Raw genomic sequence first — 253,833 nt, forward strand, 5'->3', positions numbered from 1 at the left:
AGCGGGCTTACCCGCAAGTTAATCAGGAATGCGGCCCAAATAGACAATGGAAAAAGATGGTATTTGATCCAGTGAAAGGACAACAATTGTGTTGTTTCAATTGATCAGTGAGAGATAGTCTTCTAATATCTCTGGCGCCAATAACAGGTAAGAGGAAAAAAAAAGCTTTCATGTAGCTGGGAGGTTTACTAAATGGCAAAAAAATAAAAAGTGAAAAAGAAAGCCCAACGCGGGGCTCGAACCCGCAGCCTTGAGATTAAGAGTCTCACGCTCTACCGATTGAGCTAGCCGGGCAAAGGGAAAGAGGAAGTTGAACAGCCCAACGCGGGGCTCGAACCCGCAGCCTTGAGATTAAGAGTCTCACGCTCTACCGATTGAGCTAGCCGGGCTAGTTCGGTGAAAGAGGCTTTCCATATAGGCTTTATGAGGCTTATTGAATGACACTGTCTTATGCCTGCTTCATAGTCTCACCAGCCCTCAACCTCTCGCCATCTACTACTTCGCACAAGTTAGCGTTCTACGTAAGACTGTGATATGATGTTATACATCTAAATACCACGCTTAATATATCACGCAGTATGCCACCAGCGAAGGCTTCATCGCGCGAACTGTAGTTCTGGGTGATCATTGTGGTGGGAGACAGATGGTAGTACGTAGTATATATTTCGGCTTTCACCCACCAACATTCCAAGCGGACGGTAAAGCCACTTCCCCTGTGAACCTATTGATACTAAGTACTACTAGTAGCTGGAACCATCATCCCACATCCACTATGTTGTATTCCCAGCAACTACTGGTATATACGTGCCAGGGAGGGTATTTCTTATAGAGATCAAGCCAAGGACCGGATGTTCAAGCTAGTAGCCCACACAAAATGCCTGGCCACAGACGTCGCAGCAAACCCGTATTTCGTCGAGTACATAGTACAGCTTGTAACTAGCGAGCATCGCAGACTACATTACCTCTCGCTCCATGACCCTCATTGTCTGCATCTACATCGGCACTGCGAGGAGGCCTTGGGGAATTCCCAGTAGACACAAGTACTGTTGTGTTCTGTCATTCTTGCAGCACCATTCTCCCTCCCCCACGTCGGCGCAATAAGTCATGCTAGCTACCCCTGGTCACCCATATCCAAACCTGCTCATAGTACCGAATCAACTCCAATAACACGGCCCGCCAACCTGCAACATACAGGGAAACCGCAGCGCGTATCCCCCACCTAATCGTTCCGCGGGGAAGGTGCAGCATGCCTGTGCACACTGACATCCTCGAGGTGACCAAACAGCATAGAAGAAGCGTGCAGCAATATCTCGCTTGTTTACTGAACAATTGTTTAAGGGTACACCCTAGGTTCCCCCTCTCATGCGTCCCTCGTACCCGGTCCCTGAAGAAGACACCGACCGCTAACCGCCAATAGATATGCAATGTTCTTCAACGCCCTCGTCCTGTCTATATGCGCCCGAACCGTGTCGCCATGAGTGATGGGGGAGGGAAAGACCGGAATAGTTGATCGTTACTACACGAGCGCGGCTAACAAGCTACTATCATCTGCCTGCGGTCCCTTACATGGCGAATCTTTGCGATGGCCTTTCGGTGGAGAAGATAGAACGGGGACGGAATTGTCGATGGGGTTAGAGGATAGGAACCGAGGAGACTTAGGATGAAGGAGAGGGATCAGACAGATTAGAGGATATGGTGTTAAGCCAAGCGATTGAAGTTCTCAACCGCAGTTATGCCCACAACCGATGCTGAATAGTGCATACTGGCGGATGCTATCTCACATACCTCCCCCCTTGCCCTCCCTAGTCATACAATAACCCACCCACCACATATGATCCATCCCCAAATCCCCACCGCTAGCAAATATAGAACATGTCCCTACCTCAAAATAGCTTCCCCAAAAATGGTGCTATCACGGGTATATATAAACCCACGATCATACCTCCTTTTGCACTCTTCTCCCTCGCAGCTCCACCTCGCCAATCTAGACGAACACCGCCAAGAAACCCCATCCGATATATTGGCCTCCACTACGCCATGAAACTATAGATTCACGCTTAAATGCTTAACCATGGTCAAGAAAAATGAACTCCACTGTGATAGCAATAGTTTGCCTAAAGTGGGTCTAGAGAGAAAAATAAAGTTGGGAAAAAGAAATATGCGACACCTCTGGGACTCGAACCCAGGCGGGCGAACCCACAGGCTAATCAGCTAGTACGAAGATGTAGTAGCAGGCCTGCGCCTTAAACCACTCGGCCAAAGTGTCTAGTTGTTATGTTTAGTGCACAGTTGTTTTGATACTTGAGGGACATATATTATCACGTGGAAGTGTCTATGAGTTAATGTGTGCCTTTCGGAAAAGAAATATAATTATGTTCAAGTTGATTGAAATAAGAAGATAAATATATACTGGATAAAGATAATATTGTCCAATTGTCAAGTACAGACTCGATCAACAAGAGCAGAAACAGAAACAGAAAACAAAATAGCAGATGGAAAACAGAACACGCAGAAGCGATCTAACGATCCCACACAACAGCGGGCTCTCTAATTCAATCCATCTACAACATAATCATAGCGATTCCGCTAGCAACAGCAACGGCCACGTAAACAGCGAGCTGGAAGTAACCGACATGGACAGCCTTGGCACCACCGGAAACGCTGGAGCCGGAAGTCGACGAGGCAGTCGAACCGCTCGATCCAGCAGTGGCAGTAGCGTCAGAAGTAACGAGACCCGTGCCGGCGGTACCAGCCTCGGACATGTAAGTCTTGCAAGAACCGGTGGCGGAGGTAGCAGACTTGGTGGTAGCGGAGCCACCCCAGCTGCAAGCAGAGGCGGAGTTACCGGCGGACTTCTGCTTCTCGTAGTACTCGTTCAGGACGAAGACGAGCTGCTGCTTGCTGTTGCACATGCTGTAGGCGCCGTACTTGCCGGTGGTGCCGTTGCCGGTGATACCAGTGCAGGACATCATACCGCAAACCTCGCCCATCAGATCACCGATGTCGTCGGAGTCGAGGGAGTCCTTGACGGTGCAGGTGGCGGCGTCAACCATGCACTCACAGAGATCAGCGTCGGGAGTCGGGGGAAGGGGAGAGGCCTTAGCCTTCCAGGAGGAGTCCTCGGTAGGGCAGCTGCGGAGGGCGGTGTTGGTGGGGGTGTAGGAGGCCTTGTTGGTGCTGCTGGGGGTGGCGCTGGCGATTTCCTTGGAGTAGTAGCTGAAGTCAGTCATGGTGCTGACGCTGGTGCTGTCGATGACGGAGACCAGACCTGTAGATTGTTAGATTGAATATGTCAAAATTGCGAAGAAAGGAGAGGACGTACCATAGTCGTTGGTGTCCTGGAAGTACTCGTAGACGATACCGCCAGACCAGACCTGGGACATGGTGTCGCCATAGAGGGCCGCAACTTCAGTGAAGGTACGGGGAGTCACACTGTTGCAACCGTACTCGGAGAAGAAGACAGGAACGGAGTAGTTGGCGAATTCCTCAGTACGGGCCTTGTATCCGGATTCCGCGTAGGTCGAGTCACCGCACCAGGAGTAGATGTTGTAACCGAAGAAGTCAATGCCGACGGACTCCGACTGGCAGTTAATGTAGTCGGCCAGGTCATTACGGATGGAAGAAACGTCAGCGGTAGCGTATCCCACACCAATAGTACGGTATCCCTTGTTGCTGATGTAGGTCTTCATATCACGGATGGCAGCCTTGACGTACGGCATGGCCTCAGTGGTTCCAACACTGTTGGCGATTTCATTACCAGCAAAGAAACCAAGAGTGTTGTTGTAACCGGCCATTGCGTCGATGACGCTGGTGTAGCGGTTATAGAGGGTGAGCTGCCAGGCAGGGTCACTGCGGTCGATGGCAACGCTGGTGTTGGAAAGATCAGCAATAACGTAGATGCCTGCATCAGCGAGAAGCTGCATGCAGTCATCGTGGTCGGCCGTAGGGTCAATGTCGTAGGTACGAATGACGTTGGTGCGGAGCTCCTTCATGTAGGGGATGTCACGCTCGCAGGTGGTCTTGGTACTCAAGGGGTCGGCAGTGGTGCTCTCTGTTTTGGAGTATTAGTTTTGAACGTTATTTCAGGAGGTTGGCTACCGACTCTGATACGCCACACCGCGAAGGAAGCTAGAAACATGTTAAATTTGATCGTACTGTGGAAGTATCTTCGGATGAATACTTACAATTGAGTGTCATTGCTGGAGTAGAAGAACTTGGAACCCTAGATGGAATGAGAATTGAAAATGCTATAAGAGAAGGACACAAGACAGGTTCATACCTTGATTTCGATGGGGTCGACGGCGAGCGCCGAGCTGGCGAAAAGGGCTGCACCAGCAGCCAGATGGGAAAGTCTCATGGCGATATGCTTTATAAAATCGAACAATTGGCGAATACAAACGAGAGTACTGGTATATAAACAAGAACCGCAAAACGAAAGAAAGTCTAATGGACAGCAAAAGTTGAGCTTGGGTCTACCAATGCTTGACTATTAACGAGAGTGGGAGTTTGGTACAACTTCATCACCCTCCGCGACCAAGAGGGCTTTTGTAGAAATGCTGCCGCACCTGTGGAGTCCTGGATCCAACTTCCCACGGCCAAGAAAACCGTCTATGCTTTCATCCCCTTGATTCCACGAATAGGTGGTGACGCGTCAGAGGTCCGCGAATACCCCACGCAGCCATCGCCAGTATAGATAGGAGTCATTGCTGAATCCCCACCCAGTCTGGTCCGAACATATAAGTCAAGCCTTTTCGCCACGACGCAGACTCTCATCTGAGAAGAGACTTCCAACTTTCCATTTCAATGTGTTGACTCCGTACCGGGGCTCCCGAGCTCTGTATTCGTGGAAGCGAAGCCTGAATGGGATAGGGCTTCTTGGTATAGGAGAACATCACGTAAGTGCATGCGTATGAGAACGGCACTAGCCGAGAACCTTAGGTGGTCAATCCAATCAATAAACGGTCGTCTAGATATTTGGCTGCCTGCCGACCCACTTCGGGAGATGGGCAAGCGTCAAATCCTGCCATGGTTACTCGGTTTCGCTCCCGAAGAACAATTCCAATGCCGTCGCAAAATGAAGTCTATCTTATCGTTTCTAACTTCGCCCCCATCCACGACGGATCCTTGACTAGATTCAAGCTCAAAGTGGAGGAATCCAGGGCACATTGTCAGTTGAAAGAATACTATTTCTGGGTAAAGACTTGGAATTGCAAGGAGACTGAATGGGTTTTAAATGGAACGTGCACTCGGCCCGGTGGACTCAGCCATTATTGTCGCCGCCGACCAATGCGGAAACCACCTCCGAATCAAAGTTTCTCCCGAAGTCTGAATTAGCAGTCTTCCACGATCGTTCGATATGGCGAACTTAGCGAGTCATGCCTGCGCCTCCTACGTGGCGAATTGAGCGCTTGCCTGTGCACTTGATCGTCCTGTATTCATGCCATCTACATCATGTTTTCGTAGGTGAGAAAAGTCAATTGAGTTTTCGAGACTCGCCTAATGCTCTGCCAGGATTGCAGTGGGTTATCCCAGATTTACATTCTGCAGAGCCATATCATGGAATAGACATCATCCGAGATCCACCAGATTTGACCCGCCGATCCTTCACTTCTTTTTCTCGGTCCGCTTCCAGATTTATATCACGTGAACAACTGTTAATCGTACTAAGCGGCTGCTGAATCATCATCCCCAACACGTGGTTTTCATAATGTATCACATGATTTATACACACCCTAATCCCATTTGGGCAAAGCATCGATCAGCTCGAAATCGAATGTCGATGGAAGATGGCCCCCAACGAGCTGTGCCAACATGGTTTAGTATCACCCAGCTGACCGGGCTGTGAATGAGACAGGAGTTCCCAATTATACCTGTTCGCACCATTTGGCCCCATTGACTGCTGTTTTACATTGGCTGCATGAGCTCCTGTTCAAGCTCCTGTGACCTATCGTAAGCCAGGCCTTAGGATCTACCTGATCCTTAATATATCCCAGGATCTAAAACCGGGCTTGGCTGGCTCACTGTTGGCTGATGCAAGGCTGTCTATGGGAGTTGCAGAGAGCTGCCCATCATGCAGTGTACCTACATAAAACCGCCCTTTTCCCTGGGTGATTTGCATCTTACTCGTGTGTCCCTAATATTGCTATCCTAATCCTGTGCTGCGCACAGTGTCATTCCTTCACAGCTCAATTGCTCTTTTACTCTGACGAGACATATCACTCTTTTCTGTGCCGTCAATCACATTCCTTCTTTTTTACCAGCTCATCCGTCTTGGCAGCAATATGGTCTCTGTCTCAAAGCTCGTCACTGCTGCCCTGGTGGCAGTCTCAGCCGCAGCCTCCTCCAGCAAGCGTGGTGCAGCCTACAACGATGCGTCACTTGTCCGTACCCTGGCGAAAAGCAAGTCTGGAGGTATGTCGTGGTCATACAATTGGGACATGAAGAAGAACGGGAACATGCCATCGGGCGTTGAATTCGTCCCGATGCTCTGGGGTACCGACTCGGTGGATGACTGGGATTCTGCGGTAAAGACTGCATTGAAGGATGGCAGCAAACATATCCTGGGTTTCAATGAACCGGACAACGCCTCGCAGGCCAACATTGGTGCCTCCAAGGCTGCTACCTTGTACAAGAAGTATATCACCCCGTACGGAGATCGCGCCAAGCTAGTCAGTCCGGCCATCACTTCCTCCACTCAGTCCGGCGAGGGTCTCAGCTGGTTCAAGACCTTCATGAGCGATTGCAAGAGCTGCAACATCTCTGCTATGGCTGTCCACTGGTACGGTGGGTCGTTTGCTCAGCTCGAGTCGTACATGAAGGAAGCTATCGAGACTGCCTCGAAGTATGATATCGACGAGGTCTGGCTTACCGAGTTTGCCCTTGACACCGACACCAGCGGCATCAGCAACGAGTCCACGGCTAAGACCTTCCTTGAGAAATCGATCAAGTGGATGGACTCCCACCCCAAGGTGGGCCGTTACGCTTACTTCTATACCGCAAACAATTTCTTGCTTACCAGTGGATCCGTCAACGCCCTGGGCAAGGTTTATGTTTCGACCTCTTCGTCTTCTTCTAGCTCCGAGACCTCGTCGACTAAGTCTTCGACCAAAACTTCAACCAAGACCTCGACGAAGACTTCTACGAAGACATCGACCAAGACTTCCACAAAGACCGCATCAAAGACGAAGACCACAGAAACTTCCAAGTCCACGAGTACCAAATCCGCCCACACGACTAAGACTGCAGAGAAAACGAAGACGGTCAAGACTACCAAATACGTCACGTCCACCAAGACTGCAACACACACCAAGACTGCTTCTATTACGCCGCAGGCTGCCTGGAGCTCGGTGCCCACGAAGTCCGCATACGGATGGTAGGCTGCTGTTTGCCTGTCACATGTATAGTCGGATATTTTGTTGAGTTCTGGACCTCATGCTCCACGTTCTGTTTTCATTTGGCTTTCTTTCGCTTCACTCATGTATTCTTTAGCTGCTTAGCGCAGATATTGGCTGCTAATATGAGATATATTCTCATGCTATTACGTTCACTCTACTATAAAGCTGTTGATGGCACTCTTGGTAGTATCGATATAGATCAAGAAGCACATGCGATAAATTAGCTGCCAGGTTATCCTGCATACTCTTTATCACTGACCAATAAGACGAGATCCACCTCTTGAGTTAGCTCCGACCGAGGAGTCAAGGGCGTATTTTCTTGGCGTGACAATCATGGATCTGCAAAGTCGCCCAGAAGTTTATCTGGCAGCCACTACGGAGTGCGATCGGGTAATCATGACCATTTGCTTTAGTATCTTAGCACTGCTTTGCATAACATGAGTTGAAAGCATTTTTCAAGAACAAGGGACAATGGCGCATCTGGGAGCGCGTCAGACTGAAGATCTGGAGGTGGCCGGTTCAAGCCCGGCTTGTCCCATTCTTTTTTTTCTTGTTTTTTTTTTTTGGTTTCCTCTCGGGTAGAAAGTAAGACAGCTCCACTATGCCATGTCGCCTATGCATTGGTCCGAAACTATATCCTCATTGAGGAATTGCTAATGCACTTGACCTTACCTGCGGGACCAATTTGGTGTGTTGATTTAATTTCAGTGGAATAGCATGCCGCCGTAGAAGGATGAACACCACATCTAGAGTAGCCAATCTTACATTGATTGATCCCGGCAGCCATTTTTGGTTCGTGGTGAAATCGCTCCCTAGATACGATATATCCTTCTCATGACACAAGCCTACTTATATAGTACATATAAGCGTAGATCATAGTCGAATACCCATGTCCAGCTCAACTGGATTACTGGGGTATTCTACCTTCCCACGACAAACATGTATATTCCTCGCATCGCCAACCATATCCACATCCCCAGGCGACAAAGACTCCAACAAAACCCTGGCATACGCCGCAGCAACCATAGCAGCATATTCTTGCCAATCCTTATTCTTCCCAGAGTCTGCATAGTCACAGATCCCTCTAACAACAATACACGGAACCAGATCCATCACCCCAGCTGCCTCCATCTCCACACATAGTATACCTTCCTCAAATCCCTTATTAAGAGCATCGCGAGCTTTCGCATCCTTGACAACAAAATTGCCGGAGGCGATTAGGCCGTAATGAACATGGACTTTCCCTCCTTTCTTCTCCTTTGCGCCCACCATCTCCTCCTTGCCCATCCCCGCCTCAAACCCAAACCCAAACCCAAACCCCATCATCGCCAAACCCCATAAGCCAAGCAACCCTACAACACCCGCAACGACCACCTTCCACAACAACCACACCACTGAATTCAGATAGGAATACATCCACCACCGTTCCAACAGCGGATCCCTCAACCCATCACTCCGTGTCCACCTCGGTACTAATCGCGGAAACCTCCCCTCCACATCATCCAAACACCCATCGATCTTCCGTGCAACCATCTCGCTGTTACGCTTTAACCCATCCAACACCCTCTTCACACCCAACCCTACCCCTACCTCCTCCTTCACCCCCAGCCCGCCCCCATCCTGACCAAGAACAACCCTCCCATCCCCCACCAGCATTCCTCTATCCCATCCCACCACACCCCCATACCCACCACTAACCGGCACACTAACAACCACATCACCCAACCGTACCCCATTCCTCGGAACACCGCCCGCCACTCCAACGAGCAGAACGAACCTCATAGATGGGAACGTGTGCAGAAGCGATGTCACTGCGCTCGCGGCGGAGGTTGTTCCCATGGTGGGGAGACATATTAGGACGATGTTGTGCGGTGGTATGGTACCGAGAGTGTAGGTGTTTTTGTCGCTTGTGGGGGTTGGGATGTGGTAGTGGTGGATAGTGTCGAGGGTGGCGAGCACGGCGGTTTGTTCTTTGGGGAGCGCGGTGATGTAGGCGATGGTGTAGGTGTGGAGGGGTGGGAGATTCTCTTTTGATTCTGTGGGTTGGGGCATTGTGAGGGGGTGTGTGTTTAGTAGTCATGGTGGTGGGGTTGTGGTTATATGAATATTTATATAGTAGGTGTGGGATGCATTGGGACGGGTGCCTGAAGCATTTGGGAACTTTTGGCAACGTAGTTCAAAATTGTGTCGGGTTCTCGTTGGCAAGCGGTTATATATGCTGTATGGTTGGTGGATAGGTGTCTGGTGGAGGGTTAAGCGCCGAGTGCTGAGGTGGACGGGTAGCTCATATGGTGACGCCGGCTGAAGGGATGTAGGATGAGGCTACGATCTAGCCTTGTCTTGGCTGCAGCTGTCACGGTCTAATGCAAGGATGAGTCGGCGCAGGTTGTAGGATTAGTGTTGCGTTCAGTAGAGGTGTCTGCTGTTATGAATGGAAGAAACAGGCTTGTCACTATTACGTAGATAGGTGATACATGCTTGAAGCTATGCTGTAGGAGGCAGGTCCCTACCCAGCAATGTACAACACTCTGTCCCGCCAGACACGAACTTGATTCTAGGTAAAACTTGATAGAGAATCGGAGCAAACTGCAGATGCGATTGCGAACAAGGTATGGATTTAATGAAATTAGACACTACACGATGGGATATTGATACACAACACCGGGGACAGCAATAGCCCGGGGAAAGGGAAACAAGAAAACATGCATAAGACAAAACAGACAGCCACCCTAACCCCCAAGAAAATCCTTCCCAGCACCCCTTCGTCTCATATCTATGGGCTCCGCACTATCTCCAAACAATGAGACACGCTCGAATCATCATCCGCCGGGCGCGGGCACCCTATCTCACCCTTTGGCTTTTCCAGCGGAAGATTTATAATACGAGGTTGGAACTTCGGCTGCAACTCCTTCATATCCCTTCTGCCCCAGACATATCCAGCCCCAAGCATAGCCACGGCTATGCATGCCAATGGTAGTCCAACACCGAGTCCGATCGCGAGCCTCTTCGATTTTTCAGAATCGGATTGATCCGGTTCGCTGTTGACGCCGCTGCTACCGTCACCCAATGGGGATCCAGTTCCTGTTGTTGTGGGTGCAGAGGTAGAAGAACCATCGGAGGCGGAATTGGAGTCGGAACCAGACTTGGAGTTGGAGCTAGAGCCGGAGTTAGAGTTAGAATTCGAATCGTCATTAGAAGAAAATTTGAGGAGTGTTGAATCAAGGGTAAATGTCTCGTATGTGTTGCAGCAGGCAGTGGTACTGCCGCAGCACCAGGATCCGTCGCCGCAGTTGGTCAGTTGGTAGGTCCAGTCGGAGTTTCCTCCATTCTGTCTCTATTATCAGTTGCCAGTTCATCTGATAAAGATAGGAAGAGACTGACCTGATTACCACAGATGTCCTTCGGTAAACAATTCGTCGAATTCCACGATTGATCTGTGCAGAACTCCCGATAGTATGTTCCTCCACTTGTCTGACAAAGTCCCGAGGGATCACACGTATCTGGATCCGCATCATTGAGTTTACAGCACATCGAATGTACACCCGAGATGGAGACGCATGGCTGGTATATGGAGCTGTCCACTTGTGAGCCATCCGGTGCATAGCATGATGATGATGCTGCTGCTGCCAGAGAAATATAGCTTGGGATGAGGGCCCAGAAAGTGCCCGTGTTTATCTTCATTGTGACTGTCTGATGGTGATTTCAAAAAATCGGGTGAGATACACCCTATAGAAAATTAAAGAAAGAAAAAACTAAGATAAGTTGACAGAACTCCAAGTTCCGGCTAACAGAGGGATTTAAACATAAACCGACCCTGCATCTGCCTCGCGAGACTTTGTGTAACGGTGCGGATTCCTTACCCGATTTACTTGTTCCCGTCTAGGAAATTGTGGGGACTATCTTATTGAGGGAGATGCTTAAGTGACAGGACACCCTTGGGGATATAAGTAGAGGGAGGATCTGACTGGCCCTTCGCTGTTGACTTTCTGGTACCGTGGTTTGGTGGTAGTCTTTAAAGAGAATTTGACAGAATCCCTTGATACCATACTCGAAAGAAAGAACTGGGAAGACTCCATGGTGGTGAGCCCGATCGGCAAGGCAGGAATGTTATGGTGTTGTGCAGAAACCGGGACAGGATTTGTCAACTAGAACCACTGCATTGGTGGGCTCCTTGGAGGTGCAACATCCTGCTGAACATGCTATAGTCCGCTCGGTTATTCCTATTTACCATGTTAGCTACGAAAGACTGGCAGGGGAAGGTGAACCTGCATACTGAGCAACCTGCAGGATTGGAGCTGGAGTGCACTAAGTCAGTGTTAGTTTCTCACAACAACATGAACAAACTCCACCAACGGTGCTGCTGTCAGGCCCACACCCCTTGGCAACCGTTGCATTCCAGGGCGGGTATGCAGGTCCCAGGGGTGTGGTTGGGGAGCGGAAAACAGTTCCCAGATAAACCCCTTGTTTCACTGATGGCCACGGATGGACTTCCGAGATTACAAAAAAAATCCTGGAGTGCATACCAATCAAGGGATCAAGGATAGAGGATAATTTTCTTGCCAGGAAATCAGACAATAGGGAACTACCAGGGAATCACTCCGCTCTCACAGACCCTCGAAGGGGTTGCAATTTTACAAGGATTGTCCACCCCCTTCGTAGTGGCAGTCACCCCCCTTATACTTCGTTAAGCTACTGCTACGATGCCTAGAACATTATCGTGTGATCCATCATAATTATGGTCGGCTCTTAAAAATCATCAATTCAATATAATTATGTAACATATTCTCTGCCATTCATCCCACCCCTATGTCCAACAAGGAAAGCATTATCACTTTTCCTCCCTGAGAGACGGCGGAATGCCCTCATCCGCCAAGGCCTGCATATCATCCTCACCCATAGCACCATCCCACCCCTGCGATACCAGGTAGGCCCGGAATTTCTCATCACGGATTCTCAAATCCTCACCCGAAATGTCCGGAACAAAGAAATAAGTCACCAAAATTCCCACAATACCACAGATAGCCGCAATGATAAACGTCCACTTCTTACCCAGATTATCTTCAATGGGAGTGAACGCTTGGGTACCAATAGCAGCGCCTGCTTTCCCCACAGCCGCAGACAATCCATAGCACGTACCCCGAACACCGGTGGCGTACAGCTCCGACGAAAGTAAGCCGAGCATGTTGCCTGGGCCAAAGTTGCCCGAACTCTGCATGAGTCCGTAGAAGACCACAAAGAGTGGGATGATCTTGGTGATTCTCTCAAATGCACAGCCGATAATCAGACCGAAAATGAGGTAGCCGCCGAATCCGATCATCATTACGTTTTTGCGACCGAGTCTGTTGCAGAAGAGAGCGCCGAGGAAGACACCCGGGAGGGAAATGGCTCCGAGGAGGAGCTGCCATTCGCCGGTTTTGAGGATCGAGTCGTCTCCGACCACGGAGGAGATGATGCTGGCGGAAAAGACGCCGTTGGGGAAGGTGACGAAGTCTGTATAAGGTTAGATGTGATTGATAGATCAGGTGATGGTGAAGGGTACGTACCGTAGAGGAACCAGGCACCACAGGTTCCAATGAGTGATTTCCAGTAATAGCGAATCACCAGGCCATATGGAACTTGCTTCTTGATGGCCCCGCGACGATAGAGCGCCGAGTTCAGCATGCGCCACCGGAAGTAGAACACGGAAAGAGGCCAGATGCACCCGATACCGAAGCAGACGCGCCAGACGGTGCTGTAGTGGGATTGCTGGCATGCTGAGAATACAATCAAGAAAACCAGAACAGCAAAGGGACCACCAAATGACAGCGGAAAGTTTGTCACCATGATGAAGGCTGGACCGCGCTGCTTCAAGGTCAAGTCATTGGCGGTTTCGGATGCCGAAACTGACGATGCGGGATATTCACCACCGGTCCCTGAGATAATCAGCACTCATTAATCCAGCGTACCGGAAGGATTTGCACCTACCAAAGCCAATAATACCACGTGAAACTGTCAGCATCCAGAACATGCCGTTGATAGTGACACCGTGTGATGCGGTGGCCAAGATACCGCCGATTACGATCATTAGAGTTGTGAAAACCATGGCAGCTTTGCGTCCGATGTAGTCGCATGTTAATCTAGGCGTAGAGTTAGCAAGTCTCTCTATGTGTGTGTGAAAAGGATGCCATAGACAAACCCGATCACAATCTGACCAATAACTTCCCCAACAAGCAGGGCATTTGATACACGTGTCGATACAGCCGAAACGTATTGTTTGGGGTATTCTGCCTTTAGAAGCACATTGGTCATAGTCCTGCATACCATCAGCGGGGTACATCGGCCCATCGTTTGCGGGGTAAGTACATGAGGTTATTTTGGTACCCATCGCTGATGAGGGCGAATCCACTAGCAAGCTAGAAACATTATCAGTAACATTGTCCATGCAGATATTGAATCAAAGTAATTTTGCAGCTAAAGAAGGAAACTAACAATGGTCAAAAAGTCAGAGAGACTCTGTTTCTTGCGGGACACCTCAGCCGAAGGATCAGCGTCGGAGGTATCGACGCCCTGGACGTGTGTCTCCAGGACGCCGACATCCTTCGACTGAGAATGTTCCCACGAGTTCTCAGTAGACATCGCAATAGTGCAAAGAAAAGAACACCAGCGGGAGATGGATTTGAAAAAAATCTCATTGCACTGCAGGAGGATGAGCACGAGGGCAGGTTTTTATTTAGGCGTGTAGCCTATTCTCACTAGGATGGTTACATGCGTATGCAAGCGTGACTACCAATCAGAAGCCGGTCGCAATAGAATCTCATCCTTGTTATCATGCGTTCATGCAATTGGCGCATCAGATAAAGCTCGGTGGAGCCGAACCAATCATTGCCGCATGCGGGTTCACGTGCGTGGAGCCGTGGATAAGATGCGATGCTCATTGAAGCGCACCATTTAATCCACGTTGATACCAAGCACTATTTGACTGGTGCTTGGCTGGTAGGGCTTCCGATGAGATTTCTTGTCTGGGATTCCGACAGACGGAGTGGGACGGATTACCTGTTTTTTCTCGGACTTACCCAATAGGGACGGAGTTTTGCCGCTTCACCGGCACGTGGTATAGAAGCTTTCGTAGGGCTGATGCCCAAGGCAACACGTGCTCTTTGTAACAGCACTGAGTAGAAGAACCATAGTACTCTGCCATGACTCAAGGAAATGGGTCTAGTGGCTGTTGGTGTGATGGTGAAACAGATGAAAGCTCGCATGGTTATGTGGGACCTTAGCAGTCACTATCGGGATGACTAGGATGACTTTGCAATAGCCGTGATTTTAACCATCTGCCACTGCCAGCGTCGCCTTCGCCAATGCAGAACAGGTTATACTGGCTGTAACTCACTTGGGCAGTCGGTCTGTTTTGGGACGGCTTAATGTTTCAACGGTCCCTGATGCTTACATTTATGAAGAAATGGTCGCGTCTTCTTTTTCTTACCCTAGCTCCTTCAAGCTTCGAGGATAACAAATCATTGTATATAGCTCAATCAGCTTGGGTACACAACTTCCCCTTGAGATTAGCAAGAACAACAGCCGCGTAAGCCAGATCCCGCGCCTCCGAAGCCCAATGGGTCAAAGACCTTATCGCCTGGTCTAACAAGTCCGGCCAATCCGCCAAATAGTCCACAAGTCCCTTGTCCGCCTTGACAGCTGCAATGATTAACAGGGCCGAACTGAGTACACCGCGGGCGACAAACCAGGTCCCATGATGTCGGTGCTGCGTCGCCTTGGAGTTGATCATATGGAAACTGCACTCGATAGCTTTCCGCATAAATTTCTTAGCCTCCTCATTCTCATTAATCTGCTCACCATCATGATGAATTGCGTAGTATACAAATGGCCGATAGAGCCACGATCTCAGCTGCAGAACCCGTGCTTGCAGGTTGTACGTTAGTTCAAACCTGGGTGCTGAGTCCCATTCTTCGAAGTGGATTATGGATGGTCGGTTTCTGGACCTGACGTCGGACACCAGGCAGTCAATAAAAGAATATATGAGAGCCCCTTCCCCGTTAACAAAGATAGAGTTTCGTTTCTGGCAACTTACCAGTGATCTATTTGGGATTCGAGATCCGCGGCTGTCCGGCACATGTAAGATAGGTTGGCAGGAGACCATTGCGAGTCGTTAGTGCTGTACATAAAGTTAAGTATTTGCGCTTCTACGCGCATGAGTGCAACATCTGATAAGTAGTAATACGTGGACAACTTCCAGAGGTGTGACAAGTCTTCTGAGTCTGTTGGCGTCCCGGACAGCACTGCTTCGGAATCGGTCGCGCTTGCGGACGAGGGTATTGGGTACCCGTCGGATACGTTGAACTCACACAAAATCGAATCGGGTATGTTGAGCTCCGCGCGTAAGTCACTGAATAGATAACAAATATTAGCCTCAACCTAGACCGAGAGGTTACTCAAAAGAGACTGGCAGAAGAGGAAAGAAGGATAAAAGTCACCATTCTGACTTCCAGCATGTCCAGTAAAGGCTCAACTCTGCCGGATCTAAATGCCTCCCGTTCGAGTCATTACCCACAGCTGCTTCCCTGTGTTGCAAGTGGAGGCTCAGAATGGCGGATGCTCGAGAAAAATCCATCCATGCTCTAGCGGCATTTAGCTTGTACATCTGGTAGACCCCGCTAAGAAACCAGCATTGCGTGGTCAGAATACGATCGCCGGGTAGGGAGAGCCTCTCCAATGCTTTTTGATAGAACTGCTCTCCTGTAGCGCGAAGTGATTCGGCATGGTCATCACGTTCTACCGAGCGATCATCATATCGGAGTGGACCTGCTAAACAGCCTAAGGCGCAGGCGAGGAACTTGGAAAGACATTCTTAGCGTGGCTGTGAGATCGGAGGTGATGGCGACTGTCTATTTTGCATAGCAATTCTGGGGAGGGTGGGATCCATTCACACACCACTAAACAGGAATGAGCGTTCCGAGAGGACTCGCCCACTTCGACCCTGACAGCCGATTGACGTAGGACAACCGTATTCACCACGGGATTCTTAACGTGCACGAACTGCAGGAAGCGGTCAATGAGATATGGTATGAGGGCCAAATCCACATCGGTGCTGGCAACTTCTTCAAGAACATGATCGTGGTCCGCAAGAGTGAGACTATTTAAAGTTGTTTGCAAGCGAACCTCTTTGAAAATCGGCCATGATAAAATTGCATCAGGACATATTCTGGCTGCAGGGATCTTCAGAGACACATTCTGTGGCATTTGTGGGCTTAAGTCAGCCATGTACTGTTTTAGCGGCCCTTTTGAAGGCAGGGCCGCCGTCACCCCTTCAGGATTTATGGAATTGAGAGACTGCTGGATTTCGGTTAAGCGATCGAGAATTGCAATGGTGGCGGGATCGAATCTAGTAAGCGTTATATGTGAACATGTTGTAGGAAACGTATATCCACACACGTGTGTAAACACATGCATTTATGTGTGTGTAGTAAATAGAACTTTGGGGGCAGAAGCAGCATACTTTGAGAAATCTACATGGTCTTGATATACGCAATGCGACTCAGAGAGCTGGCACGAAGAGCAGGTCGGACGAGCATTGTCGCATTTGATCTTTCGCGAGCGACAGACCCTACATGCTGCCACAGCCCGCTTGCGAGTGAAAGCTCTCGCTTCTCGCTGAGACACCCTGTATTTGCTGGTACGTGATGTCATCCTTCACTCTCCCGAAAGTGCGAACGTACCTCACCAAACTCCAAGCTCGGATGGGACGAAGTGGAGGCTAAGTACTAAGGATCTACGGCAGTGATAAGGTCTAATAGTCAGATTGGCCAAACACGGTTAGGAAGCCTTTGTTTATTCCTAATTAGATCTTCCGTTCCCCTTATCTTATCCCTTCCCGATTACGCTTCAAATTTACACTGCGAAATGGAATCTCCCCTACTGCCCCTGCCAGTCGACTTCTGCGTTCTAGATTCTGCCTGAAATTCTAGCATGCTCTAAGAACATGAGGGTTTCTACATCCATCTTCAATTTCCATATGTTTCATCTACGTTTCATTTTTAGAAAGATTAAGTTCTTGTTGTATTAGAAAGGGTTGTCCACTAAAAATATGGAATCCATTATTCACAAGAACTGTACGCAGCACCAATTTATCGTACCTCAGTAGGTTACCCATCTTAGCTAGTCCGTTGACACAGAATGAGATGGAATGATAGATGCTGTATTATCATCTCCAAGCGCACCGAAATTGGCTAACTGACATGCCAAGACAAGAGGACAACCGATGCAATTGCCCTGCGGTTATTGGCTAGTGGGCAAGATTCTCTGGCCAGGGAGTTCCAGGGGCAATTTCAGACCATTTCATTTCGGCGGAAGTCAGGTATTGTATGCTTGTCTCGCGTCGTGGCACCAACGAGCCCAGCTCGTGAGGTATGGTCGCTGGAAATGAATCGTTGAGCTGCTGCAAAACAGCCCAGGAAGCTTGTGCATCGGGGTCATGATCCTGGGTATCGTGTAGGTCACTGATGCCTAATGTGTGGTACAAAATAGGGTGCTTCTGGTAGTCAACATTGTTGTCCATGGCGGCTACAATACGCATCAGAGGATCGTATATGAAGCAGTAGCCGACCGACGGCATCAGGACATATGCGCCGCTGTTGAGGGCATAAGAGCCAGCGCCCCTGGTCACGAGGGAGGCATTGTAGAATATGCTATCGGTGTCGTCATCAAAATCTAGGGCAAAGGGCCATGCACCAATATGGAGCTTCGGGCGCTGAGCAGCCATGACGAAATTCATGCTTGGATAGAAGTGTCTGTCATAATCAGTCAGCAACTTGGTTATATACACACCGTCACTATAGAATTTGAAAGGAAACAGGGAGGGCCATACTCGCCACACTGAAGCATGCCAACACGACCCAGTGGGGTGTTCACCACTCTGAGCTGGTCGACCGTGCCATCGCTAAACATATCCCGTTCTGAACCAGATGGTCTCAGTTTCCGACGATGCATGACCACCTCGCCAGCTTCGGAGATCAGTGCCTGGGCCATATAGATATGGTTTCCAGATCTTTCGGAAAATGCGACAGCAGCCCAGATACCCACGGACTTGATCCCATCAATCAACGTATCCCACTCGTGACTCCCAATTTCCAGGGAGTTCTCAATGTAGGAGGCCAGATGTGTTTTCTTCCAGTCATTCTGTTCCCTCCATTTGGGAAATCTGCGTAAGTAGAGTTAGTGAAATGTGTCATGCGAGGTAAGAGGGCACATGAAGGAAACAGACCCAGGGAACCAGAGTTCAGGAAACGTGATCAAGGTGGCACCAGCGTCTTTGGCTTCGCGCATTAGGCGTAGACCAACTTCAATAGTTTGTGAAATGTCGATATCTATACCAGTCCAGTCGCGGTTCTGCAAAGGAAGCGGCCAGTTTGGCGGCGGGCAGCGCACAAGGGCCACCTTCATCTTTTGAGATTCAGCTATGTATGCAGATCTATTGATGGTGGAGTAGTGATGAGGGTGATTGTACTGGAAAGGCTGGGTTGAAGTATGGCTGTAATCTCATGGGTATTTGTATCTCTATCTATGCTTCGCCATCACTAGTCCCCGGTCATTTGAAACTAAAGTATAGTAGCTAGGATATAGTATTTGTTGATGGGTTCGGGGAGTCACGGAGCTGAGGTGAATTTGACCCACTTTTGTCAATGTCGACGTTGTACTCTTAGCGCATACTCCGCAGTCCGAGTCCTTATCAGTCCACTTTGGTGTCATCAGATAATGACTTGCTTAACGCCGCAACTCCCCGATTGGCTAATGTTTTATCAGTCGCTAATTCGATGGTCTATTACATGGAGCATCCGTCCCTACTCTACAAATAGAATTGGGATGGTCTCAAAAATGGCCAAGAGACTTTGGATTTGTTGCTGTAAGTTATCATCAACTTCGCATATTCATTCATGGGGCAATCCAAAGATAACCCGACCGCCAACCACCTCTCTGATATTGGGGCGGACTTGGAGGACGGAATGCTGATAGCATCACCATTTCCATGGACTGCACCTCATCTGCTGAGGCTGAACTTTTGTGCTCTCAGTCTTGTCTTGTTCGGTAGGTGCGCCGTGCTTCCTCAAGATTTAGGATAAGTGGTAACCAGATTCATGGCTAACGGCACCGGTAGCTTCGGCAAATGGATACGACTCGAGTATGATCAATAGTTTGCAGTCCTTACCCCCCTGGGTATCCTTCATGTCAAGCCCCACAGGAGCCTGGCTGGGATTTATCACCATTGTATACTGGATAGGACTGCTTCTAGCTTACACCGTTGCTCCATATATATCCGACCGGTTTGGGCGAAAGATAGGTCTATATATCGGGCTTCTATTCGTGACTGCCGGAGCAATACTACAAGGACTCTCGCCGAATCCGACCAGCTGGATTGTTGGACGTGGTCTGGCAGGGTGTGCAGCCAGCTTTTGGAGTTGTAATGCTCCAGTACTCATCAGCGAGATTGCATACCCGTCGCATCGAGCAACCGTTAGCTCCTTCTATCAATGTGGTTATTATGTCGGAAGCACCCTCGCTGCTTGGATTATCTACGGTATGCTGGGTAACTCTTCCTCATGGAGCTGGCAAATTCCCTCGCTCCTGCAACTCATTCTACCACTTTGTGCACTGCCTGGTCTCCTGCTCTGTCCAGAAAGTCCTCGGTGGCTCCTATCGCAGGGACGAGCTGAGGAGGCCCACGCAATTCTTACAAAGTGGCATGCTGGGGGTGATAGGAACAGCCCACTTGTCTTTCAGCAAATGCATGAGATTCAGGCTGCTCTCAAGATTGAGACCGAGTCTGTACAACACACAAGCTACCTCTATATGCTGAAGACAAAGGCCAATCGTCGCCGTCTCGTAATCACCCTATCCATAGCCCTGTTCAGCCAATGGGGTGGAAATGGGGTTGTCTCGTTTTATCTTACAGAGGTCCTCAAAGCCGTCGGCATCACCAAGTCAAGCGAGCAACTTATCATTACAGCTTGCCTTCAGATATGGAATCTTATCTGCGGAATTAGCGCGGCTCTCCTGGTGGACCTAGTGGGCAAGCGTTCTCTGTTTCACTCATCGGCAATCATCATGACCATCAGCTATATTATGATAACAGCGTTCACGGCGAGCTTTGAAGAACATCATGAACGCTCGGTAGGAACTGCTGTGATTCCATTTCTGTTCATTTATTTTGCTGGTTACGGCATCGCCCTGTAAGCCATCCACCCTACCGCCTACTAAACAAACGCTGTTACTCACTATGCTCCCAGGACCCCGTTACTCATTTCCTATCCTTGTGAAATATGGCAATTTAGTCTCCGTACCCGAGGGCTTAGTATTACATGGATTTCATCCTGTTTGTTTGCCTCCTTCAATTCGCTGGTCAATCCGATCGCCCTCGAAACCATCTCGTGGAAGTACTATTTTGTATTTCTGGCAATCCTTATTGTATATGGCATAACCGAGTACTACATGTACCCCGAAACAAAAGGCCGTTCCTTGGAAGATATCCAAAGGCTGTTTGAGAGCGAAAACCCCGAACCAACGTCAAGCAGGACGACTGACTAAGTGTATGCTCTTTGGCGGAATAACTATGGGGTATGGTCGGCAATGACACTGTCAGACATGTATTCCTGACAATTTCAGCTATATCTACAATAAATAGTAAATCGTATATGATTACTTTTACCTAGCAAATAGGCATTCTATTGTGACAAGTAGATCCTACCACACGCCTAGAAACTAGTTATTGTAGGAAAGGTAGATACAGAAAGCTGACTCTGGTTCAGGATAGCTGCTTTGGGGTCAGAACTAACTATATTTGTACGTCATAGAGCTTATTTGGTATCTGGAACTCTTTGAACCAGAGATATTGTAACCCGGCAACAGTCTTTTCTACCCTCTATGCATCAACATGTAAGCTGGACTACTGTCCAAGAATATAACGAGCAATACTGCCACTTACTCCCAGCCGGATAGCTGCAGCGACATCCTGCTTGAACTTCAGAAGAACCAGATACATATTAGCCGTTTCGGCGAAGCATAAGAGGTACTTGACAATAATGTTTTCTAGCAGTTGGCATGTAAGTTAGTATTGGTGGATATGCTGATATGTTATTGTCCACCTATCCGGGTGTGTCGCACTTATGGGGCACCCACATGTGACGTGGTCAGAAATAACTGCGACAGTGCCAGAACGGAGCTGGAAAATCAGTCCAGTCAAAGTCAGGCAAATCCTGATACTGAAAAGTATTATACATGTAACTTATTACTATATCTGATACCAAATCAGCTCTAAATAAGATTTGGAATTCTCTTTAATGAAGATATAAAACATTCTTAAAATTCTCTAATACCATAAGATACTATAAAAACCACTAAAAGGCCCTAGAGGGTAGTCATAATTGCTGATAGTAAATCAGGAAAAGCTGATATAGAGTGATAACTAACTAGTCTGACACTGAATATCATTACACGTGACAGAGACTGTCCAATATCAGAATTGCTTTGAGCCCAACGCACTAATTTCTGACACCGTCCCAACTGAGACCCCGCACTTATATAATGATATGCTTCATCGGGGGATCACCAAACCGTCTCGGAGATATTTCCAACACAGTGACGGCCATTTTTGTATGAACTCGAACATTCGAACAGAAGCCCTAGTCGACGTGATTAATAACTCTTTTTCCTTATGAGTTGCGTATGGTACTCATAAAACTTATTTTAGTTTATTTTATTTTATTTTTTTTGGATGACACCTTCAGAACCTTATATCAAGATCATCGCTACTACTAAGACTCTCAACCATGACTGTTTGCCCGAACCGCTCGATCGCCATCATCGGCGTGGGATCGACCATGTCTCGCTCGCTTGCCCTTTGGCTCGCAAGTGTAGGATGGAACATTGCCCTCGTGTCTCGCTCTGAGAATAGCCTGTCTAAAATTGCCGACGAAGTCAAAGCCGCCCAGACAAACGCGGACGTCAAAGTGATCTACCGTACCGCTGATGCCGGCAACCCCGACAGCTTGACAAGCACCCTGGACTGGTGTGCTCAGCAGTTAGGTGGCAAGCTGGATGTCTTGAACTATAATGCCGCCCGTGTCGCCCCCTCGCACATCACTAAAGTCACTCCGGAGGAGCTGAATCTCGACCTCCAAGTCTCTGCAGTGGGTACCATTGTCGCAGGCCAATGGTTCACCCGCAACGCCAACACCGACAATATCCCCAAGGGTGAGTGGCCGCTCTTCTTGGTCACCGGCGGCACGCTCGACAGAGAGCCGCAGATTGCCTGCTCTTCATTGTCTGCTGCCAAGGCCGCATCACAAACTATCAGCCGTCTCTTTGCCCAGACGCTCCCGCAGGAGGCACGGGTTGTGGTCGGTATGCCGCTGATCCGCGCACGCATTGTTGACCCGGAAACTGGTGGCTACACCGAGGGCTACCATCCCGATACCATCATCCAAACGGTGTTCAAGCCATTCTTTGAGGATCGTGAGAAGCTGCAGGGTGGAGTGGACAACTGGACCGTGGAGCGTGTTATTTAAATACAGCAGCAACTATGCTGGGATAAGTAAAGTACGTCGGTGATCAACAACCATCAGGCGAAGACAAGGTTCACTCGCAGTCCGTTAACTGCAAGTCATTTTCATCAATATTTATAGTATTAAAAAGTTTTCAAGCGAAAGGACAAAGCCTTTGGAATCTATGCCTTCTTATACTATGCCCCAAATAGTATATGTATACATGTCAGGATCCAGCCTGGTGCGCTTCGGGCAGAGAATTCTCCATGTTCAATTAGACCGAAAGGACTCTTCATTCTTCCTCTATTTGATTATTCGCATTTTGACGTGCTGTTGGGGGCATGATTGGTCGTCATATCCAACGAGGTTTTCGACCGCGGCCAAGAGAAAACGCCGTTGGATACTGCCACCGACACCGACCAGACCTTTCCTGCGGCATTAGGCTGCACGCGAAATCCCCACGACAAAATTTAGATTTATGTCTGCCACAGTAAGTGTCGCTGCACCTCTTCGAAGTCTGCCTGGTTTTCTGCCGTCAATTCAAACCCCTCGTCGTGAAAGAATGTGTAAAAGGCATGATGATCGTCCGAGAATTCAGCTGGCAATGTTACTGGAACGAAGTCTCCCTCAACCGTGTCTGTAATATACGTCCGCATAAGATCCCCATACTGCGAAACCCCGACCTGATAGGTTTCAGTAAGGATGGTGGAAGATTTCCAAGCACTCAGTGACTTAGCCGCTTCGTACTCGGTTGGCGTTGCCTACGAGGCTGTGGCTTGGGGCACCTATATCGATACTTGGGAGGATTCGCCCCGTACGGTCCAAGACGTGACCCGCGAAAATTTTGGTCTTTGTCTGGAACCTTTTCATGTGGCTGCTCGGGTGTGGGGAGATAATACGGTCGAGATTGGTGTTCGCGAAGATGCCGATTTGGCTCTGCGGCAATCGCTTCATAGACTCGTTGAGACTTGCCCGTTGGACAAGATATACTATGTACAGCTTTCCGATGGAGATAAATCTGTCCCGTCATTGCAGCCGGGACACCATTTCTATCAGGAAGATTTTCCTCCAGCTTTGTCTTGGTCGCGCAACATGCGCCCGTTCCCCCTGAGGAGGATTTAGGGGCTTACTTTCCTGTTCCAGTGATAGATCACGCGTGGCTGAATAGGAAATGGTGGAGAGGTGTGGTTTCGATTGAAATATTTGACCGGAGAATGAGGGATGAGTCGAGGCGACTAAGTGACAGTGTTCTATGCGAAAACTGACCTCCGTTTTTGGAAATTTCGACCGAGATTGATGCCAATAGGTGTTGCCGTGTTATTTCTGGAATATATGCAGAACAGAGAGATATAGGATGGCCATCAAGGCGCTTTTGTCTAAGGGATTACCTGTTACAGATTGAGACGGCAGCATATTAGATTATAAAGTAAACTATCTCTTCCCTTTTCTAAAACATCACAATACCGCCGTCGATCTTCAAGGCTCCCCCTGTCATGAACCGAGCATCCGCACTCCCCAGGAACGATACCAACGCCGCAACATCTGCAACCTCCGCCCATCGACCCAGAGGAACAGTAGCCAGCATACTTTTCATCTTCTCTTCTGGCCATGCGGCGAGAAACATTGGCGTATTGACACCACACGGATGGACCGTGTTAACACGAATGTTATACTGGCCCAGCTCTGCAGCTGCAGTGATGCATAGGCCGCGAAGAGCAAACTTGGAAGTAGAATATGCTGATAGACCGGGTGTTGCGCGAAGCCCAGCAATTGAAGAGACCAAGATGATACTGCCTCCGTTACCGGAGTCTCGCATTGCTCGCCCGCAGTGTTTAGCGCCTAGAAAGGCTAAAAGAGATACATAGTATTAGCTGCTCATTCTAGCAGCTTCGGACTAACTCCAAGAAAAGTACTCACCAGACCGACAATTCACTTGCATAACCTTATCATATTGTTCAACATCAGTATCCAAAATACTTGTCGACGAATACGATATGCCCGCGCAAAGAAGCGCAACATCAAGCTTCCCGAATCTCCGAATAGTCTTAGTAACATATCGCTCAACATCTCCTTCAGATGTGGCATCAGCTTGGACGGTAAGAATAAAATCGTTCCCATTCAGGCTTTTTCCATCTGGCAAATCTGCGATCGCTTTTAGTAGCTCTTCTTTTGACTGAGCGAGTCCCTGTGAGCTGATGTCGACCAGCACAACTTTGGCGCCTTCTACAAGATATCGCCGAGCAGATTCCAGGCCGATGTTCCCTGCAGCTCCGGTTATGAGAGCTACTAGGCCATGGAGGCGGTTTGGGATCGGTTCCTGAGGTGATAGAGATCGGGGCATGGTCGAATCCATGTTCGGCAGGCTCGACAGTACAGATATTAAAATGAGCTCTATGACAGATTGCGGAGGCCTTTTTTCGATGAAATTTCTTTTCCTCACTCAAGTTATGGGATTATCCATTAACATTCATGAGTGACTTGGCGAGCCACTCCTTCTAGTGAGATAATGCAGGAAGTCCGAGGTGAGGGGAAGTTCGGAGGAGTGCCCGAAACGTCTACTTTTTCGGAGCAGCTTCGGAGCCATTACCGGCGTTGTGTCAAGGGGCATTGTCGCCGGGAGGATAGTCACCCCCAGCCACGCGAGGAAAATAAGAAAAAAAAAAAAAAAAAAAAAAGTATATCGTAGAGCTTGCTCGGAAGAGCCAGACACTGATACGGACTTCCCCATGCGAACATATGCAGGGAAACTGGAGATGAAAGATCTGAAAGATTGGGCGAGAACAGAATTCATAGATTGAAGTATTTTGGAAGATATATCCCTTCATTGCTAGCGGCTTTCCATATGAATTCATCTTTCTCCGCCATCCAAAGTATAGAGCTTGACTTTCCTTCACACATTCTCCGCATGGGTAGAACTAGTCTGCTTCTCCAACCGAACTTCACCAGCCACCGTCGACTCCGCCTGTCGAAACTCTAGATAATTATTTCGGGCCTTTTGGCAAGGAAACTAACATCTGCCCCAAACAAGATGCCCATATCCTCCAACGTAAACCCCTTCGTTTCCGGAACAAACAAGTACGCAAAGACCAAAGCAACGATAGTACATGCTCCAAGGAAACCGAACGTGCCATATTTGATAGAGGCAGTCATGTGAGGCAGCAAGTAGACGATAATGAATTGAGCCAACCACTGCATGCACACAGCACATATCATCCCGATAGTTCGCACGCGAGTTGGAAGGACTTCTGATGCAAATATCTAGGGGATTCCGTTCCAGGAGAAGCCGTAAACATAAATGTAGATCATTGCGACAGCTGTTCGTGAGCCAGAGTCGCTGGGTGGAACTTGGTCGAAGGATTGACTTAGCTGGGAATATATGGCCAGGTAAAACATTGCTACTGTTGCACCGATCGCGCCGACTAGTAAGGGACCGCGACTTCCGAAACGATCCACGATCCAGATCATGAATACCATTTTTGTGCACATTTTTACTAGGCCTTAGACTCCGGTTGCTAGAAGTCCGACGGAGGTTCTGGTGAATCCAATCTAAGAATGCGTCGTTTCATACTGAAGTTCCAGTATCTTACCGAGCGAAAGTCTTGTATCTTCTTGGTAGCAAGTCTATAAAATAAATCTCAGGTAAATAAATATTTTTATATACTGGACTAGGCCAGAAGACGAGACTAATTTGTTGATTACTAGCAATGCAATGGAGCAACTGAGAAGTAAACTACTGCACATTTTTTCGCGGGCGGAGTGCCAGCCCTGGCTCCAATGCTTCTTGCACCTTATGTTGAACATCCCTAGGCGAGCGATTCTCTCCAGCCCGGCGAGTTTCTCTAGGCGTAGTGCCACAAGCTAGAACCTCTATGAAATCTCCTTCTTCCTGTACCTGCCCATTCTCCTCATCCTCCTCTTCTTGTCGTACCAGGATGTCTTCTCTTCATTCCAGTTTGTTATCATCAGAGTACAAGCCCTCAGGTGTTTCTCCAGCACCACTCAGAGCCAATGCCCTGGTCAGGTTCCACTGCATCTATAGTATATTAACTGAGGGAAAGTTGATTTTCGGTATTGTTTGTCGTGAAGGTGATAATATCGTTATTTTGAATGGACGCTGAAATTATATAATTTGACTCTCAGCTTCCTCTGGTCGTTGCTATGGCCAAGCAGCTTTATTGTATAATATGCTCTCTCCCACAGGCCATGTACACTTTACCATAGTACTATTAAATTAGTACAAGTCTCTGTCCTATTAGGATCTGATACTGTCTCTCTTCATTTCAAAGTTTCTTATCATGAGATTAAAACAACATAGCTATCTTCTAAATATTATTCAAGATATCAGCGCTGTTCGGTTGTCCCAGGATGTATGGAAAGATATGGGCAATCTCAACCGGTATGCCAGCTCTAGTTATCGGGCATTTATTGTTGTCCCTTCCTTTGCACTTTATGGAAGTTAGTATTGAATTTGAAGTAGCATGATATTAGAGTGACCGGTAGTCTACCAGTCGTTTGGCATCAGATTTTCAAAGATTTGAGATGTTCGGTGTCGGCAAGCCATAGGTACTCGGCGGACGCGCGATCAAAGTTGCTTGATGAAAAGTGTATGACAATAGAAGATGCTCAATCTGACAATGAGATTTCCTAATGAGACAGAAATATTATAAATCCCACCTGTGGAAATGATGATATAAATAGCATGTAAGTCTTCATTATTGAATCATTACTATATTATGCTATCTGGGATGATGACTGCTACTACTTTTCTTGAGGTATGAGCACGAAAGCCAAGGTAGATGGAGAGGATAGAAAGAGAAAGAGGAGCGATGAGGAAGAAGAGTGCTTTATATAGACCGCGAGATTCAATATAAGTATCGATGGTGAATCTGCTGCTTACTATTGATTGCAAGGATTAACAAGCCCAGGGCTGCTAATTGACCTTTGTTTCACCGTATCAGGCTATCGTAGTGACTATTCTCTAGGGATTCACTTTGATATATGCAAAACGTTCAGTCCGTCTTTCACTCTACAGAGAGGACCTGCGATAAGCGCTATGAAGAAAATTGCATCACCTTCTTTCTATTTTCTCACACTTTGATCTCCAATTTGCACAATCAAGTGATACACTAGGCTCAGCACTCGCTCAACGCCCTAGATTCCTGAAAGACTTTCAGGAGCAGAATGGCCGGCCGTCTGATTTGCTTGGGGAGGAGAGGGAGACCACTACCAAGGCACTTTGAGCCGCATCCGCCTCCAGTTCGGTCCTACGTGCGAAAATTTGTAGTAGTATATACTATATTTGCTTCATCATGGGAATGGATGTGGTAGATGAGAAACCACGATGTACTTTATTCGGGGACAGCACAGAGATCGTCACAGTCTTCCCCTCATATGTGTTGTTCGTGTCTCTAGCGGACAGAAACTTCCGTCCGACTCCCATCGTATTATGCCGCCTCCCAAGCCGCGATTTCCATCATCTGATAGGATAGAATACTTGATTTGCAAGAGAATAATGAGAGACTTATGTGTCCAATATCTGCAGCAGTGATTTGTTAGAGGTTTACTCGATGGTCCGATTCGGGAAGCTAACCCGACCTTGTCGATCAGTTGGATTTCTTATGTAACTTGGTGCATTGATCGCCCTCCAACAATTGAAGAAGGGGGGTCAGCGACCCATGTTATGCCTGGTGATGGGTTGTATCCTCGGTTGACATATGAACATATGAATTTCTTATCGATGCCTATTTGCCTTACTACAATACCCAGTGCCGTGCAATGTATGGCCCAAGTTGTCTTCTTAATCATGGGTCCATCAGCGGGTTCTATCATCAAGGAAAAGCCTGCCTCTTTTTTTTTTTTTTTTTTTTTTTTTTTTTTTCTAAATTACCTTTTATTGTGCTAGATTCAATCCATACTCGTCTCGTAGCATGTGGACAGCTCATCGTCAACCGTATAGCTTGTCTTAAGGACCTCCTTTAGAGCCCTCCCCCACCCCATCTCTTCCATATGGTCGGGATCACTTCCACACAGAGTATCTCATTAATGCGACCTGGAAATTCAGCAATACCAGTTTGTATTTGTCATTTTGGTGGCTGTGAATTCGTGTAGCTGCCATTCTTAGGTCCAACACAGATGTCATTACCCCGCTTGAACTGCAGTCTTGGCATATTGGGGGTGAGGCTGAATTCTCACTCACAATCGTAAGTTGTATCGAGTGTGACCATTAGCTTCATTCATTGGTAGGCGTAGCAAATGCCGAGCCAACAGCGAAAAATCCCTTCTTAGGAAGGTAAGTAGGTTCTTGTCGCAAATGTCTGTCTGATGGCTGCAAGGTCGCACTACAGCTACTATCCTAAGGCCAGAAGTCATAATAAACTTGGCAAAATTAAGTTAGAGCTGGACCCTGAGCTGCAGCATAATCTGATAATAATAAAATTTACTGAACTTGAATACTCTAGGTAGCCTAGATCAGCAGTCCCGATGACTCTTTGGACGCAGGAGAGAGGGAGACAGCGTATGATAGGGTCACTTGCTATCTGTGCGACTAGTGACGAAACCATTTTAGTAAACACTAGCTATACGCACGCAAAGAGGTACCCAGTAACGGTGCAATCAGGTTGCATTCCGGATCTCCGAGAGGCGTCCGAGGCGTCCGGGTCCGGGCCGTTAACCCTGCATCGAAAGTGTAAGTAGTTAGGCAATCAAAAATCGACGCGATTACTATGGGTCGTAACCAAATGCCGAGTGGCCATACAGCGCTCAAAGTGCCGTGCGGAATTGGAGTTATTCTCTCTTGTGTGCCTTCCTCAGCCTCAAAACCCCTCCCCGCACGACGATCAGATACCTTGGTGGACCCTTGCAGTTGTGCCTTAATGAGCTCATTTGTTGCTTCCGGAGCTATGACTTGCACGAGGCTGAAGAATAAATCGGGTAGGTGACAACGTTGATCGGCCACTTGTTCAAGTTTGCTGCATAACGATGACGTTGCTTCTCTTGGTACTGGTGGTGACCTTTGGTAAGCTTAGCTTTCTCAATATGTTGACGATGTACAGACCATTGAGTCATGACATGACTTTATGTGGTTATCAAAAGTCCACCATAAGCTACAAATTGAAAACATCTATGGTCTGGCAGACATAGACAAATAAAGTACTTGTGCGGACTAGATCAAACTAACGTATAGTATCGAATGCCCGATGTAACAACACAATATCAACTAATGTCGCTCTTCTGCATCAGCGAATTCCAAATCTCATAGCTATAGCTGAGCCTTCTTATGAACAAATGAGACGTTACATTCCGTGTATTCCATGCATGAGGGGATATTCTGACATGGTGGGCACGTATATGCCGCATGTCCGTGGCATTCCGATTGTGATGATGATGATCTGTATAGCACATAGGTATCTTCAATAATCCTTGAGAAATAAGCAGCAGCGTGCTTTAGTGCTTGAATCTCTAACGGATAGTTGTATCGGAGTGGAAGTGTGCCTTGATAGCTATTTTCCGAGGAAAAGCTTTTGTTTGATTGATATGAGAACACATCTTGACGGTCTCTTTGAACTTGATGAAAATGATATGTAACTATTATTAACAGTGAAGCGTATAGCTAGCGTGAATGGGGTGGATGTATTCTGCGGTACCTGGCTCAAAAACTCCGGTAGAAGCCACGCCTCAAAGCCAAGGAGTCCCGAGCTCATGAAGTGTCAAGGCAAAGATGGCATTCCGAGGTATGCTTCGGAGTGCAGTTCCCGTCCGACCTATTGAAGATTTTGATAATGTAAAGTGAATTGAGTTCGTATAATGGCTCGCATGAGAAAACCAAGTGAGCCTCATGCCCAGCCCATTTGCTATATGCGGATAGTGTCTGATCCTCTACTATAGTGGTCAACGATGGCTAGATTCTGCTTTCTCATTAGCTCATGACCATGGAGAACGTCAATACCAGACGTACGAGGTACCTTGGCAGACAGCCGCACTAGCCAGAGCTGATAATAATCAATGCACTGATGAGTCTAGCGGGTGATATTGGACGCCTTAACCCTGACATCTTGGAGGGAAGAAAGACACAGCCTAGTCATATGTGTGTCGATCAGAAGCAGTCATGGGGCGTACTGACCAGGATGCTACACTTATCTTTGAATTGAGAAGACAGCCTTATCACAGTAGCAAGAAGAGTCCCAAAATCTATAAATACAGCCATCATCTCCGGCCATCAAGCCTCAATTCCAACTCAATCCTCCAAGACTTAACGACGACTACCTCAATCATCCGAAGAATTCTTACCACCTAACTCATATATCTCACTTCTTAACATCCGCCAACATGCGCTTCGCTACTCTTATCTTTGCTGCCCTCGCCGCTGGCCCTTTGGCTGCCCTCGCCGCTCCTGCCCCTGCAGACAATGCAGCCAACGCGAAAACCTGCCCATCTGGCGACAAGATTCACTGTGGAGTAAGCTTTATATTCAAGATTCCTTATTGACCTCTTCCTTGTATCGAGCTCCAGATATTGATACCCATTGACAGGGCTGCAACGGCACCAGCTGCAAAATCGGATTCAACAACTAGTGAGTTTCACCACCGAGATTTCATATTCCATGAAAAATACTCGTGAACGAAGAGCACACTGACAGTAGTGGCCCGTATATAGTCCCTGTGATGAGGGCAGTGTATGTTATAAACACCCAGTATCGTCCAGTCGAGCCCTATCTACCTACCATAGTTACCTTGAAACCATCATCCTCACTTTTGTCTTAACTTTGCTGACCATTGTTTTCTTGATCTCAGTGCACTGCCCAGAGTGGAGGTGGTGATGACAAGGACTGCTGGGATAACAACTACGGCGGAACCAGACACATCGTTTGCCCCGGAAAAGCTTGAGCTAGATCTGATATATGCGCTGGGTCAGAGGAACTCCCCATGGTATACTACAGTATCTAGGAGGATGATCTCATGGTGGTATGGGTGGTAATGAATTGGGTCTGGTTGTAATTGAGGGCATGCCCGAGGTTTGACGTCTGTGTTGCCAATGTTTTTCATGAGTTTACGATTTATTAAGAGGCAAGAGGTTAACGGCGCCAGCTTCTTGTCCTATTTGAAACGCTCGTTATGAATTCTATGAGTATGTCTTTATGCCAATCAAGTGCTTGTTTTGAACCCATATATTATGGAACGAGTAGCCGTAACGGCAACAATGTCAGAAGTTCACGATATGGCTCGCTGTTGTTTCCAAAACGTGTGAAGCGTGATATCGTTACTTTTGCCGATTATCCGATTGTAGGCTCTAGATCAGCTACAAGAACCTTGACTAGACGAGTTCCGTATCATATCAATAGCTCACCCTACGTGAGTTTATAAAAAAACACTGGCCGGGTGTCTCCTAGGCAGTGACTCCTATATGATCTCCCTAAACATGACTTGGTTTCAAGGGCTACTACTGATAAGAAGACTGTCCGGGATTTTCATAGCAGCCAGTTTCAGTTACGCAGGCACGAAGGCGGCTCCGATATTCACCGATGTTCAGCAGTACTACTCCATTGGCGCGCGCTATTTGGACTTCATCTATCAAGTATGATTTGACGAAATCTATAAATATTTCAACTGGACTTAGCTCTGCCTACAGCCAAGCCAGGCAATTAAAGTGACTGTCACATAGTTGGTTCACTTGTGGCGCCTAATAATTTAGGAATCTATTATACAAAGGTTACACTTAGTCGGACGGGTCGAGCTTGCCGCATCCCCATCGGCCCCACCGGCTCCGCCGGTTGCATGGGGTATCGCCACCTTGGTTCCTATATTACCGAGAAAATAAGAACATAAGTTTACTACTACGCGATACCTGAACTGGTATATCAGTGACATTAGCATCTACACTTCATATACAGCTTTTTCACATAAATATATTCCCCTGAAAAACGCAATTTATACCCTCTCTTTCAGAATGAGCACCACTAGACCTAAGTATGAGACAATTGAGACCAACGTCGACAACTATACCCGTATAAAAAACATATACATACTCATGCGCGATGGGATTGAGCTTTGCGCCGATGTGTTTCTCCCTTTAACCGCATCGGAAAATGGAGAGAAGGTGCCTGTGATTTGCAGCATGGGTCCTTATGGGAAAGACAACCATGCCTCTACGTTTGGACTCCCTCATTCGCCTATTTATGCAGAAATGTATAAGCACATCAAGCCACTGGGCCCCGATGCTTGCTTTGAATTATGTGATCCATCTATCTGGGTACGATGCAGACCATTACTAGGTTAAACTTTCCTTTGTGCTTATTTCCTACCCTTTAGTGCAAAGAGTACAATTATGCGTTGGTTCGTGTTGACAGCCGTGGCATTGGCGGCAGCCAAGGGAAGCTTGACCCTTTCGGCTTGGGAAGATCAGTGCAGATTCAAGCAGATGCAGAAGGACAAGGTATTGATCACCACTCACTACGTCAGATTCATATGGCTAATTCGAATCCTCATTCTTTTCCAGATCTCTACGATATCGTCGAATGGGCTGCCATTCAACCATGGTCATCTGGCAAGGTGGCATACTCTGGAATCAGTTATTACGGAATGGTTGGATACTGGGCCGCGATGCAGAAGCCACCCCACCTAAGCTGCGTCGTATCATACGAGTCTGCATGCGATATGTACCAAGCGTCAAGACGAGGCGGTATCTACAGTGACAATTTCCAATCTCATTGGTACCGGAATCTAGTCATTCCCTATCAAGGCGGGAAGAAAGAAGGTCGCATAGGAGAAGCAGAGCTTTCAGCCAACAGGGTCGATTTTCCAAAGTTGCTCTCAGAGACTGAGTATCCCACCGACGGTGTCTGGGAAGTTCTGGAAAGAGCTCGCAATATTTCCGATATTGAGGTCCCATTCTATCTTGCTGGAAATTGGACGGATGCTGAGCTCCATTTACCTGGAAACATCCGGGCGTATAACGCCATCTCATCTGAATATAAGTGGCTCGAAATGCATACTGGGAACCATATAAGTGCATTCTATGAGCCAGCGCATCTGGAAATGCAGAGGAAGTTCTTGGATTTCTTCCTCTTCGGCAAGGATAACGGCATGCTTGATGTTCCTCGCATCAGGCTTCTTCAACACCATGGCACAAATACCCTTTATCGTGAGAATGAAACATCCTTTCCTCCAGCCGATGCGGAATATGTGCCCTTTTACTTCACCCCAGAGAAAGTGATCACCCCTAACAAACCAACCGGCCCAAAGACCTCCTTTACATATGAAGGCTACAGCGAGAACCTCCACTTCTCCCTCGAAAGCCCATTCCCCGAGTCCTTCGAGCTACTAGGCTCACCATATCTAGAGCTTGAGGTCAGCACCACAGCCAAAGACATGGACATCTTCATCTATCTACGCGCAATCAATGCAGACGGCGAGAATATTATCTTACACGGCAACCACGGCGAACCGATGGACAATTTTGCAAGAGGTTACTTCCGTCTTTCTCATCGTGATGAAGTCGCCAAAGGTTTCATTGAAGACAAGGTCATTTCACAACCAGCTGTTGCCAAGTCAGAGGTCATTCCGGGCCAGGTTTACTCTGTGCTTATTCCTTTGTACCCTGCTGCATTTCTGTTTGATCAGGGCCAGTCACTCAGCATTGAGATTGGGTCAGTGGATACAGCCGGTACTATTGGTCCTATGCGGCATGAGGGTGGAGATCGAGTGAAGGAGAGATTTTCTGGGGATAATGTCATTATTTCTCATGGAAAGTTGGTGCTTCCTCGGGTGAGGCGGTGATGTGTCTTGAATTGGATTTGTCACTCATTGTCAATGTATAAAAATAGGACTATTATTCATGTAGCTCGAGTCGGCATATGTTGATAAATGGGTAGATGGTACTAGGCTGGTTGTCAATAAGTGGACGGTAGTTTAACCTACTCCAGCCATTTCCGCAGTCCATTTCGATTAGCTATACTTCGATCTCCAAATACCACGTTTGTCAAGAGGCTTGACGCACAATTAGTTCCCGGAAAACACGGTAATCAGCTGCACGAGCAATTCATTCTGCTTTCAAAAAAGATCGCCACTAGAGAAGAAGAAAAAATCGATAGCTAGTATACTGAACACTAAGTAACACTACAGTTCCTCCCAGGCTGCAAGCACAGCTTCATGGCAGTCCAGAGCAGCATACTACACGATACACACCTTACTTATACCGTAGTTCTCATTTCATCTTATACGGCTGTCTTTTCAGATCAAACTGCCAAACGTCAGCCATCTTTATCACAAGAAAGCCCTTACAGCAACGCAACAACTTACCTCAATCCCCTCACTCTGATCCAACACAACAGCACGCTCACCAAACCCAATCCAGGTCGCCGGGAGATCCAACACCCCCGCATACTCATCCTCAAAGATCCCCTGTACCTTCCGCACAGCACTAATCGACTCCTTTCCCCGTAGCACAATCATGAACACATAATAACTGGGAACAGACCGCCCACCCCCAAAGTAAGCACTAAGATCAAAGCCTACCTCAGTAGGAGCATTAACCACCAAATCTAGCACTTCAGTGGAGGCATGTTGCTTGAGAAGAGATGTAAACATATCGATCATCTCTCCATTCTTCTCTCCGGAATGCTGCGCTTCACTTAGCGCGACAAAGTACATGCCGACGAAAGAACGTTCCCGTTTTGAAGTTGCCGACTCATTAGCTGCCAACGGAACCATTTCCTCCCTAACAAACATAGGCATCACAGCACCAAAATCCGAGAAATTCGCCCCATCAGGTCCTACTTTCGTCCTGACCCACTCGGAAGCAAAATTCTGGATCATGTGTTCCTCCGAGGAGAAATAGAGCTCTGTGAGACCGTCATTGAAGGCCCATGCTGGGTGGGCGTTTGGTATCTTCCGAGAAGGGTCGACGTGGTATGCGGTGTCGAGGAAGTGGGTTTGGAAGTATTTCCTGACTTGGATGTAAGTGAGGTGCCATTTGTGTATGTTTGCCTGGATGGGGGGATAGTCACATACAAGGGTGTTTCGGATGGACCAGGGCCTTTACTTAGGGCCCCATGTACTTGGTAGTGGTAGTCGAAGAATTCTTCTCTTGTCAAGCCGGCTTTTCGTCGTAGGGCGATTAATTGTTTGATGATGGGCATCTTGGGTACGTGTGGGTAATGGGAGTGAGAGGCATCTATTTTTTTGGGTTGGACGGTATGATCAGGCGGGTAGTATTTATTCATTACATGCTCTTGAGGCTGTAGATAATGGAGCTACAATGGTGTAGAGGCGAAACGTCCACGGTCTACGAACGTTACTCGTCAAGCGGGCGCTGCCGATGGAGCCGGTGGGGAGAATTCTCGGCTTTGCCGATGGGGTTTGCCGCAACGGGGCCGCCTGTGTACTGGGCCGATGGCGGGGTGCCGGGAAGAAAGTCGTGATCAATTAACTTAACAGTATAGTTCCAAGAATACGCAGAGAGGCTCCAAGTTCTATAGGTTTTTTTTCGGGTGGTGAAGGCGGGATGACGTGGTGACCAGAGGTTTATTCCGACGGGGAAGTTCTGAGGCGCTCAACTGTACAGTATTAACACCCCTGGGAATTTTCATCCGTATTATCTACATCTACCCTTGTCGTTAGTTACTTTGCATTTGACCCTGCTCTCCTCCAATGCCTCCTGAAGACGAGAACACAGCTCTGTACGTGGATGAAGACGTGAATTTCTCGGTCCGTCGCCAACAGGAAATTCCTACTCCAGCTGATGATGAAATTCTTATCGAAACGCAATTTTCTGGAACCAATCCCGCCGATCTCAAACATGCCACGCTCCTAGGCATCTATCCTGCAGTTCTTGGATATGACTTTTGCGGCACAGTTCTCAAGGCCCCTACCAGTTCGACATTCCAACCCGGAGACCTAGTTGCTGGATACACACCCACCGGAATAAACCGACCGCCCAAATACGGTACCCATCAGCGATACTTGGCATGTCCCGAGGATATGGTCTTTCCAGTCCCTGCAGCACTACCACTACACCATGCTGCGAGTTTGACGGTGGTGGCCATGACTGCTGCGGATGCTCTATATAATATCTTCAACCTTCCTCTGCCGCATGAACATGACAACCAAGCGAAATCTACGAAGTCCTTGTTGATTTGGGGCGCCTCATCGAGCGTTGGTCTTTGTGCTCTCCAGCTCGCTCGTGTGAGTGGTGTTCATCCGATTATCGTCACTGCTTCTCCAGAGAGACATTCCCTACTACAAGAGCTTGGGGCCACTCGCTGCTTTGACTACAAGTCTTCCAGTGTTATTTCGGATATTAAAGCGACCGTGAGAGATTCTCAGCAGGGTCCATTGACATGCGGATTCGATGCAGTTGGAAGCCATAAGGGAGGTGTCAGCTCCGCACAGTTAGTTGCTGAGTGCTGTTCGGAAGATGCAACGCTTGTATCTGTTGTTGTTCAGAGTGACCTCAAATTCAAGATGCCTATTGCCACCCCGAACAGGAATGTGGTTATCAAGGTCCAGGATGTGCCATTCCCGATTACGATCCCTGCAAGACCGGCAGATTATCAGCGTGCGTGGCGTGCGCTGACCTGGGCCGTGGAGAATTATGGTATTAAGTTTCGACTGCCTTCTGTCGACGTATTTGAAGGGACGGCAGAAGAGGCGATGGAAGAGTTGAAGGCGATAGCAGATGGAGGAAGGTTTGGGAAGCTGGCGTTGAAGCATCCACTACAGTAGTTGTAATTAGGTATCTGAGATTAAGCAATCGAGCTGTACAACTCCAGCTATTTGAAATAGATTTCAAGCTCAGCAAGATGAATAAGGGGAGTTTCATTAACTAAAGATCAATGTATGATCGAACAAGGCCCTATATTGGTTGTTGCTGTTTACCTCGGTTGAACGCGATGAATAAGAGAATTCCGGATGGCGGGATGTGGGGGCTTGCGTCAGTGAACTCCGACTTGTACGGCTCGTGGTTTCCGTCTGCAACTGGTCCTTCTACTTCACCAACCCAGCAATCTGTACCTGACTATGGAAGCCCCAACAGCAGACGGGCTGGACACGTCGGGAAGATGGACGTGTGAATTCTGCCCAGAGAGTTTTGCCCGAAAAGAGCATCTCCAACGACATGAATTCAGCCATCTCGGATTGAAGCCGTTTCGATGCGATGTGTGTTCTCGCATGTTTTCTAGAAGGTTTGTGTCCTCATCATATAGCTAATCTCACTAGTATATTGTTGAGAATAATAACTGTTACAGGGATACTATGAGGAAACACCAAGCCACTCATTCGAGAGAAAGTGATGGTGAAGAACCACCTTGCACCCGCAATCGTCGGCGGTCCCAGAAAGCGTGCCTAAATTGTGCCAAGGCGAAGCAACGCTGCAATGGAAAGTCGCCATGTCGTCGATGTGTTAAGCGAAACATACAATGTGCATTTCCAAAGCCAACGCCTGCAATGGAGGATCCTCCACTAATACAGACGCCGGAGTTCGTCCATTCTACTCTCTTCTTGAACGGCGATACTACATTCATCTCAAATGGCAGTGGCGATCATGTCACCTTCGACGAACAACATGTACGAGCCGACCACTTTTCATTCGAAGACCTGGCAGCTACTATGAGATCTGACGAACAACATCGAGAAGACTGCAGTATGTACCCTATCCATCACCCCGGTGAAAACGCTATCCATCCACATGTGTTATCACTACCTAGCCAAGGGTTAGGCGATGCCATGGCAGTGGAAATGAGTATGGGTCTACCATCAGGCGGATCAGTCACCTCACTCTCCACCCGGGAAGACAACGATGAGAATCCTTCATCGCAAAGTGATTTCTCCATGCCAGAAGAGTCTCGTGCTCACCGTTACTGCTGCACTCGGTTTCCAGAGACTCAGCCAGATGAAGACGTAATTGCAGCTGAGGATTATGGGCATGTTAGACCCATCCTAGACAAGCAATATCAACAGATCTGTGAATTCTGGAACAGCCAGCAATGTTCCTCGTGTGCATCACCTTTCATCAGCCTTTCCTTCTTGAACACGATTGTCCAGCTCTACTTCGAGCACCATGACCCTTGGATGTCTTTCATTCAGCCGTCATCTTTCGACACAGGAGATGCCTCGTGGGTCCTTATATTAGCGGTGGCATCTGTCGGGTGCCAATACTCTAACGTGGAGCGCTCGGAGCTTTATGTCTCAGGTCTACAGGACCTTCTACAGAAGGCGCTTCCGAAGGATGTAAGTTGCCTTAACTTCACTATCTGCTTCAGGGTAGCTGACTCGCTAGGCCACGGAAACTATTACCCTTGACCAGATGACACTTGCGCAGTGTCTTCTTCTACGCAATACAGCTCTCCTGTTCAGCGGTTACGAAGATGAGATTCTTACGTCTCAGTACCAGAGGAACATGCTCACTTCAATGGCTAAATCAGTTTCTGCCAACGTTGCCGAAAGTATACCTTCTCCTGGTGATTTGGACCCATATGAAAGGTGGCGTCGCTGGGTAAGGTTAGAAACTCAGAGAAGAATTGTCTACTGCATTTACGGTGAGAACACATGATTGATATACCTCGACACACATAACTTATATGAACGATACAGTGATCGAATGCTGCTATTGGATATTCAAAGATGCTCCTTCATCAATGACCCTCGACGATTTCAAGATAGCCCTTCCATGCAACAACATCTTATGGACATCCGACTTTGAAAAATGGCAGGATAATATACCTGCCAATATAGGTAAGGAGCCATCGTATCTTCAATTCTTTGACATCAGATCTAACCTAGCCTAGAAGCAAACGATAGACCAAGTCTAAAAACCGCATTCTCTAACCCAGACTTACTCGATACTCTACTCAACGACAACTCCGACCTCAGCAGCCTAATAATACTTCTAACATTCAACGTCGAAGAAAGGCGCCTCTTACGATCCGCCCAGCCATGGTTCGCAGCCGACATAGCCACAGGCCTCAATGAGCGGAAGCTATATAAATGGCCGGACGAATTAGTATCCTTCCGAGCAGCCCTAGACGATAAGTGCGATCCTACAATCAAACGTTTCTCCATGCTCAACCCCATATCGAACAACGCACCTACATTCCTAAAAGTGATGTTCCACGTCACCAACATACTCCGACGCACGCCACTGCGCTGTTTATACGCCTTGAGCGGATGGCAAGTCACAGTGGACCAGATGACCGCCGCCGCTACATCCCTAACACAGTGGATGCAGCAGAATCCGACACTAGCCCGAGAAACCCTTCTACAAGCAACTACTCTATTTGGAGTTCTCTATGACGAGACCACAGGACCAGGGTGTCACCACTTGGCCTTTCTCACCGCGGGTCTCTATATCTGGGCTTATTGTATCGTGGGTGGAGAAGACGGGACTGCGCGAGCGAACGGGACACGGACAATCAGTCAAAGACCGCTGAGACCTGATAAAGGTGTCCCAGATGATGTGAAGAACTCCTGGATCCGAGGCACCCTAGATGCTCCTATATATGTCAGAGGAGTGGGTACTTTGAACGGCCCGGAGAGTGCGATTCGTGTTCTTAAGGGGTTTAGACTGGCCTTGTCGAACCATAGGTCTTGGCCCTCGCTTCGACATGGTTTGATATACTCTATCTCGGAGGTGATAGATGGTAGATTTGCGTCGCTTAGTCCGGAGTTGAAGTCTAGTGGGTGGAGGAAGAACGTGGATAGAGAAACTCGAGCATAGATACACGCGGAATTATTGCAAAAGATGCGATTTTGTGTAATCTTCATGTGTGGGAGATTAGCAGGGCGCTTTTCGCTCTATGAACGCGTCAGGATAGAACAGCAGCTTGACTCGCGCAGACACCACGATATAATATCTATCCCTTTCGGTATATTCTAGCTATATAAAAAACCTGCATTCTCTTGCGGTGCTTATATAATGGATGGATGTAAGGGGGTAAAATTCTATGCTCCCTGCCGGGTGCAGCGGCCCGATGCACGTCCAGTGCAGGTTGTGTTGATGTAAACCAAAATGGCGCATTGAGATTTTATGGTGCAGACTAATATAATGGCTATATGAAGTTATGAGATTATTTCAGGTTCGATATGTACTTTGCATGACTCATATCTATTGGCCTTGGGGATTTACTAGCACCATGGCTTGAGATGGAGTGCTGTGTGTGCGGTATTAGTTCCGGAGGGAACGGACTGAGATATATATTTACTAGTAGTAATTACTGCAACTATTTACAAACTAGTCATGACACACAGTAACTTATCTGCTCACTAATATTTACTACTTCTCTATCCCGAGGGGTGAAGTTCTACATCGAGAGCATTCTCAAAGCACCCCACATTCCATGATATCGTACTCCGTATGTCTAAAGAGCCTCGAGACAAAGGATATACGCATCCGTGTTCATTTATCACCATAACAAACTGCTAACAGAACATGAAGATGAAATAAAGAATCACAGACAGTAATCCATTTAACCTGAACCACAAGTAAAGATCCATTCATATTGTCCTAAGGATCACTACTCTACTACAAGGAATGGTTAGGGAAGAAAAAGTACATCGCAACTCTCAAGTTCACATTAACTACTAATAATTAAGTGCCCGACCAGTCCATAAACCTAGCCAGTGCTGTAGAACTTTTCGAATCGCTAGGCCGTCCCCACCCCAACCAAAGGCAGGTTGTAAATATATTAAGGTTCAAGTCAATACCCTAGGAATCATACATTCCCCCATGGCTGTAAGCCATCTATCGGTAGCAGCGAGCGCTGAGAGCGGGGTTGTGGTGAGCGTGAACGACATCAGGGATGTCAACGGTGACGGGAAGGTTGTCGCCGCCGCAGTTGTGGTCGCTATTTTTTGTTAGATGTCCATTCTTATCGAATGGGTATCGGCTGGGAAGATGTGGCACTCACAAGTAGATGTGGCAGGTAATGCCAGGAACCTGCTTGACGGAGTGGATCTCGCCGGTGACGCTGTATTCGAGTATTAGAAGTCGGTTCATGAGTTTATGGGGATTTGGGGTAGCTCACGAAGTGAAGCAAGATGCGTCACCGTCGTTGAAGGTGGGAGGACCGTTGAAGTGGGGGAGGGGGAAGACGGAGGCCTATTCTTGTATTAGCATATTTGAATTCGATGTTGAATTGGTCCAGAGGTGATGGATGTTACCTCGATGTTCTCCTGAGCAGCGTTATCCGCAGCCAGAGCGGGAACGACGGCCGCGATGGCCAGAGAAAGGATGGTGGTGAATTGCATTTTGATTGTTTTGGAAGAGATGTGTTGGCTGCTAGACTGCTTTACCGTTGATGCTGCTGATGGATGAAGAGAGATATCGTGGTCATTCAGCTTGATTTTATATTCAATTTTTCAAGGGAGAGAAGGAGGAAATAAGCGAAGGCGTTGGCATCTTCATAACATGCCTGGATGTAGCTGCGTGGGGTGCATGCATGGCTTGATTGGATTGTGCCTGGATACTCCGGGCAAGTAATTTCCGCAGTAAGGTATTGGTGGGGAAGTATTTCTTCAGGGCGGAATGAGGGATGCTACGCCGTGTGGCTGTTTGTTGTTGACGCGCCCTTGATTGAGTTAGCTAGGGGGCGTTCCTTGAACGCGGGGATCATCCGCGTGTCAGGGTTAGTTAGATTTGAGGTGGTATAAGGGATGTGTGGAATGTGGGTTCATTTTCCCGGGGTATTCGGTCCCTTGATCGGGATGGCCGTTGGGTATGCTGTGAAGGAGGGACTTGTATTGGTTGAGATCTATGTGGGTGGACTGGGGTATAGACAATGCTAATATTATTATTCAGGGTTGTCGATCCGTACCACTTACATAATGTGATTGGCATTGAACAAGGTGGTAATGTAGTTCTGTGTGACTGTGTTTCTTGATCTTGATCCGCTTTCAAATCCGGCATTCCTATAATAAATGGACATTGGCGTCTGGGGAATGATCAAGATTTGTGGTTCAAACTGTTGAGTCATGCATCTCATTTTGTATCACAGGATCAATTGAGTGGTTCAGTCCAGCCGCAAGCTTGCTAGGCTAAGCTATGTATCTGCGTGACGGCTTACATGGACCTGACGATCAATTCCATATGCGAGCTACTCCGTATAAACTTCAGAATTATACCAGCATGCATGCCTGCCATATACACAGGAAGCTTGTACAATATGATCATAGCATACTACATTCTGTCCCACTAGCTATACATACACCGCACCTCCAACCCAACCACGTAAACAAACAAAGGCAGAAAATCACTTCCTAACAGCAACAACAAACAACCTGGGATATCTCAACATCACCCTCCCATCGGCCCTTTTCTCATACCTCTCCCTCAACAATCCCTCATACACCCTCAAAAACTCCTTCCGTTCCTCCTCTCCCCTCAACCCATCCAAATACGGCCTCAACCCCGTCCCCTTCACCCACTCGACAATGTCCCTCCAATCCCCAAGGGAATGATAGTACACTGTCTCCCAGATCCTCAGATTCTCACAAACATCCACCAACGCATCATAGATTTCTTCAGGGGCATCCAACTCATCCCTCTCCACAAGCGCACTCCGTAGATGTTCCGCCCAGGGCCCCGTCCTCGCGACCTCCCGCATGGAAGTATGCGATGGCAGGTTCAAGGTATCCGGGACCTGGAAGGCGAAGACGCCGCCCGGGGGAAGAGTCAGTAAGAGTCTGCGAATAGTAGGGAGACGAGTGGAGCGGGGCAGCCAGTGGAGGACGGCATTGGAGAAGAAGAGATCTACGGGGTGGTCTGGTGGGGGAGAGTAGGATTCCACGTCGGCGACAGCGAAGGTGGTGTTTGATGTAGATGTAGATGACTCCTTGGCGCGAGCGATCATGTTTGGGGAGGAGTCGATACCGGCGATGCTCGGACAGGATGGGTAGCGGGCGGAAAGCATGGCGGTGGAGTTTCCGGGGCCGCAGCCAAGATCGACGATGTGGGAGGGAGATTGCAATGGGATGTGTGATAGTAGATCTTGGGTGGGGATGGCGCGCTCGTCGGCGAATTTGAGGTATTGAGTTGCGCTCCAGTCGGACATTTTGGCCGGGTGGGTGAGGAGTTGGGTGATTCGCTGGGGACTGAGTGATAGTCGAGGACGGAACATTGATGGTTTGATGCTACTGGCTGTGGATGAATGTGTTGTTGGTGTTGATGGTGTATAGAAGTATTTATATCTGGTTATATTTGATGTGAGGTATATAAGTGGGAGATGATGTTACTATGGAAGTGGTTAGTTGAAAGTGCCGGTCTCGGCGGAAACATGATTGGCTTCTCCGTTCAAGTATCACGGGACAGGAACATTCTTCGTCAAATCCTGCTTACTTGCTTATTGCACTGATATCATCTTATGCTGTCAATCCGGAAGGCGCGGGTACTTGACTGTAAACATACAGAAATCGGATCAACGATCTCGTTGGGGCCTTCCACAACCCGCACGTGACAGCGCGTTGCCGCTGCCGATACATGGAAGATTGGAGGTAACAACTTCAAGCAGGATAGTACTATTCCTCCATAATATATGATTACACTTTTAAACTAGGCATGACATACGGTATGCCCTGATTCAAATACTGAAATAACCTCATTCGAGCATTGTCCATGTATCGTTCATCCTACTAGCGAGCAGCTATATATTATGAACAATCGAGCCTTCTGAGTATGACAATGCCACGATGAAAACAGCACACAAACCAATGCAGACGCAGTCAGCATTGCCAACTCTAAATATAACCAGCACTACTACATAGAGCACTACACATATTTGACAGATTATACACTTTATGCAGTCAGCATCACCTAAAATATACATACATAAGCACCTCCAACACCGATTCGTTCAACCACACCCTAAAAGTACTAACCAATAACAGCAAGTAAATACAAACAATCATCTGAACCATAAAACAAGCCTACAAACCTATTACCCATGCATCTAACTGCGGGGTAAGCTCACACTTGCAGGGTAAGCAAGAGCTGTCAATGAAACAAAGCTCACGCAGCAGCCCGAGCATCTCCATGACAAGGATCCCTGGTTCAGATCAGATGACCACAGACACAACTAATGCTCGAGTCCTTGCTCATTTATAACCAGCAGTAACTGACTCGTACGCTACCCTAGTAGCAGAGAGCAGAGTATTTCGCTACCTGTTCCTAGTATGTACAATATGACACAATAATGAATAAAATTCAGAGTGTTCCCCCTTACACTACATCCACACAAGCTCAAAGTTTCCCAGTTCCCCCTCACCCACTCAACCCCTCGTATCAAACATTCCAGAACACCAATCGAATTCCAATTACACTTTGCATATGACCTGTCATTTTCCAGACTACAGCTAAAGTAACTCAGGCGGAAATAGCTCCCGTTTACTTTAGAAAACTGCTGGTAGGCTTACCCGAACCAGAACCAGAATAAGAGATGAAAGAGAAGCAAGCGAGTCCCGTACCCGAAACACGAACAAACCACAACCTAGAAGCAGCAGCAGCAGCAGCAGCAGCAAGCAGCAAGTAAACTCAAATCTGAGACATTCGACGGACAGTATCTATGGGACAACTGTATGCTGCGTCGGCGAGGCCGATAGTCTAGTCTAGATCATCAATCATCATCTGCTTTCACCCTCTCTCTCTCTCTCCATTTTGAATAACTTCCCAATAGATTGAATTATGTATAAATACCCAATTAGATAATAAGTCATCTACTAACTATCGCCTCCTCCACAAACCCGTATAACTATTACATAATACACCGGTGGCAGTGGTTTTATGTCTTTATGAAAATAAACCACGGATGAATGTCCAGATTGAGTATCTGCTCCTAACCAGGCTTGACAAGCAGGTATGAAATCTCATTTCCTGGGATGTAATTGGTCTGTCGGTGTTGTCCGAGTTCCCACCCCACAGAGCGGCGCGCGCGCGCCCCCTGTCAAAGTGGAGAAGGGATTTCGTAGGCGGTGAGGAGAGTGTAAACTGCCTTTTGTAAACCTTGTTTCAAGAGAGATCCTGCTGGTGCTGGAGCCTAGATACATCCATAGTTTAGTTTGCTCTGCTCTGCAGGGCGTATGAGTTGTACGATAGTACTAGAGAATGTTTGTTAAATGCAATGCAATGTGCCAATCACAATCTATATACGCTAACACCATATGAACATTGGGTATCCCAATCCAATCATCAACATCAACAACAGTAAGAAGCAAAAAACAACTAGTTAGAAGCATCCTCATGCAACCGGACCGTCACGTTATCTCCCGGCGCATTTGTCAGACTCATCTGCATCGTAATCTCACCCTCCTTGGTCTTGCCCACGCCCTCAATAACATCGAAGCGCTGCAACAGTCTCACCAACACATAGCCCGTCTCGGTCAGCGCAAACTGCTGCCCAATGCAAATCCGCGGCCCACCGTTGAACGGCAGGTACTCCCATCCGGCCTTGCGCTCGTTCCAGCGATCCGGACGGAACTCATCAGCATCGGCGCCCCACAGATCAGGCCGACGGTGCATCACGTAGGTGCTGTAGAAGACGGGCTGGCCCTTCTTGACGTAGACAGGGTCCGTGCCCGCGGGACCACCGCCCGTGGGGAGGGTGGTGTTGCGGACGGCCGTGCGGCGGTTACCAGGGACAATGGGGTAGAGACGGAGAACTTCATTGAGGAAGTTCTGCAGGGGACGGCAGGACTTGAGGTTGGCGAAGGTGATGTCATGGGGGGCGGAGTAGGAGCCGAATTCCGCGAGGATGGTGGCGCGCAGGGAGTTGAAGTAGTCCGGGTGGCGGGCGAGGAAGAGAATGCACCACGACAGGAGAGAGGCAGTGGTATCGCGACCGGCGAGGAGGATGTTGAGGAGCTGGGAGCGCAGTTCGACGGGGTCGCGGGTGGCTTCGGCCAAACCGTGCAGGAAGACGTAGTGGCCGGTGGGTTTCTTCTCCGGGTCGGAGTTGAGAGCGGCGGAGACGAAGCGGTCGACGTAGGCGTGCACGGCTTTGTTGATGGCGCGGCTTTCCTTGTTGTTCACAATCCAGTAGAGCTTTTCGAAGCGAGCGCGTTGGGCGGAGTACCATTGACCGCGGTCGAACTGGGCAGGGAAGTCATCCTGGGGCATGGCACCGTTGCTGAGGGCGGCGGCTTGGCTCTGGACACTCTCGCCGAAGAGGAACTCGGTCGCGGTGTCCATGGTCAGGCGGAAGAAGATGGTCTGGATGTCGGTGGCGGCGGTCCAGCCGGTGGTGGCGTCGACGGGCATGGCTCTCATGGCGACTTGGACGTGACGCTCCTCGAGATCGAGGTCGCTGATCTGGTCGCGGGTGAACTGGGGACGGAGGAGAGCGCGAGAGCGAGACCAGTGGTCGCCATCGGCAGTGAACTGGATACGAGTTAGAAGGGTGATGGTTTGCATAGAAAGTGGTGGACGTACAATACCGCTGCCTAGCAGCCAGTGCAGAGCGTTGCGACGGGACTGGCCCAGCTCAAAGTCCTTGAACTGAGTGGCCAACAAGGCCTGGACATTCTTGGGATCGCAGGTGCTGATGACATCGGTGCCCAGCTGACGGAAGTGGAATGTAGTGGTATAGCGATTCTCGCGGGCGGACATGATGTCAACACGGCGGCGGGTGACTGTGGGCACCTGGCGAGCCTTGTCCATAGCCAGCGCCTCCTTCAGGGTGTTGATGCCCAGCACATCACCGGGGTATGAGGGAATACTCCCGCAGTTCCATTTACGAGCATTTTGCGCATGTTGCCAGCGAGAGAGCAGCACATATAGGAGGTAGAGGATGGGGGAGGCCGTTGCGACAAACAAAAGTGTCGACATGGCGAGGGTTGAGGTGGGGGGAAGAGAGGGACAGGAAGATGAAAGTGGGAGTGAAGAGAAAAAGCCAAAACTGGCGAGGCAAAGAGGGGTTGATGAAGGTAAATAAATGTACCGGGCGGGAAGTTAGATTCATTTATGGTACAACTACCAAAGTGAATACGATGGAGTATCAGGATGGCCAGCAAACCGAGTGGCCGGCAACCGAGGCAGATCGGACCATCCTCATGATAGAGAAAGCAAAAAAGCAGTATGGACACATCGGACCGTTGGAAAGGAACTTCAGATGATTAGTCGTGGCAGTGGAGTACCGGCGACCCCTAGTCTGAAACCTCGGAGCTTCCAACTGGATGGAAGCAGGAGGCCGGCCATGACAGGCTTCAGGGGTGGAGAAAAAGTATCTGGTTTGACCCGGACATATCGCCATCTGTTCATCCTTATTACCGCCGAGTCTGCACAAGCATTCCCCTGGCCTATAGTGCACCACCACTATACCTTCTCCCTAAAACGAACAGGGCCAACCGGATTGCAGGCTTACGGGAAAGATGCATCCTGGAGGATGATTAGTCTGCAGCCACACTGGTTGGTTCCAACATCACGGCTTTGCATCTACATTGTACTTAGTATGTACTTTGCAGTTTGCACACTATATTAGCCTTGATGGCATTGGGTGTTCCCGGCCCCATCTTAGGGCACACTCCACTGCATCAATCCCAACCATAACAATCTCATTGTGTGTTCAGTCATCCATTCATTCCTCTTTCTATTATTATGATTATGATAGTTCACTACGTAAACTAGTTCTTCATGTTCTGTGGAATGACTCACTCACTCTTTGGTTCCAGGGGTACTGAACCAAGAACCCAACCACATGCTGTTCCCATGCCAGGTCCGAGGTAGGTTTCACCTACAGAATTAGGCAAATGCAAGTGTTTCTGCCCGCGCTCGACTTCCCAATGCGGTATCTGTGCGTGCCGCTCATTTCGGTCGCCCTGCCGGCACTTTATCTCTGTCCAGCAACACTTCCGATCTCTAACTATGCTAATTTAGAACGTTAGTCACTAAAATCGCTCCATGCTAAATGGACTGGCTGGGATGGTCTCATCCCCACTACACTTTCCGCCGCACCAATCCACGGAAGAAGTCAAAACTGTTACTGTCGCTCTGCAGCTGCCACACCCGGCCCGTCGGCCGGTCATCCCAGCCCAGTTCCTCTGCCAGCAGTAGCCCGTAATCCCGCGTGATCCCCTTAATGCGCGCGCGCACCCCCCCTTCTTCCTCCAACGTCACCACCTGGTGCATGTGCAGCCAGTCTGCGTAATACATCTCTTCGAATCCCCGATCGAACCCGGCCCGCAGGAATCGCGTATACAGCTCCTCAAACGTCGTCAGAATGCGCGCCAGCAGCTTCTCCAGTGTGATCGGGGCGGCCCGGGGCCCAAGGAACCGCGCCGCCAGCGCCGTCAACGACGTCGTAGGCGATGCGTTCGTTGCGTTGATGCCAATGCCCACGACCGAGATGTACTCGTTCGCGCAGTAATGCGAGTTCACCAGGATGCCGCAGATTTTCGAGTACTGCTTTTTATCCGGGTTCTCCGGGTCCAGTGCATCTGTCGGCTGATCAGCATCGTCCCAATCCCTCGATCAGATCGTAAGAAAGGATCACTTACACACGTCATTCGGCCACTTCAGCTTGACCGGTAACTCCGAATATCCGTCGTCGTAGTTCTTGATTCCTTGCACCACCGCCATCGCCGCCAAATACTGGATAAACACTACTGGTGCTGACTGTATCTTCTCGAGCGGGTGGCGCAGCACCGTTGAGAATATCAGCGCTCCGGCCGGCGACACCCAGACGTTCGATCCGCGGCCGCGGCCTGCCACCTGGGTCGTAGCGCTGGCGGTGAAGCCGTTGGGCAGCTTGCGCAGCAGCTTGGGGTTTCTGACCCGTCAGTCGTGTCTCGCTTCTGCCATCGGACAGGTCTACTTACTTTTCCAAGATCGTGTTCGTGCTGGTGACGACCTCGCCATACACGAGGTGGGAGCCAAACTCGGATGCACCCTCGCGGGACTGCGATTGGTACTGGTGGAGGTTGGAGTAGAAGGCATGGTGATTGAAGTAGGGCGTCAGCTTCGATGATGGCACGTCGTCGTGCACCACCAGTCGCTTAACGATGGCGTTGTAATCCACGATACCCTCCGTAGACTGCGATGACGCTGGGAGGGAGTCCTCCAGCTGGCTCAGGTTCCACGCGCCGGGTCTCTCAATCCGGAATGTGTCATTCTCGTCCTTCAGAATCTCCTCATTGCCATCCTTGGTGATGATCTCCTGCCATGACGCCACCAGATCGGCCGTCTCGGCGGGCTCCTGCGAGGACAGATGCAGCGACGACAGCGACGGCACGGTGGTCGTGCTCTGCGTCACCTGCAGGCCCAGCTTGACCAGACATGCCTTGAGGAAGTCCGTGCGCGCCTTGTCATCAGCCTCCAGCGCCTCCACGACCTTTGCATAGTCGGGGCCACCGGCTTTTTTATCCAGGTTTGCAGCTGCGAACCTACCATTCATCAGCACACGTCACCTAGACCACCTGGAACCACAGAGGATTTAGAAATACTCACTCCGGATGCGGTCCCGTAAGAACAACCCTCCCCTCCCCAACGCGACAAAACACCACGGCGGCCTTCCCCTCCCCAGAGTCAACATTCAATTCCTCCTCAAAGCTCGCCAGCACCTCCACTCCCTTATCAGCAAGAGTTGGCGCATCCACAAACACCCCGCCTCCATTATAGTAGCACTTGAACCGCTCCGGCACAATCCCCGCATTTAGGATATCCTTATTCACCGAAATCTCCGCGGCCCTCGCCCCCGCCTCACTATGATAGACGAACCCCGCGAACGCCCCTCCGCGACATGTCCCCGGGTAGAAGGCCAGTTCACGCTCTCCGATAACCTGAAGTGTCTTATCGCCGACTTCGAATTCGCAGCGTCGGGAACCGTAGTACCCGCCCGCGCAGAAACCGAGGTAAGCGCCGCCGCGCTTGACGAATTGTTCGATGCGGCGATTACCGGGGCCATTGAGAACGCGACCGTAGCCTAGATCAGCGCCACCGGGGATGACGAGGAGAGCGCAGGTAGCAGTCCAGGGTTCGCGGAGGAGGGCGTCGGAGGTGACGGGGATGACGGCGTAGTGGGGGGCTAGAAGGCGGCGGAGGGAGTAGAGGGTGTGGCGGACGGATTCGATGGTGGTTCCATTGCCTGTAAATCAAGTATGTTATAATGAGTATCTTGTAGTGTATAGTATTTTATGAGTGACAGTCAATGGGATCGTGGATGGTGAAGCGGGGAGAATTAGAGGGGAGAGTGACGCACCGGAATAGACCAGAACGTTGACCTTTTTGCCGGTCATATTGGGGGTCGCCATTTTTGCGGCAACTACCTGCAACTCTCTCGGAGCAACCACTCAAGCAAGCAGTCAGACAGTCAAGCAAGCAAGCACAATGTCGGACCAGGAGAAAAGGGAGAACCCGCCCGTGGAGGTGGAGGAAGACGACGACGAGCCGGATGAATGGTGAGTTGTTGGGATGCGAAGATCGGAGGAAGGGAAAAGCGTTGGTTGAGCTGACAGTCCATCCAGGGACAAGCGGATCTTCAGCACCGGCTGTGCAGGTACATTGCCATCTTCCATGCCCTATTCTGAATTACTGCTAAGAGACAATTACAGCGGAGCAAATGAAAATGAACGACTGCTGGTTCGAAAAGAAGGACTGGCGCCAGTGCCAGAGTGAGGTACAATATCCCCATCCCATCCATTATCATCTCGCAACCCTCACTCACTAAATTGCATCAGATGGAAACCTTCCGCGAGTGCTGGAAACGTCAGGGCAACGACGAGCGCACACAGACCAAGGATGCTTAAATGATACCGATACCGATACCACAGACCATTTGTACAATAGAACAATTCTACTAAGACTTTCCACTTATCCTCCATCCTCCTTTCCCCAGAGCTATTTACTCTGTAATCACGTGATACTATACAGCTCTGACTTCATTTCTCTTCCCGCTGCACCTTCCCACCACATCCCCGACCACAACACCTCCCCACAGCCCTCTACAATGTCCCTCCCACTTTTAACGCGCTCCCTGCGCGGTCCCCAACTTAGCAAAACTCTCCGATACTCCCTCACTACTACAACCCGCTATCAATCCACCACCACCAACAACAACACCGCGAAACCCGCCGCCACCACCTCCACAACATCAACAACACCCAAGCCCACCACCACTACATCTACCTCCTCAACCTCCACCCCCAAAACCACCCCCACCCTTAAAGACCTCCTCGACACGCCCCCCTCACCCACGAACCCAACGGAAGACCGCATCGACTGGACGCGCTCCTTCCACGGGCTCAGCGCAACCCCCTTCCCGAAAGAATGCGCCGACATCCTGCTCGCCCCGACCGACCCAGAAGAAGTGGAAATCAAACCCGACGGCATCCTCTACCTCCCCGAGATCAAATACCGTCGGATACTGAATAAGGCGTTTGGACCCGGTGGATGGGGTCTTGTGCCGAGGAGTGAGAGTATTGTTACGCCGAAGATGGTCACGAGGGAGTATGCGCTTGTTTGTAATGGGCGGTTAGTATTTTCTACTTCCTTTCCCTGGGGGGTGTGATATGGGTGTGGAAGTGGTGATAGGCTAATTTGGTGATTGTGTGTTGGTGTAGGTTGGTTTCAGTTGCTCGCGGCGAACAGGATTACTTCTCCCCGGATGGAATCCCCACGGCTACGGAGGGATGTCGGTCGAATGCGTTGGTGCGGTGTTGTAAGGATTTGGGCATTGCGAGTGAGTTGTGGGATCCCAGGTGGATTCGCAAGTTCAAGGCGCAGTATACCCGCGAGGCGTTTGTGGAGCATGTGGTGAATAAACGGAAGACGAAGATCTGGGTGAGGAAGGATGATACTGTTGGGTATCCGTGGAAGGAGACCAAGTTTTAGTCTTCCGGTCTCTTCCATTCCATTCTCATTCTATTTCTATGTGGGGAGCAAGTCTCATGATGAATACGTGATACACTAAATTCTGTATAACAGGTTAATGTACGATATCATTGCGAATTACATGCTAATAGATCAGTCCACTCATAAAATACTAATAATACATCATATGCAACAATCTAAGTGGCCGTTTTTGCAAGGAAAAGAAGAAAGGAAGAAATCATCATCACTCATGGCTACTGGTTACCCGCTCCCTCGTACGGCCGTCGCGGCACATATCGACCTGGCTCAGTTTCTGTCAGGTGTGTCGAATGGTGCTCCCGTGCATCTGGCGTCTGCTGCTCATGCATCGACGGAAGCTCAAACGGCTGGTTTGGGTCGTAGGGGTCCTCCGTTGGGTCGTAGTATTGTCCCGGGTAGTTGTAGTACTCGGGCGGCTGCTGAGGCGGCTGGGGCACTGCGACCTGGGGCAGCGTGGGCTGCGCCTCCTGGCGATGACGGGGAGGGACTGGTTCAGAGAGCACCGGGACATCGCCTCGAGGGGCAGCCACGGACTGGGGCTCGGGTTCAGGCTCGACGTGTGAAGTGCGGCCCTCCTTGCGACGACCAGTTGACGGTTCGCGGGTCATGAGTCCGTAGGTCACATTGAGTTGGCGCTCCTGACCGGGGGATCCCACGGGTGTCTGGTAGTGGTCGACTTCGTGACCGTCGCGTGAGCCGTCCTGCGACCGGGCTGCGTGCTCTGCGGTGAGTCCTTCGCTGTAGGAGCTGGAGGCGCCCATGCCACGACGCTGCAGCGACTGAGGGGAGTTGCCGAGATCGAAGCCAGTCGAGCGCGATTCGGTGTATGAGACGCCAGCGGTGGTGTTAGCCCGACGCATGCCTTCGCTGGCGATGGAAACCTGGCGGACGGGGAGAGTTTGGTCTTCGTGTCCAGCATCCGACTTGTTGTCGTCCTTCTCGGTCTTGTCATCGTCGTCGTCGCTGGCGCCTGGGGCGCGGATAGGTACCTTGCGCACAGCGGAGATCAACGCGCACATGAACTTCGAGCGACGGGCAGCTCGGACAGCCTCGTTCGACCAGTTGGATTTGTGGCAGATTAAGACACTCAGCTCCATCTTGTCCATGTCGCCCAGACCAACCACATCAATGGTGACCTCTGGCTGGAAGTCGCGGCAGTTGTCCTTGTCGCGCACGAAGCTCTCCATCTCCTCCTGGAGAAGCTGGACGTTGGAAAAGGTGGTCTCGAAGCTGACGGGGACGGTGAGGCGCTCATGCATCGCATTGGCACGGGTGAAATTGTCAATCCATAGGGTGTTGAGGACGACGTTCGGAACTTGCGTGATACGGTGATCGTTGACATTTCGGAACACGGTGAAGAGCAATGAAATGCGCTCGACAAAGTACGGCTTGTCGCTGATTTCCACACGGTCACCCACATCAAAGGGATGCTTGACGAAGAGGAAGATACACGAACCCAGCACTTCCTGAGCGGTGGTCGAGAAGACGAAACTGAGAGACAGCAGAGAAGTGGCACCCGCGGCGATAACGGTGCCGAAGCCGCTTGTCACGAAAGAAACAAAGACCAGAATAGCAATGATACCCGCCACGGTCAGCAAAAGGTTGTCGAGAACGTGGATCGCCTGGTCAACATCGTGGAGACTGTTGTTCAGGGACTTTCTCAAGCGGCGGACTTCACCGATGGCCAAGATCATCTCTTCCAAGCTGATGTCCCCGTTGCCGTCGCGATCCAGCATGTGGAAACATTCCTCGGCTTCAGCCTCCATGCCAGCTCCCAGGACCTCACAAATATCGTCAAAGTACAGAGCATCGCGGCCTTCAATGACAAAAGACATCCAAATTCTCCGCGCGAGCGCTTCAGACGTCCGTCTGTGTTCCAGAGCCTGGGTGACGACGGACCGAGTGGAAGTGGGGTTGAAAACTTGCTTGCCAGTCAGTTCATGGGCCACGTCGCCAAAAGCCGCCGTGACTTTGTTGCCGAACTGGTGGACATTTTGGCCCACGCCCCGGATGAGGCGCAGAGGCGCTGATGAGCTGCCAGTGCGGGTCTTGATGGCTGCGGAGCGAAGAATGGAGTCGGAAATGGCCGCGTCTTCCTCTTGGAACTCTTTGCAGTACATGGGGAACATGTGGCGCGAGGCGTCGAATAGCAGAGCCACCAGATACACATTGCGCTTCGATTCTTTGATGCGGGCATCAAATTGCTTGCGGTGGTAGCTGATTGAGATCAAATGAACCATGGTTTTCTCAGCCAGGAAAATCAAACTGCAGACAAAGAGGGCGAACAGGATGTTCTTGATGGACTTCTCCCAGGATTTGGTAGAGGTATCGCCCTTGGCTTGCTGATGGGGATTTTGCGTCATGACCTGGAGGAAAAGTTAGTGGATGGCACGTATAATGGAATCAGACTAGACTTACAGGCAAAAAGGTAACCAAGCAAACCACGCACCACAGCACGGTTGCAATTGGCATTTCCAATTTGCGTAGAATGAGAGCATATTTGCGAGTTCCTGAACTCACAAACCCGATAAGGGTCTGAAAGATGTACGGCAAGAGTTTGGCCGCAAGTTTACACAACCACAGACTGATCCAGACGATCTCAATCCAGAACCAGAACCACGGCAATGTGACGCCGCCGATAGTCGCGTCCTGCGCGACCGTTGCTCCCACGATAATGGGGATGGCAAGGAGAATTGCGAGCGGGGCCACGTAGATGAAGTAGCGAGTGAGAACCGAGTAATTAAGGATGGCCTGGTAGATGCGGCCCATGCGAGTGACGGTGCCATCCTCGGGGTCTTCTAGGGAACGTCCGGTGCCTTCGTCGATGCGTCTGCGCATGCCGGGATTTGGCGCGACCAAACCCTCCTTCTCGCCGTCAATGCCTTTGTCATCGCCGGGTGGTTGATACGGATTCGGCGATCCTCCCACATTACTACTTGTCTTGCGAGCGCCGGTCTGATTCCGACTGGGAACCGGGTTCAAGGGGATGTCAATAGTGACGTCGTTGGGATTCATCATGTTGTCCGGGGCCATGTCGGGAAGCTGCTGGAAGCGATGAGCCGACAGCCGCTTCTCCGTGATACCAGGTCTGCCGGACATGAATTTTGAAAATGGCATTGGGAATGAATTAGGGAAAGAGACGGTCTAAAAAGTAAGGCCAGAAGCTGCCCTGCAGCTCCAATTAGCGAGCGATGTCGCAATTGGTCGGCTTAACTTCCAGGGACGTAAGATCGCTTTGCACAGTCCAGGCAGGATCTGACAATGACTGGGTGAATGAGTGTTGGAGTCCACTGGTTCGTGTGGAGAGCGGGTGGGTCGAGCGAAAGTAAAACCGCATGGACTGGACCAGGACTTGAGACGTTAGTTGGTGAATTAGAGCGGCAGCGAACGGACGTATATTTTTGTTAAAGGATCGGGAATAGGTGGAAAAGAGAAAGAGAAAAGAAGAAACGAGAGGGACAGGCATCGGAAATGAAATGCGTAGAACGCTGTCAAGGGGGAACAGGCCGAAGGCCCGATGAAGGAGAGAAACAACGACAAGCCAGGCGAAGGAATGTCAAAGACGCGAGTGTCAGAAAGCCAGAGGGAAAATCGAGGGGAGCAACCCACGCGAGCATGTTTCAGTCGGGCTGAAGTCACTGGCGTGCAATAATGGAGTCATCCTCTTTTTGGAGGCTGGCCTGGTTGGAATCCGCCGATCATTCCCTGGGCCCATAGTTGCTGTCGGACTGGCGACTGCTGGTGGTGCCTTTCTGTTCGTCGCGATGATATAATAGGCAAGACTATAGGCCTCTCTAAGCCCTATCAGCGTCCCTGAAGGCGATCGATCTGAATTCTGAAGGGGAGAGACAGCCCCCACTGGTGTGAATTTTAGTTCACGGCACTAGTTTTGAGTTGGGAAGTTGAATTGCGTGAAGTGAGTACGTAGAATCACAAAAATGATTACTAGTCAGGGTGGCGGTCACGTTACGAGGAACGTCACACAAGCCATACCGGCAAAGCCCTATTGCCTACTTTCGGCCAGTCTAGGGCATTGCTCTGTCCAAGGTTCTCCCTCTCCCTCCCTCTCTTTCTCTCTCTCTCCTTCCTCTCGCACTTTCCACGGCCCGCGACCGTTGGAACCAGACAATCCTTTCAGGTGGTTCCAGCCAGTTTCTTGTCTTCCTTTCAACTTGGCTAATTATTTCCCTGGTTACAACTGAACCAGTCCCCTACATTTCATTCAGGCACAAAACTAACCAAAATATCGGGGTTGTGGTTCTGATTGTGTGGCTGACGCTAGTGCATTTACTTTGTAATAACTCGGTCGTTTACTATACCCCTTCAAGCATTATCTTTACTTTTACCTTAACAGTGAACCTTGTAACTTTGTAAGGTTGTTAGTTTGTAAGGCTGATTTGCCGTTCAGTGCCACTTCTCGCCCCTGAAATCTGCTGCAATCAATCTCACTGAAACCATATCATGCACACCTGTCAGCCCGTCAGACGGCTGCCCCTGGAACTAGTCGATATTGTGACTAGTGCGTGGGATTGGAGGCGTTAGATTTGGCCGCGTTGTGTGGTATGATAAGATGTAAAGTCGGAATAGTAGACTCTCGGCTCCACATTACTTGGACCACCACAACATTCTGTATAGTGTATCGCATATTGCAGTAAAGACAGATAGTTGAAAGCAAGCAGTGAAGATCTATCTGCGGGAGATCGGAGTTTTTACATCGAACAGCCCGTTGCAGTAACATGCTTCCTTAACACTGGTACCGGAATAAAGATGACAGGTCACTCCGTCGGCTGTTTCAGAGTGGCTTCTAGACCGTTTTAGTCCCTCGGCCAGCCCGTCTCAAACTCTCGCGGTTTTCCACTGTGGCCAGTCCATCAGAGCTGAGGGGCGACAAAATTAATTGGATTACTAGGCTGTGCCGGCACTCTGTTTTTGAAGGATTACTCAATGTTAATGGCAAATCCGTTCCTGAGACTTGAACTTTTTTTGAGAGTTTAACTTTTTGCATGCTTCCACTGCCACCACAGGATAACTTCAAACCCCTGGGCGAAGGAAAATAGAGAGAAAAGAATAATCTTGCTACATGGGCTCAGAATAACTGATATTTGAATGAAATTGAAGGTACTTATAATGGCATTTTAAGGAATCTTGGATGAACATCATGCACTTCGGAATATATGAAATCTGAGTACAGATACCCACCTCTAGTGGTACTTCTCCGATGGGTATAGCACCATAGTATTCTATAGACATCTTTCATCACATATTCAAATGGAAGTGAACCATCATTCGACTAATGACAGAGTTCGCGATCTTCATATTATACTCAAGGGAGATGAAAATAAAGAAAGGATGCCTTTCTTGGCTGTTCACGACTCAGAGGTTTCGCAGACCATGAATTTGTGATTTTCAAGCTAGACCATATTAGACATTATAAAGAAACATCGAGTATATGAAGGCCAACGCCTCTTGCGTGGAGTGTTACACCATTCCTTCTGGTTGTTCAAGGTTAGAAAGAGGTGCGCTCAAGAGCTACCGAGCTAGCCAGTTCAATTTGAGAGGACTTTGCATCAGCCTTTTTGCAATGCGATACACCTCCTGTTTGCTGTTTATCACGGGCCCTCATCACAGCTGGCAAACCCCAGTTCAGCATCTAGTCTGAGCTCAGTACATCCGTTGCTGTTGCTCGCTTCTCAGGTTTCATTGCCAGCATTGAGCGAAGCATGCTTAGAATGGCCACCTGCTCCTCTTTATTGAAAGAAGACATATTGTCCCTCTGTCGTGCGGCCTGTATGTACTTCTCGAAATTTTGCTCAAGAGATGGGTAGACAAACCGATCTTTCTTAGGCCTTCCGATCTCTTCAAAATACTCATGACGCTTCCCCCATGTATTCCACCATTCAAGCGGAATATCTCCAATGATATCTACTTGTTGAGAGGCTATGTTATGTCGAGTGGCGAGTGTTGCATCAAGCAGCCACCGCAGGCCAAATATGGAATACATAGCACATGCAAGACTCCAGATATCCGAGGGAAATGAAAGAGGCTTGTCCGGTTCAAAGTAGGCTTCAGGCGGTATGACTGGAAGCGGCGAGGGACAGTCCTGCCCACGTCGCCGCTGCTCTGGGTCGGAAGGGGAGAAGCTCTCGCCAAAGTCACTAAGAAGGAGCTGGGCCTCATCCGGCGGAATTTCGAATGGCTCGTTTTCCTAACCAGACCGGCATTGTTACACACGTAGGGACGCCAGGAGGGAGAGGCTGTCCGTCCAGTCGCACAACTGGTTCCGAATATGGCTCACCGAACCGCTCATAGAATTCCTGGACTGAGAGCTTGTCAAGGCTAGTAGGTAGGTGTATCAGGATGTTTCCAGGATGAATATCTGTAGTCGATTTAGCGGTACTTTTATGGCATTGCCCTTCTCTCATATACACGAAAGCATTCAGGGTGAGTATCTCCTCACTTACCTCCATAAACATAGTCTTGAGCATGAACAAATGCAACAGCAAGAGCAAGTTCGGCAGCTAAAACACGAGCCGTTTCTATTTGAAAGTAGCAACAGAATGATGCCCCACATACACTGCTCTGAGCGGGTGCTGTGACAATGCATTGATGATGCCTATTCGGGCCCTCAATTTCGAACTCGTCCAGGATGACGGGAATCAAGGGACGCTCGTTTGTATGTGCCGGCCAGCGGTTCATGAGCATACGCAATATCTTTGCTTCATGAGCGGAGGAATCTCCAGTGCTTACTTTGACCGCCACGTAGGCTGCCTTTTGCTCGTCTCGTGACAGCCAAATTGTAGAAAAGGGCCCATGGCCCAGTTTGTGAATCGGTACCGGCTCTTCAGCACATCTCCCACGCATATTGGATGATACCCCCCTATTCTGTACCTCTCTATCATTTCCACTTCCTCAATAAGTTGATACTGAAAGGCGTGGGTGTCATTGGTCGTAGAAGTCATGGCGGTTCGGATGGTCACATTCAGGCGTCGAGGCGACTATAGATACCCACGGAAAACAGAGCGACTGGAGGAAAAAGTAGCTTCACAGCAAGAATAATACAAGCCACTCATTAAGTGACCAGGCCTTCTCATAATGAATAAGCCGGATGTAGATGTTGTCGAGCCCGGTTGTTCGTGAAGTTCAGAACTTCGTTCGTGATGACGTCCGAGATGAAGCACAATGCTGTCACTGTCAAGGGTCATGTGTGTATGAAGGGTATTTCCTATCAGATCTATGAGCATGTACCGTATATATGTGTTAGAACTGGAGCTTGCGGCTTGACTTTGATCTATAGCCTTGTGGTATATCTTACGGCAGATCCCGCAACAGATCAAAAGGCCTAGGGATTTAGAGCTGGCTTAGGAGGAGTCATGGAGATAGTCAACGCTATGGCTCCGTTTGTGATGTGGCATTTGAAAGCAGCAGAAATGTAGTGAAGTATCTCAGTGAAACACACAGTGCTGAAGCTACATGTGTTGTCATCATTTACTGAGTTTGTTTGGGAGCACAGGCTCATTGCCAGCCCATTAACACCCAGACCGAACACCCCCTCAGACCACATGTGACGCTTTGCTACAAGGACGAAAATCAACTGACTAAAGAAACTCATGTTGCTTTTCATGGCTACGTGGAAGGGCCAAACAGGTTAATATTCGTTAGATCCAAGCATGCTGGAGCAAAAGCGATCACTTGGGTGAAGAGTAGTGGAGATATTGTCTACGAAGCCCCTGAGATTGGCTATGGACACTTTCCGGAACCAGCAGATACAGATTGCACAGGCGTTAATACTGAAATTCGGGGTTTTGGCGAGAAGAAAGAAAAGCTTCTATGGAATACAGTGATCTATGAGAGCTAGATATGTGACATCACAAACGATCTTGAGCAAATACGCATACCGGCAGCCTTGTCAGAGTGAAAATTCTGCACATCTGCTGGGGCTACCTTCATGAACTGGATGAAAGAATTAGAGGGATAGGAAACATTGGGACACCCAGACTCTTATCGGAAATCATTGATGCTGGGTACAAGAATCTGTGAAACTTATGCTTCCCCTTTCCATACTGATAATGATCCGAATCTCGTGTTTACCGTGCAAAGGCTTCTAGATTATGAAGCTCATTCTAATGTTGCTGTACTCAATGAGACCGCGCAGGGTCGGCTGCAGTCAATGGACTTTCACTGTATTACCCCTGACGGGAACTTCTACTACTAGAATCCGTCGAAGAGTGGCTGTTAACGCAACCTTATAAAAAGCCTAGCGTTATCCGATGGACTGACCAAGTAGGAAGTGTATCTAAAATTGATCCTGTTTTCCGGGTAGCTTCAGTTAGCTTAGTGCAGTCACAGAGTATATCTCATAAAAAATGCAGAATGTCCGCATTGAGCAGCTATAAGATCATCGTAACGGCATCTTAGGACGCACGCTGACGAACATTTTAAACGTGCTCAGACCTGGGCCATATGGCTCGCCTTTTTGATTGCCTCCTCTTTTCCCTGGTTAAATAACCAGTTACTTTATCCCATGCAGTTTAGTGTCCAATGGGTCCCATTATGGTAGTAGTATCAGCTGGCTTCATCCTCGGTGGTTAGGCCGCTTCAGCTGGGATTCACTGGCGGACGGTAGTGTGCTGACCTAGAAGGTGCCGACCGGTGCCATGCCCTTGACAGCTGATTATATCCTAAAAGGTATACTACTGCCTTTGGAGTTAATTAAATGCGTTTCAACGACACTGCGCGCTCAAATCAGCTCACAGAAGCAACGTTGGGTGGCCAGAAGCTGGATAGGGACGAGCCGTGGGTGAAGAGAACAAGCGGACAACCGACCTTGGGGCGCACGGCCCACAAAAGACCAGTTTCAGGGCTTGTTATCTTGCAATATATTCTCGAAATTGCCAACTGTTCATTGGAATCGGAGGATATGTCAGTCTTTCCCGGGACGGGTTAGGTCTGGCGGCCCGGTCCTGAATGGTCCTCTTGTAGCTCACTGCCTAAAGAAGATGGGAAGTGGACAGGCGACGGGACAATCTTCCAGATGCGCCAATTAACAAGAACACTTCTAATCGTGGCTGGCTGTCCGAGCGTTTTTCCTCCGTCAGACGGGCGGGGAAGAGAAGTTGGACCCGCAACGGCGCCACAGATCGTTCGTACGCTATCTACGAGTTGCAGATGCTCTGCATTAGCGACTCAGGTTGTACCCCTCTGGCACGGCAGACTGATTCAACCAGTCGACGGAGTCTCCGGGGGTGCCCATCATTTATAGCCCTGCTCGATTCTGCTCTCAATTCTGTGTCCTGGGTGCAACTCTGACCTTGAAATCGACCCAAACCACCACTAACCCTACCCCCCGCCACCACCATGTTTGTATACGCATGGCTAGGCATAGCTCTCCTCACTTACCATGCTTTTCGCAGCATATATAGGCTGAGTTTCCATCCACTTCGCACAATTCCGGGCCCGAAGCTAGCAGCTATCACCTACGGTTACGAATTCTACTACAATGTTATCAAGGGCGGCAAGTTCGTGTGGGAAATTGAACGCATGCATAAGATATATGGTATGTTTTACTACTTTGTTCCAGCTACTCCACATCTTTCCCTCATGACCATCTCTTCAATCAGGCCCGATCATTCGCATCAACCCCGATGAAGTCCACATCAACGACCCGGATTACTACGAGGAAATCTATACTTCCCGTGCTCGCCGGCGAGAGAAAGACCCTTTCCAAGTAGCCCAGTTCGATGTCGACGGCGCAGCCTTCTCGAGCATCACACCTGAGATACATCGTCAACGACGCGCCCCTCTCGATAAATTCTTCTCGAAACAAGCCATCTCCAACATCGAGTACTTCATCTACGACAGCCTAGACAAGGTCATCAAAGCCTACAAGGAGGCATACCAGAGTAAAAGTGTAGTGAGCTTGGACGCCGGGTTTGCAGGCTTGACTGCGGACATCATCCACCAGTATGCCTTTGGGTTCAACCCGGGCAACCTAGACGCGGAAGGATTCAACGAAAGCGTACGAGATGCCGCCAACGCGGTCTTGCAGGGGATGCACTTACTCAATTTCTTCCCTTTCATCAAAGTGGTCTTTGGCCTGCTGCCGCACGGGTTGCTGCGCCTGATCAATGAGCCAGCAGTGAAATTGGCAAAAGAGAAAGAGGATTTGTATGCGCGAAGCGCGGCAGCGCTAGAGAGGAACCAGACCCCCGTGAAGGAAGATGAAAAGGTCAGTAATAGCAAAGGTGCAATCCTGGATGCTATTGCTGCGCCTCGTATGCCTGAACATATGCGGACGCCTAAAAGACTCATGGAGGAGGGGCTTTCTCTGGCTATTGCGGGAACAGAAACCACAGCGCGGGCGCTCTCTGTCGGGACCTATCACTTGCTTACAAAAGAGCATGTCCGGCTCAAGTTGAAAGAGGAACTGAAGACCGTTATGCCTACACCTGATATGCGGGTTAGTCGCACGGAGCTGGAGAAGTTGCCTTATCTGGTGAGTAACATATTCATTTTCGAGTTCCATTATCAACACTAGATACTAAGCTTTGCGACATGTAGTCTGGTGTCATCAACGAATCCATGCGTCTTGCAACAGGTGTATCGTCCAGGATGACCAGAATAGCTCCCACAGAGGCACTGGTTTATAAGGAACATGTCATTCCCCCTGGTGTACGCATCGTCTTTCCCAATACTGTTGACGTCAGTCTACTAATACCTCCACGCCAACAGAGTCTATTTAGCTCATCCAACGTCTTCATCCTCATGAACCCCAACATCTTCCCCAATCCCCACGACTTCGATCCGGAACGCTGGATTCGAGCTGCCGAAAAGGGGGAGCGATTAGACCGGTACCTGGTGAACTTTTCCAAGGGTGCTCGGATTTGCCTTGGCATGCAGTAAGTTAACATGCCTACAGATGAGCGGATCAAATGGTTACTAATTCAATATATAGACTCGCTATTGCCGAGCTTTTCATTGTTATCGCTTCTCTTATGCGCCATTTTGATATGGAGCTTGTCGACACTCCCAAGGAGACCATTGAATTCGCCCGAGACTTTGGGGCGCCGTATCCTGAGAAGGGGAATTTGTTCATCAAAGCGAGAATTACGGGGTTGGCTCAGGAGTAGATAGGCCCGATTAAGTTTAAGCAAAGTGCTCACTCAGCTCTTGGAGATTAAGTATCTCCTATCAGATAGTCGAGGAAGATAAAGGGGGTATGTAGTTGTCATGGTGGATGTGATAGTTATGTCAGCTCTTGTTCATACAAACGTAACAAGATATATACTACTTTTATCATCAGCACATCCACAGCATGTGAATATCTCTGAATGTAAACCTTTGCTCGCTGGTTGATATCAATGTAAAGTACCGCCAGCGCTACTAAGATACAGTCACACAGGACAAAGTATCTTCAGTTACATCAGTCACGATCTGGTACATGGCATTCCAATGCAATACACAAGAGATAGTATTTTGTTTAGCAGAATTTCTGGTTGTTGTTGAGGGTGGTACACAGCTCTGCAAAGGGATCGTTGTCGGCTGAACATGGTAGGACGCGTTAGTTGGGATGCATTGCCTGCTAAGTGGAATCTTCGTAGCAGCACTACTGGGAGTTCCCTGCAGTTATTTAATATATACAGCTATCAGGCCAAAGAAGTTTCAGATAATACAACCCTGAAGTGAATGTTCTAACTATGTGTGCGCAGTTGTACATGGCTTTTATGTTCATCGTCGGCCGAACAGGAGACAGTCATAGAATCAATAAAGCAAGGGGTTAGTAGATCTGAGATATTAGGGATTTGACTTTTCGGTTATGCCGGAGTATCTTAAAGGAAACGATGGACTCCGAAAATTTGGTGTTTAGAGGGGTCTACGGGCAGGAGGAAAACACCGCCTGAACGGAACACTCGAAACGCGCGCCTGACCACCATGCTCCTGCCACTGATTTGCATGTAATACTCATAATTCATTGACAAATAAAGCAATCATTAATGTATTATATAAATTCATATATAGAATGATGTCGAGGCACTAACCGCTAGACCAAAAATGATATATCGCACTAGTCAGCCAGGCGACAGAGAGATATCTGTCCCAACAAATAACACTATTGAAATAATATCAATTATTGGAATATTGTGGTTAGGATCGCGCGCGTGTTTCGGATGTCCTGTTCGGGTGGTGTTTTCCGCCTGCCCGTAGACCCCTCTAGTATGCATAGTTCGCGGATCTCTCATGATTATTGGAAAAGTGATAAATCAGACACTCGGACAGTGTTACACATATGCACATGTAGATTCCGTTGGTACACATCTGTACTCCCCGCCACTTCTTGAATCCTATTCATTGCACTGATCAACCTTCGTGACGATTTTGTTGACCTGTGCATCATGTCGTGTGCTCTCCACTTTCTAGCGTGCCATCTAACCCTATAAGAGGGGGTCCATAACCTTGTCATGAGATATTGACGGCTACAGTTCGTTTGAGACACCTATACCAATCAACCCACCTCCTTCTTGAAGCTCCGTATTCTCCCTTATATTCTACGTTCTTACACCCTCTCGACAGCTAAAAACCATGAGCGTGCACCAGAACGACCATGTGATTGACAGTGACGAGGTCGACCGCATCGCCATTGCCCCAAATGCCCCCGACCTGGTATCACGTCTGATCTCAAAGATCAACACACATGGTCAGGCCTTTATGTTGGGGCAGTCTAGCGTGCGAGCTCAATTGGCAGACGCTGCGGAGTCGCTGTTGGCCGCACTCGAAACTCCACGAGAAACGATCCACCGGCAGTGCTTTCGGAACGTAAGTTCTTCTAGGTACTATCCGTGAAGTTTAGAGGGGAGAGAAACAATTATTCACTATCTTAGTAGCCCAGTGGATGGGCTGCCATTAATATTGCCATGGACCTGGGCATATTTCGCCTGCTAGCTGAGACCAAGCGGCCCAAGTCGATCCCAGAACTGGCCAGTGCTACCGGAGCGGACCCTGTCCTGCTGGGTGAGTGGACTTAGCTTCTAGCTTCTTTTTTAATTAAAAGTGACTCCCCTACAGGGCGTATTATGAGGCATCTGGGGGCTATCCACGCCGTCGTTGAAACAAAACGCGGCAAATATACTACTAATGGGTTTTCCTTCACACTCGCCCACAGGAAATATTCTGACTCTATCCTCGCAGCGTTGGTCCTCTTCGATTTCATGATACTGTACTATTGCATACTAATATAAATAGCGCGGGCTCCATGTACCCTTCGATCAATGGTATACCTGAGTTTCTTCGCCAAACTGGATACCAAAATCCCTCCGACGGCCGTCACTGTCCCCTTCAAATGGTCTATCGCACGACCGACTCGCTTTTTGAGTATCTAGCTCATAACCCAGTCATTGGCGCGCAATTCAACACTCTCATGGAAGTCTACCATCAGGGTCGTGCCAGCTGGATGGACCCAGGCTTCTACCCGGTCGATCAACTCATGTCTCCATCCCCGATAGGTGAGCATGACGTGCTTCTGGTCGACGTTGGCGGTGGAAGAGGCCACGACATCAGCGAGTTGCGCGCCAAGTGGCCGAACCTTCCCGGGAAGTTGATTCTTCAGGATCAGCCTGCAGTCCTGGCTGAGGCTACCAATCTACATCCGTCTATCGAACCCATGAGCCATGATTTTTTCACCGAGCAGCCAATCAAGGGTATGTCTCACCTTGTTTCATTCGCTTATTGTATCTTATCGACCTCTTTATCTTTATTTCTCTTATTTCCCTCTTTCCCTGTTCTGCCATCTCGTATGGCTGACCGAAGCTGACTGGGGCTGACTGGGGCTGACTGCGGATATCCAGGAGCTCGCGCCTACTTCCTCCACTCCATCCTCCACGATTGGCCGGACAAAGACTGCCATCAAATCCTCGAACCCCTCAGAGCCGCCATGATCCCACGGGTCAGTCGGCTCCTCATCAATGATTATGTTATGCCTGAACAGGGTGCGCACTGGCAGGCAACATCGCAGGACATCAACATGATGTCGATCTTGGGGAGCTTAGAGCGGACTGAATCACAGTGGCGGCAGTTGTTGACCGAGGCGGGTTTCCGCGTTGTTAATGTATGGACTGTTGATTGGTGGTCGGAGAGTTTGATTGAGTGTGAAGTGGTGGCTTCTTCGGCGAGTGAGACTGTCAGAGACAGACTTTAGAAAATCTTCGTTCATTTTATTAGTTTGTTGGTGGTCTCATCGCACTGTTTCATCGGGCCTTGCTGTGTGTTTGTGGTGATATTATCACAAGCCTAATCAATTCTCTAGCTATCAACTTCGACAAGATTATGGGTTTTGAGGTAGGCAAAGAAGTTATCTTGAGGATCATCCGAAGCAAGGCGGTCCATGTTAGTAAGGGATAAGGGAATGATGACATCGTGAGCAGCTGTAGTCGGCCATTGTTGGAAAGATTAGTATAGTCAATGCCGATCCTTACCAAGATCATAATCGAGCGATCTTGTCAGGATCAGTGGGTATGTCGCTGAGATCAGTAGATCTGTGGGCTGCTTGAAGGAACTCTAGTACTCTGTATATAACCTGCTTTGAACGACGGGCCTTTTTCATCACTTACTCTCACATATGGAGCTGTTTGGGCAATTTAGTGGCCAACCTGTCGGTCTAAATACCATCCAGTGACTAGGGGCTCAGAGTTATCGGCTGTCACAAATACGTTTTTTTTCAATCAAGGGCAGCCTTCAGCATAGTATCAAAGTAGACAAGTTTTATCCGACACGCGGAACAAGGTCTTGTAGTAGCCTAATAGATAAATCTCATGAAGACTAGTATAGATCGTATAATAATGGTATTCAATCATCAAAGTGTCAATCAGATCTTGTAATGGACTCCTGTATAATGTCTTGCAGCGTAAAAGTCAGTCATAGCGCAAGGGAACTCGGCATAACGGATATAGCGAATTGGCCCTAAGTACCTGACTGATTATAAAGTTCAGCAAATTTACAGGTAAGCTAAACCATCTTATCCCACTTAATACAGAGTAGCCCACGAAGGATCTGAAAAGCTCCTAAAATCAGAGATCAGAAGCGAGTAACATCTTAAGAAGAGGCGGAAATCGTCTGACCCCCTGGGACTAAAATCTGACACTTGCGGGATCCTACTCCACCACGCGTCTTCTGCCTCCCGAATCCCGAGCCGCACTGTCCCATAAACCCACCCGTTTACTTATTGCCCCCAATCGCCAGAGTTGCTGCCTACCGTTGGGAGGTTTCTGCCTACAGCTGGGAGGGTTACCCCTGCTTACCAGTGGCACAGACTTCATTCCACGCAGAACCCAGCAAAATGGCACTGCCCCGGAAAGACCAGGTTCTCTCGTCCCGAGAAATCGAGGGCTTGATTGCTGCCGGACAATCCATTGTCATTGTCAATCAGAAAGTGCTACGTGTCGATTCATGGATCCCATACCATCCCGGGGGTCACAAAACCATCCAACACATGGTCGGCAAGGACGCCACCGATGAATTCACCGTGTATGCACACGATCAATGATGTAGGGATGTAGCTCAAACTAACTTGTGGGGCAGATTCCACTCAGAGGAGACCATCAAGATGGCCGATCGGTACCAGATCGGCCGGGTAGAGGGACGATGGCGGAATTTTGTGCCTCCCATCCAGGGTGGACAGTTCAGACCGTATCTGGACGACAAGGCACCTTCAGACACCAAGCAAAATGCTCCTACTACTTCTGCCACGGACCAAAGTGAGCCAACTGACAATGGAGATGGCCGCCTCAGTCCAATTCGTCAAGCAGCGACCGAGCTCAACACCAAAGAAGCAATGACCTTCCTAGACAGCCAGACCAAGGAAGAAATCAGCCTCACCCTAACCCGCTACCCATCCCTCGACGAAGCGACCCAAGGCGACATCATCAAAAAGTACCAACATCTCCATGACCAGATTCAAGCCGAAGGCCTCTACAACTGCAACTACATGGCCTACGCGAAAGAATTCGCACGCTGCTCACTAATCTTCACCACCATGCTCCTCTTCCTCCATTATGGCTGGTACTGCACCAGCGCCATCTTCCTCGGCTTCTTCTGGTCCCAACTCGTCTTCTCCGCCCACGACGCTGCTCACATTGCCATCACCCACAACTTCACCATCGACAGCCTAATTGGCATGATTATCGCCGCCCCCATCGGCGGCCTCTCCCTAGGCTGGTGGAAACGCACCCACAACGTCCACCACATCGTAACCAACGCCCCCGAACACGACCCAGACAACCAACATCTCCCCTTCTTCGCCGTCAACCACCGCTTCCTGGGAAACCTCTTCTCCAGCTATCACGAGCGCCTCATGCCCTACACAAGAGCAGCCAGCCGTCTCGTCCCCTACCAAGCTTACCTCTACTACCCCGTCCTCATGTTCGGCCGCTTCAACCTCTACGTCCAATCCTGGATCTTCCTCATCCAGGGCCAAGGTCCCCGTAAAGGCCCAGCCTGGTGGCACCGCCACTTCGAAATCGTCGGCAACCTTCTCTTCTGGCTCTGGTTCGGCTACGGCCTCGTATACCGCTCCATCCCGACAGCCTGGGACCGGTTCCTCTTCGTCATGATAAGCCACATGGTCACCATGCCACTGCACGTGCAATTCACCCTCTCCCATTTTGCCATGTCAACGATGGACCTCGGGCCCAGTGAATCTTTCGCCCAGCGCATGCTCCGCACAACCATGGACATCGACTGTCCCGAGTGGTTGGATTTCATCCATGGCGGGTTGCAGTTCCAGGCCATTCATCATCTGTTCCCTCGGGTACCAAGACATAATCTGCGGAGGACGCAGAAGCTCGTGCTGGAGTTCTGTCGGGACGTGGGCATCCCGTATGCGCTGTATGGGTTCGTAGATGGGAATCAGAAGGTTGTGGGCAGTTTGGCGGAGGTTAGCCGTCAGGCTGCAATCTTGGCAAAGTGCCAGAGGACGATAGCGGAACGGGGGGATTTGTTGTATGGGAGGTGAGGTGAGGTGTGCGTGGACGGACTGTCTAGGGGGTGGAGATTGTAGAATAGAATTCGGTTGTATGTCACAGTTTACCCGAGCAGAATAGAACATGGATTGTTGTTTACGGTGAAAAATCTGAGGCTACCAGGTGCACTATACAAGGATTCCGCTCCCTCGCTCGGCCCTAACGCCGAGTCCGAGGGGGGTCCAGATCACGCGGGTGTCGCGTCTAGGGGCCTGGTTCCGAAGGGACAAAATCAGGCAGACTTCATGCGAGTGGACATTGTGAAACTCATCACGCAAGACTGTTCTGCACTAGGGATGGAGGAAGAAATTGATCGGGGAAAAAGAAAGGAAAACGATCCACTTCAAAAGTGAGGTCCGAGCAAAGATACTGAAAGATACTCGTGGAAGCCCAGGAAAGGTGCAGGGAAGACAATGGAAAAAGGAATGAGAGCAAACAAACAGGTGGCTGGTTAGGCGCTTGCTGGTCATTAAAAGTCCCATAGGTGATTGGAGTCTAAAGCTTAGGGTAAACCTTCCTCTGTTGATCACTTGAACAACATATGCACGACACATCGGACACCCGAATAGGTAATACTATTATACGCCGGTGTTACAGTGTTGGGGAGGGGGGAGATGTGACTCACGATAGAAGGGATAGCTGTTCGGCAGATCCTGCCAACTTCATCTTGGGAAAGGATGTGAAGGATGGGAAAAGTTGGGAAGGCTATTGAGCCGAGGAGACCCGGGGGAAATTCGGAATCAATGAGACCTTGGAGGAATTGGGAAGCCGAACAGACTTAGGTGAGGACTCAACTTGACTAGGTGAGGTGAGGTACGCAATAGACAGGAACTACTCCGTACGGACTACTCCCTTTAGCACCGGGCAGTTTCAGTCAGGCAATAGATTAAAGTTTAATCTATTGCATGCGTTGGGCCAATCGCAATCGAGCCCCCCTGGTTCTGTTGGGTTCTCGAACGAGGCCAAAACAAACAATTGATACGTACTTTTGGTCCTTTACCAGGTACTTTTTCCTCGAATTGTTTGCTTTTTCTTTCCCTATTTTGCTTATTTCTTCCGCTATTCCGGCCGCAAACACCCACCCCTTTTCATTATTTCCTTTTCCTATTTGTTCTTCTCGGGATACCACTGGCCACTGGTTACAAATCTGAAGAGTAACAGCTCGAGATTCTGCAATAATTGTGCAACAGGATCCTTTCTGATGATCTGGCATGAGGGCCCGCTCTTCGCTTCCTCATTAAAGCCTCCTGCAGCTTGCACAGGTGATCAGCTGTTCGTTCATTTTATCATGCATAAGTCCGGAGCAGCCACAGAGATAGTTGTACGTAAGTAGTGTAGACGGACTGACTCGCTGGACGGTATCTGCTATCTGCTATCTCTCTACCTTATGATAGTACTGATATCTGAATACATAAATGGTGTGATACGGACACATATTACCCTATGACCTTATATGATTTTGGCATTTGACACTCTGGATTTTGTTGAAATGTACGCTTTCTCTGCAGGCACGGCTACAACAGCTAGCGAGTCAGCTACTCAAGCTTGAGTCAACGGCTAGCAGGATACATCAAGCATGGGTAGCGTCTCCCATAGTGACGGTTCCTCAACAATTTTCCTAGCCGCCAGCCTTGCGGGTGATGGGCACGGCGTTGGCGCCGACGCCACCCAATAACCCCGTCCCCACCACACCCTACTTTACCTATCTCATTAGCTTAACAAAGTACATTAGTACTTTTGCAAAAGGACAGACATATGTTGAAAGGCTAGATTTGAAATGCAAGAGGGCATTCTGGCCTATCCTGGTGGATACGCGTCTAAGGTGCTGTAAGGATCTACGTAGCTTCCTGGGATGGGCATAGAGGAAGCCGCTAATAACAGAGATCCGACCTGAACAGAAGTTGTGGAAAATTGCGAAAACGCATCAAGACTCTTCTATAATAACATATTTATCACACAGAGTACTACTTCTACGCAAAATTAGGGCGTTACCCCCTTTCTCGAATGGAAGGACTTAAATAAAGACGAAACAAACTATACCATTGAGAGGAGGCAAGTATCTCCGCCATGTTGTCAAAAACCCCGAGTTTTTTTTTGGTATGGTATGTATACGAATCGATGAGCTTGAGCGGCTTACAACAATTGACCGTCAAAGTTGACTCTCGCTCGACTCTGTTGATGTCATTTCCGGCTGCGCTTTGGGCACGAGGCAAGGTGGAACTAGGCCAGCGGAGCGGTGGGCCGCCTGGAGGCAAGGCCCGTACCTGAGCTAGTTCATTTTGACTGTAGAGTACATTGTTCCGGGTTCGACGTGTCACTTGAGATGCATGAGAAAAAGAAAATAAAGGAATCCGTGGCCCATTAATCGGGTTGATATACCGACCGTTCGCTTACCGTATGCCTATCAAGCCTTCTGGACCGTATATCGGATGCGAACTACACAAGACAGGAAGTCCTAGCTGTACTCCGCGGCTGTGATTCTATCCACCTGACTAGAAATCTCTTCCTCATAGCCTCTTTGAAAGTTATATAAAGGGCCATCGTCCAGCATTGACGACTACCTACCATCATGAAGATCACCCATCGTCTCATGGTGAGTTCTCTCTGATTTCGGGCTTTTCTCTCTCTTTTTGTCCGCACCTTGCCAAGCCGGTCTTTGGTATCAAGCGAAGAGCCTGGACGCTTTGCAATCATGCTTTTAATTCTCATCATCATCGCCGATGGAATCAGAAGAAGGCATCCACGGGTTATTCTTGATCGGCTTTACAGGGGTATATTTTCTTTCCCGGCTGTTAAGCAATTAGAGGAGGTTGACATGATGTGAGGACTTGGCCGCGTACGTCGAAATGACTATCCTGTAATCATGGATAGAGATGTTGAAGAGTAGATTTACATGACACGTGGGTGAACCCGACCGATATAATGTAGGTAAATGTTATGCTGATACCACAGTTCCTCAGTTTTACATCGGTACCGCCACTGTCTGGATTGGTCTTGAAGGGGCTCCTATTCTGCCGCCAACTTGGCCAGATATAGTACGTGCGCGGAAGCGATGTATGATCATTCCTTGAACGAAAGAGTTGTTGTAGATTTTCGAGAAGATGTCATCTCAGCTCAACAAAGCATATGTATAATAGTATTCATCTGTGGTTATGCAAAAGATTGTATGATATATGTAATACAGATTCAGTGAGTAGATGGGGTACTTACAGACGGTCACTTATGGGATTCATGATACGCTGAAATCAGGACTGGATACATGCCCAACTTTGATCCTCAATCTCTTACTCATTCACACTCTTTGGAGAGCACTTACCCATTATGATCCGAACAGGTGGTGTAGACCTGTCTTGAATTCGGCGCTAATTGATTCTAGCACGGCACCGGCTCTCTCAACAGAAAGCACTAGCATACAGTACTAATGCACAGCTCTGATTAGTTACGCACAGCACCGGTTTTCGGCACAGCCTCAGATTTCCTCAAGTTTTTTAACCACTCAAATGACAAGGCTCGTGTCAATGAGACCAGTTTCACTCACCGCTGGTTTCCTGGCACCAAAGCCTCATTAACGGTTATCCACTCCATCACAGCTGTCTCCTATTTGTAGTTCTCCTATACGCTCGTAGACAGTAAATGGCCTGCTATGGGATCTACCAGAGTAAGGCTCATCTAATGATACACAATAATATACGACGGCCAGCGGCGATACTATCAGGAGATATATCAGACCTCTAACACTGATTTGGATTATCTGTATTGTTATTACCGACCCATGCTGCTATGACTGTGTGGTTGCTATGGTCTTCATGATAGTATGGGCTTCTGTCTCCTTCATCACCATACTCAACAACTAGTTATATAATTCTTGAGGCTTCAGTGGGGTACCGACTATTAATGAATCGATATTTTTTGACAGTCTTTCAGCTACTATTTGGTTATCATTAGTAACATAGGCTTAGTGCTTAGAATTAGACATTTCTGTTCAAGTCGGACCCCCAAGTACGACACCAGAAAGATACGCATCAATAGCACTGGTCTTAATTTACACTAACAAGCATCAAAATACAAATTAGAATAGAATAAAATAAGAAGCATGACAATAAAAGTCAAAAAGCAAAATACATACAACAGAAGGGATTCGCTGGTGGTCACCCACCCAACTACTAACCTCCCGGCGTGTGGCTTGAGTACGGCTGAGCGGACGGGAAGCCCTATTTTCCACACCCTGTGGTCGTATGTACTGGAAATAACATCTTCTTAACCTATCAGTATCACTGAAATTAACAGCTGGGGACTGAAGGAGAATAGAAAATTTATCAGTTGTGTTGAGAGAAGAGACAAGAGAAAGAAGGGGTTCATCGCCACCAACGATGTTCACGGCCATAGACTGTCAATAACGGAAGGCGTGTAATAGAAGGAAGGAACGCCATTCTCGTATACTTCTACTCCGTCACTGTATTTGCACCCGCCGCTTGCGGCTTCCATGTCCATCGACTGCCATCTGATGCCTTTCATGCGTTCTATATCGCGGTATGGCGCCGTCCGCTTCTTCTCTTCGCGCAACCTTTTCACCGACTGAATCTCCAACGGGTTCACCATCCGTAATCATTGTTCCGTTGCTCCTTGGCTGTCCATTATACCCCTGTAGGACCTGTTCCTGGACATCTGGGACCAGTGACTTCTACCAACACGGGAATGGAATCTTCTCTTATCCTCTCTCCAAAATATAAGTGAAGCGTCATCTCTCAGACTGAAAAACACACTTTATTCTGAGGCAGAGGGGAAAGGGAAGCGGGCGTAGGGGAATAGATGGGGTTAAAGGTACGAGCGCTATCCATAAAGAGAACAATGCGTGTATGCGGGATTAGCTAGTGATCACCCATCCAACTATATCCGACTGGCGTGTGGCCTATATGTGTAGATTAGGCTGTCAGAAAAACAAAACTAGTACTTATATATAACCATCAGGTCTTTATTAGAGCGACCTTGCCGAGTGCCCGACCCCGTAATTAAGAGTTCTGCTGAGAGCGACCCTAAATCAGCCCAATTTGGGAGACGACCTCTTGGAACTTGAGTATTAAACCAAGCTTCTATTATAACCTCCATAATACATGATGCCCAATACACCAACCAGAATAATATCAATATATAACAGGGCTAATGAGATAACATACATCATTATCCTTCCTCCTTCGGTATTTTATGTCTCGTCAGCACAGCCTCCGAGTTGGAACCCAAGTTTCTAAGAAGGCCTTCATACAAGCAGCGGCAGTGCCGGCAGCATAGAGTTGCCAAGCCTTAGTCTTATGCGAGTCTGCATAGTCGCTCACACCCTTGATAATCACATGTGGTATGTTGTCGGAGATACCTGCACCCTCCATCTCAAATGCAATAATCCCATCTCTTGTTGCGATAGAGTCGCGGCGCATTCCACTTCTCATCGATGTATCGCCAGATGCAATGGCACCAAAGTGGACATGAGGTTTGGGACTGGGTTGTTCCAGTCGCCGACGTGAGACAACAATGTTGGACTCTGGTTTATATAACACATCCTGTTCAGCGCCAGGATAATGATAGTCTTCCTTAAACTGAGGGTGACTTTGAAGAAAGCGAAGATGAGCACACATAGCATGATGAAGTGACGCAAGACCGCGGCGACTTTCCAATTTCGCCAGGTGTGCACGTATCTCAGGACTAGGTCTGCCAAACGCTTCGAGAAGGGTGTTCCTGCGGACAAACTGGTCTGGGTACTGTCTCCCAAAGTCGTACTGGATGACGCCATCACCGATGATCACATCGCCCAGTATAGTCTCCTGATCAGTATTAGTGAACGGAAGAGCCCCGCAGACGCCTACTACGAGGGCTAGTTTCAGGTTTGGAAAGCTCACTCGGCAGTGAGCGGCAACAGCTGCGGCTGTTGCTTTTCCCATACCAGGCATGTGCACGAGCACGACGTTGTGCCGGCCAATCGCACCGCATGAATATGCGTTAGGGTCACAGGGGTGTTTGCCATATGCGGGCCCATTGTCATCCCAGTAATGGTCAAAGAGGGCATGGACTGCGTCTTGCTCGACTGTCAGAGCACAGATGATAGCAATTTCGAAGTCACTCCGTGAGGTGGGACGTGGAGGTGACAAACTGCCTAACGTAGCAGCTTCATGGCCGAGCTCAAATTGATCTAAACCTCCATGAGCTGGATATTGCCGCGCTTCTGTCATCTGCGATTCTAACTGGGTTCTCGGAGCTGACATCGTATCGAAGTCTGGGATAGCGCGGGAATGACGACCAGGGGCGAACTGAATGTTTTCAAGAAACCTATTCGGCGAATATCCTGCCTGTGCCAAGCCAGTATGATGAATAGCATTGTTTCGGTATCGTATGAAATCGTCTGTGAGGTTCTCCTGCCATCTATGGAGAGAATATGTAAGCAGAATATTCGTATATAGCAATCGCTTTCGCAAGAGACTCCTGGAACTTCAAAGAGACATACTGCTGGTGCCTTCTGGTATGTTCATTGGTGATTCGAAGGGGAGCCTGACTTTGATCCCTAATGGCTGGGCGATGAAACTCACGATCGCCTATATTGTGCCAGTGGATTGGTTGTTTGGGTAGTTGGGTAGACGGAGGCAGCGGAGAAGATTGGCCAGTGTGCCAAAGAGCAGCTGCCGTGTTGTTTGGCACGTAGCTGAGACCAGCATTTGAGATGTAGTACTGCCTGCCAGTCAGTGTGCCATGGGCACCCGCTGCCGGAGAAGGGACATCCAAGATGGTGTTTTCCCTGGCATTTGCTGTACGGTAGGGTGGTGCAACACAGTTATGCATCAGCTGTGCTGATATGGATTCGGGTAGCAGAACTCCATTCTGGTCTCTATGAAGATTCGGCGGTATGTTGACGAATGGCTGTTCCCGGCGCTCAAGTAGTGTAATGGGAGGGTTCCCGTGGTAATAGGCGTAATAATTGTCTTGTACAAGGTTGGTCGTGGGCCATGGCATGGTGAAAGAGCTACCACGGAAACAAGAAAGTTTCAAAGTGAAAGGGGGAAGAGCAATCTAGAAAAGAGTCAGGAATGGGAACCGTATGTGTCTGTCGGCCAGATGTATACATGGCTTGGGTGGGTGAGATTTATTATATGTTCTCGATACATGGTGAGCCCAAGGGCCGTCTACGCACAGATGGGTTTGATGTGTGTAGAAGGTCAAGGGGCTTAAAATTCGGATGAAAGTGAAGATTTGGGAATGGACAAATCAGCACATCGATTGAAGACCCCATAAAAGTGCGGTGATGTGTTCAATCGTATCGTTGACTGTATCATCTCCTAACTCGCTGGCGTATATACAGTTCTAGGCCATCTAACTGCCTCCATAATGTGCGACGATCTAATGTACCGAGCACGTAGTTGCTGCTGATCTCCAGGGCCCCGGCGTTAGTCTCTATGAGAACTGGGGAACCAACCAATTAAGGCTACAATTTGATGGATGAGGACTTTGGAAGCAACCAATGAGACTTATCAGACCCCTGTCGAGAGATATGAGTGAGAACTTCGAAACCGGCCAATAAGACTTATCGAAGAGCAGAAATGAGAATTTTGGAAGCAGCCAATGAGAGCTCTTACAGGATAAATGAGAACCCTTGAACCAGCCAATGAGATCTTCTACGAACCTGCGCCACAGCTGCTGGCATGCCCTGGTGCGTTGGTTAGATTTGAAGTTGCCTGACGCACGACAAGGCTGAGAAAGCTGTGAAAAAGCAAAGTTTGGGACCTTTGAATTTGGCTCTTAAAGCCTGCATGCCCCCGCGGGACCTAATCATCAACCTTCCCTCAACCTTGGTAAATGTGTCAATAAACATGGCCAACCAGAAATGGGACCTATACAAGGGCGAGATCGAACGACTATATATTCACGAGGACCAAAAGCTGGAAGACGTGATGAGCTTTATGGAAACTCAGCACTTGTGGAAAAAGAGGCAAGCACGCTCGATTAAGCTTCCTAACATCGCAGCTGATTAGAAAAAACAGCAAGGCGTCATACACTAGACAACTCAACAAATGGGGGTTTAGAAAACACTCCGAGTCCAGAAACGATGAATGGATCCTGAAACGAGTGGCCAAACGGAAGCGAAACGGAAAGGAGAGTGAGGTCTTCATAGATGGAATTCAGCTCCATCCGAAGAAGATCGCCAAGGCAAAATACGGAAAGGGCTTCGTGTCAACCATATCGCAATATGGTAAGTTGAATATCTGATCCCATCTAAGCATGGTATTGACCAATATCTAGCCCCTTCTCCAAAGACCCCCGAGGGTTATCTCGTAACAACTCCGCAAATGACCGGCATGTGCCTCTCTTGGAGCAGCTCTTTGCCCTGGCTGCGGTTCATGAGCTTCCTTGATTCCCCAACAGAACAAGGTGAGATGTTTTTGACACGCACACGAACTTGACTGCTAATATAATATTTCTCCAGCACCCTCTTTGCCCTCCTCCTCTCTCTTCGTGGACTCATCGCGTTCCAGCAATGTCACCAAAGACACCAATTTTGAGCTAATGAGACGCTTGAACTCGATGGTACCCTGGAATAAACTCAAGCATCTCGGGAACATCTACAGTGGGTCACGTACATCAGCAGCTCTGAGTATTCTCATGCCAGAAACGGAGCAAGGACAACTTGATGGATGGTCAACCAATTTGAGTACCTTGAAATCAGGGCCTAGAGATCATTTGACTGTCGTGTTATACCTCATTTCAAATAACTTAATGTCCCCAGATGAAGATGGGCTCTTTGACGAACAAAAGGAACGTGATTCCAGATTGGTCTTGAGATTGCTCAAAGATAGTGGCTGGGCTGGTCCAGATCAACTCAGAATTTTGCTATCAACCCGTGAGCCCACCGCCGAATCTATCGCAGAAAAAGTGTTTGAAAGTGCACTCTGGATAGGTGACTCGGAGATTGTTGAGAACATGCTCCGGTCTGGCATGAGCCCGGATGGGTTGTTTGAGACATTCACATGAGTGGGAGACATCTACTTCTTGACTCCTTTGCAGTTTGCTGCCCAGGAGGGGAATATTCGCCTCACCAATCTTCTGATCAAGTACGGTGCTGACATTGAACATGGCCTTGCGAATGAGGTGGGTAAAACTGCTCTGTATTTTGCCATTTCAAGCGAAGACTTGGCGGTTGTTCGGGCGCTACTTCTGCAAGGTGCAAAAGTGACAAGAGAGTGTGCCCGTGCAGCGATGAGAACCTGTTACTCTTATCCGCAGGCACTTGATCTGGTTGGGGAGATAATCGACATATACCTTGAGGAGCATCTTGCAGCTGGACGCAATGATCCAGATCTCGTTGTTCCAGCGGTGGAGTCGAAAAAGGCGTGGATTGTTAAACATTTCATTGACAGAGGTGCAAAGCTGAATGGATTAATTGCGCCACCGTACAGTCTTAGACATGAAGGAATGGATATCTGCTTGCTAGGCCTTGCAGTTATGAAGGGGAGTGTTGATATTGTCCGACTTTTGACTTACTCTACTATTGGCGCAAACAGACTTTCCTCGCCGCCCTATATGTATCCACTGACTCTAGCAGCCATGACCGGCGAAACCGATATAGCTCAGATTTTACTAGAGTCAGGAGCTGACGTCAGAGCTGCTGATGAGGGAGAAACTACTTTACTCGAGCATGCCGCTCGGAAGAGCAATCTTAGTCTTTGCCAGATGTTGATCATGCATGGGGCCAAGGTTGACAGAGAGCCATGTGATGCGCAAAAGTCGCCATCAGCTCTCATGACTGCAATTCAGGAAGATAACGTGCTTATCGTTGAGCTTTTGATCAACTCAAACGCACGATTGAATGATCGCTTCGAAGCCGCTCCAGGTAGCGTTCTTGCTGCCGCTCTCGAAGTTGGAAATGATGCGGTGATCGACAAGTTGATACATGCCGGTTCTAGATACGTTGGAGTTAAGATGGAGAAAATCGGGAATTTGCAGACTGCCATCCTAATGAAAGAGAAAGGAGTCTTAGCAGGCGTGCTCTGTTCGTCCGACCATCGGATTCTTGCAGCTGCTATATCAGCGGGACATGAGGACTTAGCACACTTTTTGCTCCAGAACGGCGCCCATAAAGAGCACGACGCCCGGGATCCCTTCTCCACCTTACATTCGATGACCCCTCTAGAGGCCGCCACCGATACAAATAACATGAGACTTATACAGACTCGTCTGGAGCATGGTGTTGCGGTGACAGAGTATGCTCTCACATATGCGATAAAGAGGCATAGTGGACTTCTACCAGTTCTACTAAGAAGATTTTCGGGGAGAGCCCCAACAGCAGTGGCAGCTGCGTTGAGAGAACCTTCAATGGCCGCGTTAAAGTTACTTCGAGAGGCAAACGTGGGCTTTACAGGAGCACCTCGGCCACTTGCAATTGGATCGAGGCTTAACATGTGGTATCAAGTGTGGGAGGATGATGTCAAATCCGTACTTGAAATGGCGGTTGATTGGGACGCCGAACGCTCTCATTTCACATTCCTTCTTGAGTGGGCAGCCGCGGCTGGGATACCGTGGGAGCCAGAGCTTGTGTCTCGTGCTTTGATCAGGACAATACTATCGGACGAACATGACCGGCTGGCTGAGTTGATGCAACTTGACTTTGATCTAAGTTACGATATGTGGCTGGAATTAGAGCGGTGTGGGTTCAATCCTCTGCAAGCTGCCGTCAAATCACAATTGGTGTGGGTCGTTCGTGAGATGCTGATGAAAGGAGCCGATGTCAATCACTTGGGAGACGGTCCTCGCAGACGTACACCATTACAGCTCGCTGTTGAAGATGGAAACATGGAAATATTCAATCTTCTCCTGCATTACGGAGCAGATGTAAATGGTCCCGCTGCTGAGGAATATGGTGCGACCGCTTTGCAGATTGCGGCCATACGTGGATTCATCGGCATTGCTCAGAGACTGCTTGACCTCGGCGCGGATGTCAATGCAAAACCTGCAGTGAAAGACGGGCGCACGGCTTTAATGGGTGCTGCCGAACACGGTCGAATTGATATGTTGCACCTGCTGCTTGATCGAGGAGCACTCATTGTGGGTGCGCAGCGGTTCTTTTTTGATGAAGCCGTGAGGCTGGCGAAAAGTAATGGCCATTATGCCGCAGCAAGGCTCTTGGTTTCTTTTGAGGTCTCGCTTGTAGCAACCGGAGATTTCGTCGAGGATGGCGCTGAATATCCTGCTCATGTCGCAAGGGTAAGTGGCCATCCGCTGCAAATGGCCCTTCGGAGACCTGCGTGAAGGAAATCTCAAAGCAAGGGCCATAGTGTAACGATATATCGATCTGACCGCTTGAACAGGACTTCGATAACTATACCCAGAACTGGTGGTAGTTTCTTTCACCCAAACGATCATCTGTGTGTCAATCTATCATAATTGTTTTCTCATTCAGGACTCCCAGTCACTGAACTCTATGTACAATAAATGAAGACTGCGCTTTCACCAACGCCTTGAGGGCAACCATGTAATGACGATACCGTTTGGGGATGGTTGTCCGTTGATTCATGTCCCTCCATCGACTTCGTTGATGTTGCTCTCTCTCCCCCTGTCCCAGGTCGTCACACATCTACCATGACTTGAACCAGATATTCGACAGCTTTCTCTGCTCGTGGAAAGCCCTACGCCCTGCCAATTCCCACGGAACAATCCAAACGCAATTTTGTTCCTCGATAGTACCACCGCGTATGCATACAGGCCGGAAACCCCTTGAACGAGGTGGACTTGCTCGATTCAAAACGTACACAAGTTGACATTTTCCTCAACTCGGCCCGTTCTACTCTAATTTGTGATCGAACGCCGATACGCAGTGCATCTAGAGCGCACGAGCGGTATTGCTTCAGGCTTAAGAGCAAGAGAAGTACCTTGTAGATGTCAGGATTTACAGACTTGCGGGGGATGGGGTTTGTTGATGCTTCTTGGTTTTTCGGTTACTTCATTTAGACAAATATGACTTCCTTGTGTTTGGGTAGATGAACTGGCTAAGATTCCCTTGGCTGTACACTTTGGCCCATTGCCTCTTCGTAGCATTTGGTCGTAAGGCCCATATGTTGCTACCAGTGAACAGCAAAGCGAACGGAAAGCAGCAACAACATAGATAGGTTCGCGTGCCTACAAAAACTCAGGCCCTCACCTTAATGAATTGTTCGGTTCATCCAAGGCCACGTATAAGAAACGGGATCCCTCAGCCGACATTGCTCCTGCCCTGCTATATCTGGCGGCCAATCCAGTCCCCATAAAATTCTAATCACAAACACTTTCGGCTCCCTACCTTGAGCCTGAAATATGTGACTTAAGTAGAACCACGCATCGCAGACTAAGCAACTAGTGTTCTTGTGAGATGGACAAAACGCCCAAGAGACAACATTTCCAGATCACAGGAAGGCGAGCAGAGCGATCTTAAACGATTAGATGAGGTTAGATTAACATTCCAACATGGCCTTCGATGCATGCACATAAAGCCACAGCGACATGTCACATTGCGGAATATTCTCCCGAAAGCATACAAATGTCGCCGATAATTCTCCGGCATCACCTCTTCCTTCGACTGAACCTTCTTCAGTGAATAAAACTCTATACACATCTAATCTCACCTCGCCTTTACTACCCTTGGGTCTCGAATGACCCTTTCGCACTTGACGGGCCGGTGACGAGCTGGCTCCACGGTGCTGGCACCATGGCTGACATCAAGGCCGATAGGACCGACAAAACCGACAAGCCCGACACCAAGCACCAGCAGCGAACGGCTCCAGAAGCGACCAGTCAATATTCAGTGACTTCACTAGCACCAATAACGAGAGAAAGCCCCCCTAACCCACGAATATGAAGTGTTCAACATCCCAGCCCTATACCTATAGAAAAGCAGTTCCCACACCCTCTTTGTACTCTCCGCCCCCACCCACACCAACCCAACCCTTCCACCCAAATCAGCTTATTGCCCAGTGATCGACAAACAATATACTCTATACAGATAGCAGCTTAGTCTCATTGCACAAGGCCAACCAATCTCACCCCAAGAAGAAAGGTAGAAAGACAATCACCCCCTAACTAATCATCGGATCCGATCCTCCCCTCCGAGCGCGAGACCGATAAAGCCCGCGGAGACGGTCGTTCGTGAACGTCCGAGCCGCGCGGAGCGTCAGTCAGCTCGGCTCAGCTTAGCCCTATTTATTATGTATTCTACTTAAAGATAGGGTGATTTCTTACCTTAATGATATTAAAAAAAGACGAGTTACTTTCTTTTCTCCGACTCATATTTGTCTATAATATTCATCATTTCAGCGCTGAAAACCGACGGGGAAAGACAACATTTAGACATAATGGCTCCTTCCCATGAAGCAGCTATAAACGCTCATCCCGGTGATGAATACGATAAAGATGATCGGAATTCTCAAAATACCCTACGAGAGTCAGATCTAGCACACGACACAGAAAAGCAAGCGCCAACTCAACCTCCAGCGCAATCGCCGTGGGGATCGGCTGATCCCCCGCCTGATGGGGGATTTGCGGCGTGGTCGGTGGTGTTGGGGGCGTGGTGTGCGTATTTTTGTACTTTTGGGTGGATTAACAGTATGTTTATCCTTTTCCTTTTGCCTATTCTGTGTTGGTCTATCTTGCAAGAAAAGAGAGAAGAATCTGGCTTGTTGCTACGGACATGCTAATAAGTACAGGCATCGGAACGTTCCAGACTTATTATGAGACGACGCTGCTCAACGGGTACTCGACGAGTACGATCGCGTGGATTCCTTCGTTGGAGGTGTTTTTCATGTTTTTCATGGTTTGTTACTTCTCTCTACTCGGTACAACTTGAACATCTGAGGCTGGTCTGACACTCGATAGGGCCCCATTGTCGGCACGCTGAGCGATAGACTCGGTGCTCGCGTGGTCATCATCGCAGGCTCCTTCCTCCATGTCTTTGGCCTCATGATGACCTCCATTTCTACGGAGTATTACCAGGTCCTGCTGTCGCAGGGTGTCTGTAGTGCTATGGGACTGTGTGCTATTTTCCAGCCATCCATGAGCTCCATTCCCAGCTGGTTTAACAAGAAACGCGGCGCGGCGTATGGAATCATCGCTTCCGGGTCAAGTGCCGGGGGTGTGATCTTCCCTATCATGGTAGACCGGCTCATCACTCGTGTTGGCTTCGGGTGGGCGATGCGCATCGCTGCTTTTCTGATTCTGGGGTTGCTTGTCGTGACTTGCCTTACTGTGAGGTCGAGGATCCCGCCTATGAAACAGCAGATGGATAAGGAGGCCTTTATGCGGCCGTATAAGGAGGTGAAGATGTTGTTTCTTGTTTCCGGGTTTGTCCTGTTGACTTTCGGCGTGTTCATTCCTATCGATTACATGGAGACGTCGGCTATTGCGGATGGGATGAGTACGAATCTGGCGCAATATCTTGTCCCGATATTGAATGCTGGAAGGTGAGTGGTTGACTATGCTCCGAAGATGATAATTATGCTAATGGGTTGTAGTCTCTTCGGTCGAATGGGAGCAGGTGCATTCTCCGATAAAGTCGGGCCATACAACATCTTTGTCGTGGTCTGTTCACTGACGGGTATCCTGGTTCTCGCGCTCTGGATCCCTGCGACTAATAACCCCGGAAACATTGTCTTCGCAGTCCTCTTTGGTGTCACTTCTGGCGCGTATTTCTCTTTGTCCGCTGCCCTGGTAGCGAAGATTGCTCCGCTCCGGGAAATGGGTTACTGGACTGGCGTGCTCTTCCTGTTCGCGTCAATTGGTGCCTTGACGACCAACCCTATCGCAGGCGCAATTTTGCAGCGCGATGATGGGTCGTACACGGGCATGAAGATCTATTCGGGCGTCTTTCTGTTGGCAGGCACCGTGTGTGTCTTGATGACTCGTATTCGTCAAACGGGCTTGGTGCTCAAGGCGAAGTTCTGATTGTTTCCCTGTTGGCAATGTTCTGACATTCTCTGCTCATGTGTTTTGGTCTTTCTTGTTAATAAATAATATGTATATTCTTATGGCTGGTTTTCCCTGCCAAGCACGAACTCAAATTTGAGTATCCATCGAATGCTCGAAGCCCGTTATGTCGACACTCTGCATTAAGCCAGTCCAGTCCGGGAATCCAAGGACGCCAATATCCCAATTTACAAAGTCGAAGAACGACTCTACCATTGGCGCCTCCGCTTGGCTGGTACCTGTCGGTTGGGTCTCATCGACTGAGCCTGCGGCCTGCTCCACAGCCACCTGCATCTGTCGAATATACAACGCCTTGTCACGCAAGCGCGTAATTATTGCCCACTTTGGCCCCGGATTGGGCCACAACGGGTCCTTCTCGGTGAGGTCAAAGACCAAGTTGACTGCTCGCCATGCGCGTTCGACGTGCACCCCCAGTGGATACACACAAAGGTGCCACAAAATGTACGTGAGGAGAAAGTAAGGCATAAATGTAGAAGAGAGCCAGCGATATCCGCGGAGAAGCGCGTCCGTAAACATTTCATTGGTGCGTTCGAGGGCTTGGCAGGAGATGTCCAGGGTTTTGGTCTGCAATTCACGGCGCTCGGCGACCGGTATCGAGGTGCTATTCGTCTGGAGAGCTTTCTGGTTCAGGTACATTTCCATTTTTAGCACTAGAACCTCCCCTAGCAGCATGCCATGTCGCTGGATCGGAATATTTGGGTCGCCATGTTTTGTATAGGTATTGTATACGTGCTCTTTTGCTTCCCGTACTATCTCAGCGGGATCCTTTCCAGTGACTTTCGTTGTCAGTGTGCGATGCAGTTCCAGGCGCTTTTCGTTCACTACTGTCGTAATCAGGGATGCTGTCATCTCCGTCCAGCAGTCCTTGGAATCCGGCGGCACCATCGCCGTAGCAGAAAGGTCCTGGTCATCAATATTTGCTGGAAATGCGGTGTCGTAGACCTCTTCGCCGCTATTGACACCAACCCCATGATCCTCGACCGCGCGACTGTCAGCTGTACAAATGTGCCACCAGAGTCGTCGGCGCAGCTCACATTCCAGCGGAGTCAGCTTAAAGTGTCTCCCGTCACGGTGAAGACCAATGGACTGTGCTGCCCGAATTACCAACCCTCGCATCGTCCATCCAGAACGTCCGCTATTGTAATAACGTAGGCACATCTAACATACCGTGTCATGAGCTACATCGCACATAGAAATACTAGCCATCTGATTCTTACCTGGTAAATACTCATCGCTTGCAGCGATGTTAGGGTGGGAGCATCCAGAAAGTTCGACTGATAGAGAGCCAGTTCCAGACCTTGCTGGTATCGCTTGACTTCTGATTGCCTCTGTTCATGTGCTGGGTCCTCGGCAAGCACACTTGTTGTGGCCGCAAAGAAGATGGCAAAAAGCAAAGCATGGAGATCAGCAGGCGCGGCCGCCGGCTGGTTAATGGCTGCGAATACCCGTGGCTGAGTCGACGGAACGTGAAGTATCTTGATTATCGGGTCGATGCGATTCAGAAAGGTTTGCCAGAGCTGTGTCGATTGCCACTGACACGGATGCAGTGCATAGAGATGTCCTTCATCCACAGAGCGACTGACAAGGAGACCTTCCGCTCTGAGCGTGAGTGGTCGTCTGGAGCTGCTGGTGTCGCTCTTCGGCGTCCCAATGGCAGATTGAAGCTCTTTCTCATCTTCCAAGACTCGGGACAAGAGTTGTTCATTGATATACCGGCCGTCCTCAACTAAAAGGCCGTCGTGCGATGGCTCCGCCGCCGCAGTTGTGCCTGTCGGGGACGGTGCTTTGCTAGATGGGGACCCCGCATCTGGTGCAGAAACGGCCCGTCCGTCTGTCACTTCGTGCTGAAGGTGAGGCAGCGATCGGGTTCCAACTAGAGCCGCGATGGAGCGCTCAAGTGATTCCAGTCGGGCGATGACATCAGAATTGTGTACTTTTGGAGGCCGACGCTTGGCGCGATTGGGGCCGGGGTATTGACAGAGCACATTTGCTCGTATACAAGCCCCACATGGAGAGCTCTTATCGCAGCGGACCTTGCGTTGGTGGCAGCGCAGGCAGGACCGTTCGACGTTGTAGCGACGTGCGGATTCCATGGCCACGCTTGTCTTCTGCACGCTGCAAGGAGGTCAGACTTCGATTGTGTAATGCCCGACTGTCTCCCAGAGATGGATTATAGCAGAAAAAAAAACCTAGGAAGCGACTCGATCATCAGCCTATGAGTTGGAGAGTTGATGCGACGCCAAAGTAACCTCGGGGAAGCGGCTGTTCGCGAACGTCCGAAGATCCGACAGCTGACCCTGCTGAGTCAGCCTATGAGTCTCCCACCAACAGCTTCGAGCGAGTTGATTACTTGACTCTAAGACATGAGTATCTTCGTGAAATAATAATATACGTCAAAAAATATATATTGCGGCTCCCGTTTTGTGTTCGTATCTATAGAAGCGCACATCGTGCGAGAAAGAAGCCCTATTCTGGTATTGACATGGAAACGTCACCGTCATGGAAACTCGCAAATCCGCACACACAAGCCGGGGCATAGTAAAGTTAGGTTTCCACAGACGGATTCGCGAATATACAGGCTATAGTTTGTCCTGCAAAATGCGAAAGGCTCACAGGAAGCGACCCTGTTCGGACAGCCAACCCGCAACATAATTGAAGCATGTTTTGACGGTGTCTCCATATTCTCCCGGGTACGACTCACACTCGGTGCAGGGGTAAATGCCGTGCTGAGCGCCTTGAACAAATGCGATCGAGGTATCTTTGCTCTTGACGGCATTGAGGTGGATCTTTTCGGCGTTCAAATACTCGTAGTGCCCAGTCATTCCCACGGTCAAGAGCGGGACGCTGACGCCCTTGATCGATGCCGCAGGTGCCATCTGAGTGGAATCATACTCTATGCCTTCGAAGTTATCTGCCAGGATGTTGAAGTTCTCGTTGGCTCGGATGGCCAGGGTGGAGAGGTACCGCCGGACGGTGGTCTTGAGAGCAGCCTGTTCCCAGGAGTTGGAGACATCGACCCAGCCGGAGGGGACACGCACCGATTGTATAATCTGCTCGGTCGTACCGTTCTTTTCAAGCAAAGTCCAAGGATAGGTAGTGTGATGCAGAGTCCGAACATCTTGAGAAATATAGAGGTTGTTCGTAGCAAGGTAAAGAGCCGCAGGGATGGTAAGAGGCTCGTCATCACCAAAGATCCCATTGCCTTTCTCAATTTCCTTAAGACGGTGCTGGGCATGTTCCAGGACACGGTTGTTACGAGCCACAATCCCCTTCGTAAACATCTTTTTGAACTCTGAAGTGAAGTTTGATTGAGTGCCATTGCTGAACCCATTATCAGGGTTATAAATGTTGAGGGACTGGTTGAGTTTTGAGGCCTTCGTTTCATCTTCAATAGCCGGGTTCAGACTCAGCAGGCCCATGGTGGAGATGCCGTAGTTAGCATCGAGCAGCATTAAGCCGTCAGCAGGCTCAAGGCCAGCCAGAGCATTGGAACACGGATAGATCTTCTCTGGGCCATTGCACGCGGACACGCCATTCTCTGCGACGTTTTGATATTGGGCCATCATCGCACCGCCACCGCTGTGGCCAAGAATAACCACCTTGTCGATATCAGTCTGGTTGCGCAACCAGGCCAAGCCCGTGTTGACTTGGAGCATCATATCTTCAAAATTGATGTCTGACATATAACCGGACTTGCTGGCCTCGTTGTTGGCGCAAAACACAGTAAACCCACGCTCCCGAAGCTCTGTGCAGCCGACAAAGGAGGTGTAGTCCTGCTCCGCATGCATGATATAGATACCGATGCGGGAGCTCGGGCTCGTAGAGTTAGGTCGGTAGAGCCCACCAAGAACGCCAGTATCATCGAAGTCTTTCAGAATGGGGAGAGGTAATTCAGAGGCAGAAGCAAGTTGAGCGAGCAATGCCAGCCCAGCAAGGGTAGTAAAGCCGGAGGGGTAGGACAGAATCATATTGGTCGTATATGCAAAAGCGATAACATCAATTCGGTGAGAAGGAGTCAACGAAGAGTATATTTACTCTCTCCTCACAGGAAGGGCCATTGGCCTTAATACTCACCGATCAAGGATTGCAAGTCGAGGTAGCCCCACCTCGCAGCCATCAGCGGTCTTCATGACTGTACCTAAATGCGTATTGCGGTGGCTAGCGAGGCTCGGTTATAGACTAGTTATCTCGTGATGGACGGTAGGATAGCTCAGGCTATCAGCATTTATGGGCCCCTCCACGATGTGGCGTCACGCAGAGAAACCATCTTCTATGCACTTCTTGCGATATCTCCGAGGTTTCGATCAACATGATCGGCAGATTACTGTCGATGAAAAGCCCAAGCGAGCGGCCTTGAGCGTTATAAATGTGCGCAGCAGGTTTGTTGCTCCTTTGTTTCGAGACCACCTACTCATAGCTGGGTTGCTCTGCCAAGCTGCGTGGGCACATCAGCGCGAGTACATTATCTTATCCCCTAAAAGTGAGATCAAATAATTCAATCCCGAGAAGTCATACTGCAAGCGACATAACAAGTGGTGCGGGGAGTATTGACCCGCCAATTAAAGACCCTTGAGGGGATTGAAGAAGTGCAGGACATTGCGGAGATGCGGGGTGAGGTGGACAATCCCTTCTCAGCACCTCCACTTCTTCCCCAACACTGCAAGCAGGATACTTCGTCTTTCCAGTGAACTGAGAGCTATGTTGGTGCTCGCTTGGCTGGACAAACTCTCTTAAGTTACTACCGCCTGCTGGAAAAGGCATCCTGCTCCGAGGATGCAGTCCATGATGGTGCTCTGCACTGTCCGCAATGGCCAACTTCCCCCTGTAGGTAGTGGCTATTTGGGAGGTATTTTGCGAACAGCAGCATTTGCCATGCACCGATAGTACTCGCATAGTGGTAACAAAGGCAGCATAAAACACTCCCGAGTAATAGTGAAGGGATTGTAAGGGAAAAGTGAGGGCAAGAACAGAAAGTATCCACCTGGGTCAGGTGACAATCTACCTCGTCAGGACCAATACTTAAAGACTACTAACCAGCGAATAGGGTAAATCTCGCTTTTGATATGATAATGCTATCTGATAATTTCAATACTGCAGGAAGCTCTCCATTCATCCACTAGATCTCATACCCCTACCCCTTTCAATTACCACGACCTAAACTACTACAAATATCACCTTACCTTCCATCACAAACAAATAATGAACGAGTCCACCCTACCCGGGTAAACAATTTACCCTAATTGCTTCACCATCCGCTTACAAGCCCCCACAGCATTCTTTCTTAGAATACATACTGTTTCTAGACTGCGTATCTCCCTCTGCTCCCCGTTAAATCCGAAAACATTCCTGAAACGTACTCCTCCTTCTTGCGTATCACATTTTATCCAAGTCCTGTCACGAACGAACGATGGGCCACACAATGTGCCGTAATTGCCGCCGTTGAGGGTGTGGGCTGGTGGATCTTGCGTTTCAGCTTCGGTCGGTGTTTCAACGGCCCCCGCTCTCTCTCTCTCTCTTTCTCTCCCGGGCGGGACGAGTGGTCTGTAACGGAGTATTTACTTCAGAGTAGTATTGCTTACGCATTCAAGTCTATAATACCAAATATTATGAGGTGTGAGAATGAGGTGTACCTAGTAATGCTCTGGATGGGACATTTGTTGTGAAAGTAGACGGGACCTCGGGTCGCTTTTGATTTATAGTGTTTACAAATTTATATACAAGAACGTGAACAACTTCATCCTTGGACCCTCTATATCACCTCCTCGTCCTCCTTTTCTCTTCCCATTTTCCCTTCCAGATAGATATCCGGCCGGAGTGAGTGCATTTACTCAGCAACGCACTGGTAGTAGTAGTCGTTCTGGACCTTGCAGGTGTAGGGGCTGGCACAGACGGTAGGGCCGGTCCAGTTGATACCACCGCACTGGTAGTATTGGTTCACCTCACCAGCAGAGTTGGTGGCCGAAGGACCCTGGGGGTCGCTGACACCGACGACACCGCTGCTGCTAGCAGCAGCGCTGGAGCTAACCTGGCTGGGGGCAGCGGCAGTGGTGGTGGGAACGTAAACGGAAGTGGTGGCGAAAGCGACGCTTAAAGAAGTAGGAGCGGCGGCAGGGGTGGTGGCAACGACAACAGGGGTGGTAGCAGCGACGGCAGGGGTGGTGACAGCGGCAGCGCTAGAGACGGCGCTGGAGGTGGCGCTGGACAGCTTGCAAGGGGACTTGGACTTGGACTTAACCTTGCTGAGGGTAGTCTGGCTGGCGGCGACGGCCGAAGAGGAAGAAGAGGAAGAGGCAATCTCAACCTGGGTGGCGGGGGTGGTGGTCTGCTCAAAAGCGGCAGTGGTGGTGGAAACAGCGGAGGTAGCAGCGGCAACGGAGGCAGAGGCAGAGCTGGAGGAGGAAGCATCACCGCTGGGGAAGTACTTCTCGAGGATGGGCAGGTAGGTGGAGTAGGCGGTGCCATCGGTGGGCTCCAGAGAGTACATGTAGGTTCCCCACCAGGGACCGGCAGACCACCAGGAAGCACCAACCCAGACGTCGGAGTTCTCGGACATGTACGCGAGCATGCCCTCGACAGCCTCCTCACACACGGAGTTGACACCACCAGCGAATTCACCGATGATACCCTGCTTGTTGTTGGTCTTCAGCCACTCGGTAGCCTTCTCGATGCGCTCCTTGCCGATTGTGGAGCTGACACAGGTCTCCGAAGTACCGGAGCTGTCGGAGTCAAGGTACTGGTGCATCTCGTAGATGATCTTGTCCTCACTGTCGGTCAGGCCAGACAGGTCATCGTTGTAGGTAGTCCAGTCCCAAGCACCAGTGTAGGCGTTACCCTCGACGAAGATGTACTGAGTGGTGGCACCAGCGGCACGGATACCGTTGATGGCAGCCTGGTTAAGGTTCAGAACCAGGGACTGCTCCATGTCATGGTATTCGTTGTCTATTTTAATTAGATACCTCTTCGTATAACCCGTATAGAAGGTTTACTCACTGGTATCGAAGATGACCTTGTCGTTGTCGGCGAATTCGGTAGCGACGTTCTTCCACCAGGTCTTGAAGTCGGAGGTGGACTCGATGATGCTTCCATCACTGCAAGTTGTTAGCCATCATATGCCATTCATTCTCAGCAAACTGTATCTACTTACAAACGTCCGTAGTTGTGGGGGTCAAGGACAGCGTAGGCACCGCTGTTGGTAACGAATTCGACGGTCTGTGTAACCGGTTAGTGTCATAACGACGATGATATCAAGGGCATGAGCGACAACATACCGACTTCAGGTCAGAGAGGTAGGTCGAAGCGAAAGAGCCGGTCAAGCCATCGGGGGTCAAACGCTCCATGAGGAAGGGGATACGGAAGATGTTCATGCCCTTGTTTCTCAGGACCTGGATCTTGGAAGTCTCGGGCCAGGTGTAGTCGGTTCCCAGGGTACCAGGGAGGGCGGAGCCGAATTCAGCGCCGGATTCGCTAGTACCAACCCCTACATTAATTAGATTAGTGCATCGAACTTCAGACAAACATCACATACACTTGAAGCCAGAGTCACGCTTCTTCATCTGGCGGCTGGGGAGAGCGGACACCATGGTGGCGGCAGAGGCCGCAACGATCAAGTTGCTGATTCTCATTTTGAAAAGAATGTACGTCGAACTGGTCGATCAAAGGAATGAATGACTAAAGGTAAGAAAGAAGGAGCGAAAACACAAGATAGAAGACAAGTAATGAATGTCAAGAGCCAGTCTTGATTGTGATGTGCCAAGTAGAACGAACGAACGGTTCGGACTCCCCATACTTATAATCGATCACTCGGGCAAAAGCAACCATCCGATAATTCCCTATCATTTCTCTGGTCCCACAGCTTAATCTCAGCAAACGCCTTAGGTGCTTTCTCTGAGACAGTTACCTTGTGGCCCGCCAGGGGATCCATCCACTAGGGTGGACTCCCTGAAGTCGAGAACATCTCGCCCGACTCCTCCGAAATAAGGGCACTGGGCCGGCGCTGGGCTAGCGCCGGTCCCTGAGCGACCCTTAATATCTGGATACGCCACGGGCGGAAAACAGGAAAAAAGAACCACGAAAGCAGCTTTTGAGCTGCTGCAAAATGTGATTTTCAAGCAATATGCTCGAGTGTCGGTAGTCACCACGGCATATCCCCGAACTCCTTTGTAGAACGCTGGGGTGGTGGTGGAGAGAGCGCGTAGACCGTTGTTACACCTCAAGGCTTAGCCACCTAATGGAAACAGCCATGCCCGCATTGTTGCGACCATATCGGAGGGGATGCACTGGCCCCGTGTCAGCCATCCTTCATTTCTCCGGGCGAAAATTGCCTGCCTGGAAGGCGTGGGGCCATACCATGGCATCACGCAGGAGATCTGATCAAGATGAAACGAGTTAGCAGCCTAAGCTTCCTGTTCGTTGGTGGAGTGATTCCACGGTTAATTAAATTTCTTCCGGGCCGGTGGGAGCACGGAACTGGTCAATAGGCCCGAAGACAAAGAATACCGTTAGTCTATTAGCATTCATATCGGCTTGCAGATTGATTGATCACTTTTGTGCCCTCCTGTCCAGCCTGGTTTCTTCAATGGTAATTTCTGGCCGACCCGTCTGTATCCAACGGTGAGACAAGAATTTGGGAGACCCACTGGGACCGTCGGTGGAAATCATGCCGTCCTCAGTCGACCTATTGACATCTCATGCTTTCTTCTAGCGAGATACCATCTGGCTGCTGTGGGGGATGCAGAGTCTTGCAAATTGGGGGCAATAATGAGGGCATTATTGCGAGGGGAGTGAGCGGGAGAGGTTGTTCAGGACACGGAGGTGACAGCGACTCCTGAGAAACACGTGCTGAAATTAACCCCGAGGCAGGCTAAAAAAAAAATCAATAGTACAATAATCCCCTTGAGCCATTAATATGAATTGCCTCCTAATCTGCCAGGACTTCAGGATTCCTCGATGTTAGTTCCACCTGGAATAACTCTAGAAGCAAACATGGCATGTCACTTTCGGCCGGCTAAATATTGATCGTGGCAATCGCCGGCTTCTACTGGCTTCTAGGAGGCTTACTATTAATTCACTCCATATCGCAATCGACTTTCCCGGAGCTATTGACCTTGGTTTACTATTTTAGGGCTTTTTTATATTGCACGCCGTTATAAATATTTACATAGCCACAATCACCGAGGCCGATTGGAAGGCCGTGAGCGGAGAATTAGATTGCTATGGATACTGTTCGGAGCACCCCAGGACATACCATCGGCGACTCATGAGATTCTGTCGGTTTCATTACTGTGTTGACCGACATGAAATTCGAATGATCGATCACCCTGACCGATGGGGATCACGTTTGCGTCGTTGTCATATAGTGTGCGTTCAAAATACCGCACACGTCCATCGTCACTTACCAGGACTACCGTTTGTTGTTGAGTTCCATAAGGCCCATGCAGGAATGACAGATCCATTGCATGGTGCCCCCCGCCCGCAGCACCATTCGCATGCGTGCTATCAGCACACGCAGGAGATACTGTGCCTGCCGGCTTGGGAGGTTTCTCGTGAGCACCCAGGACAGGAATAAAGATGCTCTTCCGAAAATACGGAAGGTAGTCCTCCGCAGTCGCATCTTCTGAGAGCTTCGGGAGGGTATTGGTGCTCAGCATATCAAGGAATCGGGTAATAAGAGCATCTTCGTCCTCCCCAGCCTGCACGTGCGTAGCAATGGCTTCATTCATTAGTCTTTCGCCGTCAAGGATCTTAGGCCATGTGCGATCCTCGAAGACTGTGTTACTGAGGCCCAACGTCTGGCCCGATTTCGTGGCGACCCATGCAATTTGATCCATGGTGGATGAGCGATTGGAGACGATTGCCAGGGGCTCATTGATGTATCCACAGAGCAGGCTGAACCCACCGACATTCCTGGCGGTGGGACTCGCAACCATATCCTGCACATATTCCCGGGTTGACCGCTTCTCGTCAGAAGGCGCACCAAGCCAGCTACATACAATGGCTCCCCGGCTCTTCGCCCCAATGGCTTGTTCTGATGTATTTTCGCGGTAGTTGGTCAATACTGCCACTTTGCCTTCTCTGGTCACCCCCATCCATGTTCCATGTGGCTCTCGTGCTAGATCACGGCCACCTAAGATATTGGACTCTGGTGAAGGCCACCAGTCAGCGGGAGATGTCGGTCGACGTATGTATTCCTAGACGTCGTTAGTTTTGGACGGATCCGAGCATGTGGTTTGAATAATTGTCGCGTACATCCCTGTTGTTGACGATGATCAAGGGATAGGAAGGATGTGCGGTGGATAATAGCGCGATACACATTGCGACGTTTCTGAGGAACAGAGGATGCAGGTAGGAAGGGGGTATTGGTGTAGTAGGGGTATTCTTCAACTCGGCGTCAGGCAAGTGAGCTGCCGCCACCTATATGAGGGGAAGGATAGTCTCGTGCGACAGGCGAGCAGGATCAGGCGGCGAGTGCTACTGATATACAATCACAAGTTTTCGGTGAGATTGTCTGATTCCAATGACAACTAGTAGCAGGGTCTGAATTCGATGAGCAGAATTGGCTCCAAAGCGTAGGGCGAGGTTGTTCTGACGAGTCCAGAAGACAGGGCGACTGTTGGGCACTGAGGTCATGCGACAACATGACCGGCAGTTCAGCCCCACCGCCTTTGTGATGCTAAGGGAGAGCCCTCCGCTCTGGCAGTGAAGGATGGCATTGTATTATCATTCAATGCTAAAGTAGGCTTTTAGTAGATGGGTAATATGATTAGTTCTTCATTGGGGCTTGTTACAATGGTTTTCCTCTTCAGTTCCAAAGCACTACTACCCCCATCGTGAAAGCTGTATGGAACATCATCATCACATTTACTACATCATGGTAGCAGCATATATATATTAGTACTAGTATTAGTACTAGTACTACTCTCCATCCGAAAGACAACTCCTAAAGGAGGAGTCAAATTGAAGTTGCTGATTTTGCCTTGAAGATGTCCTATTCACTCAAGTTATTTTTCATAAGTAATAAAATGCTGGATAGAACTGTACCATATTATGTAGATAATGATGTTCATGACGTCAAGACCGCGGTATTTCCCGAAACGGCAAGGCGGGCAGGCTGCCCTTAGGATGGAACTAGTCCCAAAGAAGAGAGCTCGGTCGCCTGAGCCACGCGGCTGAGTTAAGGCATCCGCACCGGTACTTGCCTAATGCGGTAGGTACCACTGTAGGGCTCGATGGATCATCGTGGCTTGGCCCCAGTTTCTCAAGGCAGCCACGCTCCGTCTTGGGCCTTTTTCCTCCCCGAATTTTACTTCCATTCCTTCTTTACTACCACCTTATCCTCCCTCCTGGAAACTGCAGGCCAATCCGCTAAGATTCTTCAAGTATTAGACTTTTCTTGCGGCTGGCCGCTCTCCTTTGTATCGGTCCGTTGGTCGCGTGAAGCTTCTGCCCCGCAATCCAGCAGCAGCTCAGCTTACCGATAAATTCTTTTCCCCCTCCTAGCACCCTTCTCTCCAAAGGAACTCAGTTCAGCAAACGGATCGAACTGTTTACAATCGCCCATCATGTTCGGTATTATTGCGGACCTTCTGTCGTAAGTACCACCTGCTGTCTTTCGTCATCGAGTCCCGGCGATGCCGGTCGACCCCGGACACCCCGGCCCTATGAGCTGTTCTCTGCACTTTCTCATACGCTATGCATATGCTAACAAGGTTATGCATTTAGCTCAATCATCACGATCCTGCTTCCTATATTTGCTTCCTACAAAGCCCTCCGGACTGGCGACCCTTCCCAGCTGGCACCATGGCTGATGTATTGGGTCGTTCTGTCAGCCGTGCTGATGGCGGAGTCATGGACGATCTTCATTCTGGGATGGTACGGCCACGAGACAATATCAGGGTATGCTTAAAGTTGTCTGCTGACAGGTTGTTGCAGGTTCCCGTTCTATAGCTGGTTCCGACTCTTTTTCTTCTCCTATCTTGTTCTCCCCCAAACGCAGGGAGCTCGGAGTTTATATCAGGAATATGTCGACCCCTTCCTAGAGCACCACGAGCGTGAAATTGAGGAATTCATTGGCCGCAGCCATGAACGTGCCAAGGCTCTAGGACTTCAGTATTTCTACCAAGCCCTAGACTACGTTCGGGAAAATATTCTGGGCTTGCCGGCCCAACATCCCGCATCTCCTCCGCCCCCGACTGGCCCGGCTGCCTATGCGCAGTCGCTCTTGTCCCGGTTCAATATTCCAACTGCCGCTGGAGGCACTGCCCCAGCTACAGGCAACGACTGGCTCTCTGCAATCGGCTCTGCGGTCGCTTCAGTTGCATCTGGCAAGAGTGCTGAAGCACGAGGAGAGGAGCTGTCTGCCAGCGGAACACTACTGCCACGGGAGGTCGCGTCCATGTCCCGTGCGGATAAGGCCAAGTATATCTCGAGCCAAAGAGACATGTTGGAAGTACTACGTAGCGCTCTGGCCAAGGAGGAGCGCGACCTGCACAGTGCAGGCGCAGAGGTGGATGACCTGGCGTACGGTGGTGCACCGCTGCGAAAGAACCGCAGCGAGAACTCTTTTACTCATGTGGAGCATGAGGATACTCAGGAACGCTCGTCCGATGCGCATGGCCGCACAAGCAGCGGCAACTGGGCCTCTGGTTGGTTTGCAGGTGGGGAGCAAGCTGGATCCTCGGGTGTAGACCATGGGAACGAGGGCGCGAGAAGTCGGGCTCACTGAATATCTAGACCAAGCAGACAGTTCTCTTGCATGAGACTAGCACTCTTTCTCAATGAAAAAGCAAGATTGATAGGGCAGGATGTCTTTTCAAGCAATAGCAGCCGCAATCCAGCTGAAACAGAAGTAGCAGCGACGTATGCGAAGTAAATGCGCCTTGCCGCAGCCTCTCTGCACGAGCCCCCTGTCACTGTACAGAAAAGCCCAACCGAACCAACACCACCACGTAGATACCGACAGCCTTGCGTCGCAGCTGGCTACTAATAACAACTCTTATCTACCCCTCCCTCAAGGCTCAGGAAAAACCACCAACGATCCCCGCAAGCACCACCACCGTTGAATGCAGCGCCATCACACTTTGAACATGCAACTTACCACCTTCCTATTCACCCTCGTCCATCTCTTAGCGCTCACCTCCGCAGCAATGACAGGCAACTTCATGGGGCTGGGATCTGTATTTAACACCACGCAGACAGCCATCCAACGCCTCCAACAAGTAGCAGGACATCTCCCCGATACATCCAGTCTGAATCTTACGGGTCTGAATTTGACGAACGTGGATCTGAATCTGAATCTGACTCAACTCGCCAACCGGACCGGTTCCTACGTGGATGCTGCGAAGCCGCAAATCGCCCGAGCGGGGAATGCGACAAAAGACTATGTTGTGAAACATCCCTACCAGACAATTTTTAGCATCGTGGGTATTGTCTACCCGGGAGGGTTGCTTAACCTGGTGGGATATGGTCGGTTGGGGCCATGGGCAGGTATGTCTACAATGCAACTGATTATACCACAGCAACTCCGGGGTGATATTGCTATATGTCTGCTGCTTTACTACATACTATTCACCGCTCTTCGAGGTTCTAGGAACGGAGTTACTCTACTTTAGTTAGTACCCAACTTACTGACCCCGATCACTTGATACATTGCTTATAGGGTCGTTGGCAGCATGGAGCCAATCCTACCTGGGAAATCCTGTCGCACGAAGTGTCCGGGCGTGTTTGCAAAGCGCGGCGATGAATGGGTATGCGGCGGCTCCGGTGTTGAACACTGTGCGGGGGGTGATAGTGTCAGCTGGGGGTTATATGGTGTGGAAGGAGGGGTTCAATAATGGGAAAGGTGAACAACAAGAGGGAAAAGAAGGAAAGGAAGAATGAAATTATGGGTGAATATATGTGATCTGGGGGGATGGACAGAAGAATGGGAATGATTTTACGAAGAGATGGCTGGATATTTCATTCACCGGTATCTATCCATAACCAAGGCAGTTTGTCTTGTCTAGTTACTCTTCGTTTAAGTACATGCTGGCAGTCAATAGCGTCGGCCCAATCAAGGCAGGAAAGATGGAATAGGCAGTGGATTACTACTAGTACTAGTTGGCTAGTATTAGTATTGTCGGCCGGCTGGCCGATGTCAGTCAGCCAAGCATGTGAGGAATTAAAAAGGGAAGAAAAAAAAAACACAACACGGCCTTAACTCTTCTGCATAGCCGGGATGAGGCGAGATCGCACAAATCCCCAACGAAGTATTAATGGGTCTTAAAAAAAAGAAAATAAAGATTACTTTCTATTAATAAACCTGCGGTGTCTATCTGGTCTGTGTCTGCCTGTCTGTTCTTGCTTAGTAGTTAGTTATCGATAGGGATGGATGGATGGATGGGATTTCGCCGGTGTGTGGTAGGCTGGATGCATGTCGGTATCTGCTTGGAATGCTGGGAAATCGGGCTTAACGTGGTTTTGGTTTGTTGACCGGGCGATCGGGGGTGCATGGTTGGGTGCTCGGGCGTTGTGAAGGGAAGATCGGTTTTGTGATATATACCCTTCCGTCTTCTATTTTTATTATTCAGTTCTTCCGTTCATGTTTCTTCCCTTTTATGCTTAATCTTGAGTAAGGAAATCGTGCCTAAGCCATATTCTTCTTTTAAAAGTGTGAAAGATATCGTTCAGCTTGGGGATAATCCATCAGCTGAAGAAGTTGTGCAAGTAACACAAGCAATGAAGCAGCAGTAAGTTAAGGTGTGGTGGTGCTGCCGAATGATTCCCATGACCGTATCATACGGTATTGGAAAGTAAGCTGCTTGCTTTGTGTGGCAAACGCCAAAACCTACTGTGTGCCTAAGGTGTCAAAATGATAGCATCCAGCGTCATTGCTCTGGCTCACCCATTCACTACTAACTATTTATGATGATGAGCATTGAAGATGGATAGTAGGCAGAAGAAGAGAAAGAATTTGCGATGCCTTTTCCGATCCAACACATCATTTCTCATCCAACATATGATTTTACTGGGTAATATAAGCGCTTAGGATAGCGACTCGCCACGGACAATGTTACTTACTCTGTGGGTGTCAGTCCCAAGGTTGAACCAGGAAGCGCCAGTGCGAGCCTGAGCGACCAGATCTTGGTCACTTACTTACTAGACTAGTTAACTACACAGTACTACTAGTCCGTTAGTCAGTAATGTTCAATGAGAGAGGGTTGGTTAATGGTTATTTACCCCCAATGATACCACTCTTGGCCTAGTGACATCCTTGGCTCCGGTGGCCGTCGCCGCCTTGACCCGATGGAGCGGAGATTCCGCGTCAAGATGTACCTCTGGTGTATTGTGTAGGGCCAAAAATGACTATCAGATGGCGCAGTCACTAAGTCCAAGTCTGACTCAAATCACAATGGGGTGATTCATCTTTTCTGTTAGACGCACATTCCTTTTCATTCTGACTAGGGTCTGTAAAAGCTGGGAAATTATTGACGTGGTTCTAGCCCACACCTACTCTTTTTGTTGCTGTGTGTTGTTGTGTGGGTTGTTCCGAGTAGTCACTTACAAGTTACAACCCGTTTGGTGTGGTTCTGGCGGGTGTCCTTACGCCTAAACCCGAACGGTAATTTTTTTTAAAAAAAAGTGAGAAGGGAAAGAAAAGCACCACCAGAGAAGAAAAAAAAATAAAAAGGAAAAAAACCACCACCACCACCACCACCAACTTTTACCGGTCAAACACCAAAAGGAAAAAATAGGGAACCGAAATCTTTTCCCTCCAAACTTCTCGCCTTTTTTCCTCCCCCCTCTTTTTTTTCCCTCTTCTCCCTTTTTCCTCTTTTTCTTTCCCCAGACCCATCGTCGTTGACCACGACGTGATATCTTTCTTGTTCTGTGGTCTTCACTTCTTCCTTCCCCCCCTCCCCTCCCCATCTCGTTCGTCTTTTCGCAGACGACCCAATCACCCCCCTCTTCGATTCCTTTCCCGTTTAGTGTGGGAATCTTTGGATGTGCGGTTCTAGAGCGTGTTCCTCTTGACTGCGGTAACACACACCCTTGACATCACCCTTGCTCCCCCCTCCGAAAAGCCTCACGCCTTTCTAACGCAATCGTCTTCTTGTCAAAAACAGCTTTTCCGTCCTCTCTTACACCCTCTCCTCCCCCATCTTAAACTCAACTATCAGCGCTTGAACCTTCTTCGCGTATCACCTGTCTAATGAGCTCGATCCCTCCCAAGTCAGGCCTTCAACCTCAAGGACAGAGCACCTCGACTCAGGCCGCCTCCTCCGCACACACTTCCTCTCCTTCAGTGGGTGGGAAATCTTCGCCTCAGGCGCCGGTTCCTACGCCCTCGTCTACCTCGACGACGGCTCCTCGTTCCTACGCCAACGCCACCAAGAAGTCCGCGACGGACTCGACCGCCGCTCCCGTCACCGTGGGCGGCCAGTCGCAACATGGGAAGTCGACTACAGCATCTCCTGTGAGCGGCAAACCCATGCAGCAATCCCAAACCCCCGGCGTCACCATCGTCAATGGCGCCCCGGCCCCGGCCTCCCAGGGCGACCACACTAGAAAGCCTTCCGTGACTATCACTTCCGCTGGCACCTCGGGATACATCCCCAACGGTGGCCAAACCGGTCGTCCGAACAGTCTGCAGTTTGGCTTCGCTGCCAACCAGCAGTCATCTCCCAACATGGGCAATCCCGCTGTCCTGGCTAACCAGCCTCAGTCCGGTCTCGGTGTTACTCCGCCCATGAACCCTCGCGTGACTTCTCCCCAGACTTCGCCTTCTCCCATCCCGCAGCCCGCCTCGAGCGGTGGCCGGCCACCGCCGTCGTCGTATCAGTCTCAGGGCAACGTCCCGAACTTTGGCAGCTTCGGTGACTCTGGTGACAACGTAAGTGGCGATCTTCTTGTCTATCCTTTCTACGAGCCCATTTATCTCTCCCTTTTGGTTTTCACCATCTTTCCCACATCCAAGGAAAAAAAAAGTTTCTCGTTGAGTGGAAGAAAAGAAGATCAGATCGGGTGGAATTCCCTAGCTAGGAATGGGGCAAATCTTGCGGATCACATCTCTTTTGCTTGGCATTCCGACTGCATACCTACCCTGTGAAATGTTGTGACTAACAATTATGCGCTAGCAACAGATGCGCCCGGCTCCTCAGGCACCCCTTGGTCCTGGCGCTCAGTCGACCCATCTGCGTCGCGAATCCTCCCAGTCGACCCACAGCGACATGAGCAACCACATGGGCGGCGGTCCCGGCGGTCGCGGCGGCTACCACCACCAGGGCGGACGTGGACGTGGATTCTCGCAGTCGAGCTACCAGGGACAGATCCCCTACTCGCCTAACGCCAGCTTCCGTTCGACCCCCAATCAACCCCGTGGTGGTCCCAACATGGCCCCTCAGTTCCCTAACCAGCCGCGCCCGATGCCCTTCCCCAACTCTCCTCACCAGGCGAGTCGCAGTCCCGCGCTGGCCAATGCGCACCCGGCCACTCCTCAGATGAACCAGGTCCCGATGGCCCATCCCCAGATGGCGCCTCAGCCCTACTATGGCCAACCCATGCCCCCTCAACCTGTGAGACCCCATCCCTTGCAAAAGCCTGCACGCCGTGGTGGCGCCCTGAACCGCAAGAAAGGACCATCCCGTGCCCCGGTCCCCCCACGTTCTTCTGCTACCCATAGCCCCCACATAACTTTGCCTCCGAATCTGGCGCCAGAAAGTGGCCATTTTGAACGCTATCTAACCATGATGAAATCAAAGCAGGGATATCCCACCTTCGACCCGAACTACGGCTTCTACCCTGGTTACAACGTGAGCGGTGTGCCATACATGCCCCCGTCGCCGCAGCCTCGCCCGGGCATTCCTTACAACCCTCAGGCCCCGTACATGCAGAACCAGTACCCGGTGCAGCCCGTCGCACAGGCCACAGCTCTGTCTCGTAGCCCGTCCCATTCGAACGATCGGCCCGGCTCGAGCTTGGGTCAAGGTCAGCCCCCGGCTGGCGCTCCTGGCCCCGCTCATGCCCACAATGCCAGCCGTTCCTCCAACAGCCCCGCCCCTCAAAAGTCCTCTTTCGTCATCCCCACGGCCAAGAAGAATGCCGTTGTCATCAAGGATCCTGGCAGTGGCGCCGTGAAGACCTTCGAGAAGGCCCCGGCCTCTCCGGCCCGTGTCACTCCTTCGCCTGTCAAGATTGCCACCCCGACCTCGACTCCTCCCCCGCGTACCGGCAGCAGTGCCGACCACACTCGCACCGATTCCAAGTCCACTAAGACGGATGAGGAAAAGAAGAAGGAGTTGAGAGACGCGGTGCACCAGAAGATCGAGCAGGACAGAATCGAGAAGGAGGAGGCTGAGCGTCGCAAGGCGGAAGAAGAAGCGGCCCAGAAGAAGAAGGAGGAAGAGGAAGAGGCCGCGCGCAAGAAGGCCGAAGAGGATGCGGCTCAAAAGAAGAAGGAAGAGGAGGAAGCTGCACAGAAGAAGGCTGCGGATGAAGAAGCGGCTCGCAAGGGTCTTGAGGACCTGAGCTTGAAGGACAAGCCCGCCGAGACCAAGGCTGAGGAGCCTTCCAAGCCTGCCCCTGCCCCTGCCCCTGCTGACGATGACGATATCGACTACGATGCCATCGAACGCGAGATGGCCGAGATTGAGGCTAAGGAGCGTGCTGCTGAAGAGGCCTACTACGCCAAGAAGAAGGCTGAGAAGGAAGAGAAGGAGCGCAAGGAGAAGGAGGAGCTCGAGGCTTACGAGGCCAACATGAAGAACGCTGAGCGTGAAGCCGAGGCCCTGGAAGAGGCTCGTGCTAAGAAGCGGGAAGAGGAGTCCAAGGACAAGGATCTCTTTGCTTCTCTCAAGAAGGGTGGTTTCCCGGCTACCGAGGCCAGCACTCCTGGAGACAGCGGTGCCGCTACTCCCGCTTCTGACATGTCAATGGGACCTCCCGCGAAGCCCGCCAGTGCCAACAAGCGCGAGAAGCCGGCTGCCCTTAAGCTGGAGACCACCAAGGCCGTTGAGCCTCCTCAGCCTAGTGCAGCCATGAAGGCTCTGCACTCTGCTCGGTTCGTCGATGATCTCAGCAAGATTACTTATCCTGATTCTATCGCCTCCCCGAACCCTGCGCTGAACGCAAGTGCCCCTGCCGATCGCAAGTTCCACTACAACAAGGAGTTCTTGCTGCAGTTCCAGAGTGTCTTCAAGGAGAAGCCTTCCATTGACTGGGATGCGCGCGTGCGTGAGACCGTCGGTGATAGCGATTCCTCTCGCCCTCAGTCCGCCCGGACGCCCATGATGGGTGGCCGCAATTCTTCGCGCCCTGGTGCCGCCCCCTTCCAGATGGGCAACTTCGGCCAGGCCCCCAGCCGCTCCAACTTGCCTCCTGGTACCACTTCTGCCGAGCGCTTCGCTATGTCGAACGCCGCACGCACTTCTTCCATGGGCAACCCCTTCGGCAACTTCGGACGTCCCGGTCTCGGCATTGGTGCTCCTGGTCTCAGCCGCACCAACTCTGCGAGCGCCATGCACCCCGGTATGCCCTCGTCTCCTCGTGTTGGCTCCAGCAACCGCTCGGGTACGCGGACTGGCAGCAAGCGTGATAAGCAGAACGCCAAGAAGGAGGAGGAAATGGCCAAGTCCATGCCTCTTACTGCTGGAATGGAAGTCAAGGCTCTGCAGGTGTCTTCTACTGGTTGGAAGCCTCGCAGCATTGGCCAAGCCCCTGCTGCTGCTGCTGCTGGGCCTACTCCTGCCGGCGCCGCTTACATGCCTCCGGATATGGTGCAGCGCAAGGTCAAGGCTGCTCTGAACAAGATGACTCCCGAGAACTTCGACCGTATTTCCGGCCAACTCTTGGAAATCGTCTCTCAGTCCAAGGACGAGACCGATGGACGTACCCTGCGCCAGGTCATCCAGCTTACCTTCGAGAAGGCTACCGACGAGGCTCACTGGGCTTCTATCTATGCCAAGTTCTGTAAGCGCATGCTTGAGAGTATGAGTGCTGAGATCAAGGATGAGAACATCCATGACAAGAATGGCAACGTTGTCGCTGGTGGTAGCTTGTTCCGCAAGTACCTCCTCAACCGTTGTCAGGAGGAGTTCGAGCGTGGTTGGAAGGTCAACCTGCCCCCTAAGCCGGAGGGTGAGACCGAGGAGGCCGCCATGATGTCTGACGAATACTACAAGGCTGCCGCCGCTAAGCGTCGTGGTCTGGGTCTCGTCAAGTTCATTGGTGAGCTGTACAAGTTGGGTATGTTGACGGAGCGTATCATGCACGAGTGTGTGAAGAAGCTTGTCGACTACGAAGGCATGCCCGATGAGGCCGAGGTTGAGAGTTTGACCAGTCTGCTGCGCACCATTGGTGCCAGTCTCGATGCCTCTGAGAAGGGCCACGCCTTCATGAACGCCTACTTCCACCGGATCGGTCTGATGATCCAGACTCCTGGCCTGCCCAGCCGTCTGCGCTTCATGCTGATGGTAAGTTCCCCGTTACCGCTGACATACTGGCTGGCAACACATCTGCTAACACTCGCATTAGGATATCGTGGATCTGCGTTCCGCTCGCTGGCAGTCCAAGGATGCTGACAAGGGTCCCAAGACGATCCAACAGATCCGTGAAGAGGTACGTATTTGGTCTTCCATATGTGTAGGTTGTTCCCTTACTGACTATTCTACCAGGCTGCTCGTGCCCAACAGGAAGCCGAGATGGAGCGTCTTCGCCAACAGGCCAACCGTGGTAGCCGCCCCGGCTTGGGTCGTGGCGATGCCCGCAGTTACAGCGGATATGGTAACCAGGCTCCCCCGCAAGACTTCGCGTCTAGCAAGGTCGGCAGTGACGATCTCCGCCGCCTTCGCACCTCTCGTCAAACCAACCAGCCGATGTCTTTCGGCCCCTCCAGCATGCTGGGCTCCCGCAGCAACAGCGGACGGAAGAATCTGGGCCCTGGTGGCAACTTGGTTCGTGGCAGTGATGACAGTGCTGCTAGCAGCCGCACGGGCACTCCTACCGGCAAGAAGGAAGACAAGGAGGCCGCGTCCTCAATCAATGCCTTTAGGTTCGTGAGCCCAGAAGTTGTTATTTCATGATGATGCTAATATCTTTCTAGTGCTTTGGCAAGCTTGGAAGACCGTGACAACATGGCCACTTCCCCTCCCTCCAACCCTACCTCCCCTCTGCTGACCAAGTCGCAACCCGCGGTCGAGCGCCGGCCTTCCAAGACCCCGTCCAAGGACGGTGAGGAGGCCTCATAGATTCTGTCGCAATGATAATGAAAAATGATTCCGTTCTTCTGGAAAATTCCTCACTTCTTTTTTGACACCTAGTCACGACCATGTCCGTCATGTGATTTGAAATGAACATTCCTCCCTAATCTTCTCGTCCATGATTTCGGCGAAAACCAAAAAGATCGGTCGCTCATATTATTCCCGTGGAAATAGAGGGGACTTCCGACATTCTCTTGTACAATTCTGTTGCTACGACCCATAACGGAGGTGGGGGTTTCTTGAATCTAGCGAGATAGGTTTGGTTCGCAGGAGTGTCCATGGTGACCTTTGCTATGCCCTTGCTTTTGACCATCCTCTTTTTCCATTATTGCTATCATATTATGTATTGCTCTATGTGTCCTTTTTCTTGCTTTCTTTTTTCCTTGCATTTTCAATACCCGGAGAGCTTTGACGGTTTCTCCTCTCCGAAACGACGCTGCAGTTTCTCGATTAAAAAAGAAGCAGAGAACCAGCGTCGACCACCGGGGCGGGACTTGCAGGCTAGCCACGACGTTTTTACTTATGTCATGCGAGAGACAAGTTTTAGTAGTCACGTTGTTTTTTTCTTTTTGCCTCTTTCTTTCTTTCACTTTCTGCATTTGATGCATCTACACTGGGTTTCGGTGTGTTGCTGGCGATAGCTTGCAGTGTCCCTGCAGTTGCTCTTCTTCCTTTTCTTTCTACTTTCTTAGACAAAATCTCGTTAGAAAAGTTTCTTCTTATTTGTTTTTCTTCATTATTCTTCCATTTTTGGTCCTTATTCCATTATTTTCCCTCTCAATATCCTTTTTCCCAACTACTTACCTTATTTTCTTGTCGACATCCGGATCATCGGCATACTTAAGGCCCCCTCCCCCGCCCCACTCTTCATTGTTTTAATATAATAACATCTTGCTTTGATAACTTAGATGAGAGAAGTAGTAGTTGTAGTGGTTTCTGTGCTAGTCTTCATCGCTCTCATATTGGCTACTGCCCAATTTTAACCTCATCATTCCCATCACCAACCCCTACATTCGTTCGCTTTACCTGTCATTGTAGGTAGGTTCACATCAAGAACCACGGAGGAGAGGAATGTGTAGTAAACATAACGATGTATGTCTCTGGGCTTTATCGATAGTGATATTGTTTATAGGAATGAATGCGTGTGCGTGTGTGTATGTATGTCTTCGAGGCAAAGGACTATGAGTGAGTGAGTGAGTGGTAATCTGATTTCTTAGTAAATAAGCTTAGTTTAATTTTGATTTGGTTTGACGAGGAGATGGAGATAGGGAAGGGTTATGGTTGAGTGAGATACTAGTGTTGTTTTTGTAGTAGGAATGAACAACATATATTGATAGTTGAAGCTCTTTTTGACAAGTGGAACGATGCATGCATGGACGTAGCTCATTTAGGTAGTTTACATTGTTGATTATGATCAGGTAGTTTTGATCTATGTGTGTGTGTGCACTGGCGTGCTTGCGCTCTATTGACTCGGCAACTCGCTAAGTGGACAAGATGAAATATGTATGTGAGTTGAAAGATCATTCGGGGTCCATCATAGTGTCGCCCCTAGCAGCATCCACGCTGCTTGAAGCAGGTTGCTTCCTTGGATATGCCCTTTGTTAAGTGAGCATCGGCCCATCATGCTGTGATAGAACCCAGGAGTATTCTCAGGTGGCAGCTGTCGGACAGTCTCACGTGCAAGGAAGGGCTCAATTGCCTGTTATCTTCAGACATGTGATCTCTGAGTGTGTGTTGGTTGATGGGCGCAACGACCCAAAATAATTGTTACCAGGTTGGTGTTCGGTATGGCTCTTCTCGCTCAATCGTTTTGCTTTTCTGTGCCGCCTGGAGGAGAGTCTTCGGTTACGATAAGTGGGACATTCATGCTGGACGTGAATGCGCCTGCATCGACCTCAGACAATCCTGGGACCTCTTGCGTCTCAGACGCCTGTTTTGGTGACAAAGTCCCGTCGCTGTGATTCTCCACGTGCGATACGGTAGGCTCATCATCTGACCCGGTGTCGATCTCGGAGTTCTCCACGCTCCCGCCAAGAGGGCTTCGGGAAGCAGCATCAGGTGAGCCCAGGGGCGAGGGAGACTCGTCATGACTGACGCTGCTTCGCTCCGACGTGGAGAGCGAGCTCCGTGAGTGAGTGTAAGTTGAAGGCAGACCGAGAGCAGCAGCCACAGCAGCCTCCTCGTCAGGCAGCTTTGACACACTGCTGTCTCTGCTGGAGCTTCTATCGAAGATGTGACTTCCTCGCCGCTCACTCATTTCCAGTATATTATTGTAGTTGCGCCGGGAGGGGTCTGCGAGACGCTTCTTCTTCTTCTTCTCCCTCTTGGTGGTAGGTCGCACCACAATAACAGGAATCGGCGATTGCTGTAAGCAGTACTTCGAGACGGAGCCTGGCAGCAATCCTTGCATGCCACCTAGATTACGGCCCCTCGTGCCCACAATGAGGATAGCGGGTTCGTAGATCCTGATCATGCGTTGTATAATGTCCTGGACCTTGCCGACAGCCAACTCCAGAACCAAGCTGATCGCTTTCTCATTCTGGGTGTTCTTCTGAATCACTTGTTCGAACAACTTCTCTGCTTCCTTCCGGTATTTTCCCGCCTCGACTGCAGCGTCACTCGCAATACTGGAGTCCTTTTCCACCGCACGGAGACAGACGATCTCGTCGCCATCATCCACCAGCTCATCGATGAGCCACTCGAGCGCGAAGTCAGAATAATCGTTCTGATCTGTGCCGCAGAGAAATGTCCGACTGCGCCGCGTACTCTGGTACCCTTTGTGTTTGTAGTTCAGTGTCAAGGAGAAATCTGCCGCGTCGGGATTATCAAAGGTATCGAAGGAGACGCCTCGTTCGTAGGTCCTAAGCAGCCACCGTATTAGCGATATTTACAACCAGGACCAGTACGTATCAGCACTTACTTGGGCGGAGGAGGGGATGGACCACGGCTAACAGCAGCAGTAGCAGGTCTAGCCTCCCTCTCCGTAGGCACCTGTGAAGGCGAACGCCTGCGATCCGAGACACTTGCCGAGCGACTGGGAGGCAGGGATTCGGAACCGCCGATATTGAATGAAATGGATTTCCTCCTAGAGTCTCCACGTGAAGCTCGCGTGGTAGAAGCGGTTCTGGGACGGCCAGGGAGTGGCTCGTTGCCGTCCAGTGAAGGAAATGACATGACGAAGGAAATGCGCCCGGGTGGGTTTGGGAGTGAGGGGGTGGAAGAGGGGTTGTGGTGGTGGTGGTACTTCTTATCGGAGATTATGTTGTATGATGATGTAGCCTGGTTGCAAAGAATACAGGCTGACAAGCGGAGAATAACAAAGTTAAAGTTAAGAGTTGCTCAGCCACCGTGAAGCTCCAGACGTTCTGCCAGTGGTACGATGCGCAAGACGCAGACCATGGTTTGGCGGTACAAAGTATCGGGGCTTATCAGGATGGAGCTCCCCGGGCAGATTATGCTTGGATGGTGAGCTCGAACGGGAGGACTGGCGAGGGAGGATCGGGTGGATGCAGGTAGAAGGATAGATGGATGGATAATAGCAGCTCAGTCAGTGAGAGGATGGAAGCAAGCAGGATGGAGAATGGAGAAGTGGGATGGTCACTCGGAGCGGAAGCCGGAAGAGGAATGAGAAGCAGCACAAAAGCCGGAAAGGAGAGGAGATCCTCCAAGCGGGGCAGGGCGGTGAGAGGGGGTTTACTCAATGATGTTATAACTGACTAGTTAGTTACTTTGTTACTTGGACAGTATGGCAGTATGACACTATGCTGGTTTGACTAATGCATCCACGGGACAGAGTCATTGGCACACAAGAGGACAAGCATCTGGCAAGCCAGTAGTAGTATTTGCTATCAGACAACACCACCAGCTACTAAACTACCCCTCTCTTTTACTCCTCCCCTCCTCCCTCCGGCAAAACATTCTATACACAACCCTCCTGAATGGTCAATTAAATATCGCGACAACAAGGAAATCACTACTATCACGGAGAAAAATCTAATAATACCAAACAAATATCTGCCCAACTTACTGTATTCCCCCTCGCAACGTGGATTAAACTAACCATTTGCCCCATCATGAGGGAAAAAAATTCTCCTATCTAGAGTAAGAAGGGAATAAATAGTCTGATTCTGAATGACCCACATCAACGGCGACTCTAATTTTCTTTTCTTTTTTTCTTTTTATTTTTCTCAGGGTCTAGTCTAGTTTAGCCATGAGGGGAAAGAAATTTTTCGGAGAGAACGGCAAAGACTCTACCAGAAAGTTCACATGATCGGAGAAGCCCCAGACAATTCTCTTGTGATGTGAATAACATCCGTCACCCGAAACTTCCGGGCAAGGGACGGACGGGATAAAGAGTACAAAGTAGACTTTTTCTAAGGAACACCACGGAAACCTTCCCTCACCAAGCAAGCAAGTAAGTATAATGAAAGTTGTGAAGGTCAGGATCGGCAGTGATGATCCGCCGGGCGGGATCGATCGCCCATGTGATGCATCACGGGGCGGTGTGCTCAATGACTAGTAGACAAGTCGGGGTCTGGATGGAGATAGATACATAGCAGAAGGGAGGAAAAAAACAGTGTAGCTGAGGAGTGGATTGGATGGACGGGCGATCGGCACTGCCATCCCGGTTCTGGCCCAGCGGAGTTGAGACGGCGATGTGTCGGACTTGCACAATCACAGTCGTCGCCCAATGTCTTCTTCATTTCAGGCGAGAGGCCTTACCTTGACTGACTAGTCGCGCGTTCCAAGAAAGTGGAGACCAGGTACGGACTAAACAACCATCTATCAATCGGCTATTGGCGGCCATGTGGGCTGGTCTTTAATCTACGGTGAAGATCAAATCTCATCGGGAAGGTGTTGTTGATGATGAGCATATCTCTCTATCTACTTTATCTATTGGTATTATTATGGAGTATTACGGGGGGTTGGTTGGTCTTTCTTGTAATTTGATATTCATTCATCATGGGGTTTCATCTAATATTTGCCTCCGAAGAGGACAAGCAAAAAAATAATGTTCTCGACCGTCTATCCCAGCGGCCTAACTGTGGGGACCATATCGATCCAAGAAAGGAAAAAATCAAAGAGTAGAGAATCACTGCCCAAGCGCTCGGGCATGCAAAAAAAGTAGATGGATGCGATCTCGAACAATGCAAAACAGTAGTCTCCAAAACAGAATGCCCAACCAAAGAATTCCTTTTATCATGTCGCAGAATAAAACGCCGGACCCGCTATGATAGTGGCGACTCGCCCAAAACAAAATCAACCGTTCCAGAACAATTCAACAATAGATGAGGGGTATCACGTATGGTACATTGACGTGGTCGTCAATTGGCAGGGCACAATCAGTACGCCTCGATAATCGTGCTGCGTGCCTGGCCAGGGACGTAATACCCATTGTCGAGATCCGTAGGGGAGAGGGGGATCTCTGTGGTTTGAGGTTCCTTCTCGTTGAATGTTTCAAGTGTCGGTTGGGGAGGCGACGGGGGCATGGTGTCGTCTTCTGATTCCCCATCCGAGTCCGACAGTAAGTCGGGAGGGGTTTGTCGGGAGGGTGAGCGGGTCAAGGTCAATTCCTCCAAATTTTCCGCGTCATCGTATTCAAAGTCCGAGTCCGAGTCGGAATCGTAATCCTCCTCCACTTCCTTTTCGGTGATGATGGCGACAGGTGACGGGGCCCGCCGACGCACGGGGGTATAGATGTGAGATTCATCTTCATATTCATCTTCATCATAGTCGGAGTCGGAGTCGCTGACATCGGAGTCGGCGTCGGAGAGGTCTTCGGGATCCCAGTCCTCCTCGGGGTCTTCGACCACGGTTTCTGCCCATTGGATGTGTCGGGATTCTGAACCTTGCGAAGAGGTCTTGGTCACTCCGCTGACGGTTTGGTTGAACCAACGTTCTTGTTCTCTTTCGGCATCGGCCAATTCCAGCATGAGGGAATCCAGAAGGTTGGCATGGCCAACGAGGAGGCGGAGGTCATGGTCTGCCCGCGAAGCTTCCCGGGTGAGCTTCTTGCGGGCGGTGTGGGCGAGGTAGTATGTTTGAGTGATGCTCATTTTCTTTTGTTGGCGTCTCCGCACGAGAGAGGTGAAGTAGGAACTAGGAGTGATGGTGGAAGCAGAGGTCGAAAGGGGGGAGGGAGAGGTAGAAGAAGTAGAAGTAGAAGTAGAAGAGGAGCGAGAGGCCATGGTGCCAAAAAAAGTGTCCGGGAGGACCGTGTTGATGTGCTTATGAGCTCAATGCCAAAAGGTGACTCGTTCGCTCCGCGCGGTGACTCAGGCAGCCTTCCCTTTTCCGGCGGCCGCTCAGGCTGGGGGCCAATCAGCGGGTGGAGAGATCGCGGGGCGGTGAGTCAAGGTTGACTGCAGGCGGATCAATAAATCACGACGCCTTATCTTGGGGCGCGACTACGCTTTGATCCGCTTTTTTTCGTTTCCGGCGTCAAAAATGGGAAATGGGAAAATAGATAGTTTCTCTGCACTATGTCGGCGCAAAAAATGGATGGGCGCGACCAGACCAGCGATGCGTCGTCCGTTCCTGGCTCCTTCAGGCGTCTCCACTGGTTGTCTGTTCAACAACAGGCAGGATGAGGCAGCAGTAGTGGCGGGGAAAGCGGATGTGTTGGAGGTATGTGGTTTGAGTAATGTCCTGTGTGCGTATGTAGGATGGTGCACAGCAGTACTAGAGTCGGTCTGAGGTGGTCACCCTAAAGTGATGGGGTGTGTATGTAGTATGTATGTGGAGGATGGAAGGAAATAGGTACTGTGTATGTACTTGAGTAAACCTGTGTAGGGAAAGAAAAAAATGATCAACCGGGAGACAGGGACCAATTTAATATGATATATCCACTTTCTAGGCTGATGATTTTTTCCTGCTGATTTCTTTTTTTCGTTACTCAGTGTTTTCTCCGTCTTTCTAATCCTATCTCCATTATTAACCTTAGTTTATTTTTTTTACCTTTTTTTCTCTCACGCACCGGGGTTTAGAAGGGATATGGAATCGGACCTTCGGAGGCAGAAACCATCGATGCCCATCCGTGGATCGGAAGGAGGGTGCCGGATCCACCAGGGCCGATTTCCCTCGCTCGAAAAGGCAACTGTTAGTTCACCGCCCCTCGCTAGACCCAATCATCACTCCTAAAAATGAGTCACGGCCAGGCTCCGCCCGCTAACTCCGTGTGGACGATCACCGCTCAGCCCAGCCCAGCAAAGAAAAATAAAATTATTTGGGATGAAAAATAAAAAAAACCCTGGACGGGGCGTCGGATGACCAATCTTTCCGCGCCGTTATTTCCGGCTGACGGGAGCTTCTAAGCCTAGAAAATTCCAGCAGATGCCCAGTCATCGCTCCGTCTCATGCCAGACTCCCCGATTACTAACTGTGCTCCCTTTCTCCCATCATCCGTGAAGGTTGCTATTTCCACGGGACCAAAGGGGCCAGCTGGTTCTGAATGAGCCGCCTAGGGTCAATGCGCCAGCTCGTCATACCTACTCACTATGTAGTCTGTAGTAATGACACTTCTGTCCGCTTTGAAATCAGCATCCCCGATTCATAAGCTCGCGGTGCAGAACCAGGAGTCCCCTAACTTGGCCAGCCTCACTACTGCAATAGGTCTAGTCGACGACACCAGTCACATCCCCACCCTCGGGGACAACGACGTTCCTGAGCGAGATGTATACCAAGTGACCAACCGTGGAAGTAGACGCGTATTCCGGTCGCGCAGAATACTAATCAGCATTCACCATGCACTCTGATTGTGATCCGAGGGATAACCAGAAAGTTTACGGCGTCGAGCATATGCGTTTGGCAGGCAAGAGCATTGACCCAAGTGCGCGCACCGCACTAGCTAATGCTAATACATTGGGGAAAGGGATTGATTGACCTGTGCACGGAAGCAGTAATCCCGGGCGGTGGTCAATAATTCGCGAGCGCCGAGGCGCGTGTACCTTGGGAGGTTAACTAGCCAAGCGAATACGACGACGGGTACGGAGTTATGCCTACTTCCTTCCTTTCCTATCTTACCTACTTACATTTGCCTGCTTTTGCTCACTCCCTTGATACCTCCGAATTCGCTGAATGGATTGGATATCGCGTATTGTATGGAGTACGCGTGCATAATCTCGCTTCCTTTCTTTCTGTCTGGCAGCCTTTGCAAAGCCCACGTAAGCCAGCCAGGACTCGGCGATGAAGTTCCCACAGGCTGCCACATTTCACGCCTCTAATTGATCAGTGCCTACAAGGTCCAAGTAACAACTTTGTATCTGCCTGCTAAGCCGACTAGTCGAAGTCCGGGGAAGTCTGCCTGCCCATCACAATATGATAGGCGTGTGCGCTTTGTCTGCCTGTGCGGAGAGCCGCACGTCCAAGCCAGGCTTGGCCAAGTATCCCTGATCGCGTAGGGAGGATCAAGGGCATCACCGCAAAAATTGGGTAGCTAACTTACCGAGTTGGGCTATTTGTGTTGATTTCCATCTGTGAGGGTTGACCGCTAGCGACAAACGTGTCCTGCTCTTGGCGACGCCCTGCTTGCCTGCCTGCCTCCGCCTCCGTAGTACTTGATGATCACCCCCTGGCTGGCTGAGTACGTATTAGAGATGGCTGTGTTTCGCGGAGTTGTCCAGCTAGTTGGGAAAGTATGGGGGCGGAAATCGTACGTAATCGTGTTGAGGGGGCTGGATTATCATGAAGATAATCAACGTGCTGGTTTTGGTTTGCTATCAGTCAATCTGTCGTCTATCTGAAACCTTACATCTATCTAGTAGTATCTACACAGCCTCGATGGGGACTTTGTGGGGAGCAGCAGACTAGTCAGCAACTATCGTGGCTAGTGGGTCATGTGATACTATCAGTTGATGATCGAGTCTGTTTCCTTAAAAGAGAACACAGCTGAGAACAATAATCTCTTCCCTCAATAACCAAATAATAGTAATGAACAGATTTAGATGAGACGATCGCAATTCCCTCGTACAGAACGAATGTCTGGATCCATCCAGTTTCAGCAACCAGTCCACGATGAAAACGCCCAGCGTGTCAAGGAATGTCGCTGTGTTCCCTCAAAACCATGTCTGGATCCAGCCGGTGGGGCAAAAAAGGGAGGAGAGAGAAAGAGAGAATCTGACATGGCATCCAGCTCTCCCCCAAAACAGATATACGAGGGATGGGACCTGACGGAGATCTCCTACCAAGTGCCTGATTCAGCCTGTCTGCAGTTGAACTAGTTAACTGCTCGAGGCTTGCTCGTGAAGGTTAAGTTAATCAGTCAAGCTTACTCAATCCAGGAAGGACAATGAATGTTAACCACATCAACCACCTCTCTGGACTCGTTTTCTTCACATCCGCAACCACTGCCTCGGGGCGACCGGGAGGGCGCTACCGCTGTCATGGCTTCAGGCTGCCAGCTCCCATACTTGGTCCCTACCTGTACAGCAACACCGGAACTTTGTTTACTGCCACACCCTCGCTCCAGCAAAGGACTGTGCAGACGGGGAGTCCAATGACAGGAGTCCACATCATTGCTTGACTCGCTCGTATCAACTTGGCCTTGCAAACAATGATCTTGACATTCATATTGGCCACACTGACATCTCCATCATCATCATCACCACCACCATCATCATGATAATGCAGGCGGTCTGATCCGCCACGACTGTTGATTCTAGAACAAACACATATCATTTTCCTATTCACGCTCAGATACTATCTCTCGATGATGATTAACACACAATAGAAGAAAGAGAGAGCCAGGTCTGGATTGATCCTGATTGACGTCACGACATCAGATCCCTGCAAATCCAACAAACCTTACGAAGCAGAAAGTGTTGACCTCATATCCCGACCACTTCACCTAATTCTCCCCCAGATTTATCATCCATCACCTAACCATCCCCAAACAACAGCAGCAGCAGTGGTCCTCGTATCCCTACGGGGTCCCCATTTTCGAAACACTATCTTGATTTGAAACTATATTAACCACAACCTTAACTTCTGACAAAACTGACAGAAGCATTAATAATCACTCACTACCTTCTCTACTCCCATGGTAATACACACCACTGCAAACCTACTCACCTACTTACCCCCATAACTGGAATAATATTAACTGAAGTATATCGGACATAACCCAACTCCATCCCGTAATTTCCTAATCCCTATCTCCCCAGCACAACCAACCAACCCACTTACCCGAAGGGTGTCAGAAGAACGGGATATCGGCGATTCGCACTCCCAACCTCCGACCGACACGCAGCAACAAGGCAAAGGATATGCCGGAACCGGCAAACCAAAACCACCAACCCCGTGATCTGACCCATGGTTCAAAACCACCCCTAATATCCACTAATCAATCAGAAATGAGAAAACCTCATGTGAAGAATGAATCACTCGGATACTCGGAATTAAAATTAAATCTTTTTCTTTTTTCTTCAGCCTTCAGCCTTCAGCCTTGTAGTCGGGTCGGGATTTTTACCTAATTCTTTCCTATTTTTTTTTCTGCCGGTTTTATTTTTCCTTCTCATTTTGGGTTTTATTCCCAGGATCTGGGAATTTATGATTAGTAGAGATGACTTTTTACAGAGTACTGGGACTTGATCTCTCGGGCCGAGGGTGGGCTTTGAAAGATTTTGGTATGGATTTTACTTGCTGATTGAGTGATTAGCTACATACCTCGTGATGAAGTGATGATTGAGGCTTGATACTGGATGAGTCATATTCATTCATTCATTCTTTCTTTCTATCCTTTGGGTTCCGGTTTTCGCGTGGTGGGCTAGACACCTACTCCGTAGATAGGGGGGCATATTGTGCGATTATCGTCGATAGTAGTACGTACACACTATGCATCTCAATTTGATGTTGTTGGCGATGTTTAAGGGGCTTACTTGCGCGTGACAGTCAGAACGTAGTGGGTAGGCGGGTGGGTGGGTAGGTGGCGATGTGATTAAGGGTCTTGAGTTACATAAGAAGTAATTACTTGGATGGATGGATGCATGCATGCATAATAAATTGTGAATGGTTTAATGTATTATGCTTGAACAAGCAGTGGTAATGCACAGCACATTTAATGCCTCACATGTATGGGTTTCGCTATTAAGGTGGGCTCTTGCCACCTAGCGGAGTTGGGGATTAGATCCCCGGTGCTGCCGAGGGACATAGCAATATTAGTAGTGTTAGACTGTTAGTGTTATTGTATTGTGGAGATATTGTCACTCCGATCGATAGAGATTATGCAGGGAAGGCTTATGTTATGACATGCAATGCATTCCTGCATTTCATACTTGAACTATGATGGACATGGATATATGCCAGGAGGCAGTTATGCTCATACATGCTGAATAATTGTCAATCATGCGTAAACAAGTTCCCCAGGTCGGAGCTCTTCTTCCTGATCCAACGTTTCCACCACCACTCTGGCCTCCGTCCCTGCTCGTCGGGCTCCACTAAATCACATGGCAACAGTATCGCATGGTCGAGCGCATGTGGTAGACCACGATGGCGCCCACGCACCTGCATCGCAATGACAATCACCTTGGACAAGCCATTGAATTCCCGACACAGGCTCGTCTCCGTACCAGGGTATCCCATGGATAATCCGACAGTACCGTATGCAGACACAATCTCAAACAGGATCGGGAAGAGCGAGAAGGCAATGTCCGTTCGATTTTCCTGCAGACGTTTCCCCTCGGCGACGGCAACGAAGAAGAATCCTAGCATGACAAACCACAAATCGAATCCCAGCTGACGTTGGATATGAGCGCCTAGGGAGTCGGATTGGTGCGGCTTGTCATGCTCGTCGTACTCTTCGTTGTAGATGCCGAGGCTGCGTTCTTCATAGACGTTGGTTTTACGCATGGCGATCGCGATGGGGAATGCGGAGATGTACATCATCCCTACGAAGGAAACTTGCACGGCTGGGTGGAGGGTACCTAATGAGGCAATGGTGAAGCCGGCGGTACGGGTAGAGGCGATTTGGAATAGCCCGTTCACGAGGCGGAGGCCGGCTGATATGGGGCTGGGATGAGGGAACTGATGAAGTCATGAGTAAACTGGTTCAGGTGAGGGTTTGTTCTTCTGGGTCAACTCACCTCTTGGAGGGTGTAGAAGATGATCAGATCTATAGCATTGATGAGCAGGAGGACTGCGGCCAGTCGCCAGGTCTCAGTGCTGGGAAAGAGCAATGTGAAGCACCGTCGCGGATGATCCAGAAGAAATTGGAGCTCATCGTCGAGGGGGCTGCCATATGTGGTGAACTGCGATAGTATCCATATGATGAAGCGGAGCATGCATGGGAAACCGGTATTGCCCAGCACGATGAGAAAGGTCATCACCAGTAGCGGGAACACCGCAGTATTAAACGACCCCATTGAGTTTGGGGTCAGCGTGAATCCCAGGTCATTGAAGGCCGAGCCAGCGGTGAAAATAGCCCACCAAGGCCGGCTGAGGCCATTGTCTGCAAGGATCTGACCATAGTGCTTATTAGGTAGGATCCACACCAGAAAGAGCAAGGCTCCCAGCAGGTGAATGACCACATAATAGCAAACAAGGATGATAAACAACGTCTTCAAGGCTCGATACTCGATACCTCCAAGCTCCTCCTTTTGCGCTTCATTCCAATCGGAATAGCTGGCAATCGACGACTGCCACATCAACGAGGGCAGCGGCGGCATGTCATTCTGCATCTCGGAGAATGATCGCCGCCGCTGTGGACTATCGATCTCAGGAAAGGAGCGACGCGACCAGGTACCAGAGTATGTCCGTCGACGTTGTTTTACCTCGTGCTCGGCGTCCGTCTCACAAAAGGTGATGTGCGGGCTCATGGAGCCGGTTGCGCCATACCTCCTGCCCCCTGGAGACTCGCTCGGCGAGACAGTCAAGCTCTCCTCGGTGACTGTTGAAAGTAAAGGCGTGTCCTCCGCTGGCCTTTCGCGCGAGAATGATCGAGAAGGCCCATTCTCCACATCGGCAAGCCTTTGGTTCAGGGTATTCCGCTGTGCGCGGCACATCATCTTTGCCTCATTGATGGCTCTCTTGAAACGTTTCCGGAACCAATACAGACGGATCACCACGAGCAGCGAGTGGACAAAGATGACATTGGTGACCATTGACACCACCAACAAGGTGACCTGTCGAACCACATGGAGGCGATTGAGATCTACCGTGTTGAGGCCGGTTTGTGTAGCTGCGCCGGAGGCGAGAAGCAAGGCATCGACGTAGGATATTCCTCCGGCGCAGTAGAGAATAAGCGACGATAGTAGAGCCCAGGAGATGATGTAGATGTAGTGGTGACAGCGGCGTAGGGGTGACTTGGGATTGTCGACCACGGACTCGCGTGGGGGCATGCGTGAGATGCCTCAGTCGGTCGGGGTAGCTCTTGAGGTAAAACGGCTGAGAAGGAGAACAACTGAAAATGGTCTGGTCGGCAGAGTCTCGATTGTTGATTGAAATAAATAGTCCGAGATCGGCTCCTTGCGTGTTGAAAGGAGAATGGCTATTGGAAGCCGACAAATGCCTCAATGAGCTGCATCACAAGAGTGAGTTGGGCTGGCTTGACTGATCGCCCGGTGAATATGTCAGTATCGTCACTGGGAACACAAAGAAGATATATACGGGTTGATGACCCACCATTTATTGCCAATTAATCGGGAAGAAACATGTTTGGTTGGGGCAGTGCCCATTTCCGAGACAGCAAGAGGAGTTGCACTGCAGATGGCAAAAACCCAAGTTGTGGACGACAATAATCGCTCATACTGACCTCCTTGATTTGCTCAACTTGACACTCTCTCCCCCTCCAGCCACTGACGCACGGTCCATAGTTTGATCAACTCTAACGCGTTTATTACTACTAGGGCTGGCTTCAACCCTTGCAGGACTCAGGAACAGGATTCTGACTGTTTTGCCGGCATCAGCTTGACAAATAATCGGATTCATCATATATGTTCGATAGAATATCCTAGACCGTACCTGAGACGTTCATCAATTGACTTACAAATTCTCATGAGAATTTCCCCGACCGTGAGTTTCGGGCTCAAAACTCTACACAATCCAGTGATGTGCAGCATGGGCATGTCTGATGAAGACGCACGCAGTAATCAAACGACACCCAGAAAAAGTTGGTGAGTAAGGATAACAGCTGGACTCTCCCTGACCTTGGCGGTCACCGCCAGCAGCCTAGGGCATAGAAAACTATGTTGTTGGCAGACAATTGCCAGTGCAGCCGGGGCTTATCTGCTGTTCATGCAACACCAAAAGCGACATGGTCGCCATCGCTGGGAGGGCCCCGGCGAGAGGAGAACCCCAGATCAGCCTGCGCAGGAAGGTGAGGCTAATCTCTGCTCGAAGAGGTTCTCTTTTCAAAGGAGAATACCCATCGAGAGGGCTTTTAGGGTCCCTCTTTAGGCTCTCTCGCCAGTCCCAGAACCACACTGGCTGCCAGATCGCTTTCAATCATCACCGTGGAGTAAAGTGAGGCGGCAATGATCAGAGCCATTGCTACTATGGCAATAAACACCATATTTCGGTAAAGACTGCATGCTGAATTCTTCAGAAAATTCAATAAAAAGAAGTGTAGGCTGAGGATGATATTGATGTTAGGTCAAAGGACAATGGAAGAAAAAGATCGACTGTTATGATCTATGAGAAGTTAACAGCCAAAAGTCAATCTATAACGGAAGCTGAGTATGGAAAGAAGGAAGGCCATTCTAGTGGTCTTTTCCCCAGAGACATACACTATTTCCGAAGATGGCAACATATGAACAACAAGAGCAAGAATGATGATATCAATCAAGTCCAACTTGCAAAGGAAAAGGTGATCTTCTCTCTTTCTTTGTTCTGCCCTCCCGAGTTGTCCCGTACGCCTTCTAGCTTCTCTCTCCTTTCGCAACCTTCATGCGCAAATGATTCGCCAAAACGGATCTTTGGGTTGTACAATGTCAAAGCGCTAACAGGTGGACCAAAAGAAAACGATATATTGTGTCTGTCTGGATAGCGGACGGAGGGATATATGTCCCAGCATATAACCCCCACAGCGGATGAGTCGCGCCTCCCTGCTCGTGCACTTGAAGGTTTGCCAAGGGTGTCGCTGTTGCCGATAGGTTAGATTACTAGAAATTGGCGCTGTAGTATTTTCGTGGCAAAAGAATGAAATTGACTCACTGTGACACAGGTCCGCATTAGATATCCGGCCAGCAACGCGTCTGCTCTAGCCATTGAAGCTGCCTCATCTAGTATCCTCACGAAAGGCGAAAAACATTTCCAGTACTTCCAGTAGCCATGTCTGCTCCAGATAGAGGAACAGCTCTAAACAATCGCTTGCCCAGCCCGCATGGCCATCTTCACCGAGCAGACCCTTGCCTGCACTCGTGTCACAGGACCGCCATCACCGCCACTGTTTATGGCAGTAGGACAAACCCCTCTCTGTTGGCCTTGGCATAAACCTTTTCCTTCACTCCCAACATCTCACGATAGGGTCGGAACTACTAGTGATGTTGAGCGGATCCCATGTCGCGTGGCTGGCACATTTGCTGGCGCATGGACGAGAGCATGCCGCCCAACTGCTTGGCGCAACCTTGGCCCGCCCAATCCCAAGATTGCTCGCGGGGAAGAACGGACGAAAATCTGGAGAATATGCGGAGATTGATCCCACCGCATGATGTGGGGTGCTGGGTGGGAATTCACTTGACACGGTGACAGTGAATGCAGCAGAGTTATAAAGAGAGGGGGGTAGATGCATTGAGGAGCGCATGCATCAGCGTATGCATCTTCCCTTTTCCTTACAAGAATTCAGAGCAGTATAAAGCCCAAAGCGAGCAAAAATGAGCACTGCAAATGAACCAGCAGAACCTCCTGCCGATGGTATCCTGGCTACTGCCAAACAGGCGTGGGGGGATCTGTTCAAATGGAAGCAGCGAGTTGTGGTGACCAACGAGCATGGTGAGACACACACAGAATGGCAAGCCCCAGATCGTCTTCAGAACCCCATCAGTATGATGCTACAGCTGAGTGCCCGGGATTGGCTGTTTTTCATCGTTGGTCTCATTGCATGGACTGCGGATGCCTTTGACTTCCACGCTTTGTCAATCCAGACTGTGAAGCTCTCCAAGTACTATGGTCGCTCCAAAACAGATGTGACCACAGCCATTACTCTCACTTTGCTCTTGAGAAGCGTGGGAGCTGCATTCTTCGGTCTTGCCGGTGATAAGTTTGGACGCAAATGGCCAATGGTCCTCAATATGATTGTTCTCGGCGTGCTCCAGATCGCCACTATCTACAGCCACACTTTCCAGCAATTCCTGGCAGTTCGCAGCCTCTTCGGTTTGTTCATGGGAGGTGTGTATGGTAACGCAATCGCCATGGCTTTGGAACATTGCCCGTAAGTGTGATACACTGAGAACATACCCTACTCACCTCACTAACAACCTCTAGTGTCAGCGCTCGCGGTCTCATGTCCGGCATTCTTCAGCAAGGATACTCCCTCGGATACGTCTTAGCAGCATGTGCCAATCTCGGCGTGGGCGGCGCGACAGATAGCTGGAAGACGGTCTTCTGGATTGCAGGTTAGTTAGATATCGATAAAACCTAACTTCATGAGTGACTCTAACCACATCCCAGCCGGCATTTCCCTCGGCGTCGGCGTCATCCGCATCTTTTTCCCCGAATCGAAGCAATTTATCGAAGCCAAGAAAGCAGGCAGAGTTTCCTCCGACCCTGGGGCCTTCTGGCGCGAAACCAAACAAATGCTTGCCCAAGAATGGAAGATGTGTGTCTACTGCGTCATCCTCATGACCTGGGTATGTCTCTAGCCCCAATGCCTAAACCAACAAAGCTAACACCTCACCCCATTCCTCTAACAGTTCAACTACTACTCACACACCTCCCAAGACTCCTACACAACATTCATGCTCACACAAAAAGACCTGAACAATGCCGCGGCCTCCCGTGCCTCTATCCTCATGAAAACTGGCGCCTGCGTCGGTGGCACCATCATCGGCTATCTCTCACAGTTCTTCGGTCGCCGTCGCGCGATCATCGTCTCTGCCATCATATCCGGCATTTTGATCCCGGCCTGGATCCTACCTGAAGGCGAGCGCGCCCTCAGCGTGACGGGCTTCTTTATCCAATTCTTCATTCAGGGCGCGTGGGGCGTGATCCCGATCCATCTCAACGAGCTGTCGCCTCCTGCTTTCCGGTCTTCATTTCCTGGTTTGTTTCGCTGTCTCTATCACTTTCCTATCGATAGCGGCAGACTTATTCCACTATCCTAATTGGAGTTGCTAACACATTTTGAACCGTTATAGGAATAACTTACCAAGTCGGAAACATGATTTCCTCTCCCTCCGCACAGATCGTCAACGCAATTGCTGAAAAGACCTTCGTGACTTCTTCATCGGGGAAGCCTGCTCCGGCGTACGGACCCGTCATGGGCGTCGCTACGGCTATAATTGCGACGGGCATTGCCGTTACTACTGCGTTTGGACCCGAGAAGCGTGGCCGTCGCTTTGAGACGGCTGTTGCGGGGGCACAGGATGCTGATACGGCGACACTGCAGAAGGAGGTGAAGCTTGAGGAAGGGCTGAAGGGAGATATTGAGGAGAAGGTTGGGAAGGTTTAGGTTGTGATGCAATGTGTTGGGTGGGTGGGTGGATGCTGGGGCGGTGGTGGTTGGTTCTTCTATGCATAGAAATGGGCTACTTTAGTTGACTGCCTTTGATTGCTTGAGAAGTAAAAAACAACCATTACAGACACTGTGCACTATGTTGTATAACCATCTTGGCAGAGGGTATGAGGAGCTATAAAGAGAGAACCGTTGAGTCAGAAAGACATTAATTTATGGGTTCTTCAAGAGATATGGCGGCTTGGACATCACAACTATGAGGGTTGTTGCAGCCGCTGAGCTGGCCAGTTCATTCTGTACATAGAGACAGTATCTCTGTAACTCAACGATGTGGCATTGGGATTACCGCACCGTCTCAAATTGAAGCGGTTTCCGAGAGACTCTCAACAGGTGTTTAAAAAATTTCGGCTCACATCGGTAGCGCAAAACCTTTCTTCACCGGCCATAGTGGAGAAAGAAAACAGAGGAAGAGAAAGAGTTATAACAAGGTAGAAGGAAGTATGCAAAAGAGACAAAAAGCACGATGATCTCTGTCCGTCACATGACCACTGCAGCAGCAGATGGACTACTGCCATTTCTTATTCTGACATCACAGACGACCGAAAGACGACCAACAAAAACAATACGCAGAAACCCAATATCAAATCCATCTGTACCACAATTGAGCCTGAAAGAAGGTAACTTTGTGATGTCCCTTGAATGCCTCCCTAAGACCCACTGAACGCAAAGGGGCAGCTGCTATGTCCCTCATATTTGCGACAAGCTTCATCATATAGACAAGCGTGCATACAAGTACTCTATAGCTCGTCCAGGAGCCTATAGGAGCCCTGCGGATTTAACCAGGGCGTGTCAACAACGTCCTGGCTCCGCTACTTCACTTCGACTCCTCTCTGATCCACTTAGCAAAGGGACTGGTCTCTATCCCGAACCCACCAGGCATGACGATGGATATACGTTGTGCCGGATTGCGCCATTCCATCCTACGGGGCAGAAAGGGCCCTTTCCTGCTGAAGGGTTCCGAATTTTACGCGGATGCCGGAAGCCCTACAGCAATGGGGCGATTAGACGATAGCAAATATTCCAATGACTCGGGATGCCGTTTGAGCAATTACTGCAAGCTGCTTTCTAATTGGAGGCTATGACAACCGGCCACTCTGGAATACTTGCGATTTACCAAACGAATCCATCTCTGATGCAGATTAACAGTGGTACCTGCTATAATCCTGAAGCACTATAGGACCTGCATGCCTTGCTTGAGAGCAGTGCTCGTTACGAGGCCGTACATACGAATGGCATCCCAATATTGCTTCGGCCAAGGTCTAGGCTTAATCCAGACCTGAAAGGGGCATATGGACCAAGCTTGTTCTTTGATGTGGGCTTAGCTGAGACTACTAACTAATATAGACCCAAGCTTTCAGGCATCCCTTCCCTAGAAGAAAGGGAAAGCTTGTGCTCCGTTTCTCCGTTCCTCAGTTGTATGGCCATTGCCTTCGTCATGCCGCTCTCAATGTGGGCGCTAATACACTCCCCGGTTGGCTCTGTAACGCCGGACCCTGCAACCTGGACACCTGCATTCCTCCTGCCTCTGGATTTGCCGAGATGAGCTTGACTTAATTGCCCAAAACCCCTGATGATGCCGACTGGCGACGCCGGGTGGGGAATGGCATGCCCCATACCAACGTAATGGGAATTGATCAGCAGTTCAACATCGCTATGCACGCTGCTAATATGAACTTCGTTTGGAAAATTTGAAGAATTCTGGGACTAGTCTCCGCCGTTCTCCGTATTCTTGACGCCAGAAAGGGGCACTGAGATTGGTGGTGTTTCAATCCTCCGTGTGCGCTTCCTATGGTGCGAAGATCCCGAACGGTGTGACTCGGCCTCGTTAACTCCTTTGGGTGGAGTGGACCTCATCTCATCGGCACAATCGGATCGCGGACCATGGGCCCCTGGTTCGTACGTGCAACAGAGTTGATCATAGGTTAAGGCATGTGTTTCTGTCATACAAGGGAAGGAGATGAAAATCACCCGCGAGTAAATTCGAAGATCAACAACTGTAAGAACATCAACTGCCGAAAAGGGGCTTGATGTCTCTGAGACGGGTGGCTGAAGCATAATCAGATTTGCTGTGTGCGATGTTATCGGGACGCTCCGCGATAGGCTCGGGCCCACGTTTAAAGCCAAGTTCGATTAAGAAATGCCGCGTCAACCCATTTATTTAGTGCCCTTCTAGCCTTGATGGGTCGTTAGAGATTGATGGCTCCCGGGTGCTACCCATTCACAACCCATGCAGGCAGCATTAGACCGATCCTTCCCGTTATGAGAGCTTCTCTCACGGCGTGTTACCGAAGTTTTGCCTGACCCAGCTAGGTCTAATGCATGCATCGATATTGGATAAGTCGCAATGAAGGAGGCTTGCTTCCAGGGTATATAAGACCCAGCTCATCGCCGGATTTGCAGCTTCCTTTGTTCTTCAGCGCAAGCCAATCATTCATTCCTTCTCTCGTTTTCACTTGTCTCTGTTCTGTAGATCAGAACTGCCCAGTCTTTCATTTACTCTGTTGATCAGATAACCATCCAACTCGCAACCATGCCTTCTGCTAAGCCTTTGTTCTGCCTCGCGACCCTGGCCGGTGCCGCTCTGGCTGCTCCTGCGCCTTCCCGCGCCACCGACTTCAACAAGCGGTCCACCTGCACCTTCACTGATGCTGCCACCGCCTCCGAGAGCAAGACCTCCTGCTCCGACATCGTCCTCAAGGACATCACCGTCCCTGCCGGTGAGACCCTTAACCTGAAGGACCTCAACGATGGCACCACCGTAAGCCTCTCCCGGCCGTAGCGTCAGCACCGTTCTAACAGCGATTCCAGGTCACCTTTGAGGGAACCACCACCTGGGAGTACGAGGAGTGGGACGGACCCCTCCTCCGTATCTCCGGTAACGACATCACCGTTACCCAGTCCTCCGACGCCGTCCTCGACGGCAACGGTGCTAAGTGGTGGGATGGTGAGGGAACTAACGGCGGCAAGACCAAGCCCAAGTTCTTCTACGCCCACGACCTCGACGACTCCAAGATCTCTGGTCTCTACATCAAGAACACCCCTGTCCAGGCCATCTCCGTCGAGTCGGACAACCTCGTGATCGAGGACGTCACCATCGACAACAGCGACGGTGATTCCGAGGGCGGCCACAACACCGACGGTTTCGACATCAGCGAGAGTACCTACATCACCATCACCGGTGCCACCGTCAAGAACCAGGACGACTGCGTCGCCATCAACTCCGGCGAGAACATCTACTTCTCCGGCGGTACCTGCTCCGGCGGTCACGGTCTGTCCATCGGCTCCGTTGGTGGCCGCGACGACAACACCGTCAAGAACGTCACCTTCATCGACTCGACTGTCTCTGACTCCGAGAACGGTGTTCGCATCAAGACTGTCTACGACGCTACCGGTACCGTCGAGGACATCACCTACTCCAACATCCAGCTCTCCGGCATCTCCGACTACGGTATCGTCATCGAGCAGGACTACGAGAACGGTGACCCTACCGGTACCCCCTCCAACGGTGTTACCATCTCCGATGTTACCCTTGAGGACATCACTGGCTCGGTTGACTCTGATGCTGTCGAGATCTACATCCTTTGCGGTGACGGCAGCTGCTCTGACTGGACCATGTCGGGCATTGACATCACCGGCGGTGACACCAGCAGCGATTGCGAGAATGTTCCCTCTGGCGCTTCCTGCAGTCAGTAAGGGGCTTGCCTTCCTTTCTCTTAACTGAAAGAAAGTTTGAAGAGCTGTGGTGCGCTCTGTACACTTCAGATAATTGCTAATCTTCTTTCATCCTGCCGTCACACAGTCGTGCATTTATAATATCAAAACCATTGGCTGTACGCTCTGGACCAAAAGCATAGCACACATTGTAGAAGTAGTAGTAGATTCTTACTTCATTCCTAAAGGCATTTCTAATAACCAAGCAAATTGTATAGAGCACCTTTAAAGGAAGATATACCTTTTATTGCCATACTAGCTTCACCATATTCCGATCCAAGCCTAAAGCTGCAGTGCAGCCCTGCACATTATGGGATATGCACCACGCAACTCTCACCTCTTCTATCCTCAATGGTAACCACTCGTAACAATATAATCCTTCCCAACTACAGGATAAGTACATACGACCACAGGGTGTGGAAAACAGGGCTTCCCGTCCGCTCAGCCGTACTTAAGCCACACGCCGGGAGGTTAGTAGTTGGGTGGGTGACCACCAGCGAATCCCTTCTGTTGTATGTTTTTGTCTTTTTTTCCTCCTTATTTATACTAGATTTAATGGCCGTACTGCTTTTCTCTTCATCCTGTTCACCTACGGCGATTGTTCATCTGCAACGGGCACCTTCCCCTTCGGGGATGAAGAAGCAGACCACACTACATCCTTTCTGATGATTGCATGTATTTAGCTCATCTTCTTCTTCCTAGAGAATACTAGAGAATACAGACACACGTTTGATCCCTTTTATCTCACTAGACTGAGCATCTAACGCTTTCGAACAAAGCGAACGGTGCATCATACTCCTTCACCTGAACGCTCTCACCCTCCCTGCCTGAACCCTGATAAGTCACACTCAGATACCCGGCTTTTATCTTCTGAAGCTGATGTTTTCTACTACTCACTGATCTCTAGGAGTCTTATTAGCTATATTTTATAATCTTGCGACTGGATCCCCGGGAATAAGTGCGAAATCTAATAACCCTTTCCGTATCACTGCCTTTAAGTTCGGCAGAACTTTACTGGTAATGACCAACCAATCACTGTGCAACTATGAAAAATCATTCTAAACGAGAATTACAGCGCAAACGGTGTAGCTAAGGCAATATTCAGTTGGCTTTGAGAGCAGCTCTTGGGAATATAAATGTTGATTTCACCTCACAGCCAAAGCAGCAAAAACTCTCAAACCCAAGTTAAACATATGTACTTTGATAGAGATTCCAACAGAGATATACATAACAATTTACAAAACCAGCATGACCATAACGCAGACATCAACTATAGGATAAAAAGAAAGATCTACCCACTCATAACCCCAACCATCTGATTCACCGACGGATTCGCATAAATAAGCTTCTGATCCACCGGGGCAGCATTCGGATCCCGCTGTTTCCGAAACCTATTCACCTCCGCAATCAGCTCGATGACCTTGAGCGAATCGAGACCAAACTGGAATAGATCCGAGTCGTCGGTCCAGGCTTGCTGCTGATCTAATGTTTCTGCGAGGTGGGCGTGGATGAAGGTTTTAAGGTCGTGTTTGGGGATATGGATATGGGAGTTTGTGTTAGGAGAGGAGGCGGAGGAGGAGGAGGGGGATGTAGGAGGGGATAGAGCAGGCGCAGTAGTAGCAGAACCAGTAGTGAGACCTGTCAGAAGACGAGTGAGAACCCCCTGCATGGCTTTTTCGACGGCTGTCTCGACGGCTTTAGGGAGGAGTTGGTGGAGGACTTCTTCGATTTCGGTGGTTAGGGCTGATGCTGATTTATTTGTGGTGGTGGGGGAGTCGGGACGGAGAGGAGGGGTAGAGGGTGAGAGTGAGGGAGATGACGAAGTAGTAGTAGAAGAAGTAGCGACAGGGGCAGCGACATGAGGACGCATCCTATCATACAGAGCCTGCCATTCCGCAGCGTAGAGCTTGAAAACCGCGTGACGCTGAACGGTATCCTTACCGGCGCGCGGAAGCGGCTTATCCGGGGAAGTGAGCATGACGAAGCCTTTCATGATGCGGCCGTGAGCGGGACATCCGCGATTCGCCTTGGTGATATACGGCCAGATCTCTTGGATGTATTGTTCCTCTTCCGCGGGTGAGGCTGGATAGTCATATGGCTCAATCAACACCGAGGCCTGGAATTGGCCTTGACCGCCGATAACGGCGGACTTGACCTTGGGACTGGCTACAATCACGCTCTCCATTGTGATGGGATTCAGCTTTTCAGCAGTGGTGAAAGCGATGATATCGTCTGTCCGCGCCCGGAATACCCAGGACTCCGGGCGATGTGGGTGTTGCGCGAAAAGGTCTCCGAAGCGGTACTCTTGCTTGTCTGGGAAGGTGTAGAAAGCACCTTGGAAGAGCTCGTGGTTGGGTTGGCGGCGGAGGACTAGCTCCGATAGACTGTCACGGTTGGATTGGAATTCGTGCCCAAAGAAGGGGCTCACGGTTACGTATTCCCAGTCTGCTGGGTCGTCGTTCATCTCGAGCGGGAAGAGTAGGGTCTCGCATGTGCCCATGATGGACATGCATTTGACTTGGGTTGAGAGGGCGTCTCCGACGGCTTTGGGGAGGGAGCCGCCGACATAGGAGAGGAGGTTGAGGTGCTTGATGAGGTTTTGGCGATGGATGGGGTTGTTGTAAAGGTCTACGATCAGTGATGGTGCCAGTAGCGCACCGTCGAGATTGGCGGAAGTGATGACTTTGTTGGCAACGTCGGAGGTAAGTGGTCCAGGGGGCGGGAGGACAACAGTCACGCCGGAGAAGATGTTGAATGCTAGAACGAATGTCAAGCAAGCGGCATGGAACACTGGCAGGGCTAGGAAGAACCGTTTCCCTTTCAGGTAGTTCATCAGGGTGGGCTTCCCTCCAAGAGAGGGAATGAGCTGATGGGCGTCATTGCTGGCCAGGCTACCATAGGGAACGAAGACGGGCTTGGGGATACCGGTCGAGCCGGAGGTGTGTAGGATGCAGAAGGTTTTGTAGCGAGCCTCTTCCCAGGTTAGGGTGAAAGGAAGAGGATTGACCTGGTCCAGGTCTGAGAACCAGAAATCCAGCTCAGGCATATCCACCTCCTTCATGGATCGAGCCTTCAGGATTTGATCGAGGACGGCCGGCGCCTGCTTTGGCCGCAGAGCAACCGAGCAGCCACTGCGTTCTACCAGGGACAGATGGGCATCCAGACTATTACGGTGAGAGCTGAAGAATGCCTAGGAGTTGGGAATGAGCCGTGAGCCGTAACATTGGAGGGGCTGCCGTGCACTTACTGTGTGACCAGCCTTAGCGGCGGCTATGATGATGAGAATGTATCTGATGTCCAGAGGACCAATGTAGAGAATGGTTTGAGGATCGGTGGGCATGCCCACTCGGTCCCGTAGCCACCAGGCACACTTGTTGACGGCCTGGGCAAAGGTGGCATAAGTGATATCTTGAAAGCCAGCCGACACGTTCTCTGGATTGCGTGGAACGGAGACAAAGACTCGCTGAGGATCAGTGATGGCAACTTCATCTAGCACAGCAGGCAGCAGCCGTCGACCACAGTCAACTGGAGCCTGAAGAGTAGGAGGAAGGGCATCCATTGGGACTGAGATTGAAACGGATGTTGGATAATTGAAGGAAAGAAAGGGATCTTGTCTATTGCACTATTACATTGAATGAGAGAAGTATAGGAAGATATGGGCAGCGTATTTATACCATTTCTCTTTGCGAAAATACTATTCCCAGTCCGGCTGACTCGGTATCAACCCCGTCTGTGCCCAGAGCTGCACCGGTTAGATCGGCAGAGGCTGGACTCTGATGGGACGAGACGATTACTCGAGGCAGGATGAAAAAGCTCGTCTTCCGCTATGGGAAGAGGAGGCGAGGCTGAATAGGATTAGCTTCTCCGACAAGATACAGTGACAGGAAGTATTACCCTAACTTGATAGTCCTTCCGTGTGGGGGCCAATTTTAGCTTCAGCCATGGTTTGTCCTGCGCTGACAGCTCGTAGCCGAGGGTTGCATGTATGCATGATTGTGATCAAACTCGCCCGTGGCAGTGATGTCTTGCTCGAGGCTGGCAGGCCTCGCATCACGTATTACAAAAGAATAACGCAGCATGTATTGTTCCACTTGTGGGGCCAATCTGACTGCATCTTACGCTTCATTCCGAGACCTACGTAATGATAGCTATCAGACTAATTACACATGTAGCTTGCGCGATTTTTTTTCCCCATATCTGACGGGGTGAATCGGCCTAAAGCGAGTCCAGACTACAATGACTTAGATAGTGCTTATGCTAGAATTTCTATAATCCACTTTCAGGTAAAATTTAGCTATTAAACAACCGAGGTAGTGTTGACCTGAGGTGGGAGGATATGTTCGAGGCTCGTACTGCGGTCATCCTTGGCAAGTGCCGCCTGCTTAGCAGAAGCATAATGCTTCGAGGGTGTCCCGAGACCAGGGCTTTGTATTATTGCTTGCGAGCCCAGTTCATAGCTGTTCTGGGTACGACGGGAAGATATCAGGTTAGAGAAGGTGTTACTGGTAAGCCGGACGACAGGCTCTGCCAATGGGCGCAACGGAGGGACGCTAGCTATCATCATGGCGATGTTGCGCTCCATTCCAGCCCAGGTCAGACCCATGACGGTAGTGTATGTTGAGTCCGAAGCTGATGACCCTGTCAAACTTTCTCCGGACTCGACCGTACGAATTGTCGCAAAGATACCTGTGCTGTAGAACCAAAATGATGTTAGTGACGATGTTTCCAAGCATTGAGGAGTCAATCACGGATAGCATACACTGCACCCAAGCTCATGAGTCCACAAAGAACGATTTTGTTCTTCCGACTGATCTGTAGGTCCTTAAAGAGGAAGATGGGAACGGCCGACAGGAAGTAGTCCGTCAGCGCCGAGAATGCTGCCCAACGTCAATTATTGATTCATAGCAGGCTGAAGAGCTCACTCACATCCTTGCAAGATCACCAAGCCTGTCTCGGTGGCTGCCGGCCAGCAGGTGCCTGGCAGGTATGGGTCCCAAGACTTATGTGTGGGGTTGCAGCGGGCATAGAAGGATATGATAACGACTGTGTTGACAGCAAATACCAAGACAGCCGTGACTATACAAAGAACGCGCAGAGTGCGTTGATGTGAGCCTCTCAAAATACGTAGATAAGAGAGACAGATGGATATTTTCGCAAAAGTCAACGCGTTTACACAGAACACCTGCCCGAGATAGTCCCAGAACATCAAGGGAGGTATCTGCTTCTTGGTCAAGTAGACCATGTGACGTCCAAGTCCATGATTAACAGCAAGAAAATCACATATCGTGGCGACTAATGCTTGAGCCTATTTTCTTTTTATTAATATTGAATTGTGAACAGGTGTTGTAGAGAAGCTCGAGTCACTCACCACCGCAAATAGCATCATGTAATCGTCCCAACCCAAACTTGCATAGAGAATCCGTGCCACTGCACGGAGCACCACCACCACACAAGCACTTACAAAGGTGACGGTAGTACCCACCAGCAGCTTGTAGCCAATGTCCACATCAGGGGGAGTCATGATGAACAATATCAAGGTATAATTCTAGACTAAGCTGCGTGAAGGAAACGAGATACGAGGCTTCAAGACAGGGTGGATTAGGCAAGCCTTTTGATCCTTGACATCCAGGTCCAAGCTACATACCTCCCCATAGGAGGTGAACCACTCCTATGGAGGAGTTCAACCGGGCCATCTCATGACTTTCAGCCCCCACACGCTACTGCTAGTCGTCCTGCAGAAGATAGCAAGCAGGATGACTGAGTGGAGACTCTGGACCTTGCCGTGCGCACAGACAGACGAGGCTGAGGCTTCGTGCAGCATAAGCATCGGGCGTCAGCGTATGGGCTGGTACTAGCGCGGTAAGTCAAGGTACGCTTACATTTTCTTACGGTTTTACGTTTCTGCCTTCTTGCTTCTGCGTTGATTGTCTCTTGACGGGTGTTCCCACGTTATATATCCCACTGCAAGCCCACGCAGAGTGGCCACTACTGCTCTACTACTAGTATCCTTCTCTTTTTCCATCTCTACTACCCAGTATCTCTAGCCATCTTGGTTCTCTCCAAAATGTCTCCCTACCAGTTCTTGTCACTGTCTACCAAACCTTCCGCCCAACTATGCTATAGCTTCCATCCAGCTGTGGGCACTGCCAAGCCTGTGCTGATTGTGTTTGTCAATGGCCTTGGCCTGCCACAGACCTCCTGGGAGGGGGCCATTACACGTCTGCAGACACAGCCTCCCGCTGCTGGACTGCCCGCCATGTTGACCTATGACCGCTATGGTCAGGGGCAGACCACAGACCGGGATCCCGACGACAACACCGAGGATCCCATGCACGGCCATGATACATTGACTGTGGTCCGGGACCTTCATCAACTCATTACTCAAATCGCGTCCGAGAAAATGGGTATCTCCAACCTGAATCCGGGCAGTCTGTCCCTCGTGCTAGTCTCCAACTCTATTGGTGGCGCGCTGGTGCGGCTCTATGCTCAAGAATATCCCGGCACAGTAGCAGGCCTCCTCTTCCTGGACAGTGTGCTGGCAAACTCCGACTTTGTCTCTATCTACCCGGACCCTGATGCACCTGGCTTCGACCCAACCAGTCTGCCAGATGGGGTGACGGTGGATGCGATCCGTGCTGCTCGCGCGTACATGCAACGGGTATTCCACCCCAGTAATGGCAGTCGCGAGGGGCTCAGCCGGAAGAATCTGGCGCAACTTTTGCCCGATAGCGATGGACCCAAGTTGCAGGGACCGGATGGCGGTCCCTGGGTAACGGTGGTTGGCCATGAGTTTGAGGCGTTCAAAACCGAATTTGAACATATGGGTGGCGCCCCGCCAAGACTGACTGAAGTCTATATGAATCCTTACTGGCATCGGTTCAACGAAGGATTGGCTAAGCTTACTGAGCCTGCTCGCAGTAAGGGTCCTCTGCAGGCACCAGGGGCCGGCCATTTTGTCCAGCGAGACAACCCGGAGCTCGTGGCAAATGAACTACGCGAAATCCTCGACAAGATTCTGTGAATTCTCTTTTGTGCGTACGCCATCCATGACTGTGTGTGTGTCTGTGTGTAGCTAGTCTAGCCAATACAACCTCACCTTTGGCACATGCTTGTAAACCCGTTAGTTCACTCCCCCATCATGTTCGGATGAGCCTTGAACTCGGCAAGGCCGGAAATTTGCAAGCGGGGGGCAGTAAGCGGGGACCTCAAATAGACTGACTACTCTAGGACTTCTCAGGCTAGTCTGGTAGGCTTCGGTCTGACAGCCAAGTGGGTCTCCTACCTAGCAGGTGCCAAACAGACAGTGAGATCGATCGATCGCGTAGATATATCGCTACTCTGTAATACCAGTCAGTATTAATGCAAACCAAAAAAAAAAAAATAAATAAATAAATAAATAAAAATTAACACACTAATTTTTCGTCTCTACAACTTCGTCCTGGGACTTGTTTGGCCCCCACACCAAACACTTCCTTCCTCTTCGCTCGCACTGCAAAAACAGCAGTTACAAGAAGGATGTAATAGAGCACTCAAGGACATATCAGCCTCGTAGTGGAGTATATAGCTGAGCAATTCATCTCTCGTAACTAATTGATATCCCATACCTCCTCATGAGAAACGATACAGACTTTGATAAAGAACGACAGCATGGACTCAGGGCATGTATCCACTCCAGTACCACCTCCTCCTCCGGCGATTCAATTACCCAATCAATCAGAAAAGGGGCCAACGAACATCAGCTTTCCCATTAACGTCTCTGTGCTCCCGGTGGAAAAAGAAGAGACACCCTCACGTCAGAGCATTGACACCCGTCTCTTCCTCTGGCCCAGTATCTACCGATACATCTTTTCCCTTGTCTTCCTCGGAAATGTGGCTGCTTTGATCTACTTCATTCTCAGAGATTGGTCTGCGATTCGGTTCGTGGATGCTGCGGCAGCGAACTTCTTAGCAAGCGCCTTGGCTCGTCAGGCGATCGTGGTAAATGGGATGTTTCAGATAGTGTGCTCCTTATCACTCCGCCTACCCCTACGTCTTCGTCGTGTGGCAGCCAACATTTACCATTACGGCGGCGTGCATAGCGGTTGCGGCGTGGCTGCGCTGATCTGGTATGTCGGGGCAGTTGTCATGCTGACCCGGCTGGCCATAACCAGGGTCCGGGGGAACTCCCATCATCATCATCTCTCCAATCACACTCTGATTACGTTGATCCTTGCCTATCTTGTCCTCGTTCTGCTAGCTGTTATCATCGCAGTGGCCTATCCCACGGTCCGACTCCGCTATCATAATTCCTTCGAGTTCGCCCATCGCTTCCTCACCTGGCTAGTCGTCGCGCTGTTCCTGAGTCTTCTGGTGCTCGTGGTGGGAGACTCCTCTCTCACTCCTAGTACTGCTACTATTTCAGTATCCCCCGCGGCCAGCCTCGTCCGTCTACCCGCCTTCTGGTGCGTCCTGACCACCGTCATCGCCATCATTCAGCCCTGGACACGCCTGCGACGCATCCGCGTACAGGCAGAGCGGCTCTCCACCCATGCCATCCGTCTCCACCTGTCTGGAGCTGACGCACGGTTCGGGAAAACCATCTCACTCGCTACGCACCCACTGCAGGATTGGCATAGCTTCGCCACGTTCCCGGATGAGCCACGCTGCATAGATATTGACGACGAGGAGGCGGCAACCGCAAAGACAAGCGCAGCCAAGGGCAGCTACTACTGTTCGGTCCTGGTATCCAGGGCGGGAGACTGGACGGGAGCGCGAATCAACGAGCCCCCGACAGAACTATGGACCCGGGGTGAACAGCCGTACGGATTCACCCGAGTGATGCGACTCTTCAGGCGCGTAGTGATCGTGGCAACAGGCTCCGGGATCGGCCCCTGCCTCGCATTTCTAGCGGAAGGAGGAGAAGCGTGTCGTCGCCCTGCCATTCGTCTGGTGTGGCAGACTAGGTCGCCGCAGCGAACGTACGGATCGCGGGTGTTGGACTTAGTGCATCGGTTGGACCCGGAGGCCATGATACTAGACACTTCCAAGCAAGGTCGGCGTGTGGACCTGCTCCCGTGGGTCGTCGACCATTGCTTGGCCTATCGCGGCTTCGAGGCTGAAATGGTCTGTGTCATTAGCAATCGGAGCTTGACCCATACCCTGGTTTCTCAGCTTCGGAGCCGAGGGATTCCTGCAATGGGGCCGTTATTTGATTCATGAGGACTACGTATATACTAGATAGATAAATAGATATTCAGAGCAAAATACAAAGACTAACATGATGGTACGATGCGTCCTGTGCAATAATAGTATTCCCCACTTAATCAATCCTTCCCGTCACTTTAGCCCTCCCTAGTGCTTACTCTCCTAGTGCTTACTTTCTAGTTCCCCTCTACTACTACCAAACTAACCAGTAATCTACCTCAATTCCCCAAACACCCCTTCAATCCTTCTAATCCCCTCAGCCAACGTCTCCGGCGCCACCCCAAACGTGACTCTCATCCACCCATGCTGATAATTCCCCGGCATATGGTACGCTGACCCCGGCACGACCGCAACCCCAGCCTGACGATATTTCCCACATGCAGCTAGCTCATCCTCCCGCGTCTGAGCTCGCGGAGCCAATCGAGCCATCAGGAATACTGCCGCGGTCCCTGGAACGTATGTAATACCAATACGACGAAACGCTTCTGTCACGGTACCATATGCCACGGCGAGCCCCATGCAATTCTGCTTTAGTATGTCCGGGAGACGGGAAGATGTCAGAATGGCTATTGCTCCGATTGTGGAGAGCGCAGATACTTGGACAGCCCCGGCGAGTCCAACTGTGCGTCGTAGGGGATTGTTTCGGGTTGCTATGCATCCCTGATGGACCGGATTCGTTAACAAAAGCACAAACCTGGCGCTATGTCGACTGTGAATAGAGGTCTTACCAGACGAATCCCACTAGCCGCTAGATCCTTGCTCATACTCCAGAGAACATGCACGCGTGAGGGGTCAAGACCGACGGTTGAGGGGTCGATACTTAGGACGGATTTGAATGCAGACCAGTTCTGAAGATCGGGACTGGTGAATGTGCTGAGGGCGAATACCTCGTCGGAGATGAGGTGGAGGTTGTGGTCTCGACAGAATTTCATACATCGCTTTAGGACGTGAGGAGGGTATGGTCGGCCAAGGGGATTGTGTGGATGGGAGAGAACGACAGCTTTGATGGGACATTTAGCTTGCTTGTAATGCTTTTCGAGTGCAGTGACTAGTGTGCTGTCGTGGAATGAATCCTCTAGTTCGGTAACTTCGACACCGATGACCTGGACTTGGGACCGAACGGCGAAGAAGGTGTCGTAGCCGCCTGGTTTGTTTTGTTGGTTAGATTGAAGGGGAAGTGTGTGTTGGAGGGGGAGGGGGGAAGAGACATACTCCAGTACGGACATGGTACTAGGACACCATCCTCCGGATCACACAACTGGTACAGCAGGATATCCAGTCCAGCGGAAGTGCCGGGTGTGACTGCCAGATGGTTGGTCTCAATTGGGGTGTATGGTTCGAAGTAGCGGTTGAATGTCGTCGCAAGCGCATCCAGTAATGGTGGGTAACCGCAGAGGCCTTTGGGCCAGTCGAGATGCTAGTAGAAACAAACCATCGGTTAGCATTTAGCTGCAGAATTTAGAGCTACCATCTAGGTATAGACCTCACCTGCGAGCTTAGCCCTTCGCCAATGCATGTTTTTAAGATAGAGAGGATCTCGCTCCTAATTACATGGTTCTCCGCTAAGGTCAAGTCGATTCCGTGCCATGTGAAGTTGGGATTTAGGAGGTAGGGCGGAAACCGTGAAAGAACATCCGTCAGGTTCTTATTCCCTCTGTGGGATAATGATGGATCCATTGTGCAGTAGAAGCAGATAAAAATTGTTCGAGACTTGGTAGAGTGCAAGAGGTAGGGTTGAAGATTGTCTTCACCCGGATTGGAGGTGGGGGATATGACCCTGGTATATCTTCGAACAACAGTAAACCGTAGTGTCGTATCGACGGAACATGTACTATTCGATTGACGAGTGTGAGTTCATAACATGCATTAGATTCTCTCGTTCAAGGCTTTGCGATACGGGAACTTGCCAGTCTACTTTTTCAGCCCCCAAACTAGCATGTATGACTAGGTTGTGACGAGTTGCTAGCGCGGCTTACGCCTCTTAGGATCCCCAAGTCTCGACCATAGCAACAAAGTAAGTGTTACTTCGCTTCAAGTTAGTATCATTGACGTCGGCTAAATGTCTCAGGCGTTACTTTATTATTTCGTTCATTCAGACCGTTTCTCTCTCTCATGTAAGCACAATGCCTTGGTTCGCCCCCACTCAGGAAATAACATGTCTCAAGCCCCCCAATCCTCGACCCATAAGCTTACATCGGCTTCTCAATTGCCCATATCCTTCAATTTGAGACTCTCCAAGGTTAACAGTCTGCCCTCCATCTCCATCGCAATCAACTACGAGAAATTACATTGACCATAGAGATGGAACGCCAACCCGCCCTCCGACTCACGGCATTCCGCTACAAGAAAGAAGGCATCACAGAAGCCCAGCTACAGACATACATGACACAAGTCTTTGGACCGCGCGCCGCACCCATTCAAGTTCGTCATGGTGTTCTCAAAGTGATACAAGTCAGTCCTCGACCCCTTTTGCAGCATATCAAGTCCACTTTGGATCTATTGGCTTTAGCTGATCTGGGTAAACAACAGTATCACACTCCCAGCAGTAGTAAGAAGCTCATCACCGAGAAAATCCCTTGGGCGCTTGGAAGAGGCTGGACGCTGGATGATCATGATGTGATCATCTCGGTGTACGTCCCTAACGCAGAGACCATGGCGGCTATCGTCAACGACCCCGAATTCCAGGAGCTGTTGAGCGGTGACTCTGAGATTCTGCAACCGACGGCTAAAGTAACCGCTGGGTGGGATGAAGTCTTTGTGTATAATGGGCAGGTTGTGACTATGGATAGGAGTAATAGGCTGGAAGAGAGCAGGGAGACTGTTTGAAGAGAAGGGGAGGTTAGGTGAAACATTCAAATTGATGTTGACTATAGTCTGATATAGATGGGAAACAGGCAGCTGGGTTACAGGGTTCAGTTGAATTTCCTTCGGCTGCAAGCATCCCTAGATACCATATTCTCCTTCCTCCAGCTGTCCAGAAGATCGCCGAAGAGCAGATATAGAAATTATCAAACTTACATGTACTCAATTTACATAATCTCGCTATTTCCAACCAAGACTTGTCCACTATTTGTTCTCTGACCTGCTCCAACCTTATTGTTCGAAAACCCACTTCCCACAGCACAACAATACACTCAAAAAGCGGTCCCTTGAAGAACATAGACCCCTCCAATATCAACATTATCAGGCAGCTTACGTTCTCTGACTCATCTACAATATTCGAGGTAGACCTGGCTGGACAAAAGTATGCAATGAAGCTTCTCACTTCCGGTGTTCGTGCACGCGGTTTCGTGCCCAAATACTACGGGCTACATCAATCGAATGGATCCTGCAGCATTCCAGCTGGCAGCCTGCTTTACAATCTTTCGCCCAAAACAAGCGAATGCCGAGAACAATATTGCTAGAATATTTTCCCAGATGCAGAGAGTTTAAAACTGCGTGAACTACTCGGACGCGCTCTATCCCCAGGCCAGCCATTGAGGAAATGCATGAGATACAACAGAGCGGGTGTTCACCATCAAGACATCTATCTACCCCAAAAACCTTCTCCTTGTCCATGAAAACCCCGATAGGCTGGTCTGGATTGACGTTGATGTTCCAACGAACCTTCACCGACTTTGGACCTGAACAGCTGGCTGGCCCGCTGTGATCACGAAATTGCGCTTGTGAAGGAATTGGCGGAAGCTCTAGTATGGCTTATCCATTTGCTGTCTACAGTTGGAATGAATTGTTTAGTATGCTAATAACTATTAATGAATCCGGAGAGATGAGCATGACCAGGCTGAGGGACTCCCGCCGAATACAGAATTCTATTAAGGGTTCCATGAGCTCTTTCCATATACTTTAACGATGTTTGGTGGCATTGACGCTTGCTGTTTTTCTTTTGTATGAGCAGATATCAGTCGGGGCATAGTTCCAACCAAGGGGCCGTTTTGTTCTATTTTTTTTCCCTACTCTTTATATAACCACGATCTGTCATGCGTTTGATTTCATTTTATTTTATGACCCTTCGGGTTTGATGGTCTATAGTCTACTATGAGGTTCTAGAATTTGATACTACCTTTCAAAGGCTCGAGTGTTGTGTGGTAGGCTGTTCAGGATGTTGGGATTCTCTAGAAAGTAGTAGGTAGGTAGCTGGTGAGTAGGAAGTTACTATCAAGGAGTGTGTCACAATGTGCTATAATGCTATAACCTATACCCGGAAGGATCATGGTAAGAAAGAAGAAGAAGAAGAAGAGGATGATGTTGTGGAAGACAATTTAAACAATCTTAAACTAAGAAGATAGAATTTATAGTATATACGCCCCTCGGTTCATGGAAGAGGACGAGAGAGTCAATGCTTCAGAGTGTAGGTTTGTGGGATTTGGGGTTACTTTATTTACGAGGGGGGGGTACTAGGCTTTGAATAATGGGGTATTGAGAGTGGTTAGTCAAAGACTGGATTATCCTCAAGGAGACCTGGTTATTGGTCTGTTATGTTGGTGGAGAGGCTGCGGTGTTAGGCCGATTTCATCTATCCCTAGTATAAAAAACGGTTTAGCAGGAATACACTCTACAGATATTACAAGGTATCTTCGTAAGCCGTTAAGATTAGCCTATACAACAAAGAAAAGCAGAGACGCAAACCCGGTCACAAGACACATAGATAAGAGTATATGAAGAAAGGAAACAGACACCAAAGGTTATATCTACTATATGAAACTTTCAACTGTACGGAGAAGGGAAAGATAAGCCAAGTCCTGTCGTGATGAATGTACCCGGGACGACAGATACAGGATTATAAACAACTCCAAGCAGATCGGAAGCAAAAGAAAAAATTGTTCAGGAAACTATAGACAAATCAAGCGGGACTCGCTTAGAACTGCTCAATGCAACCCCAGTACTGCTCAACGTCGTACTCGCCGGGGTCCTTCCACAGGTCGTTGGCGTAGGAGAAGAAGACGGACAGCTCTCCAACGGACTCGCGGATGCCCTTGATGGCGGTGGCCTGCTCGGTGGTACCGGGGACGGCAGCACCGTTGGCGTTACCCTTGCTCGGCCAGCCGGTCTCGAGGTTGATGACATCCATGTTGGTACAGATCTTCTTCAGGAGGGCGACCTCGGTGGAGGCGAAGGTTCCGGCCTCGGCGGCGGTGGTCTCGGAGTTGAAGAAGGGGTGGATGTTGGCACCGAGGACGTCAACGACAGAGCACAGGGTGCTGCTGCCGTACTCCTGCCAGATGTCGACAGGCTCAGTGGTGGTGATCTGGCCAGTGTAGCCGGCAGCCTCGAAGCTGGACTTGCAGGAGGAGATGAAGGTGGCGAGCTCGCTGGCGGTGGTGTAACCGTCGGAGATGGCCTCGTTACCGACAACAATGAGGGAGACCATAGACCACTGACCCCACTCGGTGATGGCGGTGACCTGGTCCTGAGCACCCGAGGTGCCGGTGCTGGAGATGTAGACACCGAGGATCAGCTTGAGGCCGTACTTGCTGGCAGCGGAACCAACGTATTCGAGGGTGCTGCAGTCAGTGGAGTAGAGACGGATGTGGGTGAAGCCCTTGTTGGCGATGGTCTCAATGTCCGACTCGACGGTGGCCTTGGACTTGCAACCACCGGAGTTGCTGTAGGGAGTGTAGGTCATTCCCATGCTGTTGCCGCTGGCGCTGACGCCAGAGCTGGCGGCGGCGCTGGAGCTGGCCACAGTGCTAGACTGAACGGAGGAAGTGACAGCGGCAGCGGTGGTGGTGGCAGGAGCCGGGGTGGTCACCACGACAGCGCTAGTGGTAGCGGCAGCAGGGGTGCTAGTGGGCTCGTTGGCGTTGGCGAAGGGGCAAGTGTAGGTGTAGTCAGTGACGGTGGCGGTCACAGTGATAGCGCTGTGGGTGTAGGTGCCGGGGGTGACCGTGGAGACGGTGGGGTAGGTCACAACGGTGTTGGAGGGAACGTAGGTGGTGGTGGGAGCAATGGTGTAGGTACCGGCCTCGGGGCAGACGTAGGTGGTGGTCTGGATGATGCTGGTAACGGTGGAGCCAGAGGGGGAGACGGTGGCATAGGGGCAGGTGACGGTGGTCGAGGTCTCGACGATGGTGGTGACACCACCGTAGGTCTGGGTACCGCTAGCCAGGGAGGTGGTGGTGCCAGCGACAACGGAAGTGGTGTCAGAGACGGTCACGGTAGCCGCGGGGATAGTGTAGACACCAGTGGAGGAGAAGGTGGTGGTCTCCGGGGTGGGGACAACAGCCTGGCTGGAGGTGGTAGCAGCAGCGACAGGGGTGGAGGAGGAGACCTGGCCGACATTGCCGCCAGCAGCACCGGTAGCAGCGACACCCTCGGGGGTGGAGGAAGTGCCAGAAGCAGCACCGGCAGCACCACCGGTGGCACCACCAGCAGCGGGGGTAGACTCGCTGGGGGAGGCGTTGCCAGCAGCACCGCCAGTAGCACCAGCACCCTCGGCAGTGGTAGCAGCCTCAGCAGGGGCAGTGGACTCGCCGGGGGTAGCGACAACGGTGACGGTGGTGTAGCTGGTGGAGTGGAGGGTGGTGACGACGTCGGAAGTCACAGTGGTAGGGACCGCAGCGGGCACGACTGTGATGGTCAGTCAGTGTATTGTCCACATCGCAAGTCGCATCAACTGGAATGTTGGAATGCGGGGGATAAGGATTGACTCACGGGTAGGGGTTCCCCAGACGGTGATGACCTCGGTGGTGCAGCCGCAAGACTCCTCGGGCTCAGCCTGAACGGCACGACGCTGGTGGAAAGAGTCGTGACCGTGACGACGCATGTGAGCGCCGCCATCAGCCAGAGCGGTACCGGCGAGGGCAGCCGCAGTGGCAAGGAAAGCACCCTTCATCTTGACGGTAAGGGTGAAATCAATGAGGGGGGTTCGGGAACAAATTCAATCGCAATGAATGCCCGCTAAAAGAGTGAAGCGGTGGTCAAGTTTGCAGAGTGAGAAGAGAACGCGGGAGAGGGAGGGAGGGAGGGAGAAAAAGGGCACGCCGGCCTCTTTTTGATATCTTTCTCTGAGAGGGAGAAAGAGACAAACGATCTGCAAAACAAACCCGAGAGGGAAAAACAAAAAAAGAGGGGAGGGAGGGAAGGGAAAAAGAAGAAGAAGAAGAATAAGAAGAAGGAAAGGGAAAAGAGGCAAGTCTGGCCCAGCAGGGAAAAAGCCCCCAAGCAAACAAAAGGGGGCGGGAGTGGATGGATTGGTGGATGGATGGATGGATGCCAGGCACCCACTGGCCGCTATTGGACTGGATGTCCGCACGGCTCGGATAGCCTGGTGGAGTCAAGTAAAGTATTAGTTTGCACGTCGTCCATTCCCTTCTTGGGGGTTTCAGAATATCTTTTGTTCCATTCCCCCAATGCGGTGACGGTGACCGTTAGCTGCAATCCTGACATTCAGGGTCTGGCTACTATTTTTTGGGTCGATGGGCCATCGATGAGTGGAAGAGGAGTCAAACGACGTGTCTACTCATTACTGACTTGCTCGACACAGAAACTGACCCCGGAGATGGATGATTTGGATTAAGATTTTCCGATGGTGGAAGGAAAACTCTATTGCCAGACGGAGGACTCCTACGCAGGCACCCCTCTATCACATCTGTCTCCTGATGACAGGGAACAATCCATCGTTAAAACTTGTAGTTATTCCGTATTCCTGTATGTATAGCATAAGGAATTTGTTTAGTGTACAACAATATTCAAAGCAGTCACAACCATCTAGCAGAGTGGCAACCACACAACACCCCAAAGTGAAATGAGATTCAGCAATAGAGGCTGCTTTGTGCAGCTGCAAGGAACACTGGAAAGTCAGGGATCCACCCGCCTGCAGGACTGAGCCTGGAGGTGTTGTGGCTTTGCCCGATCGGGTACAGTGGCTGCCTCCACTGTCTGACTTTGCGGGATGTCATTGGATGAAAGCAAGCACCTTAATTTCCGGGGACCCACCGCAACCCGGATTAGCGACCAAAGGGCAACACAGCCAGAAATGAGCAAAAGTCGGGCGCAATAATGGATGGCCCAGAGACCGACCCATGGTTGGACTCAGCCTCTGCACGGTTAATAGGAGAGCGTTATTTCAGGTACGGGGTCTGAAAGGCTGGATGAAACAAGCAGATACACAGAGAGGCAAAAGCAGCAGTCAGAAGGCTGAAGCAGAAAGAGGCGAATTCATAAGAATAGAAACAGCCCCGGTTAACTTCTGAGTCTGACAGCCACCGTTCGGCTACTATCCGGTTACCATTCCATTGCCATTGCCCCTGGAGATTGCTGTCGGCTTACTGAGATCTATCCATAGTAATAATATAATCAGAATATCCAACACTACTTACTGTACTGAGTTTATCACCCGGCGCAAGGTTCACTCCCTCCGCATCATCTCCTAGTCAATAATTGTCAATAAATCCATGGATTCACTTAGCTAACTATCTATCTTTTTACTCGCTGATCCATCTAGAGTCACCTTGACTTGACTTTCACTTTCACCAACCTAGCAACCCACGCCGATCAGATCAATTCATTTCATTCGAGTGTTCCTACTTCCTAGTAAGTGTTTTCTCTGTGGAGATGTTTCTCACTGGCACTCCAGCAATGCCGAGAACCGAAACGAGGCCTGGCCTTCTTGGCTTCACCTCGAGTCGACACACAAGTAACCGTCATGAATTTTTCCATCTTCCACACGAGTCAGGGTCTGTCAGTGGCGGCCAAAGTCAACCCAACCCCTCGTGCTCACGCCTCAACCCCCCTGACCACTCTGCCCATCACTTCGACTTACCCCAGATCAGATCAGATCTAATACGTACTATATAAGTACGATACGAACATCCAAACTATTGACTATTAAATAAAATTATAAAAAACACACACACACACACACCGAACTACTACCCAGAAATACCCATTAACCCTACAAAATAGAAATTGATCATCGTCCGCCCGGTCTCGACCGGTCAGTGCAGAGTCTCCTCCACTGCGGACCGATTTGCCCCTGACCAGGCTTGGCTTGAGCCTATCTGAGAGAGAGAAAGAGAGAGCGAGAACGAAAGTCGTTGAGTGCGCTGATTTTGGGAAGGCTGAGCTGAAATTTGGAGAATGTGTGTTGTCTTGGATGAATTTGGGCTAATTTTCAATAGTCGCGTTGGGGTGTGAGACATGATGGTGTAGCTATTTGACCCCTGAATTTGGGGGTGAGGACCCTGATACTTATTACTACGGAGGTATATAGTTGGGGCGATTGACTCGTATTATTGTAGTGCTGATTGACGGATTCTGGAAGATTCGGATATTGCCGATGCTCGCTTATGAGTAGAGGATGATGTATTGGGTGAGTGGTTGTGTAGCTACGAGATACCCTAAGTAGAGAGAGGATGGATGTGTGGTGGGTGTTGAGTTGGGCTGACCGATCCGAGGAATGTGTCAGTTTGACACCCACACATAACTAACCTCACATTCTTACTGTAAGTCTGTAAGAGTCAAATTGACACGACTGACAGGACAATTATAATTCCTCAGCAATAATGTCAATGACATCCCCTACATCAGTCCTCCGTACCCTGTACCTCAACTCATGGTTGAGAAACCACATGGCTGAAGCCGACCGACCGGTCGCAAGTTACACAGTCCCATCCACCCTCCTTAGAATAAAACCCAACCAACACAATCCAATAAACAGAAACCCAAGCCTTTATATATGTCCCTAAATTCTTATCCTTACCCCTCAACAACCAAACCTAATAACCTCAGTACTCACTTACTGACGTAGTCCACAAAATCAACCACATCGTACCACCCACTACACTACACTGCACTGCTGCGCCACATCTCACCACACCCATCGGAAGTACATCATACAACACTAAGTATACACCGGGATCATGCCACCCACCCCAACCACTACACAACCCAACCACAACCACATTTGCATCCTTCGAGGAAAGGATTCTACAAATCGAGCATATCTAATTGGCCATCCATATCTATGGGATGCCATCGCTCGGATCATCCGAGTCCCATGCACTGCACACGTGATGCCTTCTACCCCGGTTACAACCACCCCGAGGGGGAGGTGAAAGAGGTGAGGTGATTCGGATGAAGAGATGCCTGACTTATTGTAGAGGAGTATGGTGCGATGTGATTTTGTTTCTTTGTTAGGGCGGGTAGTTGGGTTCCGATTGATGCCGTATACTATTTACTGCCACTGCTGTAGGGCTTGGGATGTGGTGATGAGTATATATAGTAGATGCAACCAGATGAAGCTTTCAATTGAATCACAAACAATACAATACACACATCTTGATAAAGTCTACAAGGACACAGAAGAATCACTACATTTATCAAACAAACACACCTCAACAATTGACACTGTATTATACACCATGAAATCTACATCATCCTCCGCTCGCCTCCAAAACGACTTTGGAGCTGATCTATGGGTGAAGAATCGTCCTAAGCATGTGCGTATACTATCTATCCCTATCCCCATCCTCATACCTCCCTATATCCCTCTTACACATACCCATACTAATGAATCATAATACAGCACCCCACAGCAGGCCGCGGCCTCTTCGCCGGCCTCCAAGATACCAAGAACTACAACGTGGAATCAGGCTGGGCGAAGCGCAGTAATGCAGAAAGTCAAGGGTTTCTGGGTGGTTTGTTGAGTCGGTATGCATCCATCCATCCCACCTTTAGGGTTATTTGGTTGTTGGTTTGTGAGTGAGTGTGGTTGCTAATGGGTTGTTGTGTTGGGGGTAGGTTTATTGGGGGGTCCTATAAGCCTCCTACTGAGTAGGGTATGGATGAGGGTATGAGTATGGGTTATGGTTATGATGGGTTGGTTTGTGTTTGGTGTTTGGGTTTATTAGCGTTAGATTGATTATATTTGAGTTGAAGTGTGTTATGATATACTTGGTATACTATGCATCTGCACTATTCATGTATCTGATGGAGTAGTTCAACGAACTCTTACAGTAGACTGACTAGATACATACTAATACTGCCTATTTCAATACTACTATAAACATAAAATAAAGTCAAAAAGCAGCGCATATCAATTAACTACCTCCGTAACATCCCATCCCTACATATCATCACCAAGTAGTATACTACATCTACATACATCACATCGCAGACTTAAGCAACGCCCCCCCATCACTCCCCACCCACTCCCCACTCACAAACCCATCCTTCATACACCAAACATACGCCTCGGCCACATCCCCCGCCTCGGCCACCCTCCCCAACACCGTCCCCCTTCTAAACATCTCCTTAACCGCCTCCTTCTCCTGCACCCCCAACTCATCAAAAATCTCCGTCTCTACCGCCCCCGGCGCCACCACATTCGCGCGTATGGGCTCCAACTCCACCGCCAACCCCCTCACCAACCCGCCCAGGGCACTCCCCGCCATCGCACCCAACGTCGTCCCCGGTACGGGCTTCGACGCCAACACCCCAGAGGTAAACGTCATCGACGAGGTATGTTCATCCACCATGTAAGACTTTGCATGCTTGCCCAGCATGAGCGGCGCCAGGACGCGGAGCGTTTCGCTTTGCGTGTAGAGTTGTGGGGTGAGGTTGGTGGTGGTGGGAGAGATAGGGATGCGGGAGGGGCGGGTGCCGGAGGTGTAGATTATGTGGTTTAGGAGTACCTTTTCATTGTTTCCGTGGGTGGTTGTGGTTGTGGTAGTGGGGAATATGGAAGGCGATGTAGCGTAGTCCAGCAGTGAGATGATAGTTGTCTCGAGGGTAGATTGATCACTGAGATCATATGCCCTCCCGGTAATGCGCGAGGTGAATGATGGGTCCGGGTAGAGTTGTTGGAGACGGGATATGGCCGACTGGACTTTTTCTAACTTGGAGCTGGATAGGATGATGCTGGCGCCGTGTTCGAGGGCGGCGCGGGCGACGGCGAAGCCGATGCCGGAGGTGCCTCCGATGAGGAGGACGCGGGTGTTGGTGAGTTTGTTGATGGAGATGAAGTTCATTGTGGTTGGAGTTGGGGTGGTCATTGTGCAGATGTGTTTTGTAAATGTTCTGGGTTTATTGCTTGAGAGTACTTGGTTAGATTGGTTGGTGGTTGGTGATCATGTAGGACGGCAGGGGATGTTCTGGTTATATAGTAGTGATACTGTTATATAGTATGGGCACTGGAAGAGTAAGTATATGTGTGGTATAGAACCATCCATCCATGGTTCTGGTTATGTCCGCTAAGTCCGATCTGGGGTTAAGGTTGGGTTCGGGCGGAGATAAGACTGTCGGAGATTATTGCTGGCATTATTAATTGTGTATGATGGTGTGCTTGCTATTCAGCTTGCTGGGGGAGGGGGTATGGTCTGACAGGTCCGATGCTGTGCTAGTAGTTACTTAGGGTGAAAAATACGCTATCGACATATAGTTCTGTCTTCGAGGACAGCTACTACATGATAACTGGTGCAGTGTAAAGGACTCACTACTCTATACTAGTAACGGCTTTGAGTCAGATTGGACATTATTACTGGTAATGTCAAGTTGTTCAGGTAGCATCCCCTCAGTACGAGGAAGGGAGTTGGAGTGGAGTATAGGAGTAGTCGGATATTTCATAATACAGTTGCAAATGTTGAGTGGCTGATATGATGTTCCTATATTATAGTCTGGACAGTTTATAGTCGTTTGTAGCATGGTAGTTACTGACAAGCATACTCATAACCTTGAGTGGGATTATATAGATGGTAAAATACGTGGACACTGCCTGCCAATATCTTTGATGATAATAGTCAGGTGAGGGTTAAGGCTACTGTTGATAGTGTTTAAATGCTCCGCATCACGGCATATCTGGTTATCGTAATATAGACCCTCCTGTGTCTCAGGGATAATCTGGTATAGGGCAGTTGGCTATCTCAAATATAGTGTATAACTAGCCATACTCAGTGATTTCAGTATTCAAATGTACCCATTTTGCAGGTAAATGGGACATCGGTATTGAATATACGGGCACCTGCTTTGAATCTCCCTTATTATTCAGCTATCGAATAACCGTAAATATTTTGAACTGTACACTCTACTCCAAGCCAGCAGAAATAGATACCGTATGATAAACACCCCTCTGTACATAACTCATATCTCTACCCTCCTGTCTACTCCCAGCTGGTAATCTTCATCGTGCCCTTCTCCTGCAAGTTCTGGTGCATCTTGAATGCCTGGAACAGCAGGTGAGGCTCATGACCCATACCCTTCTTCAGGCACTCAAACTCCGCCCGGTCCATGTAGTCCTGCAGGATGGGCTTGTAGTCGGGGTGAGAGCACTTGTCGATGATCACCCGGGCACGCTCACGAGGAGCAAGACCACGCACGTCGGCGAGACCCTACATCAGTTATTAGTATGGATATTAAGAAATTGCAGCGAGCAGGGTATTTACCTGTTCAGTAACAACCACGTCCAGATCGTGCTCGGTCTGGTCAACGTGGGTACACATGGGAACAATGCAGCTGACACCGGTGGGGTCGACCTTGCTGGGCCGGGTACTAGGAGTGTGCATGATACTGTACTTGGAGCTGCGCAGGAAGTCGGCCGATCCACCCAGTCCGTTAAGCATGCGAGAGCCCATGACACAGGTGCTGTTGGCGTGGGCATAGATATCAACCTCGACCGGAGTGTTCATGCCGATGCAGCCCAGGCGACGGATGATCTCGGGCGAGTTGGACACCTGCTGCGGGCGCAGGAGCAGCTTACCGGCGTAGCGCTCCCAGTTGTCGTAGAAGCGCTTGAAGCCCTCAGGGGAGAAGCGGATGGAAGTGGCCGTGGCAAAGTCCAGGTTGCCACTGTCAAACAGGTCCAGGAAGGAATCCTGGAGCACCTCCGTCCACACCTTGAGGTTGGTGAAGTCGGCACCACCCTTGCTCAGACCGCCAATGACCGCGTTGGCAATGTTTCCAATGCCGGACTGGATGGGCAGCAGGTTCTCAGGCAGACGGCCGTGCTTGACCTCGTGCTTCAAGAACTCAATCAGGTTTGTGGCAATGGCCTGGGAACCCTCATCCTCGGGGGCGTTGGGCTGAGTCTGATCGGGGTAGTCGGACTCCACAATGGCCACGACCTTCTCAGGGTCAACCGGGATGTGGGGAGTACCGATACGGTCCTCGGGCTGCATGATCAGGTAGGGCTTGCGCATGGGCGGCTTGTCCGACATGACGATATCATGCAGACCCTCGAACGACGGGCTAGCCGTGTTGACTTCAATGATAATCTTATCGGCCATCTGGATCAGCTCCGGAGAGGCACCGACGGAAGCACCGGGGATGATGCCACCGTCCTCCGTGATGGCGGATGCCTCAATAACCGCGACATCCAAGCGGTTCTTGGGCTTGTTCATTGTGTACCAACCCTACCAACACCATTAGTCGCTATCCACAGAAGCATCCCAGCAGCATCCGATGACAACTTACATAAACCAAATCCGACGGAAACATGCTCAGATGCTTGTCGAAAAAGTTAATCTGACCATTGTTGATACCCTTGGCAATCTCCTTGCCGACCTGGTGAGGACTCCGACGGTCGATCATGTTCAATTGAGCCCAGCGGTTCTCTGTTTCCGCGCCGGAAGAGGCGCCGACGAACAGGGTGTACTTTAGCTTTCCTTCCAACTTGTTCTTCTCAACGTGGTCGGCCAGCGCCGTCGGAACTTTCCTGAAAACCGGGAACAATCTGGATTAGCCTCTGTGGCTGCCACGCGGGGACAACGGGCGCAACCTACTTGGGATAACCAACTCCCGTGAATCCGGACCAGCCGATATACGATCCATTGGGGAAGAGGTCGATGAGATCTTCAGCCTTGGCCAACCGGTTGAGATAGGAAGGCCGGCGAACACGGCTTCTTAAGAGGGCAGAAGCAGACATTGTGAGGGAGGGAGGGAGATGAGGAGGGAAGGACTAGTTGTCCAGGAGAGATAGAGAGGGGGAGAGGGAGAGGTTGAAGAGATGAGGAGTGGAGAGGAGAGGAGAGAAAGAGGGATGAAAGGAAGATTAAGAGAGAGAGGGAAAAGAACTGGGGAAAGAAAGCAGACGAAAGCAGACGAGGGTGACGGAGAGGTAGAAATACGGTACGGAACCCCCGCCACGTTCCACTACCCCGGTCTAGACGAAGGCGAGGAGCAGCGCGTCTTCGGGGATAAGGAGCTAAGGAGCGACTACTATATGGATCCCGGCATGGACTATGGGGGATCGCTGGGGATAGCCGGCTGCTGAGTGGCTGTCGATCGACCAGTGCTGCAGGAAGGGCATGCAGGAGGGTGTATATTACTCCGATGCTGAAGGTCGGAGTAGTCTAGACAGCCTGCATCCAGCTGGATGTATTTAAGGTCTTGCCAGCTGCTGGACCACCTCCCTCTGGGGCAGGGAGGGTCAATGGTGCTGGAACTGAGTCGCAGACTCTTCTACAGTGCGATGAATGGGTCTGACAGTGTCTTGTCTCAGTGAAAGGTGGGTTTCTACTGAATTTTTCCTCTTGGTGTCTGCATCTTCAAGGGTTTCCTGTCCATTCATGCTGACGTCACGCCGGCAAACTCTCGGCCAAACATAGTTCTGCCTCGTCCAGCGTTGCCTCGCCCACGTCACCTTGAACTCAACCGTGACTTGTTCTCCCTGGGGAAATGATGATTCTATTGACAAGCGCGAATGATCCAATATCGATTATATCTATCTCACTCAATTCCAATGCGATGAATGTGCTTCAATTGCTAAAAAAGCAGACAGCACCGAGATTCGTCCAGAAAAGCGCCGACGGACTAGTCTCGGCCCGTATCGGTTATCTGCTGTTCGGCCACACGGAAGCTAAGCTGATCTGATCGGTGCTACTCTGTACTACTGTTTCTGCTGTCTCTCTGCTCGTCTGCTTCCAGCAAGCTTCCGCCCATTACTAACGCCTAAATCAATACTCTAATAGTCTAGACTCACTCCACTCCACTTCAATCCAAATCGATTCATTCAATATCGGTTGATCAACAACTCCCATAGTCCTAGTTACACATACACAGTGAAGAAGAATTTGAAATCGCAGCACAAAAAAAGAGAAAAGAAAAAAATAAATAGGAGGAATAAAGAAAAAGAAAACATCCCAAAGTTGACCCCGTCCCAGAATCACAATCCCCCCGACCCCACGCCAGACAATTCTCCCCCTGCCGGTCGCAAGGCGCGCTCCAGTCCACCCCCAGACCGGTCGCTTCTCCTCGCTATCCCACCAGACGGATTCGTTTTTCCAACAAGCAGAAATATTCCCATTCGTGCAACCGTAGAGACACTATGTACCGTTTATGTAGAGAGGAAGTCCCCTGTATTCGTCATACACATGGTGCAGTGTGGAGGCCCGCGGGTCCAAGCTATCTCCCGCAGAAGCTGACTGGGCCGCACGCTGCAGACATGCGCTGTTCTATGCGAAAAGCACTGTTCATTGCTCTTTCGACTCCACCGCAGACTGCTCGACATCAGCCATCTCCGTATCTTCCTTGTCGTTCTTCGACTCGGTTTCGGTGCCTTCCGCCGGAGCAGCAGCAGCAGCAGCCTCCCCGTCAGAGCCCTTGATCCAGGACCGGAATCGCTGGTTCGATTCGTCCACTTGATCCTTGCTGAGGCCATGCGCCCAGTGCGGGTTATTGACAAACTTCTCCGTAAACCGATCCCGGCGTCGCTCCTTCACGGCCGCCTCCTCCTTGGCTACCTCCTCGGCCGCTTCCTCGGCCGGCGCCGTCGGCCGCCACCACCAGTCGTAGCTGCCGGGCTCGTACAGAATGTGATAGCTGTTGGCACAGATGCGGATGATCAACCCGTCCTGGTGCACCAGCGGGCGGTAGTAGCGGTTGTACTCCTCCTCCTGCTCCAGCTTGGCCGGCAGGTTGCGCTTCAGGAAAGGCATGCGCATCTGGGAGAACGGCACACCCTCGGTCGGATCCCGCATCGTGTACGCAGAGACGTAGTAGGACCAGCGCGCCTCTTGGCTCAGCTCCTCATTCTCCAACGTTGCATCCTCGGGTGTCAACAGCTGCAGCGTCGTCTTCTTGGTGGTAGGGTTCTAAGGCAACTCGTGTTAGATAGCAGTTTAAATAGCCCAAGATAGAAAATACTTACGTAGGTAATGCGATAAATGTCACCGTCCTTGACCAACCGTTCCACTTGCTTGCGGTACTGAATCTCCTGGTTGTGCGTGGTCTCCTCCTTGTCCCGCTCCTTGAAGAAGAGGTTCATAATATCCGAGCTGCGGTCTTTCGAATCCCCGTTGAAGATCGCCCCGGCAAACTTGGATATCCCTGCAAACATCTTCTCCAAGTTGTACAATTGATATCCGCTCCGCAGGTAATAGCGACGAAGCGTCTCTTCCAGGTGAGAAGGCTCCATATCCCCTTTGATGACCTCTTCGCACATGCGCACGATCTGCTGGTACAGGTTCGCCTTGGGGTCACAGTCGTAGAAGAACTCCGTAGGGTACTTGTCAATAAGGTTGAGCTCTTGCGCTGGTTTGCTCACTAGCGCACGACGGACATCATCATGAGCATCCTTTTCATGCAGCTTGATGCGCAGCAGCCGCGAGTAAAGGACCTCGAATGTGCGGAAGAAGCAGTAGATATTGAGGTTGGCGTACAAGTGGTGGGTCTTCTTCTCATACGTCTCGTTCAGGTTGTACTCCCGCTGTTGGTTGAAGTTCCCCTGCCCGGGGTGCTCCATCCACTTCAGCTCGGCCACATCAAATGGCTCTGTCGGATCGGGAATCGGAGTCGACGGGACCAGAACAGCATCTGGCGTGCCATCGCGGCTGGCTGGCGTACTGCCTTCCTTGTCACCACGGCGTACCTTCTCGCTACGACGCTCAAGAACATCGCGGAGAAGGTCGATCTTCTTGCCATTGATGCCCTTCCGACTGCGCGGCGTTGAAGACTCCTCGGCGGCCAGACTCTCATCGTCACCTTCATCTATCGGGGATGCGCCATTCGAGAGTTCATTCATGTACACGTGGAAAGTGTCACGGTCCATGCCAAAGAACACGGGAACAAAGTCCTTGATGAAGGTCATCACCTTCTGTGGGTCGGCGCCAAACCCAGCAGAGTTACGGTCGATGAAAGTAAGTAGCAGATGCGTGGCATCAATGATGACAGCCGGATCATCAAAGGTGAACTCGAACTGATGCTTGACGGTTTGATACCCACTCTTGCGCAGATTCCGGCTCTCCTCAAACTTGTTCTGGATTTCAGTATGGATATGCTTCGCCACGAACAGCTTCTTGTCAACTTGTTTGCTGGCAATCGCCTGGTGATCCAAACTACGCCAGTATGCCTTCTGCATCTGCTCACGCCATATTTTATCCCATTCACGCTATTGCCAAGGTCAGTATCCACAAAATAACAAATAATCTGGCTTATGTCTTACCTGACTCGCTTTCCACTCTTCACACTTCTGCTTAAGACGGAAAAGAACGATGGGCAGAACATGGGTTGGTCGCTCGAACATCTCCTTGATGATCTTCTCCCCGCGTTGTCTGTCGTAGATCTTTTTGATCACCCGCTGGTAGATGGCTTCGCTCTGTCCGCCGAGGCCAGGCGGAAGCTTGAACGCGGCGCACTCGGCTTCCGACATAACGAGGAATTGCTGCACAATCGGCTCGATAAGCTGAATCGTCCGCGTGCACGCCTCAATATGGTGGTCATAGTCATGCCTGTCCTCTTCAATGCGATGCAGGGCGTCTTCAAACTGGTTCTTACGGTGGGCAACGAATCCAGAATCTTCCGACGCCCACGTGGGATGAGAAGCCCACTCATCATTAAGCACACTGTAGCACAGCTGATCACGGCCACTGCAAGGCTTCTGGCGCTCACGCTTCGGTAACAGACGATAGCTGGGCCCGAGGGACCGGCAATGAGACAAATTAACAAGTCCAGAGTCTTGTTTCGCTTTGACATCAATGATCTTGTCTTCTGGCTCGTCGACATGCATGAAGCGCTTGAACCAAGCCATCAGCTCCGGGTTGGAGCCAATGTAACTAGCCGCCCTTTTCACAAGCACATGCCTATCGATGAGGTCGGTGGAGTACAGATTGCAAAGCTTCAGGAACTCGCTGAATGTCTGCTTGTTGCCGATGTACTTCTTGACACGGTCAAAGAAAGCAAATTCTTCCTGAGTAGGGGTCAGGGAAAAAGTCGGCTGAATTGGTTCTGGCAAAGCAGGTACGAGGGTGGGAGAAACAGCAGGAACTTCTGCCTGGGAAGGCTTCGTATGATGAACTTTAGCCCTCTTGTTGGCATTACCAGCTTGGAGAGCTGGGTTCCTAGCCTGCATATCTCCCATGCGTGCCGCATCCGCAGCCGAAGGACCAGACATTGAAGAGCCCATGGAAGATGGGGCGCCTGGCCCATTCCGACGTTTCTTGCCATCCTTCGCAGAGTCCTTGACATTGAACTGGCCCAATGGGGGCATCTTGACGTCGCGGTTCGGAGTCTGAGAAGGAAGAGCATTGGCGTTGGGATAGCTCGGCTCGCCGCGAACATTGCTCATGGGAGCTGCTTCCTCGGCCTGACGAGCTGCGGCCTGCTGCTTTGCATGCGCTGCAGATTCAGGAAGAAATTGCTTGAAGTCTTCCAACAAATCGGGAGCCGTGTTAAAGAGCTGGGTAACTTGGGCATACACATCCCCGATTGGCTTGGATTCCCGCTGATAGGTCTGTAGTATTTCGAGGAACTGCTTGTAGATCTCAGGGGCACTTGCAAAGCGGTTCTATCCAGAAGTTTAATGTCAGCTGACTTAGCAACTAGATAACGGATAGCTTGTTTAGTACTCACCTTTATCTTGTTGACATAACTAATGGCATGGTTGAACTCCACCGGTCCACGCTTGGTCAAATCCTGTGAGCCTTGCAGCATGCCGGTGCCGACGCCCGCCAAATTGTTCATAGGCTGGGTCAGACTAGGTCCCTGTTGAGACGCTGCTGACACCTGCAACAAAGACGGACGCGTGAGACCCGCAGAAGCAGCAGAGGCAGCACCTTGAAGCTGGGAAACCCCTCGCTGATCCTGCTGATGAGCCATAGCGGCAGCTCCAGCTGCTGCTTGTTGCTCTTGCTGGGTTGGGTATTCAAAGTGATGCTCTTGAGCTTGACCCTGACCACCTTGCTGTCCAAACATGCCAGGACCCATCATGCGGGACCCAGGAGAGTATGATCCTGGAAGATTGCCCTGCTGCTGCTGCTGCTGAGGCTGGGGCTGTTGCCACCCAGGTCGAGACTGGTCATAGTATTCAGCGCGTCCGTGAGGGCCCATGCCACCAGATGGACCAAGCTCGCCAGAAGAATCCAGAGAGTGTCTAGCACGGGGCATACTCAAGGTATTGGTACCCGAGGGCGTGGTCACTCGAATCGCGTCTGGGTTGTCCTCTGTGCCACACTCGATCCGATATCCAGGAGGCAAGAACGTGTTGAACCCTTGGATGAGAGCGGGGTGTCCATTGAAAAGAGTAGAGACGCGTTGGATGACTCCGGGCGTATCGATCCTGCTGTCAAGTTAGTCAGGCACGATTCCCGCGGCGGTATAACGCTCACGCTTGGCTCTTGAAGTCTTTCATGATATCTAAGAATCGGTTGTACACATCAGGTTGGTCGACAAAGCGAACCTTCACCTGATCTAGATAACTAAGTGCATCCTGTGACGGAATCGTAAGCCACGGCTTCGTGATGTGGAGCACTGATCCACGCGGCGTGCTGTAACTCACGTTCAGGATTGGCTGCTGGCCCTGGGCAAGTGCCGCCACATTGCCTGGAATCTGAGGGCCAGAGCCATTGAATCCCATCATGGGTTGGCCGGGCGGTCCACCTGGATGTTGCATGTATGACCTGGGTGTACCTTCACCATGCTGCATCTGTGGGCCGTAGATGCCACCAGGCCCTCCCGGCGTAGGCATCGAACCTTGCGGGCCATTTGACGGGTTAGACCCAAGATTTGACAGCAGACCATTGGGGCCGTGAATGGAGTTTGGCACTTTCGAGGCCACCGGCTGATGGATAGGGATAGACCCTGTGTGGCTCTGGACCGGGTGGTGCTGCTGTTCACGTTGTCGCTCCAGCTGCTGTCTCTCAATCTGTTCGCGTTCGCGCTGCTCGCGCTCTCTGTGGGCCATCTCCTCCTGGCGCTGTCTCTCAATCAGCTCGCGTTCTCTAGAGTCTCGCTCGCGTTCCCGGTTGATGGACTGGGGGGAGGGATGTTGCATGGCTTGCCCGATACCCGGGAGCGAGTGACCAGCATTATGACCAGGAGCCGCAGGGTGTTGGCCGTAAGCGGGAGGCTGATGCGGACCAGCATGGCCCTGGCTCAGCTCCGCCAGGCCGGGAAGAGAGTGTCCGCCAGGTTGATTCGCAGGGTGGTAAGGACCTAACAGCAGCGCAGGGGTCAGCCAAACGTCCAAAAAACGCTCTGTAAGCCATATCGCGAGACAAATCAGGAGGGAGGTGAAAATCCTAACCAGCTGGAGGGGGGAGAACCGGCCCCGTGGGCTGCGAAGACGGGCCTTGCTGAGGCGGTGGGTTTTGGCTAGATCGCGACAGAGACACCAGTCAGTCATCGCTGTCGACAAAGACGCAAAAGTGGCTAGAGACAGTAGTGACATACCTGAAGGAGCCCAGAGGACGAGGTCCTTGGTTCATCTGATCCATCCCCGGGTGCGCTGGCGGGCCACCGGGGTGCCAGTTATCATTGCCAGAAGAGTTCATGGTCAGTGGCACATGAATAGAATGTTGACAGTACTGATACCTGCTCAGAGCACTAGGCAACTGCAGGGCAAAGGTGAAAGAAGGTAGTGAGCCTGCGGATGAGGGTCTCGCACGGTGGTTCCTCTACACACGGCTTGGGGTATCTCTTCCTCGAGCTGGATTTCACAGCGACATAACTGTGCTAGAGATTCTGCCAATAGCAGAGGGGTAAGAAGACGCAGGAAGCCACGAAAAGACGATCAGCAGGAGCGATAAGTAGGATCCGGGATAGAGGGAAGAATAAGAAAGCGAAGAAAGAGGTGAAGAGCCAGCAAGCAGCAGATCCAGTAGGTGATGATGGTTTGCGCGCAACCGATCACGGATGGTCTCCCGACAGAAGGCGGAGAGGCCTTTGATGGCACTAACCCCTTTCCAGTCAATAGTGCCGCCCCTCGGGTCCATGATTTTCCGGTCGCGACAGTCACTGCAAGCTGATTGGCCCGACAGTGATGCATCCCCGTGGGTGTGGCCCCGACGTCATTGACTGACGGTCTCTGTCTCTAAACTCTCGGTAACACAAAATTGGAGACGGTCCGAGTTGAACCTTAGTAACTGCTGTGTGGCAGTGAGCTGTAGGGTTTTACTCCGCATCAGGTATGTTCGACTGCAAATAGGTCCGATATAAAGCATAATTCTTTATGCAAGACATGTCTGTGTAACAAGTTGTGTGGAAAATTTTGATTCTTGGGGTTTGTCTCCAGATTTTCGCCTACACAGTACTTGGCATCACTCACCCACTATACTAGATGTACTATCAATATTAAATGAAGAACTACTGCTGCTGCTGCTGCTGCTGCTAATGCTAGAACTCTCAAACTTCCCATAGATTCAGTATCTACTCAGGGGCACTAAGGTAGTAGTATCACCATCGAGTCCGGGCCATTTGGAGTTCTTGCTCCAGTGACACCGGATGTGGATTCATCACGCCATAAGCACTCAAATCGCCCGACGCCTCCCCAATAGGTAACAGAGACCATGGCCTCGTCACAACAGCATATTAGTTCAACAGGCGTCGGGCAGCCAAATGGACTAGAATATCCTCTGCAGGCTCCACGTTGTCTTTCTCTATATCAAGTTCCCACTAAACGCCTCCCCAAAAGACCACAGAACATCACAATGTTCCTCGAAACAGACAGGATAGAACGGACACCTCGTCCAAGGATGGAGAGAAGAAGAAAAATGGGCTAAAAGAGGAACGGGGGAACGACGAAGCACTTCACAATTAACTCCAACAGAAACAGCACAAGAAATGGATGCTTAACCGGAACTGGCAACTTAATTTTGGATTTGCGACTGCTGCTGCTAGGAAACCTTAATTGTCTTATACCTGTCTTATCTTTGAATCACATAATGACATGTTTGTCCATTAAAGATTATGGCCACTTTGTCACATACTTACAACGCAGAGAAGACAAACAGCTGTACACGCATCAGGGTCAGTAGATGTCCGCATATTTTCGGAAGGCGGGGCACACGTACGTTATTTGTAGCAGCAATGGCAATGCTATCTTCATAAGGATGCCAGCTCATGTGCAGGATCTTCTTGTTAAAGTCGATTTGATCCGCATCGGTCTCCTTCTTCATGCGCCCGCCGACGCCAACAGGGCTGCCTGCTCTGGACCCATTCTTCTTTCCATTCGCACCCTTGTTCATCGGCGTGGGGACGCCAACCTTCTTCGCCTTGAAAGCAGACTTATCCGCCTGCAGTACGATCTCCGTCTCCTTGCTAGGGTCGGTGGGGTAGATCATGAAGTTGTTGTTGTAACTTCCAGTCATCACGTTCTCCGCATCGCCCGAGAAAACAACCTCGAACTTGTCGAAAATGCTGTCATTCTCGTATGTGTCACACAACCGCGGTCGCAAGTGCTCGTGGATGGGGATCGTCTTGACGGGTTGCTTTTCCATGTTGACATCCCAGATCTTGACGGTCAAGTAATCCCTGGACACAATGTAGCGACCGTCATGTGAAAACCGGACGTCGGAAATGGATGATATGATCTCTGAAAAGAAGGAACGGGAGGAGGCATCCTCTTCTTGCTCGAAGACTATACGAAAGAATCCATGTCAGAGGAGGGTGTCTTGCAGACAAAAGGGAATCATTGCAGAAGAACAACACGTACGCTTGGAATGTTCATCGCACAATGCTCGCTGCCGCATGTCGGCAAGCTTGATTGTGCCCTTGGAACTGGCATACATGAACCAGTTGCAACTTTGCGGGTGGAACTCTGCAGCCGTGATAACTTCCGTGAGCTCCTCCATGTTCGCAGGTTTGATATCCACAATGTTAAAGCTCTGATCCTGAATATTAAGGTTCCAGAGGTTGATCCGAAGATCGTCGCTGCTGATAAACGTCTCGCCGTCACTGTTCACGGAGATGCTGTTAATGTGGTATGCGTGTGCGTTGGCGTACGTCCGCCGAGGTACAGCCGCTACAACCGTGTCATGGTGTGTCATGCGGGGCAGCTTCAGCATCGAGGGATCCTTGAACGATACACGGGGCGCACGGGGAGCCCCTCCACCACCGACACCCGCAGGAGTCAGTTCACTCGAGAGGTTGTTCTCTGCGACAACCTTCAATGACTTGTCAAAGACTTTCCAAAGCTTTATTGTCTTATCGTTGGTCGAGAGGAGGAAGTGGGAGGCATTTTGCCGTCTGCACCACTTGATTTTGTTGATCTTCTCTTCGATCTCCAAAGATTTTAGGTAGTCAAACTCCGGCTCGTGCGATTGGAACTCGGTGTGAAATTTGTATTCGCAGGTTTTTTTCTGACAGACTGTTAGAAACGTCTGTCCTGAGGACATAGAGAAGGCGAGGGCATTGCTACCGTTTCGTTTCTCTCGAATAACACCACTCGTCCTCCCTTGTCACCCGTAGCTAGGTAGTTTCCGGTGTGGTCAAACTCGACGGTTGAGATGATATCCGCTGGCGAGCGAGCGAGCGAGCAATGTTAGCCGACTCTGAAGGGATATGGTGCGGGGTTGTAGAGCGGGAGCTCGATACTCAGCAATATGAGGTGTTTAACATACCTTCCGTAATATCTTCCACATCTCCCTTGTCACCAAAACATCTAGAGAGTGATTAGCAAGAATCGGATACTGCGGGCAAGTCGTTTCCTCGAGAACGGGCGGACATCGCAGTCCCCCACAATATCCCGACACCCACTCGATCCTCACCCGAATGTGGAAGAAAACACGACAAAGATCGAAAGTCGGCGCATCCACCGGAAACAACTAGCACCACTGCAGCAGAGACATGCAAGGGATTCTACTCACTGGGTGAACTTCCAGGTAGGGGTACCTGGTTCCCGGTCTACCATTTTCTTTTGCAATTACCCTTTGTCGGGGTTGTCTATCAGCGACCAAGAAAGGAAGGGTCTAGGGGCCGCAAATCGAGGATCTCGTTTGCGACGGCTAAGGCGGGGTCTGCAGATAGCGATTTCGTGCTGCGAAAGATTCGAGCTGAAGAGAACTTTTTTTCCACACGACTGTCTAATTTCGTTCGGAGCGAAAAGAAGAGGGGTAGCGGTGGGAATGACGGACAGGCGGCGAGGTATCGAGATCGGAGTGAGCCCCAAGTGGAAACAAGGAAGGTCTGGAATATCCGACTAGGGAATGGCAGAGGCGGAGAGGGGGAGGAAGGAAGCAAGGCCGCAACGTCCGACAGCAACGTGAGAGGCGGAGAACCGGGCTGAGTCACTTGCAGACTGGAGAAGACGAATGATTGACAGCCAGGAGCTGATCAGGATAAGAACAAGAGGAGGAGGAGGAGGAGGAGAATGTAATTAAAATGGTGGGGGTGGGGAGAGAGGAATTTTGTTTTTGGTCTTTTTGGTGGTTTTTGACTTTGAAGTCGGGAAGAGACACCCTTCTCTTCTTGAGGATTTGAATAAGTGGGTTGTGTTTGTGTTAGTGTCTAATAATAATGGAAAACCCAAAGACAAGCACAGACCAGCCGTACTAAAAGACGACGGTCGGTTTGAAAGGGTAGAAAGAAGGAGGGGGGAGAGAGGGGGTGGAGGGGAAGAGTAGTTGAGGGCGGGTAAAGTGGGAGGGAGAAGAGGATGACGATGATGGGAGCGAGATGGAGGAGAAGTGGTGGAGGAGAGGAAGAGAGAGAGAGAGAGAGAACTGATGTGGTGGTGGTTGAGGTGAGGCGGTGGTTTGGCAAGACCCGTTCAATCGGTGGTGGGGAGCAAAGTGGCTGCCCGTAAACCCACACGCAGCATTCAACCCAACCTTAGTTACCTCCTCCGTACTAGTTAACCTAACCTAACTGTGCCGGGCGCTGACATCAACCACTGTCCCCTCCATTGCAACCCATTCATTGTGGTTGTTCTTCTTTTTATCTGCATCCATTGTATTATGCATGCCATACTCCTCCATGAAGGTCCTTCTTCTGGGTCGAAGAAAGGCACTCGAAAATTCAATATATAATTGACCTGGTCTCCCTCGTCTTCAGGGAACAAGATTGTCCTGGCGGTTGCCTTTCTGTTGATCCAGCATGAAGCTCGCCTAACAAGATATACTACTGACCACTATTGAGGCCAACAAAGGATTGAGGGGTTCACTGGTAAGTCGGTAGTAGGTGGATCTCGGTCGGATCATATACACAGGAGCCAGGAATGCGAGAAATATCTTCATATTGAGGAATTAACTATCCCCAGCCCACTCTCTGCCACTCATTCTTCAATTACTACTAAACCGTTGCAAGCTTCATGGTTCCTGCCGCGTTGCCTGGAATCTCAGGACTCCCGCACCTTCTTGGCCTGAGGCTCTTCACATGCACGCCTTCCTACGGATCCCGACTCCCTTGGGCCGAACAACTAATCATTCTCGTCCGGAATATCGACAGGAAAAATTACTAGCCTCTCTTATCTTTTCTTTTTCTACTCAATCCGAAATCTCTCATTTGAATTGTCTGTACTTGTCTTAATGCTGTGGGCGACCTGGTACTGTACCTCCTGGCAGTAGTAGCACTGACTCTCCCCGCCCGCCATGTCCGACCAGAAGAAGCGGGGCAGTGACGACAAGGTCGCAAACACTCACCGCAACGAGACCAATTCCTCCCAAGGTACCAATGAACGCCCGGAAAGTCCTTCTCTAGCTACTCGAATTCAAAACTCAGCTTCCGGGCTTGCAAAGAATGTGTTTTCTGCCCCTGGCTCGTCCGCAGATTCCGCTCAACTGCTGGCGGGCAGCGGTAAGGCCGGGCACTCATCGTCACACTCGGCGCTAGCCGCAGCAGCCCAGCAGTACACAGATAGTTCTACTACTTCTGCCTCTTCCTCGACCGGGAATTCTTCACTACCTGCTGCTGCGGAAACATTTCGCTCATCTTCTACTACGCAACAGGGAGGGTTCCAGCTCCCTCCACTCTCGGAAGATGAATTCCAGCGTACTTACGGCGCGGAATCCCTTGTTGGAGACAATGGCAGCTTCATTACAGGTCTAAGCGCAGACGAAACTACCAGCAAGGGAAAAGGGAAAGGAAAAGCAAGAGATACATCAACGGACCTGCCCTCCAGCGATCCAACTAATCCAATCACACCCGAACAAAGATTCCTCCCCGACCGACCCTCTCTCCTCCCATCCGACGGCGACGCAGTCGTATCCCTCCTCTCAGACCAGACCTTCGATCCCGAATTCCCTCCCACAGCCGACGAGCCCGCCGAGCTCGTCGAAACAGAGCTGCTACCAATGCAACTCACAACCGAAGAAAAACAAATGATCGAGTCCTTCCGTCGTTTCACACCCCCGACATCGTCCGGCAATAACACATTGACATCCCGCAGTCTAGTCCCGGACATTGGCGACTTTCTAGACACCCTCCCATCAGAAAGTCACTCTGACGTAGCCACCCTGCGAGACACCGTGCTGACCGGTCTCCCCGGCGCAGCAGACTGGCTGAGTGTCGAGGACCGATACCACGACGAAGTCTGGGGCTACCTGCGCCCTACGCTAGAGGCTGCGGCCAAGGAACTGGAATCCAATAAGGAGTCCGGAAGCACGGAGGAGGGGCCTGCCGTGCGACGTCTGAAGATGATCTTGAGGCACATGCAGCAATGACCCCGGATTTGCCGAGGACTAGTACTCCCGGCTTATTCATATGTTGATTGATATAACTAGTTATTGTATTATAATGATCTGATCAGATAAATGGATCCCTGCCGCTAGGATATATATACATATATATATATATTACACACATGTTTCATTCGATCTTCACTGGTCCCGAAGGAGACATACTATTACTGGTCACGTTGCAGCTACTATCTACTAGTTATGTGCTACTATCATTACTAATGTCTTACAATATATCTGCTGGTGACTGTCTAAGGATAATGGAATAAGATTGTATCTTACATACTAAGGACAGAGTGACTCCTGGAAAAACAACGAAAAACTATTCATCATCACCAAGGCACGTGTGGACATGAACATGCTCGACAAATCAATAAAAGACAAAAATGGGTATGTGATCTCTTCCTGGTTACTCTCTCTTTCTCCAACGTGTATATCTCCAATTCTAATTTTCATGGAAATGTTTTTACAGCTCAAGGCTAGGGGTCTGGCCCTTGACACGGCCAATCACAATGTGACCGGCGTACTTGGGGATGACCTCGTCGTCATGGAGCATGGCGAATTCTGTAAAAGGCGATTCAAGTTAGTATATATATTTTCAGTGATGGAATGGGACAAAGTTGTGCACAAGACATACCTTCGGTGGCATCGCGGCCCATGAAGTTGAAGAGAGCGTTAGCTCCACCGGGGTGCTCGTCGAGCCAGTTGGTCACGTCCAGCACGACACCCTTGACGACGATCCACAGGTCGTCCTTCTTGTTGTGCTTGGCGATCTCCTCCATTGAGTATTCCTTCTCGGGAATGCTGAACTTGGCGGGCTCCTTAGGCTTGGCTGTCTCAGCGGCACCGGCAGGGGTGGCAGCCGACTTGGCACCCTGGGCCGCGGCAGCGGGGGTTCCAGCACCGGCAGCGACCTGGCCGCCAGCGGCACCGGAGCCGCCCCATTCGACGGAGATCTTTCCGGGGGTGGATGGATCGATGTGCAGGGAGATCTGGCCCAGACGCTGGGCGGCCGTGGAGGCACCGCCGGAAAGCAGCTTCTGGAAGAGGTATTGGCTAGCGCTGTCACCTGCAACGCGACCGTACACGACACAGCCCAGCAGGGAAGAACCACCCAGACGGTTGGCACCGTGGACACCACCAGCCAGCTCACCGCAGGCGTAGAGGCCGTCGAAGGCTTCCTTCTCGGAGTTGAGGACCTGGGCGTGCTCGTTGATCTCAATACCACCCATGGTGAAGTGCAGGACAGGCTCCATCAGAGCCACGTGGAAGTCGTCATCGATGCTGAAGGGCAGGTTGTGGAAGAAACGCTTGTTCCAAGGGTCCTTCTTCTTGCCCTCGGCGATCAGGTTGTAGTCGTCGAAAGTCTTCTTGAGGGCAGCCTCGCCGCAGCCGATCTCCTTGGCAAGCTCCTTGCCGGTCATCTTCTTCATCAGACCACGGCCGGAGTAGTGGCGGGTGTGGAAGTCCAGGACATTGGATGCCTTGCTGTTGAGGATGAGGCGGATGGGCCACTTGCCCTTCTCCTTCTCCTTCCACATCTGTCCCGAGACGTAGTCACGGTGACCCAGTTCATCGGAGAACCGCTGGCCGTCCGAGTTGAGGAGGAGACCACCCTCACCACGCAGGGCTTCAGCAGCCAGGAACTTGAACTTGGCGGTGGGGTCCTTGGGGTCGACAAGACCCGTGGGGTGCACCTGAACCTTATCCATGTCAATGCCGTTGGCACCGATCTCCATCAGCATCTTCTGACCATCACCAGTGGCGTGAGTGCCGTTGGTGCTGGACAGACCGAAGGTGTCGGGGCGGTGCTGCTTCAGGAGCGAGCCATCGCCGAAGTCAGCGGCGTAACCACCAGTGGCCAGAACGACCACACCCTCAGCAGTATGCGTCTCGCCATCGTACTCGTAGGTAACGCCCGTGACATTGTTTCCAGACTTGTTGATGGAGGTCACACGGGCCTTCTTGAGGATCTGCACACGGTCGGGCTCAGCCTCGGTGAGCTCTTCTAACCGCTGCATGAGGGCGTATGTGATGGCCATTCCGGGGAACTTGGCATCGTGGCCACGATGCGTACGGGGCTGGGAGTGACCGCTGCAGGAATTAGCATGGGTTGCGCGACAAAAGTTCGATGAACAAGGAGAGCGCAATACTTACCCTAGCCGGGAAACAAGGGTGAGATCGAGGTTGAAAACATCCTGCAACCACTCGACGGCAGCCGCGGACTTGTATGTGAGGACCTTGATGAGCTCGGGACGAGCCTTGTCTCTGGCAGATTTGAGGGTATCATCGTAGAATTGCTTGACGCTGTCGGCGATGCCCAAGTCGACCTGGGTGCGCGTCAAGGCGCCGTTAATGCCGGAAGTGGCCTTGGTGGAGTTGCCACCAAAGAAGGCTGTTTAGTGTTTGGGTCAGATCGCAGGTCCTTATATAAACAACAATAATGCGACTGCTAATATCGCAGGAATTTGGGGGTTGTAAACATACCCTGCTTGTCCAGAACGAGGACATTTCCACCGTTAAGGTAGACGGTGTGGGCGGCACTAAGCCCGGACACTGAGAGACGAGGCAATGGTCAGCAATGCGGGGAAAGCTATTTCCTGGCGGTGAAGATCAACTCACGTCCACCGCCGACAACAATTACTCTAGGGGCGGTTGCCATCGTTGTGAGAGGAAGATGTAGGAGGAGAGGTTGAGGAAAGAGAAAATCAGAAGATGAATGGGGGGAGAGATGAAAAGGAGGAGTTTAAAGGGTCAAAAAGCAGGTAGGAACAAGTAGATCTTTAAGCAGCAGGAGATCCGGGGGAAGAAAGAGAGAGAGCCAGGCATTCAGAAGCCGACGGGGGAGAGACTGAGTTGCTCACTCGGCCGAGGCTCATCTTCCCCCATTCAATTCCAACTTGGTATGTACCGTACGATTACCGTTCTATGACCCCCTCCTCTTTATCTTCTAGTCTATCTTCTACCCTCCCTTTTCCGGTCCGGTAATGTTCCTTCTACTTTTTGAGGAACTCATAAAAATGTCTAAAGTGGATTCGATGGGTCTTTTTCTGTCTGTCTATCTGTCTGTCTGGCCTGTGCTTTAAGATTGACTGAATGACGGGTTCTATAACTAGTTTATTTAAAGAGAATAATAAGTAGACAGTAGACATTTGATCTTCTCCCCTGTCTTTGACACAAAATACTAGTGAGTTTTCCAGGGACCATCACATGCAGAAGTTGTCCGTCACCAGGAGCTGCAAGCTGACCCCCTGCGGTGTCTTCCCATGACATACTATTACTTACTACTTTTGATGGCAAAAAGAAACTAGAACTTACTCTCCCTGACTTTCACATGCCTGGAAATCCAGAAGTAACCTCTCAGCAAATGAAATCGTAGGCTTAAGTCAGCGCGGCACGTCATGCTCTTGGATTTAAACTCTCACCCCAGATTCATGATTTCGTCTCAATTTTGAGATGCTGGGGTGTATGGTCCATCAAGATCCATGAACAAGATGTCTAGATAGATTGGGAATGTACTGTCGCTCTTGAAGATAGTGTCTTGGTCTCACAATATATATTCACCACAACAATAAATATACCTGCCATCAATAAGGCCCAAATTATCTATCTATACCTATACTATTAAATACACCCTATTCAAGTATCAAAAATACTCCATACATAACATACACCCATACAAACAAAGACAGGGAAGGTGACGCTGAAGAATGAATGTTACCCCAGGTGTCTGCCTCGAATACTTACCTCGGACCGAGACATCATCAACATCACCGACCACCTCAGATCAGCCCATAGACCCCCAAACTCACACTACACCATTACTCACTAACATAACCCCTGAAGAACATAATGCTACATAAGCATACTAAAAACAAAGCCTCAGCATACAACACACACATAATACAAACATACACAGTACTCCCCGCATACCAACAACCGATCCCTCTCTCCCCCGTCACCTGACCCTCCCGGCAATTGACCACCATCTCACATTCCCACCAATCAGCATCCTGTGATTGAATTCCGACGACTCAACTACGTAATGACGTAGATCCGTCCGTTTATTGAACTTGCCTTTTTGGGAAGGTTCGATTGCCGTCGCATTTCTTTTGTTTTTGTTAGGGGTTTGCAACTCACTAAACAGACCGCGTTCTGCATGCATCTTGTTTGTTATTGTCTACTGCTTAAACATATTAAATCTGAGATCTGTTTTCTTAGCGCCGTATGTATGTATGTATGTATGTAACTGGTCAGTACGGGGTTGACGGACGGACGGGCGAGAGAGGAAGTGTGAGAGGGAGTGAGGTTTCGGGAATAGATACCCCGAGAGATTCAGTTAGCTTCTGAGCATGAAGATACTCTCGGGGTTATTATTGGCAATTAGATACACCGAAAAGTTGTGCATGTTTTATTTTTTTTTTTTCGGGTTTGCTTTTGCACAGCAGTAATATATGGACTAAAATGGTCTAATTAATTTAGCATCATAGGGCTAATTGTATGATGCCGTACTGGTAGCCATTCAGACTATAACAATCTAGAACACACTGTCTCCGAAAAAGCAAACTAATTTGCTCCATATCTCACCAGCTACTAGTCCACCACCTCGCTAGACATCATCTCTGCTGTCCCTTCATCAAGCACACCACTATTCGGATTCTCAAGCTTATTCGCCCAGATACCTGGAGACTGCCTGTCGGCAACTAGCAACGAAATAGTTGGCTTGATTGTCGATCTGGGTCTGAGTTTGTGATCATGGTTGCTGAAGATCGGTAAGGTGCATCAAAGTCGTATCGTATCATGTCAGTCCCAGTAAGCCAGCATCCTGGAGCTCTTGGTTCCATCTCTCTGGGATCATGTAAGGCCCGTCGCGTCGTCTGTCCTCACCTATCAACCACGAAGGCAATGCTCCCTATAGAGATGAGTCAGAAGGTGCACATATGAATACAATAACCTGTGACTGCGCTAACTAGAGGACCAAAACAATATATCTTATTCATTTGAATCGCAGACGGAGAGGTACATTTAAGCAAAATACGTTATGTGAACACTTACCATAATATAATCTGTATACAGTGCTTCTACTCCAGACGTTTAGCACGGAACTAATAACGCAGAACTTCTTCAAGACACCTCTACCTGAGTGCAACTCATGGAGCAGAATGTACCCATTTGGGGAAAGCAGCTTTTTAATATGTTCCAACGAACGTGTCAAGCTTGGTGTTGTACGGAGAACCTGTATAATATGTTAGTGACCCCAAGCTCTTTCGTCCAAAGAAGTCTCACATTGGATGCGATAATGAGATTGAATGCGGATTCTGCGAAGCCTTGTTCCAGAGGATCATGTCTGATGTCCAAAGTTACATGTTGCATGTTTTGTGAGATGTAAATCTGTTACGAGCTTCCTCAAGGGAATTGGGCGCTATATTAGTGAAATATAATTGGAGTACATGGGCACTCCCAAGTTGTATAACGAACGCAATGCGGCTGCGGTGGCCGTTCTAGTGCCCCCGCCGATCTCTAATATACGTAACCCTGGTTTTAGATGGCAGAGTAGGGTCAAGAAATGACTCCAGTCAACATACTTATGACTTCAAGCGTAGTATTGCCCCATCAGATTGTTGTTATTGAGTAGGTCCAGCGCAGTGACTTTATCAGCCATGATGTCCTCGCAGTTTGTATAAATTCGTTCCATGCAGACAACCGGGATCATGGGGTCCTCTTCATGTACCAGTTCGAAGCGTAGATCTTCAATGATGGCCTCCTTTTCCACGGTCGACATCAGAGCCCACCTGTCACAATAGGAACTTAATATCTGAGCATCGTTGTATATATTAGCTTCTTTAGTCAGAAGCCAATCCTTCCACTTGGATAAATGCGAGGCCTGTGGCTGAATATGCTTGATTTTCTCGACTGTCTGTAACATGTAAATCCCTGCAATTGTATTCGTCTGGTCTAGGGTCTCCAGTAGGGATTTGGACATCTCGAAGTGTGGGAGCAACACCTGAGGCGGCTGGAATCAATATCAGGCCTCCATTGAACCTGGGCCATAAGTGGGATGGGCCTTATATTTCCTTCACTGCCATGTGAGAAGAGCATCCCGCGCTTCATGGAAAGTACAACTTTGTCTTCGAACATAGCAGTTGCATCCCCAGCTAGGAAGTTACCAGTTTCCTGTTTGACATCCACATTAATGTCCATGTATTCGCCAACGCTCCTGACGAGCAAGTGCTCAACAGAAGAGGGAATGGCATTCTTGATAATGCGTCGGCAAACTCCGGCTGCGCCTGCAACACTCATAAGCTGAAGACATCGATCAAGCATAGTTAAGTGGATAACGTAATGGCTCTCATGTTGCTTCACTAGGTTCACATTGGCTGAGGCTCTTCCACCTAACGGGTCGGCAGAAATATTCTGTAAACCGCGAAACTGGGGACCATAAGAAAGCCCAAGTTCTGACAGAGCCTCATATCATCTCTCAGAAGAAACCTGGCGCGCATAACGCAGAATTTTGATCTGGCAAGGCTCATGCTCGGCTCCTGCCTGGACTTGACCGCTGCAGATCTCCGTCCAAACACTGCCATCGTGGCTTGCTATTACGAAAGAATACCATTCTGAATTCATCATGTCATTAAAGGCAACTGGCTTGAGAGACGTGATAATGTCCACGCTACCCGTCTCATCTATGACCAGAGGGCTCTTGAATAGCACGTTTTTCGCAGCAAATCCCTCAGTGCCTGGGTTGAGCTGTCGGAATGCTTCACCTGCCATAGCGATGTAACCAGCTGCAGGAAATACTACATGACCCCGGAGGATATGGTCAGCAAGCCATGCGTTGCTCCCAGTGCCAAGTATGTTCCGCCACGAAGGCCCAAGATCTGTAGACTCGGGACACCGTGAGCCGAGCAGTTCATGAAGTGGCATACTGCTCAACCTCCAGTCTCTCACCAAGCGGCTTTCATTCCAGTATCGTGTACCGTGTTGCCAGGGATACGGAGGAAGGTCTGTCACGACATGCCCCCTACCGTTCACTGACATCAGGTCAACAATGGCCCCGTTGCTGTGGATCAAGCCTAGCGCGGACAAGAACTGAACTTCACAGCTAGCATCGAAGCTAGTATCATCGCAACGTTTCAAGATGGGAATATAGAGTGGGCCATGCTTCAGGCTGTGGCTACAAAATATCTGCTTTAGAGGACCTGACAATGCAGAATGGGGACCTATCTCGAGTAGTATATTGGCCTTGTATTCCTTTAGCAGATTGCTCACTGCATCATTAAAAAGAACGGGAAACTCAAGGTTCCTTCTCCAGTAGGCCGCGCCAAGCTCCTGAGGGTCCGTCACCATAGCCGTAGTGACACTTGACAGCATCGGTGACATATGGGAGTTTATTTGCAAGTGACCTGCTAGAGGGGCCTCATAAAGGGGCTTTAGGCACTTCATTTGTTCTGATGCCATGTAGATACCAATTCCCTTTGTTGCGGTATGCTGGTGACTCACGTGAGGGATATGCGATCTTGAGCCCAAGGTTTCTGCAAAAGATATCAGAAAGATCATTTCTAATCCTCTCCACTATAACATCGATTTTACTTTCTTCACCGGATAGAATGACACTTTGAGGACTATCCCTGCATGCGATTACCACTCCGTCTTCGAGATATAGATTAACCTCTTCGCTAGAGAGGCCAAAACTCGCCATTTCTCCCAGACCCATTTGTTGTTTGGCCAGCTTACCGCGATAATATGCGAGTATTATAGCCGACTGTTCCGAGATAGCACCTGCTGCATAAACAGCTGCAATTTCACCGCTGGAGTGTCCAACTACAGCAGCTGGCAGCACTCCCGAGGACCCGAGAAGGTTGAAAAGTCCTATCTGAATGGCCGTACAGAGTGGCTGACAGAATTCCGCTTCATTAACGCGTGAGTCGCTAGTCCGGCACAGCTCCTCTTTAATGCCTGTTAGTAAACGGTTCGTGCTTGCAAATGTAGAGAGATCAGCCGACTCACCCCGAAGAGACCATGATGGTGGACCTTGAAGACCTTTCAGGGCTCTCTCAAGTCTTAATATATCTTCCTGGAAACAAGGATATTTCTCCAATAGTTCTTTTCCCATACCTGCCCACTGGGATCCTTGGCCAGTATAAACGAAAGAACGCTGAGGTGAGACTTGAGCGCAGGATTTCTGAAACATTGAAGATCGCAAGGGAAATTCTAAGGAAGCCACACATGATGCTAAGTTACAGATGAAGCAGTAAGGTCAGCAAAGACATGAGGTAAGAGGGCCATCATGCTCAAGTTGTTCTATATCTGTTTGGCACTGTATTCGCCAGTATTTGGCTGCTGTAGTTTAGGTAAGGGAGACAAGGTGAGCTTGAGGTTCACAGAGCAAACCACTTAGCCGTGTGGCACATGATCAAAAGCCGCTCAGGTAGGACTTGTGAGACTTGTCGGTCGCCTTGTTTGTCAGAACCACAAAACCTAATCACCTGTCAAAAGACAGGCTTGCATCTATCGGAGTACTGTAACATGATGAGAGCAAGTAGGCACTCATAATTATACAACAGCAATCGAAACCCATGTCCGAATGGCGGAAGGTTGTTATAGTAGAATATAAATCTTGGAGAATCATTCGAAAATCTGTGAACACGGTTGAAAATATTAGAGAACCCTCAGGCCTTTTATTCTGCATATAATGCCCTCGAGGCAGCAACCGTCGGAATTTTTTTATGCTAAATTGACGCTCGTATGTATGTAGAGGAATGCTCCGCAATCCTAATTAATCCATCCACGTCACACTCTTCGTAACCAGGAATTCCTCCAGGCCCTGGGACGCATTGAACCGGCCCCATCCACTGTTCTTAACTCCACCGTGCGGCAGGACAGCTTCGTCATGGATGGTCATACTGTTGATGTGAACGGCACTGCAAACCATCAGTTAGTTCCTCAGTCCTTAAGAGACAGACGCATAGAGGGATTATGGCTTACCCTGACTGGATCTTGCGGGCCATGGCCAGGCCCTTGCGTAGATCTTCGGTGAAGACGGCCGCGGACAAACCATAGCCACTACCATTGGCGATCTTGATTGCCTCTTCATCGCTCTCAACAATCATGCATGCTGCCAAGGAGGCAAAGGCCTCTTCTTGCCAAGCGGCCATCTTTTCATTGACACCACCCAGGAGTACAGGCGCCATCCGAACGCCATTGTCTGATTGAGCGGAGTCGTGGTCTACAGATCCGTGAATCAAGTGGGCACCACCTGCCAGAGCATCCTTGACGAGGTTGCTAACCCGTGCTTTTGACGCCATGTTCACCAAAGTCGGAGGCTGAGACGCAGGGTCAACGCTGGATGTGAGTGCCTCCTTCAGCGCCTCGATAAAGACGGGTGCAATGGAGGAGTGAACAAGAATGCGATCAGTTGCCATGCAGATTTGGCCAGACTAGGCAAAATCAGTCATCGGAAGCGAGAATAAAGTAGTAAAGGGTGTAAGGGCGAGCTACATACGTTCAGATAAGCGCCCGCAAGCACTCCCTTTACAGCAGTCTTGATATCAGCATCCGCACAGACGATGGCGCTGTTCTTGCCTCCCAACTCCATCAAGCATGGCTTGAGATTCTGACCACAAGCGCCCGCAATCTTTCTGCCTACGGCCGTGCTGCCGGTGAAATTGATCTTGCGCACGGCCGGGTGCTCGATCATGGCGTTAACTACTTCGGGGGCATCCTGGGGTCGGCATGACACCAAATTCAGACAACCAGCAGGTAGGCCTGCATCATGGAAAGCGCGCGCAAGTGCCCAGTACGAGCAAGGAGAGAGCTCGGAAGATTTCAAGATAGTCGTGTTGCCCGCCGCAAGTGCACAGGCTGCAGAACGGACTCCAAACACATATGGAGCATTCCTGCTAGGTCAGTCGCTAATTCACATGTAGGAATGCTGACGGACTTACCAGGGCACGATCCCGAGGATCACCCCCATGGGCTCCTTGTAGATCATGGCACTTTGGCCCTCCTCTTCAACAACCGGGACGCTACCACAAATGGAAGTGATGCGCCCCGCGATATCCCTCAACATGCGGATCCCGAGTGGAACGATAAAATGCTGTGACGCACCCACATCTGCGCCCATCTCGGTTCGCATATATTCGGCATTCTGCTCGAGGCGGCTCTCCAAAATATCGGCTGCCTTCAGCAGGAGATCACGCCGAACTGTGGGTTTTGTTTGCGACCAAGAAGGAAAAGCGGCCTCTGCGGCCTCAACTGCGCGGATAGCATCTTGAGCCGAGGCCGATGCAGTTGTCCAGCAGGTCTGGTTGGTATAGGGGCTAATGACGTCGAAGGTCGAGCCCGTGCATTCCTCTTGACCGTTGATGATCAAGGGGATCACCGGTGGGCGGGGAGGTGCAGCCATTGTAGGGTCTGTAAAAGTAGGGGTGCGGGTAGAAACAAACGATAGTATGTGTTCACGAACGAAACATTCAAGCAATAGGGGTATCCCACCAGGGGGTTAACAATCGGGATTAATAGGTAAGATGCAGTTTGAAGGACTGAACCACAATCGAAGACCCTGCATTTGGTAGGAGAGTCAGCCGAGGAGTCAATTGATTACACAAACAAAGCCAATTCTACAAACACGACCCCACCTTTCCAGCTCGGCGGGGGGGGGGGGAAAGCCCTCACTCCAGCCACGTGTGACAACTGCCTCAGGATTGTTCCCAGGCTCAATGTATTCTCCCTAAAGTTATAATCACTATCCTATACACATATGAAACTCGCTACGTTGAGCGTGCCACCATTTCCAACGATGGTGAAGGGCATAAAATTGGAAGGAGACCAATTCTCAGATAGGGGTTCTACGGAGTACTCTCGGGTTTCATGCCACGGCAAATCCAAGTAACGACTTGTCACTATTTAACATGACTATTTACTCCCTACTCCATACCCCTGATGTCTTACTAGTAGTCTGTGGTAAATACTAGACAGCTAAGAATGCTAAGACTCATCTCACTACATATATAGTCGATCAATGTTATGCATGCGTGCTGCAGACGAACAGGGATGGGGCCTTGTTCATACTGGGCCAGTTAAGGTGGCTCTCCAATCCACTTTTAAGAGACCATTGAGGAAACTATTCCAATAGCCGCAACTTTATGCATTGCAAGCCATGTGCTCGCTGACGTGAGAGAAATCGAGACTGTTGCCTTCCACGTACCTTTCTTCGGAAGCGCCGAGGTTGATCGTTGAGTTTAGGTAACGCTCGGCCCTTTTGGGAACCGGCGGCTGTCGATCAAAAAAGCCACCCGTGGTTCGGCTAATCAAAGCATTTGGATCAAACAGACATGGAACGGAAAGAGAAGCGGGAAGAAAGCGGAAAGAGAGGAAACTTCAACGATACCTGGATGGCTACACTCTAATAGCCTTTTTGGCCGAAGACCAGTGTGTGTGCTACATGCCTCATTGCGAGTCATTGTTACCACCTCATCCAGGGCAGTGGAGTAGCTGGGACAGTCTGGCCGATTACTACTGCGAGTGAAAATTTCTGAATGACTGCAAATTGGCAGAGTCGTTGATGATTGGAGGAGCTGAAACCACAGTTCTCCAGTTTCAAGGAGCATGGGGCTGAACATACCCATCTGAGTTCCTTAGGGTTCCCGATAGGCTCTTCTATACCCACCTCACCCCTCGTCAGCCATCGCCTGATCCGCTTGTGCGGAAACACGGAATGCGCACTCAGCAGTGAGTGCAATTGAATTCGCGATCGCCCTGAGTAACTTGTTTTATACTGCAGATTATGGGATGAAGAAGATATTGCAGATCAATCAATTCAATAGCAGAAAATAAACTTCCGAATTACCCCAAGCCTGGGGGGTTCTTCACTGATCTACTATCAACATGATGGAGAGTGAAACACTCTGGCGCTATCACTGCCCATTGCGTATGCTCGCCACAATTAATACACTTGGAGCCAGGGTTCCTAGGCCGTGGATCCCGAGATCCCGATACATTGGAGCCAAGTGTGAAATAGACCAGCTGAAGGTAGATTGGGATCTATATTAACTGATATTACGCCGGAAATTACCTTGCATGATCCTGATGAATTGAGGTTGAAGCACAAGTCGGGAATCACGGCGATTATGTCGCCAAATGAGTTATCTATACTATCCGGACTGCCAGTATTACTGTTTACAAATCCAATGATGGCTTGTTCCTTGCCACGAGGATGGTCTGTCTGTCAACATCAGAGTGGACACATTGGAACCACTCTGACTCAAGTCATACGACCGGCTCCACTTGCTTAGCACACCATGGAGGCTATCAGCGTGCACTGGTGAATGGTTTTTCGGGTGCGTTTCAAAGAACCAAAAATTCCAGTTTGTGGATTGTGTGGAAAAAGAGGCACCCGCAAATGAGAGGCTTGCTTTTAAGCTCACAAGATGATGGGTCCTTTGGCTCCCTGCTCTATGGGCGCGGTGAGTATCCTCATACGGAAAGAGGGCCCATATCTAGATCTACCACTTTTCCCTGCGATCAAGCGTTCGAGGTATGATACCCTTGGTCCACTCCATACATATTCAATAGGCTTCCACCCTATTTTGTAGCTCTGTCCCTTTTTCCCCAATTCACATAGTAGTTCATGCTTCGGCATATGCTCGGGTTGCCTTCGTTATATCTCAGCACCCTCCTCATTTTACCTGAACATTCGTTATCAACACTCATTTCCATATCTACCGCCCAAATGGACTACGAAGCGTAATGATCGCAGGCATCATATTGCTTACCCTCGCTCAATCAAACACTCGTTCATACCCATTCTTCATTTCCTAAAACCATTGTTCCCAGTAACACCCTGTCCAACATGGCTCCTACATCGAGAGGAGTTGAAATGATAAGCATCGTTACGGTGCTTGTTAGTCTCGCATTTTTAGCAGTCATTCTACGCATAGTCGCCCGATTCAAACGCAAAGTACATTTTGGGGTGGACGACTACCTATGCTTCGCATGCATGCTCCTGCTAATCGGCATGCTCATTGAACTCTCACTTTGTGAGTTATCCTGGAATTTATTAACCAATACATAGTATACAACCTTGCTAATAATCAACCAAAGGGGTTACCATCGGCGGCAACGGCTCTCATCAAAGCAACTTGAGCAACGAGACAATGATGAACTTCTACAAGGTACTATCCGCTCCCTACCACACTCACATCCCATCTTTTCTTCACCAACTAACCCACCTCAGATCTTCCTCGCCAACCAATTCACCTACTTCTCCCTCTGTCCCCTCATCAAAGTGTCAATCGTCTGCTTCTACCGCCGCATCTTCACCACCCGCACCTTCCAATGGACATCCTTCAGCATCAACGTCCTCATAAGCCTCTGGGGCCTGGGCGTCTTCCTCGCCTGCGCTCTCCAATGCCGCCCCCTAAAAGCCTACTGGGACCAAAGCGTCGACGGCCAATGCCTAGACGGCTATACCCTAATCGTTGTCAACCAAATCTTCAACGTGGTCATGGATTTCGTCCTCCTAGCCCTCCCCATCCCCTTAATCTGGGGTCTCCACCGCGCCTGGCAAGACAAACTCGCCATCAACGGCGTCTTCGCTCTCGGCGGCTTCGTTTGCTTCGCGAGTATCTTCCGCGTTGTCGTCCTCTTCTGGATCAATGAGTCGGATATGACCTATACCGTCTATCAAGCTACGCTATGGACGCATATTGAGCCCTCCATTGGGCTGATTTGCTCTTGTCTGCCCACCATCCGAGGCCTGTTTCCGAGAGGAAAGCTCTCGAGCAATAACTACAAGTACCGGAACGAGGTCCCCTATTATGGGAATACCGATGTCAGTACCTCGAACTTTGTGGCTACGGGTCGCAAGACTTCCACTGCGGAGTCTATTAAGTTGGAAAATGGTGTCCCGAGAAGGTCGGATTCGAGTGAGGGCGGTCTGCCCTCCAGTGTTAAGAGTAATGATACTAGCTGGCTGGATATTACCGTTCGCACGGAGATTGATGTTAGGCAAGATCATCTGCCGCGGTATTTGAGATGAGGTCGATGGACTGTCGGACTTGGTTCTTCTACAGACCTTCTTTCGCCTCGGCTTTTGTATATGCCAGTCGAGCTTGACGCTCTTGTGGCGAGCAGCGCCGTTATGAGCGATCGTGTCGGGGTGTTTGACATCCATCCCCCTGAGCTTCGATTTTATGCATCGTGCCTGAAATGGTACAGACCAATCCGCATAGCGGTGTCGCGCACAGCTATATGGCACGTCGCTGTATCCCTGCGCGTGCATATGCTACGACCTGCCACAGCAGATGACATTTGTCTCTTTGCATACACAAAGAGGCAACTCGGAATTGTCCATGGGTACACAGACTTGGATGCCCCTTTGGCTTGAGACATGGCCAATTTTAATAATCATCCGAGCCGCTCGATACATCACTTCCGACACAGGTCACAGCTCCTGATCTTCACCTACATGCGACGCACGATATAACATACGCTTCTAACGACCATCAACCACATGTACCATGTACCATGTATTCTGCGCATCTTCTTATCATTACGCCTGTGAAATAAACATGTCGCTAGCTAATTTCTGATTCATGGTGTATCATTTCATACCCTCAATGCACTGTCGGCTGTCCAGCTGCAAAATCCTACTGTTATGTTAGCTCACTTTAGTCCGCAATAGCACTCAAACAATAGGACTCACCGGAAACGCATTGGTGATGCTCGTAGCCACTCTCTCCACATCTTCAGCCAGACCCTGCACCCCAGCATCCCACTGCCGGATATGCTGTCCTGTAGTGGCATTCCCTCCATCAAAGTATATTATCCCATCAATCTGATCAATACTCCCCTTCAAACGACCCTGCTCGACCATCCTCGCCGCATAATCCTCCGCCTTCTCCCCCGCCGTGAAGTCCCCACTCCCCTGGAGCCCCAGAATCGCACCCAACGCATCGGTCGTAATATTCTCGTAGAGCTTGCTAGCCGCAACCAAATTGTGTTCAACAACAGCCTTATCCAGCACGGTAGACCCATCCGCCGTCACAGCCAACTGATGCGGCGCCAACCGCTGCGCAAACGCAGCCACCTCCTCCGGATTCAGCAACCGATCGAGGAACATTTTCTCCAGGATAGCAAACTCATCCACCGACGTCGACCGATCATCCTTATACAGCGTAGCGAGGATCCGAGACCGCTGCGGTCCAGCCGGAGCGAGCACCGCGCACCGAATAGCAGCCGCCAAAGCCTGCAGCCGATCCTGTTCATCCACTCCCGCCGCAAGACTAACATTGAAGTATTCCTGACTAGCATCGAGAAAGCGTCGACGAGCATCCAGAATACGAGCCTGGGATAGCTTGAAATGCAGCTTCAACTCGTGATCCTCGATCTTACTCGGCAGGTTCTTGATGCGGTTCAAGAACGCTTCCGCACTGGTGGTATCATCCTCCTCGAGGTAGTATCTCACGATCCGAATCCATAGTCGCACCTTGGCGGCGTCGGAGACTAGCCGCTGCGAACTGTCGATGTGGATGCCCTGCAGGGCTTTCGCAGCGTCGGTGTACTGGCCTTCGGCTTCGTAGGCATCTGCGAGGAGCTCGCGGATCTGTGCATCTTGTTCTTCGACGGAGGTAGAGCGGGATTGGAGGAGGGTGATGGCGTGTTGACCGACGCTGATTTGGGTTTCTTGGGTGAGTTTGCGGAGGACGGCGATGAAGGAGTCGAGGATGGGGCGGGCGGCGACGATGCTGATGTCTTCGCTGAGGACGGAGTCCAGGAAGTAGATTAGGTCTCTGGAGATCTGGAGTTCTGTGGATGTTGCTACGATGTCGCTGAGGAGGTTGTTGTAGAGCTGCAGCTTGTTTTGGGGGTTCGCGGAGGATTCGATCTCCGCGAGGGCGGAGGTGATTTTTTGGGAGGCCATATGGGTGTGGTTATGAGACTGGTATGTGATTGTGAGGTTGATGTGGGATATGGTACTCGAGTAGGCGGGTAATTGCGGGTGGAAGTGGTGTTGGTGTTCTCTTGATGGGCAGAGGGGTTGATGAGGTGGTGTACGTCAGGAATATGGCGTGGAATGCCGATGGAGGAGAAGTGAAGCTGGGGAGCTTATCGATAAGGGACTACAAGCACAGCACTCAATGCAGCACATCTAATTTAGAGATTTGCAACGTTCTTTGACTACTGACCTTGGGCAAAATGATACAATGGGGTATTCCTGTCTAATGCTTGAGTACTCCGACCCTTCATGGTATACTAAGACTCCGTCCTGTACCTCCCCAAGAAATACATTTCTAGTGACGGGGGTTACAGCCTCAGGATAGGGATTTCCAAATATTGTGTGGGCTGACTTGTAACAGCCGTGTCTAGTAGTTTGAGCAAAAGCAAAGTCTTTAGGTTAATGTTAAAGTTGAAAGCTAGGACGCTGAGGCAGAAGTATGAATGGAATTGTGTTAATGTTTTCCTATTCAAAGCGCAAGTTGTCCACCGCCTTTGACGACCCGCTCGGGCGGCGGGTTTCTTGCTTGCGGCGACGCATCTTCCCCATTCGAAGCTTCAACATCGCGTACGTCACTGACGCTTTCCTTTGGACTCATCTAACCCCTTGACTTGTCGCTCCCTTACGCCTCGGTTACGATCGCTTCACTATCTTCGGAAAGTTGGGCTATTAGTCAACACTTTTTTTCGCTCCAGTATTAGGCTGTGTGGCGCCATGGTCCCCCAAGTCAAACAGGAGCCTGATTCCCAGACCCCATACATCAAACCCGACCCATATATCAAACAGGATCCCGACAGCAAGGATACAGTGCTCGCTGATATCGACGATGAAGACTTGTATGAAGATGCGGGCGATCTAGACTTCTCGGCTGCAAACCAAAGCGTCTGGCTTTCACGGCTGCCCCGGTCACTATGGGAACATTGGGCGCATCTGTCAAACAGCGCCGGCGATGACGACGAGGAAATTCAGATCGGGACAATGAGGATCGAGGGTACACAGAATGATCTCAAACGGGTATGTCTCCATCTGCGAAGAACTTTGTCGAGGGACCTCGGTTTGTGTTTCTGTGTTACCACGGACTGACTTTTGTGATCTTTGTAGGTCAGTTTGCGCATAAACGCACGAGAAGACAATCGCGATATTCCTAAAGACTACCTACTGCAACGGCAAACGATAACCTCAGAGAACGTTTCGCACTTGACGCAAAATACGTACCTTTTCACGGAGAGGGACCTCCCAGGTCATGAGAATCGAATGGTGGTTTTTGGCGAGGCGCGTTCGGCGCTCTATGAGTCGATGAAGCGGGAAATGAAGAAGAAGGAGCGCAAGAAGAAATGGGAGCCATACGTCAGAAAAACTGTGCCGAGTATGTACCCTGTTACTGCGACAAAGGAGGTCTTGCTCACATTGCAACAGAACAGACGGCTCTGGTGGGGAGCGTGAGCGAAGAGTTCAACTGCCTTCCGGTCGAGAATGAGGAATTCCGGCGCCTTTCTGAGAAGAAGGCTCTGGAGGCACTCAAGCCGAAGCGTGAGACTGTATTTATCGATAAGATTCCGGGCAAGATGCTCCAGCCGCGCAATGCATTGCCTGGAGAGAAGGGTGCTTTTGTGGTAAGTTTTCCTTTGCCGTGCTTATTAGTTCTACTTGGCTTACAGAATACTTTCCATTCCAGCAAGCAACGAGGCCAGCCAAGCCCAAGGCCCAGGAAAACAAAACCACGCGTATGCCTCAAAACGAACTGTTGGATCTTATCTACCAGTGCTTCAGGGAATACAAGTACTGGCCATTTAAGAACCTCAAGGCGAGACTGCGACAGCCCGAGGCTTATCTCAAACAAACTTTGGAAATGGTTGCGCATTTGGTCAAAGCCGGTGACTTTGCTATGACCTGGGAGCTGAAGCCCGAAGCGAGGGAAAGCAACTACGCCAATGCGATGTACAACGATGCTAAGGATGAACTCGCACCGGGAGACTACAACTTCGAGGATGGCTCTGAAGAGGAGGCCACTCCTTCTGGCATGATGACAGATAATGACGAAGGACAGTTCGAGAACGTTGTCTAAGGATACGGATCCTATGTAGCATAAGGGCCATGGCGTTACTTTGGGGTTTGGGTGATTTGATACAGGCTGTTTAGATAGTATATTATGAGCGCCTAGATGACAGGCCCGACATCTAACACACATTTTTACAGAACAATATCATCGAGCTGAAATGAGTATTTCTTTGTTTGAAGTAGAAAATCTCATAACATACTCCGTACTCCGTAGTCATTGTCAGAATATAGACAGCAATGGCATCCGTACAAAGCGCAGTAACACGTGACCATCGGCCGCCACACACCGCGTTCGTCATTTCATCATCCGCATCATCAACACAAGCTCATCTCTTACAACTCAGCGGCGTCTGTCATTCAGCTACCCAGTATAGACGAAAGATTCTACTTTGAGTGACTTGCTAACGTGGCTTTGGCCGCCTACTCAGGTTAAAATGACAGAAGATCAGGATCTGATGGCCAAAATCAGCCAGCTTGCTGGTAAGCGCATTCTAGCTATCCACAACCGTGCCGGCCTCTAACCTCCACCAGGCCAGATCAATAGGCACAAAACTCAACAGTCTCAGCCTGAGTCTCCCTACAGTAGTGAAATAGCTCCAGGCCAACACGTTTCGCGGCATGTTCCTTACCGAGGTCGCGGATGGGCGCCTTATCGTGGACGACACTACTCACGAGGTCGTCATGTAGCTCCCCATCGCCACCGTACCCTCATCCTCAACAACGCAACATCAGGTACACCTGGATCGGCTACTCCAGCTGGCACGGGGACTGATACAGACGGTGAGGCGCGATCTGCAACACCAAATGAGTGGGTTGTGAAACGCGATCGTCATATGCAGCTCATCAACACTTCGATATACGACAAAGAGACACAAGCGAGGACGAAGGCGATGGAGGAGAGTCGCCAGGCAAAGGCGCAAAAGAGAGCACAGGTCGAGCAGGCGAGAGTTATGAATTACGCACAGGGCGTCGGCAGAGTCCATTCTACGGGCTTCGCGGCTCCTCAGGTGTCGACTACTGCAGAACCGTCAGGGGAGTATCAGGTTTTCGTCAACGACATACCGTTTCGGGTGTCGCGCGGTGGTGGCAAGCTGATCCGAGTGTCTGGTGCGTGCGCTGTAGATGCTCTGGTCAAGCGAACTAGCTTACCGGTCATAGATAATCCGAATACTGCCAACGCTACGCCAAAACGAGTGACAGTGGCAGGCGTCGCTTTTGTCCGGAGCAAGAACGGAAATCTCCACCGCTTGGGTGCTGTTACATCAAAAAGGTGGCGGTTGTGTTGTCCATGTGGCGAGTTTGGAAGCTTACTTCAAATATAGAAAACCAATGACGGTCAAGAAGAAGAACGCGCTTTGCCAGCGATTCACTACGACGGGTACCAATGCTTTCCCTACACGAGGCCCTAAGTGGCCCTTGCCCCCATCTCATTATTGTTTCATCTTCTGCGGGATCACGCTGATCAGGATCTTCAAACGTTTAGGCAGCTGTTACAAAGGACCAACATGTCCCTATATTCACGACCCGAACAAGGTTGCAATGTGCAAGGACTTCCTCCAGACTGGTCAATGCAATGCAGGTATAAGTTGTGATCTCTCTCATGAGCCCTCGCCCCACAGATCCCCTGCCTGCGTGCATTTCCTGCGAGGGCGCTGCTCCAACCCCGAATGTCGCTATGCCCATGTTCGTGTGACCCCGGGCGCTCCTGTGTGCAGGGACTTTGCGGTTTTAGGATATTGCGAAAAAGGTGCCGAATGCGACCAACGACACGTTCACGAATGCCCAGACTATGCGAATGAGGGTGTTTGCAACAAGAAGCGCTGCCGTCTCCCCCATGTTGATCGGGCAGGACAGATCAGGAAAAATGCCGCTTCTAAGACAGATGCTACGGGCCTTGCGGAAGAGTCTGACGCATCCAGCGAGGAAGAAGAGTACGATGAGATTGACACGGATGACGTCGATTCGGACGATCTCGATGAGGATGAGCCCCAACTCATCGCGCCCGAGTCAGATACTGGCGAGGTGTCGCAACAACAGGACTACATCCGTCTCTAAACATTCATACCCACTAACCTTACTACAGTCTGTAATTGAAGTTGGCTTGGATTTTACGGATACCCCAAACAGAACAAGAAACGGGCAATGGCAAGAGGAAAGAAAAACAAATAAAGCAGAAAGAAAGAAACAGAGAATAAGAGGGAAATAATTTCATTACATAGTGGCCAATTAATGCCTGCCTTGAAAGTTTGATGCCTTACGGAATGTCGTGTTCCAGTCGCAGATGAAGATACCCCTATGCGTTCAGCATGTTGTTTACTTGCAGACGGTGTGTATACGAGTCCGTTTGACGATCTTGGATAAGTCCTATGGGTTGGTAAGGGATGACAGTTGGAAATGTAGTTCTACATGATGACGTTGTTGTGTTGAGGAGGTGAAGCCATAGGTAGCATACCAATGGAGATGAATATCATTTTTTCTGTTTCTGTTTCTGATTACTATATGCTACATCTCACTTACTTCCCTGCTGCAGACATTGCTTCAGACTAGCCACACGTGCTGCCCAGGGTGAGTCCGGGGCGTCAGGCAGTACCCATCCCCCCTGTGTCCTCACATGGCGAACCCAGAGAGAGGGAGACACAGGCAGACCGACGTGTGAGTCATACTCCCCCAACTTGACAGGAAGTCAGGTCGAAGACGATCAAAGCCGACGACCCCCACAGCGTGGATCCGCGTCCGATGCAATGCAATGCAAGCTAGCTCTTTAGTGTAGCGACTAACGGTGAAGATAACCAGCTAAGGGGAGGTACCTGGTCTCTCGCTGGTGCACTGCAAAAACCTAGCCCTGTCAATGGCTGCTTTACCCATATGGTTCGCATGGACCAAGGCGAGCCACGCTGCTTTTTTTTCCCTTTCCCTTTCCGAGTCCCTCTTTGTCTTTCTACCTAACCCAACTCTTACTTACCGCGTGTTCCGGGATGGCACGGGCGTTCTTTGTGCCGGTTGGAGCGATTAGGGCCGGCCGGGAGGACGACGATGAGACGCGACACCCGCCATTCCATGCCATGCCATGCCATGCCCTGAACCGTGCTGATGCGGATGCGGATTGCGGACACCAACGAGAAGCTGCCAGCCAGGCTGTTTAGTAGTCGAGTCTAAGCAAGTCGAGTTGAAACACCTGTCCTGGGGGTCTTGTTTCATGTTTGTTAGTCCCGACTTTCTCATTGCCTCGTGGCTTGCTATTACTGCCCTGGCCCGGGGACCGGATGTCCTGGCACCTATCATCAATCCTCCTACTCACGTACAGAGTACATACATGTACATATCTGTACGCACAATCTTTGCTCCGTCCGACTACTACCGGCAGGGGGACCTTGCTTAGGCGATAATTAAGAAAAGCTCCTTGGGGCGGTCTCAGTGGCACGATGTTTGTTCCGGGGATTGAGGAGGGGAGGAGGGGGGCCTTAGCGACCTACCGCCACATGCCACAAGCCGTAGTCTGTATGTATGCATGGGGAATATCCATACTGCCTACTCACTAACTAACCAACTAGGTACTAGATAGATGTCCAGGATGAAGGTACAAGGCAAGAAAAAAGAAAAGAAAAAGGCGATCAGATCACGGACCGGTGCAGTCATTCAGTCTGTGCCTGATGACAAGCGTCACCGCCAATTGGCTCGGATGGACCAGTTACGAGGGGAATGGCCCAATGACCGACATTCCTTCAACACCGATATTTTGCATCTTTAGTTTAGTTCAGATAGTTACTTTGGTATCTACCCGATGAGGTGCCCCTCGTTTAGCTTTCTGGGGAAGATGCAAGTGGGATCCGATAGGCAGAGTCTTCGAGAATGGTCGACGGGGTCCACTATGTTAATTTCTTTTGTTCACTGCAGTTGAGGACGGAACTGGAGATGATACCGCAGATTGATATACTACTAGTAGTTACTAGTCACTTGCTTCGTAGTGGTGAGTAGTCAACCAGGGCTCTTTTGTTCCTTTGGATGCCCAGCCTACCGCTGATTGGCGGAAAGCCGTAGATCAGGCCGGGAAACGTGACTTGGGGCGGTGTTGCTGCTGGAAGTTGCTTGTTCTGTGTCTAAGAACTGACTGACTACAACTCTGGTGCCTAGCAATGAACTATTCCAGTTCTAAAGAGTAGATGCTATTCTTACTATCCTATCCTACCTCAATCCTCAACTGCAAGTCATTTAGCACCCAGAATTACCTCATTTCATCGCTCTCTACTTCCTGCTTCGTAATACAAACTACTAAATTTATACGATCAGCAGCCTCGTTGGGCAACAATGGTATCATGCAACCGAGTCCGAGAAAGCCAATCTTCGAGAACGAGACTGACCGGCCCACTGACCCGGGAGCTTCCTTAATTCTTTCAATTCGAGTATGACAATGCTCTCACAATTTATGCATTCTCTCTGAATAAGCCTATCGTCGTCGATCGTCCGTAAGCCATTGGCTTCTGAGCAGTGTGGTTATGATTGTGGTCGAGCTACCATCACGTCCAATCCGATCCCTTGTAAGAGCCAAAAGAATCAACTCAACCCATTGCTGACGGCCAATTCCCTAGATAGCAGCCCGCATGCGCTGATTTCTTCAAGAGGCGAAGTCTTAATTTCCGTTCAATTAGCACCACTCCACCGGTCGCTTCTCTCGCCTCTTTCAATTGGACCCGGGGCTGGTGTACACCGCCAGAATGGCCACTCGGCATCGTCATCGCAAGACGAGCGATTACCCGGAATGGGGACAGGTCGCCAGTCACGGCAGGCCCGAGATGCTCCTTCTCCTTGTTCTGATGGCAAATTTCGAAATGAGAAATCAGATTTAGGACTTGTCGACTGCATTCACGTGTCTGTCTGCCGCGGACCACCCACCCCCTTTCCCCCGGCCTGATCCTATCCAGGACCCCGGGTTGAATAACGGTCAGGTTCCATACCCACACCCAACTCTTCCCTTCCCACCCACTCCTGCACACCGTACATGTTCGCCTCCTTTGCTGCAATTCCAAATCACCATGAGGATTCGCCTTAGCCCAATGAGAAATTGAGACAGAAAAAGAACACCAAGAAAGAATACTACTGCTTCTAGGGTATTGTTTCAAGTTGTCTTTTTGGCTCGTATCCGATTGGGTTTGCTTCCCTTGTCTTTGTTGTTCACTGCTGATTTGCTTCTGACTCGATATCGGATGCAATCTGCTCCTTCGTCCCCTCTTCACTTGGTGCATGAGATGATCTGAACACCGGCAAAGTTCATGCATTGCATCAGCAGTAGCAGTAGCAGCAGCAGCAGCAGAAGGCATATGTAGGGCAAGTTAATTGCTTTTTTATTCTCTGTCTTCTTTTGCATTTCACCTTCCACGCGATTGTCGCGAATAGCGGGCACCGCTGCTTTGCCGGCCCTGGATAAGTATGACATGCTTACGGACTGACTCTTTGCTATTGGGATTTCCATGCGTACCCGATACCAATGCACATCGGTAGTAGTCGCTGCGTAGATGAGATGATCGATACATTCAATTCCTTCTCATCCCGTCTTTCTGGGTTAGATTATACGTACCACAAGGTAAAATTGCCTATCTACCTGTGAAACGTGGCATCCAATTTTACTCCATACAATAGCTTCGTTCTTCTCTACACAGTATACCAATAACATAAACACAGACCAGTAAGGCTAAGCCTACAGAGTAAGCAACAGAACCAACCCATGACATCAACACACATACAAAACCCCATAACAGCTCCATCCTAGCTCATCAACAACAACAACCTGAAACACCAAGTCATCAAGGGGATGATGGATTCCATCCCAATTAGGAAATCATGTAGACCGGTAAAGCTTCGAGAAAACAAACCAGAGGAGGGGAAGCCGTAGACAGTGTGACTCATACCTCTCTTCTACTTTCTGTTGCACTAATACTACGCAGCGCACATACCAACAAACCTCCGCGTACATACACAGTAAGTGGTCGGTGACAACGTCCAAGCTTGCTTTGCTTGCTTTTGCTTGCCGATTCGACTAACTACTAACATACTATTCTAGTAAATAAGTAGTATAGTGCAGTGGAGTGGGTCATGGATTCTTCTGGTCTGTTTCATCTTATCGATAGTAGATAGTTGGCGGTAAGTAAGTGGACTTTCTAGTTGCTACTTTGGTCCTTGTGCATACTGTAGGATTTCGGGGACTAACTAGACTACGTACTATGTTATGTTATGTTATGTTGTTGCTTTGGGGCGGGTGGATGTGGATCGGCGCAGGCATTGTTGTGTAACTATGTACTATGCTTCGCTGCTTGAGATTTTGATTACATATTGAGGATTTTCGGGGTATTGATGCCTCGAATCATGGGGACTAGGACACGTTGGTTTAGGAGGAGGGGAGGGTGATGCTGTGATATCATGCTATCGGCCGAATTGGAGGGGAAGGTTCTCGGACGTCATTCGGTTCTTCAGGTAGTAGTAGTAGTAGTATGAGCGTAGTGAATTTACTGTGGTAGGTAAGTAAGTAGTTATGATGCTATAGCGTCTGAGGATATGTATTGTAGCATCACTGCATTAAGCCAATCATGGAAGATGGGAAAGCTTGCTACATACTGACTACTACTCAACCATTCACTCACTACTACTAGTAGGTCTACCCTACCTACATATTTTGAAACACCAAAAGCCATATGGCAACACCCAGACAAGGCAAACCAAGGGCAACGCACATTGTCTAGTTAAGGCACATACCACATCTACCTCAACCCCTTATCTGCAGAAAATCACAATACAACCAACTACAGCCTCACATCACATCACATCACCACCTCCAAGCTCGAAAGTCTAGCTCGAGCTCGAGCTCCAGCTCTAGCTTCTGCTTTCTACTCCTGCTTCCTTCCTGCCAAGCCAAGCAAAGATAGGCGCAAACCTTTTTTTGCCTTGGCCATGGATGGCCATATGCTTCAACCCAAACTCGCCCTGTCTCTGCATGAGAACCCAGATCGTGCGGTGCGCACGGCCAAGGATCCGAGCGAGATGCGATGACATCGATTGGATTGGTTTGGATTGGTTTCCCCGCAGGAAAGTGCAAGAAAGGGGGAAGAAGCAGTGATGCCTTACCTGGGGTTAATTACTGGCAATTATCTTTTTTTGATCTTTTTCTTTTTTTTGTTTTGTGTGTAGGTATTTAGTTGGTTAGTTGAGTAATAGGAAAGTACGTACGGAGTACTTAGATGGATGACGAATTCTGTTACTGGTGATAGTCACAGGTGGAGGGAGGGAGGGACGGGATGGAGGATGCGATGGATGATAATTTACTCTGTGTGTCCTTCCTAATTGGGAAAATTACAAACATTAAGTTTTCTTTTTTTTTTTTTTTTTTTCCCCTTGTGATTCTTCTTTTCGGTCGATAGAATTGTGGAATGAAAATGAATGAATGACCTTCCATCTCGTGACTCCGCCGTTGACTTACTTAGGTAAGACGGTTACCTAAGGACGAAACAGAAGGGTGAGTGGATATGGCTAGCCTAACAGTAGATAGATACTAGTATCAACCGCCACACGAAGAAGAAAGAAAATGCAGGTGAACCGTCAAAAGTGGATTAAGCTCCATAAGTTGATGGTGGTGCTTATACCAAAAGAGGTAATTTAACTTGACTACTTACTACCTACCTGCCTGACTAGTGAAGCACAGAGGTAGGTAGGTAGGTAAGTCAGTGACTTGCTTACTTACAGTAAACTAAACTACTAAGAGCCTGGCATCAACGCCAGAATCGAGAACCAAAAAAGCAAAGAAAAACACCCGCTCGGCAATCATCCCCAAAAAGAAATAAATCTAAATCAATCAAACCGTAAACCTGATTAATATCTGTATTTGATTCGAGGGCATCCAGTCCAAGATGAAATCCGATGAGAAGAGAGAGAGTGTGTGTGTCCGTGCTTTTTTTTGTTTCTGCATCTGAGGTGCAGCTTCCGTGCGGTATGTGCATTTCAGGTAAATCTGTCATGGAATTGGTTCGAAAAGCACGGGCGGGCGCGGGTGCCAGTGTGTGAGGGTGTGTCGCAACAGAACGGGTGTGCATGCGATGCGCGCGCGCCGATTGAAGGGGGGCCGCGCGGGCAGGCAATGACCCCAGTCTAAACCGAAATGGCAAAAGGGCCCTTTTGTTTTGTTTTGGTTTTTGTTTTGTCGTCCACCCGTGGACTGACTGGCTGGGTTTGGTTTTCTTTGTGGTTATTGGTTGTGGATCAACTGCTTTGGATGGGTTGGATGGATCTCCCCTTCTACGGGCCGGCCCTAACGGTACCAGAGATGAATTCGTGGTGGTTTCCTAGGTTCTCTATCGAGGTGCTATGGAGGGGAAAAAGCAAAATAGATGCATGTGTATAGCATTGTGGTAGTGGTGAATGATAATGATAGCAAGTGAAAGCAAACATCTAGGCTTGGGAGAGGCTGCTGTCACGGGCATATCACACCAACAATAAGAATTACGATAAGAACGAGGCTTCAATGAAGGATGCGATGCTAGCCCATCGGATCATTCTCTCCTCTAAGCCGGTCTTAGCAGGAAACACTCCGTACTTCTTCATCAGCATCAACAGCCTGATCCAGCCTCAGGAGCTTTTTTGGTTCCCAGCGCTCTGGCGTGCAATGCTGATGATCACAATGGAAATAGTTTCCTCTCAGCCCATGAGGGATGTCGCACTGTCGCGCGCGCGAATGATTGGTCATGCCCGCAACTGAAGGCTGGAGGGCGATACGCTTCATGCCCGGGGGTGTGGGATGGGTGATGGTGTCCCGTATGTATTGTATGACATCGAGTCCGTCCATCTGATCCCACGCCCGCCTGCCCTCTCTTCCTCCCATCGGAAGAAAAAAAGTATGAGGGGGAGGGAGGGGGGTATGGCCTCATCGTCTGGTATTCTTGGTATCGTCCTGTAACTCACGACTCGCCCTATCCCAGGGGTCGATCATGGGATGGATGCACACTGACTGAGCGCACAGACGATCTCCTCTTTTGGGCATCATCTTTCCCAAATCCAAAACACCGAGGAGCCAAGAGAGCCCCCCTCCTCCTCAGGTCCTGGTAGGATGAACGGGCCTGTTGTTCAGGTACCTACCCACCGACATATGTACGTACATTATGGGATCATCATCGAACCTGAGGATGAATAGGGAGGGAGGGGATGTGTTGTGGTGTGGTGTGTGCTTGAAACCATGAACCCAGTGTGCTGGACCCCAGGTACCAATCAATCGTTTTGCGTTCCCGGATGTGATTCAATCGATTACTGTCGGGAGGGATAGAGAAGGGAATCGCATGCCTGAGTTCGGGCTGCTACGGGATAAGCGACTGGCAGAGAGAGACAGACAGACACACAGAGAGAGAAGGACAGGCACATGGATTGACGGAAGTTTCGACTGTATCGGATAGAGGGGTCGTACTGTCAGGAATGATCGAATCGATAGGCTCTCGATATCCGATTTGTGGCCCCACCCGTAATACTAACCATGGTTCTGATACCGACCACTCTCTGCACCCACTACACTACTTACAGACATCTAACTAACTAACTATACTAGCATGGAAACTTATGGTCCCTACTCCTCCTACTACGGACTTACTTAGTACGACTCCGGTCTCTAACCCACTCTTTACCCGGAGACCGGCACTCACTGGGAAGGGTAGTATCTACGAAAAGTAGACTCCCAGTTGAGAACTCATCCCGAGCGGCTATCCATCGGTCCGGATGATTGACTGATGTTGGTATTCCCAAAGTCAAAAGTTAAGGTTAGTTGAGACAGGCAACGGCATATAGCCGCCGTTATTGACGGGCGAGGGCTCTTTGTCGATATTGTTGGTTAGGTTTGGCGGTTAGGGTTGATTATTATTCTCTTCTAATTATGCGACAGTTGGGGGGAAGATCCCACCGAATTCCTTCGGCCTATCATCTATCACATCCTGCACTATGTATGAGTCGCGTCTGGTGAAAAGCATACTCACTTACTAAGGTCGGTAGGTATCTCCTACTTTCTAGTTTCTACTACTACTATTGCTAAATGGATTAGGTAGTAAATAGTAAGTATATTCTCAGGGATAAAGGTGATGCTTCCTTTGATGTAATTGGGAAATAAAATGAAGAAGGTTAGGCCTACAATAAAGTACTACAGTAGATAGTAGACTACCGGCAAGGCGATCATCGGGATTCTTCCAGAGCAGCAATATTCTCGCTAGTTAGCCTCCTTAGTCCGCTAGTTAGTACCTACATTTGACGATGTGAATAACCTCAACCTTTACCAACCCAGGGGATAAGATCAATCATCATGGGTACTACACGAGCAGCGTCACGATCATGATTCGTCTCTAGTCAAAAGCACTGGGCGAGTAACCAGCCAGGAACGATGATTATTCATCCACCCTTCTCGTCCCAAAGGTTCCCCTGCCAGCTGCACGTCTGCCCAACGAAGCATCCAATGATCGCTCCTCGTTAATCTCGGGAGCAGTCAGAAATGTCGCCTCGTCTTTTGACTTTTCCGCTGACCGCCGGATGCTCGTTGGGTGGTTTTGGGGGTGCGGCCGATTAGTGAGCGAGGAAGTGCGAGCGATGGGTCTGTGGTCTGTGGTTCTACCTACTACTTTGTTTAGGGTCGATGGAGAAGGGAAGAAAGAAGGCCGTGGGAAAATCATGGGCACGGGAATTAGGTGGGATTTTTTGGTTTTGGTTTTTTTCTTTTGGGGTGTTTTCTCTTGGGCTCACTCACTCTGCTTCTCTTCCTGATTTTTTCCTTATTTTATTTTTTATTTTTATTTTTGTTATTTTCTTTTTCTCTCTCCCATATTTTTTTCTAGTGCCTATTTTTCTGGTTACCCCCATGATTGCCGCTGTTGGTCCGTCTGTAGGTTATGGGTCAGGTCCCAGAGAGAAAGTATGGTTATGATTATAGTTAGTGTTTTTATTTTTATTCGCATTTTTTATTTCTTGGGGTTTTAATCTGAATATTACTTTTTCTTTATTTTAATTTTTAATTTCTGGAAGACAAAAAAAAATATTCACTCATCCTAAGATTTTCGTGCTGGGTCGAAAAGCAGTCTTACTATTCTGAACTTGGTCAGGGACTCCCTCATCGCATGTTTCCTGATTCAGCCCCGAAGGATATATGGACTCCCCCTCCCGCTTGTCACTTGCTCTTGTCCTCCATCACAATCAATCAATATACTGAACTTCAAACTCTCTTCGCGAGAGGTTTCTGTCTGATCACAAGAGACCTCGATTTTACCTTTCCTCCCCTCCTCCTTCATATTATACTTATTCCGCTTCTTCCCTCCCCTGCTCCTCTTCTGCCTCCACTTCGCTAGTTCTCTACTACTCTACACCTTGACCACCACCCGATCGATCTACTTCTCTTCCCATCTTATCCTTTTTCATTCCCCCCAATCCTCCTCCCTTGAGACTCTTTCGAGATTATACTCTCTCGTCTTTCTTCTCACGGGTTATCTCTTCATTCCTCCCATTCTTACACAAGCTTGAGACTTTCTAAATACTTTCACCAACCACCCTAAAACCCCGCACCTCTTGACCTGTTTTTTTTCCCGAACCTTTATTTTACACACCGCCTCTTGACTGCTCTACAAGCAACCACGGGCTTTTTTCCTTGATCAAAGCCACCTTTTTTCATCTTTATCCTCGTCATATACACATTCACAGTTATGGCAAGGTATTCTCAACAATCCTTTGACTTCTACCAACAATCCCCCTCTACATTGGATGCCAAACCGTCATATTCAGAAGAAGACGACATGAGTGTACTTGATGATAAGATCCTCGACTCTACTTCCCCCGAACTTCCTTCCACTGTTGCCGACCACCGGAGAACCTCATATGACCATGCACCCGATGCATTTGCGCATCGAGATTCCGTCTGGTCCGATTTCTCCCAATCCGTCTCTAGCACACAGTCCCGTCACAACTCCCAAGTCGGCCACGCTTTCTTTGAAACCGCCCCCAATCCTTTCATGCGGGTAGACGGCGCTCATCCATCCGCTCCCTACGGCCACCAGGCTTCCTGGCAGCTTGCAAAGGAATCGGGCTCCTGCACTCCTACCGCCATGTACGATCACTTTCCCTCCGAGTTGGATCACGCTTCGTCAGCCCCCTTTGCTGGCGGTGCCGTCGGTCCTGTCAGCACCATCAACATCCCCTCTATGTCCTACCGTCCCGGCATGGCCTTCGCTCACCCTGCCACTGTGGCTATGTCGCCGCAGTCCAGTCAGGGCTGGATGCCCGCTGCAACGGATCTGCCTGATGCCATGTCGCGGCCAACCAAGAGCCCGACCTACCGCAACAGTTCCCCCTTGAGTGTGCGCCGGGATGGGATCCGGAAGAAGAACGCTCGCTTTGAGATTCCTGCAGAACGGACGTTGAGCAACATCGACCAGCTGATCAGCCAGTCGACCAATGAGGAGGAGATCAAAGAACTCAAACAACAGAAGCGGCTGCTGAGGAACCGTCAAGCTGCGTAAGTACCCATTGCCCCCTCTCCCCCTTACATTGATGACATCAGCCCATATCTAATCTTGTCCTCTAGTTTGGATTCCCGTCAGCGCAAGAAGCTCCACACCGAGAAATTGGAAGAGGAGAAGAAGCAGTTCACCCAGGTCATTAGCGACCTCGAGGAGGAACTGCAGAACATGCGCCTACGGGAGGCCGAACTCCTTCGCGAGAAGAGCGAATGGATGGCCGCCCAGCAGGAAATCACACAGTACATCAACACCATGCACATGGAGAAGGATGAACTGATCCGGGTGCACACCTTGGAGACTGCTGATCTTCGAAAGAAGAACAACATCCTCAAGGAGACCGTGGAGAAGCTTGAGAGACACGCACGAACCGCCGCTCCTGCGATGACCACCGAGTTCTCGGACTTTGAGAACTTGACCATGGACAGCAGTCCTTGGGAAGACTTTACTATGGTGAACAGCCTCTCCCTTGACGCAGAGTCTGTTCCCACCTCGACGGCACACTCTTCCTCGTTGGTGGTCTCCACGAACGATAAGGAAAAGTCTGCGACCAGCGACTACCCCTTCAGCTGGAACGCCTTTTACATGTGCCTTCTCTTCGGAGCATTCATTGCCTCCAACAGCTCTACGCTGTCGGCTCGCTCCATGCCTCAGCTCTCGGAGGAGTATCGCGCTGAGTCCGCGAATGTCCTCCGGGCTGTTCTGTCTTCCTCTCCGCCCGAGCTTGCTCAGGGCCAAGGCGCTGTGGCTTCCTCGTCGGCCATGCCCATGCCTACCACCATCACTGGAGCCGAGATGGCTCAGATGACCGGCACAGCGGCACCGTCGAACCTGGATGAACTCCACAACACCCTGGCCATGCCCTCCAAGCAGCAGGAACAGGAGCAGGTTTTCGCTCTCAACGCGGACCAGTACAACTCCTTGACGACTTTTGATGATGCGGGTGTCGACTACAAGCAGCAGCAGCAGCCTTCTAATCTGCAGCAGGCGCTCGCTGCGATGCGTGGTAACGTTGCCCACAAGCTTCCGAACAAGGCTACCTCTGAAGTCTACTCTCGTTCCCTCATGTGGGACCGGGTACCTGAAAAGGTTATCCGAGACTTCAGACGCATGGTTCAGGAATATGGTGTCGCCCCCGTAAAGGAGGAAGACTCCGGCTTCAGCCAGTAGTTTAGCCCCGCGATGGTTGGGTCACGCCGACCGTACATCGCCCATCTCAGCTCTCTCCTCTCTCTCCCTCTATCTCCACCGTGCCCAGACAAAGTTACATTGCCTGCGTTTCTTCTGCATCCAAACAAGCAAACTGATCGAGTTCTGTGCTTCCACCTCCGCCTCCTTTACGTCGTCTACAGTTAGACAGACGTACACCTTCTCTCTACATGCTTTAACGACATACGACTGTTGGCCAGTTTTAGCCAGATTTAGCCATATACATACATAGACAGCTTACCATTCACTTCGACTGGATATATCTTACGGACTAGCTTCATGATGACCTCGTCTGACAATTTAGCGATGTTGTTCTACGTTTCGCACTCCTTCGGCTTTATCGGCGTACCAGCGTTTTCTCATTCTCCGAGTTGAGTGTGGATTTCTCGAGCATCTGAAATATGTTGCAGTCGTTTACATCTACCTCCACACCTTCTCGTCGATTTCTATGACTTTCTTTCACGGATGGCATCTTTTGATTTTCACCATGGGACATTGCCTGCGCGTCGCAGGCAGTCCAACGGAACAACGGGACGGAACATATCGAGCGCTTGCTTACATTTTGCATATGACTTGGATTCGGGTTTCTGTTTTATTGCTTTTGAACTGTTGTGGTTTTTGATTTTGCTTTGGTTTTGCGTGCATCGCGTGGGGAATAGGTTGGGCTGCAGTGGCATTTGCTATGATTGTTATGATATGACTGACATGTTTATGATTTGGGATGTGGGATGCCTGTTAATGTCTATGTTGCGATGATGATTCGATCTGGGTCTGCTGAGAAGCCATACTGGATGGCTCTGCAGCCTACCACTCGTTTACTTTCTTTTGTCAGATACTTGACAAATGCCCGTGCATGTGCATGTGGCATGACACAGATGATCTTGGGCTTGTCCCGTCCACTCTTTTGAAAGACCTATATTTCGTTTGTCATCTGTGGATCACCTTTTTGTACTGTATATAGTATTGGCAGCAATGTTTTAAGGAGTTTGGCCAACCACATGGAATAAAAGTCTTCCGGTCTCGGACTTGCACACAAATACTGCCTGTTAAGCTATTGATAATGAATGTAATCATTCGCCTGATATAAGCGTCACTGTAGGCATATTACCTTCCTAGATATCGTGAAGGTGCGAATTCACGATTATCATATTCCATGATCAAAAGCCCACTAGATTCTTAAGGTTGTCCATCTCTTCACCCTGTCTATTAACATAAAAACGCCACCCCATATTCCAAATCACTACACCCCGTTTACGCCGTCACTGGATGTCTCCGTCACTACGTATCCCCGTCACTGTAAGCGACCATCACCGCGGCGATTGTATTCCATCTCTTCCTGGTATGAGCAGCTATAAATACGGGTCCTGATTCTTCTCTCATCTGAGTTTTTCCTTTCTTTATTATCCTTCTCATAACACAGAAAAGAGATTTTATAGACAAAGGGTATCTCAACTATGACTACCCCTAACATGGCTCTCATCTCATGAGCGATACTATACTATCGTCTGATCTATATACACCTCTCTAAGCAAAGCTACTACTTTCTTTATTTCTTTTACTGGGTCAGTCGCTTGCTCAACGCGACTCACGCCCATGGCTTACCATATTCTCATCTCTGATCTTTCTTAATCCGCCTTCTATACCCCGTCAATAAGAACCTGTCAAGCTCTCACCTCAAGAGGTGCACATTATACTCTTCTCTTCGTCCTCTGGATAATAGGGCCAGCTAATTCCCTATATCCTCTAAGGGCTACACTGTTGATGGTCTATATTCATCACTACAGCGCTGGTGTGCAGCATCATCTACACATCATTCCGTGGAGTATGTTGATAAGCACTACTCGCTGTGCATTATATCCCTGGAAGATGCAAATGCTACCCAACCGCGAATTTAGTTGCGGTGATAGCAGTTCTGAAGATAATGAAGGCTCAGGCTTCCGTGGATCGGCCCTGCAAGCTTCAAGCGGTCGCAACCGTCGCAAGTGTCAGGATGGTATCAATTATGCATCTCTCCTTACTATACCTTCTATACATCTTTACCGAACGGGTATGGACACGACCTTCATTATATCGCCACTAGGTAGCAGCAACACTAGCATAGATGGTCATTTGACGGGGATCTCACCATCGCGTCGAGACCGCTAGCTTACTCTGTTCATGCTATACAGCTTCAGCGCCAAGTATCAGACTGCTGGAGCTGATATTACGTCAGTCATCCTTTTCTTGCATACACCTGACTCTCACTACCATTCTCATACTGACAATATACTGAGATCTAGGCAGAGACAGAAACTAATCTGGGCGATTCTCCACCTGGTCCGAGCACAATTTGCCAAGTCCTGCTTAAACAAAGGTATTTAACTGCTAGGGCTCGATGACGCTACTGCAAAATATCTTACCGAAGCGGTCTCATCGGCTTCTTCTCCTCCAGCGCAGTATCATTCATCAGAAGAAGCTCTGTGCGTCATCTTCCTCTGCTTTATCCCGCTAGCTCCTACACATGTCTAACGGAGCAGCCGATACTTGGCTTTTGAGTATCGATCGGACGCAGTGTCTGCGAAGAAGGCGTTCTTCAAAAGTGCTGAAACATATCTTGGCACGATCTACAACATGTCGGACCAATTTACATAAGTCTATGGCGAAAGCTCGGGAACATCCGGTGCCAGCTAATCACACGCATGCGACTTTCCCAGCAAATCGTCTGCTTCCCACCCAAATGGAATCTGGCGTCGCAGCATCGCTGCAAAGCCAACATCATATCGCTCGAAGCTGGGTTCTGCAGAGTCTTGTTGTCTTGTGAGTGAAGAACGGAAGCATCCACAGAAATCAGATCACACTCTAACAAAGTACCCGCTACAGTGGGATCACACTGTCTGGTGGGCTGTTTGTAGGGTCAGCAACCAATTCAGTGACGACAAAGTCTCTACGATGAGTTGTGCTACACGTTTCCATTGACACGGGTCCAGGTCGATTTCTCCTACATATACGGTGACCACCGGAAGAACTTGCGCAACTGTCAACAAATCGAACAAGCACAAAGCAACTGGATCATATAACAAATAATATAACATTTCACGGAATCGCATGTGTGTCTCGCATGCTTGACTTAATGACGACCTTCCTTACTCAAAACATGTCCCTTTGGTTTCGAGCAACCTAGAACTGGTCTGTCGACATGTCCAGGTGGAATTGGTTCTTGACCTAGACCAAGGTTCCACTTGCTTGTAGCTTGTGAGACATAACTTGACAAGGATGCACGAGCGCGGTTACTGTACTTGCTTAATCTTGCTCGCACGCAGTAACACATTTATGTGGATATACTCGAATCACTACTATCGAGGACCCTTGTCCAGTCTCCTAGCGACTCTGTCACACCTATGCGAGCTCCAAGAGAAAACGGAGCCATCATACCGTTCCTAAAACTTCCAGCATCTCTTCTACAGTATTACTGCACTCTGATTTCCTATCATTCTGCGAGGATCAGACTGATATCTATAATAAATCAGAAACCCACCAAATTATAATCGTCTTGACTTTGAGTCGCGAACCCGCAAAGCTGAAGTTGAAATCATCAATTCCGGCTATTCTGGCGTTCAATAACTCTGTGGCAGGGCACATTGAGTCTCCCCTCACTTTTCATCTCATTGTGAAGGGGCTTCGAGACCTTGACTACTCATATTATAAGATGAGTCATATATTGGCCTGAGATCCGGGCAACAACGGTCCCGACTTTCACGGTCCCTTATACGTCATGGGCAAGCATATTTCAGTCTGCGTCCATGGAAGCCATGCTAGAGCAAACAGTTATATACGACTCTAATCGGATATCCCCAGCAGAGTAAGTCTTACGTCCTCGTTAACAAACGCTTGATCATTCAAGTGACGGGTTTTACTCTCAGGTAACGATATTCGAGACCACTTCCCGATGCGCCATAATCCGCTCATACTCCTCAAATCGCAGAGATACTGGACCGCAACAGGTCTCCGTCATGGGTACATATATGGAAGCATTGACAACTAGAGACCGAACTTGTCTGAATCTCCCTCCCCTCATAGGCAGGGTATACTACCAAAAAAACGAATGTGCAGGCGATGTGGCCTGTTAGTTGTGAAACCTGCTTGCCTATATACCCCAGAGCAAGCGTGTCATGTTCTGTGCCGTGTAATTCTTCTCTGGGATTGCGCACCTGAATCCTATTTAGAAGCAATACGGAGGCCTACCCTCGCAAAGATTTCTCCATCTTCCACTCACCCCAATCTCTAACCTGCGGCACCCAAGGCTGACATTGAAACCATATTTCTCTTTGCTCATACCGCGGTGAAACCTACAGCATGACCTCATCCTCCTCTTCCCACAAACCCTCTTCACGAATACGGCGGATGGGCTTATTACAATGAGGAACTTGTGCCTGCGGCTTTCGCTCCTGATACAAACAAGATCTGTTATCAATGTGACTCACCAGAGGATAGAAGGCTGATGTATCTCCTCGGAGCTACGAGAAACGAGGGAGAAGATGTTGGCTTGGAATTGTGGTCGCTCTCCAGGAAATATCCAAGGAACAGCACATCATCATTCTCTGCAACCTATGGCAGGAACTCGCTTCCAACTCGGTAAAAACAAACCAGTTACACCCATCGTTAGGGTGGGGTTCGACAAGTGGTTCTCCCCATCTCTTCTTGGACCCGTCATGCCCAATCAGCTTCACACACAACCAAAACCTACATTCTTTCACATTCGCTGACGAATATCGTATCCGATCTTGTGCGCGATACCATCGGGCATGACGAAGTGTACTAAGCCCCTATCACATACGGTAGTGTTGTTCCACAAGACGAATGAGAGAGGAGATACATCCCCTGAGTCATTGGTGCGTGCCGGGGCGTCATTCTTTACAAAATCACCGGCTCAGGCTTCGTGCCTCCTACAAAGAAAAGGAACCCACTATGGACACGTCTGCACTGCGCCTTTGGGATACCTAATAACCGCAATCCCACAATCCGCGAAGAGCGCCTCATGGAATTCGCTCTTCTGCGGAATGACCAGCGATGTTGATATCCCAAAGATTTGTGAAGCTCATACGGAAGCTGGGCAGCCATACTTCGACTCAAAGTCATTATATACCATATACGTATTTGTCTTTCGACAAAATGACAAACACCTCCAGCCTGGGTGTGGTTATCAACCGCATTCCAACCCGGCCAAGAAGCAACGTTTTCGGGAACCGCTCCATACCAGAGGATCAAAATTATAATGATTGAAGAAGCCATACAATGGAAGCTTCATCGAATTATGCAATGTATCGATGTACCACTAAGCGCACGCCAAAATGTGCTTCACCAAGGCACCCTGCCGGGTATCGTTCGCACATCACTGCCAAGCAAGAGCAGTGTTAGATGGCTTCAGTCTCAGAGTGACGAAGAATACAATTGCTTGTGGAATATAAATTATAACGAATACACTTGGGGTCTTCCAAGAATCATTCATGAGCTATTCAATCACTTTCTTACACGTTCTTGGCGTCATTTCTACGATGAATTTCAACAGGACGAGTTGCACGCGTCTAGAATCGTCAAAATCGTCTACTGATGAGGAAACGGAGCTTGCAGCAAAAAACTTTATCTGCCATATATATACGACGGTTTTCTTCAAGCTCCGTCACTGTGAAATTTATCTCTTGCCTGACGAGTAGACTGGGTGATTGTCTCTGTGATCACTCCACCAACAGACTAATTGGTCCGTGACGCAGAAGAGGGAAGAGTCGGTATAGTTATAGGATGACCAAATGCCTAACATCCACTTACTCACTACCTTTCTCTGGCAACTGCTCGAGCAGTGTCTGGCGGTATGAAAGTACCATTTGTTCCCTGTGGCCAAGGCCTGTGGTTCACTTAATGTGAAAAACAATCCAGCTTCGTGTTCTAGCAACCTTTGGTGAATATGGACACCACTCCATCCTGTCATCAAAGCCTTCGCCTTGAACGAGAACCACGAAAACAAGCCTTTGACGTGAATTCAATCAGTGCTGCCGAAAGCTCCGACGCGTTAAACACAGCCAAGATGCGCAACGACGTACCTGGTATATCTAATGGACTAGCGTACGTACTTCAAAGGCTTCTGGGACATCAGCTCATCTTTCACTCCTCGAATGAAGCGTTTTTGGATACCTGCAACATCAACTCAATCTAGGAGCTTCAAAGGACAATGTCACAGCAATCTCCCTTGATTGGTTGCATATCGCGCCCTTGTGCATATCTTGGAAGGCTCATTCCCGCTATGCAAGATTCGATTCATGACCAGCAGAACACATCGCTCTGAGCAATGGACGCTTGTGTAACACACCGAGCAACCGAAGATGATTTATATGGCCAAGGTACAGGCCATCTATGAACGCTTCATGCCAGCTTACCGCCTTGACATGCCCCATATATTTTCCGCCATCTTACTGGGTCACCTTTCTATCCTTTGGATATGACTATTACGAAAACAGGCATCTCCCTAGCTGTTGGGATCAGCCAGTCCGTGTCATTGCCAAAGAAAGCACAATGGCCGGATGAGAAGGAATCTTCTTCTGTATCCGAAGGAGATATTTCCCATGAGCGATGGTGAAGGTTGGTGCACGATTCTCATGTGCACCGGCATTGATGCCGTTGGACGTGGCTCGTTGTCGGTATTCCTTCACACCTCATCGCCATTGGAATTTACCAGCCGAAGTGGCCTTCGTCTGCTTGATACGCGAAGCTTAAAGTCTCCAGTCTAGTTCACATCGCTAAGTCCAACATCGTATCTTCCTGTTCCCGAGTATCATTTTCCGAATGCCGGGTGTGTTCAAGGAAAGGCTTAGACGAAGCAGACAAAGGGTATGTCTACGGAACATTTTCCCTGGGAATCACCAGCTTAAAATGTATTCTTCCACTGCATGCCTGCAGCTGACAAAGGTCACTGGTTCTTTCCTGCTTTTGATGCTCCAGATGCGTGATGGATGCGGCGAAAACCATCAGCCAATGCTGTCTGGGCGCTGTACAATCACGGCTACGAGTCAGATCCGGCAAAAAGTCACTTTCGGAGGCAAGTGATAAGTTACATCTTTCTCCGATATAGCGCCGGCGGAGCTGGAAGGCTTGCGCCTGTTAGCCTATATAAACACCAGCCAAATCTTCCTCTCAAAAATCGGGTACCTTTCCATAGAAGGTTCCACGTCGAGCAGCACCTTGATCACTCTTCAAATAATCAATGGCCCGCCGGGGGAAAGCTCTCAAGCCAATGTACGGGGCTCATTTCTCCATGCGATGCTACTCTCGTCTTGATGGCACCTGGAACAAATGCTTCGACTGCCTGTAGGTGGTTGGAAGAATATGACGGCCATGACTGGGTTGAAACGACGCGATAATAGCAACATTTGCTTTGACTCCCCCGGTCGAGGAGAATGGAGGATTGCGCGCCATACCAGTTGTGTCAGACTATTCCGAGGAAGTTAATACTTAGGAACTTAAGATCGACACGGATAGCTATCGCTTGCAGTCCCGACAATATCTAAGTGTCCTTCTCGACCATCTCACATATTGCTTATGGGGAAGTTCACGTACATACTTTTCGAAGAATGGCATGTACGGTACGAACACGGCAATGATACTCTCTGGGTCACTGACGGGTTATACGCCTGTCTGTCTGTCATGTTGTCATGGGGTCCATCTATATCAAAGGATTCAGCAAAGGAAATCCCTCTACCTTCCTTCAACGCGAAACTGCTCAATGACATGTTCGCCTCACCTGGAGAGAAGAACTGAACAACTCCAGTGACTTGGAACAACGACGAACTATCTTGGACACACCGGGTCTTTAGAAGCCATCCTGATAATATCAGATGATGGCGTGCTGCCTGCTGATAGTCAGAGCGCATATAAGACTTCATTGTCAGTGAGTAAGGAGAAAAAGATAGCACGGACATAAAAAGAAGCTCAAAGATGCGAAAAACGCGCAGGTCTTCTTCCCTTACCATATAGAAAGTGCTTTCTGTTACTCGGCATTTGCTTTCTTCATACTTGCGATATGCAGAAACAAAGAACACACTTATGACCCAGAGTTCAGCATTGCCCCGTGCTGTCGATAGTATTTCTACCGCTACAGCACATCGATAAAGCACGCACGACTATTTCAAGTCTACCCAACCAACAGAAAAAGTCGTCTGTCCAAACAGTCAAGCATCTTCCTACCCCTTTGTGAGCTCACCAAGAAACACTCTTCTGGTAAAAAGAGTATCTGCCCATTTGATAATACACTTCCAACAGTACTACTTGAGCACAACGAAAGAGACATGACTATTTCGAGCTCACCCTACCACAGGAAGAAGAGCCAACTTCAACGCTTCCTGCACTCTGCTTCTTTGTGCCATCACACACCCAGAAGACTATTCTGATGAAAAGAAAACCTTCGCATACCATCCTACACTTCCGACAGTGCTACTCCAACACAACGAAAGAAACATGGGACTCCAATAACAGTTCCAACCTGATCCAACCGACAGAGGAAACAATATCCACTAGACTCGTCAGGTTACCTCATTCCTTCAGTCAGCTCTGGAGACTTTCCAGAACAACATAACTATGACTCGTACAAGACACTCCACATCAACCTCGACAGCGGTTGAGCAACAACAATTGGCCAGCTATACTTTGATACAACGCATGGTCTCATGTTGATCAATTTTTTTTGTTCTCTTCAGTAATCGCCTCCATAATCTTCCAAGAAAACATCAGTACGACGCTAAGCGAAACCACTCCACATCAACCTCGACAACAGCTGCTGCGCGGAGTCAAGTGGCCAGCTATAACGTCAAACAGCACACGCTTGTCACGTCCAATCTCTTTCTCAAGAACAAACAATCATCTCACTGAAAGGAGGAACATCTCCAGCCTCCTTCTTGAATCGATTTCACAAAACTTTCAAGAACACAGAATGAGACATTTCCCGCAACACACTGCATTTTAACTCTCAACAATAATTCCCACGGAGCCAATTGGCCAGCTACAATTCTGCACATGGCTGTGCTGTCCTGTTCATCCAATCCTACTCTCCTTACCCGTTTTCTCTCTCATTGAACAGGAAAAAAATCCCAAATCTTCCTTCTTTGAATCGAATCTGCAAAGCTTCAAAGAGAGAGAGAGAGGAGCTACCAAATAATACACCCTGAACGACACTCGACACGAACCTCATTGATGATATCATGGAAATGGGTATAACTTTCTTGATTACTATTTTTTTATTTACTATGCTTATTTGGGTGGACTATATGTGCGTACCTCATGTCATCATGTATTATAATGTATTATTGGTTAATTGATGCATTTTGTTCAGGAAGTAAATAGTACTACGTACCTTCCTACCTACTTACCTACCCTAGTAGTGGTCTACCTTGTAGTTTGAAATATGCAACGTGACGGGTGAGTCTAAAGTAATGTATGTTACTGGGACCATGCAAGCCCACGGACGCAAACAACATGATGCGAAGCGATGTTATGCCATGCACATACACGTTACTCAATGCAAGGTACTTTGTGGGTCCTGAGAGGAGACAAAAGAGGAAATGGGGGTGGGTATGGTATAATGATAGCGATTATTTGCTCTGCTTTGGTGGATGTGGCACAGGCAGAGTGGGTATGTATGCATGTAATGTAACATTAGAAGAAAAGTCCAAGAAAGGAAGTAGTATGAACATCCGGGGGAAGGGAAGCAAGCAAAAGTACGCTCTGAGATTGGGTGTCAGTAAGGAAAAAAGATGAGGCTGGATGCTTGGGTCATCATCATTGCCGTTCCCTTCATGGTGATGGTAGCGAAGAATGGAAGAAAATTAATCGGCAAAAGGTAGTAGGTAAGGAGGTCTGTGTCCCAGAGCTGGGATACGAAGTGGGAAGGAGAAGGACGTCTGGGCCGCAAGAAGCCGGCTGAGAAGGTGGAAGCATTCTAGCCTTGCTTCAGCTCGGTCCAAAACGCAATCGTCATCTGATGGGACGGTACGGATGAAAGGTCGTAGTAACTAGAAACAGCAGGTACACAGCCCTAGCGGTTCAGTGCGGGTTGTACTTGTCCTTCCATATCCTGTCGTTGAACAAGATCATGTCAGCCTAAACTCCAGAAACCCGCTGATGGGGGGGAATGGGGCTGTGGTTGGCGGAGAGCGTGACGCTGGTTTGCATGGCGCAGGGAAGCGGAAACTCCGAGCGCCTATCAATGCATCCCGCAACAACACCAGCAAGTGAGGAGAGCCGGGTGCAGAGCGCTGGGGTCTGAGGCATTGCTCATCACACTGGCCCCGTGGAGGACCCAGAAATGGGCATCAAACAATGAAAATACGACGCTGAATAGGGATAATTTAACATACCAGGAATTTCCCACTAATTTGTTGCCTTTCTCTTCGGCCAATCGGTAGTATTTGGCGGCCGTAAACTAGTACATGGCGTTGCAAGTCAGTCAACTGCTCATACAGATGATCAGATAGCACCGATGGATCCAAAGAGTGATGCGGGCTTCAGGCATTGATGCCCGAGCTGCGAGGCCCTCAGGACACGGGCAGATCATGTTGCGATAATCATCACGAATGAACCATTACGCAAACAACACTAACCTTGTCCTTTTTCCCGCCAAACCCTTCTAGGTAGCACCAAGCAACCTCGTTCATCGCGTCGGTATCACCCAGGTTGGCTGCCGTTTCAAAGTATTGTCGCGCTGCGACTGGGTCTTTCTTGACGCCCCAGCCATTACGGAAGCAGTTTCCCAGCTCGAAAATAGCCAACACTAGCTCTCCCTTGGCAGATCCGCCCTTCTTGATGCCGGCCTGGAGCGCCTGAGACTCTATTGATGCCGAGTTGGACGCTGCGGCCGAGAGATACATGACGGCTCTATCAGGATCTGGCGAGCAGCCCCAACCATGTCTATATCAAGCCCAAGTCAGTATCACGTAGCAATAGTGTTCATCGAATACGCAGACAACGATAAGAGTCGGGCGTAAATGGAGCTCAACAAAGGTACGGTTGCTACTTACCGGAGCGCTAGCCCATAGAGCACTTGACTGAGTGCATTGTTGGCACCGTTAGGGTCCGCCAGGTGCTCAAACATCTTTGTCGACCGTTCGAGTTCTGTACACCAGGTGTAAGTGACTGAGCAAGCGGACAGCCGAACCCCAAGTTATGCCCATACCTCCAGCTTCATGAAGTCGGATCGCTTCTTGTACATTGATCTATGCCACAATTAGATAAAATGCATTGAGAACAATGCAATCTGACCACTTACATCCCCTTCTGGATCGTTTATGCGGCTCCGACTAGAACTCCGCGACCTCGATGGCGCGCCATCCAATCCGAAGCCTGTCGGCGAAGTAGGCGACAGACACGAAGCTCCGGCTTGCGGGCTGCGCTGTGCTAGCATCGTGGCCCTCTTCTCCCATTGTGCCTCCCTTTCTTGCTCATCGCCTCTATCACAATTTATCTGCGGAAGGTCGGATGGGACGTTGACTGATGACGAGCTGGAATTCCGCGACCCCGAGCGATCCAAGTGCAGCAAGTGCGTCAGCCGTCTTTCTCCGCGCGGGCGCGTTGGTGAACTTGTACCCGAAGACTCTGAGGGAGCACGCGAGCGACGGAACGGATTCAACGATTTGCGATGCGAAGGAGAAGGAGGAACGGGTTCTAGATATCGATCGTCGGGGTGATCGGCATCTCCGTCGAAGACAGGCGGACGAATCACTTCTTGGGAGGTTGTGTCGGTTCGAATGAAGGTAATCTGAGGCACATTCCTCCCGGAGGTCGTGGGAACGGCACCAGACGCATAGTGGTCGGCCGTGTTGTTGAGGGCGTCCTTCTTGTGAAGTATCTCGCGGAGCGGCATCGTTGCGCGGCGGCTTATCGCGGAGGGTGGATACTCAGCGCCACAACCGTAAAGAAAATGGGGAGAAGATGATGAGGAAAGGAATCGGAGGAGACAGTTGGTGAAAGGGAATCAGGGCTTGAAATAACAGACGCTTCAGCCGTATACAAGGATGGTGGCAGGGCACAGGCGCTGAGTCGAGGCTGTGAACTTTGTTTGATGATGGATTGCCTGTCATGGTTATTTTTATCGTTCCTTAAATCACAGCCAAACCGTGGTTTGGCTGGTGTCTTGGCCTCCGCGGCGGCAATTTCTTCATCTTGTCATGTCACACATAAAGACTCAAGCAACTGCGCCTGGCTGATTGGTTTGACGCTGCTGGACGAGCGTTGTGAATTGATGGCGCTGGTAGTTGTGGATGCTCCACACGAAACCCCTGGTTAATGTCCTGATTGATGAATTCCCGGCAACTGAAAGAGCGTCCCTCATTGTTCCCTCCAACAACCACAACCGCAGTTGTAGGGGTTTCATGACCCAGTAGAAGAAAGAAGACGGATTTATTGATAAAGATATTGATAAAGATATTGAAGACTGTCGTCAGCAGAGGGCTTTCGTCAGCCCTGCAGGGCACAGCCCAGCTACTCCACCGCAGTGTTGGCTTGTTGATGCATCATATCAAACAAAAGGCATAATCCCAAAACAGTCACCCTGAAGCCACCCCATGATTCAACTGCCGAATAGCAGAGGCATGTAATACAAGCCTAGTATGTAGTAAGTAATAGCATAGTATATTGGATGGTAGAAGTGTTCAACTACGTGGAATTACAGTTTGGTGCGAAACATATTTCTCAACGGCAAAATGACGGGAGAATGTACAAATTCAACCATCTAGATCAATACTGAATTTAGACCGAGAGATTTAGGTCTAGCTACTCGGCTACACGTCTCTTAAACTGACCACATTTGGTATTGGTATGTCTAACGACAACAGGAAAGATCTTTAATTTGTACATAGGCTGACGGCGGGGCTATTCATGCTAGTCCATTTACTGGGCCTTGGAGGACATGATACCTAAAGTAATTGTAAGCATCGTATCAAAAATCATGCGGCACACATGTGGTCCACTTACGCTCAACATCGGCAACGCTCTGCTGAAGGATCTGCTGGAGAACCTTGGGGTTCTCAAGCTCCTTCTGGATCTTGCCGATGACGCTCTCGGCAAGCTCACGCTGCTGGCGCTGCTTAACCTGGCCCTCGTAGCGAACCCAGGAGTCGAGAACCTGCTTGGCCTCGGCAGCCAGAGCAGTGCGCTGCTCAAGCTCGTAGGCCTGGGCCTCAAGCTGAGCGGTTTCCTGTACGTACCGTTAGCTTCCTGTATCCGCTAACCCGATAATATTTGGATCGGATGAGTGTGGAAAGGATCTGAATGTACCTTGGAAACAGCGAACAGCTGCTTGGTGAGCTCAACAACGCTGGAGAGCTCCTGAACGTTCTCCATACGCTGCTTAACGGCGTTGGTGTGGTCGGCACGGGCAGCGTTCAGGATGTCCTTGTGCTTCTGAACCTGACCCTCAGCCCACTCACGGTAAGCAGGACCACCGTACTTGGCAACGGCAGTGAAGACGCTGAGAAGACAGAAAGCAGCAACGGTTTCCTCGTTCATAACATAGAGCTCGTTGCTGATGGCAGCGATGGAGATACCGGCAGCGGCAGAGAGGACGGCGGTCTTGGAGACCAGGGAGTTGCCGGGAAGAGCATCGATGATGGACTGAGCCTTCTTCTTGGGGTCCTCGGTGGGAACGTTGGAGGCCGAGCGAGACGCGGTCAAGGTGGCAGTGATGGGAGCGACGTTGCGCGTGGGAAGGGTCGGCCGGAGCCGGGCAGCACCTAGGGGGCGTTAACAATCATAGCCAGTTGATAAAGCAAGCCGAAAAGAGCCTAGTTCGGCATACCAAGGGCGCTCTTAGCCAAACGCGAAGCCATTGTAGCAGTGTTCAGACCTTGACAGGATGTGATGGATGAACGGAAATGAGGAGACTGAGGTCGGGATGGCGGTTGGGACGGTGCGGAAGACTCTAACCCGCTCGGGCTTAGCGCCAGTGGGCGGAAAAACCGCTAACCGAGGGATCTCCAAAAATTCATGGTTGATGTCGGAACTGCTGTGCTGCCTGTCGGTCAAGTCTCCCCGATTTTGCGCGATATCTGCAGTTCTATCGACCATGCCTGCCCCTACAACTGCAGCCGTCACCTCTAAGAAGAGGAAAAATGTCAAGTCGAGCGCCGTTCCCTCCTCCAAGCGCCGCGCAGTCGCTGAGTCCGAGAGCCCCAATGCGATTGCCGATATCCAGCAGCTGGAGGACCAAATTTCCGAGTCGCGAAAATACTACAACAACATTGCGACCCTGATTTCCATGCTCAATGTCGTTGGCTCGTCGAAACCGAACATGGCTGTTGCCGTGGCCCTTTGCCGGGTTTTCAGCCGATTGATCGCTGGTGGAAACTTGACGGAGACCAGCCGCGCCGCAGAGAATGAGAAAATCATTGTAGCTTGGTTGAAGGAACGCTGCCGGGAGTACCAGAAGCTCTTGCTGTCTATCATTCGCGAATGCGACTCTTCTTCTCAGGTCCGTATCTCCCCCAACTGGACAAATTCGTACGGTACTAACCCCCAGCAGATCAGCGCCTTGACCTTGTGCCTCTGCCTCATCAACGAACGTGCTACCCACCTCCCCGGCGACAACACTCAGGAATGGACATCGGGTTTGTTCAAGGGAGTTTTCGAGGCGGTTGTTGAATCCCAGAATGGACAAGCGGTGCTCTCCGAATTTATCGAGAAGGCAAAGGAATTCGAAGACGTGCGGTACTACACGTTCATGCAACTTGCGTACGTTTCCACTTGCACATAACCAAGAAAAATCCACACCAATCCACATCCACTGACACAATACAACAGCGAATACGCAGACACCGAACAACCATCCGAGACCCTCGACGTCCTAATCTCCATCCTCTCAGCATGCGATTCCGTACCCGGCGCGGAGCACGAATTCGAAAGCTTCTACACGGAATCCAGCAAGCAAAACAAAAAGGTCCTTTCCGTGAACTCGCACAAGAAACGAGCCCAAGACGCCTGGCTCGCCATCCTGCGCAACAATCTCTCCCAATCGCAGCGTAAAACCCTCCTGCGCATCATGGTCCACAACATCGAGCCGTGGTTCAACCGCCCCGAACTCCTCATGGACTTCTTAACAGACTCCTACAACGTCGGAGGAGCCACCTCTCTCCTCGCCCTCTCGGGTCTCTTCTACCTCATCCAAGAAAAGAACCTCGACTACCCCCAATTCTACCAAAAGCTCTACTCGCTCCTCGACGCCGACCTCCTCCACTCCAAGCACCGCTCCCGCTTCTTCCGCCTCATGAACACCTTCCTCGCCTCTACCCACTTGCCCGCCGCCCTGATCGCAAGCTTCCTCAAGCGTCTTTCTCGCCTCTCTCTCAACGCGCCCCCCACTGCCATCGTGGCCATCGTTCCCTTCATGTACAACCTCCTCAAAGAACACCCGACCTGCGCCTTCATGATGCACCGCAACATCCGCGACGAGGGGCTCAAGGCTCAGATAGAAGCAGAAGGCATGGACGATCCCTTCGATCCTACTGAGCCCGATCCGACCCGCACAAACGCCATCGAGAGCAGTTTATGGGAGATTGAGACTCTTCAGTCTCATTATCATCCCAATGTGGCTGCTATCGCGAACATAATTTCTGAGCAGTTCACGAAACAGTTCTATAACTTGGAGGATTTCCTGGATTACACTTACCAGGGTATGTTGCAGGGAGAGTTGGGCACTGAGGACAAGCCGTTCAAGAGGACGCCGGTGGTGGAGTATCAAATACCCAGGCGGATTTTTACCGATCGGTTGTTGGAGGAGGATGGTGGCCAGGATTCCGGTCCTGGAAGCTATGTCCGAGGATTGTGGGATTTTGCTTGATGAGCAAGGTATATATTGTTTATTTCCTACGGCTGTGCCCTTTTTTCTTAGACTTGACATTTTTTAGCGTACATAATTAGATTTGGCGGGACACGGATGGGTTCAAAGAAAAGTTATTAAAAGTTTCAACTGTTTATCTATCTGCCATCAAAGCATGAATCACAATAGTTTGCGGTCTAATCTATAAGAACAATAATAGTGTCATGGGTCAACCTGACCGTGAGCTGCCACTATAGGAGATGATCAAATCTATCCAGGACCGTTATCTTCATTCCGCACCCAGATTCAGACTCGATCTACCTATGGTGCGCCGCAGGATTGTTTGGAGGAGGTTGCCGACTGCGATAATCCACCCTATGCATCCAGTCCCCCGCATACTCCGTCCAGTCCGGGTGGATGTCCGTGTATGCTGACAGAGGCATATACGCTCCGGCCGCTGCCGATTCGTGCCACGGTTGTAGATACGGTGATACTGTCACCATATTCATCGGTTGCAATGCCTGCCGTTCATGCTCTTCTGCCTCCGGATCCCCAGGGTGGTAATCACAAAACACATCCAAGGCAAACACGCCGCGTTTCAAGTCATCGAAAAGCTCATCGGTAACTTTAATAGGGACTGCTTCGATGCTGGCACGCAGTTTGTTCATGATAATCTGTGCCTTCTTCCGTCTCCGCTTGCGGCGTACACTGACTTCGTCTTCCATTCGCTCAAGCAGACGCAGGATTTCTTTCTCCGATGTAGCATAGGTGACAGCATGTTGCATTCGTCGTGTGAGCTCATGAAGGTCTCCGGAGACTGCACGAAATAGCGCATCGATCCTGGCTAATGTATTGGTCACTCGAGAGGAGAGTAAACGAGAGAACTGTCGGCCATAGATTCGGTCCCAGAAGCCCAGCCAGTAGTGTAGCCCGGTTCGAGATTTGCTGAGTCGTGTTATTTCGAGGCTAGCAATGACATTGCGACAAAGCGCTAGCGTATGCAGAGCAGTTTCTCGTGTATGCTCGAGCGACTCTTGGTGCGGCACAGCAGGTGACTCTTCTAGCGTTTGGTCGGGGAACTCGGCTGTCTCATGTCGGCTTTCACATTCTACTGATCGATAGAACCGTTGCGAGATGCTGGGGTCTGTTGTTCTTGTGGTCGACTGTGCTGGCTCAGCTTCACACACTAGCGAAGAGGACGCACTGCGCTTGAGAGAGACGGGCAAGGTCGCGTGCAACATCCCAAGCAGAAAGTGCAGCATTAAAGAAGATACCAGGTTAGAAAGGAAATGGTTCTCAAATTGCAGTTTTAAGAGACTCGAGTAACTGAAAACGAGAGAAGGAAACTTTTTAAGAAACGAGTGTGGTGTTAACGAGCGACTGGACAGTCTATGTCATTTGCTAGGAATAGGACGGCAACAATATTACAGTTTTATGGCCGGAGAAACGAACATAAATGAATGAGGGAACAAGTCAAGTCAAAGTCCTTCCTCCTGGGGGTCTTAACTTGCTTTTCTTGTTCGCTGGATGGATCCATTATCCGCAGGGAAGGAACGAGCCTATCCACTCGGCGTTCAAAGTGGAAGCAACTGTAACTTCAGCAGAGAATAGAACAGGATGCATCCGGATAGTGCCTTTTCACGTATCGCTTATCGGGAAGTGTATCTTCACAGACCGTTTAGGTCGTAGTTTATCGATGTGGATACAGACGAAGCTCAACTGGTTTCCGCTTTCGGTAACCGAACAATCAGGATCGAGTGTCACCGTTGCGATTCTCGTGGAAAACCAGACGATTGTTCGGTCTTTGATATTTTTGGAAACTCTGAACCCTGGTTCACTTCAGGAACCCGTCTCTGTTCTCTTTTCTACGGGATCGGGCATTTCCAGAGGATTTCTGATAAGTTTCCCGGAGAACCATTGATTCGAGTGCGAAACCGAGACTGACCGAGCTATCGGCACATGCTGCACTCCCGATTGACAAAGATTGAAGAAGTTATGATGATGTTCCATCAGTCCATACCCGATACAGTTCCTTCGCGTTCCTCGGGATCTACCCCTTGCAGATTTGAAGTCCGCCCACCACGCGAAGCTAATTTTCCTCCCCTGTGGATGGCAGAATAGACTACTCGATATGGTGCAACTTTCTGGGGAATTACGGCCTCAGGTTGGGGATGCACAAGTATGTAGAGCCGTGACATAACCGCCCTTCGCTCTTGCAAAATGAAATCTAAATTCATGAGCCTAGAGATATTGAAACGATTTGAATGAAGGACACATACTTGAATGTTCCGATGACTTCAACATGTGGCGAGACACTTTACTAAGTTCTAACACGGCTCAAAGTAATCGGTTTGTCCGCCCTTGAAGCGGATGGGGGCAGGTGCTGCTGAGACAATGTATAGATATCTGCTTCATCTCGCGATCGTATTCAAGCCAACTCGGAGAGATCCAGCTAAGATAGGCCGTTGGGCTGTCACAGTCCCACCCCTTGTGAAAGGCGCGGAGGGGAATGTAGAGCCTCGACTCGGTACTTCGGCTACATTCCTGCACATGAACCTGTGCCAGTCATGGGCAGCGTAGCCGGAATGCTAGTGCTCAATGCCGGCATGTTTGTCGCGCCTTTCTCCTGGTATGCTAGCATACTCGGAGGTAAACAAAGCACGGGTAAAGGAGGGAAATAAAAGTCCATCGTCCAGCCCTGATGCCATCCACACCTCTGGAGATCTCTGTTCTGTACGAGCCACACCGATTTCTGGACGTTCTGGACGGTAGCTCTACACGGAAAAGGGTGAGTATAGGACATCGTGACTGTACTTACTAGGGAATCCCCAAGGTGTGTCAACTCACTGAGATCTTGCGGAGATCTTTGCAGGAAGAAGTGAACCAGTACTAGGGGAGTCATTTTTGACAGCGGCTTGCATCAACCAGTGCTGCTTGCGAGAAACTGCATCTCGTTCTCTGATACCTGACCTACAAACATTGGTACTACGGCAACTATGCGCTTTACAGAGGCAGTTGTTGCTGTTGCGGCGTGTCTGGCTCAAGTCCAGATTGCCCAGGCAGCCTTGGCTTTCACGCATTGGCCGACTACTATTGATGCCGGCGCCCCTACAACCTTGAACTGGGACAGTGACTCTGATGCTGTACGATCCCTTCTTCACTCCTTGAGTATTTCTGGTGCACTTTGCTGATGACATTTCTAGCCTGTTACGATCACCCTGCGTAAAGGAGCAGCCGCAGACCTCGACACTGTCCAAGTCTTGACCAAAGATGCAAAGGGAGGCTCTTACACTTGGACACCTGACAACTCTCTGGAACCAGGCTCAGATTATGCCTTTCAGATCGACCAGGATGGGCAGGTAAACTATTCGGGGCTAGTGACGTTGAACAATGACTCGGAAAGAACCGCTGCAACTTCAGCTGCAAGCTCAACTACCTCCACACAGGAGACGACAACAGCATCCCAGACACAGACTACACCAACTCCTACACCCACCGACACTGCTCCCCGGGATGAAGTGAACAGTGTTTTGCCTGGCAACAATGCGACAACAAACTTCACATTGGATGCCAACCACGACAGTAACTCCAATGTTTCCAGCAAGAGTGCCATGGCGGCGGCAATGCAGAATGGTGGCGCACCTTTCCAGATGGTCTCTCTTGATCTGGTCCTTGGCATCGTGGCTATGGGTTTCTATCTCGTCTGTTGAATCTGACGTGGGAGGACCGAAGTCCTCAGTAGGTAGCATGAGCATTGGGATTTAATCGTCTATTTCAGTTCTGAGGTTCGGGAACTGCCAGTTATGTTGGCCTCAGTCATCACGACAAAATTTCTATTCATATGGTTCTTTTCTTTTTCGAAACCGTCCCATCCTTACCTTTACTTTTCCTTGGTGTGAGTCGCTCCTTTGGTCAGATTTCCTTTGTATATAATAAGATTTCACGATTATGGGTTTTTGAACGGTCAGGCGTGAGACGATATCTGAAGGCGGGAATAGGTTCGTTTGGATATTACGAGTGATGGGGGTTTCCCTTCAAAAAGGGTTTTCGATAGCCAACTTCTAGTTAGTGTAGCCAATAGCAAACAACGAGTTTATTATGTCAGGTATAATGTCCACTAGCCAATCGTTGAACTGATTACAGGTCTGGAGTTGGGTGAAATTGTTCGCATCATCAATCGGACTGTTCCTACAAGTCATAATTGACAGTGAGGCTGGATTGTTTCAAGTAGGAAGATCGATGGGGGGAGGCGAACAGAGGGGATTGGATCCGAAGGACAAGGTTTTGCTTCTAGCGGCCGTGGTTAGCGGCGGCAGTCCCAGGTCGGGCGCTACTATTCTTAATTCATCTTATTCATTTAATTATTATTATTATTATTATTATTGTTCTTTTGCTGCCAGGCAGACACCTCACATCATCAGACATCTCGATCCCTATTAGTGCCTTCTTTTCTTTTTTGCTGCCCAGCAGTTCCGGCTGCATCTTTATTAAGTGCGGGGATCTCTCTCATCTTCCCAGAAAATATTTATTTCTACTCGCAACTGACAGAGTCACCACCGGTCATTCCCTTTCAAACTCTCGGTAGTACTCGACTGCACCGATTAACCATACTACTACTGCCCCTCCCTTATCACTATCCATACTTAGTAGTTGATACTATATATATATATATATATCACTCAGCCTCTCGTCTCCTGTGAACCCTACGATATTCACCCAGTTGCGCGAGTTTATGGTTCGTGCTGCTGTCGACGCGGATCAGCGGGTAAAATAGTACATTTAGGTGCGTTGAGAGTGACCCAGACCCTGTCATTGTCTACTTGTTTCAGCACTTGCCGCCTTTGCTTCTGCATCCATCGAGTTCAACTTCTTCCACCGCAATCTCGGATTTTTTTCTGATGTCTCGGCGATGAATAAGCACCATTCTAATCCTCATCACAATAATAATATTCGTGCTGCAGATCTGCAAACAAGCATTGATCCACTTCGTGGTATGTGCTGCGCTTTTTCTTCCCCTTCTTTCTCGTCATTTTGTGCCTTTCCATGCATCCCTATCATCATCTGCCACTTAAGTTCCCAATCTTCCCCGCGACGTGCTCGTTTGTCAATTCCGGGGTCAGAAAGTTTGCGGGCGCACCTTTGACTACTAGATCTACTAGTATCTCGCCCTTGATTTGCTTTTGTACAATTCAGTTATTGTCATTGGCGGTGTTCGTTTTGTCGATTTAAGTTGCTGGCTTGCTCCTTGCTGCGGCCCCAACTCCGGCTACGGAGTGGCATCCTACGTGGTCTTCCTTCCTCCCCTCCCAAGGGAGTAGGTTGCTGCTTGGATACCTACTCCGTTCCCTTCATTGTCGCATTGCCCTTTGCGGTTATTCTGCCTTTTAGCCAACATTCCAACCCTATCCGCTTTGCTCGGAATGGCCCGATTCGGTCGGGTCAAGAAGTCCCCTAAGGCAGGAACAAAAAATGCTGACTCGGACATGCTTGTGCTACCTACGTCAGATCCCCAACGAGCGCCTCGTGTGAGCTTACCACATGTGGAAACGGAATTGAACATGCATCAGTACAATGGCCTCTTTGAAATTGGTACCCCGGAGCGACAGAAGGCATCCGCTGCGGAAGAGTCATCCACAGGTAAGCATCTCCGCCCCCCTCCCCCTTTCCCATGCCCTCGACCCCAGCTAATTCGTGTGCACGTGTGTAGAAACGGTAGTTACCCCCTCACCGAACGGCACGAACGGTATCCACAATTCCATATCTGGTGATGTTCCGGCAACCGAATGGTCATCCGCCGTCGGCCACGCAGCGACGGGAAAGTCGGGACGGGTGATACACAATCTACAGGAGGAGGTTGCGCGTTTGACCCGCGATTGTAGCGTCTATCGCTCGAGGGCCGAGGAGACCCAGCGAATGAACGACGCGTTCAAGATCCAGGTCCAGAATATGACCGAACGACTCCGCAATCTCGAACAAGCGAATGAGACCAATTTACACTCGATTTCACGGAAGGATAAGAAAATCGAAGAGCTTCGGTTGGAAATTCAAGGCGAAAAAGACCGGAGATCTCATGCTGAGGGAGAGGCTCGGAAGACGACTCAATTGATGGATGAAGCTCGAGACGATTTTCATCGGAAATGCGCCGAGCTCCAAGAGATCTCTCATCATTCTCGAACTCAGTATGATGTGCTGGCGAAGACCGGACAACGGGAACGGGCCGAACATCTGAAGAAGCTCAAGGTGCTCCGGGATGATTTTGTCGCTTTGAAGAAACGAAGTGACGAAAAAGACACGCATGTAGAGCGCCTGGACGAACTGATGGCCGAGAAGGATCGTGAGCTTGAGAGCAGCAGGCAGAAGTTCGAGGCCCTCTTCGCCGAGTACGAAGCCTACAAACGCACCCAGGACGAAGAACTGAGATCCCTGATTGAAAGCGGACGTGAGGGTGAGGCCAAAATCAATGCGGCCCTTGCTGCGCTGCAAGAAACCCAGGGGCAGATGAAATGGGCCATTCAAGTCAAGCACCAAATCAAGGATGCCGAATAAATGGTACCCCCCTCTCCAATGACGATCCAAAGGAACGTACCTGGGAAAGCTGCTACTGGGCAGAATACGCTGTGGGCTACCTAACGCAGCTTCGATTCAATGGCGGGTACATTGATCTGGCATATTCGACTCAAACTTCGTCCCTTTCATCGGCGCACTTATGCCTTCAGCACGGAGGTTACTGGCCATGTCTGCGCCTGGTCAGCGAAGACGGAAACCTTCCGGCTGTGGGCCCTTTTTAATTTTCTTGTAATTCCTTTTTTTTCTTTTCTTTCACTCTTTTGCTTTTCCTTTCCCTCTTCTTGTCCACCTCTCTTTACTTCTCTTTCTCTTTCCCTTCAATGTTTCTCTTTCCTCTCATATTCACACTCCACAGTATCTCTGGAAGAGATCTGGAGTTTGGGATTGCTCGATACCCCGGAAGAATAGACCATCATGTCCTTGCGTGTCACCCTGTGTTTAGAGTGTTCGGATGACCAGAACGGCAGTATCCGTGTAGATATACTTTTTATCCTTTGCATGTCAACAATGCAAATCTTACAGTAATACAAAAACTTCCTATGTGACGGAACTCTCCTTTGAAAGGCTTAGGACGGCCTCTTCCTGTGCTGCTAACGGCAAATCTCCCCCACCATCTCATCCTTTTCTGGGAGTATTTGTATTCTTTCTGGATCAGGGACTTCACTGTGTCTTGATGCAGTTGCTTTCATGGTCTACAGAACGCGGGCTTTGCCTTCTCTTGCCCAGACCGTACTTCTGTTAACTTCAATGACACACCGTGACTGTTCCAGTGGCGTCCACTCGCAGGGAATTCCAGCTGCATCCACCCGCTCTGTGTTTGTGCAAGTGCCTGTGTTGATTCCCTCAAAGTTCGGCCCGTGTTATTATTGATCACTGGTCATTCACCCTGGCTCTTTCCCCGGTGTTTCATTGCCATGAGAATTAACTGACCACCCTTTGCCCCGCCATCTTCCCCCCAAGCACCACTTCCTTCTTGTTTTCTTTCCGACTTCCTCCTTTCGTCTTTCCTCTTTTCTTCGTAACCTCGTTCATGCCTTGACTGGTTCGTCTTTCATCGGTTATCACCATCAATCTCGTTCGGTTTTCTTGACCACCCCCATCTTAGAGTTCATTTGCACGATCTTTCACATCTCCAATTAACATAATGTCAGGAACGCAGCGGCTCACGCTGGCGTCGATGTGGGCGTTCGAAGATATTGGGGTAAGCAAAAGCCAGTGTTGTGATGTCGTGGTCCGCATTAACACAATAACAGGTTGAGGAGGTTACAGATCAGATCAAGTAAAGACTCTATCCAACACACGCTTCTTCTGTGATTGAAGCTGACTGTTGTAGGAAACTCAAAAACCAGTGTGACAGTGAATATCATTACCATAAGCACGACAACGTGTGTTGATATCCCACCCAGTGATACTCGGTTCATCATGCTAACAAAGTCGCTTGTCTAGGTTCTTGAGGTCAAGGGTAATCTGGAGGGCAGCACGTCTCAAATTGCAAAGGTTGTATCAAACTTCATCGATGGTCAGGAGAATAAGGATTTGCTAGACGTACGTCTCGGGGCTTTCTTGTTCTCCCACTCCAACAGAACATCTCGCTAACGAGCAGAAAATTTAGATGCCTCGGATCAATCAACTTGACGTCTCTGCCACTATGCCTGTCGACGAAGACACCGTGGCTTCCGACTCGGACAAGGACGAAGAAGGCGGGCTTCTAGCCCTGTCAGACAGCTCTGACCAGGACTTGATACCTAACCCCGCAGCTCTTGTTACTAGGTTCTGGTTATCGCCCACTGGTGGCCCCGGTTGCTTTTCAGACAACAGGTTCCGTGAATTTCTCTCGCAAATAGCGGCTTTGACTGGGACTGAGGCTTGCGTTGTCGAAGGCCATGGCATCCGAGTGATCGGGAAATCCGTCGAAGACGTACAGGATGCCCTGGCGAAACTCACTCGGATTGAGAAGCCCCTGGTAAGTGTCCGTCTGGCTAGAGTACATGCCATTTTCTTACTTGTGTAACAGAGCTCTATTTTGAACCCAGGAGTAGCAAATTTGAATGCTACTCCGGATAACGGCCGCATACGTTTTCGTATGCAGAGCTACGGCAGTCTGAACAGTACTGCTCCTCGACGCCTTCTGACCGACCCAGACATGAGCCTCACCTGGGAACTCGGTCAGATGTTCGTCACTGTGCCGTTACCCTTCGACGAGGAGATCCATGCATTCAGAGAGCCCAGCAATATCACTAATCCACCTCATATAACCGAGGAGCCTGGAAGAACACGTCTCTGGAATGACTTCGTCTTTCAAGGGATTGGAATAGGCGATGAATATCTTGCCTTGAGTACTGTTGATGAGCTTGCTAGAGCCAGAGCTCCGGCTACAGCTTCCAGCGACATCGCTACACATCCTTATTTAACGCCTGAGAAGGCAAAACAAGTGGACCAGTGGAATCGGTGGGTTGTGGAGGGAACTGGTGCTGAAAGTTCTGTTCCTATACCCGACGCAGATATGAGAATTGTGCCTCATCTCGAGCAGTCAGCTGTGAAACCTCCTGCTCCAATGACTAAGAGGCCACCAGGTATCAAACAGCGCAGACTCATCACCTCTGACGGGATACAGCCATCATCATCTCGGGGGTGTGCAGAGCCGAAACTCAAGAATGCTGTGGATCAAGCTGCGGAGGCTGAAGGCGATGTCTCTAAGGGTCGTAAGAAGTGGAAGATGACCTACTATACCGAGACTGGCATGGCAGGCCAGCATGTTACAGCAGATCCGATGGCTGAGGTGCAGGCGCCACAGGCTCAGGTAGCTCCAACCATCGATCAAACAGTGCCGGAGAACAAGCCGCGTCTTATCCAGGGTTTTGACACCACAAAGTATGGTCTTAACAGAAGCGCCCCCAAGGCTATGAAAAGCGACCACCGCACCTACCCCCACACCCGATCGGGGCCGGAGAAGAAGCTTAACAACCGGAAGGAGCTTGTTGATATTCTTGGGCCGGTAACAACTGACGGTTCTAGTATTAAACCGACGATTTCCTTCTATCAGCCGGCCTTAGTGCCATCGAGTCTGTCTTGTAGTCGAACTGCGGTCTCCCCAACCCCGGCCTCAGAAGAAGTGGTCGGGCACAACAGGGGCAATGGTCTTGATCTTGCCGGTTTAGTTTTTGAGGCATCTGGGGCCCCGTTAGAGCTTAGCAGCACGGAATCCATGCAAGAAGCGACTTCTCTAAGCAATGACAGAGAAACTTCCCCAAGCCACGACAGAACCCCCTCTCATAGCAATGAAAGGGCGACTTCCTCCGGCAGAACCAGAGACGCTTCAGTCAGCGGTGATATGGTGGCACCACTCAGTAACGCAAGGGCTACTTCACACAGCAGTGAGATGGTGTTTGAGCAGACAAACAGACTAGCTTCGTTGACCATGGTCTACAATGAAAGCAACGAAGGCGAATCACTGATCGTGGAACAGGCTTACAAGGATGCACCAACTCTACGCCAGGCACAGGGGAATTTAGCTCATGACAAAGTCACGGAAATTGAGAGATCCCACGGGACAGCGAAACACCTCGATGATGAGGTCGTGACGAGAGCCTTCCGCCGTACTATGACACAGAAAGCACCTAATTCAAGTAACAAAGACAAGGTTACTAGCAAGTCCGAGGCTAAAGCCAAGAAACAGAAGACCCTTGAAGATGCTTGGGGAATACTTCCAAGGCCCGCCAAGAAGCCGTCAGTCGATGTTTCGGGGAGCCAACATGGCTCTGGACCGATCAAGGAGAGAATAGCAACACCGGCGAGCCACGAACAAGAAGAACAGCAAATCCAGGAGGACGGGAATATTGACGAAGACATCAAGAAATTGTATGAGGCCTTGAAGCCCACTCTAGAGGCAGCTGAAACATTCCCAGGAGCAATCACTTTGGAGGTGCAAATCGGGCTGATCTTAGTACCATCACTCCCAAAGCCATGCTGCGAGCAAGTGATGCTCTTTAGCGATTGGGAGAAGATCTTCAAGCCACGGACGGGTCTGGCCGCACCGACGACGAAATTCATAAGTAGATTGACGACCTCTGGTGCAGACATTGACCATCTTGTTGACCTGAGGACGTCCAAGGCGCAAGGAAAACGCCGGCTGTTCGAACAAGAGTATGACGAATACAATGTATCTTATGAGTTCCACTGCCGAACGAAGCCTGGTCAACCTCTTGTTCTTGTCATTGATGAACAGGGTGGTCATACTTTGAGGAAGCCGGTTTCATCACTTGGGGGCGTTAACTTGCATATCCCACTACAAATCTGGGATGCGAATTTTAGTGTCAACTGCGTCACCGATTGTGGACCGGAATTTGCATCAGCAGCTCAACATATGATTGACCATCTTTGGATACCCGCAGACAAACCACTTCTGCGCATTTTCACCCGCCTTCCAGCTGGGAATACGATCTCTATTGAGAAGGTATACATGAAGCGTTGGACTCGGCATAAGTTCATTCGCTCAGAAGTGGCTCCCTCAAATGAAGTCACTGGAGATCTATATCTGCAGGTACTAGAGACTCAGGATCTGATTGTCGGGACCAGTGCCGCTGAAGGAACAGCCGTGCGCGCCCGTGCGGTGGCACCTCAAGAGATGATCAGACGGGGAAGACTTTGGTATGAGGCTTCGCTCGTCAGTCCAGCTATTGAATCTCTCTTGAAGAGCAATGTCGACCTTGAGGTTGGTGAGCGTGCAGAAGACTGGTGTAGCGTCGACTTATTCGGGAGGGATGCATCGCTTATAACCCCAGATGCGCCACTTAGTCCAGTCGCCATGGCCATTGGGACTGGGGGGCTCGGGGATCTCCTGCGTCTCACTAACTTGGTAGTTAAGAAGGCAGATGGTGTTGGCTACTTCAACCAGAGGGCCAACGTCTCAACCAAGGCATCAGTCAACTCCGGCGCGCTTCAGATTGTACCCGTTTCAAAGGGCCTCGAGTTTGAGGACATAGAGAGCGTTAAAGACCTAGGTAGCGCCTGCCCACAGAGAGAAACGTTTGAAGGGCTAGAGCGGGAATTTTGGTGAGGTCGGGGTGCAGTGCGGAGGAAGTATCAATGAGATCAAATTGAAATTTAGTCAATATGACCAGGTTTTCTTTTGTGATTCCTACAATTTCTGTTCTTCTTTGTAGTTACAGCACTTCTGATTTCTGGTACGTAAACGTCTGCGTAGGTCGAGACCCTACCGACATGCAGCTATTTTCGAGAACGTCACTTTCACATCAGTGTTATGCACAGTATCCAATTGTCTATACATTCCATCTAATTCTCTGCCTTTATTGCCACCACACGTTTTATATTCAGGAGCAGCCAGCATGCAGCACGTACCCCGTACCAAAAATGCAGCCAAAACTCGAATCCAGAAACTAAAATATACCATCCCTTCTAACACATAAAATCCATAACGAAAAATAGAAAGAAGTAGAGGGGTGGGGGAAAAAATGGATAAGACAAATCAATCATCCTGCTCCGCCGCATCATCCACCCCCCTAAGCCAAGCGCCCCTCGCATCCACCGCAGCCTTCCTAACATCGCGCTTCGGATCATCCAGCACCGTCCTCAAGGCCCTAAGCACCTGACTCTTCACCGGCAACAGCGGCGATAGCTTACCCGCCTTAGCTACCTTTGGAGCATCGGCGACACCACCGGAACCCGGCGTCTGCGCAAGCAAGAACAGACACTTGAGGGCATCGACGCGCAGTTTGGGTCCGTTCACGGCTCCAGTAGCTGGTGCGTGCTCGGCTGTCTTGAGGAGTCGGGTGACGAGGCTTTGCACGTGTCCGCACTCTTCGATCACGGTGACGCCGTTGTCGCGGATGATTACCGCGAGGGTCTCGAGGGTGGCGGCGCGGACGGGCTGGGAGTCGGCGGATTGGAGGTCTAGACTTTGAAGGAGGAGGGGGAGGAGGGTGGGGAGTTCGGGCATGACTAGGGTCGGGGGGATGGTGGAGAGGATGCCGGAGAGGGCGGTCAGGTGGGCGGGTTTGATGTGTGGTGATGTTGGTGCTGTGGTGGTGGTTGTGGTGTTGCCGGCGACGTTGACTTCGCGGATGCGAGCGGAGATGAGTGGGTTGAGGGTGGTGAAGACGCGTTGTTTGGAGAGGAGGCGGATGTTGGCGTGGTTGGTTGGGGAGAGGACTTCGTCGTCTTTGAGGAGGATGGCGAAGCCGCGGGCGGCGGTGGTGCTGATGGACTCGGAGGAGGAGGAGAGGAGGTTCAGGAGGGTGGTGAGGATTTGAGTGGTTTTGGGGGAGAGGCGTAGGATGAGGGCTTTGGAGAGCCAGAAGAGGGTTTTGATGGTGGGGGTGGTGAGTTGGGGGTCTTGAGTGGTTGGGGGGAGGAGGGTGTCGAAGAGGGAGGTTGCGAGATCGAGATCTTCCTTGTTGAGGTGCTTGTTGATGTAGAGGGCTAGATGGCGGAGGAAGGCCAGTTGGGTGGCGGTCTCGGTCTCGGTCGTGCAGCGGCTTGCGATGTCTGTGAGGAGGTCGGACATCACGGGGGGTGTGCAGGAGGGAAGGTTCTTCGTGTCTCGGGGGAGACTGGCGAGGAGGTAGGTCGAGAGGATCATGGTGCGGCGGTGGCTGTCGGTTGGGGAGGGCGTGAAGGGCACCTGTTGGAAGCCATCCGCTGAGGCGAAGAGGGTGTAGATGTTGGAAACGACTTCGTCGTGCTTGCTCTGAGGAAGGGATCTGATGATGACGTTGCATAGTCTTCCGAGGACATCAAGGACGGTAGCGTCTGTTAGGATGTTGTTCGGGGCTTTGCCTAGAGCTGCTGTTGCTGCGCTGCGGCACAGGCTCACGACGATCTTGTCGTAGTAGAGGTCCAGGTTCGGGGTCTCCTCGAGTTTCCTTTGGTTCATGACATAAAGGATAGTCAAGAGGATGGCTCTGGGGTAGTCCACGGACCCTGGATCTTCCTTCTGCAACAGTATGCTCAACTTGCTGAGCAGACGACGGACAAGCGTGTCGAAGATATCTCTCTCAACACTGATTTGTGCGAGAGTCTCGAGGGTGGTGATATACCCAGGGTTCGACCCATCGTCGGAGTCAGGAAGCGTGGCCACGAAAGCAGGGAAAGTGATGTCCAAGATCAGACGCGGCTTGTACTTCGAGATTTCAGTCAGGGCAGCGATGGCTTCCTTCTTCAAATCGTCACGACCGACCGATTCCTCCTTGAGGAGGATTTCGTCAAGGTATTGTACGAAGAGTCCGACTTCGTTGTCTTGGAAGTAGTTGTGCAGGGTAGACAGGCGCAAGAATCCCTTCAGGGCGGAGGTGCGGAACGAGACTTCCTCTTTGATAACGCCCATAAGAGCCTGGCCGAAGATGTCCGAAAACTGGTCCTTGAATTCGAGCAAGGGGTTGCTGAGACTAGGCTCCGACTCCCGCGATGTCCATGCGCCATATACCTGAATAGCAGAATCGAAGAGAACGGTCAATGTATCTAGCAGAGCTCTCTGCTTAGCGATTCCATCAGCTTCCTGGTAGATCGTCAAGAGTGGCGCGACGACGGTTTGCACAATGAGCGTGAACGAGGCCGCGGACGCTGCGGAAGTCGAGCTGAGGATTTGCTGAGCAGGCTTCGCCTGTTTTTGCTGAGGCTCCTGCAATTGCTCGCTGCACTCCTTGGTAATAGGGCGCAAGAACTGCGCAAGAGGCAACTGATCGGAGACCTGTGTGACGCCCTCCGACAAGCGCTGCGCAATGCTGCTCAGGACCTGAAGAGAGAGCTCAGAAAGGAACTCTTCCTGGGCATTGAGGATCTCGAATTTCAGAGTCTCCCAGATGGTGATCGAGTACTTGGACACGGTGTTTGGATCGTACAACTTGACGCAAGCAATAAGTGCATTGAGCGCATCTTTCTATAGGATTGTTAGAACGCATAAGGGCCGCAGTCTTGTCAACACGTACCTTGACATTGGGCGACGTGGAGTCAAGCTTATCCAACAGAGAGGGAACAGCGTGCGGAGCAAATAGACTATTCGCCGAAATGCAATCTTGCAAGCGATCCTTCAAGTCCTGAGCAGTGATACCGTAGGGATCATTCGGCGGAGGCCTGAACGTAATGGGGAAGTAGTTGTAGACAGAGTCGAACAGAGCCTTCACATGTCAGTTATCAAAAGACCACACCCACACCACATGCAATACATACTTCAGCATGGTTGGACACATCCCACTCCACCATCACCACCTTGAGGATCGAGAACACCAGCATCAGGTTGCGCGGGTCCTTCTCACCCGTCATCAGATTCACTATGCCAACCAGGGACTCGTCACCCATATCATGGAGGGCTGCACCATCAGTCAATTCCCGCAAATCAAGACCGAAGGAAGTATGGATGATGGAAACGCACCGGCACGATGATTGATCATCAATTCGTTCAGCAATTGGTAAACCTGGAACCTCTGAGACTGCGAGCGAGACTGTAGCTCCTCGAAGCGCTCGAAGACACTGCACAAGTCAGCTACACATCCCGTCCGCGATCGACGCATGACCTTATCAATATCAGATGCACTCACGCCCGCGCAACCTCCTCAGCCAACGCCTTATTGAACCGATCCAGCTTCTGCAAGGTCTCCAACCCAGCGACGGCACCGCCATCCTCAATCCGTTCGCAGAAGAAAGTCGTCAGAACCTGAATCTGCTGTCTCGACAGGAACTTCGGGGGAAGCGCCCTGATCACGGCCGTGAGGTAGGAAACGGCCTTGCCGCGCAGAATCGGGTCCTCGTCATTGATGTACTCTCCTAACGACTGCACGACTTCAATGAGCGTGGTTTTCTTGGTCTCCACATCTTTTTATCCCCAGCAATAGTAGTTAGTCCCAGTCCATCATCTGTGAATCTGCTGCAGCGGCGGCGGCGGCGGCGGCGGCGGCGGCGGGGTGCATGGGAACATCAAACATAACGTACCTTGAGCAATTCGTTCCGCGATCTGCTTGGCCTCCTGCTTATCATGGTCCACGACCAGCAGGAACGTCTGCAACGCCGACATCTTGTGACAAGTGAGACGTCGGGAATCGCAGATGAGGGGCAAATGGAGGGGGAGGGGAAGGGGGAGGAAAGAAAGCAACTAGTCAAGTGCCTCAGTCTATCTTCTCCGCGACCGGAACATGACGCCGTTTGTGGCCCGCCCATTGATTGCCCTTATCGATAGGCATCACGTGCTGCTACATTGACCATCTTACTCTCCAGCTATTACAAAAGTCCCTCCCTAACTAACTAGTTACACTAGTTAACTAGCTGTTGGCCGTTGCGTCATCCCCCAGTCCGGCTGACAGGCCGATCACCTCCACCACAATACCATACCATCTAATTATCACATAACTTAATCTATATAAAAAAGATCCCAATATCAAAATGACCAAGAAACCCCTCTTCCTCATAGCATCCTCCCTAACCCTAATCATAATCACCCTCACCACTCTATCCACAGCCAACAACAGCTTCCCACTCCGAAAACGTCTCCCCCGTCCCTTCGTCTCCGCACCACACCTCCGTCACGACCTCCACCTCCAAGACACCACCAACAACAACAATCCCTACCTCTCCGAAATCAAAGAGTGGCTATCCCAACAGCTACCCACCAACAACAACAAAATGGGCAGCAAATCCTCCTCACACGAAAACCCCATAATCTCCGACGTCCTGCCCAAGAACCGTCTCATCAACGTCTACGCCTCGCTCACCCGGCAATTCGACAGTGTAGAATCCCGCTTCAATGATCCCTCAAGCAACGTGACGGTTCTGGCACCGCGGAACAGCGCGATCCAGAACCTGCCGCGCAAGCCGTGGGAGAATCCTGAGGATTATGAGCGGTTTGGGCAGGCTGGGGCGTATGAGGGTGATGAGGGGCAGGATCGGGCTAGGAAGAATTTGGAGAGGTTTGTGAAGGCGCATGTTGTTGTGGGGAGTCCTTGGGGAGAGGGTGATGAGGGGGTTACCCTTGCTGGGGAGAAGGTAACGTGGAATAAAGGGGAGGGGGGGAAGATTTATGTATGCTCTTTTTCTTCTTTTCTTTTTCGTTGCTTCTGTGATGGGATGCTGACTGTTGTGGTAGATTCAACCGGGGAATGTGGAGGTGGATAGTGTTGCTGAGAAGGTGTCGAATGGGGAATTGTGGATTTTGAATGGGGTCGTTAATTATACTTAGGTTTCTGATGGCGGACTGTCATGATGGTTATATATTTCGTTATTGTTTGTGATGATATTGATGATGATTTCATGATTGATGGATGCCCGGATACGGTCTCGTGGCAAAGGCTACTATTAATGAGGACACTCGCGTCTTAGTACTTACTACTCACGTTCTGCACTTATATTACTAGTATGTCATATTGATACATCTGCACTTCATCTAATATATTCAACAAGTAGAGTCCAAACACACCCATAAGCCAGACCAATCGTAACCTAATAGCTTTTCCTGCCCGCGTAATGAGCCAGAACTCTCTCCTCAACGCCATCCAGAATGCAAAAGTGCTCAATGACCTCCAAGTTCTCCGCCTCACTCTGGTACAACTTATCGGGATCCTGGCCGGGCTGGAACGGGTTAATCCCAGCAGCAGGGTTCATCGACGCCATCTGCGAAGCCATGTGGTTGGCCGCTAAAGCAAAATCTGTCAGCAACACTCACTCAAACCTGATGGATAAGAAAGCACATCGAACTAACCATTATCACTACCCAAGATAAACCCAAAGACCGACTGCAGTCCAAACAAGTTCAAGAAATACCACGAAAGACTGGACACCCATCTGACATCCAAATCCCGGGTCATAACACCAGACTGCAGCATAGACTTGAACCGAATGGTAAGCGGGAACGGCAATTTCACTAGTAGCACTCATGTCAGCTCATCCCCCTCCCTCATAGTGTATCAGATAAGCCCTACAGATCACGAATCCCGAAAAGAACGCATTAATCCAGCTCATAATCAGCGTCTGCGGGATCATCATCATCATATTCCCCTTCATCATGCCCATCATGGCCTCCATGCCAGCAGGATCGGTCATCGGGTTCGCAGGCGGCTGGCCGCGACTAGCGGGGTCCTTGAGGAAAGCACCGCTCTGGTAGGCAGAGACGAGGTAGTTCTTGCGCATCTCGAAGGATTCCTTGGAGAGAACGGAGGAATTATTCCGTAGGTTGACGCCGCGAATGAGTCCGAGGCGTTCGCGGGATTCGGCCAGCGTCGAGGCCGGCTTCGGGGGGTTGTTCATCAAGACGGTGGCATAGTGACGGAGGATACCTGTCAGAATCTAATGGATGATAACATTAGCATATATCCTAGTCACCCATGGTGTAGATGAGGTGCACATACCATAACAACAGTGATAGGGAACACAATCCAGTAGCTAGAGGTGCGAGTCGATCACATCAGTATTACGCATCAAACCGCGCCCAGTGCCTAGCAATAAACTCACAATAGAGCCGGATCCCGAAGGATCGTCTGCTCAACGCCTTGCAGAGCCATCGTGAGCAGAATTGAATAAGATTAGGTGCGGTCTAATCCCTTGGGTTGCGGTTCGGAGGCAGAGAAAGACACACGGAGCTCCCCACGGAAGTTGGATGGGGCGGCGCGGCGGGCTGGCTGACTTGACTGACTTGCCTTGGCGCATGCCATTGCCGCCGCTTTAGCTTGCGAAAGGGACAGCTCGCCGCAACTCTTCCCCGGCTTAGATCAGAGCTCCACGAAGTATTCTTCCACCTTTTCCTGAATTATTTTACATTGAAGAGCTGGGGGTATTAGTACTCTATCTTGTCTCATTTGGCTTCGAAGATAAATTCCCAGATGGCGTCCTCAGAAGTCCAAAAAGTGCCCGTTTACTCGGTCAATGGTTAGTTCGCGATAAACATCACTATTACTACATACATTCATATTATCACTACGACGCAATACCTACTACCCTCGCATTTTCATGTACTGCATTCATGGAGATAGCTAACAATCTTATCGAACAGACATAAAATCAACAACCGATGACGCCCTAGCTCCCTACCTCGGCTCCCTCCCTCAACCCTACACCTTCGCCCAAGACCACACCAAGACCAATGTCCACCTATTCCTGGGCTACGCTGCCGTCGCGATTGCCGGGTTCAGCTTCTACGCTGAACGCAAGCTTAACTGGGAGGCGACACATTCACCATGGATTATCGCAGCCGTGCTGTCTTACTTTACCTTGAACTCGCTTCTCACGTACTGGGTTTGGGCTGTTGAGGCAGGTGAGGTATTCCGTGGGAAGCGGAAGTCGGGTGAAACGGTACGTTCCAATATTACTGAAAAGTGGGTTAGTTCGGCTGTGAGCTAATACGATATGTTAGATCATCATTCGATCCTCCGTGCAGAAGCACTCTCCGTTGTACAAGCTGCGGGTCCAGTACAAGTCGGCGCAGGGCAAGACGCTGCAGGAGAAGGAGATCGAGACCTCGTTCACTAAGTGGTTTGCTGCGGATGGGACATTCCACCCCGAGCCTTTGAGGGCCTGGCTGGCTGGTGAGATTGAGGTTCTGGGGTTGGCGGCCAAGGAGACGGAGAAGAAGACCGGGGGTGTTGCGAGTTTAGTAGGTGTTGAGGAGGAGAGCAAGGACGTTAAGAGGAGGAAGTGAAATGTATATGGGGTGCTGGTTGTGGATAATCTAGTGGGTTGGAAAGGAAATTGGAGTTTATTGACCTTGATTGCATTGGTCTTCTTTTCTTCCCAGAAATGAAAGTGTGTCTTGTTGTTTAGGGATTCGGTCGTAATATGGTCGTAGGGAATAATATATTGACAGGATACATGTATGTTCATTTCATTTCCCACACGTGGAAGGGTTCAAGAGACGAGAACCAGGGAATAATTGACCAAATTGAGGCATAGGTTTTGTCTTTTTTATACAAGAATGCTTGGGTCGCATGATATATGGCTTGAGTGGAAAGATACAATAGAAGAAGTGGAAGTAAAAAGGAATCTATGACTGGCTCTTCTTAATTCGTCTCCCGTGGCACGTTTTAGAGAATATTGGGCGTAGTGTAGGATGGTTAGTTAGCGGCTTCCAGGGTTCCCGGACGCTCGGTAGCTTCAGCGGGCTTCACGTCATCCATACGGCTGTTCTGGATGAGTCTCTGCAGCACATAGTTAGTGGATGAAGTTGCTTCGGCGAAGATATAAAGTAATTGCTTACCAGCAAGTTGCGCATCAGGACGACAATGGTGACCTTTCCAATGGAAGGAACGAAGATGGAGGCCTTCTCCTTGACCTCAGGTCCAAAGTTCTGTTCACACCATATGTTAGCCTCTGAAATAAAGTATTATTGTTGTAAATGGCTGTGGGACGTACCTTCTCGCTGGAGAAGTTGACACACACAGCACCCTCTCTCAGAAGGCTGGTATCGAACTTGTACTTCTCTCCAGGAACACCGGAAATGACAACATCACACAGAGGTGCCACATCCTTCAGGGTCTTACCCTCCAGGTCGACAACCTCGTGTCTGCCCTTCTTCAGACCCTCACCACGGGTGAACTTCTGAACGCCGGTGATATCGACACTGTAGACGCAGGCACCGTCGTTGGCCAACAGAGCAGCGAGAGGGCGACCAACCACCTCAGAGCGGTTCACAACACAGATAGTGTGTCCGAAGAGGCGGTTACCGTACGGCAATATCGTGTTGTAGATGTTGAGGTATTCGAGGATCTTAATGACAGCGAGGGGGGTGCAGGGGAGGATGCACTTCTGTCTCTTGGTCTCGGGGTCAAGGAAACGAATGTTCTGGTACATGTTGAAAATGTAACGGTGGCTCAGACCCTCTACATCCTTATTTATGTCGACGATCTGCTGCAGGTACTGGTCCTGGCGGTTGTTGAAGATGGGGTAGTATACGATGATGCCGTTGACATCGGAGTCGGCGTTGGCAGCGAGGATGGCTTGCTCGAGATCATCGCGGGCAACTTCACGGAGGGAGTAGCGGAAGCCACTGTGCAATGGGTAAAAAAGACTACGTTAGCTACGAAGTGACATCCCACAATACTGCCTGCGTGCCAGGAGAGCTCCGACATCGCAGGGTTGAGTCATATGCTGCGCGCCGAGGGGCCACCAGACGCAGTGACCACAGGGGCACGACGGACGCAACTGGGAGTGAAAATTTGGGAGAATGCTCACTTTTCCTGACACGTCTTCTCCGTCATCTGGGCATACATCAACGCCGCGGGGTCGTTGTTGGCAAGGAATCCCACCAAGTGAGGCGGCTTCTCCAGGGTATGGACGCCCTCCTGGACCTCCGCAAGCAGGCGATTGGCAACATGCTTGGAGAGCATGACCTTGCAAGAGGCCGGGACCGAGTCAGAAGTGGTAGCCATCTTTGCGAATGGGAGGGAAGAATGATTCGAAGCAATTGGGATGGGAGGGAATACACTCTCTACTTCAAGGTGGGCTATGGCGGAGGGGCATTAAAAGAAATTTTGGGACGGAAAAGGCTGCTCGCTTATCGATAAACGCAATGCCCGCATTCGGCCCATCCCATCGGCTCCAGACGGCGAGCAGCACAGCTTCGTCCAGTATCCATTCATTCCCCGCAAATTTACTGGGACGATTGTCCCTTGGTTCCCCAGATGGTATGGTTCTGACATCAGATTGCTGGCTATATGACATTTACATGAATGGACCCCCGTAGTGCTTGCAGTTTTCAACCCCAGATCATCTACCCTAGTAATTTTATGTCTACCACTTCGACCGGGGCAGAAGGCGCCACCCGGCAATGAGACCCAATGGCTTCTATATATATCCCACTACTTGACCCTCATTTGATGCCATGGGTTCGTGCTGGGTCGAGTTACCCCAGACTGGCCGCTATGACCGCCAGAGACCCAAGCTGGAGCGTTTTAGTAGTTCAACTAGACTATCAGACCAACTACTAGAGACTACTTCATACGCAGCCGTCAGAGTACCAAGTTTAATCGAACAAAGGAAATCATATTCAGGCTGCATATATGTAGACAAAGGTTTCATAAGCCGAGACCAGCTGGAAGGTATTACACGCCAAACCAGTTAATCCGTCCAATTCCGTTCCCTCTGTCGCGCGAAATGATCTAAACGTACAGGATATTAATCGTATCTTTTTTGCCTTTCTCCGCACCACCGCTTTACCCTGCTCTCCGTCGTCCCAGAAGCTACATAGATCTGGCAGTAAAATATCATCGCATAGTTGCAAACTACACCTCATCCAATACTCTCGACCCGACCCGAAGCTCTGGTTTAACAGAAAAAAAATAAAACAGTGGGTTTCAAATTGTACAAGCTATCTTGTCTATACACATAGAGTCAGGATTGATTCGGTACATGGCGGGCTATTCGCCCAAGAGCATTGTGTTGCTCACCTATGCGTTGAAGGACTTGTTGAAGGTGGGGATGATCTCCTTGAGCTGAGCCTCGAGCTCCTTGCTGACCTGGCCCTCCTTCTCGATGGTCTCCTGGATCTCGGGGTGGTTGCTCTTGAGGTGAGCAAGGAAGTCAGACTCCCACTGGAGGATCTTGGCGACGGGGATGGTGTCGAGGAAACCGTTGACACCAGCGAAGATCAGGGGAACCATGTCGGAGACGGCCATGGGGGAGTACTGCTTCTGCTTGAGGAGCTCGGTAAGACGCTCACCACGGCTAAGGGTCTGCTTGGTGGAGGCATCGAGATCGGAACCGAACTGGGCGAAGGCAGCAACCTCACGGTACTGAGCCAAGAACAGCTTCAGGGAACCGGCGACCTGCTTCATGGCCTTGACCTGGGCAGCGGAACCGACACGGGAGACGGACAGACCGACGTTAATGGCGGGACGGATACCCTTGTAGAACAGCTCAGACTCCAAGAAGATCTGACCGTCAGTGATGGAGATGACGTTGGTGGGAATGTAAGCGGAGACATCACCACCCTGGGTCTCAATGACGGGGAGGGCAGTGAGGGAACCACCACCGTGCTTCTCGTTCATCTTGGCGGCACGCTCAAGGAGACGAGAGTGGAGGTAGAAAACGTCACCGGGGTAGGCCTCACGACCAGGGGGACGACGGAGCAGCAGGGACATCTGACGGTAGGCGACGGCCTGCTTGGAAAGGTCATCGTAGATGATGACGGCGTGGCGGCCGTTGTCACGGAACCACTCACCCATGGCACAACCAGTGAAGGGAGCAAGGTACTGCAGAGGAGCAGCCTCGGAAGCAGTAGCAGCAACGACAATGGAGTACTTCATGGCGTCGTTCTCCTCGAGGGTCTTGACGAGCTGAGCGACGGTGGAACGCTTCTGACCGACGGCAACGTAGATGCAGTAAAGCTTCTTGCTCTCGTCGGAGGTGTTGTTCCAGCGCTTCTGGTTCAGCATGGCATCAAGGGCGACAGCGGTCTTACCGGTCTGACGGTCACCAATGATCAACTCACGCTGACCACGGCCGATGGGGACCATGGAGTCGACACACTTCAGACCAGTCTGGACGGGCTGGTTGACGGAGCGACGGGGCAGGATACCAGGGGCCTTGAGCTGAGCACGGCTCTTGACCTTGGTGGGGATGGGGCCCTTGCCATCGATGGGGTTACCGAGAGCGTCGACGACACGGCCGAGCATCTCAGGACCAACGGGGACATCGACCTAGACAATTTTGTAAGTAAAATTGCTGATATCTTGGCGTAAAAAAAAAAAAGAAGAGATACATACAATCTCTCCGGTACGCTTGACAGTCTCACCCTCCTTGACGAGACGGTCGGAACCGAAAAGCACGACACCGACCTGGCCGGCTTCGAGGTTCATGCACATACCCTTGACGCCAGAGGCGAACCTAATGATTTGTTAATTGGATTGATACATTAACAAGGCATATATAAAAAACGGGGGCACCTACTCGACCAGCTCCTCAGCCTGGACGTTGGTCATGCCATGGACACGAGCGATACCGTCACTATTTTTGATATTAGTTTCAATTGATTTCGATGGAGAGCGTCAAATAATGGCCGGATTTTCGAATATTTCGATGATATCGATGGAATTGAAGCGGCGGCCAAAATTTTCAACCGAGGGAGAATTCGTCACGTACCCGACGGAAAGGACACGTCCAGTCTCGGCAAGGCCAGCCTCCTCCTGAACACCACGGATTCTCTGCTCAAGGATGGAAGAGACCTCAGTGGGAGAGGCCTTGGCCTCAGCAGCGTAGGAACGGATCTGCTTGGAGGCGCCAGAGAGGGGGCCGGGAACAGCCGCGCGAGCCTGTAGTCGTACGCAAAATTTGTCAACATCACGACCACGCAGTCAAAACGCGTAAAAGCGAAGCAGGAAGCATTGCGATGTGTAGAGAGGCGATGGCAAGCATCATTGAGATGACTTCTTGGATGGAATCGGCCAGATGGCGAAGGTATGGTCGACCTGGACAGGGATAGGACTCACCGAAGCGATCCTGCCAGTGGCAGAGGCAGCCGCGACGGTGCGGCTAGACTGCCGCAAAGCGTTTCTGAACATTGTGATGGGGGTTCAGAGGAGTGGGAGAGTGGTTTCTCTGAAGGAGAGATGTAATTGGGGGGAGGGAGGAAGAGGAGAAAGGATTGTGGATGGATGGAAGGAGAGCTTTGTCGTCGGGGTTGGGAGGATTCTCAGGACTGCCACTAATCCTAGTTTGCCGAGACCTCACCAACCTCCGAAGCCGCCCTAGTGCGCTCACGGGACACCCACCCACCCCAAAGAAACTCGTTGCCGGGTGATGTATTCCATCACCTTTTTTGTCTACTATTTTTTCCCACCGATCTACTACTACATTATTTTTAGTCCATAAATTTATTATTATTAGTTCCCCTACACTTTGAACCCTTTTCATGAAAAAATTATTATGGTAGAGAATTGTTAACGTTGTTGCTCTAAAATTGACGGGGGTTTGAGGGAAAGCGGTAACCGCTTGTTTCTCCGGGCCACCTGGCCATCCCATTTTTCATTTGTTCCTTTTCTCGGATCTGCGGATACTGCTGGTTGGCTGGCTTACTCAAGTTCATTTTCGTCGCAGCAACCGCCCGCAGGGCCCTGCCAACAACAACCCGCCCCGTTCTGCTCGACACCGCACTCACTCACCTCACTGCTTTGACCGGTTGTCCCGGTGGGAAACACCGGCTCGACATGGGCCCTTCCCATGGCTGCGAACCAACTGGTTCGTTCGTATGTTACCGCTACCCAGCATATACCTCCTCTTTTCTCCTCCTTCTGCCCGTCAAAGTCCAAGACTTGTCCCAAACTTTCCCTTCTTAATTATATGTAATTTGTCTCTCGTTCTCCTCTTCTTCTGTGCATGTTGTATGACAGAATAAAAACCCCCCTCTTATATTCACATACCAACCATACCCGACCTTTTTCCTATTTCCCCTTCCCCATTTTCCCTCCTTACAGTGCTCACTGCCCAGGTTCCTACTCCGTACCTCCGGGGCTTACATCATGATCCACTTTGGATGCTTGAATGTCAAGCCTGCATCAACATTGGTTTATTCACTTCCCTTGGGATATTTCGCTCTTCATCAATGATTAAATTCAAATACCGACGTAGTATGATAATATTACTGTAGCGTTGACAGACATTGCACTCTGCAAACATCAATCTCAAAAACTCCAAGAGGTACCAAAAACTAATGCTAAGGAAGAGCAATGCTCTCAATTCGAATCATTGACATGGCAACATAACTCGCAGCAAAATCACCGCTACTAGCCATGCAACTCCCATGTAAAAATAGAGATCGGGTCATCCTACCATATAGCTTTACAGCAGCACTTATTTGGCAGTCTTGCCCTTCTGCGCCTTGAAAGCTGCAATCTGCTTTTCCACATTCTGATCGTATCTGGCCTTCAGCTCCGGACGGTAGCCGAAGAAAAAGAGCACTTCCATCCAGACGAAGAGGGGTGCCAGAAGAAGTGCCTGGACGAGGTTGTCCAGCAAGGCCGGAGCTCTGCGCTCAAAGGCACCATGGCCGACAAACTGAGCCAGCCAGGACACTACATGGATTCCAGCAAACCAGTAGTTGACGCTGTTGCCATACGTAGCCAGTAGATGGTTCGCCCAGGCCGCACCGGCAAGTATAAGGGGAGCGACCAGTGCCCCTGCAACAGGTTCGAGGAGGATGTAAAACGTGGAGTATATGATGGCTGCGATCGTTCCGAGATTAGGAGGAAGGTTTTGGATCTGCAGCGCATCGGGCAGGTTCACGAAAGCCGGTGTGTTCGACGCCTAGTAGATTCATAAAACGTTAGCGGTCCATCGCTATGAAGGGTTGAGGGAATAGCATTTCGTACCAGAGCAATTCCTGTGAACAAAAGTATCGGCACGCATGTGATGTGTATCGCAACATTGACCTGGGCGGGACCATTAGAGCAAGCCACAAATGGGGCAAATAGCATGGCATACTGGGTTATTGTGATAGGCTCCATACTGCGAGGCTCGTTAGCATGGAAATCTTGCGCCAAACACAGTGATAGGTGTTGCGGTAGAGGCTTACAAATAGAAGCTGCTTTTCGAGATTCAAGGCCATCTTGAAATGCTATTACTGCTATGGCTCGAAAGTCCAACGTAGATGGGCGCAACAAAAGAATAACGGTGAGCGTGAGACCAGCTCCTTTTTTGTTTTTTGTTTCTTGTCTGGGGATATTGCCTGATCTGACCCGATCAGCAGGTGGAGAGATAGGACATTCTATGATTTGTTCCTGGCTTTATGCTTGTGCAGACGTCATCCCGGCCTAGGTAAACTCGTTGCACAAAGGCAGGACCGAGGATATCGTGATTAATTACACGCTGCGTCTCGTCATGACCGGCAGTGCGCGGAGCTACACCCTATCGGCTCTGTAACGGCGTATGGCTGTGTAATTAATGACCGTCGTGGGGGTGCTCTCCAGATAGTCACGTGAGAGCATCCAGCTCGAGCTGATCAGACGGAAATCCGTGACCGCTATGAGTTTGGTGTCGAATTAACGGGTGACTGCCCCTTCTTCTCGTCCGATCTTGTTTGAAGGCAGGGTTTATCTGCTGCAATTGCTCTGTTCTGCGCTCTTTATCCTGAACGCGCGCTCCCTTCTTCTGTTGACTTGCTGAATCAGTTTTCTGGTCTTCCCAGTCGTTGATATCTTGTCAAGAAGTATTGGCGGCAAGTGCTCGTCCATTTGTCGCAAACCTAGTTCATTCGCTTCACTCATTCATAGCGATTCAACTTACTCTGGACTCACGACACGGGCCACTCGAGATATTCGAACTGCGCCATCCAATCCCCGGGAAACAGTAAGATACTGGCTGAATCTTGATCTATCGCGTAAACCGAACCCCCCCACCGCACCGGCTGTTGAACCAAAATCGTGTATCATACTCTCGACCACCACAAGTCTACAACATGTTCTTCCTTAAAGAAGAGGTCAAGGTTATCACCTTGCACCCGTCCTACTTCGGGCCCAACATGCGCGAGTATCTCATCAACCGGTTAAACGAGGAGGAAGAGGGACGTTGTACGGGCGACCATTTCGTGATCTGTGTGATGGACATGGTTGATATTGGCGAAGGACGGGTGCTCCCAGGCAGCGGACAGGCAGAATATACGATCAAGTATCGTGCAATTATCTGGAAGCCCTTCCGCGGAGAGACCGTACGTTTTGGGAGTCGCACTGAAACCGGGCTGCATTTGATTCTGACCAGAACCCTGTAGGTCGATGCGATTGTTACGTCTGTCAAGCCCACGGGTATCTTTACTTTGGCCGGTCCATTGTCTGTTTTCATTGCACGGAAAGTATGTCGACGACCGAGTTTGAGTTGGATCACCTAGTGTTGTCGGATGCTAACGAGTTGGCAAGAACATTCCTTCCGATATCAAATGGGAACCGAACACAGTACCGCCGCAATACACAGACCATGCGGATCAAGTCATCGAGAAGGGGACCAGTTTACGGCTTAAGATTCTCGGTGTGAAGCCCGACGTTGCGGCGATCAATGCCATTGGAACAATCAAGGAAGATTACCTCGGGTGAGTTTCCCAACCTCTCAGGGGATTAGTTTTTTTCGATGCAGGATGTACTGACATTTTACTTTCCTTTTCCTACCCAGACCATTGTAATGCCTTTTGTGATGTGCCGTTAACCTCCACCATTTACCCTAATGATTGATATCGCGTGACTATTGAAAGGATCGTTGATACCCTTTCCTTACTCTACAATTTCTCACACAAGAACAACCATGTTGAAAGAATTCTGCCTTGCAAGGAGGTGCGCCCATGGGTAGAATGATGAGAGCGCGCCCAAGGCCGGAGTCTTGGGCTTGGATATCATCCACCGGCATGATATCGTGCCTTTTTTTTCTTTGCAGAAACCCGCGCAGGCGAACGGGACTGACTGATTGCTGCGAAACCAGGCACTAAATGCACCTGAGAAGAAAAACGACGGGGGAGGGCATAGGTTCTCCCAGGCCAGTGAGGAGGATAGCTATATGTGTGTATATCTAAGGCGGACACTTCCGAATTTGGCTTGCCGGACTGAAGGTCTAAAATAAAATAAAGAAAGACGAACTAATTTATAGATGAAAGACCACGACCAGTTCTGGGACCTGAGTCTAATAGTATCTAGACTCCCGTTACTCCCTACTATTTACATAGCCAAGCAAGTATACATAGTGTAGTGCAGTGCAGTGAGCCGAATTATGCAGACAGGCAGCACGAATAAAGAACCCAGCCGAGCCCAAGCGCAGTTGCCGGAGAGACGCGGGGAGTTACTTTAGTTACTTAGTTACTTAGTTACTTAGTACTTCCTAGTTAGTTGGTGGCCCATCACGATTAGTGAAACGCTGGTGTGTCCATCGTCGGAGCCGTGCGCGTGGCTCATTTGACTTTCCCCAGTCCTTAGCGTCGTGGGAGATTTCTCGCGAGATTGTGATGGACCCGAATAGATTCAGGTAAGCCAGAGTCTGAAGACACATGTTTTATTTTATTTGATCATCGTCACTCTCAGTTAGCAGTCTACTGTGCCGGATGGCAAACCAGACCCCATATTAGTTGAAGAATGGCTCTTAATCAATCAATTGGTGGTGCAGTTGGTAGTAGTAGTTGTTGTTGTTGTTGTTAGGTATAAGAATAGCTCACGGTGAATCCCCCAGACCCCCCTTGGAAGAAGTCAAATTTGTAGTTGTGAATCTGGCCCTTATAATAAAAATAAAAATAAAAATAATAATCATAAACAACAACAACAACAACAACTAAAAGTCCAAAAACCCCCCGTTGGCGATTGATTTCTCCCTCTGTTTGGATTTGATTTCTGCCTGCATTCCTCTTCTCTCAAGACTCACATCCTCAGCACATTCATTCATTTATCCATTTATCCATTTATTCGTTCCAATTAGCCTAGTCCAGGTTTACTCGGTACTCTGTGCTTGAAAGTCAATCGAGCGCTGAAACTCCCCCCATCCCTCCCAAACCGTGGTTCGCGCCAATCTGCAACGGGCGGTTTCCCCTTCTCTCACTTTCCCTCGGCCTGTCATCAAACATCCACATCCATCCCTACTACTTACTCACTCTCTGCCCGTGTTTTGTCCTTCCTTTACCCCAACCCAACACTCCCTCCCCCTCACATTCGTTTCTGACATATTAATCCACTCGAATCCACCATGTCTTTGAAAGACGTGTACCAGCGCTTTCTGGCTAACCCAGCCTCGGCGCCCCTGGCCTCCAATGCGTCCTTGATCTATATCACCACCACCACCAAGCTGGATGGCGCCTCCGCGGTGGTCAGCCACCTCACCAAGCAGCAGAGAATTGTCAAGACCAGGTCGGAGAATGTTCTGGATGTGATTGAGAGCGCCAACTCCCTCTGCTTGGACATTGAAACTACCCTAGAGTTTGTATCTGGAGGCGGGGCCTATCTTCCCTCGCTGGACGATAACTTCCTGGCTGACCACGTCGCGACTTTCCCCACGGTACGTCGGGCGCCTTGTGACGACCTCCCTCGTCTCTTTATATCCCTGTACTAACGCCGTGTTCTGTTTCCTTTGCGCAGGTCCATATCGTTCGCTTCAATTCGCAGAATCAGATCCAAAATGTCCGAATCTACTGGGACCAAGCGTCGCTACTGAAACAAGTCGAAGTGATCGGATCCCGCAGTCGCGGCTGGCCGATTCGCGAACCCAAGGATCAGATTCGCCTGATCAAGTCCGCTATTTCATCCAACCCAGGTGACGACGGACCTACGTCGGCATCATTCCCCGCAACAACCGAGAGCAACGAGGAACGTAGCAAGAAGGGTTCCCCCGGAAAGAGACACATCAAAGATCCTCACGCCGCTGAGTCACTCTTCGAGCTCCTCTCCCCTGAAAAGGACCGAAGCGAGCCAGTTCGCGCACCTCGTGCTCCTGCATCTGCAAAGCCCCCGCCCCGCGACCCCAAAGAAATCTTCCACGAAGACGCCGATATTCCCGACACGCCGTCCCGGAGTAGGATCGCTCCCAAAGCTGGTGCCAGCAAGAACTTCCAGCGCTCCCGGATCTTCGACGATGATGAAACCGTCGCTGCGGAAGGTGGTCACGAGCAGATTGCCTATCGGGCCAACCCGAAGCGATATGATCACTTTGAGCTCGGTGGGGACAACAGTGAGAGGGAGATCAAGGAAAAGCCCAGCCGTCCTGTGTCGCGCCAGGCGCCTCACTGGGACTTTGATGATTTTGTGACGCCCGAGAAGCCCAAGCGTCCGCTTCGTGGAGAGCAAATCCGTCACTTTGGCTGGAGCGATGATGAGCCGGACCTCACTTCGCCTCCGGCCCATCCCCCTGTGCACCGTCCCCGTCGCGACGCCGAAACCCACTTCGTCCTGACAGACGACCCCGCCGAGGACAAGAACGCCCCTCGTATCATCAGCTCCTTCCAGAACAAGGGACTAAGCCTCTATAAAAACCACCTATTCCAAGACGAAGAGGAAGCCGCTGGCGAGAACGCCCCTCTGTCTGTTGTCAACAACGGCCCCAACCGCAAGAAGGACTACGAGACCCACTGGAACATCACCGCCGAGTCGCCGCAGAGCAGCAAGGTCAGCAGTGAGAACGTGAAGCCTGTTGGTGGAGATCGCCAGAAGGCTCTCAAGAACATGCAGTCGTCCTGGGATGACCCCGAGCAGTCGCCGGAGAAGGCGGCACCCCCTCAGCGTCGCGCCATCCGTCATCTCAACCAGCGTAGCTGGGACATGGGAGAGAACTGAATGATGTATTTCCGATCATTCAATGAGCTGAACGTCTACACCCACCTGACTATCAGATTCACCGAACATTGGGCCTCCGCTCCTTACTCAAGTCCTAAAATTTATACAGCGACGACAAGTCTTCCACATCATGTTTCACTGAAGAGCGCACCCGAAAGAAAAGCCTGCATATGATACTTATTACCCGCCGTGAACGATAGCAGAGTCAACGCATGCACGGATCTATGATAAACCACATGTTCTGTTCTTGTTGTGTTTTTCGATTCATGTCCAGTTTCTAGCTGTGTATTTTGTTTACCTACAGTTCAATATGATTTTGTCTTATTGCTTACTTGATGTGTCTTTTTTCGCTTCTTGTAAGAATTTTTCCACTGCCGGTTTTTATTCTCTTTGTTGTGTCCTTGGTTGCTTTGGTTCATTATCGTTTTACATCACGCATTGTTTGTCAAATACCAGTAGTCGGCACATTCCGTATGCCCAGATAAATAAAATATCATCCTCTTGATTGATTGGCAGGTTCAGCGACTAATAGCATAGTAGTAGTTCTCCCTGATGGAATTAGTAGTACTATTTTTAAAAACTGAATCTATCTTTCATGTGTAGTTCAATCAACATAATGTGACGATGTATTTCATATTTGGCTCATTCTGGGTACATACAACCGTCACATATGATATGTACTACATGCATGCATCCTCAAAAAAAAAAAAAAAAAAAAAAATATGGGGGTGGTTCACTCAAAACATCAGATAGTGGTAACTCAAGATAAAACAAAACTAAATAGTGTAGAAGTCTTCATTATCCCCATCCGTATCTCATGAAGGAAAAAACAATGAAATGCGGGTTAGATAGATCATCAATCATCCACGTGGCAAAGAGGCATGGTTTATCTCGAATCAGCAACTATCCAAATATCATGAGTAGTAGTAGTTCTCATAAGCAACGTCCACCATCCGAACATCTTCTCACATCCTAGATGTAGAACATCGTGTCGCTAACATTCGGATGGATCTTGACGTTCAGAAACTCCCGAGCAGAAGAGCCGGGGTCAGTGCCCGTGATGACACTTCCGGTCGGGGTTTCGTCGAAGACTTTGCTGAGGTAGCAACGAGCTCTGGTGCAAACCAGGTCGGCGTAATAGGCGGGCGGGCAGATGCTGACGGCCTTAGTGGCTCTGCCGAAGAGGTAGCAGAGCCGGTGGGTGAGGCCTTCGAGGATGTCTGCGGCGTTTTCGTATGGGGGCATGGCCTTCTCTCGGCAGAAGACCTCGTCCCAGACGGTAAAGTAGTGGGCCGGGCGAGCGGTACCCTTCAGGGCAGTGTGAGCCTGCAGGTAGAACTCCCAGTTGCGGGCTTCGGTGACGCCGCGGTCGACGACGGTGCCGTTTTCCGGGTTGCCAAATTTGTCGGCGTCCTCTAGCTTGGTGGGGTAGAAGCGCGTGTGATGGCGTTTTCCTACGACCACGATTGAGATACGAGGGAGGCCTTTGGAGGTGTCGGTGGCGGGATATACTTCCTTGCATGCTTCTTTGAGGAGAGGGAGTTCGCGCTGCACCACGAGCTCGTACTGGCCTTCGGAGACTCCATCGCGGTAAACGATGATGTTCTCCGGGTAGGTCTTCCGGTTACGAACCCAGCGTCGGAGATGAGCCTTCAGCATGGTGTCGAGTTCGGCGACCATCTCTTCTCGGGGCTTTTGGATGCGGAGTTCCGCGGGCCATTGACCGAGAGTCGAATCGATAGAGGCAACCATGCCAGCAACACTAGGGGCTGCGGAGGATGATCCAGGGGAAGGATGAGTCACATCCACCCCGACGAGCATGGTCTTGTTTTGTCCAATGAGGCCTAGCTCTTTGGGATCAATCAGCTGGTTGTTGCCGCCCAGCTTGAGGTTGAACTTGAGCCCGACGTTTGCCCAATACTGATCATTATTAGGCTTTCTGAATTTGTCGGCAACGACGTTGATATTGCGGACGCCGTGGGTCAAATCGCAGGCCCTCTTAACAATGTTATAGATATCAGCGTCGTTGCTCGGAAGGACCGTCAGTATGAGCATGGGCTTGTGCTTCTCAATGAGCTCGGCAACGGCTCTGTCGATGGCCTTTGTATTATACTCCCTGATCTCCTCATCATATCCCCTCCTTGTCAAAAGTAGAGTTTGCCCAGGCCTTGGTGGGCTGGCATTCACGCCGATCTCGTTCAACTTATCCGTAAAGCCTTTGAGGTTGGCGCTCAAGTCTTCGGGCTTGATAGCCGGATATCTCGCGCCTTCGTACTCCAAGGCAAGCCAAGTCCAAGAAGGCAGCTTCGTGGGCGTTGAAAACCGGATCGATCTCATGTTCCAACTTCCTGAGAAGGGCTTGATTTGCTTTTGACTCGGCTTGCTCTCGTCCCTGTACAGAACGCTAGGCGCCGGTAGTACTCGTCCAGGTACGGTTATTAGCCTCGGATCATTTTGGATGCCGAAGTCCACCTGAACACAGACGTTAACAAAGCACTCACAACAGCTTTGGAGAGATACTCACGAGGGTGGGATTTGGTGACGCTCCCAGACCCAACACTTCTGTCCCTTGCGCCACAATTGATTGAGCATTCTGCGGCGGGCCTCGCACAGCAAAGTTTAGCATGTTCCGCGTTTGGTTAGGTGTAAGCTTAGTGTTAGCCTGCTGACCAGGCACGACCTCACACACTTCAACGGGGAGATAGCTAGGGTTCTCCCTCGTCCCAACGTTCACAACGGGCATCTTTGGGTCGCATTGGATATTGTAATCTGCAGATGACAATGTTAAATGACGCAACATCAGGATAGGCCGGGGGAGCACTGACTTTGAAGGAAGAATTCAGCAACACTGATATACTTGCCAGCCGGCTGAGGTCCCGCCTTGACGGGCTTCTTTCCTTTCTTCGAGCGAGAAGTCTGCTGTGATGCCGACGGCTGTTGACCTGGAGCGTCAAGGAAGAATTCCACCTCTTTAGGGCCTGCACCAAGTCTTGGCACTTTGGGAGGCATTGGCTGCGAGGCACCGTCTCTCGGAATTGCAACACCAGCAATGCGCTTGAACCGTGGAATAGCTTGGCCTTTTTTGTTAGTCTTCTTGATGTGAGTCACCTGAACCCTCAAGGTGCGAATGAACCGACGCAAGTTGTTGAGCTCGCGAGGGCGGAATGGCTCATACAACCCGAAGATGTGCGCCAGCGGGCCTTCTTGGTAGCAAGCAACGTACTTGACCTGCACATTTATCAAAAGACGCGAAGTTGCGGCACGAATACTGACAAAGAAGCCCCGGAGAGCCTCCAGCCCGTCACCGAGAGAATATTTCTCCTCACGACCTCCACAGATAGCATAGTGCTTATTGGCACCGACAGAAGCGATGGTGGGATCACTCTTGGGTTGAAAGCCCAGGATGATATTCATGGCCTGTATAACGTCGGCCTTGGATGCAAACATGGCAGCAGCATCAGAAGATGTGAGATAGTTCAGGAGGTCGGATGGGTTGAGGGTGCCTGTATATTGGCACCTCACCCGGTAGACCTTAGGATCCTCGGGGTACTCGTCCTCATATTCATCCCGATAGCGAACATCATATTCGGCGGCCTCCTGTTCGATCAGGATCTTCTGGTTTGCAATAAGCGTGGATACATAGTCGGTAACAACACTGTTACGGAACTGAGCCAAATGTTCTTCAAGCAACAATCGCACGATGTGACGGGCTTTCTTGCCGGTAGGCTTTCTCCCAGCTGTGTCACCTGAGATATCGATGTGGTAGCGGTATAGCTGCTTCCCCACCGACTTTAGCTCAAAATAGTTTGCGTACAGCGTGACAGGCCGTCCCTGGGTGCCAAAACCAGGCCGCAGCGGCCACTCCGCAGCTTTCTTCTGCTTCTTCGCAAGCACCGCTGCTCCGATAGCGTTTTCAGTTTTCTCGACCTGGGGACTGGGGGTAGGGACCGGTCCACCCGGACTAAGGTAGCCATCAAAGTTAGATTGGCGTGCAATGCAGCCAAACGCGTGGGGACGCTACTCACGAGTATACCGACGGGCCTTGATCAGAACCGCCTCGCCCTCCTCCCCGACCTCCGCGGCCACCACGTCCACCACCACCACGAAACCCATCGCCTCTTCCTCGCCCTCTATCATATCCCCTCCCACCACCACCATCACCTCTTCCTCCCCGACCTCTAAAACCGCCATCACTGGGACCGGGACGGATAGGGAGCTCAGTGGTCGAGCCTCGGCCTGCACCTCCACCTCTGGGAGCACCGCCGCGGCCCCGACCACGGTCTCCCTGGCCACGGTCTCCGCCTTTGCCCCGATCTCCTCTACCACGACCCCGCTGACCTCCCGACGACATGGCAGATGCTTTTCTCACCAAATAAATTATCTTTCACAACAGCTCACAACCTAGATAGACACGCTGTGAGGTTGCAGGGAGGATGAAGGCAGAAGGAAGGTTTTGGGGTGTGGGGATGAGCGCTTGTAAATCAGTAGGTGCTGCTAACACACCCCACATCAGGTTGCTGGGAGCACAGCCTGCTGCTCATTCACTCACAGGACAAGGCAGCGCGGCAAGGATGGCCATGCAGCCTTGAGTTGGCAATGAAGTAAATCACGGTGAATGGCTGGTGGGCCTGGTGTACTTATGCGACCGCAGCTGATAGATCAATCCACCTTACTGTATTCAATTGGAAGGGAATCCCTGATCGAGAAATGACGTTTATGGGGGAGACCGGAAGGCTGCACACATGGTGGAACAAAGACTGCCGCCCAATGATTTGGGTCTGAGACCGGGGTTTCACATGGTGTTGGATAGAGGAGAAATGATGGGGATATAGTCTAGGCTGGGAGCAAATGAGGGGCATTGATAACGGTAAGAACCAGTATATACGGGGTATCTATGTAGCCATGGTCAGCCTGCCAGAAAGCGGAAATCAGCTCATCTTTGACTTTGTTTTTCTCCCATGGCTTTGATAGGGTGATTTGACGAAGCAGAATAAAGAGGATCCACTTGGATGGGTCCGCAGTCCGGCCAGAAGCTTTCTGAACTCATCGGAGTGAGTTCAAGAGCAAAGTATGCTCCTCACTAGTAGTAGATTGACAACTGCTGCTGCCGCTGCCTTTTGGGTAGAAATTATTTCTTAGTGGAAGCGAATGAGCTCACGAATCAATACTGCGTCAGCACTCTTTCGTTCAAGCTCGATCCGACTGGCTCTTCCTTGGAGAAATAATACTTCCTGTCAGCGAACGTCTTGGTGTCACTGCGCATCCAGATTCGTTGGTTAATTCCTTTCTACTCCCAGTATCACAAGTTGTGTATGGTTGATACCAATCAACGATCATACGAGACAACTAGATATGCACCATGTAATGTAGTTAGTTAGTTAGTTAGTTTTCCACTATCGGGACCAAGCGGGCAAATGAGCAGCTCATTTTCAGCCTAAGGATTGAGACGGCGTCTCAGGAAGACCATCACAGCCCGGGTCCAGGCTGCTCCCATGGCGAGACAAACGGGACCAGTGCCATCTTGTAGATCAACAGTCTTTTGCAGTATAGTGTGAGGTCTAAATAGCCGTCTTACATAACCGTGTCCACTGCAAATTCTGCTTCTGTCTCTATGCTGTTGGAATCCAAGTGAGAGGACAGTAAGCCGTACTTGATTCCTCTCTCTACTTCTTGAATTCGAAAAAGGAAATTGATGTTCCCATCCCGCCTTACGTCAGCTGTTGCCTGAGGACCATATTGACCGCCTCAGGAAAAAGGGCAGAAGGCGATAACGGAGATAACCAACTTAAACACTAAGCACCGAAACGTGCCTCTAGACACTCGCCGTCGGTCCTTTGGGGTTCCATCCATCCTACCCATCCTTCAACCTTTCCATCATTCGACTCGGCCTTTCCCGGGTCTTTCTTTGAATTTTCCACAGCTGCTCCCCTGTGCGCCTAGCTGCTCTGGACAGCACTGAGGTGATCGCGACCTTGACTACAAGCTGCCAGTTCTGCTTGCGGACTACTGGACGGACCGCAAAGCACCCCCCAATCCACATTATCGCGCCCCTCCTTGGTGCTCAGCGCACCTCGCCCTCCGCCAACCGCCTCTTTCAGCAGCTGCAGAAGAGCGAGGGATCTAGCCACATCGCGCGAAATTGGCCTTGACTTCTGTCTCTGAGCAGAACTTTCGACTCGCGCGCCGTCTCACACTGCGCTGAGTGAAACCGCAAACACACCCCCGTACCAGCAGTTGCGTCCCGTCGATATCTCACACGGCGCTTCGTTACATCACGCTCTCCTATCTGCACCCAACCCGACCGTCGGAACGTGGCTTGGATTCGTACTGCGACACCGCCATTTTTCCAATCACAACATCTGACGGACACTTGGAAGAATCTCCAGTTGTGGAGGCCGCGCACTGCGTCCCACTATACGATTGTCTACCCGTTTGTTTGCTTCGGTCTGGCGTATCACAGTATCAGCTCTGGAGAAGTCTGACAAGATCAAGGGTGTCCTGAGGGTGTCCGGATTATCATACAACGTTGCTTTCTGGTTCAGAAACCGTTTCAGCAAACGTCTTTAAAGCAAAATGTCTCCCACTCCTCCATCCACAACCTCATCGAGCGCTAGCGCATTCTCGCCGGAAGGTCTTCATAAAATTACTAGGAAGAGAAACAGGGTGCCACTTTCCTGTGCGCCTTGCCGGCAACGAAAGTAAGTGCCTCTGCTCACTTTTAGTGCGCCGTACATGGCTCACCATTCTTGAACAGGTTGAAATGTAACCGTGCACAACCTTGTGAGAACTGTATCAAACGAGGCGATGCCACATCGTGTTCATATGCTCAGGCAAACGTACGAAAGAAGAATCCACCTCAGCTGTCTGCTTCAAGTTCGCCAGACGACATGCAGAATCGCATCGACCGGCTTGAGAATCTTGTTCTGTCCCTCATGACAAACGGTTCACAGGCCGGCGGTCCAGCTGCAGCCCTTGCTGCAATATCTGGCAATAGCAGTAGCACAGGCTCTGTACCAAATACCGGAGATGTAGACATAGAGGACGACGCACCCAATGCTCCGGAGGAGAGTGACACCGAGCAGGTCACCAAATCGTTTGGCATAATGAAAGTCGACAATAACAAGTCGTGGTATTTCAGCGAAGCCCATTGGGCTACTGTAATGCATGATGTACGTCTATCTGATTCTCAACCAGCTTCGATCGTTGTGCTGATGGTACTTTCTAGATCACGGAAGTCCGCAATTTCTTCCAGACGCACAAAAAACAGTACGAGGAACAAGCCCAGAAATTGGAGGCAACGAAGCTGCCTACCGATGTTTCAGGCTCTGCATTACTGTTTGGAGCTACAAAGCCGCTTAGCCGAGCAGAAATCATGTCTTCTTTTCCTTCAAAGTATACAACGGACATGTTGATTGAACGATACTTCAGCTGTTACGACCCTTCGACTCGTGAGTCAGAGATTACGTCCACCTACACAAAGTACTGTTAGAGCTGACATAGCAATAGATATCCTCCACGGCCCAACCTTCCAAGCCCAGGTAAGTCAAAATTGTTCCCCCTAACGGAGGGGAGGCAGTTCATTAACTGTGGTCTAGTACAACCGTCACTGGGAGGATCCTTCGCAGACGTGCACTGTTTGGATTGCCATGCTCTTCGCCATGATGCGGCTGGCCATGTTATCATACCATCGTGATGGAGACGAGCCACCGGAGTTCCGGGGTAAATCGTTAGACATGGCTGGCACGTTTAGGAATCTTGTTGCGCAGTGCCTTACTTTGGCTGACTTTACCAAATCATATCCAAATCTGATTGAAAGCTTGATATTCCATCTTCATGGAGACCTCTGCCAGACACGGGAAGCGGACGTATCAGTTTGGGTGCTGGTGGGTGTGATTACGAGGCTGGCCATGAGGATGGGATACCATCGCGATTCGAAGATGTTTCCCAACATCACCCCCTTCCAGGGTGAAATGCGCCGCCGAGTGTGGTCCTTCGTACGGCAGGCAGATCTACTCTGCTCCTCTCAAATTGGCCTTCCAAACATGATTCGCACGTCTGACACAGACACGGAACTCCCCCGGAATTTGTATGATGACGATTTCGATGAGAACTGCAAGGAGCTCCCTCCGTCTCGACCCCCGAATGAGCCTACACCAATCTCGTATCTTATTGCCAAGTCACGCTTGACATTTGTCTTTGGCCGTGTCCTCGAAATAACAGCCCCCCTTCAAACTCCGGTTTCTTACGACACTGTTATGGAGGTTGATGCGCAGCTTCGGCGAGCTAGAGACTTGATACCTGAGCACCTGCTTGTTCGTCCGATTGAAGACTCTCCACGGGAGTCACCCACTCTGATTCTTTCTCGCTTTACGGTAAGTCCAATCCGCGATGTTTGTGTTTGGCTTGTCCTGACTATTTGCAGATTGCAAGTGTGTACCACAAAGCGCAATGCGTCCTCCATCGAAAATACCTAGTTCGAGCGCACGAGAACCCTCGCTTCACATACTCAAGAAGAACATGCATAGATTCTGCAATGGAATTGCTGCGGTATCAATCGTTGCTCCACACTGAAACTCAACCCATGGGGCGACTACGAAGTAGACACAATCGGGTCACCTCTCTCGGCTCGACCGACTATCTCCTGGCAGCGACGATTATTTGCATCGATATGTATCATGGACAACGACTTCAGGCTGCAGGCAGAGTATCCAGTGACTCATTTGCTTGGGGTAGAGAGCGACGAGAAGAATTAATAGCCGCCCTGCGGCGATCCAAGGGAATATGGGAGGAACTTCAGGACGAGACGATAGACGCTTGGAAAGCAGGCACCGCCCTTGGGGTGATGCTCTCAAAACTGAACCTTGGATATCCTGAAAGTACTGCTCCTGCGCCGACATTTGAGCCGCAGGATGAGAAACAAAGTGCGGCGATGACCCTGGGTCTCCTTAGCAGCGGAATGAGCCCTGTCAATTCCGGCCACCAAGTCCTCAACGATCCTACGTACAAGATGACAGATGCGCCCTTGCCAGCGCAGGGTGCACTAGGAACGACGGTCGACATGCCAGGAGCGCCTTCGCCTTTCAACGCAATGTTTGGGCAGCTACCTGATATGCAGCTCAATCTGGATTGGGTACGTGTTTTTGTATGGTGTAATCTTGTGAGCCATCTCTAACTAAAGTATTACAGGATGCCTGGGATACCTATATTCAGAATTCGACGCTAGATGCGTCATCACAATGGTGGCCCTCGGCCGAGGTGCAACAACAACAGCAGCAGCAGCAAAGCCAAAGTCCTCTTTCACCCGTACAACTGTCCGCCGTGCAGAGTGGCGGAGCTGATCGACTTCGCTCGATGCCCCGCGGCCCCCCTAACCTTTTCTCTCCGGACATCAGTGGCTATGACAATAGCACTCCACTTGCGGCGGCAGCCTTTGCCGCCAACCCACTCCAACATCCTAGTAATACAGGACCGGGAACCTGATTGTCTCTCGGCTTCAGTCCGGCAACGCAGTATATACAGAATGAATGTCAAAAGTTAATGTGATGGCTAAGTGCTGTACGATTCCTCTGTCCATATGGTTCCTTCTTGGTTGGATTATCTCCCCTCACAAGAGACATGTTCATATCTTTCTGTTGGTATATTTTGCGGGTTTGGTGTCTAAATGGATATGAACTTTGGTACTAATGAATGGAGGGTTTAAAGAAAGCAAAGATGTAAATTAAGTGACTCCTAATCGGGTGCAAATATTGAATGGCGTTACGCTCAGTTTCTTGAATTAATCTCCTTCCATATACTACTAAGTGGTGCACATTCAGTACGTATGGTTTTAAAGTTCTTGACTACTAGTAGTGTATGTACTGTGCCAATATATATACTATGTAGTCTCCGAGCATCAACATCTGAAGACAGTAGCACTCTGACTACATCAAGGACTAGTTTCAACAATGACGAAGCTCCCAGAATTCTCCACATTAACATTGTCCTCAAACCAGGAAAAAACACAATCCAAATAATATCTAGACTACTAGTCAAACTCCCAGCACAGGTAAAATCACGTGACAACCGTCCTCGGATCGGACGAACCAGGTTTTCCAATCAAGCCGCAGCAGCAGACAGCAGCAGTGCAATTCCCCAAGAATCCCAACAAGGCCAGGAAGAATTAATTTATCTCTCTTTTTCCATCCTTGGCCTACAGAGAAAGATGTAAGTTGATGGTACTGCATGTCTTCGAGACGATGTTTTGATATCTGTGTACATTTCTAACACTCCGATTCGGACACAGGCATTGTTTCCGAGCAGCTTGCCGGCTGCTGTCTTCCACAGCCCCAGCGCCGTTACGCTCAACCAGAGCACTTCCTTCCCTCCAATCTCGCCTGGCAGTTCCTGCCCGGATTTCGCAGCCTACCTTGCAAAGTCGTTGGAATAGTACCGATGTGAAAAATGAGCGCAAACCTGTAGAGGAGAGCGAGCAGCGCGAGAAGACCGAGGAGGTGGAACAGTCGCGCGAAGAGCCCTCGATTCGGTTTATTCAGACAGAACTGAAGGCTGGTAGCCAGAGGCCGGTTCAGCAGGAGAAGCCGCAGGAGCAGGAGCAGGAGCAGGAGCAGGAAACATCTGACGCTGAGAAGCAGACGGAAGCGCGGAGGCGACGACTCCAGGAGCCGCCGACCCCCAAGGAGACGGTTTTCATTGGCAATATCTTCTATGATGTGACTCGTGAGGATCTGAAGAAGGCGATGGAGAAGTATGGTGTTGTTGAGAAGGTGGTTCTCGTTCTTGATAACCGGGGCATTAGCAAAGGGTAAGTTAGTTTGAAGGAGTTTATTTACTTCTGTGGCAGGACAGAATAGAGCTAACCACTACCCGGGTATAGATACGGCTATGTCCAGTTCGACTCTATCGACGCCGCCCAGCGCGCAGTGGATGCCTTGAACTTGCGTCTGTTCGAGGGCCGCCGCGTGACCGTGCAATTCGCCCAGAACAATGTCTACCACCGCCGGCAATTGAACGCTCCTACCCGCACGCTGTACATTGGTAACTTGCCTTTTGAGATGACGGACCGGGACCTCAACGAGCTGTTCAAGGACGTTCAGAATGTCGTTGATATTCGTGTGGCGGTTGA

At 50.1% G+C, this 253,833-nt stretch overlaps 89 protein-coding genes and 4 non-coding genes across 93 annotated transcripts in view; 42 read left to right on the forward strand and 51 right to left on the reverse strand.

Annotated features, from left to right (window-relative positions):
• Positions 1-221: 221 nt before the first annotated feature.
• On the reverse strand, positions 222-294 carry BO85DRAFT_t174. The gene has a single exon. It is a non-coding gene; the product is annotated as a tRNA-Lys (tRNA).
• A 22-nt stretch (positions 295-316) lies between these two features.
• On the reverse strand, positions 317-389 carry BO85DRAFT_t173. Its single transcript has one exon. It is a non-coding gene; the product is annotated as a tRNA-Lys (tRNA).
• Positions 390-2,161: 1,772 nt separating this feature from the next.
• BO85DRAFT_t172 lies at positions 2,162-2,266 on the reverse strand. The gene has a single exon. It is a non-coding gene; the product is annotated as a tRNA-Ser (tRNA).
• Positions 2,267-2,561: 295 nt separating this feature from the next.
• On the reverse strand, positions 2,562-4,357 carry BO85DRAFT_374499 (glycoside hydrolase family 72 protein; the record flags this gene model as incomplete). The annotated part of the gene is made up of 5 exons (XM_025656134.1): positions 2,562-3,268; positions 3,323-4,051; positions 4,118-4,128; positions 4,185-4,222; positions 4,280-4,357. 5 exons carry the CDS (start codon positions 4,355-4,357, stop codon positions 2,562-2,564), a joined length of 1,563 nt encoding a protein of 520 aa, XP_025514291.1.
• Positions 4,358-6,281: 1,924 nt separating this feature from the next.
• BO85DRAFT_355253 (glycoside hydrolase family protein) lies at positions 6,282-7,055 on the forward strand (the record flags this gene model as incomplete). The annotated part of the gene is made up of 1 exon (XM_025655490.1): positions 6,282-7,055. A coding segment is annotated over one exon (774 nt), but the record flags the coding sequence as incomplete, so codon positions are not given.
• An 804-nt stretch (positions 7,056-7,859) lies between these two features.
• On the forward strand, positions 7,860-7,932 carry BO85DRAFT_t170. Its single transcript has one exon. It is a non-coding gene; the product is annotated as a tRNA-Phe (tRNA).
• Positions 7,933-8,267: 335 nt separating this feature from the next.
• On the reverse strand, positions 8,268-9,495 carry BO85DRAFT_469628 (5'-methylthioadenosine/S-adenosylhomocysteine nucleosidase family protein; the record flags this gene model as incomplete). The annotated part of the gene is made up of 1 exon (XM_025662341.1): positions 8,268-9,495. The coding sequence occupies exon 1, from the start codon at positions 9,444-9,446 to the stop codon at positions 8,268-8,270; it is 1,179 nt and encodes a 392-aa protein (XP_025514293.1). The 5' UTR covers positions 9,447-9,495.
• Positions 9,496-10,167: 672 nt separating this feature from the next.
• BO85DRAFT_439496 (uncharacterized protein) lies at positions 10,168-11,075 on the reverse strand (the record flags this gene model as incomplete). Its single annotated transcript, XM_025658716.1, has 2 exons — positions 10,168-10,728; positions 10,776-11,075. 2 exons carry the CDS (start codon positions 11,073-11,075, stop codon positions 10,168-10,170), a joined length of 861 nt encoding a protein of 286 aa, XP_025514294.1.
• A 1,057-nt stretch (positions 11,076-12,132) lies between these two features.
• Positions 12,133-14,039, reverse strand: BO85DRAFT_399569 (metabolite transport protein). The gene is made up of 6 exons (XM_025657102.1): positions 13,863-14,039; positions 13,737-13,786; positions 13,570-13,686; positions 13,359-13,510; positions 12,938-13,306; positions 12,133-12,884 (listed from the first exon to the last, which is right to left on the reverse strand). The coding sequence occupies exons 1-6, from the start codon at positions 14,007-14,009 to the stop codon at positions 12,223-12,225; spliced, it is 1,497 nt and encodes a 498-aa protein (XP_025514295.1). The 5' UTR covers positions 14,010-14,039; the 3' UTR covers positions 12,133-12,222.
• Positions 14,040-14,901: 862 nt separating this feature from the next.
• On the reverse strand, positions 14,902-17,078 carry BO85DRAFT_497089 (uncharacterized protein; the record flags this gene model as incomplete). Its single annotated transcript, XM_025663978.1, has 5 exons — positions 14,902-15,373; positions 15,463-15,777; positions 15,875-16,224; positions 16,323-16,773; positions 16,888-17,078. The coding sequence occupies 5 exons, from the start codon at positions 17,076-17,078 to the stop codon at positions 14,902-14,904; spliced, it is 1,779 nt and encodes a 592-aa protein (XP_025514296.1).
• Positions 17,079-17,513: 435 nt separating this feature from the next.
• Positions 17,514-18,848, reverse strand: BO85DRAFT_497091 (aliphatic nitrilase). The gene is made up of 3 exons (XM_025663979.1): positions 18,652-18,848; positions 18,256-18,588; positions 17,514-18,178 (listed from the first exon to the last, which is right to left on the reverse strand). Exons 1-3 carry the CDS (start codon positions 18,828-18,830, stop codon positions 17,674-17,676), a joined length of 1,017 nt encoding a protein of 338 aa, XP_025514297.1. The 5' UTR covers positions 18,831-18,848; the 3' UTR covers positions 17,514-17,673.
• A 409-nt stretch (positions 18,849-19,257) lies between these two features.
• On the forward strand, positions 19,258-20,969 carry BO85DRAFT_497093 (general substrate transporter; the record flags this gene model as incomplete). Its single annotated transcript, XM_025663980.1, has 3 exons — positions 19,258-19,472; positions 19,543-20,614; positions 20,672-20,969. Exons 1-3 carry the CDS (start codon positions 19,322-19,324, stop codon positions 20,967-20,969), a joined length of 1,521 nt encoding a protein of 506 aa, XP_025514298.1. The 5' UTR covers positions 19,258-19,321.
• A 1,064-nt stretch (positions 20,970-22,033) lies between these two features.
• BO85DRAFT_450403 (NAD(P)-binding protein) lies at positions 22,034-23,069 on the forward strand. Its single transcript, XM_025660368.1, has one exon. It carries the CDS (start codon positions 22,211-22,213, stop codon positions 22,946-22,948), a length of 738 nt encoding a protein of 245 aa, XP_025514299.1. The 5' UTR covers positions 22,034-22,210; the 3' UTR covers positions 22,949-23,069.
• A 434-nt stretch (positions 23,070-23,503) lies between these two features.
• Positions 23,504-24,153, forward strand: BO85DRAFT_497095 (uncharacterized protein). Its single transcript, XM_025663981.1, has one exon. The coding sequence runs from the start codon at positions 23,627-23,629 to the stop codon at positions 24,044-24,046; it is 420 nt and encodes a 139-aa protein (XP_025514300.1). The 5' UTR covers positions 23,504-23,626; the 3' UTR covers positions 24,047-24,153.
• Positions 24,154-24,371: 218 nt separating this feature from the next.
• Positions 24,372-25,532, reverse strand: BO85DRAFT_460347 (SDR family NAD(P)-dependent oxidoreductase; the record flags this gene model as incomplete). Its single annotated transcript, XM_025661714.1, has 3 exons — positions 24,372-24,772; positions 24,842-25,241; positions 25,512-25,532. 3 exons carry the CDS (start codon positions 25,530-25,532, stop codon positions 24,372-24,374), a joined length of 822 nt encoding a protein of 273 aa, XP_025514301.1.
• Positions 25,533-31,249: 5,717 nt separating this feature from the next.
• Positions 31,250-31,494, forward strand: BO85DRAFT_489181 (uncharacterized protein; the record flags this gene model as incomplete). Its single annotated transcript, XM_025663584.1, has 2 exons — positions 31,250-31,378; positions 31,453-31,494. 2 exons carry the CDS (start codon positions 31,250-31,252, stop codon positions 31,492-31,494), a joined length of 171 nt encoding a protein of 56 aa, XP_025514302.1.
• Positions 31,495-32,866: 1,372 nt separating this feature from the next.
• BO85DRAFT_497099 (CocE/NonD family hydrolase) lies at positions 32,867-34,695 on the forward strand (the record flags this gene model as incomplete). The annotated part of the gene is made up of 3 exons (XM_025663982.1): positions 32,867-33,169; positions 33,229-33,352; positions 33,416-34,695. 3 exons carry the CDS (start codon positions 32,867-32,869, stop codon positions 34,693-34,695), a joined length of 1,707 nt encoding a protein of 568 aa, XP_025514303.1.
• Positions 34,696-35,122: 427 nt separating this feature from the next.
• BO85DRAFT_460349 (EthD domain-containing protein) lies at positions 35,123-36,056 on the reverse strand (the record flags this gene model as incomplete). The annotated part of the gene is made up of 3 exons (XM_025661715.1): positions 35,123-35,158; positions 35,218-35,863; positions 35,929-36,056. The coding sequence occupies 3 exons, from the start codon at positions 36,054-36,056 to the stop codon at positions 35,123-35,125; spliced, it is 810 nt and encodes a 269-aa protein (XP_025514304.1).
• A 511-nt stretch (positions 36,057-36,567) lies between these two features.
• On the forward strand, positions 36,568-37,641 carry BO85DRAFT_497102 (zinc-binding alcohol dehydrogenase family protein; the record flags this gene model as incomplete). The annotated part of the gene is made up of 1 exon (XM_025663983.1): positions 36,568-37,641. The coding sequence occupies one exon, from the start codon at positions 36,568-36,570 to the stop codon at positions 37,639-37,641; it is 1,074 nt and encodes a 357-aa protein (XP_025514305.1).
• Positions 37,642-38,361: 720 nt separating this feature from the next.
• Positions 38,362-40,636, forward strand: BO85DRAFT_399575 (fungal specific transcription factor domain-containing protein; the record flags this gene model as incomplete). The annotated part of the gene is made up of 4 exons (XM_025657103.1): positions 38,362-39,144; positions 39,194-39,452; positions 39,508-39,648; positions 39,702-40,636. 4 exons carry the CDS (start codon positions 38,362-38,364, stop codon positions 40,628-40,630), a joined length of 2,112 nt encoding a protein of 703 aa, XP_025514306.1. The 3' UTR covers positions 40,631-40,636.
• A 1,017-nt stretch (positions 40,637-41,653) lies between these two features.
• On the reverse strand, positions 41,654-42,267 carry BO85DRAFT_521090 (uncharacterized protein; the record flags this gene model as incomplete). The annotated part of the gene is made up of 4 exons (XM_025665185.1): positions 42,073-42,267; positions 41,937-42,010; positions 41,820-41,879; positions 41,654-41,756 (listed from the first exon to the last, which is right to left on the reverse strand). Exons 1-4 carry the CDS (start codon positions 42,157-42,159, stop codon positions 41,654-41,656), a joined length of 324 nt encoding a protein of 107 aa, XP_025514307.1. The 5' UTR covers positions 42,160-42,267.
• Positions 42,268-42,662: 395 nt separating this feature from the next.
• BO85DRAFT_439507 (S-adenosyl-L-methionine-dependent methyltransferase) lies at positions 42,663-43,961 on the reverse strand (the record flags this gene model as incomplete). Its single annotated transcript, XM_025658717.1, has 4 exons — positions 42,663-42,675; positions 42,733-42,819; positions 42,975-42,980; positions 43,234-43,961. 4 exons carry the CDS (start codon positions 43,959-43,961, stop codon positions 42,663-42,665), a joined length of 834 nt encoding a protein of 277 aa, XP_025514308.1.
• Positions 43,962-46,009: 2,048 nt separating this feature from the next.
• On the reverse strand, positions 46,010-48,091 carry BO85DRAFT_423208 (cytochrome P450). Its single transcript, XM_025658004.1, has 2 exons — positions 47,330-48,091; positions 46,010-47,278 (listed from the first exon to the last, which is right to left on the reverse strand). The coding sequence occupies exons 1-2, from the start codon at positions 47,723-47,725 to the stop codon at positions 46,124-46,126; spliced, it is 1,551 nt and encodes a 516-aa protein (XP_025514309.1). The 5' UTR covers positions 47,726-48,091; the 3' UTR covers positions 46,010-46,123.
• Positions 47,810-48,238, reverse strand: BO85DRAFT_48928 (uncharacterized protein). The gene has a single exon (XM_025663591.1). The coding sequence runs from the start codon at positions 48,147-48,149 to the stop codon at positions 47,895-47,897; it is 255 nt and encodes an 84-aa protein (XP_025514310.1). The 5' UTR covers positions 48,150-48,238; the 3' UTR covers positions 47,810-47,894.
• A 215-nt stretch (positions 48,239-48,453) lies between these two features.
• BO85DRAFT_450407 (biotin--[acetyl-CoA-carboxylase] ligase BPL1) lies at positions 48,454-51,328 on the reverse strand. Its single transcript, XM_025660369.1, has 5 exons — positions 51,093-51,328; positions 50,342-50,978; positions 49,714-50,277; positions 49,393-49,664; positions 48,454-49,332 (listed from the first exon to the last, which is right to left on the reverse strand). Exons 1-5 carry the CDS (start codon positions 51,142-51,144, stop codon positions 48,833-48,835), a joined length of 2,025 nt encoding a protein of 674 aa, XP_025514311.1. The 5' UTR covers positions 51,145-51,328; the 3' UTR covers positions 48,454-48,832.
• On the forward strand, positions 51,093-51,706 carry BO85DRAFT_450408 (uncharacterized protein). The gene is made up of 4 exons (XM_025660370.1): positions 51,093-51,291; positions 51,358-51,389; positions 51,445-51,509; positions 51,571-51,706. Exons 1-4 carry the CDS (start codon positions 51,221-51,223, stop codon positions 51,637-51,639), a joined length of 237 nt encoding a protein of 78 aa, XP_025514312.1. The 5' UTR covers positions 51,093-51,220; the 3' UTR covers positions 51,640-51,706.
• A 108-nt stretch (positions 51,707-51,814) lies between these two features.
• On the forward strand, positions 51,815-52,898 carry BO85DRAFT_450410 (putative mitochondrial genome maintenance protein Mgm101). The gene is made up of 2 exons (XM_025660371.1): positions 51,815-52,363; positions 52,453-52,898. Exons 1-2 carry the CDS (start codon positions 51,840-51,842, stop codon positions 52,721-52,723), a joined length of 795 nt encoding a protein of 264 aa, XP_025514313.1. The 5' UTR covers positions 51,815-51,839; the 3' UTR covers positions 52,724-52,898.
• A 58-nt stretch (positions 52,899-52,956) lies between these two features.
• On the reverse strand, positions 52,957-55,858 carry BO85DRAFT_460356 (serine/threonine protein kinase; the record flags this gene model as incomplete). The annotated part of the gene is made up of 2 exons (XM_025661716.1): positions 52,957-55,107; positions 55,160-55,858. 2 exons carry the CDS (start codon positions 55,856-55,858, stop codon positions 52,957-52,959), a joined length of 2,850 nt encoding a protein of 949 aa, XP_025514314.1.
• Positions 55,859-58,204: 2,346 nt separating this feature from the next.
• On the reverse strand, positions 58,205-59,700 carry BO85DRAFT_469638 (kinase-like protein; the record flags this gene model as incomplete). The annotated part of the gene is made up of 4 exons (XM_025662342.1): positions 58,205-58,946; positions 58,981-59,117; positions 59,203-59,591; positions 59,630-59,700. The coding sequence occupies 4 exons, from the start codon at positions 59,698-59,700 to the stop codon at positions 58,392-58,394; spliced, it is 1,152 nt and encodes a 383-aa protein (XP_025514315.1). The 3' UTR covers positions 58,205-58,391.
• A 2,341-nt stretch (positions 59,701-62,041) lies between these two features.
• On the forward strand, positions 62,042-64,038 carry BO85DRAFT_478766 (cytochrome P450). Its single transcript, XM_025662911.1, has 5 exons — positions 62,042-62,294; positions 62,359-63,233; positions 63,299-63,409; positions 63,470-63,636; positions 63,693-64,038. The coding sequence occupies exons 1-5, from the start codon at positions 62,096-62,098 to the stop codon at positions 63,865-63,867; spliced, it is 1,527 nt and encodes a 508-aa protein (XP_025514316.1). The 5' UTR covers positions 62,042-62,095; the 3' UTR covers positions 63,868-64,038.
• Positions 64,039-65,220: 1,182 nt separating this feature from the next.
• BO85DRAFT_399591 (o-methyltransferase) lies at positions 65,221-67,284 on the forward strand. Its single transcript, XM_025657105.1, has 5 exons — positions 65,221-65,551; positions 65,620-65,746; positions 65,801-65,924; positions 65,978-66,432; positions 66,580-67,284. The coding sequence occupies exons 1-5, from the start codon at positions 65,318-65,320 to the stop codon at positions 66,927-66,929; spliced, it is 1,290 nt and encodes a 429-aa protein (XP_025514317.1). The 5' UTR covers positions 65,221-65,317; the 3' UTR covers positions 66,930-67,284.
• Positions 67,285-68,066: 782 nt separating this feature from the next.
• On the forward strand, positions 68,067-69,848 carry BO85DRAFT_423225 (fatty acid desaturase; the record flags this gene model as incomplete). Its single annotated transcript, XM_025658005.1, has 2 exons — positions 68,067-68,254; positions 68,309-69,848. 2 exons carry the CDS (start codon positions 68,067-68,069, stop codon positions 69,738-69,740), a joined length of 1,620 nt encoding a protein of 539 aa, XP_025514318.1. The 3' UTR covers positions 69,741-69,848.
• Positions 69,849-72,149: 2,301 nt separating this feature from the next.
• Positions 72,150-72,519, reverse strand: BO85DRAFT_49054 (uncharacterized protein). Its single transcript, XM_025663665.1, has one exon. It carries the CDS (start codon positions 72,460-72,462, stop codon positions 72,184-72,186), a length of 279 nt encoding a protein of 92 aa, XP_025514319.1. The 5' UTR covers positions 72,463-72,519; the 3' UTR covers positions 72,150-72,183.
• Positions 72,520-74,957: 2,438 nt separating this feature from the next.
• On the reverse strand, positions 74,958-76,740 carry BO85DRAFT_497133 (5'-methylthioadenosine/S-adenosylhomocysteine nucleosidase family protein; the record flags this gene model as incomplete). The annotated part of the gene is made up of 2 exons (XM_025663984.1): positions 74,958-76,155; positions 76,238-76,740. The coding sequence occupies 2 exons, from the start codon at positions 76,738-76,740 to the stop codon at positions 74,958-74,960; spliced, it is 1,701 nt and encodes a 566-aa protein (XP_025514320.1).
• Positions 76,741-77,594: 854 nt separating this feature from the next.
• On the forward strand, positions 77,595-81,119 carry BO85DRAFT_489198 (ankyrin; the record flags this gene model as incomplete). The annotated part of the gene is made up of 6 exons (XM_025663585.1): positions 77,595-77,701; positions 77,766-77,974; positions 78,025-78,153; positions 78,209-78,693; positions 78,787-80,982; positions 81,087-81,119. 6 exons carry the CDS (start codon positions 77,595-77,597, stop codon positions 81,117-81,119), a joined length of 3,159 nt encoding a protein of 1,052 aa, XP_025514321.1.
• Positions 81,120-83,013: 1,894 nt separating this feature from the next.
• On the forward strand, positions 83,014-84,800 carry BO85DRAFT_423227 (MCT family MFS transporter). The gene is made up of 4 exons (XM_025658006.1): positions 83,014-83,352; positions 83,454-83,560; positions 83,623-84,206; positions 84,258-84,800. The coding sequence occupies exons 1-4, from the start codon at positions 83,103-83,105 to the stop codon at positions 84,685-84,687; spliced, it is 1,371 nt and encodes a 456-aa protein (XP_025514322.1). The 5' UTR covers positions 83,014-83,102; the 3' UTR covers positions 84,688-84,800.
• BO85DRAFT_374447 (Zn(II)2Cys6 transcription factor) lies at positions 84,799-86,822 on the reverse strand (the record flags this gene model as incomplete). Its single annotated transcript, XM_025656129.1, has 2 exons — positions 84,799-85,887; positions 85,947-86,822. 2 exons carry the CDS (start codon positions 86,820-86,822, stop codon positions 84,799-84,801), a joined length of 1,965 nt encoding a protein of 654 aa, XP_025514323.1.
• Positions 86,823-87,326: 504 nt separating this feature from the next.
• On the reverse strand, positions 87,327-88,826 carry BO85DRAFT_49094 (alpha/beta hydrolase family protein). The gene has a single exon (XM_025663685.1). It carries the CDS (start codon positions 88,695-88,697, stop codon positions 87,339-87,341), a length of 1,359 nt encoding a protein of 452 aa, XP_025514324.1. The 5' UTR covers positions 88,698-88,826; the 3' UTR covers positions 87,327-87,338.
• A 1,727-nt stretch (positions 88,827-90,553) lies between these two features.
• Positions 90,554-92,351, reverse strand: egl3 (putative extracellular endoglucanase/cellulase; the record flags this gene model as incomplete). The annotated part of the gene is made up of 5 exons (XM_025656144.1): positions 90,554-91,668; positions 91,720-91,817; positions 91,874-91,938; positions 91,998-92,206; positions 92,255-92,351. The coding sequence occupies 5 exons, from the start codon at positions 92,349-92,351 to the stop codon at positions 90,554-90,556; spliced, it is 1,584 nt and encodes a 527-aa protein (XP_025514325.1).
• A 1,464-nt stretch (positions 92,352-93,815) lies between these two features.
• Positions 93,816-94,939, reverse strand: BO85DRAFT_450419 (NRDE family protein). The gene has a single exon (XM_025660372.1). It carries the CDS (start codon positions 94,812-94,814, stop codon positions 93,984-93,986), a length of 831 nt encoding a protein of 276 aa, XP_025514326.1. The 5' UTR covers positions 94,815-94,939; the 3' UTR covers positions 93,816-93,983.
• A 1,051-nt stretch (positions 94,940-95,990) lies between these two features.
• Positions 95,991-97,556, forward strand: BO85DRAFT_450420 (HVA22/TB2/DP1 family protein). The gene is made up of 3 exons (XM_025660373.1): positions 95,991-96,316; positions 96,448-96,597; positions 96,658-97,556. The coding sequence occupies exons 1-3, from the start codon at positions 96,288-96,290 to the stop codon at positions 97,448-97,450; spliced, it is 972 nt and encodes a 323-aa protein (XP_025514327.1). The 5' UTR covers positions 95,991-96,287; the 3' UTR covers positions 97,451-97,556.
• A 255-nt stretch (positions 97,557-97,811) lies between these two features.
• BO85DRAFT_489204 (uncharacterized protein) lies at positions 97,812-98,604 on the forward strand (the record flags this gene model as incomplete). Its single annotated transcript, XM_025663586.1, has 2 exons — positions 97,812-98,211; positions 98,384-98,604. The coding sequence occupies 2 exons, from the start codon at positions 97,812-97,814 to the stop codon at positions 98,602-98,604; spliced, it is 621 nt and encodes a 206-aa protein (XP_025514328.1).
• A 2,311-nt stretch (positions 98,605-100,915) lies between these two features.
• On the forward strand, positions 100,916-105,947 carry BO85DRAFT_460369 (putative eukaryotic translation initiation factor subunit eIF-4F; the record flags this gene model as incomplete). The annotated part of the gene is made up of 5 exons (XM_025661717.1): positions 100,916-101,596; positions 101,841-105,173; positions 105,235-105,318; positions 105,375-105,751; positions 105,803-105,947. The coding sequence occupies 5 exons, from the start codon at positions 100,916-100,918 to the stop codon at positions 105,945-105,947; spliced, it is 4,620 nt and encodes a 1,539-aa protein (XP_025514329.1).
• Positions 105,948-107,741: 1,794 nt separating this feature from the next.
• On the reverse strand, positions 107,742-109,272 carry BO85DRAFT_49269 (universal stress protein family domain protein). The gene is made up of 2 exons (XM_025663790.1): positions 108,880-109,272; positions 107,742-108,820 (listed from the first exon to the last, which is right to left on the reverse strand). The coding sequence occupies exons 1-2, from the start codon at positions 109,131-109,133 to the stop codon at positions 107,761-107,763; spliced, it is 1,314 nt and encodes a 437-aa protein (XP_025514330.1). The 5' UTR covers positions 109,134-109,272; the 3' UTR covers positions 107,742-107,760.
• A 1,864-nt stretch (positions 109,273-111,136) lies between these two features.
• On the reverse strand, positions 111,137-112,276 carry BO85DRAFT_49339 (uncharacterized protein). Its single transcript, XM_025663822.1, has one exon. It carries the CDS (start codon positions 112,145-112,147, stop codon positions 111,302-111,304), a length of 846 nt encoding a protein of 281 aa, XP_025514331.1. The 5' UTR covers positions 112,148-112,276; the 3' UTR covers positions 111,137-111,301.
• A 3,097-nt stretch (positions 112,277-115,373) lies between these two features.
• On the reverse strand, positions 115,374-116,269 carry BO85DRAFT_439527 (uncharacterized protein; the record flags this gene model as incomplete). Its single annotated transcript, XM_025658718.1, has 5 exons — positions 115,374-115,614; positions 115,760-115,803; positions 115,980-115,987; positions 116,036-116,043; positions 116,142-116,269. The coding sequence occupies 5 exons, from the start codon at positions 116,267-116,269 to the stop codon at positions 115,374-115,376; spliced, it is 429 nt and encodes a 142-aa protein (XP_025514332.1).
• Positions 116,270-117,111: 842 nt separating this feature from the next.
• On the reverse strand, positions 117,112-119,524 carry BO85DRAFT_423253 (potassium transporter). Its single transcript, XM_025658007.1, has 2 exons — positions 118,037-119,524; positions 117,112-117,977 (listed from the first exon to the last, which is right to left on the reverse strand). The coding sequence occupies exons 1-2, from the start codon at positions 119,288-119,290 to the stop codon at positions 117,294-117,296; spliced, it is 1,938 nt and encodes a 645-aa protein (XP_025514333.1). The 5' UTR covers positions 119,291-119,524; the 3' UTR covers positions 117,112-117,293.
• Positions 119,525-121,675: 2,151 nt separating this feature from the next.
• Positions 121,676-123,585, forward strand: BO85DRAFT_49367 (carboxylic acid transport protein). Its single transcript, XM_025663839.1, has 5 exons — positions 121,676-122,319; positions 122,373-122,503; positions 122,559-122,737; positions 122,801-123,149; positions 123,245-123,585. The coding sequence occupies exons 1-5, from the start codon at positions 121,763-121,765 to the stop codon at positions 123,556-123,558; spliced, it is 1,530 nt and encodes a 509-aa protein (XP_025514334.1). The 5' UTR covers positions 121,676-121,762; the 3' UTR covers positions 123,559-123,585.
• A 2,460-nt stretch (positions 123,586-126,045) lies between these two features.
• BO85DRAFT_399628 (glycoside hydrolase family 28 protein) lies at positions 126,046-127,453 on the forward strand. Its single transcript, XM_025657106.1, has 2 exons — positions 126,046-126,379; positions 126,430-127,453. Exons 1-2 carry the CDS (start codon positions 126,152-126,154, stop codon positions 127,312-127,314), a joined length of 1,113 nt encoding a protein of 370 aa, XP_025514335.1. The 5' UTR covers positions 126,046-126,151; the 3' UTR covers positions 127,315-127,453.
• A 1,066-nt stretch (positions 127,454-128,519) lies between these two features.
• BO85DRAFT_423261 (thioester reductase domain-containing protein) lies at positions 128,520-130,891 on the reverse strand (the record flags this gene model as incomplete). The annotated part of the gene is made up of 2 exons (XM_025658008.1): positions 128,520-130,522; positions 130,580-130,891. 2 exons carry the CDS (start codon positions 130,889-130,891, stop codon positions 128,624-128,626), a joined length of 2,211 nt encoding a protein of 736 aa, XP_025514336.1. The 3' UTR covers positions 128,520-128,623.
• Positions 130,892-131,629: 738 nt separating this feature from the next.
• Positions 131,630-132,853, reverse strand: BO85DRAFT_478784 (uncharacterized protein; the record flags this gene model as incomplete). The annotated part of the gene is made up of 4 exons (XM_025662912.1): positions 131,630-132,023; positions 132,092-132,209; positions 132,259-132,637; positions 132,701-132,853. The coding sequence occupies 4 exons, from the start codon at positions 132,851-132,853 to the stop codon at positions 131,630-131,632; spliced, it is 1,044 nt and encodes a 347-aa protein (XP_025514337.1).
• Positions 132,854-133,276: 423 nt separating this feature from the next.
• BO85DRAFT_450430 (alpha/beta hydrolase) lies at positions 133,277-134,448 on the forward strand. The gene has a single exon (XM_025660374.1). The coding sequence runs from the start codon at positions 133,397-133,399 to the stop codon at positions 134,351-134,353; it is 957 nt and encodes a 318-aa protein (XP_025514338.1). The 5' UTR covers positions 133,277-133,396; the 3' UTR covers positions 134,354-134,448.
• Positions 134,449-134,979: 531 nt separating this feature from the next.
• Positions 134,980-136,629, forward strand: BO85DRAFT_497167 (integral membrane protein TmpA; the record flags this gene model as incomplete). Its single annotated transcript, XM_025663985.1, has 1 exon — positions 134,980-136,629. The coding sequence occupies one exon, from the start codon at positions 134,980-134,982 to the stop codon at positions 136,528-136,530; it is 1,551 nt and encodes a 516-aa protein (XP_025514339.1). The 3' UTR covers positions 136,531-136,629.
• A 99-nt stretch (positions 136,630-136,728) lies between these two features.
• On the reverse strand, positions 136,729-138,192 carry gliI (aminotransferase gliI; the record flags this gene model as incomplete). The annotated part of the gene is made up of 4 exons (XM_025662343.1): positions 136,729-137,175; positions 137,244-137,659; positions 137,728-137,932; positions 138,004-138,192. The coding sequence occupies 4 exons, from the start codon at positions 138,190-138,192 to the stop codon at positions 136,729-136,731; spliced, it is 1,257 nt and encodes a 418-aa protein (XP_025514340.1).
• Positions 138,193-138,816: 624 nt separating this feature from the next.
• BO85DRAFT_489216 (EthD domain-containing protein) lies at positions 138,817-139,341 on the forward strand (the record flags this gene model as incomplete). The annotated part of the gene is made up of 1 exon (XM_025663587.1): positions 138,817-139,341. One exon carries the CDS (start codon positions 138,817-138,819, stop codon positions 139,339-139,341), a length of 525 nt encoding a protein of 174 aa, XP_025514341.1.
• Positions 139,342-141,085: 1,744 nt separating this feature from the next.
• On the reverse strand, positions 141,086-143,583 carry btgE (putative cell wall glucanase (Scw11)). The gene is made up of 2 exons (XM_025657107.1): positions 143,167-143,583; positions 141,086-143,082 (listed from the first exon to the last, which is right to left on the reverse strand). The coding sequence occupies exons 1-2, from the start codon at positions 143,345-143,347 to the stop codon at positions 141,371-141,373; spliced, it is 1,893 nt and encodes a 630-aa protein (XP_025514342.1). The 5' UTR covers positions 143,348-143,583; the 3' UTR covers positions 141,086-141,370.
• Positions 143,584-144,839: 1,256 nt separating this feature from the next.
• BO85DRAFT_49543 (uncharacterized protein) lies at positions 144,840-145,381 on the forward strand. The gene is made up of 2 exons (XM_025663922.1): positions 144,840-144,860; positions 144,959-145,381. The coding sequence occupies exon 2, from the start codon at positions 145,069-145,071 to the stop codon at positions 145,309-145,311; it is 243 nt and encodes an 80-aa protein (XP_025514343.1). The 5' UTR covers positions 144,840-144,860; positions 144,959-145,068; the 3' UTR covers positions 145,312-145,381.
• A 1,495-nt stretch (positions 145,382-146,876) lies between these two features.
• BO85DRAFT_489218 (uncharacterized protein) lies at positions 146,877-147,220 on the forward strand (the record flags this gene model as incomplete). Its single annotated transcript, XM_025663588.1, has 2 exons — positions 146,877-146,954; positions 147,041-147,220. 2 exons carry the CDS (start codon positions 146,877-146,879, stop codon positions 147,218-147,220), a joined length of 258 nt encoding a protein of 85 aa, XP_025514344.1.
• Positions 147,221-147,416: 196 nt separating this feature from the next.
• Positions 147,417-148,565, reverse strand: BO85DRAFT_497174 (oxidoreductase, short chain dehydrogenase/reductase family; the record flags this gene model as incomplete). The annotated part of the gene is made up of 3 exons (XM_025663987.1): positions 147,678-148,565; positions 147,563-147,580; positions 147,417-147,479 (listed from the first exon to the last, which is right to left on the reverse strand). The coding sequence occupies exons 1-3, from the start codon at positions 148,506-148,508 to the stop codon at positions 147,417-147,419; spliced, it is 912 nt and encodes a 303-aa protein (XP_025514345.1). The 5' UTR covers positions 148,509-148,565.
• Positions 148,566-149,300: 735 nt separating this feature from the next.
• On the reverse strand, positions 149,301-151,625 carry coaT (acetyl-CoA hydrolase ACH1). Its single transcript, XM_025665186.1, has 4 exons — positions 151,230-151,625; positions 150,922-151,162; positions 149,895-150,860; positions 149,301-149,840 (listed from the first exon to the last, which is right to left on the reverse strand). Exons 1-4 carry the CDS (start codon positions 151,370-151,372, stop codon positions 149,613-149,615), a joined length of 1,578 nt encoding a protein of 525 aa, XP_025514346.1. The 5' UTR covers positions 151,373-151,625; the 3' UTR covers positions 149,301-149,612.
• Positions 151,626-152,618: 993 nt separating this feature from the next.
• Positions 152,619-158,303, reverse strand: BO85DRAFT_49569 (transcriptional regulator SIN3). The gene is made up of 8 exons (XM_025663943.1): positions 158,113-158,303; positions 157,967-158,034; positions 157,220-157,875; positions 157,050-157,150; positions 156,295-157,003; positions 154,889-156,229; positions 153,596-154,834; positions 152,619-153,539 (listed from the first exon to the last, which is right to left on the reverse strand). The coding sequence occupies exons 1-8, from the start codon at positions 158,211-158,213 to the stop codon at positions 152,919-152,921; spliced, it is 4,836 nt and encodes a 1,611-aa protein (XP_025514347.1). The 5' UTR covers positions 158,214-158,303; the 3' UTR covers positions 152,619-152,918.
• A 1,344-nt stretch (positions 158,304-159,647) lies between these two features.
• BO85DRAFT_374450 (protein phosphatase 2A regulatory subunit CDC55) lies at positions 159,648-161,569 on the reverse strand (the record flags this gene model as incomplete). Its single annotated transcript, XM_025656130.1, has 6 exons — positions 159,648-159,671; positions 159,732-160,297; positions 160,373-161,018; positions 161,078-161,175; positions 161,280-161,320; positions 161,526-161,569. 6 exons carry the CDS (start codon positions 161,567-161,569, stop codon positions 159,648-159,650), a joined length of 1,419 nt encoding a protein of 472 aa, XP_025514348.1.
• Positions 161,570-163,247: 1,678 nt separating this feature from the next.
• Positions 163,248-164,318, forward strand: BO85DRAFT_374397 (uncharacterized protein; the record flags this gene model as incomplete). Its single annotated transcript, XM_025656125.1, has 1 exon — positions 163,248-164,318. One exon carries the CDS (start codon positions 163,248-163,250, stop codon positions 164,316-164,318), a length of 1,071 nt encoding a protein of 356 aa, XP_025514349.1.
• A 263-nt stretch (positions 164,319-164,581) lies between these two features.
• osm1 (putative fumarate reductase Osm1) lies at positions 164,582-167,130 on the reverse strand. Its single transcript, XM_025660375.1, has 5 exons — positions 166,956-167,130; positions 166,821-166,889; positions 166,491-166,728; positions 164,971-166,427; positions 164,582-164,897 (listed from the first exon to the last, which is right to left on the reverse strand). The coding sequence occupies exons 1-5, from the start codon at positions 166,993-166,995 to the stop codon at positions 164,800-164,802; spliced, it is 1,902 nt and encodes a 633-aa protein (XP_025514350.1). The 5' UTR covers positions 166,996-167,130; the 3' UTR covers positions 164,582-164,799.
• Positions 167,131-168,926: 1,796 nt separating this feature from the next.
• Positions 168,927-171,104, reverse strand: BO85DRAFT_460388 (polyketide synthase; the record flags this gene model as incomplete). The annotated part of the gene is made up of 8 exons (XM_025661718.1): positions 168,927-169,055; positions 169,389-169,414; positions 169,473-169,569; positions 169,620-169,724; positions 169,984-170,125; positions 170,258-170,346; positions 170,376-170,725; positions 170,837-171,104. The coding sequence occupies 8 exons, from the start codon at positions 171,102-171,104 to the stop codon at positions 168,927-168,929; spliced, it is 1,206 nt and encodes a 401-aa protein (XP_025514351.1).
• A 1,681-nt stretch (positions 171,105-172,785) lies between these two features.
• BO85DRAFT_450440 (aldehyde dehydrogenase) lies at positions 172,786-174,891 on the reverse strand. The gene is made up of 4 exons (XM_025660376.1): positions 174,278-174,891; positions 173,836-174,229; positions 173,319-173,770; positions 172,786-173,254 (listed from the first exon to the last, which is right to left on the reverse strand). The coding sequence occupies exons 1-4, from the start codon at positions 174,736-174,738 to the stop codon at positions 173,110-173,112; spliced, it is 1,452 nt and encodes a 483-aa protein (XP_025514352.1). The 5' UTR covers positions 174,739-174,891; the 3' UTR covers positions 172,786-173,109.
• Positions 174,892-177,183: 2,292 nt separating this feature from the next.
• Positions 177,184-178,781, forward strand: BO85DRAFT_497188 (uncharacterized protein; the record flags this gene model as incomplete). Its single annotated transcript, XM_025663988.1, has 3 exons — positions 177,184-177,370; positions 177,435-177,505; positions 177,568-178,781. The coding sequence occupies 3 exons, from the start codon at positions 177,184-177,186 to the stop codon at positions 178,369-178,371; spliced, it is 1,062 nt and encodes a 353-aa protein (XP_025514353.1). The 3' UTR covers positions 178,372-178,781.
• Positions 178,782-178,862: 81 nt separating this feature from the next.
• On the reverse strand, positions 178,863-180,752 carry BO85DRAFT_450441 (COP9 signalosome subunit CsnD). Its single transcript, XM_025660377.1, has 2 exons — positions 179,038-180,752; positions 178,863-178,981 (listed from the first exon to the last, which is right to left on the reverse strand). Exons 1-2 carry the CDS (start codon positions 180,253-180,255, stop codon positions 178,949-178,951), a joined length of 1,251 nt encoding a protein of 416 aa, XP_025514354.1. The 5' UTR covers positions 180,256-180,752; the 3' UTR covers positions 178,863-178,948.
• A 133-nt stretch (positions 180,753-180,885) lies between these two features.
• BO85DRAFT_469670 (transcription factor IIF subunit TFG2) lies at positions 180,886-182,552 on the forward strand. Its single transcript, XM_025662344.1, has 4 exons — positions 180,886-181,344; positions 181,432-181,696; positions 181,747-181,943; positions 182,006-182,552. The coding sequence occupies exons 1-4, from the start codon at positions 181,045-181,047 to the stop codon at positions 182,393-182,395; spliced, it is 1,152 nt and encodes a 383-aa protein (XP_025514355.1). The 5' UTR covers positions 180,886-181,044; the 3' UTR covers positions 182,396-182,552.
• A 168-nt stretch (positions 182,553-182,720) lies between these two features.
• Positions 182,721-184,920, forward strand: BO85DRAFT_49717 (CCCH zinc finger protein). Its single transcript, XM_025663986.1, has 3 exons — positions 182,721-182,868; positions 182,920-183,658; positions 183,711-184,920. Exons 1-3 carry the CDS (start codon positions 182,823-182,825, stop codon positions 184,441-184,443), a joined length of 1,518 nt encoding a protein of 505 aa, XP_025514356.1. The 5' UTR covers positions 182,721-182,822; the 3' UTR covers positions 184,444-184,920.
• Positions 184,921-186,869: 1,949 nt separating this feature from the next.
• Positions 186,870-187,962, reverse strand: BO85DRAFT_49747 (uncharacterized protein). The gene has a single exon (XM_025663992.1). It carries the CDS (start codon positions 187,701-187,703, stop codon positions 186,945-186,947), a length of 759 nt encoding a protein of 252 aa, XP_025514357.1. The 5' UTR covers positions 187,704-187,962; the 3' UTR covers positions 186,870-186,944.
• Positions 187,963-193,912: 5,950 nt separating this feature from the next.
• BO85DRAFT_49763 (putative bZIP transcription factor) lies at positions 193,913-196,319 on the forward strand. The gene is made up of 2 exons (XM_025664002.1): positions 193,913-194,896; positions 194,966-196,319. The coding sequence occupies exons 1-2, from the start codon at positions 194,088-194,090 to the stop codon at positions 196,065-196,067; spliced, it is 1,911 nt and encodes a 636-aa protein (XP_025514358.1). The 5' UTR covers positions 193,913-194,087; the 3' UTR covers positions 196,068-196,319.
• Positions 196,320-198,465: 2,146 nt separating this feature from the next.
• On the forward strand, positions 198,466-199,125 carry BO85DRAFT_49912 (uncharacterized protein). Its single transcript, XM_025664056.1, has 2 exons — positions 198,466-198,902; positions 198,966-199,125. The coding sequence occupies exons 1-2, from the start codon at positions 198,607-198,609 to the stop codon at positions 199,036-199,038; spliced, it is 369 nt and encodes a 122-aa protein (XP_025514359.1). The 5' UTR covers positions 198,466-198,606; the 3' UTR covers positions 199,039-199,125.
• A 4,451-nt stretch (positions 199,126-203,576) lies between these two features.
• Positions 203,577-204,311, reverse strand: BO85DRAFT_49931 (uncharacterized protein). The gene has a single exon (XM_025664069.1). The coding sequence runs from the start codon at positions 204,101-204,103 to the stop codon at positions 203,660-203,662; it is 444 nt and encodes a 147-aa protein (XP_025514360.1). The 5' UTR covers positions 204,104-204,311; the 3' UTR covers positions 203,577-203,659.
• Positions 204,312-205,814: 1,503 nt separating this feature from the next.
• Positions 205,815-208,083, reverse strand: BO85DRAFT_49928 (tetratricopeptide repeat protein). Its single transcript, XM_025664066.1, has 6 exons — positions 207,391-208,083; positions 207,298-207,337; positions 207,143-207,236; positions 206,726-207,032; positions 206,483-206,547; positions 205,815-205,850 (listed from the first exon to the last, which is right to left on the reverse strand). Coding segments are annotated over exons 1-6 (1,101 nt in total). The 5' UTR covers positions 207,985-208,083; the 3' UTR covers positions 205,815-205,849.
• Positions 208,084-208,929: 846 nt separating this feature from the next.
• On the reverse strand, positions 208,930-209,965 carry atp4 (F1F0 ATP synthase subunit 4). The gene is made up of 3 exons (XM_025657108.1): positions 209,917-209,965; positions 209,397-209,851; positions 208,930-209,316 (listed from the first exon to the last, which is right to left on the reverse strand). The coding sequence occupies exons 1-3, from the start codon at positions 209,945-209,947 to the stop codon at positions 209,059-209,061; spliced, it is 744 nt and encodes a 247-aa protein (XP_025514362.1). The 5' UTR covers positions 209,948-209,965; the 3' UTR covers positions 208,930-209,058.
• A 168-nt stretch (positions 209,966-210,133) lies between these two features.
• Positions 210,134-212,131, forward strand: noc4 (ribosome biosynthesis protein NOC4). Its single transcript, XM_025657109.1, has 3 exons — positions 210,134-210,588; positions 210,640-210,848; positions 210,918-212,131. Exons 1-3 carry the CDS (start codon positions 210,184-210,186, stop codon positions 211,951-211,953), a joined length of 1,650 nt encoding a protein of 549 aa, XP_025514363.1. The 5' UTR covers positions 210,134-210,183; the 3' UTR covers positions 211,954-212,131.
• Positions 212,132-212,249: 118 nt separating this feature from the next.
• BO85DRAFT_374879 (uncharacterized protein) lies at positions 212,250-213,173 on the reverse strand (the record flags this gene model as incomplete). Its single annotated transcript, XM_025656145.1, has 1 exon — positions 212,250-213,173. One exon carries the CDS (start codon positions 213,171-213,173, stop codon positions 212,250-212,252), a length of 924 nt encoding a protein of 307 aa, XP_025514364.1.
• A 199-nt stretch (positions 213,174-213,372) lies between these two features.
• Positions 213,373-213,898, forward strand: BO85DRAFT_450454 (uncharacterized protein). Its single transcript, XM_025660378.1, has one exon. It carries the CDS (start codon positions 213,389-213,391, stop codon positions 213,851-213,853), a length of 465 nt encoding a protein of 154 aa, XP_025514365.1. The 5' UTR covers positions 213,373-213,388; the 3' UTR covers positions 213,854-213,898.
• An 822-nt stretch (positions 213,899-214,720) lies between these two features.
• BO85DRAFT_50132 (GPI anchored serine-threonine rich family protein) lies at positions 214,721-215,818 on the forward strand. The gene is made up of 2 exons (XM_025664168.1): positions 214,721-215,075; positions 215,136-215,818. Exons 1-2 carry the CDS (start codon positions 214,929-214,931, stop codon positions 215,640-215,642), a joined length of 654 nt encoding a protein of 217 aa, XP_025514366.1. The 5' UTR covers positions 214,721-214,928; the 3' UTR covers positions 215,643-215,818.
• Positions 215,819-217,352: 1,534 nt separating this feature from the next.
• BO85DRAFT_374751 (uncharacterized protein) lies at positions 217,353-218,478 on the forward strand (the record flags this gene model as incomplete). Its single annotated transcript, XM_025656142.1, has 2 exons — positions 217,353-217,569; positions 217,640-218,478. 2 exons carry the CDS (start codon positions 217,353-217,355, stop codon positions 218,476-218,478), a joined length of 1,056 nt encoding a protein of 351 aa, XP_025514367.1.
• A 987-nt stretch (positions 218,479-219,465) lies between these two features.
• Positions 219,466-223,730, forward strand: BO85DRAFT_450459 (uncharacterized protein). The gene is made up of 6 exons (XM_025660379.1): positions 219,466-219,700; positions 219,753-219,778; positions 219,833-219,884; positions 219,946-220,044; positions 220,112-220,462; positions 220,514-223,730. Exons 1-6 carry the CDS (start codon positions 219,644-219,646, stop codon positions 223,553-223,555), a joined length of 3,627 nt encoding a protein of 1,208 aa, XP_025514368.1. The 5' UTR covers positions 219,466-219,643; the 3' UTR covers positions 223,556-223,730.
• On the reverse strand, positions 223,662-227,617 carry BO85DRAFT_469679 (MET18/MMS19 family protein). Its single transcript, XM_025662345.1, has 6 exons — positions 227,443-227,617; positions 227,052-227,325; positions 226,886-226,983; positions 226,684-226,823; positions 226,443-226,631; positions 223,662-226,393 (listed from the first exon to the last, which is right to left on the reverse strand). The coding sequence occupies exons 1-6, from the start codon at positions 227,522-227,524 to the stop codon at positions 223,985-223,987; spliced, it is 3,192 nt and encodes a 1,063-aa protein (XP_025514369.1). The 5' UTR covers positions 227,525-227,617; the 3' UTR covers positions 223,662-223,984.
• Positions 227,618-227,753: 136 nt separating this feature from the next.
• BO85DRAFT_469680 (uncharacterized protein) lies at positions 227,754-228,845 on the forward strand. Its single transcript, XM_025662346.1, has 2 exons — positions 227,754-228,525; positions 228,590-228,845. Exons 1-2 carry the CDS (start codon positions 227,890-227,892, stop codon positions 228,680-228,682), a joined length of 729 nt encoding a protein of 242 aa, XP_025514370.1. The 5' UTR covers positions 227,754-227,889; the 3' UTR covers positions 228,683-228,845.
• Positions 228,846-230,079, reverse strand: BO85DRAFT_450462 (ER membrane complex subunit EMC3). Its single transcript, XM_025660380.1, has 5 exons — positions 229,951-230,079; positions 229,848-229,881; positions 229,422-229,785; positions 229,202-229,363; positions 228,846-229,136 (listed from the first exon to the last, which is right to left on the reverse strand). The coding sequence occupies exons 1-5, from the start codon at positions 229,998-230,000 to the stop codon at positions 228,943-228,945; spliced, it is 804 nt and encodes a 267-aa protein (XP_025514371.1). The 5' UTR covers positions 230,001-230,079; the 3' UTR covers positions 228,846-228,942.
• A 99-nt stretch (positions 230,080-230,178) lies between these two features.
• BO85DRAFT_469682 (signal peptidase complex subunit 2) lies at positions 230,179-231,472 on the forward strand. The gene is made up of 3 exons (XM_025662347.1): positions 230,179-230,364; positions 230,489-230,787; positions 230,849-231,472. The coding sequence occupies exons 1-3, from the start codon at positions 230,319-230,321 to the stop codon at positions 231,131-231,133; spliced, it is 630 nt and encodes a 209-aa protein (XP_025514372.1). The 5' UTR covers positions 230,179-230,318; the 3' UTR covers positions 231,134-231,472.
• A 73-nt stretch (positions 231,473-231,545) lies between these two features.
• BO85DRAFT_423334 (methylenetetrahydrofolate dehydrogenase (NAD(+))) lies at positions 231,546-232,942 on the reverse strand (the record flags this gene model as incomplete). The annotated part of the gene is made up of 4 exons (XM_025658010.1): positions 232,663-232,942; positions 231,844-232,477; positions 231,689-231,778; positions 231,546-231,629 (listed from the first exon to the last, which is right to left on the reverse strand). Exons 1-4 carry the CDS (start codon positions 232,857-232,859, stop codon positions 231,546-231,548), a joined length of 1,005 nt encoding a protein of 334 aa, XP_025514373.1. The 5' UTR covers positions 232,860-232,942.
• An 811-nt stretch (positions 232,943-233,753) lies between these two features.
• Positions 233,754-236,038, reverse strand: BO85DRAFT_450466 (F1F0 ATP synthase subunit alpha). Its single transcript, XM_025660381.1, has 5 exons — positions 235,917-236,038; positions 235,570-235,739; positions 235,378-235,434; positions 235,194-235,314; positions 233,754-235,127 (listed from the first exon to the last, which is right to left on the reverse strand). Exons 1-5 carry the CDS (start codon positions 235,986-235,988, stop codon positions 233,877-233,879), a joined length of 1,671 nt encoding a protein of 556 aa, XP_025514374.1. The 5' UTR covers positions 235,989-236,038; the 3' UTR covers positions 233,754-233,876.
• A 923-nt stretch (positions 236,039-236,961) lies between these two features.
• On the reverse strand, positions 236,962-238,225 carry BO85DRAFT_450470 (2-hydroxy-palmitic acid dioxygenase MPO1). The gene is made up of 4 exons (XM_025660382.1): positions 237,998-238,225; positions 237,907-237,930; positions 237,795-237,854; positions 236,962-237,729 (listed from the first exon to the last, which is right to left on the reverse strand). Exons 1-4 carry the CDS (start codon positions 238,028-238,030, stop codon positions 237,277-237,279), a joined length of 570 nt encoding a protein of 189 aa, XP_025514375.1. The 5' UTR covers positions 238,031-238,225; the 3' UTR covers positions 236,962-237,276.
• A 309-nt stretch (positions 238,226-238,534) lies between these two features.
• BO85DRAFT_50419 (DNA-directed RNA polymerase II subunit RPB7) lies at positions 238,535-240,134 on the forward strand. Its single transcript, XM_025664289.1, has 5 exons — positions 238,535-239,128; positions 239,189-239,269; positions 239,334-239,503; positions 239,887-239,963; positions 240,059-240,134. The coding sequence occupies exons 1-4, from the start codon at positions 238,880-238,882 to the stop codon at positions 239,891-239,893; spliced, it is 507 nt and encodes a 168-aa protein (XP_025514376.1). The 5' UTR covers positions 238,535-238,879; the 3' UTR covers positions 239,894-239,963; positions 240,059-240,134.
• Positions 240,135-240,789: 655 nt separating this feature from the next.
• On the forward strand, positions 240,790-242,866 carry BO85DRAFT_50398 (uncharacterized protein). The gene is made up of 2 exons (XM_025664271.1): positions 240,790-241,440; positions 241,521-242,866. The coding sequence occupies exons 1-2, from the start codon at positions 241,132-241,134 to the stop codon at positions 242,709-242,711; spliced, it is 1,500 nt and encodes a 499-aa protein (XP_025514377.1). The 5' UTR covers positions 240,790-241,131; the 3' UTR covers positions 242,712-242,866.
• An 817-nt stretch (positions 242,867-243,683) lies between these two features.
• Positions 243,684-246,902, reverse strand: BO85DRAFT_489247 (putative RNA interference and gene silencing protein (Qde2); the record flags this gene model as incomplete). Its single annotated transcript, XM_025663589.1, has 4 exons — positions 243,684-245,183; positions 245,236-245,480; positions 245,537-246,672; positions 246,745-246,902. The coding sequence occupies 4 exons, from the start codon at positions 246,900-246,902 to the stop codon at positions 243,684-243,686; spliced, it is 3,039 nt and encodes a 1,012-aa protein (XP_025514378.1).
• A 2,696-nt stretch (positions 246,903-249,598) lies between these two features.
• The window catches only part of BO85DRAFT_497204 (C6 transcription factor), a gene marked incomplete at its 5' end in the record, with an annotated part of 4,443 nt that continues 208 nt past the window's right edge, over positions 249,599-253,833 (forward strand). Inside the window, 8 exons of the mRNA XM_025663989.1 lie at positions 249,599-249,880; positions 249,937-250,159; positions 250,218-250,249; positions 250,307-251,083; positions 251,134-251,841; positions 251,898-252,168; positions 253,035-253,512; positions 253,585-253,833. The exon at positions 253,585-253,833 is cut by the window's right edge and continues 208 nt beyond it. Of these exons, the coding sequence (XP_025514379.1) occupies positions 249,599-249,880; positions 249,937-250,159; positions 250,218-250,249; positions 250,307-251,083; positions 251,134-251,841; positions 251,898-252,168; positions 253,035-253,512; positions 253,585-253,833 (3,020 nt within the window). The remainder of the gene's footprint in view (positions 249,881-249,936; positions 250,160-250,217; positions 250,250-250,306; positions 251,084-251,133; positions 251,842-251,897; positions 252,169-253,034; positions 253,513-253,584) is intronic.

This window comes from Aspergillus piperis (assembly GCF_003184755.1).
Source record: "Aspergillus piperis CBS 112811 unplaced genomic scaffold BO85scaffold_12, whole genome shotgun sequence".
In the NCBI taxonomy this organism is placed as follows: domain Eukaryota; kingdom Fungi; phylum Ascomycota; class Eurotiomycetes; order Eurotiales; family Aspergillaceae; genus Aspergillus; species Aspergillus piperis.

Excerpts from the sequence above, each read along its gene's own strand:
- BO85DRAFT_399569 (XM_025657102.1), bottom strand. The coding sequence starts at position 14,009 with ATGTCTACTGAGAACTCGTGGGAACATTCTCAGTCGAAGGATGTCGGC. Across the intron at positions 13,787-13,862 it reads TCTCTGACTTTTTGACCATT|CTTGCTAGTGGATTCGCCCT; the intron begins GTTAGTTTCCTT and ends TAATGTTTCTAG. Across the intron at positions 13,687-13,736 it reads GGGTACCAAAATAACCTCAT|GACTATGACCAATGTGCTTC; the intron begins GTACTTACCCCG and ends GATGGTATGCAG.
- BO85DRAFT_497091 (XM_025663979.1), bottom strand. The coding sequence starts at position 18,830 with ATGAAGGTGGCCCTTGTGCGCTGCCCGCCGCCAAACTGGCCGCTTCCT. Across the intron at positions 18,589-18,651 it reads CCTGAACTCTGGTTCCCTGG|ATTTCCCAAATGGAGGGAAC; the intron begins GTCTGTTTCCTT and ends CTACTTACGCAG. Across the intron at positions 18,179-18,255 it reads GGCATGCTTCAGTGTGGCGA|ACACTTCTATCCAAGCATGA; the intron begins GTATGGCCCTCC and ends TGATTATGACAG.
- BO85DRAFT_450403 (XM_025660368.1), top strand. The coding sequence starts at position 22,211 with ATGACTGTTTGCCCGAACCGCTCGATCGCCATCATCGGCGTGGGATCG.
- BO85DRAFT_497095 (XM_025663981.1), top strand. The coding sequence starts at position 23,627 with ATGGTGGAAGATTTCCAAGCACTCAGTGACTTAGCCGCTTCGTACTCG.
- BO85DRAFT_423208 (XM_025658004.1), bottom strand. The coding sequence starts at position 47,725 with ATGTCGACACTTTTGTTTGTCGCAACGGCCTCCCCCATCCTCTACCTC. Across the intron at positions 47,279-47,329 it reads GGCTGCTAGGCAGCGGTATT|TTCACTGCCGATGGCGACCA; the intron begins GTACGTCCACCA and ends ACTCGTATCCAG.
- BO85DRAFT_48928 (XM_025663591.1), bottom strand. The coding sequence starts at position 48,149 with ATGGCGATATGTCCGGGTCAAACCAGATACTTTTTCTCCACCCCTGAA.
- BO85DRAFT_450407 (XM_025660369.1), bottom strand. The coding sequence starts at position 51,144 with ATGGCGACCCCCAATATGACCGGCAAAAAGGTCAACGTTCTGGTCTAT. Across the intron at positions 50,979-51,092 it reads CAACGTTCTGGTCTATTCCG|GCAATGGAACCACCATCGAA; the intron begins GTGCGTCACTCT and ends CTTGATTTACAG. Across the intron at positions 50,278-50,341 it reads CTTACGGGACCGCATCCGGA|GTTCGCAGCTGCAAACCTGG; the intron begins GTGAGTATTTCT and ends GATGAATGGTAG.
- BO85DRAFT_450408 (XM_025660370.1), top strand. The coding sequence starts at position 51,221 with ATGTCGGACCAGGAGAAAAGGGAGAACCCGCCCGTGGAGGTGGAGGAA. Across the intron at positions 51,292-51,357 it reads GACGACGAGCCGGATGAATG|GGACAAGCGGATCTTCAGCA; the intron begins GTGAGTTGTTGG and ends CAGTCCATCCAG. Across the intron at positions 51,390-51,444 it reads CTTCAGCACCGGCTGTGCAG|CGGAGCAAATGAAAATGAAC; the intron begins GTACATTGCCAT and ends AGACAATTACAG.
- BO85DRAFT_450410 (XM_025660371.1), top strand. The coding sequence starts at position 51,840 with ATGTCCCTCCCACTTTTAACGCGCTCCCTGCGCGGTCCCCAACTTAGC. Across the intron at positions 52,364-52,452 it reads GCGCTTGTTTGTAATGGGCG|GTTGGTTTCAGTTGCTCGCG; the intron begins GTTAGTATTTTC and ends GTGTTGGTGTAG.
- BO85DRAFT_478766 (XM_025662911.1), top strand. The coding sequence starts at position 62,096 with ATGTTTGTATACGCATGGCTAGGCATAGCTCTCCTCACTTACCATGCT. Across the intron at positions 63,410-63,469 it reads AACATGTCATTCCCCCTGGT|AGTCTATTTAGCTCATCCAA; the intron begins GTACGCATCGTC and ends CCACGCCAACAG. Across the intron at positions 63,637-63,692 it reads CGGATTTGCCTTGGCATGCA|ACTCGCTATTGCCGAGCTTT; the intron begins GTAAGTTAACAT and ends TTCAATATATAG.
- BO85DRAFT_399591 (XM_025657105.1), top strand. The coding sequence starts at position 65,318 with ATGAGCGTGCACCAGAACGACCATGTGATTGACAGTGACGAGGTCGAC. Across the intron at positions 65,552-65,619 it reads ACCGGCAGTGCTTTCGGAAC|CCCAGTGGATGGGCTGCCAT; the intron begins GTAAGTTCTTCT and ends CTATCTTAGTAG. Across the intron at positions 65,925-65,977 it reads TCTGACTCTATCCTCGCAGC|CGCGGGCTCCATGTACCCTT; the intron begins GTTGGTCCTCTT and ends TAATATAAATAG.
- BO85DRAFT_49054 (XM_025663665.1), bottom strand. The coding sequence starts at position 72,462 with ATGATGATGAGAATTAAAAGCATGATTGCAAAGCGTCCAGGCTCTTCG.
- BO85DRAFT_423227 (XM_025658006.1), top strand. The coding sequence starts at position 83,103 with ATGGCTCCTTCCCATGAAGCAGCTATAAACGCTCATCCCGGTGATGAA. Across the intron at positions 83,353-83,453 it reads TACTTTTGGGTGGATTAACA|GCATCGGAACGTTCCAGACT; the intron begins GTATGTTTATCC and ends TAATAAGTACAG. Across the intron at positions 84,207-84,257 it reads CCGATATTGAATGCTGGAAG|TCTCTTCGGTCGAATGGGAG; the intron begins GTGAGTGGTTGA and ends AATGGGTTGTAG.
- BO85DRAFT_49094 (XM_025663685.1), bottom strand. The coding sequence starts at position 88,697 with ATGATTCTGTCCTACCCCTCCGGCTTTACTACCCTTGCTGGGCTGGCA.
- BO85DRAFT_450419 (XM_025660372.1), bottom strand. The coding sequence starts at position 94,814 with ATGGGGGTGACCAGAGAAGGCAAAGTGGCAGTATTGACCAACTACCGC.
- BO85DRAFT_450420 (XM_025660373.1), top strand. The coding sequence starts at position 96,288 with ATGTTCGGTATTATTGCGGACCTTCTGTC. Across the intron at positions 96,317-96,447 it reads ATTATTGCGGACCTTCTGTC|CTCAATCATCACGATCCTGC; the intron begins GTAAGTACCACC and ends TTATGCATTTAG. Across the intron at positions 96,598-96,657 it reads ACGATCTTCATTCTGGGATG|GTTCCCGTTCTATAGCTGGT; the intron begins GTACGGCCACGA and ends AGGTTGTTGCAG.
- BO85DRAFT_49269 (XM_025663790.1), bottom strand. The coding sequence starts at position 109,133 with ATGTCATTTCCTTCACTGGACGGCAACGAGCCACTCCCTGGCCGTCCC. Across the intron at positions 108,821-108,879 it reads CCATCCCCTCCTCCGCCCAA|GACCTACGAACGAGGCGTCT; the intron begins GTAAGTGCTGAT and ends GTGGCTGCTTAG.
- BO85DRAFT_49339 (XM_025663822.1), bottom strand. The coding sequence starts at position 112,147 with ATGGCCTCTCGCTCCTCTTCTACTTCTACTTCTACTTCTTCTACCTCT.
- BO85DRAFT_423253 (XM_025658007.1), bottom strand. The coding sequence starts at position 119,290 with ATGCCCCCACGCGAGTCCGTGGTCGACAATCCCAAGTCACCCCTACGC. Across the intron at positions 117,978-118,036 it reads TCTTCTACACCCTCCAAGAG|TTCCCTCATCCCAGCCCCAT; the intron begins GTGAGTTGACCC and ends TGACTTCATCAG.
- BO85DRAFT_49367 (XM_025663839.1), top strand. The coding sequence starts at position 121,763 with ATGAGCACTGCAAATGAACCAGCAGAACCTCCTGCCGATGGTATCCTG. Across the intron at positions 122,320-122,372 it reads ATGGCTTTGGAACATTGCCC|TGTCAGCGCTCGCGGTCTCA; the intron begins GTAAGTGTGATA and ends AACAACCTCTAG. Across the intron at positions 122,738-122,800 it reads GCGTCATCCTCATGACCTGG|TTCAACTACTACTCACACAC; the intron begins GTATGTCTCTAG and ends TTCCTCTAACAG.
- BO85DRAFT_399628 (XM_025657106.1), top strand. The coding sequence starts at position 126,152 with ATGCCTTCTGCTAAGCCTTTGTTCTGCCTCGCGACCCTGGCCGGTGCC. Across the intron at positions 126,380-126,429 it reads ACCTCAACGATGGCACCACC|GTCACCTTTGAGGGAACCAC; the intron begins GTAAGCCTCTCC and ends CAGCGATTCCAG.
- BO85DRAFT_450430 (XM_025660374.1), top strand. The coding sequence starts at position 133,397 with ATGTCTCCCTACCAGTTCTTGTCACTGTCTACCAAACCTTCCGCCCAA.
- btgE (XM_025657107.1), bottom strand. The coding sequence starts at position 143,347 with ATGAAGGGTGCTTTCCTTGCCACTGCGGCTGCCCTCGCCGGTACCGCT. Across the intron at positions 143,083-143,166 it reads CGTCTGGGGAACCCCTACCC|TCGTGCCCGCTGCGGTCCCT; the intron begins GTGAGTCAATCC and ends TGACCATCACAG.
- BO85DRAFT_49543 (XM_025663922.1), top strand. The coding sequence starts at position 145,069 with ATGTTTCTCACTGGCACTCCAGCAATGCCGAGAACCGAAACGAGGCCT.
- coaT (XM_025665186.1), bottom strand. The coding sequence starts at position 151,372 with ATGTCTGCTTCTGCCCTCTTAAGAAGCCGTGTTCGCCGGCCTTCCTAT. Across the intron at positions 150,861-150,921 it reads TTCCGTCGGATTTGGTTTAT|GGTTGGTACACAATGAACAA; the intron begins GTAAGTTGTCAT and ends TGGTGTTGGTAG. Across the intron at positions 149,841-149,894 it reads ACGTGGTTGTTACTGAACAG|GGTCTCGCCGACGTGCGTGG; the intron begins GTAAATACCCTG and ends TAACTGATGTAG.
- BO85DRAFT_49569 (XM_025663943.1), bottom strand. The coding sequence starts at position 158,213 with ATGAACTCTTCTGGCAATGATAACTGGCACCCCGGTGGCCCGCCAGCG. Across the intron at positions 157,004-157,049 it reads AAAGACTTCAAGAGCCAAGC|CAGGATCGATACGCCCGGAG; the intron begins GTGAGCGTTATA and ends CTAACTTGACAG. Across the intron at positions 153,540-153,595 it reads ACATTTATCGCATTACCTAC|AACCCTACCACCAAGAAGAC; the intron begins GTAAGTATTTTC and ends GAGTTGCCTTAG.
- osm1 (XM_025660375.1), bottom strand. The coding sequence starts at position 166,995 with ATGGCAACCGCCCCTAGAGTAATTGTTGTCGGCGGTGGAC. Across the intron at positions 166,890-166,955 it reads AATTGTTGTCGGCGGTGGAC|TGTCCGGGCTTAGTGCCGCC; the intron begins GTGAGTTGATCT and ends CTCGTCTCTCAG. Across the intron at positions 166,729-166,820 it reads CCTCGTTCTGGACAAGCAGG|CCTTCTTTGGTGGCAACTCC; the intron begins GTATGTTTACAA and ends AACACTAAACAG.
- BO85DRAFT_450440 (XM_025660376.1), bottom strand. The coding sequence starts at position 174,738 with ATGGCTGCACCTCCCCGCCCACCGGTGATCCCCTTGATCATCAACGGT. Across the intron at positions 174,230-174,277 it reads ATCCTCGGGATCGTGCCCTG|GAATGCTCCATATGTGTTTG; the intron begins GTAAGTCCGTCA and ends CTGACCTAGCAG. Across the intron at positions 173,255-173,318 it reads GCCCGCAAGATCCAGTCAGG|TGCCGTTCACATCAACAGTA; the intron begins GTAAGCCATAAT and ends GATGGTTTGCAG.
- BO85DRAFT_450441 (XM_025660377.1), bottom strand. The coding sequence starts at position 180,255 with ATGGCCTCCCAAAAAATCACCTCCGCCCTCGCGGAGATCGAATCCTCC. Across the intron at positions 178,982-179,037 it reads GCATCACCAATGCGTTTCCG|GATTTTGCAGCTGGACAGCC; the intron begins GTGAGTCCTATT and ends ACATAACAGTAG.
- BO85DRAFT_469670 (XM_025662344.1), top strand. The coding sequence starts at position 181,045 with ATGGTCCCCCAAGTCAAACAGGAGCCTGATTCCCAGACCCCATACATC. Across the intron at positions 181,345-181,431 it reads CACAGAATGATCTCAAACGG|GTCAGTTTGCGCATAAACGC; the intron begins GTATGTCTCCAT and ends TGATCTTTGTAG. Across the intron at positions 181,944-182,005 it reads GAGAGAAGGGTGCTTTTGTG|CAAGCAACGAGGCCAGCCAA; the intron begins GTAAGTTTTCCT and ends TTTCCATTCCAG.
- BO85DRAFT_49717 (XM_025663986.1), top strand. The coding sequence starts at position 182,823 with ATGACAGAAGATCAGGATCTGATGGCCAAAATCAGCCAGCTTGCTG. Across the intron at positions 182,869-182,919 it reads CAAAATCAGCCAGCTTGCTG|GCCAGATCAATAGGCACAAA; the intron begins GTAAGCGCATTC and ends AACCTCCACCAG. Across the intron at positions 183,659-183,710 it reads GGTGCTGTTACATCAAAAAG|AAAACCAATGACGGTCAAGA; the intron begins GTGGCGGTTGTG and ends CTTCAAATATAG.
- BO85DRAFT_49747 (XM_025663992.1), bottom strand. The coding sequence starts at position 187,703 with ATGCCTTCTGCTGCTGCTGCTGCTACTGCTACTGCTGATGCAATGCAT.
- BO85DRAFT_49763 (XM_025664002.1), top strand. The coding sequence starts at position 194,088 with ATGGCAAGGTATTCTCAACAATCCTTTGACTTCTACCAACAATCCCCC. Across the intron at positions 194,897-194,965 it reads CTGAGGAACCGTCAAGCTGC|TTTGGATTCCCGTCAGCGCA; the intron begins GTAAGTACCCAT and ends CTTGTCCTCTAG.
- BO85DRAFT_49912 (XM_025664056.1), top strand. The coding sequence starts at position 198,607 with ATGTCTAACGGAGCAGCCGATACTTGGCTTTTGAGTATCGATCGGACG. Across the intron at positions 198,903-198,965 it reads CTGCAGAGTCTTGTTGTCTT|TGGGATCACACTGTCTGGTG; the intron begins GTGAGTGAAGAA and ends TACCCGCTACAG.
- BO85DRAFT_49931 (XM_025664069.1), bottom strand. The coding sequence starts at position 204,103 with ATGGTAAGGGAAGAAGACCTGCGCGTTTTTCGCATCTTTGAGCTTCTT.
- BO85DRAFT_49928 (XM_025664066.1), bottom strand. The coding sequence starts at position 207,984 with ATGCCGCTCCGCGAGATACTTCACAAGAAGGACGCCCTCAACAACACG. Across the intron at positions 207,237-207,297 it reads CCGACTTCATGAAGCTGGAG|AACTCGAACGGTCGACAAAG; the intron begins GTATGGGCATAA and ends CCTGGTGTACAG. Across the intron at positions 206,548-206,725 it reads TTGGCGGGAAAAAGGACAAG|TTTACGGCCGCCAAATACTA; the intron begins GTTAGTGTTGTT and ends GCCATGTACTAG.
- atp4 (XM_025657108.1), bottom strand. The coding sequence starts at position 209,947 with ATGGCTTCGCGTTTGGCTAAGAGCGCCCTTG. Across the intron at positions 209,852-209,916 it reads TTTGGCTAAGAGCGCCCTTG|GTGCTGCCCGGCTCCGGCCG; the intron begins GTATGCCGAACT and ends AACGCCCCCTAG. Across the intron at positions 209,317-209,396 it reads AGCTGTTCGCTGTTTCCAAG|GAAACCGCTCAGCTTGAGGC; the intron begins GTACATTCAGAT and ends CGGTACGTACAG.
- noc4 (XM_025657109.1), top strand. The coding sequence starts at position 210,184 with ATGCCTGCCCCTACAACTGCAGCCGTCACCTCTAAGAAGAGGAAAAAT. Across the intron at positions 210,589-210,639 it reads AATGCGACTCTTCTTCTCAG|ATCAGCGCCTTGACCTTGTG; the intron begins GTCCGTATCTCC and ends AACCCCCAGCAG. Across the intron at positions 210,849-210,917 it reads TACACGTTCATGCAACTTGC|CGAATACGCAGACACCGAAC; the intron begins GTACGTTTCCAC and ends ACAATACAACAG.
- BO85DRAFT_450454 (XM_025660378.1), top strand. The coding sequence starts at position 213,389 with ATGAATGAGGGAACAAGTCAAGTCAAAGTCCTTCCTCCTGGGGGTCTT.
- BO85DRAFT_50132 (XM_025664168.1), top strand. The coding sequence starts at position 214,929 with ATGCGCTTTACAGAGGCAGTTGTTGCTGTTGCGGCGTGTCTGGCTCAA. Across the intron at positions 215,076-215,135 it reads GGGACAGTGACTCTGATGCT|CCTGTTACGATCACCCTGCG; the intron begins GTACGATCCCTT and ends TGACATTTCTAG.
- BO85DRAFT_450459 (XM_025660379.1), top strand. The coding sequence starts at position 219,644 with ATGTCAGGAACGCAGCGGCTCACGCTGGCGTCGATGTGGGCGTTCGAA. Across the intron at positions 220,045-220,111 it reads AGAATAAGGATTTGCTAGAC|ATGCCTCGGATCAATCAACT; the intron begins GTACGTCTCGGG and ends CAGAAAATTTAG. Across the intron at positions 220,463-220,513 it reads CTCGGATTGAGAAGCCCCTG|AGCTCTATTTTGAACCCAGG; the intron begins GTAAGTGTCCGT and ends CTTGTGTAACAG.
- BO85DRAFT_469679 (XM_025662345.1), bottom strand. The coding sequence starts at position 227,524 with ATGTCGGCGTTGCAGACGTTCCTGCTGGTCGTGGACCATGATAAGCAG. Across the intron at positions 227,326-227,442 it reads CGCGGAACGAATTGCTCAAG|ATGTGGAGACCAAGAAAACC; the intron begins GTACGTTATGTT and ends GGGGATAAAAAG. Across the intron at positions 226,824-226,885 it reads GATGATCAATCATCGTGCCG|CCCTCCATGATATGGGTGAC; the intron begins GTGCGTTTCCAT and ends CTGATGGTGCAG.
- BO85DRAFT_469680 (XM_025662346.1), top strand. The coding sequence starts at position 227,890 with ATGACCAAGAAACCCCTCTTCCTCATAGCATCCTCCCTAACCCTAATC. Across the intron at positions 228,526-228,589 it reads GGGAGGGGGGGAAGATTTAT|ATTCAACCGGGGAATGTGGA; the intron begins GTATGCTCTTTT and ends CTGTTGTGGTAG.
- BO85DRAFT_450462 (XM_025660380.1), bottom strand. The coding sequence starts at position 230,000 with ATGGCTCTGCAAGGCGTTGAGCAGACGATCCTTCGGGATCCGGCTCTA. Across the intron at positions 229,786-229,847 it reads TCCCTATCACTGTTGTTATG|ATTCTGACAGGTATCCTCCG; the intron begins GTATGTGCACCT and ends ATCATCCATTAG. Across the intron at positions 229,137-229,201 it reads TATCTTGGGTAGTGATAATG|CGGCCAACCACATGGCTTCG; the intron begins GTTAGTTCGATG and ends ATTTTGCTTTAG.
- BO85DRAFT_469682 (XM_025662347.1), top strand. The coding sequence starts at position 230,319 with ATGGCGTCCTCAGAAGTCCAAAAAGTGCCCGTTTACTCGGTCAATG. Across the intron at positions 230,365-230,488 it reads GCCCGTTTACTCGGTCAATG|ACATAAAATCAACAACCGAT; the intron begins GTTAGTTCGCGA and ends CTTATCGAACAG. Across the intron at positions 230,788-230,848 it reads AGCGGAAGTCGGGTGAAACG|ATCATCATTCGATCCTCCGT; the intron begins GTACGTTCCAAT and ends ACGATATGTTAG.
- BO85DRAFT_450466 (XM_025660381.1), bottom strand. The coding sequence starts at position 235,988 with ATGTTCAGAAACGCTTTGCGGCAGTCTAGCCGCACCGTCGCGGCTGCC. Across the intron at positions 235,435-235,569 it reads GGACGTGTCCTTTCCGTCGG|TGACGGTATCGCTCGTGTCC; the intron begins GTACGTGACGAA and ends TATCAAAAATAG. Across the intron at positions 235,128-235,193 it reads TCAAGCGTACCGGAGAGATT|GTCGATGTCCCCGTTGGTCC; the intron begins GTATGTATCTCT and ends AAAATTGTCTAG.
- BO85DRAFT_450470 (XM_025660382.1), bottom strand. The coding sequence starts at position 238,030 with ATGGCCTTGAATCTCGAAAAGCAGCTTCTATTT. Across the intron at positions 237,931-237,997 it reads TCGAAAAGCAGCTTCTATTT|TATGGAGCCTATCACAATAA; the intron begins GTAAGCCTCTAC and ends CGAGCCTCGCAG. Across the intron at positions 237,855-237,906 it reads GAGCCTATCACAATAACCCA|GTCAATGTTGCGATACACAT; the intron begins GTATGCCATGCT and ends GGTCCCGCCCAG.
- BO85DRAFT_50419 (XM_025664289.1), top strand. The coding sequence starts at position 238,880 with ATGTTCTTCCTTAAAGAAGAGGTCAAGGTTATCACCTTGCACCCGTCC. Across the intron at positions 239,129-239,188 it reads AGCCCTTCCGCGGAGAGACC|GTCGATGCGATTGTTACGTC; the intron begins GTACGTTTTGGG and ends AGAACCCTGTAG. Across the intron at positions 239,270-239,333 it reads CTGTTTTCATTGCACGGAAA|AACATTCCTTCCGATATCAA; the intron begins GTATGTCGACGA and ends CGAGTTGGCAAG.
- BO85DRAFT_50398 (XM_025664271.1), top strand. The coding sequence starts at position 241,132 with ATGTCTTTGAAAGACGTGTACCAGCGCTTTCTGGCTAACCCAGCCTCG. Across the intron at positions 241,441-241,520 it reads ACGTCGCGACTTTCCCCACG|GTCCATATCGTTCGCTTCAA; the intron begins GTACGTCGGGCG and ends TCCTTTGCGCAG.